This window comes from Lepus europaeus, chromosome 10, assembly GCF_033115175.1.
Source record: "Lepus europaeus isolate LE1 chromosome 10, mLepTim1.pri, whole genome shotgun sequence".
Classification (NCBI taxonomy): Eukaryota; Metazoa; Chordata; class Mammalia; order Lagomorpha; family Leporidae; genus Lepus; species Lepus europaeus.
Genome location: NC_084836.1, coordinates 64,129,066 through 64,395,124, shown reverse-complemented (window position 1 = coordinate 64,395,124; position 266,059 = coordinate 64,129,066). Strand labels below are relative to the sequence as shown.

The 266,059-nt window shown below is 48.0% G+C and overlaps 9 protein-coding genes, 2 non-coding genes and 2 pseudogenes across 23 annotated transcripts; 4 read left to right on the top strand and 9 right to left on the bottom strand.

The window, feature by feature from the left end:
* Positions 1-16,539: 16,539 nt before the first annotated feature.
* Positions 16,540-18,546, top strand: SPRYD4 (SPRY domain containing 4). The gene is made up of 2 exons (XM_062203440.1): positions 16,540-16,701; positions 17,046-18,546. The coding sequence occupies exons 1-2, from the start codon at positions 16,617-16,619 to the stop codon at positions 17,582-17,584; spliced, it is 624 nt and encodes a 207-aa protein (XP_062059424.1). The 5' UTR covers positions 16,540-16,616; the 3' UTR covers positions 17,585-18,546.
* Positions 18,509-33,139, bottom strand: GLS2 (glutaminase 2). Of its 2 annotated transcripts, none has more exons than XM_062203438.1 (18): positions 32,805-33,139; positions 27,130-27,229; positions 26,620-26,741; positions 25,912-26,041; positions 25,353-25,432; positions 25,104-25,267; positions 24,826-24,884; positions 23,376-23,408; positions 23,017-23,075; positions 22,118-22,184; positions 21,936-21,986; positions 21,566-21,742; positions 20,485-20,616; positions 20,260-20,352; positions 20,056-20,117; positions 19,600-19,676; positions 19,326-19,389; positions 18,509-19,196 (listed from the first exon to the last, which is right to left on the bottom strand). In XM_062203438.1, the coding sequence occupies exons 1-18, from the start codon at positions 32,984-32,986 to the stop codon at positions 19,040-19,042; spliced, it is 1,809 nt and encodes a 602-aa protein (XP_062059422.1). In that variant the 5' UTR covers positions 32,987-33,139; the 3' UTR covers positions 18,509-19,039. The 2 variants fall into 2 exon arrangements, with proteins under 2 accessions (XP_062059422.1, XP_062059423.1); XM_062203439.1 differs by lacking the exon at positions 32,805-33,139 and adding an exon at positions 32,585-32,788.
* Positions 33,140-60,521: 27,382 nt separating this feature from the next.
* RBMS2 (RNA binding motif single stranded interacting protein 2) lies at positions 60,522-117,784 on the top strand. Of its 5 annotated transcripts, none has more exons than XM_062203436.1 (14): positions 60,523-60,751; positions 88,693-88,859; positions 97,549-97,607; positions 98,350-98,441; positions 100,294-100,451; positions 107,294-107,373; positions 107,506-107,615; positions 107,924-107,970; positions 108,137-108,230; positions 111,699-111,776; positions 112,092-112,202; positions 113,137-113,217; positions 113,438-113,522; positions 114,115-114,404. In XM_062203436.1, the coding sequence occupies exons 1-13, from the start codon at positions 60,686-60,688 to the stop codon at positions 113,516-113,518; spliced, it is 1,224 nt and encodes a 407-aa protein (XP_062059420.1). In that variant the 5' UTR covers positions 60,523-60,685; the 3' UTR covers positions 113,519-113,522; positions 114,115-114,404. The 5 variants fall into 5 exon arrangements, with proteins under 5 accessions (XP_062059417.1, XP_062059420.1, XP_062059418.1 ...); XM_062203434.1 differs by having other exon boundaries at positions 113,929-114,404; XM_062203435.1 differs by having other exon boundaries at positions 114,311-114,400.
* A 342-nt stretch (positions 117,785-118,126) lies between these two features.
* Positions 118,127-155,612, bottom strand: BAZ2A (bromodomain adjacent to zinc finger domain 2A). 5 transcript variants are annotated; one of them, XM_062203428.1, is made up of 30 exons: positions 155,556-155,612; positions 154,930-155,040; positions 137,287-137,424; positions 135,148-135,738; positions 134,099-134,284; positions 132,314-132,532; positions 131,468-131,881; positions 131,286-131,346; positions 130,225-130,333; positions 129,953-130,054; positions 129,589-129,799; positions 128,217-128,314; positions 127,839-127,904; positions 127,408-127,641; positions 127,061-127,315; positions 126,513-126,727; positions 126,210-126,284; positions 125,853-126,030; positions 125,699-125,758; positions 125,379-125,523; positions 123,654-124,318; positions 123,314-123,536; positions 123,076-123,231; positions 122,825-122,976; positions 122,376-122,665; positions 122,136-122,268; positions 121,904-122,050; positions 121,059-121,285; positions 120,792-120,935; positions 118,127-120,693 (listed from the first exon to the last, which is right to left on the bottom strand). In XM_062203428.1, the coding sequence occupies exons 2-30, from the start codon at positions 154,931-154,933 to the stop codon at positions 120,528-120,530; spliced, it is 5,664 nt and encodes a 1,887-aa protein (XP_062059412.1). In that variant the 5' UTR covers positions 154,934-155,040; positions 155,556-155,612; the 3' UTR covers positions 118,127-120,527. The 5 variants fall into 5 exon arrangements, with proteins under 5 accessions (XP_062059412.1, XP_062059414.1, XP_062059413.1 ...); XM_062203430.1 differs by lacking the exon at positions 155,556-155,612 and adding an exon at positions 150,665-150,748 and having other exon boundaries at positions 154,930-155,118; XM_062203429.1 differs by lacking the exon at positions 155,556-155,612 and having other exon boundaries at positions 121,059-121,282; positions 154,930-155,118.
* A 1,408-nt stretch (positions 155,613-157,020) lies between these two features.
* ATP5F1B (ATP synthase F1 subunit beta) lies at positions 157,021-162,040 on the bottom strand. The gene is made up of 10 exons (XM_062203427.1): positions 161,884-162,040; positions 161,235-161,417; positions 160,811-160,985; positions 160,360-160,481; positions 159,948-160,132; positions 159,345-159,503; positions 159,118-159,240; positions 158,347-158,559; positions 157,806-158,007; positions 157,021-157,280 (listed from the first exon to the last, which is right to left on the bottom strand). Exons 1-10 carry the CDS (start codon positions 162,008-162,010, stop codon positions 157,183-157,185), a joined length of 1,587 nt encoding a protein of 528 aa, XP_062059411.1. The 5' UTR covers positions 162,011-162,040; the 3' UTR covers positions 157,021-157,182.
* LOC133769260 (small nucleolar RNA SNORD59) lies at positions 160,211-160,286 on the bottom strand. Its single transcript, XR_009867152.1, has one exon. It is a non-coding gene; the product is annotated as a small nucleolar RNA SNORD59 (small nucleolar RNA).
* Positions 161,084-161,158, bottom strand: LOC133769259 (small nucleolar RNA SNORD59). The gene has a single exon (XR_009867151.1). It is a non-coding gene; the product is annotated as a small nucleolar RNA SNORD59 (small nucleolar RNA).
* Positions 162,041-182,161: 20,121 nt separating the features above from the next.
* Positions 182,162-202,932, bottom strand: PTGES3 (prostaglandin E synthase 3). Of its 2 annotated transcripts, XM_062203426.1 has the most exons (8): positions 202,550-202,932; positions 189,806-189,919; positions 189,597-189,666; positions 188,642-188,740; positions 187,456-187,545; positions 184,890-184,952; positions 183,186-183,210; positions 182,162-183,081 (listed from the first exon to the last, which is right to left on the bottom strand). In XM_062203426.1, coding segments are annotated over exons 1-8 (483 nt in total). In that variant the 5' UTR covers positions 202,552-202,932; the 3' UTR covers positions 182,162-183,061. The 2 variants fall into 2 exon arrangements, with proteins under 2 accessions (XP_062059410.1, XP_062059409.1); XM_062203425.1 differs by lacking the exon at positions 184,890-184,952 and having other exon boundaries at positions 202,550-202,879.
* Positions 202,933-211,856: 8,924 nt separating this feature from the next.
* LOC133768053 (large ribosomal subunit protein eL19-like) lies at positions 211,857-221,494 on the top strand (annotated as a pseudogene).
* Positions 221,495-221,536: 42 nt separating this feature from the next.
* LOC133768676 (large ribosomal subunit protein eL22-like) lies at positions 221,537-221,890 on the top strand (annotated as a pseudogene).
* An 816-nt stretch (positions 221,891-222,706) lies between these two features.
* NACA (nascent polypeptide associated complex subunit alpha) lies at positions 222,707-234,943 on the bottom strand. Its single transcript, XM_062203424.1, has 8 exons — positions 234,858-234,943; positions 234,005-234,076; positions 224,985-225,070; positions 224,736-224,813; positions 224,329-224,475; positions 223,464-223,592; positions 223,036-223,158; positions 222,707-222,831 (listed from the first exon to the last, which is right to left on the bottom strand). Exons 2-8 carry the CDS (start codon positions 234,072-234,074, stop codon positions 222,817-222,819), a joined length of 648 nt encoding a protein of 215 aa, XP_062059408.1. The 5' UTR covers positions 234,075-234,076; positions 234,858-234,943; the 3' UTR covers positions 222,707-222,816.
* On the bottom strand, positions 225,077-233,996 carry LOC133768673 (nascent polypeptide-associated complex subunit alpha, muscle-specific form-like). Its single transcript, XM_062203423.1, has one exon. The coding sequence runs from the start codon at positions 231,492-231,494 to the stop codon at positions 226,122-226,124; it is 5,373 nt and encodes a 1,790-aa protein (XP_062059407.1). The 5' UTR covers positions 231,495-233,996; the 3' UTR covers positions 225,077-226,121.
* A 2,270-nt stretch (positions 234,944-237,213) lies between the features above and the next one.
* Positions 237,214-265,628, bottom strand: PRIM1 (DNA primase subunit 1). Of its 3 annotated transcripts, XM_062203421.1 has the most exons (13): positions 265,469-265,628; positions 264,807-264,964; positions 260,246-260,352; positions 260,104-260,177; positions 258,554-258,690; positions 258,253-258,311; positions 256,196-256,305; positions 255,316-255,407; positions 255,011-255,152; positions 251,469-251,538; positions 250,563-250,654; positions 243,350-243,448; positions 237,217-240,124 (listed from the first exon to the last, which is right to left on the bottom strand). In XM_062203421.1, exons 1-13 carry the CDS (start codon positions 265,569-265,571, stop codon positions 240,105-240,107), a joined length of 1,263 nt encoding a protein of 420 aa, XP_062059405.1. In that variant the 5' UTR covers positions 265,572-265,628; the 3' UTR covers positions 237,217-240,104. The 3 variants fall into 3 exon arrangements, with proteins under 3 accessions (XP_062059406.1, XP_062059405.1, XP_062059404.1); XM_062203420.1 differs by lacking the exons at positions 237,217-240,124; positions 243,350-243,448 and adding an exon at positions 244,232-244,575; XM_062203422.1 differs by lacking the exons at positions 250,563-250,654; positions 251,469-251,538 and having other exon boundaries at positions 237,214-240,124.
* Positions 265,629-266,059: the final 431 nt, after the last annotated feature.

Genomic DNA, 266,059 nt, shown 5'->3' with positions numbered 1-266,059 from the left:
CTGGAGTGCTTCCCGGGGGAGAGAGGAAAACATGGGGCAGGGCGCTCTGAGGAAGGAGGTCCATTTGTGCTCAGGCCTGGCAGTGGACCTGAGACCAAGGGTGGGGGCAATGTGGTGGCAGAGAAGGCCAAACGAGACTTACCAATAGGCTCCACTGTCTCCATGTCACAGCTGGCCGTTCAGGCCACGAGCTTCTTCCTGGAAGCACCAGTGGAGAACAGAGACTTGGAGACGAAACCTACAAGGATGGTACTCAGCGTGGCCCCACCCAGTTCACCCATTCACTTATTCAATGAATAAGCAGTGGTATATTCACATATTCGTCCCTCAACATGGGTGGACCACAAAGTGACACTTAATGCAGATGATCTTAGCAACAAAATGGCAAATCAAGTTCCAGAAGACTATAGATAGGTTGATAATTATGTTACAAAGCTAGAAACAGCTAAAAAAAAAAAGCCTTTAGCAATATTTATTTCATTTATTTGAAAGACAGAGTGACAGGAAGAGAGAGAGAGAGAGAGAGATCTTCCATCTGCTGGTTTACTTCCCAAATGGTTACAACAGCCAGGGTTGGACCAGGTTAAAGCCAGGAGCCAGGAACTCCATCCTGGCCTCCCACTTGGGTAGCAGAGGCCCAAACACTTGAGTCATCAGTGTTTTCCCAGGCACATTAGCAGGGAGCTGAATTGGCAGCAGAGCAGCAGGGACTCGAACCTGCACTCTGATACAGGATGCCAGCATTTCAAGTGACAGTTTAACCTCCTGTGCCACGATGCCAGTCCCCAAAATACACTTTTTAGAATACATATAGAAGATAAAAAGATGCAAAAAAGGTGAACACACACTTTAGGGTGGTGTTTACCCTGGGTTAGAGGAGGCAAAGGGATGAGATGTGTACATACATATATACAGTACAGGTAGGTTTATGTGGCGCCCAAAGTTCTGGCTTACCTGTTGGATAGATGCTTTAAAATGATGTAAAATCATTACTAAAATAAATAAATTGGGGCAGGTACTTGACCTAGTGGTTAAGACTCCAGTTGGCCAGCGCCGCGGCTCACTAGGCTAATCCTCTGTCTGTGGCGCCGGCACACGGGGTTCTAGCCCTGGTTGGGGCGCCGGTTCTGTCCCGGTTGCTCTTTTTCCAGTCCAGCTCACTGCCGTGGCCCAGGAAGAAGTGGAGGATGGCCCAAGTGCTTGGGTCCTGCACTTGCATGGGAGACCAGGAGGAAGCACCTGGCTCCTGGCTTTGGATCGGTGCAGTGCGCCAGCCATGGCAGCCATTTGGGGAGTGAACCAATGGAAGGAAGACCTTTCTCTCTGTCTCTCGCACTAACTCTGCCTGTCCAAAAAAAAAAAAAAAAAAGACTCTAGTTAGCACCCAGATATCTCATATCACAGTGCCTGGCTCTGAGTCCTGACACCAGCTTCCTGCTAATGCACACCCTGAGAAGCAATAGGTGATGGCCCAAGTAGCTAAGTTCCCGCTACTCATGCGGGAGACCTGGACTGGCTTCCTGGCTCCTGGCTTCAGCTTGGCCTAGACTTTCCATTTTGTGAACCCACAATTGGGGCTTTCTTTCTGTCTGTCTCTCAAATAAATAAATGACAAAAAAGTGAAAACCATATGTAAGCCAGAGGAGAGGGTATCATGAAAAAAAAAAAAAAAAAAACATTCTGGGCCGGCGCCGCAGCTCAATAGGTTAATCCTCTACCTGTGGCGCCAGCACACCGGGTTCTAGTCCCGGTCGGGGCGCCGGATTCTGTCCTGGTCACTCTTCTTCCAGTTCAGCTCTCAGCTGTGGCCCGGGAGTGCAGTGGAGGATGGCCCAAGTCCTTGGGTCCTGCACCCGCATGGGAGACCAGGAGAAGCACCTGGCTCCTGGCTTTAGATCAGCATGGTGCGCCGGCCGTAGCGGCCACTGGATGGTGAACCAACAGAAAAGGAAGATCTGTCTCTCTCACTGTCCACTCTGCCTGTCAAAAAAAAAAAAAATAACAAAAAAAAATTCTGTGTAACCAAAACTCATCAAGGACCCCAGCGATAATGAGAACCCTTCTTCACCACTTTCTAGGTACAAGTTCAAGTTTTCCCCATCAGACATAAAGTCCAGGAGGGCAGGCACCAGGCCCAATTTGTTCACCCTGCATACCTGATGCTTGACATGCAGCACTCCGTAAATAAACATTTGTTGAGTCAGTTAGTGTAAGATCTCTCAGCCTCTAGTCTTCTCTGGGTTGAATAAGTTAATACAGGCATTGTGCCTGGCACAGAGTAAAGCATTTAAAAATCAGGAGCCATTTGGCCGGCACCGCGGCTCAATAGGCTAATCCTCTGCCTGCGGCGCCGGCACCCTGGGTTCTAGTCCTGATCGGGGTGCCAGATTCTGTCCTGGTTGCTCCTCTTCCAGGCCAGCTCTCTGCTGTGGCCCAGGAGTGCAGTGGAGGATGGCCCAAGTCCTTAGGCCCTGCACCCGCATGGGAGACCAGGAGGAAGCTCCTGGCTTCAGATCAGCGCGGCGCACTGACCGCAGAGGCCATTGGGGGTAAACCAACGGAAAAGTAAGACCTTTCTCTCTCTCTCTCACTGTCCACTCTGCCTGTCAAAAAAAAATCAAGAGCCATTAATGAGAGTTTTATTAAAGGGAAGGGGTTTGTACCCACCAAACTTACAACCTCTTAATTCAGAACAGAGGGGCATCTAATTTAGTTCTTCATAGACACCACATAAAATGCTTAGATTTCTTTATTTGTTGTTAAAAACCTCTCCCTGGGGTCAGCACTGTGGCACAATGGGTTAAAGCCCTGGCCTGAAGCGCCGGCATCCCATATGTGCACCGGTTTGAGTCCCGGCTGCTCCTTTTCCGATCCAGCTCTCTACTATGGCCTGGGAAAGCAATAGAACATGGCCCAAGTACTTGGGCCTGAACCCACGTGGGAGACCCGGAAGATGCTCCTGGCTTTGGATTGGTGCAGCTCCTGCTGTTGCAGCCATCTGGGGAGTGAACAAGCAGATGGAAGACCTCTCTCTCTGTCTCTACCTCTCTCTGTAACTCTTTCAAATAAATAAAATAAATATTTTTTTAAAAAACCTCTCCCCTTTATTATTTATCAAATATTGAATGCCCCCTCCATAGAACTTAATCCAAGCCCATCATATTTTTTTTAAAGAAAATTTTTAGAATTTACTTGAGAAGCAGAATTAGGGGCCCGACACTGTAGCATAGTAGGTAAAGCCGCTGCCTACAGTACTGGCATCCCATGCGGGTGCCGGTTCAAGTCCTGGCAGCTCCACTTGAGATCCAGCTCTCTGCTGTGGCCTGGGAAAGCAGTAGAAGATGGCCCAATTCCTTTGCCCCTGCACCCAAGTAGGAGACCCGGAAGAAGCTCCTGATTCCTAGCTTTGGATTGACACAGCTCCAGCTGTTGCAGCCAATTGGGGAGTGAACCATCAGATGGAAGACCTCTGTTTCTCTTTGCCTCTCCTTCTCTCTCTTTGTAACTTTGACTTTCAAATAAATAAATACCTTTAAAAAAACATAAAAGCAGAGTTAGAGGAGTGGGAGTGGGAAGGGACCTTCCATCCACTGGTTTATTCCCCTGGGCTAGGCCAAAGCCAAGAGCCTGGAACTCCATTTGGGTCTCCCATGTGGGCGGTAGGAACCCAAGTACTTGAGCCATCTTCTGATGCTTTCCCAGGCACATTAGCAGGGAGCTGGATTAGAAGTGGAGTAGCCAGGACCTGGGACCCTAACTGGCACTTATATGGGATGCCAGTGTCATAGGCAATGGCTTAACTTATTTACCACATTGGTGGCTCATATGGGCACCTTAACTGCTAGACCAAATGCCTACCCTAGACTATTGTTTTTAGACAAAACAAAAATGCTGTGTCTCCCTTGAGAAGTAGAATCCCGCTTTTCCCAAGCTCCTGCTTGGTATGCGTGAGGCTCTTACTGATTCCAGTGAGAAGCCCACCGCCGACTGCCTGGCCCACCTGCTTCCCATTGCTGATGGTGAGTACAAACTGGAAAGTGGAGGAAACTCCATGCCCAGAGCCCGGCCTACAGGACTCCTTCTGCTCACCTAGATGGACTACAGGTGCCAGGACCAGGGGTGGGAGGACATCTCCCACTCTCCCCCAGGACCCACCATCTACCCATCCAGGAAGCTTTGAGCAAAGGTTCTGCAACAAGTCATCCAAATTCCTGAGTTGCTGAATCGAACTCATTGGCCTTTATGCTTTGTATCGAGCATGGTTTAGGGAGAGTATGCACAGAGCATGGATCTTCCTTATTTCACTCTCTCTTTATAGTCCTATCCATTCACCACTCTCACTACCTGCATGAGGTTGCCCTATCCAGAGAGAGGCCTGTGGCTTGTTTGAGTGGCCAGCTGGGCTGCAGCTGCCTGGGATAGCTTCAGGTAGAAGAGAACCGGGATGGGATGGCTCCCGTGCTCTGGTCCAGGACATCAGCTGTCTGGAGAGCAGTGCCCAGACTTGCCTGGGCCTCACCAACCTCGCCAAAAGCCTTGGCCAGCTGACTGCCACCAGCCGCTCTGCTGGGGCCAGCAGCAGGGGGTGAGCCACTGTGCCTGGCACGGAGCTCCCACTGGGGCATGAGATGCCAAGGACTACCCATACAGAGATTAGGGCACCAAAACCTTCGGCTGGAACTACTCTCAAAAAAAAAAAAGGGGGGGGGGGATGGCGCTGTGGCACAGCAGGTTAACACCCTGGCCTGAAGCGCCAGCATACCATATGGGCACTGGTTTGAGTCCCGGCTGCTCCTCTTCCGATCCAGCTCTCTGCTATGGCCTGGGAAAGCAATAGAACATGGCCCAAGTGCTTGGGCCCCTGCACCCACGTGGGAGACCTGGAAGAAGCTCCTGGCTCCTGGCTTTGGATCCATGCAGCTCTGGCCATTGCAGCCATCTGGGGGAGTGAACCAGCAGATGGAACACCTCTCTCTCTGTCTCTACCTCTCTCTGTAATTCTGTCTTTCAATTAAATAAAATAAATCTTTTTATTTGTAAAAAACAACAACAACACTGGCTCTGCAGATAGCTGGGGTTGGGGAGAGCAAGGAGAAGAGGGAGACAAGATCAGGCCGCCTCAGACCTTCTCGAATCCTGCTCTTTGTTCTCACTAACTTGCTCTCTTCCCTTAAAGAACTTTAACAAAGGAGCCAGTTAAACTGCTGCCTGCAGTACCAGCATCCCATTTGAGAACCGATTTGAGTCCCAGCTGCTCCACTTCCGACCCAGCTCCCTGCTAATATGCTTGGGAAAGCAGCAGACAATGGCCCTGCCACCCACATGGGAAACCTGGATGGTTTCCAGGCTCCTGGCTTTCAAACCAGTAGATGAAAGATCTCTCTCTCTCTCTCTCTCTCTCCCCTCCCCTTTTCTTCCTCTCTCTCCCTGTAACTCCACCTTTCAAATAAATCTTTTATTTATTTATTTATTTTATTTTATTTTTTTATTTTTGACAGGCAGAGTGGACAGTGAGAGAGAGAGACAGAGAGAAAGGTCTTCCTTTTCCGTTGGTTCACCCTCCAATGGCCGCCGCGGTAGGTGCGCTGCGGCCGGCGCACCGTGCTGATCCAAAGGCAGAAGCCAGGTGCTTCTCCTGGTCTCCCATGGGGTGCAGGGCCCAAGCACTTGGGCCATCCTCCACTGCACTCCCTGGCCACAGCGGAGCGCTGGCCTGGAAGAGGGGCAACCGGGACAGGATCGGTGCCCCGACCGGGACTAGAACCCGGTGTGCCGGTGCCGCAAGACGGAGGATTAGCCTAGTGAGCTGCGGCGCCGGCCCAAATAAATCTTTTTAAAAATTAAAATTAAATTAAAAACTTCAAACAAGTCCCATCTTCTTAATTCTGCACCTGTGAACCTCCAAGCACCTGGCCCAGGAAGAAGTCGGAAGGACTGCAGGAAAGAATAGGGGAGCAGTCAGAGAAGAAGCCACCCCTTGGGTAGCCTGGGACTTAGCAAGGTCTTCAACAGAAAGATGTTGTCAATAGAGAGAAGAAATAGTTCTCTACCTCCCAAATCTGCATTTTTTTAAAAAACATTTGTTTTATTTATTTGAAGAGAGAGAGAGAGGAGAATCTTCCAACTGCTGGTTCACTCCCCAAATGGCAACAGCTAGGTCTGGTACAGGGTGAAGCCAGGAACCTGGAGCTCCATCCAGGTCTCCCATGCAGGTGGTAGGGGCACAGGTACTTGGCGTATGATCTGATAATGACTCCTGTCAACCAGAGATGCTCACAGTGAAGGCAGAGACTCAGCCTTCTGCTTCCTGACCATCTTCATGAAGCTGTGTTTCAGGAGCCCAAGAAGTAGAGAAAAGCTAAGGGACCAGCACTGTGCCATGGTGGGTTAAGCTGCTTCCTGCAGTGCCCACATCCCATATGGGTGCTGGTTTGAGTCCTGGCTGCCCCACTTCTGATCCAGCTCCCTGCTAATGCACCTGAAAAAGCAGAACAAGGTGGCCCAAGCCCCTGGGCCTCTGCCACCCATGTGGGAGACCTAGATGAAGCTCTTGGCTTCAGCCTAGCCTGGCCCAGCCCCATTGTGGCCATTTGGGAAATGAACCAGCAGAAGGAAGATCTTTCTTCCTGTCTCTCCTTCTCTCTCTGTAACTCTGCCTTTCCAATGAATAAATAAGTATTTTTTTTTTTTTAAGGAGGAAAGCTAAAGTGAGGATCTCCACCCCCCAGGAGAAGCAGAGTAAACCAATGAGAAGGTGCCAGTGCTGGTTTTGCAACTATGCCACCAGAATCTGCAAAGGCAGTGCTCTGGGGGAGCTGCCTGGGAATACAGGGGGTTACCAGGGTCTGACACCCCTGAGATTACCTAGGACACACCCTAGTTCATCTTCATTTTTTCCTAGACAGCATATCCCACCTTTTTGCTTAAACTCAACTCCATTCTTACATATGGGGTTCTCTTTAGGGGTTGCAAAAACAGTTCTTTAATTATTTGTTATTTGAAAGGCAGAGAGAGAGAGAGAGATTAAGAGATTGATCTTTCTGCTACTTCACTCCCCAAATGCCTGCAACAGCCAAGGCTTGGCCAGACCAAAGACAAGAGGAACTCCATTTGGGTCCCCCTTGTGGGTAATAGGGACCCAAACCCTTGAGCCATCATCTGCTGCCTCCCTGGATGGGAGCTGGTCAGAAGCAGAGTAGGGGCTGGTGCCATGGCTCACTTGGTTAATCCTCCGCCTTGCGGTGCCGGCATCCCATATGGGCGCCTGGTTCTAGTTTCAGTTGCTCCTCTTCCAGTCCAGCTCTCAACTGTGGCCCGGGAGGGCAGTGGAGGATGGCCCAAGTGTTTGGGCTCCTGCACCTGGAAGAAGAGACCAGGAAGAAGCACCTGGCTCCTGGCTTCTGGCTTCGGATCTGTGTAGCGCCAGCCTTGGCAGCCATTTGGGGAGTGAACCAACGGAAGGAAGACCTGTGTCTCTCTCTCTCTCACTATCTATGACTCTACCTGTCAAATTAAAAAAAAAAAAAAAAGCAGAGTAGTCAGGACTCAAAACTGGCACTGTGGGGATGTGGGAGTCTCAAGCAGTGGAACCCATTGCATTACAACACCAACCCCTGAAGAAAATGTTTAACTGTTGGGGTGGGCCTTTGGCATGGTGGTAGCTAAGACATTGCTTGGGTCACCCACATCCCATATCAGAATGCCTTGGTCCAAATCTCAGTTCCACTTCTAATTCCAGTTTCCTGCTATCGCAGACCTGGGAGGCAGCAGGTGGTGGCTCAAATAGTTGGGTCCTTGTTACCCAAATGGAAGCTCCAGATGGAGTTCCCAGCTCCTGGCTTCAGCTTGGTCCAGCCCTAGCTGTTGGAGGCATTTGAAGAGTGAACCAGCAGATGGGAGATGAGTCTTTTTCTCTGTTTCTCACTCTCTGCCTTTCAAGTGAATAAATAAAAAATTTATGTAACTATTGATTTTCCACCTTTCTCTCTTTCTGGCTCTAAGTAAGCAGACAAGCAGTTCTAGTAGGAACAATGGACATGGAGGCAAGATTTGTAAAATAAGCTTGGGTAGTTACAAAGTTATTGCAAGTCTTTTTAAAAAGATTTATTTATTTATTTGACAGACAAAATTGCAGAGAGAAAGGGAGAGAGGAAGAAACAGACAGACAGAAAGAGACCTTCCATTTGCTGATTCACTCCCCAAATGGCCACAACGGCTGGGGCTGGAAAAGGCTGAAGCGAGGAGCCAGGAGCCAGAAACTCTATCCGGGTCTCTTACTGGGCCAAGGCACTCAGGCCATCTTCCACTGCTTTTCCAGGAGCTTTAGCAGAGAGCTGGATCGGAAGTGGAACAACCAGGACTCGAGTCAGTGCTCATATTGGGATGCCAGCATTGTAGGCTGCCTTAACCCACTGTGCCACTATGCTGGCATCCCAGTTCTAAGCCCTAACGGCGTGTAGCAGGGATCATCCTGCCATCCCATGTATTTCTACACTTAGTTATCTCTTGTCTATTAACCATCAACCTTTGAAGCTCTTCCTAAATCTGAAACCAATGATCCTAAGTGTACTCCCTTCCAATAAAGTAGGTCCTGTTTCTCTGCCCCAGGGAGTGCTATGAAGGCCTAATTAATACTAACAGGGAGCCAGTGGGTCCATCCTCACCCAGCCCAGGGAATTGGCAGATGGAGCTGCTTGTCTTGCTTCCTCCACGGTGGGTCCCAGGTGATCACCCGAGCCACCTGCAAGGTTGTCCAGGCCTGAGTCCCCACCTTTCTGCAGCTGCTCCCTAGGCAGATCATTACCATCAGGTCCTACAGAATAAACTGAGTGTGAGTTCCTAAAAACGCCCACCTTACTGCTGTTACAGGGTTGTCTGAGGATCACAGACATATGCCCTAGCAGTATAGGCATATGAAGCTAGCTGCCTTAATCAAAGCATAAATGAAATCGATTCATGAGGCTGGCGCCGTGGCTCACTAGGCTAATCCTCTGCCTGCGGCGCCGGTACTCTTGGTTCTGTCCCGGTTGCTCCTCTTCCAGGCCAGCTCTCTGCTGTGGCCTGGGAAGGCAGTGGAGGATGGCCCAAGTGCTTGGGCTCTGCACCTGTGTGGGAGACTGGGAGGAAGCACCTGGCCCCTGCTTTGGATCGGCGCAGCGCGCCGGCTGTTGCAGCCATTTGGGGGGTGAACCAATGGAAGGAAGACCTTTCTCTCTGTCTCTCTGTCTCTCGCACTAACTCTGCCTGTCAAAAAAAAAAAAAAAAAAAAAGGAAGAAAAGAAATCAATTCACGAATGAAGCACAGAGAAGCATAGTTTTTGTCATCAGGTGTTGAACCCCCTCTCTGGCATCTCAATATGCAGCCGAGTTGAGCTCCTCGGGGACCAGGTGGCCGCCCACCTCGGCTTCCACCATGCAGAATCTCTAGCACAGCCTCCCATGCAGAATGCCAGGTCAGCATGGAAGCCGGCTCCATTGTGTGGACAGTTTCAGCAGGACAAAGGCCCAGCGCAGCACCAGCCAGCCCAGCAGCCCCTTTGGCCAGCTCCTGAGGCCCCCACCTCCCTTCCCTCTCTTTCTCTAGCTATGCTTTGCTGACTGCTGACTCCTGGCAAAGTCCAGAACAATCGCCAACCTCTGAGTGCATCATCCCTCTCCTATCCATGGTTAAGGGCTCCAGTTAGCACTTGTATCAGACCAGGGCCGCCACGTGTTGGAAATGGGGTAATCTGAGAAGCAGAGTATTAAAGGGATTGGCTCAGCCTGGTCCTGCCTCCTTCTCCCCTTCCTCTCTAGGGAGTCAGATGCAACCCCCAGCCAGGCAGACCAGTGCTCAACGTGGGTCAGGTCCTGTTCTAAGCACTGCAGAGGTGTTAGCTCCTGCACTGGTCTTCCCACGAGTTGTACCTTCAGCTTATTCCCTGCTTCCTCCAGTCTACACTCTCTTCCTGATGACCTCATCCACACTCACCTCGCCCTTGAAACTTACATCTGTATAACTACAGGCCATTTTAACTGTCCCAGAAACACTTCAGCCTGCGTAGAGCTGAGCCAATGACCCTCCTCTCATCCCAACAGCTTTGACCCCTTCCCCAGTCTCTCCCATCTAGTCAGCCACCAAGAGCAACCAATTTTACCTCTTAGATAGCTGAGTCTGCCCCATGTCTCACCTGAGAATTCTAGTGGCCTTGGACCCTGTTTGCTCCTATTTCAAATCTCATTCCCTTTGATTCAGTCTCCATGTGCACCCAGCATTATTTTTTTAATTTTTAATTTTTATTTTTTGACAGATAGAGTTAGACAGTGAGAGAGAGAGACAGAAAGGTCTTCCTTCCGTTGGTTCACCCCTAAATGGCTGCTACGGCCGGCGCTGTGCTGATCCGAAGCCAGGAGCCAGGTGCTTCCTCCTGGTCTCTCATGTGGGTGCAGGAGCCCAAGCACCTGGGCCATCCTCCACTGCCTTCCCGGGCCACAGCAGAGAGCTGGACTGGAAGAGGAGCAACCGGGACTAGAACCCGGTGCCCATACTGGGATGCTGGCGCCGCAGGCAGAGGATTAACCAAGTGAGCCACGGCGCTGGCCCCCCAGCATTATTTTCACTACCTGCCATTTGCCCTTCTCCTGAGTTTCCTTCAACAGTTCCTGAATGCCCAGAAGAGTCTAAACTCCTTACCATGGCATACACGGCCCATAATAATCTAGCCTCAACTTTTCATTTTTTAATAAATTTTTTTAAGATTTATTTTATTTATTTGAAGAGCAGAGTTATGGGGGCGGGGAGAGAAAGGTCTTCCATCTGCTGGTTCGCTCCCCAAATGGCTAGGGCTGGGCCAGGCGGAAGCCAGGAGCTTCTGGGTCTCTAAAGTGAGTGCAGGGGCCCAAGAATTTGGGCCATATTCCACTGCTTTCCCAGGTACATTAGTGGGGAGCTGGATTGGAAGTGAAGCAGTAGGGACTTGAACCGGCACCCATATGGGATGCCAGTGATGCAAGCAGCTGCTTAACCCATTATGCCACAATGCTGGCAACAATCAAAATTTTTAAAAAAATTTATTTGAGGGGCTGGCGCTGTGGCATAATGGGTAAAGCCACTGCCTGCAGTGCCAGCATCCCATATGGGTGCTGGTTCGAGTCCTGGCTGCTCCACTTTCAATCCAGCTCTCTGCTATGGCCTGGGAAAGCAGTAGAAGATGGCCCAAGTCCTTGGGCCCCTGCACCCGCGTTGGGAACATGGAAGAAGCTCCTGGCTCCTGGCTCCTGTCTTTGGTTCGGCTCAGCTCCAGCTGTGCGGCCATCTGGGCAGTGAACCAGCAAATGGAAGACATCTCTCTCTCTCTCTCTCTCTCTCTAGCTAAATAAATAAATGCATCTTTTAAAAAATGTATTTGTGAGGCAGAGAGAGACAGAGAGAGAGAGAGAGAGGGAAACTCCCAATCAGTGCTGCCTCCCAGGGTCTGCACTGTCCTGGAGGCAGGAGCCAGGTGCTGAGTGAGCACCACACACTGATGTGGGGCCCAGGTGAAACTGCTAGGCCAAATGCTCGGCCCCAGACCCAACCTCCCCCCTCCCCGCTCTCCTCGTCCCCCCTACACGACAGTTGGGCAGGAGTGTGCTCCTGGTGGCTCTGCGAACACTCGGTTCTGCTTCATAACCCAGCGCTTTCGCCTCAGCTCTTCCTTCTGTCTGAAACACCTTCCCCCTCTGGTCTGTCACTTCCTGATGGAAATGTTAAGGACTGAGGACTTGTGTGTTAGCAATGAGGCAGGTAAGGTGTCAGGACGATGGAGGTGAGTGTATCAGAGAAAGCGTCAGTCTGTGGAGGGTGAAATGAAACAAGACATGACAGATAAGCTCTTCCCTGAAGGGGGAACACAGTCACGGAGGAGTATCTTAAGTGACAGCCTGAGGGAAGTGCAGAGGCGGCCTCAGGCCTCACGGCAGGATGGGAGCCAAGAAGCCCTACAGAAACACAGCCCCAGAACTTTTCTCGTTACTACCAACATGCAAAGTACCCACAGAGCTTGCCTTTTCTGCACACAATCTCTCCCTCTGGGCACTGGCTCTTGTGCTTAAAAGGAAGGAAATCTCAGTTAAGTGGGCCAGGCTGACCCCTAGTGGACAGAATGAACCACTGCAAACAAAAAAATGCTGGCACAAAAGCCTCTGCCCTTATACTTGGTTATTTATTCATGAAGACATACCCAGCACGAAGAGAAACACTGAGGCCCTGGGGCACCAAGGACAAAGTACTAAACCCTAATGCTTAAGACTCTCACCCGATAGGTAGCTGCCTGTTTACGGGTTCCCTTGGCAGCTCTGCAGATAAGGGGAGACAGGTTAGAAGGCTGATGCTACGGTCCAGGGGAGAAATAATGTGACAAGGATTCAATAACAATCATATGTGTGAGATGACAGAGACGAAAAAGTCAAGGCCTCCCAGGTTCCTGGGCAACTGGCTGGATGTGGGGTGCAGCTCAGAGTCAGGAAATTTAGGAGGGTGAAATTTGTGCAGAGGATGAGGTCAGCTTTGGACATTGAGTTTGGGGTGACCTGGGAACAGCTGGGTAAAAATTTCCAATAGCCTCCTCCAAGACGAGACGAGACCCGGCACATAGGCCAGGCTATTGAATATAAATATGTAGGGGACTCAGAAAGTATAGGGCAGAGAGTATTTTTTAAAATATTTATTTATTTGAGAGGCAAAGCAACAGAAAGAGAGGGAGAGAGATCTTCCATCCGCTGGTTCACTCCCCAGATGGCCACAATGGCCAGGGCTGGGTCAGACCAAAGCCAGGATTGAGGAACTCTCTCACATGGTGGCAGGGGTCCAAGTGCTTGGGCCATCAGAAGCAGAGCAGGGGCCAGCACTGTGGCGTAGCGGGTAAAGCCGCTGCCTGCAGTGCCAGCATCCCATATGGACACTGGTTCTAGTCCTGGCTGCTCCACTTCCGATCCAGCTTTCTGCTATAGCCTGGGAAAGCAGCAGAAGATGGCCCACATCCTTGGGCCCCTGGACCCATGTGAGAGACCCAGAAGAAGCTCCTGACTTAGAATTGGCGCAACTCTGGCCGTTGTAGCCAGTTGGGGAGTGAACTAGTGGATGTAAAACCTTTCTCTCCCTCTGCCTCTCCTTCTCTGTGTAACTCTTTCAAATAAATAAATAAATCTTAAAAAAAAAAAAAGCCAAGCAGCTAGAGTTCAAACTGGCGCTCTGATATGCCATGCCTGCCAGGAGCAGTTTAACCATTTGTGCTACAATGCCGGCCCCTGGAGTAGAGATTTTTGAAAGTTCATTGCCATGAGGTTACAGTGGACTACTTCAGATGATGTACACCTGATGAAGACATTAGCTGAGCTCTTGAGAAGGTTCTAGGAAGTCTCTTCCCCACATTCCTCCATATGCTAACTCCGAGGCTTCTCATTCGCTTCCTTGGCCCTGTAAATCATGTCAATTACAGCACTTAATGCGTCTTATTACAACAGCCAGTATTCTCATCTACTCCCACTTACATCATAGGCCCTTGAAAGAAGGAATTACTTTGTGAACATGCACAAGGAAGGGAGGCAGAGTTGTAACCAAGAGTGCTGGATTTAGGAAGAAGGGGCACTGCATTGTGGGCACCATCTGCAAGTTTAGTGTCCTGAGCATGTTTTTCCAAGGATATTTGAGGAAAGCTTGTCTTACAACTCTGTACCCAGATCACCACAAACAAGGAAGGTTAAAGCTGCAGGAAACCAGTCTGCTTCCTTTTTTCTTTCTTTCTTTCTTTTTTTTTTTTTTAAGATTTATTTTATTTATTTGAAAGACAGAGTTACAGAGAGAGAGGTCTTCCATTCGCTGGTTCACTCCCCAGATGACCACAACGGCCGAAGCTGCACCGATCCAAAGCCAGGAGCCAGGAGCTTCTTTCATGTCTCCCACGTGGATGCAGGGGCCCAAGCACTTGGGCCATGTTCTACTGCTTTCCCAGGCCATAGCAGAGAGCTGGATCAGAAGTGGGGCAGCCGGGACTAGAGCTGGTGCCTATATGGGATGCCAGCGCTTCAGGCCACAGTGCTGCCCCCTCAGTTTCCTATTTTCAATTTTTATTTTTTATTGACTTGAAAGGCAGAGAGAGGGAGGCAGAGATCTTTCACCAGCTGGTTCACATCCCAAATGCCCACAACTGCTGGGTCTGGGCCAAACTGAAGCCAGGAGCCAGGAACTAGGAACTCAATCCAGATTTCCTGGGTGGGTGACAGGGACCCAACCAGCTTTTTTTTTTTTTTTTTTTTTTTTTTTTTTTTACAGGCAGAGTGGACAGTGAGAAGAGAGAGACAGAGAGAAAGGTCTTCCTTTGCCGTTGGTTCACCCCCCAATGGCCGCCGCAGCCGGCGCACCGCACTGATCCGATGGCAGGAGCCAGGTGCTTCTCCTGGTCTCCCATGGGGTGCAGGACCCAAGGACTTGGGCTATCCTCCACTGCACTCCTGGGCCACAGCAGAGAGCTGGCCTGGAAGAGGGGCAACCGGGACAGAATCTGGCGCCCCGACCGGGACTAGAAGCCGGTGTGCCGGCGCCGCAAGGCGGAGGATTAGCCTATTGAGCCACAGCGCCGGCCTCGTTTGCTTGTTATAAGCAAATATTTTCCTCTGAACAACTCCCTTTTGAGTTGGATTATTTAGTGACAGCCCAAGTGAACGGAACCCTGTGTCTGCTAACAGTTGTGTCATGTAAAGCCTTGTGGCTAGGCAAGGGAATGTGATGCAAGCACCTGAAAACATTTAAGCAGGGGAGTGGCAAGATCAGATGTGTGGCTTCCAAATATTAATCCAGATATAGTACGGATTCTATATTAAACACAGACAGATGGAAGCTGAGACCAGGTTGGAAGATGAGCAGCCCTTGGGGCCTGTGTGTGGCACAGGGAGTTAAGCTGCCAATTGTGATGTAGGTATCCCATATTTATGGGGTGTGGGTTTGAGTCCCAGCTGCTCCACTTCCCATGCAGTTCCCTGCTAATGAACCTGGAAAGGCATCAGAGGGTGGCCCAAATGCTTGGATGCATGCCATCTACATGGGACACCTGGATGGAGTTCTAGCTCCTGCCTGGACCAGGCTGCCGCTATAGCTATTTGGGGAGTAAATCAACAGGTGGAAGATGCTCTTTCTCTGTCTCTCTCCCTCTGTCATTCTGCCTTTCAAATAAATAAATAAAATCTTTTCTGGGGCTGGTGCTGTAGCATAGCTGGTAAAGCCACTGCCTACAATGCTGGCATCACATATGGGTGCTGGTTCAAAACTCTGCTGCTCCACTTCTGATCCATCTCCCTGCTAATGTGCCTGGGAAAGCAGTGGAGGATGGCCCAGGTCCTTGGGCCCCTGCACCCACGAGGGAGACTTGGAAGAAGCTCCAGGCTCCTGCCTTTGGATCTGCCCAGCTCCGGCTGTTGCAACCATTTGGGGAGTGAACCAGCAGATGGAAGGCCTCTCTCTCTCTGCCTCTCAAATAAATAAGTAAATCTTTTAAAAAAAATCTTTTTTTTTTTTTTAAATATGAAAGACCTAACTGAGGCCCTCTACTAAGACCATGTCCATGGAGTTCTGGGAGGGTGAAGGATTGGGGGTTAAATTTTTTAGGCATTTAAAGATCTAAAATATCTTCTTTTTAGAAGGTAAGAGGATGAAGGGGTGATGTTGACATTGGGCTGACCAGCAGAACGTTGAGAAGTAGACTGAAAACTTTAGAAGACAGGGATTCAGAGCCTCGAGCATATCAAAATGTTAAATGCATACTTCATAACTGCTCCACTCTGAACCACAACACTAAGATGGGAAAAAACAAATGCTGTATTGAATTAAACCATCTATTCTTAGCTTTCAGAACATAAACATGACATTTACAGCATACATTTAATATTCCAACTGTTATACCAGTAGTTGCTGTTCGTCTAGCTGTATTCTAGATTATTCTCATTTAATTTTTACTAAGGCCTAAGAGCTGTATATCATTTGTTTTACAAACGAGAGCATGAAGGCTCAGAGTAGTTAAATGACTTGCCCAAAGTCATACAGTGGAGCAATTATTGTTTCATTCTAAAATCTATACTTTAAAAAATATTTGAAGAGAGAGTGATGGCACACCCATCCTTTGGGTCACTCTCCAAATAACAACAGCAGCAGCTTGGCCAGGCTTGAGTCAGTCCCTTCCGTGGGAGGCAGGGACCCAACTTCTTGGGCCATCACCGCCGCCTCCCAGGGTCTGCAACCCGTAGGAGCCGTTTTCCGGAGCGCGGCCAGAACTCGAACAGAGTGGGGCCTGAGTGTCCCGCGCGGCGTCGGAACCGCCGGGGCAGAGACACGCCTCTAAATTCTACACAAGTGCGTGGCTACACCATCTCCCCAGGTCCTATTTGGCTCAAATGTGAGCAGCGGCCCTCTAGCAAATAACAACGGGAAGTAAACTACACCCAAGGTTGGCTGCAACCCGACAGCCGCGGCGGAAAGCGCGCCGCGCGGGGAGGCGGCCCCTGACGTCATCACGCCGCGCGGGCGCCGCGCACCTGCGCTGGGGCCGGCGGCCTGCAGATGGCGGGGGGTCAGGCCGGGGGCGCACCGCGTTCGTCCGTGGCGCAAGATGGCACTGCGCTTTGCACATTCCTTGCGCTGGTGCCGCTGGGGAGTCAAACGATTGGGAGGTGTTGCTGCGGAAGCCCGGAGAGGTAGGGTTGTCAACTTTTATTCTCTTACCTCCGTAATGGCTGTCACTCCGGGAGCCCGCTCCAAGAAACAGCCCGAACCCCGGGTCAGTTCCCCTCTCCAGGTTGTGTTAGTCTCTAGGTTCCAAACCGGGGCTGCCATCTGTTTTCTTTAGACCCCGAGTCTTTTGGCTCCTGGGGCCGCCCATGCTAAAGGCGACCTCCTCTGCTGCCAGTTTGGCGTCCCGATTCTTCTCGGCTTGCTGAGGATCGCCTGCCTGCCTGCCTGCCTGCCTCACGTGGGAATTTATCACCAGCCCTAAGGGTCTAGCTCGTGTCATTATCCAGTCTTTTTGCTCTACCCGCAGGCGTCAGTTTCAAACTGGAAGAAAAAACTGCCCACAGCAGCCTGGCGCTCTTCAAAGGTGACACAGGTGTCAAGTATGGCTTGGTGGGATTGGAACCCAGCAAGGTGGCCCTGAATACGGAGCGCTTCCGAGAGTGGGCAGTGGTGCTGGCAGACACAGCGGTCACCAGCGGGAGACACTACTGGGAGGTGACGGTGAAGCGCTCCCAGCAGTTCCGGATAGGAGTGGCCGATGTGGACATGTCCCGGGATAGCTGCATTGGTGCCGATGATCGATCCTGGGTGTTCTCCTATGCCCAGCGCAAGTGGCATACCATGCTGGCCAATGAGAAAGCTCCGATTGAGGGTATCGGGCAGCCAGAGAAAGTGGGGCTGCTGCTGGAGTATGAGGCGCAGAAGCTGAGCCTGGTAGATGTGAGCCAGGTCTCTGTGATCTACACGCTGCAGACAGACTTCCGGGGTCCCGTGGTGCCTGCCTTTGCTCTTTGGGATGGAGAGCTGCTGACTCACTCAGGGCTTGAGGTGCCCAAGGGCCTCTAGAATGTTCCTCACTGGAGTCGCTAATCATGTTCTTGGCCAGTGTTCTATTAAGTGTCTGAAGGCTTTTTTACTCTGCCCCACGCAGGGGTCTGGTTCCCACACCCCTGCGTGGAGTCCCCTGTGCAGTTTCACTCATCCTTCTCCCTCCCCTGCCCTGTGAAAGCTAGGCATACCACCAGCACCCCCTCCCCCGCAACAGCTGCCAATTTCCTAGACTGCCTTGAGTGTGTTTTCCCTTTCTTTCTTCAGTCTCTCCGCGTCACCTGTGCCCAGGCCATTCTCAGACTGTATTCTGTCCTGAGTCTGATCTTGGAGCTTTGTTTGGATTTGTTAATCATGGGGATACCTCTCCTTCCCTTTGCTCACATGTGGCTTGTTTGTTCTTGGGGCTCTACCAAATCTCTACCTCTGGCTGGAGGAGGTGCGTTCAATGAGTTGCCCCTCTCTCTACAGCACACAGAGTGCTCTGGCTCCCTTGGTAAGTGCTTTATTGATTTAGTGTGTCAGGGTGGGAACAGAGCCTTCCTTCCCCAGCACCTCAACACCACAGACCCTCAGTCCCACACAGTACAGCTGTCCTCACCTGGAGGTCATCTTTCTTCACCTACACCTCTGACCACCAGCCAGTCCGTCATAATCAACTATGACCAAAGGGGATATCTAGGGTTAGTGTTAGAAACTTTCTCCTTGAGAAGTTCTATCTTCATTGCTACCCTACTTGGAACCTCCAGAGGAAGGAGAGCAAGCTAACCCAAAGCAGTGTCTGGGGTTCTGGGAAACGTGGTGGGGTAGGCGAATATGTCTATGAAATATGTATTGTTTGGGCTCAGTCTGACCCTGTGATTCTTTCTTATTGTACTTTCTATGATGGTGATGAAACTGGATACCCACTGGGGAGAAAGAGAAAACTGGGATTAGCAAAAATTATAGTTTGTGTAATTAAACTTTATTTGAGCACAAAATACGTTCTCTGTCTATAAAATTGCTGTTAACAGTAGCAGCAGCAAGTCCTGCCTAAGGGGGCCACATCTGTCCAGACTCCTAAGGCCAGGTGCTCAGGCCCTCCTTTTGTCTTACTCTGTTCACTCACACATGTGCTTGATAGCTGGAGCCCCTCCACCGAGTTTCTCACGTGATGGTTGCTTCAGGGAGAGGAGGAGGGAACCCAGGTGAAGGCCTGGGGTGGTTGTCACTGGGCCAAGCCATCAGGCTGTACCTTAAAGAAGCCCACAGTCTCTATGGATGGTTCTACTGCAAGTGTCCACGGAGGCCCTCTTCTGTCCTTGAGGTCTGCAAAGGGGCTGGGTATAGTGACTCACAGAAAGCACTGGGCTGTGTCACCAAATGAATTTCTTGGTGCTCACTGAAGCACTGTAGCTCCATAGCATTTTTGGTGGTTATAGGTTAAGTGTGTGGCCAGCTCATGCTTAAGCAGGGACTGTCCATGACCCGGGATCACACCATGCTCTCTAAATTTTCTTTGGATAGGGCCTCAGCTTCGGCCTCAGCCTGGGTCTCAGAGAGTACGTAGGAGTCCTGGTAATCTTGGAGCAGTTTGACCACCTCCAGGTGGTTGAACTGCACAGCATCGTCCAGAGGAATGTTGCCCCACCTGGGAGGAAGAGTGATTATGATCAGGCCAAGACACAGACCACAGCTGTTCCCATGAGTCTGGTGGCTGAGGGGCAGTGGGGGAGCCATGCCCCCCACCCCCTCTCCCTTTCAGCCTCATCCTACACACCTGTCCTTGACAAAAGGATTCACTTTGCAAGCCTCGATCAGGAATTTAACAACTTCAGTGTGTCCTAGGAATACAAGCAGAAGAAAAATGAGGGTACAATTGCTGAACCCTTTGAGGCAGACCCTTGGCTGCTGGAGTCTGTACCAAGACGGGAGGGGAAAAGGCATCTGGACAAAAACAGTTGCAGCCCCAACTAGTCGAGGACACACACACACAGTGGGGGCACCCTTGGTGGGGAAGGGTTTAGAATGTTTCTCTTTAGCCCTTCACATACCTTCAGCTGCAGCAACATGCAGAGCCGTGCGGGAGTCGTAGTCTTTCTGTTCCATATTCATGGCTGACAAGGCAAACCTGAAGGGAGTGGAAAGTGGCTTAAGTTACCTGGCTCAGTCTAGAATCATTAGTGTCCTTTCTGGAGTGGGGTCAGATGGATATGTTCCAGAAAAAGTAAAACAGTTTATGGCAAGGTCTGTGGGCTCTGTATAACCTGTGTTTTATACCCAGAAGAGATTTACTCCCATCACAGAGAGATGAGTACTCATTTGTTGTTGGTCATTTCAGACAGGGTCCCTGCCTCCCCTCATTCTGCTCCTAACACCCAAGTTAATAACAGTGGCTGTCATGAATCAAGTTCTTACCGTATGGCAAGCAAGCACTTTTTAAAAAAAATACATCATTCAGATGCCACCTGTGTCCATTCTGTCTCCTAAGATCTGTGCCTCAGAATTACCTTCGCAGAGCTGAGACATCTCCACTATAGGCAGCAAATAGCAGGTTCACCACCGTCTTGTTCTGGAACACAAATCACACCCACTTGAGATTGACTGTGGCTTCCCTGTGACCTTCCCCATGGAAGCCTGGCCAAGGGCATTGCTGCAATGCGGTGGGATGTTCTCTTCTGAAGTACGTAACAGCCAACTGGGGTTTTCCTTACCCGGACTTCTCCCCCTTCACGCCGTGGGTCCAACTTCCGCGCACAGTGCCGCAGGTTGTCATAGTTGTGGAAGTTGAAAAGAGACACCAACCTCTAGAATTGTAGGCCATGGATATGGTATACTCAGACCTTGTACTTAGAAGGAACTCAAAATTGCTTTACTTCAACAGCTGCCATTTAAATGTACTGCTCAATTTATTAAGTCCTGTGTGCAAAGCAGCTTACCTGGCAGAAGTTGATGCCCCTGTGGCTGTTCCCGAGCTTATCCAAGGGAGGTGACAGACACATCATTCCCATAACATTGGGTACCACCAGCAGAATGGCCCCTGACACGGCTGACTTGGCTGGCAGGCCCACCTGGCAAACAGAGTTGGAGCTGAGGATGAGTTGGGGGTGTCCCACATCTGGGAAAATAAACCAGTCAGCTATCCCATGTGGCTGCACAGGTGAGGCACACCCTACCTCAACCTTCGGGCTTGTTAATTAGTCCCTTTCTTACTCCTGCCCTTCACTTCCTCAGCTCATCATTTCAGTTAGGAACTACTTATGAATATTAACAGCATGCTGGTTGATGTGCTAAAATTGTCATTTAACTAACATTCTGGTATAGGAAACAGGCAACACACAGGTTAACAGACAAAAATAATTTTGACAAACACTGGGAAGAAAAACGGTAGGCACCATGAGCAGTGGTCAGGCAGGGCCCACTTGAGAGGGCAGTTAGGAAAGCCACTTGTAGGACCAGCGTTGTGGCACTATGGGTTAAGCTGCCACCTGCATTGCCAGCTGGTTCAAGTCCCAACTGCTCAACTTCCAATCCAGCTTCCCAAGTCTTTGGGCCCCTGCACCCACGTGGGAGACCCAGATGGAGTTCAGGCTCCTGGTTTTGGCCTGGCCCAGCCCCAGCCGTTGTGCCCATGTTGGGAGTGAAGCAGAAGTTGGAAGGTTCTCTCCCTAACTCTCTTAACTGTGCCTTTCAAAAAAAAAAAAAAAAAGGCGGGGGGGTGGTGGTGGTGGAAAGAAAAGCCACTGTTTAGAAGTGACCCTAAGCTGAGATGCAGGAGGGAAGAGCGGGTTAGAGGCCTGACATCACAGGTTTACGTGTGTGAGGAATGTGGTGTGTTTGGTAAACTCCCCTGAGAGCCTCAGCCTAACTGCCTGGAATTGGGAGTTCTCCAGCCTGAGAGCTGGAGAGTGACAGGCAGAACCAAGTGTTCTTCCACTTCTCCTATCTTCAGAGACACAGTATCCTCTCTTCTTGGCACTGGGCTCTTGGCAGGTGAGTGGAAGGGCCAGAGACACTCACGTGGAAGGCAAACTGGCCGGAGAAGTCATACATGCCGCAGGAATGCATGAGGCTGAGGGTATTGCGCACTGCTTCAGCGCTCAGCACGCTCTCGCCGGTGATGGGGCAGATCCCACCATTGGCAAGGGTGGCTGCCATGACGCTGCCCGATTCACAGGTGACCTCCACGGAGCACAGCTGTGAAGAGAAGGGAGAGGCCAGGGTGTGGTGTGGACCTGAACACACTGCTCTTGGCATCTAGATCTCTGGACAAGTTCCCCAGCTGTGTCTGACGGCCTCCAGAACCACTTGGAAGGAGATTCCCTCCCGCGGGCCGGAGTAAGGAGGGCAGTGTGTCCTGCTTCCTTGGCCCTGGGCACTGCTTGCTTACCTGGAAGTAGAGATCAAGGGCGGCCATCATGTCCACCCCATTAGGAAAGCACTGCAAGGAGAAGGAGGGGAGCCTTTCTCTGAGCCCTTCACACTGCCAGGGCTCAGCCCCGGTCCCCGTCCCGAACACTCCACCAGCAGCAGGAGTCCCAGGGACTCTTCCTCCCAGCCTGTCCCAGTTACCTTCTTTTCCTTGAGATAATAGCCGATGGCGTAATTCCGATCCCCAGTCTCCTTCTCTGACTGAAATCTGAGGCAAATACTCAATTTAGTGCTTGGAGTTTGCAGGATGGGTTTGGGGAGTCAGATGTCCATCACAGATGTAAGTAAACTAAGCCCCTTCTACCTTTTTTTTTTTTTTTTTTGGACAGGCAGAGTGAACAGTGAGAGAGAGAGACAGAGAGAAAGGTCTTCCTTTTGCTGTTGGTTCACCCTCCAGTGGCCGCCGCAGCTGGCGCACCGTGCTGATCTGAAGCCAGGAGCCAGGTGCTTCTCCTGGTCTCCCATTCGGGTGCAGGGCCCAAGCACTTGGGCCATCCTCCACTGCACTCCCGGGCCATAGCAGAGAGCTGGCCTGGAAGAGGAGCAACCGGGACAGAATCCAGCACCCCAACTGGGACTAGAACCCGGTGTGCCGGCGCCGCAAGGCGGAGGATTAGCCTATTGAGCCGCGGCACCGGCCAAGCCCCTTCTACCTTCTGCCAGCAATACCAGCAGCAGAGGAAACATCTGACCCTGAGCCAACTCTCAGCAGAGCTTTCTTGTAAAATGGCAAAAACACAAACAAAACCAGCCCAGACTGCCTAGATGTCTAGGAGAGCTGGTGTTTAGCTTGTGGAAAATCTTGGCAAGAAAGGGCTTAGGCACAGGGCATCACACGGCCTCACTCGTTACCCACGAATTGGGAAAGGAACAGGTTATTTCACATAGCAAACAAGTGTCAGCGAAGGGGCTCACAGGAAGGTGGGAGGCCAGGGCTCCCAAGGCTTCTTCCTCCCACGATCCTCTCTCTCACCGATCCTTTCTCCCACCTCACAGTCCCCCTCAGCCTGCTCAGCCCATCTGAACAGGGCCCTCCTTACGTGGCATTGCTGAACCCCATGTATTCATTCCCAGCCATTTTGTTCAGATACTGCAACACCTGAAGAGAAGAGAAGACGGGGCATGGGAGGCATTACTTGCCCAAGGACCCCTATTAAACACATCTCAGGCTGACCAGGCCATTGGAACTACTCTGTCTTCCTCCCAGCTTTGCCCAGCCGGGCAGGGGATTCAAGGGGCTCTGCTCTCCGAGGCCAGCTGATTCCCACACATCCCGAGATAAGGTTTCTAAGTATGGCTGGTGCACCTGATAGTGGGATTAGTCAACCACAGAGGCAGCTGGAGGGGACAGCATGCCAAGGAGAAAAGCAACCAGGGGCTGAGTAGCAAGGGAACTTACAAAGTCAAACTTTTCCGCTTTGTTACAGTCCATCTGCAGAGAGAGAGAGCGAGCTGTCAGTATTCAAGCCTAGCAGGATGACAGAGGCAAGGTGAGGAGGACCTGGGGTTAAAATGTTAGACTGGTCTTGCTACTTGGAATATGTTACATTTTACAATCTTCTGAAAAATATAATGGGGACCTTTTTGTATCCACACATTATCTGGTGATCTTAGAAACCAAACCGGGGCAAGCATTTGGTGCAACAGTTATGACGCCAGGTGGGATGCCCACATGTCATATCAGAGTGCCTGATTCTCATTCCAGCTTCTGTGCCTGGCCCCAGCTTTCTAACGCACAGCCTGGGAGACAGCAGGGAGGCTCAAGTAGTTGGGTCCTTGCCACCCATGTGAGAGTCCTTGATTCAGCCTCGCCTAGGCCTGGATATTGTGGGCATTTGGGATAGTGAACCAGAGGATGAGAAATCTTTGTCTCTCTGCCTTTCAAATAAGTCATATCATTTTTCTAACTCCAGTCCCGTCCCCAACCCCTATGCCTGATCTCTGTCCCCACTCCTTACACCCCCTGTTACAGCCTTACTCTGTCCCTCTCCCAACTCCAATACCATCTCCAAGACTGGATGGTGTGGCAGGAATGGGATGAGGATGTCTGTCGTGTATTATTTTACCTATAACTGAAATAAAGCTAATGATTTTAGCTAAGAGTCGAGTCTGGTAGGGCCTGTGTAGGTGAGAATGGGATGAGGCAGGTCCCCAGACACAGGGCTGCAGATGGTGTCATCACAGAATGAGGTGACAGGCGGCCTGGTCACTCCCAGACACGTTGCTCCATGTATGTGTCAACTACAGTGTCAACACCACAGGGACTCTGACACCTGCTTCCCCAGGGGAGGGATCCTAACACCACCTTCCCCAGGAGGGGCTGTGATTGGCTCCAGAGTGTCACGGCCTACGCTGCCCCAGGTTCTTGCTCAAGCCCTTGGAGGCCTATAGCTGATGAGCCAGCCTGACAGCCTTGCTCAAGGCCAACTCACAGTTCCAGGTGACGTGAACAACTGCCCTGGCCTGGCCATTCACCCTTTCCTCATGTGTTCCTCACCCAGAAGTGGCCAATCGGTGCTGAACAGTGTTGTCCTCCCCCTGTCTCTGGCATTTGGCCCTTGGTCCCAGGCAGAGGTCAGGACCTGCTCACTTCCCTAATGGCCAGCAAGGTCTGGGCTCTAGACTCATGCGGGGGGGCAGGCGCTGTACAAGGTGGCAGTGGGGGAGGTGGTGCAGTCCCTTTTACTAACACCCTCAGTGTAGCATGTGGGGCCCTGCTGTGCTCCCTTGTGTCTGCTGGGGACCCTCAAAGGAATTAGGGTCCCACCAGTGCTAAACAGATTATGAGGGATATAGGATCAAGGGGGCTTAGGGAAGAGAACCGTTCAGGAGGGTAGGGTGGCACTGACCTTGATCAGGGAGCTGACAACGATGGCACCAGCATTGACCATAGGGTTATGGGGGATTCCTGGGGAAACAGAAACCACCCAGAGCCTGTCAGCCCTGAACAAAGCCTCCTTTACAGCCCGCCCACCCTGAAGGTTAGACTAGGAAGATTAATGTGCTGAGGAGGAAGGCCTGGCCTGGCTAATCGGGAAGGGTGGAGACACAGAACAATCAGGGCTGGGGGCAGGTGGTATGAGAAGGGGTAGACACGAGTTTGGTCGGAGCCCTCAGTGGTGCTCACCTTCCTCATTGAGGGAGAGCGTGTTGTAGCGCAGGCCACTGGGCTCCTTGCCCACAAATCTGTGCACATAGTCAGTGCCCAGGGTACTGATGGCGATGGCGTAGGTGAGGGGCTTCACACAGGACTGCAGGCAGAAGGGGATCTTTGTGTGGCCCACGGAGTGCCTGGGGGCAGACAAGTACCATGAAAGGGCCGGCCCTTGGTCATCACCTGTGCCCTGCCTCCCCTCCCTCTCACCCAGCATCTCACCGCTGACCGTCCACCGTACACAGGGAGACGCCCCACAGGTCTGGGTTTGACTTGGCCAGCTGAGGGATGTAGGCTGCCACCTGGGCATGAGTGGGTGGAGAGAAGAAAGACACGTGGCTGTGCAGAAGAGGCACAGAGCTGAGCTTCTTGGTCAGGAGAGTCGTCTAGATAAAAGCTCAGATTCTGTCTCCTGCAGGGCAAAGGGGTCCCACCTGCCTAGTGCTCCCAGAAACACCCAAGCCTTAAGTCTTAGAGGGCCCTATCTTTCTGCAGCTCCAATCCTGTAAAGCTCATGGAAAGTAAAATAAATTTTTGGGCTCAACTTTGCTTTTTGGTTTTTAGGCTCAGTTACCCTGTAAGTCTCTTTGAAAGCTCTGCTGACTATGTCAATTGTCTCCATAAGGACCTGGGGCTCCCCAACCTGCTCTAGGAATCACCTGTATAGGAACAGGTTTTGCTTGTTATCTCTCATCTGCTGGATTCCCAGCCCCAGAAAATCTCTAAGAAAGGGGTGTCTGGCCCAGAGCCCTTGCCCCTCCCTCAGTCCCCTGGTCCTCACTTTGCCTCCAGTGAGCTCTTTGGCATCCTCAAAGATGCGATCCACGTGGCCCGTGAACTCCTCAAAATCAGGAATGACGAACTTCTTCCGGAAAGCCTGGGTCAGGAGCACAATGTTGCTGCTCACACACCTGGATCCCAGACATGACTGGATTAGGGGACTGGAGACAGATGCAGCTGGGACTCACGCTGGAGCCGTGGAAGTTGGGGACAAAGAGGTTATGAGCAGCCATCGGGTTTGGGACCATCGGCTGTGTGACCTCTGACATGTCAGCTTGTCTTTCTAGCTCTTAGTTTCCTCGCCTCTGAAATGAGCTTGTAATTACATGGGAAGACGTCCCACCACATAACATCTTGGGATCAGAAAAACCAGCACAATACATACAGTCTGTCATGTTCATGTTAAAAATCCTGTCATAAATTACATATATTCACATAAGTATGTAAATACATAGTGTACTATCAAGAAGTCACCCCACTAATCTTAACAGTGTTTACTTTGGGGAAAGGGCCCAGGGATTGGGAAGACAGGGAAAGGGGATTGTATATTTCTATATTTTTGAACTTTTATAAAGAGTATCCGCGTATTGTGTAATAAATAATAAAGTGAGGGTTTAAAGTATATGACCCCGAAGAGCCTTTCCTGCTTGGAAAGTCTGCGTCCACAGAGTAGTTTTGCGAGTAGTGCTCCCGTTTCTGGGGCCCTCACTTTTGGAAGAGATCTCGATCCAAGAGGCCACCGCTACTGGACTCTCGAACCGTGCGGCGCATCTGGTTCATGCAGTCCCGGAGCCGGGGGTCTGAGGTCTGCAGCCCAGTGGCCTTCAGTGCCTTTAGGGGAAAGAAGGGGCCTGGTAAAGTCAGCTCCAACAATGCTCCTTTCACCTACTAATTAGCTCAACCCCAACGACTACAATAGGTGGAACAAATGGAGGCTTAGAAAGGAAGGGAGGTAGCAGCTTTGAAGCGGTTTCCTGCCACTCTCACCAGCCACTGGGTTTTTAAATCTTGGGGGGAGGGTGCCCCGAGTTTTTTATTTTGCAACCCTAGGGCAGAGATGGGATCCACACGTCTACCTAGGCATCTGTCATCACCCATCTGTTGTCTCCATCCTCACAGAGCAACCCATTAGCTGCCCTGGACTTGTCCCGCCTTCCTTTTTCCCACTTCCCAGAGACTGTATGGAGTGCGGGGTCTGAACAAGTAGATGTCAACTTACGGTGGTGAACTTGTGGATCGGAATGCGTTCCTGTCCCTCGGCAATGGTGTAGAAGAGCAGGTCACCCAGGCGGGACAGCATGCCACTCTGTGTTGCATCCCTGTTTGGGGGCAGAGATGGGGGAGGAGGGCAGGAGCCTGAGAACCACTTCCTGCTGCTCCTCCTTGTGCATGAGCTTGGCTGTCCTCAGGCTGTGCCTCCTCCCTGGTCTCTCAGAGCTCTCCCCAGAATTCCAACTTTCACATCTGTCCTAAGAAGTTGTAAATCTTGCTCTCCAGCTTTCCTTCACTCCTAACCTTCAGCCCTGTATTTCTAGCAGCCTTGTAGACACCGCCATGGCTAGATCTCCCACAGGCACTAAAAACACGTCCAGATCTGACTTATCTCACCTGCCTAGGGTAATAATAGCATTAACACCTACCCGGTGCCACGCTGGAAACAGAATCATTTTGATAGTCCCACACCGTAGGTCCACGTTCAGTTGGTTAACAACATGGGATGCATACACCACCACAATGTCTCTCAAGTCCACCCTCTATTCTCCTTTCCCCTGTGCCAGCCGGGTGCAGTAGAAAGAACCAGAGTTTATTGTTGATTGCATATGGCCTTGGGTAGGTCACTCAAGCTAGCTCAGCCTGCTTTCTATCTGTAAAGTAAGGGTTGGGGGGGATGACTACATCACAACAGTCATGTGAGGCTTAACTAAGATAATTCTGTGGAAAACTGACAAAGTACATGCTCGGTATATCATGCTTCTTTATCATCAGCTCATTTGTTTGTTTATTAGAAAGTAAAGCTCAGAGTGATAGAATCATTTGTTCAGTTATTAACTGGTTAGTGCAGTGATTAGAGTATAAGTGCTCAAAATCCAGGTCTCTTCTTTTTTTTTTTGACAGGCAGAGTGGACAGTGAGAGAGAGAGACAGAGAGAAAGGTCTTCCTTTTTGCCGTTGGTTCATCCTCCAATGGCTGCCGTGGCTGGCGCGCTGCAGCCGGCGCACCGCGCTGATCCTAAGGCAGGAGCCAGGTGCTTCTCCTGGTCTCCCATGGGGTGCAGGGCCCAAGCACTTGGGCCATCCTCCACTGCACTCCCTGGCCACAGCAGAGAGCTGGCCTGGAAGAGGGGCAACCGGGACAGGATCAGTGCCCCGACCGGGACTAGAACCCGGTGTGCCGGCGCCGCAAGGCAGAGGATTAGCCTATTGAGCCATGGCGCTGGCTCAGGTCTCTTCTTTTTTTTTAAAAAAAAATATGTATTTATTTATTTGAAAGGCAGAGTTAGAGAGAGGTAGGTCTTCCATCCACTGGTTCACTCCTCAAATGGCCGCAATGGCTGGAGCTGGGCTGATCCCAAGCCAGGAGATTCTTCCAGGTCTTCCACGCAGGTGCAGGGGCCCAAGGACTTGGGCCATCTTCCACTGCTTTCCTAGGCCATAGCAGAGAGCTGGATAGGAAGTGGAGCAGCAAAGGACTCAAATGGGCACCTATATGGGATGCCAGGACTGCAGGCAGCGGCTTTACCCACTACACCACAGTGCCGGCCCCTCATCAGCTCTTTATTGTCTGTTACCAAATCGCTTGACTTCTAATCCATCATCCACCAACGTGCCAATTACCTTTCTAAAATTCAAATGTAATTTCTGTACTTAAAAACTATTGGTAGGGGCTGGTGCTGTGGCGCAGTGGGTTAAGCAGATGCCTGCAACATTGGTATCAGGTGCAGTTCACGGGTGCCAGTTCAGAGTCCCGACTGCTCCACCTCTGACCCAGCTCCCTGCGAATGTGCTTGGGAAAGCAGCAGAAAATGACCCAAGTACTCAGGTCCCTGTACCCACTTGGGAGACTTGGAAGAAGCTCCTGGCTCCTGTCTTCAGATTGGCCCAGCTCCAGCTATTGCGGCCATTTGGGGAATGAACCAGCTGAAGGAAGATCTCTCTCTAATTCTTTCAAATAAATGAAAGAAAAAGAAGAAAGGAAGGAAGGAGGGAGGGAGGGGAAAAAGGAAAAGAAAAAGAAAAAGAAAAAAAAGAAAAGAAAGAGGAAGGAAGGAAGAAACTAATTAGGATGCCAGTGTCTCTTATCAGGTTGCCTGGGTTCAAGTCCCATTTCTGACTCCTTATTCTACCGCCCTACTAACACAGAGGACAACAGTGATGGCTCAAGTAATTGTGTTGCTGACACCCACTTGGGAGAACTGCATTGAGCTTCCCTGCTCTTGGCGTCAGCCCTGCAGAATTCTGGCCATTGTGGACACTTAAGGAGTAAACCAGTAAATGGGACTGCTCACTATCTCTGCATCTCAAGCAAACAAATAAAATTAAAAAGAAGAAACAAACACAGAAAACGTTGGTTATGTCTGTACTGCCTATACAACTAAGTTCTAAGTTCTTCTTTCTTGGTATGGGCATTTACTTATTTTTAATTTCCACCTCTGAATTTTCTTTTTTTTTTTTTAAAGAATTATTTATTTGAAATGCAGGCAGTCAGAGAGGGAGAAACTGAAAGAGATCTTCCATCTGCTGGTTTACTCCCCAAATGGCTGCAACAGCCAGGGCTGGGCCAGGCCACAAGCAGGAGCCTGGAACTCCATCTGGGTCTCTCATGTGAGTGGCAGGGACCCAACTATTTGGGCCATCATCTGCTGCCTTCCCAGGCACATTATCAGGAAGCTGGGTTGGAAGCAGAGTAGCTGGGACTTCAATGGACACTTGACAAGGGAACTGGCACTCTGATAATGCACAAGTGGCAGCTTAACCTGCTGTGCCACAACATCAGCCCATTAAGGCTCTTTAAAATCTGCCAACCTTCCTTTCCTATTCCCCATGATGCCCCCCACCAGTTATGACAGTTATGACCGAAGATGGCGCCCCAAAAGACTTCCTGGCCTTTGCTTACGTGGTAATGCTGCATGGAATCATCTTCACCCAGCACAGTCCTGCTCATCCTTCAAGGTCCCTATCAAATGTCACCTACTCCATAAAGGCTTCCTCAGACCTCCAGGTTTTGCTTCTGCTACTGTGTGACCATCGTAGTGTCATGGAAATCTCCCTTGCTCCACTGTTAGATCTTTGTCTCCTTAGCACTGAGCAAAGTCCCTAGCACACAGTGGGTCTTCAGTAAGAATTACCAAGTAGCATGGCTAGGAAGGCCCCACTGGCTTATAACACCTAGAATTCTAGGTACTGAAGACTTCTTGGTCTTCAAGAGTTATCCAGGCCGGCACCGTGGCTCAATAGGCTAATCCTCCCCCGCAACACCGGCACACCAGGTTCTAGTCCCGGTTGGGGCACCGGATTCTGTCCCGGTTGCCCCTCTTCCAGGCCAGCTCTCTGCTGTGGCCAGGGAGTGCAGTGGAGGATGGCCCAAGTTCTTGGGCCCTGCACCCCATGGGAGACCAGGATAAACACCTGGCTCCTGCCATCGGATCAGCGCGGTGCGCCAGCCACGGCGGCCATTGGAGGATGAACCAACGGCAAAAAGGAAGACCTTTCTCTCTGTCTCTCTCTCTCACTGTCCACTCTGCCTGTCAAAAAAAAAAAAAAGTTATCCTATTAATATAACCAATTTAGAGGAATTATTTTATCAGTTCATTTCCAAATATGATAGCTAATTAAGACCGATGAAAATCCTTTAAATCAATGATTTTACTTCCAGTAATTTATCTTGCAGGTATACTCACATACTTGCAAAGTAACATATTCACAGTTACTCACTGCATTGTTAGTAAGATTGGAAACAAACTGTGCATCAGTAGATAATTGGTTAGCTAAATTATGTTATATTCATATAACAGATATCATGCAGTATAAAAGAAGAAACTAGGTAGTGCTCTATTGATATGTAATTATCTCTAAGATGTAACATTAACTAAAAGAAGAACATTGTAAAACAGTGTACATAGTATGATACTACTTATCTTTAAGTTGGAAAACTATGTTTGCTTATTCAGGCACAAGGTATTTAGGAAGGGATGGACAGAAAACGGGTAAGACTGACTCATCTTCCTTAAGGAAGATTGGTTTAAATAAGTTGTGATACCTCAACATTTTTTGGCAGCTATTAAAAATGCCAAGTGACATACACATAAGTTCAATGACAGTAAAAGCAGTTGAGAAATAGAAAAGATAGGCTACCAAAGAACATGAATATTAGGGTGCCATTTTAGTTAAATTACATGCATACACATACATGTATAGGCTATATATGGGTACATCATTAATTGATTTTCGGTAACACTGAGATCTTTATTTTTTCCTTGACACTCTGTATTTATCTTGGTTTTCTTTAAAATTAGAAACACAATAAAGCTAAATATTTAAAAACAAAACAAACCCAAACAAAACAGTGACCCAAATCGCAGCATCTCCACTTTGCTGCCCTCCTTTGCTGCCAGAGCCCACCACCCTGGTGCTCTCACCCGCTTCTGCCCAGGGGGCACCAGTCCCAGGCCGTGGGGAAACGAGCAGCCACAGGAAGTAGAAACGAGTCCCCTACAGACATCCCAGCGCCGGATTCCCCTGGACAAGGAGATGGAGAGGGAGGCAGAACCAGGGGTACCTCTACCTCCCCCACAGAAGGTTTGGAGAGGGAGGAAGGTGAAGTCTTAGCTGTATCCCAAAACTACTTGTCCCCTGGTGATTATTTAGGACAGACGCTGGAACAGGAGGGAGAGGGCTTACCCTTTTAATGTTCTACATCTCTGAGAGGCTAATGGCAAAACTGCGGCATAATAACGATTATTAGGAATAAACATCTGTTGGTCTGTTACCGTGGAGGACAGGGACTTCACTGATGGTGAGGCAGTGTGCTATGTCAGCCTGCCGACTTTGATTACGGTGTGCCTGTGTTTCCCAGCGTCATTAGGTAAACGGCATTGACACTTGGACATTGTCTAGCTGGCCCTCTGGGAGGACTGGATTTCAAGCTCAGGAGAAAAAAAAAAAAAAGGCTCAATCACCCAGAGTTCCTGGGTGATGAAGGAGAGGGAGGTTCGGCCTCACGGGAGGAAGAAGTGCCCACGGAAAGAGAACCCTTTAAATCAGGGAGCCCAAGCAGTAGGAACAACCGTTCTGACCCGCCCTAGCCAGGGAAACCTGCGTGTCAACGATTTTCCTCATTAGAACTGGTCTCCTCTTCCTCAACAACCGATTTGTAAAGCCGCCCTTATTCTATATATTAGGGGGCCCTGCTACGCATCCATCGGACACACAACGCATGTACCTGCGCACCCATAATACCCACGCATCACCCATTACCTGCAGAGGATACAAAGCTCCAAGTACGCCTGCACCCGAAGCAGGAGGCTGTTCCAGACCCACGCATCCCCCCAAAACTCACACGCGGCGCGGGTAGGTGAGGGAGGGTACGGGTGGGCGCGCGCGCGCACGCGGCCCTGCGCTCAGACACGTGCACCACGCAACACTCCAAACCCACTGCGCCCCCAGCTGAATACGCACCTTGGACAGGCATCATCCCGAGGACCGACCTGCCCAAACGCCCTCCCGGGCGCACGGCAGTTAACCGCCCGAGCGCGGCGGACCCAGAGCCCCAAATCTAAAGGGAAAGGCATCGCAGGCTACTGAGCGAGGAGAGGGGGAGAAGAGATGCGCTCTCTGGGGAAGGGGGCGGTGGGAGTGGGAGCGAGCCTGTCCCCGGCCCCTGTCCCGCGAGCCTTACTCATCCTGGCGCAGCGGCTGGTGGATGTGCGGCGGCTCTCTGCCCTGCGCCGCGGCCTCACTGAAGTGGTGCCGGACGCCCCCGCCAAGGAGAGGGCTCCGACTCGGGTGACCCCAGCCTCCCCGCCGGCAGCGGCTGCCGGCCCTGCTCAGCGCGTTCTGCAGAGCCCTCATGGAGCGCATGCCCCGCGCGCGCCGCGGGCTCTGCCCGAGCGCCCCGGCTGCGTCCGAGCTGCGGGCGAGAGCGACGGGCGGAGGAGGCGCGGGCGCTCTGGGATGGAGCGCGAGGCTCGGGAGCTGGGGGAGAGGAGCCCGGTGGGTGGGGTTGGGGCAGGAGGAGGGGCCAGTCCCTGGCCGCGGCCAGGTGCGCCCGTTCCACCCAGACGAGGAATGGTCGGGGAGTGCAAGGGATAAGGGAGAGTTGCGGTCGGGCGGTCTAGTGGGCAAAAGGCGGCGGACAGCGCAGGGGCATGGGGGGGGGGGGCTGTCGGGATGGACAACGCCCAGGCCCAATCCTTAACGAAGTCAAAATCTTGGGGGCGGGGAAAAGGTGAGACTACCCAATAAGAACAAGGAGGCGAGAAGGGAGCAAAGGCCCGTGGATTCTTCCGCGCACGGGCCTCTAAGGTCGGCGGTGCGTGCAGGCGCTCAGGGCGGGAAAGGCGAGGCCGAGGGCCTGTGAGGCCCTGGGGTATCACAGGGGCCCAGCCCGGGAAGGATGATGGAACTCTCGGATAGAGAAGCGGGCGCTGCCTCGAGAGAGAAGGCTAGGAGTGGGCCCTGTTCAGAAGTCACCTAGCGGCCTTCGACATTTCGAAGGCCAGGCCCGGCCGTCGCGGGGCGCGGCCTGGAGGCCGAGCGCAGGCTGGTCGCCGACGCGCGGGGTGGTGCGTGCAGAGGCGGATGGCGACAGCCGGGAACGCGCTAGTGAGCGCGGGGCGGCGAGGCGGTCGCCTGGGTGGCGGCGGCGGTGGTGGTGAGGGCCCCCGTGTTCCGGAGCCGCCTTTCTAGAATTTACTTGGTGGCTGTGTAGGGTTCGTTTCCTTATTTGTAGAGTTAGGACTTGAACAACCTGGCAGCGGACACAAACATTTTATAAGCCCAAGTTTCGGTCGCTTGCCCTCGTCGAGAGCCGACAGGGCGCGGTGCACAAAGCACGTGCGAGGGTTTTGTCTTCCGCCGCTGGGAGAACTTGAGCTTGCGACTGCTCAGCACCGACCTGCCTCAGTGTTTAGTAAGAACTCATTCTGTAACTCATAGCCGTTACTGAGTGCGTGCCAGCCGCCAAGATGGCTTCTCACGCCACAGACCCGCCTACGAAGCAGTTGTTACTAGCGACGGTTTGAAGGTAAGGAAGCCGAGACTCAGAGATTAGGACTTCTTGGATGAGAGAACTCGGCTGGTAAGGACAGAGCCAGAGATTAGACCCAAGTCTCCCTGACTGCAAGACGGCTCTCTCTCCATCCCAGAAATTAACGATCGGGTGGAATTACCCTGCGAGTAATGAGGCCTCCCCTGAAATATTTTACTTAGGGGCATTATGGTAGGCAGACTGTCTCTTGAGGCAGCTCTGGCTGTATCAAAGTTTTCTTGTCACTTTTGAATTACAATAAACCACAGATAACCGTGGGAAAATGAAGTGTCAAAACCAGACTCCACTGTGTTCTGTGGCCAGGCGGCTCTCCTTTGCATTGCTTAGGGTTGGAGGGTTTATTTGGTTTGAAATCAGTTGGAGTGACCTTTCTTTTCTTTCTGTTTGTTTTTCCCTTCGGTAGGCATTCTCTGTTCTGTCAGTGGGACTCCCCTTAATTTCGGGGACTCCAGCTTGCTGTCTCGTGGGTGGCTTTGCCTCAGAGGCAAAATTCGAGTCTTAGTACTCAATCCAATACTGGTTTCTCCATATGTAACAAGCTCTTTTTATCCTTGTTCGTTAGGAGTATTACTATTTCTATGAAGCATTTTGAATCCGTTCAAGAGGAAAAAGACCATATGTTAAGGAATTTTTAAGTGTTGCTCAGAAGTTATTTTCTTTTACTTCCTACCTCTGCTGCGTTGGATCAGCATTAGTTATAATCAGCACTGAAGTTCCTCTTTTTCTCCCTGCACTCTTCTGCTAATAGGAACCGGTTGAGAGTGAAGGAAACACACCTGTAGACGATAGAAGGTTCTTTTTTGTATAGAGAACTAGCCCCAGCTGCACTTTGACCCTTGGACTGATTGTGCCTCCTCTCCAATATTGCTGCCTTTGCAGGAGGATGGAGCAAGAACGGGAAATTGGGAAGCCCTTAGCACTGTGCAAAGTGTAAGAAATTCAAGAACAAGTTGGTCATCTCAGGTGATTCAAACTTAGCAGGGTCAGGTCCTGTTTTGCTTTGTTTTGAAAAGGGCTCTTCTGGTTGAGTCAGTGCTAAAGTATTAGCCAACTGTGACGTGGGTAGCTGGAAGTGAGTGTTTTCATAAGTAAAGGAAAACCCTTCCACGTGTCTCTATTATTGGCGTTTCAGATTAGTCCCTGGCTGTGCCAGAGTTCTGTGGGGGAATGAGAGAGGGCTGGTCTTAATGATTTTGAATCCTTAAATAAGAAAAGCTAAATCCTCTGTGGGCGAAACTGGAAACTTGATGTTTGTGTTTAGAGAATGATTTAGAGACTCATTTGTTCTATAAAGAACTGGAGTGTTAACTAGTCAAAATGGAAGATTGTTTCTTTTTTTCCCATTAATCTTTGCTAACAGTGCTCTGGTGCAAACTCCTTCCTGCCTTAGTTCCTCCATTTTTGTAAAATATAAACTCATATTTTATTGGCTAAAAAGTGAGTATGGTGAGCTCCGACATAATCAGTGTACATTCATTTAACAAACATTTTATTTGTTTTCCTATAGTGTACGAGGCCCAGAGCTGAGGAATTCAGAAATTTTGAAAAATATATAAATACCTAAACAAACTCATGTGTTTGACTGTTGGGAAAAGTGAGAAAACTTACAGCAGCTTTCATTGGGAATTTTAAATATAATGTAGGAATATGCTGAAGGAAGCCCAAAGAAGGAACAGCTAACTAAGCTGGGATGAAGGGAAGCTAAGACAGGTGGGAGGCCTTGGGGAATGTTGGGTGACAAAAGCCAATTCTGGGGGGCTGGTGCTATGGCATAGTATGGTAAACCTCTGCCTGCAGTGCCGGCATCCCGTATGGGTGCCAGTTCCTGTCCCAGCTGCTCTTCTTCCAATCCAGCTCCCTGTTAATGGCCTGGGGAAGCAATGGAAGATGGCCCAGGTGTCTTGGGCCCCTGCACCCACATGGGAGAACCCAGAGGAAGCTCCTGACTCCTGGCTTCAGATTGGCCCAGTTCTGGTCATTGCAGCCATTTGCAGGGTGAACAAGCGGATGGAAGACCTTTCTCTTTCTTTCTCTCTCTCTCTCTCTCTCTCTCTCTCTGTAACTCTGCCTCTCAAATGAATAAAATCTTAAAAGCCAATTCTGATTTATTTGAAAAGCAGAGGGAGTGATAGAGATCTTTCATCTATCTGCTGGTTCATGTCAGCTGAAGCCAGGAGCCCAGAACTCAATCCAGATCTTCTAGATGGGTGAAAGGAACCCAACTACTTGAACCATCACTCCTACCTTCCAGGGTGCATATTTGTAGGAAGCTGGAATCGGGAGCAAAGCAGGCATCCCAATTGTACACCCCAGAAACCAGCTGTTAATGAGAGAGCTCCAGAGGTCTCTGCGCATACAGATAATAGCATGAGAACATTTGAGGGACTCTATCTGACTGGAGTGAAAGGAGGGTATGAGAATGTCAGACCAATGCAGTTGAGGATGTAGGTGGGGCTGAATGTTAACTTGATACTAGATGCTCATGGAGTAAATGAAATTTCATAAGAATTTAAATGTATCTGGTATATGTCCCAGTGTCCTTTGCTAAATCCTCTTTGATTTAGCAATTACAACACCAAGTTTTATAAGACAGAAAAATAAAATGAACATATAGAAAATGGTAGATGTTCAGCCTAGTGGTTAAGTTACCTGCAGCCCACAACCAGGTGCCTGGGTTCAAGTCCCAGCTCTAGCTCCTTACTTACTCAGTAGTTGGGTTCCTGTCACATGTGTGTGAGACCTGGTTTGCGTTCCAGGCCCCCAGCTTTGGTCTAACCCAGTCTGGCTTTCCTGGGCATTTGAGGAGTGAGCCATCAGATGGGGAGTGTGCTTGAGTGCTCTCCCTCCCCCTTCCTCTCTTTTTCACTGTCTCCCTGTGTCTTTTTACCTCTCAAGTAAATAACATAACACCAGTTCATTTACAGTGCCTGATAATACACATTTTCTGTATTTTGATAAATGCCTCCTGTATTGTTTCTCTTATAATCATTAGATTATAGCAAGTCAGAATCATTAAAATATGCTGAGAATTTAGGTTTTGCCAGAATTCCTAAAAGATTAAAAGAACTCTTTGAAGTTTAACACTAATTTGAAAGAATCTGAAAGGCTTTGCTGAAACAGCAAAAAAGAAAACACCTTCAGGGTTTGATTGATAGTATTTTAATATTTGTTTTTTATTTTTTAAGCCAAAAAAAAATGTATTACCATATAGCGAAAAACAAAACTCTAAGAGACAGTTTAAAAGTAATTTTTATTTATTTGACAGATAGAGCTAGACACAGAGACAGAAAGGTCTTCCTTCCGTTGGTTCACTCCCCAAATGGCCGCCAAGGCCAGCACTGCGCCAATCCGAAGTCAGGAGCCAGGTGCTTCCTCCTGGTCTCCCATGCGGGTGCAGGGCCCAAACACTTGGGCCATCCTCCACTGCCCTCCTAGGCTACAGCAGAGAGCTGGACTGGAAGAAGAGCAGCCGGGACTAGAACCCGGTGCCCATATGTGATGCCGGCGCCGCAGGCAGAGGACTAACCAAGTGAGCTACAGTGCCGGCCCCGTAAAATTAATTCTAACCACAATTATCTAACTGAAATATTCCATAAGATATAAATCATTAAGATCTTATGTAATTTGAAATTTTTTATATCCTCTACTTTGACAGTTTTAAGAAGCTATGTTATAGCTCTGACCTTCAAGAAATTTTAGATAAAATAGTTTGAGGTCATCAGGTAATTTGTGTAGTAATAACCACTCAGAAAAGAGATTTTTCAGGGTTAAGTATATTTGTTTGCATATTTTATCCCAATTTAATTAGATGAAAATATTATGGTAAAAAGCACACAAGATGCAAAATATGAGTTAATGCCGGGCTGGGTGTTGAGGTGCAGCAGTTTAAGCCACTGTTTGGGACACCTGCATCCCATTCTGAGTGCCTGGCTCAAATCCCTTCTCTGCTTCCAATCCGACTTCCTGCTAATGTGCCCCGGGAAGCAGCAGATTAATGGTTCAGATATTTGGGTCCCTGCCACTGACCTGAGAAGCCCAGATGGAGTTCCTGGCTCCTCGCTTTGGCCTGGCTCGGCACGGACTGTTGCGGGCTTTTGGGAAATGAACCAGCAGATGAAAGATGACTCTCATGTCTGTCTCTGCCACTCTACCTTTCGAGTAAATAAGCTTTTCTAAAAAGAGAAATATATCTACATATAAATTTTCTGTGACAGCTACTAACAATTTCGTATTTCTCTGAAATATCATCTTAGTTTTATTCTGAATTATCCTCATTCCTGCACTTACAGCAGAATTTAAATGTCAATTTAAGGACTTTTAGAGTATCATGATGTTTAGCAGAATTATTATTATTCAGTGTAGGAATAAACAGGAAAATATAAGTCGTGAAATTTACCACGTGTCTAACTCATTACTAGGGTATTTTCTTTCTCTTCTAGGATTTATTTATTGAGAGGCAGAGTTAGAGAGAAAGGTCTTCCATCTGGTGGTTCACTCCCCAAATGCCCTCAACAGCCAAGGTTGGGCCTTGAAAAAAAAAAAAAAAAGCCAGGAACCAGGAGCTTCTTCTGGATCTCCCATGTGGATGCAGGAACCCAAGCACTTGGGCCATCTACTACTGCTTTCCCAGGCTATTAGCAGAGAGCTAGATGGGAAGTAGAGCAACCAGGACTCAAACCGTTGCCCATATGGGATGCTGACACCTCAGGCGGAGGCTTAACCTACTACAGCACAGTGCTGGCCCCTGTGTTTTCTTTTATAATGTTATTTTTCCAGCTGGTTTAAAATTCAGAAGGTACAACATGGGATATAGTGTAGTCACCCTTCGAATTCTGTTTCCAAGCTACCTAGTTTCCCTCATCAGAAGCAAACTGTTACTGGTTTTTGGTAGCTCCCTCTTGATATATTTTATTCATATCTAAGCAAATTATTTTTTCCTCTTTTCAACAAATGGTAGCCTGTTATGAGCATCTTATATATTTTGTCTTTTTTTAAATGTACTTTACATCTTGGAACCTTCCAAATCAACAATATCAATGTGCTTTTTATGGCTATAATGCTTTTTTTTTTTTTTTAAGGTTTATTTGAAAGAATTACAAGAGAGTGGTCTTCGATTTGCTGGTTTACTCTCCAAATGACTGCAGTGGCTAGAGCTGAGCCAATCCAAAGCCAGGATCTTCTTCTGGGTCTCCCACTTGGGTGCAGGGGCCCAAGGACTTGGGCCATCTACTACTGCTTTCCCACGCCATAGAGAGCTGGACAGGAAGAGGAGCAGCCGGGACTAGAATTGGCGCCCATATGGGATGCCGGTGCTGTAGGCAGAGGATTAACCTACTGCGCCATGGTGCCAGCCCCTCTGGCTCTTTTTTCTCTGACTCTGCTTTTCAACTAAAAGTAAATAAACATTTATTTTATAAACCAAATAGTGTAAAAACAAATGGGAGATTAGGACATACAGTCAACAAATGTAGATAACTATTGTGGGTAAAGTTAAACAATATCTGGAAGGGGCCAGTGCTGTGGTGCAGCGGGTTAACGCCTTGGCCTTAAGCGCCGGCATCCCATGTGGGCGCCTGTTTGAAACCCTGCTGTTCCACTTCTGATCCAGCTCTCTGCTGTGGCCTGAGAAAGCAGTAGAAGATGGTCCAAGTCCTTGGGCCTCTGCATCTGCGTGGGAGACCCAGAAGAAGCTCCTGGTTTTGGATTGGCACAGCTCTGGCCATTGTAGCCAATAGGGAAGTGAACCAGTGGATAGAAGACCTCTCTCGCTCTGCCTCTCCTCTGTCTGTGTAACTCTGACTTTCAAATAAATTAAAAAAAAAAAATCTGGAAAAGAATTTAGACTTCAAGGAAAAGGTTTTTGTTTTGCCTTTTTGTTTACTTTCAATATCTATTTGAAAGGCAGAGAGATCCATTGATCTTCAATCTGTTGATTCACTCTCCAAATGACTGTAACAGCCAGGTCTGGGCCAGGCTGAAGCGAGGAACCAGGAACTCCATTCTGGTCTCCCACATGGGTAGCAGGGGCCCAAGTTCTTGGGCTGTCATCCCCTCCCTTCCCAGGCAGATTAGCAGGGAACTGGATTGGAAGCAGAGTAGGCTGGACTTGAACCAGCACTCTGTTAGGGAATGCTAGCATTGCAAGCGGCAGCTTAACCAGCCCCTGTTTTGTCAAGATGAAAAGGTAGCAGGTGAGTATTATATGCAAAGAATGTAAGCAGAAACAGAGAAGTTGAGAGTGTTACATATTTAGCATAGCTGTGGTGGAGACAAGGAGGGGCTGCTCACTCTAGAGGTTTATGAGTGTGCTGGGAAATAGGGAGATCCTGCTAAAATGGAACGTTCTGTCATTTATACATCTTTGTAAACAATTTGTTTGAAAGGCAGAGTGACGGGGTAGACAGATCTTCTATCTGCTGGCTCACTCTCTAAATGGCTGCAATGGCTGGCTGGGACTGGGCCAGGCTAGAGTAGAGATCCAGAAACAACGTCTGGTTCTCCCACATGGATGGCAGGAACCCAAGTGGTTGGGCCATCTTTGCCTTCCTAGGAACATTAGCAGAGATCTCGATCAGAAGTGTAGTAGCCAGGACTTGAACCGGCACTCTGATCCAGGAGGCTGATATTTCAAATGGTGACATAACCTGCTGTACCACAATGCCATCCCCATTTTGGCTTAAACATTTATGCAGAAGAAACAGTATACAGATAGTTTTATGTGGAAGTGCTATGAAACCTTGAAAGGTCAGATAATACCTATCTTATGCACTTTGTTCTAAGCAATGGAAAAAAAAAAAAAGGAAAACTTAATAGTTTAGTGAAACTAGTATAAACTTTCAAACCAAAACCAGACAAGGACATTAGAAGAAAACCAAGTTGTAGGCCAAGTTTATATAAATACATAAATGTAGGGGGCTGGTGTCGTGGCGCAGCGGGTTAAAGCCCTGGCATCCCATACGGGTGCCAGATCTGGTCCTGGCTGCTCTTCTTCTGATCCAGCTCTCTGCTGATGCACCTGGGAAAGCAGTAGAAGGTGGCCTAAGTCCTTGGGCCCCTGCAGCCACGTTGGAGACCTGGAAGAAGCTCCTGGCTCCTGCCTTCGGATGGGCGCAGCTCCAGCCGTTGCAACCATCTAGGGAGTGAACCAGCCAATGGAATACCTCTCTCTAACTCTGTCATTCAAATAAATCTTTAAAAAATACATAAATGTAAAAGTCATAAAATAGTATAAGATTGAATCTATACATTTATATATATTTGTGTGAACAAGTAGTGTTTATCCAATACTGCTAGAATGGTTTAGCATTTTAAAATGACTTATTTGCTATATCAACAAATGAGAAGAAAATATATCTGATCCGCCCAGCATTGCATACAAAATATTTGTTAAATACCTATTCATCTTCAAAGCTCTTAGCTAACTAGACAAGAAAAAGACAATCTAAAATTTGGAAAAGGGATTATCGGGGAATAGGCCTGGTGTCACTGCCTTTGTTAAGTATGTTATTGGAAGTCTCACTGTCCAGTAAGACAGAAAAAAATTTAAAGTATTATTACTCACAAATGATATGTATGAGGAAAATCCAAATGCATCTATAGGAAAATTGTTAGGGTCAATAAGTGTTCAACAAGGTTGCTAGATAAGAGATCAATATCCAAAATTAGATAATTTTCATATATTACAGTAATAATTATGCCTTTTTTAAAAGATTGATTTATTTGAGAGGCTGAGAGAGAGAAAGATATTGAGAGATATTTGATCTGCTGGTTCATTCACAGAATGGCTGCAACAGCTAGAGCTGGACAGATCCAAAGCCAGGAGCACACCACAGGCGGCGGCTTTACCAGCTAAGCCACAGAGCTGGCTCCCAATTATGCCTATTCTTAAAAGCTAATATTGGGGCCGGCGTTGTGGCTTAACAGGCTAATCCTCCGCCTTGCGGCGCCGGCACACCAGGTTCTAGTCCCGGTCGGGGCACCGGATTCTATCCTGGTTGCCCCTCTTCCAGGCCAGCTCTCTGCTGTGGCCCGGGAAGGGAGTGGAGGATGGTCCAAGTCCTTGGGCCCTGCACCTGCATGGGAGACCAGGAGAAGCACCTGGCTCCTGGCTTTGGATCAGCGCGATGCACCGGCCGCAGTGGCCGTTGGAGGGTTAACCAACGGCAAAAAGGAAGACTTTTCTCTCAGTCTTTCTCACTATCCACTCTGCCTGTCAAAAAAAAAAAAAAAAAAAAAAAAAAAAAAAAAAAAAAGCTGAGCTGAGGGCTAGTGTTGTGGTGCCTGGATTGAGCTGCCACTTGCAATGTTGGCATCCCTATTGGAGTGCTTATTTGAGTCCTGGCTACTGTTTCAAATCCAGCTCCCTGCTAATGTGCCTAGGAAAGCAAGGAGAGATGCCCGAGTGCTTGGGCCCCTGCCACCCACCTGACAGACCTGGTTGGAGTTCCAGGCTCCTGGCTTTGGCCTAGCACAGACCTGCAGTTGTGGCCATTTAGGGAGTGAATCATCAGATTGAAGATGTCTTTCTCTCTCCCTGTCACTGTGCCTTTCATAAATAAAATTTTGGGGGGAAAAAAGCAAGCTATCATTTATGATAGTGTTAGAAATTGAGAAGCATGTATGAATCAACCTAGTTTGGGATGCATACAAACTTATGGAGAGAATTTATAAAAGTGAAGAGACTCTGCATGTCAGCCCCCACCCTCCACCCAATCCCTGCTTCCTGGTATTCATGCCCCTGTGCTGTCTCCTCCTTTGGTGTGTAAATGATACCTGAGGCTTGATTCTAAGAAATGAAGTTTGATTGGGGCCTGCGCTGTGGCACAGCAGGTTAATGCCCTGGCCTGAAGCACAGGCATCCCATATGGGTGCCAATTTGAGACCTGGCTGCTCCACTTCTGATCAAGCTTTCTGCTTTGGCCTGGGGAAGCAGTAGAAAGTGGCTCAAGTCCTTGGGCCCCTGCACCCATGTGGAAGAACCGGAAGAAGCTCTTGGCTTCGGATCGGCACAGCTCTGGCGGTTGCGGCCAAATGGGGAGTGAACCATCAGATGGAAGACCTCTCTTTAACTCTGACTTTCAAATAAATAAATCTTAAAAAAAAAAAAAAAAAAAAAAAACTTGGCAAAGGTGACTCCGTGATTGGCTTTTGAGAAGGAACCTGCCACATGAGCTCCCCTACAGAGGACTGCATGGCATGGAGCCGACAGCAACCTTTAGCCAGCAAGAGACGCTGAGGCACTCGGTGCAGCCTCCTGCAAGGCACTGAATTTGCCAGCCATCACGTGAGCTTAGAACCTGATCCTTCCCCAGTTGAGCCTCAGATGAGAACCCAGCCTTGGCTATCATCCTGCAGTGGAATCACAACCAGACTTATGACCCACAGAAACGTAATAGCTGTGTTTTATACTGATAAGATTGTGGAACTATCGTATAGTAATAACTCCTGAATAACTAATACAACATGTTCAATAGAAAAGTTCAGTGTCAAAAAGATAGATGCCTCCCCCAATGTAATTCATAAATTCAACAGTTACAACAAAAATTTCACTGGGGGGGCTGGCACTGTGGCATACCAGGTAAAACCATCATCTGTAGCATCAGCATCCCATATAGTGCTGGTTTGAGTCCTGGCTGCTCTGTTTCCAATCTGGCTCCCTGCTAACATACCTGGAAAAGCAGAAGATGGCCCAAGCACTTGGGCCCCTGCACCTATGTGGGAGACCTGGAAGAAGTTCCTGGCTTCGGACCAGCCCAGCCATTGTAGCCATTTGGGGAGTGAACCGGTGGATGGTAGACTTCTCTCTGTCAAATGTTTAAAAAAATCACTAGGGTTTTACACAGAATTTATATGATTCCTGAATTTTTTGTGAAAGACAGGATGGCCAAGCAAAGCCAAGATAATTTTGAAAAAGAATAGAGGCGCTGCGGCTCAACAGGCTAATCCTCCGCCTGCGGCGCCGGCACCCTGGGTTCTAGTTCCAGTCGGGGCACCGGAATCTGTCCCGGTTGCTCCTCTTCCAGTCCAGCTCTCTGCTGTGGCCCGGGAGTGCAGTGGAGGATGGCCCAAGTCCTTGGGCCCTGCACCTGCATGGGAGACCAGGAGAGGCACCTGGCTCCTGACTTCAGATCAGTGCGTTGCGCCGGCCGCAGCTGCCATTGGGGGGTGAACCAACGGAAAAGGAAGACCTTTCTCTCTGTCTCTGTCTCTCTCACTGTCCACTCTCTACCTGTCAAAAAAAAGAGGGGCCAAGCATCCCTCTGCAGGATATCAAAACCTTTTATAAAGCTATAATATAAGGTGTGGTTTAAGAAATTGCTGAGCTTTTTCAGAGTGGCTATATCATTATACGCTTCTGCTAGCAGTGTATAAAGATTCTGATTCTGTGCATACTAGTGAATACTATGTGCTAGATATATTGTGTTTCTAATTTCCTTTTCCCTAATGCCTAAAGATTTTGAGAACAAAGCTATCAGATGTCATTTGGATATCTTTGTTGAAATGTCTATTCAAGTCTTTTGCTTATTTTTTAAAAAAGCATTTATTTATTTGAAAGTCAGAATTGGAGAAAGAGGGAGATGGAGAGAAAGATCTTCCATCTGCTAGTTCACTCCCCAGATGGTCAAAATGGCAAGGCTTGGAACAAGCCAAAGCCAGGAGCTTCTTCCAGGTCTTCCACATGGGTAGCAGGTGCCCAGGCCCTTGGGCCATCTGCTGCTGCTTTTCCCAGGCCTTTAGTGGGCAGCTGGATTGGAAGTGGAACAACTGGGACTTGAACCGGTGCCTGTATGGGATGCAGCAGCTTTACTTGCTGTGCTACAATGCCAGCCCCTCTTTTGCTCATTTTTAGCTTAGTTGTCTTAATGTTGCATTAAAGGAGTTTGATCTATATTCTAGATACACATATCAGATTGTGATTTGCAAATATTTCAACTTGTGGCTTGGTTTTTTGTTTTCTTGAAAAGATTTATTTTAAAAGTACAGAATGGGAGATCTTCCCAGTCTCCCATATGGGTGGCAGGGACCCAAGCGCTTGGGCCATCATTTGCTGTCTGTCAGGAAGCTGGATTGGAAGTGGAGTAGCTAGGACTTGAACTGGCGCTTGGATGTGGGATGCAGGCGTGGCGAGCAGCAGCTTAACCTGGTGCAGCATAACAACCACCCCTAAACTGTTCATCCTTACTGGCATTGTAACTTCTAGGCCAAAGGCCTGCCTGCCCCTGTTTTAGTATTCATAGTGTAAATCTTAGATATTTTTTAAATTAATTGCCAAGTATTCCATTTTTTGATGCTATTATGAATGGAATTATTTTCCTAATACACTATTAACTACTGGTGTATAGAAATACAACAGATTTTTGTGTAGTGATTTTGTATCCAATGACCTTGCTATACTCATCCATTCTAGTAATATTATTATGGATTCCTTAGGATTTCCCACACAATGATGTTGTGTGTGAATGCAGTCGGTTTTTCTTCTTTCCAGTCTGAATGCCTTTAAGCTCTTATGGCCTTTGTTGTTGCTTGTGTATTTGTTAGTGCTCTGTCTATATAGTGTTGAACAGCAGCGAGAGTGCTTTGTTCCCAGTCTTAGGGGGACTATGTTCAATCTCTCAGCATTACGATAGTAGCTGCACAGTTTTTGTAACTGCTCTTTGTTAAACTCAGACCTTCTGTCTGTTGATTTACTCCCCAGATGGCCATATCTGCCAGGACTAAGCCAGGCCGAAGGAGCTTTGTCTGGGTCTCCCATGTGGGTACAGGGGCCCAAACACTTGGGTCATCTTCTACCAGGCCATTAGCAGGGAGCTGGATTGGAAGTAGGGGAACAGGCATGAACTAGTCCCCATATGGGATGTTGGCATCACAGGTGTTGGTTTTACCTGCTATACCACAATGCCAGCCCCATTTGAGAGACTATATCATGAATGGGTGCTAATTTTGTCAAATTCCTTTTTTTTTTTTTTTCTTGCAGCCACAGTTAGAGACAGAGAGAAAGGTCTTCCTTTTCCGTTGGTTCACTCCCCAGGTGGCCGCTACAGCCGGTGCGTTGCGCCAATCCGAAGCCAGGAGCCAGGCGCTTCCTCCTGGTCTCCCATGCGGGTGCAGGGCCTAAGGACTTGGGCCATCCTCCACTGCTTCCCGGGCCACAGCAGAGAGCTGGACTGGAAGAGGAGCAACCGGGACAGAATCTGGCGCCCCAACCAGGACTAGAACCCAGGGTGCCAGCGCCACAGGTGGAGGATTAGCCTAGTGAGCTGTGGCACCGGCCAACATATTACCTTACTTGATTTTTTTGGACACATAACCAGCCTTGCTTTCCTGGAATAAATCCTGCTTGGTCATAGTATATCAACAATTATTTGTATTTTTCTGAAGTCAGTTTGCTAATATTTTGTCAAGGTTTTCTACTTGTATTATTCATGAGGGACAGTGATATACAGCAGCCTTTTTATTCTTAAAGATTTTATTTATTTGAGAGATAGAGCTACAGACAGATGGAGAGACAGAAAGAAAGGTCTTCCATCTGCTGGTTCACGCCCCAAATGGCTGCAACAGCTAGAGCTGGGCTGATCTGAAACCAGGAGCTTCTTCTGAGTGTCCCATGAGGGTACAGGGGCCCAAGTTTGGGGGCCATCTTCCATTGCTTCCCTAGGCGGCAGGCAGAGAGCTGGATTGGAAGAGGAGCAGCTGGGACACGAGCCAGCACCATATGGGATGCTAGTGCTGCAGTCAGAGGCTTAGCCCACTACACCATAGCACTGGCCCCATACAGAAGCCTTTGGCAATGTTGCCTAGATCAACTGTTTCACTGAGAGTTGCAAAGTGGTGCTAGTCTATCATTCTTATGCTTTTGTTATTTTGAATCCTGTAAATAGGGGCTTTTCTTCATCAGCTATTTGGTTATTCTGAGACATAGTCCATAGAGAAAAGGCAGACCATATATTCAGTTTATTTCCCTTTATTTGCAAGTTTTCAGGATACTAAGTTGATTCCATAATATCCTCTAAAATTGATCAATTATGATTTTTTTGGTTCTGTTTTTAAAGATTTATTTATTTGAAAGGCAGATTTATTTATTTGAAAGTTTCAGAGAGGCAGAGAGAGAGGTCTTTCATCTGCCAGTTTACTCCCCCAAATGGCCGCAACGTCTGGAGCTGGGCTGATCAGAAGCCAGGAGCTGCTTCTGGGTCTCCCACGTGGGTGGAGGGGGCCCAAGGACTTGAGCCATCTTCTGTTTTCCCAGGCCACAGAAGAGAGCTGGATCAGAAGTGGAGCAGCCAGGACTCTATCTGGTGCCCATATGGGATGCCAGCACTGCAGGCGGCGGCTTCACCACAGTGCCGGCCCCTTAATTAGGGTTTTTAAAAAATCATGGTTTTTATGATGTAATAGAGGAGCTTTGAGGATTGAAAGAGATAATGCATGCATTTAAAGCATATACAATAACATGATCTTTAGGGAATTAGGAGTACTGAGTGTCTTCTATGTCATCTGTCTGTAAGGGTGAAAAATTCATTTATAGAGAAAATATTATGGCCTTAAAATTAAGCACAGAGACATTATGATAATAAAAACTGATGATCAAGAGGAGAAAATGGTTTCTAATAGATTGTATGTACTACATTATTTGTGATTGTTAGGCTTTTTGAAAATTTTTAAAAAATTTTAATTGACATGAAAGTTGGGGGCAGATGTTCAGCACACACTTCAGATGCTGCTTGGGCTGCTCACATCCTACGTGAGAGTGCCTGGACTGGAGTCCCAGCTCTGCTCCCAATTCTAGCTTCCTGCTAATGTGCATACTGGGAGGCAGCAGGTGATGGCTCAAGTAGTTGGGTCCCTGCTACCCATGTGGGAGAACTAGATTGAGTTCCTGACTCCTGGCTTTGGCTGGGCACAGTCCTAGCTATTGCAGGCATTTACAGAGTGAACCATTGGATGGGAGATCTTGATCACTCTCAAATACATTTTAAAATTGTATATATTTGTGGGATATTGTGATATTGCAGCACATATACATTGTGTGATAGCCAATCAGGGGAAACATGCCCATTTTCTCAAATACATTCAAAATCTTTTCTTCTTACTACCATTATTTTATTTGTTTACTTATTTATTTTGGAGAGGCAGAGAAAGAGGTCCCAGTGACCAGTTCATTCTCCAGATGCTCAACAGTACTGGGACTGAGCCAGGCCAAATCTGGGATCGAGGAACTCAATCCAAGTCTTCCACGTAGGTGGCAGGGGCCTAACTACTTGATCCATTAACTGCTGCCTCCCAGGGTCGAATTAGCAGGAAGCTGGAATCAAGAGCTACAGCAGGAAATCAAATCCAGGCGCTCTGATATGGGGCACAAGTATCTTACCTGGTGCCTTTACCACCTACCCCTTGTTACTCTTTTAAAATTTTTTAAATTTATTTTCACTTTATTTGAAATGTGAAGAAAGATCCTCCATCTTCTGGTTCGCTCCCCAAATTCCAGGAGCCCAGAACTCCATCTGGATTTCCCATGTTGGTGGCAGCGACCCAAGTACTTGGAGCATCCTCTGCTGCTTCCCAGGGTTGACAATAGCAGGAAGCTAGAACCAGGAGCCAGAGCCAGGAACTGAGCTGAAGTTCTCTAATGTGAGGTGCTTACACCTTAACTGGCATCCTCACTGCTAGGCTAAACACACACCCCAACAACACATTTGAAAAAGTTGTTGATGATGAACTTGCATTAACATGTAAAGAAGGAAATTTTCCTTTAGTTACCTAAATTTAATGTGTTAACTTTGGTCCTCTAGGTGTAGGTTCCTTGCCTAGGTTTATAGTAAGGTATAAGATGGATTTGTTGGGGCCAGCATCCCATATGGGTACCAGTTCAAGTCCTGGCTACTCCACTTCCAATCCAGCTCCCTACTAATGCACCTGGGAAAGCAGTGGAAGATGACCTAAGTCCTTGGGGCCCTGCACCCATGTGGGAGACCCAGAAGACGCTTCTGGCTTCAGATTGGCCCAGCTGTGGCCATTTGGAGAGTGAACCAGCGGATGGAAGACCTTTCTCTCGCTCTCTCTCCCTTTGTCTGTCTGTAACTGTGCCTTTCAATTAAATAAATATCTTAAAGAAATGGATTTGTTCACCTCAACAAGTGTATCTTGTATTAGTGAAAAAATACATCTCACATTTATAAAGTGATTTGACTGTCCTAGTAATCCCTGAGAGAGAAACAACACTGATACTTTGATTTTGTAAGAGGAATGGATGTTGTTTTTAAAAAGATTTTCTAGTTCAACACAGCAAGTGGTAGAGCTGGGTTTATATTTCAAACTTCAACAAATCCAATACTGTGTTCCCAGCATTTGATTAAGGAGGCTTGACCTATTTTACCCAGGAGGTGGCAGTGTTTCCTTCGATATTTAATGGGAATTCACACTTCCCCCATTGAAAATACTTAAAACATCCCTGAGTGCAAATTATATATAGGGGTTCAAGATAAAAGGATTAGTAAGGTTAGTGCCTCTCTCCTAGGAGTAGTTCACAGTCTAGGAGCAAGAGGCAGAGATGGATAGCTGTCAAGAAAAGTTTAAAACCCACAAAAATGTCCAACAGAATATTATAGGAATATAAATTTATAGCGAGCCTTCTTAGGTGATGGCTGCAGTGTGATAGGGGACTATAACTTCATCTAGCACACAGGTAAGAGTGAGCTTACTGTATTGTTAGGAGACACAGATAAAGTCAAGCTCTCCTATTTCCTCAATCCAAAAATAAGTGATGAAAAGGGGAAAGCTTCCAGGTGTGCCAGTCGTCACTTCCAGTTTTTTATTTTTGTTTTTCAGAGAGGAGAAGCAGAGAGAAAGGTCTTTTTTTTTTTTTTGGACAGAGTGGAGAGTGAGAGAAAGGTCTTCCTTTTCCGTTAGTTTACCCCCCAATGGCTGCTGCGGCCGGTGCACCACGCTGATCTGAAGTCAGGAGCCAGGTGCTTCTCCTGGTCTCCCATGCGGGTGCAGGGCCCAAGGACTTGGACCATCCTCCACTCCCTTCCCGGGCCACAGCAGAGAGCTGGACTGGAAGAGGAGCAACCGGGACAGATTCCGGTGCCCCGACTGGAACTAGAACCCAGGGTGCTGGCACCGCAGGTGGAGGATTAGCCTGTTGAGCCGCGGTGCCAGCCATTTCCAGTTTTTTAATGAGTAACATCTTTTCAAATGTAAACTTAATGTTTTGGAAATAGTTCATTCATTCATTTAACAAATATTTTAAAATTTTAAATCGACCAGATAAGGATGTGTTAGGGTGCAAATAGTTCCAGTTTCTGTCCTTATCAAGCTTATACCTCCAGTTAAGCAAATTGTGTGTAAATCATATCTATTGATATTTTAGAAATTATTTCTTTTTTTAAAGATTTAAAAGGCAGAATGACTTGTGGTGGGGAGCAGGGACAGGGAAAGAGAGATCTTCCATCCAGTGGTTTGCTCTCCAGATGGCTACAACAGCCCACACTGGGTCACAACCATCCTGCTCTCCTATATGGGTGATAGAGACCCAAGCAGTTGGTCCATCCTCCACTGCCTTCCTCTGAGCACATTAGCAGTAAGCTGGATTGAAAGTGGAGCAGCCAAGGCTTCAACTGGCACCGTGATAGGGGACACTGGCATCACAAGTGGTGGATTGATCTGTGCCACAGTGCTGACCCTGAAATTTTTTATTTTTAAGATTTCATTTATTTATTTGAGAGAGAGAGAGTTACAGACAGAGAAGGGTAGAAACAGAGAGGTCTTCCATTGCTGATTCATTCCCTGGATGGCTGCAATGGCTGGAGCTGTGCCAATACAGAGCCAGGAGCTTCTTCTGGGTCTCCCATGCAGTTGCAGGGGCCCAAGTACTTGGGCCATCTTCCATTGCTTTCCCAGGCCATAGCAGAGAGCTGGATTGGAAAAGGAGTGGCCGGGACATGAACTGGTGCCTGTATCATGTGTAGCCTACTACGCCACAGCACTGGCCCCAAAGAAATTATTTTTTAAAGATTTATTTATTCAAAAGTTACACGGAGAGGGAAACAGAGGCAGAGTGAAAGAGATCTTCCATCCACTGGCTCACTCCCCAATTGGCCACAATGGCTGGAGCCAGGAGCTTCTTTTGGGTCTCCCACATGAATGCAGGGACCCAAGTACTTGGGCCATCCTCTGGTGTTTTCCCAGACACATTACCAGGGAGCTGGATTGGAAGTAGAGTAGCTGGGATTCAAACCAGCATGCATATGGAATGCTGGTGCTGCAGGCCGCGGCTTTAACCAACTGATGCATAGCAGTGCCACCCTCCACCCCTCTCCCCCAGAATCTTGAACATCATTAGGAGTCCTTCCCAACAACTGTAGTTTTCTACAGAACCTGTTTTTTGCCTTATGATTTTATTCCTAAAAATATTACCCAATATGCAAATAAAGAACTCAGAATATTGAGTACCCCTGTTACTTGAGAGAAAAGGTTTGTTTATGGGAAATAGTTGAGATTTCACCTCTTGAATTCTAGGAGTTTTCCTTTATTATTTCTGATCCCAACATATATATTAATTGGAATTTTTAATTTTGTAGGCAAATAGAAAGGATAGAATTGAGAGTAAGAAAATCTAGATTCTATTATCAGTTGTGACACTATATGACTTCCATGACCTTGTATAAGTGAGAATACCTCACCAAGATGATTTTCATCTGAAATGAAAATAGTTCTTAAAAAATGAACTATCTGGCTGGTGCCGCGGCTCACTAGGCTAATCCTCTGCCTGTGGCACCGAGCACCCTGGGTTCTAGTCCCAGTTAGGACGCCGATTCTGTCCCGGTTGCTCCTCTTCCAGTCCAGCTCTCTGCTGTGGCCCGGGAAGGCAGTGGAGGATGGCCCAGGTCCTTGGGCCCTGCACCCGCGTGGAAGACCAGGAGAAGCACCTGGCTCCTGGCTTTGGATCAGTGCAGTGTGCTGGCCGCAATGCACCGGTTGTAGTGGCCACTTGGGGGGTGAACCAATGGAAGGAAGACCTTTCTCTCTGTCTCTCTCTCTCTCTCACTGTCTAACTCTGTCAAAAAAAAAAAAAAAAAAAAAGTATCCGCCGGCACACCAGGTTCTAGTCCTGGTTGGGGCGCTGGATTCTGTCCCGGCTGCCCCTCTTCCAGGCCAGCTCTCTGCTATGGCCTGGGAGTGCAGTGGAGGATGGCCCAAGTGCTCGGGCCCTGCACCCCATGGGAGACCAGGAGAAGCACCTGGCTCCTGCCTTAGGATAAGTGCAGTGCGCCGACCACAGCGCGACAGCCACGGCAGCCATTGGAGGGTGAACCAACGGCAAAGGAAGACCTTTCTCTCTGTCTCTCTCTCTCACTGTCCACTCTGCCTGTCAAAAAAAGTAATAAAAAAAAAAACTATCCAATTAATCATCATTTTGGTTCATTATCATGCCACAGTGTCACACTTTTTGTAGTATGTAAGGTTTAGCATATGAAATCCCCAGTATCGGAGAAAAAATTTAGATTTGACCTTTAGAAACAGCAATTTCATTTGATTTAATGTAATTTAATTCTGTTGTATGCCCTATTGAGAGCATGTGAATTATTTATTTTAGGGATTACTGAGACAAAGCAAAATTAATGCCTAGAGGAGTGGGTGTTGTACAGTGGGTGTTGTACAGTGGGTTACGCTGTTGCTTGGGATCCCGCATCCTGTATCCAAGTACTGGTTGGGATCCCGGCTACTGTGCCATCCTCCCCGCTAACGTGCCTAGGAGGCAGCAGATGATGACTAAGTGCCTGAGTTCTTGTCATCCACAAGGGAGACCCAGCTGGAGCTCTTGACTCCTGGCTTCAGCCTGGCCCAGCCTTGACTTTGCAGTGATTTGGGGAGTTGAACCAGCAGATGGAAGATTTCTCTGTCCCTTCCTCTGTCTCTGTCACTCTGACGTTCAAATAAATCATTAAAAAGTAATACCTCCCTGTGAAGGAAACGTACCTATATTTAGAGTCTGGTGAATATTATGTTATAATCAATGCAGTCCATTCTGAGTGTACATAGAATCCAGTCTTTTTCTCGTCCAGTGATTCCAGATGATTTGGTTCCTGCATTCCCTCAGCATCTAGCAAAGGAAAAGTCCATTTGAAAATATTCTCTGTTGTAAGTTTTGGCCAGAAATGCCTGTTTTGTTTTTGTTTTTGTTTTTGTTTTTTTTTTTTTTTGAAGAGGAGCACATTGGCCGGCGCCGTGGCTTAACAGGCTAATCCTCCACCTTGCAGCGCCGGCACACCAGGTTCTAGTCCCGGTTGGGGCGCCGGATTCTATCCCGGTTGCCCCTCTTCCAGGCCAGCTCTCTGCTATGGCCCGGGAAGGCAGTGGAGGATGGCCCAAGTCCTTGGGCCCTGCACCCGCATGGGAGACCAGGAGAAGCACCTGGCTCCTGGCTTCAGATCAGCACAATGTGCCGGCTGCAGCGGCCATTGGAGGGTGAACCAACGGCAAAAAGGAAGACCTTTCTCTCTGTCTCTCTCTCACTATCCACTCTGCCTGTCAAAAAAAAGAGAGAAAAAAAGAGGAGCACATGTTCTCAGCAGTGATATATATATATATATTTCTTCCAATTGTCTTTTTCCCAGTTTGCCAGTGAAGTAAGTCAAGGAAGGAGTTAAAGGGCCAGACTTCTGGTTGTGTGATTCCAGCCTTCACCTGAAGCAGTCCCTGAGCCTTGCTTCCTGGTGTGATAAGGCCACTTAGGTTTCCTGCCCAAGGAAGCTAATGTGTTAAAGAATCTCTTTCATTTCTTCTTAAAACATTCATCTCATTCCTTTACCCGGAAATGAACTCAACTTTTTGGACTACTTCCATTACATAACCTTTGGGCCACAAAATTTTATCATTGGAGGAAAGATAGCCCGCAGGGAGTTTGTAAAGTTGTTGGGGCTCTCATATGCCTTGTTGAGGTCTCTGAACCACACTCAGAACCTCACTAACCAATTGGCCTGCCTTGCTGCGTTCAGCCACGTGTGCCTCCGCAGCTAGGCTCCAGGGGAGTGCCTGGCTTGGGTCCAGCACATTTGCAGGTAGCACACTCTTTGTGTTCCCCACCTGCTGTGGAGGCCAATAATGGCACACAGACAGCCCAGGGTTGATCTAACCCCACCTCCTTCACCTAGGACACTTGCTTAAAAGTGTTTTTCTGGAGAAATCACAAACCAATTGATACCGAATCAATTATAAATGTCTGTTTTCCTAAGAGAAATAACAAATATCTCTTATTTTACCTTTCTGCCTCAAAACAGCTGGGGTGCTGGTCTCCTGAGAACTAAGAACTGTTGGGACACCGACTAAATCTAGAAAAACGCAGATAGGATAATGGGCAAAGCAGAAGGGAGTCAACGTTGGAAGAAATAAGGTTCTTCCTTCTTCCTCCTGAATCTCACCACAGAACTCCATTACCTTCCTCAACCCTTCCACAAAATTCTATAAATCCCTTCAAAAATACAGCCACCCTGGGGCCGGTGCTGTGGTGCAATGGGTTAACGCCCTGGCCTGAAGCGCTGGCATCCCATATGGGCGCTGGTTTGAGACCCGGCTGCTCCACTTCCGATCCAGCTCTCTTCAATGGCCTGGGAAAAGAGTAGAAGATGGCCCCTGCACCTGCGTGGGAGACCTGGCGGGAGCTCCTGGCTTCAAATCAGGGCAACTCCAGCCATTCGGCCAGTTGGAGAGTGAACCATCGGATGGAAGACCTCTCTCTCTGCCTCTCCTCATGTGTAACTGTGTAACTCTGACTTTCAAATAAATATTTTTAAAAAATACAGTCACCCGGCTGGCGCCGTGGCTCAATAGGCTAATCCTCCGCCTAGCGGCGCCGGCACACCAGGTTCTAGTCCTGGTCAGGGCGCCGGATTATGTCCCGGTTGCCCCTCTTCCAGGCCAGCTCTCTGCTGTGGCCAGGGAGTGCAGTGGATGATGGCCCAAGTGCTTGGGTCCTGCACCCCATGAGAGACCAGGATAACCAACTGGCTCCTGGCTTCAGATCAGCGTGATGCGCTGGCCGCAGCGCACCGGCCGCGGCGGCCATTGGAGGGTGAACCAATGGCAAAAAGGAAGACCTGTCTCTCTGTCTCTCTCACTGTCCACTCTGCCTGTCAAAAAGTTAAAAAAAAAAAAAGTCACCCAAATTAAGGATATAGTTTCTAGTTTTATTGGTGCCATTTGACATAATTCACCTGTGACATCAGTTCATGTTTTATATATGTTTATTTTATTTTATTTATTTTTTTGACAGGCAGAGTGGATAGTGAGGGAGAGAGAGACAGAGAGAAAGGTCTTCCTTTTTGCCATTGGTTCACCCTCCAATGGCTGCTGCGGCCAGCACATCTCGCTGATCCGAAGCCAGGAGCCAGGTGCTTCTCCTGGTCTCCCATGCAGGTGCAGGGCCCAAGCACTTGGACCATCCTCCACTGCCTTCCCGGGCCATAGTAGAGAGCTGGCCTGGAAGAGGGGCAACCGGGATAGAATCCGGCGCCCCAACCGGGACTAGAACCCAGTGTGCCGGCGCCGCAAGGTGGAGGATTAGCCTGTTAAGCCACGGCGCCAGCCCATGTTTTATATATGTTCATGTGTATGATAGTTTTGTATTAGTTCATACAGAATTTATTTAATTAGATCATTGTTGATCTCTCTTTTGTCTGATACTTTCTTCTGTTAGAGAAAAGAAACAGGTTTAAATCTTTGGATGCATGAAAATCCTACTGCTTCCCCCTAGCTCTGCTTCTATTTCTTGGAGTAGTGGGACCCTAAGATGGGACTTGGGGTGTCATATATCTAGTGCTCTTTGGTTCTGTGCTGTTTTCTTTCCTTTTTCTCTTTAAGATAAGAGATGTTTTGCCAATTTCCATGAAATTGGGAGTTATGAAAAGAATTTCTGAATAATCAGGTTGTTTGCTTTGGCGGAGATGGGGGGAAGAAACTGGATGGGATGATTCCTGAAACTACTTATCTGATACTTTCCAGGTATGTAGTTTAGCTTGTTTAGACCTAGTAGAATATTTTTAATGTAACTAAGATACTGACTGTTAGAAGTGTTCGCTTCAGATCTTCAAATCTGGGCTAAATGATTCCCAGAGGGATGTATACTGAGAGGCAGTAGAGTAATTAATCAGAATGGGGCTAACATCTGTGGCGTGTTTACCACGTGCCAAGGATTTTCTTAAGGGTGTAATGTGCATTGTATTGCTTCATTTCACTAAAATTTCAGGAAGTAAATATTGACTGCATTTTACAGATGAGCAAACTAAGGTTCAGACATACAAGATAATTACCTCAGTGTCAGTTTGTAAATGACAGAACCAGAACTGGGATCTTATTCCAAAGGTTAATGAGGTAGGTATCTCCATTTTGTCCATGAGTAAACAAAATTGGCCTGAAGTCACATATCTAGTTAAGTGAAGTGGTGTTAGGATTTGAACTCGGATCTGCCTCTCTCTCAAACCCACGGTTTTGGGACTGATGTTGTGGCACACTGGGTGAAGCTGCCGTTGGGGTTCTTGCATCTTATTTTGGAGTAGTATTTGGGTCTTGGCTACTCTGCTTCCCATTTAGCTTCCTGCTAATGCACCTGGAAAAGCAGTGGAGGTGACCCAAGTATTCGAATCCCTGCCACCTATGTAGGAGACCTGGATGAAGTTCTGCATTGCTGGCTTCAGTCTGGCCCAGCCCAGCTGTTGTGGGAATTTGGGGGGTGAACCAGCAGTTGGCAGATCTTTCTCTCTCTCTCCCCTGCTCCCTTCCCCTCTTTGTCATTTGGCCTTTAAAATCTCTTTTTTTCAAAAACCAATTTTAAAATTCTGAGATATCACTGAACATTAAGGAATGCAGAAGGTTAATATTTATTTAAGAATATTAAAATAGATCTAGCAGTTCCATTTTTGGAGTATTTACCAAAACTATTTGGTTTTCAATTTTTATTTTTATTTGAAAGGTAGAAAGAGACAGAGGGAGATCTTGCATCTGTTGGTACACTCCTCAGGTGCCTACAACTGGGGCTGGACCAGGCTGAAGCCAGGAGCCTAGGATTCAGTCTACATCTCCCCTGTGGGTGGTAGGGATCTCACTACTTGAGCCATCATTTGCTGCCTCCTGGAACATGCATTAGTAGTTACTGGAATAGGATGAAGAGCCAGGACTGATGTACAACGTGGGCATGCCGAGCTATGTCTTAACCACTGTGCCAAGTGCCTACCACTCTCCAAAATATTTGAAGTCAGTTTTTTGAAGCAGTGTCTGCACTCCCATGTTCATTGCAGCACTATTCACTGTAGTCAAGTTATGGAATCAACCCAAGTGTTCATCATCAAGTGAATGGTTAAATTGTCACACACACACACAGTGGAATGCTATTCAGCCTTTAACAAGAAGGAAAGTCTGTCATCTGTGATAACATTGATAGAACTAGAGAACACTTTACTAAGTAAAATAAACCACACGATTAAAGATAAATGCTGCATGTTTTCATTTACATATAGAGTCTAAAACTCATAAGAAGCAGAGAGTAGAATGGTGGTTACAGAGAGGTAGTAGGAATGGAGAGATGATCAAAGTATAAAAAATCTCGAAGAAAAGATTATTTTTTGAGATATTGCTCAGTGTGGTGAATAATAGCATTTTTTTTTGACAGGCAGAGTGGACAGTGAGAGAGAGAGAGAAAGGTCTTCCTTTGCCGTTGGTTCACCCTCCAATGGCTGCTGTGGCTGGCGTGCTGCGGTTGGTGCACCGTGCTGATCCGAAGGCAAGAGCCAGGTGCTTTTCCTGGTCTCCCATGGGGTGCAGGGCCCAAGCATTTGGGCCATCCTCCTCTGCACTCCTGGGCCACAGCAGAGAGCTGGCCTGGAAGAGGGGCAACCGGGACAGAATCTGGCGTCCCAACCGGGACTAGAACCTGGTGTGCCGGCACCGCTAGGCGGAGGATTAGCCTATTGAGCCACGGCGCCGGCCGGAATAATAGCATATTAACGCATCTCAAAATTGCTGAGTAACTTCCAAATGTTCTCACTATGATGAAAGATAAGTATTTGAGGTTATGAGTATGTGCATTGATTTTAGTTATTCCACATTATATTAATAATAACCTCACTTTGTATCCCATAAATATACAATCATAAATTATCAGTTCATAATGAAATAAAAATACTGCAGTGAGATAGCACTTCACGCCCATTAGGATGACCATTGTAAAGGAGGAGGAGCAGGCATTTAGACTTGGTTGACATTTGTCCCACATCCCGAGTGCCTGGGTTAGACTCCCGGCTCTGGTGCTTGACTTCAGCTTCCACTAATGTGGATTCTGGGAGACAGCAGTGATGGCTTAAATAATTGGGTTTCTGCCACCCATTTGGGAGACCTGGATTATACTTGTAGCTCCTGGCTTTGGCCCTGCCCAGTTCAGGCAGGTGTTTGGGGAGTGATCTAGTGGATAGCAGCTGGTTCTCCCTCTGCCTCTCAAAAGAAATAAATAAAAGTTAAGGTTTCTGAACCACATTGTTTGGCTAAAGGAGAATATATCTACCAAGGACAAATGGGCATATAATGAATGAGAGTCTCTGAGGACAGAAAAGTGTCTTTTTTTATTTTATTTTTATTTTTTTTGACAGAGTGGACAGTGAGAGACAGAGAGAAAGGTCTTCCTTTTCCGTTGGTTCACCCTCCAATGGCCGCTGCGGCCAACACACTGTGGCCAGCACCCCACACTGATCCGAAGCCAGAAGCCAGGTGCTTCTCCTGGTCTCCCATGGGGTGCAAGGCCCAAGGATTTGGGCCATCCTCCACTGCACTCCTGGGCCACAGCAGAGAGCTGGCCTGGAAGAGGGGCAACCGGGACAGAATCCGGTGTGCCGGCGCCGCAGGTGGAGGATTGGCCTAGTGAGCTGCGGCACTGGCCGAAAAAGGGTCTTTTAAAAAATATGGTATCACTGAAAGATGCTGTGTATTTATTTACTGCACTTGGCTGCTGTTTCCAGTCTCAGTTGCAATTCCCACATTGAGGCTGTTCCCACCCTTCCTGTGTCCCTTGAGCTGAGCAGGCACTTCCTGTCCTATTGGAAATGAAAGTTAGAGATTGAGGGTAGGATATGTGTGTGTGTATTTATTCTGCAGAATGTTAGTACTGTCTGTTCCATTATCATAGCAAAAAGTGACAGGAAAACTAGAGTAGAGACCAGGACTTCATTTTAGGGAGTGTTTGGGCTCCATGTTTGTTGTGACGCAGCAGACAGGATTGATTTATGTCTCGAGAACACTTGCCATAGCAGCAAGGTGGCCTTGTGCAGGGGGTTGGAGGCTTTCATCGGCCATCCCTGTTCCACTTGGATTGGTAGGGGCTCCTGGGTATGGTCCTCAAGTTTTCGGTTTTGTACAAGTGTTTTTCTTGTTAAGGCAACTCCTCCGAGGAAACTCCTTGAAACTGTTAGAGGTGAGTGTTGTTGCAACTGTGTTAGGTTCTTGACTCTTAAGTTTACCTTCTTTCCTAAGAAATGTTATAATTTTCTTTTGTGTGAAGCTTATGCTTTTTAAATAGTTATATATTTTCTTACAGTTCAGAGACAGCTTGAAGTACACATCCCAACTCTGTGGACTTCAGTCTGGATATAAATGCCAGGTTTGGTGGGTTACTGCAACTCTGTCAGCTCCATGGGTCTTGAACACCAGGGAACAGTAGGATAAAGACAGATGTTAGACAGTTTCCAGTTGTTGAAGAAACCTGCAGGCACCAAGTTTCCCAGTGTTGTTCAGTTTGCTGATGCCCTGTAACATGTGAGCTCCTTCCTGGGAGAATCTGAAATCAGAGTGAGGGGCTTCAGCCCCTCAGTGTGGCCCAAGAGAAGCAACTGTGAGGCTGTGAAACTGGCTCTTTTCCATGCTCGGTTTTGCTTGTCTGTGCTCTTTGGTGTGTTCCTGTTTGTTCTTTCCTGGTGCTTTCAGACCACCATAAACATGAAGCAGGGGACCCTGAGCTCCCCTCTCCCACGCCAGCTCAGTGTGACTTTCTCGGCACGTTCTCCGAGGCAGCGTCTCAGGAACCTCTTTATAATTAAGCTTGAAATCCTCTAATGGAGATCTAGGGGGGAAAGATTTTGCTGTGTTTTCATGAGAGTCACAGCTTATTCATAGAGGAAAGGAAATAAATTTGAAAGGGGTTATAACTAAGAATGCTTCTTCCTAGCATTAACTACTGGAAAACAAACAAAAAATAACATCTTGGGCATTAGGACCCAGTGGAAGTACCTCATTCAGACTCTGGTTTAACTTCTCTCAGTGACGTAGAGCAGCAGCCCTAGCTCATTCTCCACCCGCAGGCGTGCCCCCCCCCAACTCTCCCTCTTGCTCCTTTTCTCCCCCTTTCTCCTCCCCCTCCCTTCTCCCTCCCTCCTCTCCCTCCCTCCCGTTTTCCCTCTCCCCTGCTCCCCCCTCACCCCTCCCTTGCCTTCTCCCTCTTCTCCCTCTCTCAGCTCCCTAACATTAAAGAGAAAATGCTGCTATCAGTGACTTCCAGGCCTGGGATTTCGACTTTTGGCTATAACAAGAACAACAAGAAGGTAGGGGAAAGCGCTGTTTTGGAATCTAGCTACTTCCTTTTCTGGGGATCCGGGAGTGCCCTTGGTTTTAACATTCTTCTCCAAGAAAAGAACGGGATTCCACCTCTGTCTCGGCGCCTCTCCCTTTTGCACCACTTCTTGTGCTGTCTTTTTCTCACCTGGTTCTGGAGTTAAGGAATTTACACTGGGTTTGTGAAGCCTGAGAGGGGAAGGGATTACACACAAGTGTAGCTTGCAGGTTTGTATCCCTGTGAAATGAAGTTAGTTGTTTGACTTTCTGCTGATGTCCCAGTCTCCACGGGGATAATTTGTCATCTGACTCTGTCCCCAGTCCACCCCACACATACACACACAAAGTTATTTAACCTTTTTAACATTCCATTCTCTTCCATTCCACCCTCCTTCCAGCCCACAGCACCCGTATTATCAGGTAGCTGAAATCACAGAGGGTGAGTGAACTCACGATAGCTCACCAAGAGTTGAGCGCACTCTTCTGGACTGGAGACCCTACCCCACCTCGCTTGTAGAGAAGGAGCCCTCAGAGACACGAACCTTGGGCTTAAGGCAGAAAGCCCTGTGAGTCTTGCTCTTGAGCTGATCCTTGGAAGCTCTGCAGATAGCTAGGCTCAGCAGGGATCCTTGGAGTCTTTATAATTAACCCATGGCTGCCAGACAGCTGTGCTACGTTTGTCCACATGGGCAGTCGGGGAGGGATGGACAGTTTGCCCACATTCACCATGGAGTTTCCTTGGCAGTATCTCAGCATTGCAGGGCTCCCAGCACTGCAGCAGGAAGACCCTTTCACCTCTCTCTGCATGTTGTAGCTGTTCTTTGAAGAAGAAAACAGTGTGCCATAGACATTTAGGGCTCTCTTGCCCATTTAAAGGGGTGTTAGAAGGTGATGAAAGACTCCTGCTACTTTCTTATGAACCTGAAGAAACTACAACACGTAGATTGAAACACAAGTGTCTGATCCAGGCAATGGGTAAATATTTAGACCCTAAACACTTAGTTTACGGGAATAAGTTTGGTGTTCATTCCGTTTACATCCTTAAGAAATATGGGTCTGTATGTATTTGTTGGTTATCAGTATATGTATGTACATGTACCACTATCCCCCATCAAATGAGTATGTGTTATATATTATACAGATAGTTCATCTGTCTATATAGATCTATAAGTTACTTTAGTAGGTAAGTCTATAAACACACACACACACACACACACACACACACATATATATATATATATATATATATATATATATATATATATTCCTGATTTCTTTTTTCCCTCCAAGTCTCTCAGGTTACCCAGAACCCATTAAAATAAAGTAAAATGAATTCCCAAAATTAATTTTTTCTCTACTAGGGATTCTGTGTATTTGAAGCTATCTAAAAATTTCTTCTCTCAACACTTCACTCCTTTTCTGCGTTTGGGGCATGGGAAACATTTAACCAACTTATAAAACTAATAGTATAGGAGACAAGAGGTATGGTTATGAATTTGGCTTCAAATCTCAAAACTATTCCTGATAGCTTGTAAGGTTTGGGAGGCAATTCAGGAAACATTGGGGGATAGTTACCTGATTTCTAATGTGTCTATCAAGAGTTCTTTGGGTTCTTACAGGTCAGTGTTAACAATGGTGTCTGAGGGTTCTGTATGTGTGCATCACTTTGTGACTGCATGTGAGACTCGTGTGTGTGTAAATACAGGCTTTGAACTTTGACAAGTATTTAAGCTGAAGTGTTACTACATCGCTCTGTGTTTTGATGTTGACATGAAGGGCTTACTAGCTGTTTCTCTGGGGAAGAGTATTTTGGATGCATGTGCTCATGTCATTTATGCATTTTTATACGAAAGGTTGAATTTTTAAAATTTGTATTACTTTTGTGTAGTATAAGTTACACTGTTTTTTTAAAACTAAGCATAATGAAGTATATAAAATAGAAGTCATTGCTTCCTGTCCTGGAGTTCTTTAATCATTCCCACTCCTCAAAAAAAGTAACTGGGAGCAGTTTGGTGTATGTATCCGATTTTAATTTTGACAATGGCTTATTTGCCATTTCTCTTATAAGCTGTCTGGTAGAGCAAGTCTATGTAATAAAGTTTTTAGATCTGTCCAAAATGCTGTAAAAACAAATAAAAATCCAGTTCTAAACTTCTGAAAAACACAAGTTATATCTACTGCTTCCTTTATGTAAGAAATATGGTTTGCTTTTGGCTATAGTCATCACCTCTGTTTTGTGGATAAAAAATAATGACCAGTGTCCTCAGCTTGAAAAGCTACGATTTGTGCCCCAGTATTGTGATGTGCTTATTTTAAGCATATTGCTTTTATTAATTTGACTTTAAGAGTAGGATTATTTTACTTTGAAATGTTCTTACACACTTCACTTATCAAGGAAAGTGTTTCTGGGAAACTCCTGATCATCAGTCTTCTGACTTTTTTTTTGGCTAGTAGTAAATATAGGAATGCAGTCAACAGATGTATAATGCCTAATAAAGGCAGATTCCTTCTGAGGATGTACTGTTGCATTCCCATTTGCTGCTTCGGAATTAACATAGTTACAGAAGGAGAAAACATGGACTCTGAAAAGGGAATTCTGTGAGAAACTTAAATGTAGTACTTTTTTTAAACATCAATTTTAATGGTCTTAAGTTATTCTTGGTTCATTAAAGACAAGGCTGAAGTAAAAAGATCAGTTTGAGGGTCTCTACGCTGTTTCTTCATTGCTTGAAGGAGTAGCCTCAGTAGAGAGATTTGAATATAGGTGAGACTGAAAGAAGAAATGTTTAGGACTAAAGGAATTTCATACTTGTAAAGAGCCTAACCACCCCTTCCCTGACATCATCTCCCTGGCATGTGTTATTATAATTTAACTCCTCGTAGCATCAACAACCATTTCCTTTGGAAAAAAAGAAAAGGGACTGTGTTTAACTTGGGATAATTTGCCTTCTCCACATACTTTGCATTAATTTCTTCTTGATATTAACATGTTGAAAATTAATGGGGGGGCTGGAAGCAATGATGAAAATAAGATCGACTAACTAGAACCTCACTTTTTGGGCAGCTTCAGTTACCAGATAGTGCCAAAAGTGTGTACTCAGCAGAGAAAGCATTTTCTGTGTGTGTGTGTTTACTACATTTCTATCTAATTTCTGTCAAATGAAATTTAGAACTGAAAACCTTTTTTTTTTTTTAAAGATTTTATTTATTTACTTGAAAGTCAGAGTTATGGAGAGGCAGAGGGAGAGAGAGGTCTTCCATCTGCTGGTTCACTCCTCAGTTGGCCGCAACAGCCAGAGCTGAGCCAATCGGAAGCCAGGAGCTTCTTCAGGTCTCCCACGCAGGTGCAGGGACCCAAGGACTTGGGCTATCTTCTACTGCTTTCCTGGGCCATGGTAGAGAGCTGGATGGGAAGTGGAACAACCAGGACTTGAACTAGTGCCCATATAAGATGCTGGTACTGCAGGTGGCAGCTTTACCTGCTACACCACAGCGCCGGCCCCAGAACTGAGAACTTTTAGGTCTGACATCTCAACTGGGACAGCTATTAGCTCTGTTACCAGTAATAACTCAGATGGTTAAAGTTTAGTGGTGGGGGCTGGAGCCGCGGCTCACTAGGCTAATCCTCCGCCTTGCGGCGCCGGCACACCGGGTTCTAGTCCCGGTCGGGGCACCGATCCTGTCCCGGTTGCCCCTCTTCCAGGCCAGTTCTCTGCTGTGGCCAGGGAGTGCAGTGGAGGATGGCCCAAGTGCTTGGGCCCTGCACCCCATGGGAGACCAGGAGAAGCACCTGGCTCCTGCCATCGGATCAGCGCAGTGCGCCGGCCGCAGCGCGCCTACCGCGGCGGCCATTGGAGGGTGAACCAACGGCAAAAAGGAAGACCTTTCTCTCTCTCTCTCTCTCACTGTCCACTCTGCCTATCAAAAAAAAAAAAAAAAAAGTTTAGTGGTGGGGCCGGCGCTGTGGTGTAGCAAGTTAAAGCCCTGGCCTGGCCTGCAGTGTCAGCATCCCACATGGACGCCGGTTCGAGTCCTGGCTGCTCCACTTCTGATCCAGCTCTCTGCTATAGCCTGGGAAAGCAGTAGAAGATGGCCCAAGTCCTTGGGCCCCTGCACCTATGTGGGAGACCCGGAAGATGCTCCTGGCTTCAGATTGGCACAGCTCTGGCCATTGCAGCCATCTGAGAAGTGAACCAGCAGATAGAAGACCTTTCTCTCTATCTCTACCTCTCTCTGTAACTTTCTTTAAAATAAAATAAATCTTTTAAGGCCGGCACCGTGGCTCAACAGGCTGATCCTCCGCCTAGCGGCGCCAGCACACCAGGTTCTAGTCCCGGTCGGGGCGCAGATTCTGTCCCGGTTGCCCCTCTTCCAGGCCAGCTCTCTGCTGTGGCCCAGGAGTGCAGTGGAGGATGGTCCAAGTGCTTGGGCCCTGCACCCCATGGGAGACCAGGAGAAGCACCTGGCTCCTGCCTTGGGATCAGCGTGGTGCGCCGGCCATTGGAGAGTGAACCAACGGCAAAAGGAAGACCTTTCTCTCTGTCTCTCTCTCTCTCACTGTCCACTCTGCCTGTCAAAAAAAAAAAAAAAAAAAAAAAAAAATTTAAAAATTAAAAAAAAATCTTAAAAAAAAAGACGTTTAAAGTCTAGTGGCAATATCTTTCCATTAATCACTCCCTTCCATTTTTAGCCTTGCTATCCTAATCTATGCCCTCATTACCAACTATCTTTACTACTGTAATAAACATCCCTCATGATCTCTTTGCCTCCTATTTTTCTACCCCCTACTCCTTATTGCCAGGTAATTTTATAACTGCTGCAAGAACAGTTCCCAACAATTCAGCATCTAGTGCTAAGTATTTATTTTTTGAAAGATTTATTTATTTGTAAGAGTTACAGAGAGAGGGGGAGACACAGAGGTCTTCCATCCACTTGTTCGCTCCCCAAATGGCCACAATGGCCAGGGCTGAGACAGACTGCAACCAGGAGCCAGAAGCTGTTTCTGGGTCTCCCTTGTGGGTGGCAGTGCAAGAACTTGGGCCATCTTCTGCTGCCTTCCCAGGCCGTTAGCAGGGAGCCAGATTAGAAGTGGAGCAACTGGGACTTGAACTGGCACCCATATGGGATGCTGGCATCACAGACAGTGACTTAACACACACTACACCACAATGCTGGTCCCTAAGTATTTATTGGATAGATGACCTTAATGGTTATGGATTACCTGCTGAAAAAAAGTCTAAATCCCTGTTTCAGTCCCTACTGTCCATCCAAGCCTCTCTTTATCCTCCCACCTCAACCCTTCCTTCCACTGGTTCCCTTGCATTCCCTATGCTAGGCCAGTTGCGTTGCTGCAGTTCTCTGGATATCCCTTTTCATTATTGGCTTATATTTCTCATTCTATAGAAAAATATTCAGTAAAACAGAAATATAGATAAGAGATAGGACAAGGTAAATACAGAGTAGAAGAAGAGGTCAACTGGAATTAAAAATTCAAGTGTGTAAACCATAAATTACATACTAGAAGATATAGACTGAAGTACAGCTGTTGAATTTGTTAGTGAACAGGTAGTTGATGATTTTGACAAGCAGGAGCAGAAGAATAGGGAGCCAAAGCAAGACTGGAGTGAGTAGATGAGTGAAAAGTTAGGAAATGTAGATGATGTATATAGACTAATTTTCTTCCCCTCTCTCTCTTTTTAAAGATTAATTTATTTACTTGTGGGACCAGCTCTGTGGAGTAGTGGGTAAAACCACTGCCTGTGGTGCCATCATCCCATATGAGCACCAGTTCGAGTCCTGACTGCTCCACTTCTGATCCAGCTCTCTGCTATAGCCTGGGAAAGCAGTAGAAGATGGCCCAAGTCTTTGGGTCCCTGCACCCACATGGGAGACCTGGAGGAAGCTCCTGGGTTCAGATTGGCCTAGCTCTGGTCGTTGCAGCCATCTAGGGAGTGAACCAGCAGATGGCAGACCTCTCTCTCTCTCTCTCTCTCTCTCTCTCTCTCTCTCTCTCTCTCTCTCCCCCTCCCTCTCCCTCTCCCTCTCTCCCTGCCTCTGCCTCTGCCTCTGCCTCTGCCTCTCTGTAATTCTCCCTTTCAAATAAATATTTTTTTAAAGTTTATTTATTTGGACAGTATGATACACAGAAGAAGAGAGAATGAGAGTGAGAGATCTTCCATCTGCTGGTTCACTTCCCAAATGGCTGCAGTGGCCACGGCTGGGCTAGGCCAAAGCCAGAAGCTTCATCCAGATTTCCCACGTGGGTGCAGGAACTCAGGTACTTGGGCCATTTTCCACTGCTTTTCCAGGCACGTTAACAGGGAGCTGTATGAACCAGAAGCAGAGCAGCTAGGACTCAAACCAGCACCCACATCAGTTGCCAGCATTGTAGGTGGCAACTTTACCCTCTATGCCAAAATGCTGGACCCTAGACTGATTTTCTAAGAACTCTGGTTAAGAGGCAGAGCAGAATTCAATTTAAAAATAGGCAAAAGGTCTGAAGAGTTACTGCTCCAAAGTATTTTCAGGTGGCCGTGAAAAGACACTCGGTATCTTAGCCATTAAGGAAATAGAAAGCAAAACTACAGTGAGATCCCACTTCTCACCTTCTAGGACAGCTATCATCAGAAAGATGGATGATAATGTAGAGTAACTGGAGCTTTGATACACTGCTAGGAGGTATGCAGAGTGTTGTAGCTGCTTTAGGAAAACAGTTTTGCAGTTCCTCAAAAGATTTAACACCTGACCCAAGAATTCTTTTAGATACATATCCAAGAGAAATGAAAACATCCACACAGAAATCTATATAAAAGTGTTCATAGTAGCCCAGACAACCCAAATAGCCATAACTTGTGAACAGATAAATAAAATAGTGTGTACCCAATCAGTGGAATATTCAGCAATAAAAAGCAAAGGAGACTGGTACCTCCTACAAAATGGAAGAACTTTAAAAACGTTATGCTAATGAAAGAAGCCAATCATAAAAGGCCGCCTATTGTATGATTCCATTTATAGGAAGTGTCCAGTGTAGGCTAATCTATAGATACAGAAAGTAGATTAGTGGTTGCCCACAGCTGGGAAGAAATAAGTGATTGATAATGGCTGTTGGGTTGCTTTTTGGGGTAGTGACAATTGATTGTGGTTATGATTGGTTATGACTGCATGACTCTGTGATCTAAATACCATTGAATTTCTATTTACTTTTTAAAAGATTGATTTGGAGGCCTGCATTGTGGCATAGCAGGTAAAGCTGCTGCCTGTGACACTAGCATTCCATATGGGTACTGGTTCAAGTCCTGGCTGCTCTACTTCCTACTAGTGGCCTGGGAGAAGCAGTGGAAGTTAGCCCACATGTTTGAACTCCTGCCACACACATAGGAGACCTAGATGAGGCTCTCAGCTCTTGGTTCCTGGCTTTGGCCAGGCTCTGCCCTGGCTGTTGCAACCCCCTGGGGAATGAACCGGTGGATGGAAGACCTCTCTGTCTCTCATTCTCTCTATAGCTCTGACTTTCAAATAAGTAAATGGGTCTTTTAAAATAAAATTTTGGATGGCAGAGAGAGAGAGCTTCCATCTGCTGGTTCACTTCCTAAATGTGCACAACATCTAGGTCTGGGTCAGGCTGAAGCTAAGAGCCAAGAAATCCATCCGGGTCTCCCACATGGGTGGCAAGACACCCAAGTAGCTGAGTCATCATCTGCTACCTTCCCAGGTACATTAGCAGGAAACTGGATCAGAATCAGAGTAGCTAGAACTTGAACCAGCACTCTGATTTGGGATCCAGACATCCCAAGTGGCAGCTTAACTTTTTGTGCTGCAACATTTGCCCTAGAACATATATTTTAAATAGGTGGATTGTCTGGCATGTGAATTATATCTCAGTGAAGTTCTTATTAAAAAAGATGTGGAGCAGAGAAATTAGATAAAAGCTGGAAGAGGATGGGCGTGGTGATCTGAGACAATTTTCTTAAATGTGGGAGAATCGGGAGCTAAATGTAAACAGAAGCATGATACTTATTCTCAAAATGTATCTATCCCTATCCTTATGACTATCTGATCCTTTTGTGGTGTTTCATGCTTCTGAAATGGTCTTTCTGTTCATCTGTTGATTCCACCCACATTCATAGAACAGCTGGAGCCCAAGAGGTCCTGGGGCTAAGACACAGCTGTGGCCCTTCAAGAACTCACAGTTAGGGGCTGCTGCTGTGGTGTAGCAGGTAAAGATGCCGCCTGCAGTGTCAGTATCCCTTATGGACACTGGTTTGAGTCTCAGCTGCTCTACTTCCCATCCAGCTCTCTGCTATGGCCTGGGAATGCAGTAGAAGATGGCCCAAGTCCTTGGGCCTACTGCTTGTAGGTGGAAGCCCTGGCAGAAGCTCCAGGGTCCTGGCTTCAGATCAGCCCAGCCATTGCAGCCATTTGGGGAGTGATCCAACAGATGGAAGACTTCCCTCTTTCTCTGCCTTTCAAATAAATTAATTAAAAAAACACAGATGGATTTTTTTTTAAGATTTATTCTATTTATTTGAAAGGCAGAGTTACAGAGGGAAGGAAAACGGAGTGGAGAGGAGAGAGAGATTTTCTATCTGCTGGTTCACTCCCCAGATGTCTACCACAGCCAGGGCTGGGTCAGGCTGAGCCAGGAGCCAAGAGCTTCATCCAGGTCTGCCATGTGGGAGCAGGGACCATCTTCCAGTGCTTTCCCAGGCACATTAGCAAGGAGCTGGATCGGAAGTGGAGCAGCTAGGACTTGAGTCAGCGACCATGTGGGATGCTGGCTTACAGACAGCAGCTTAAATTCAGCAGAAGTATTACCTCTTCTAATCCCTCTACTTCCCAGCCCCAAAAGGAACTTTTTTCTGAACCTCCATGTTTTGTACTTCTCTATATATAATTTTGCATTATATTGAAATCACTTAGGTAATTGTGTTCTTGTTGCTGGATGTAAATTCTGTAAGGGTAAGAAAAATGTTATTCATTTAATTATCCTCAAAAATACCTAAAATAGCATAGCCTATCTAGTAGATAGTAAAAAAAAAATGTCTTAATAAATGTGATTGAGGCCAGCGCCGCGGCTCAGTAGGCTAATCCTCCGCCTTGCGGCGCCGGCACACCGGGTTCTAGTCCCGGTTGGGGTGCTGGATTCTGTCCCGGTTGCTCCTCTTCCAGGCCAGCTCTCTGCTGTGGCCAGGGAGTGCAGTGGAGGATGGCCCAAGTTCTTGGGCCCTGCACCCCATGGGAGACCAGGATAAGCACCTGGCTCCTGCCATCGGATCAGCGCGGTGCGCCGGCTGCAGTGCGCCTACCGCAGCGGCCATTGGAGGGTGAACCAACGGCAAAAGGAAGACCTTTCTCTCTGTCTCCCTCTACTGTCCACTCTGCCTGTCAAAAAAAATTTTTTTTAAATAAATAAATAAATAAATAAATGTGATTGGGGGCTGTCACAATGGCATAGAAGATAAAGCTTCCACTTGTAACACCAGCATCCCCATATGGGACTGGTTTGAGTCCTGGCTGCACTACTTCAATCTAGCTCCCTGCTAATGCGCCTGGGAAAGCAGTGGAAGATGGACCAAGTTCTTGGGCCCCTGCACCCACAAAAGAGATGCAGAAGAAGCCCCTGGCTTCAGACCAGCCCTGCTCTGGCTGTTGCAGCCAATTGGGGTGGGAGGAAACTAGTGGGTGGAAGATTTTTCTTTCTTTCTTTCTTTCTTTTTTTTTTTTTTTTTTTTTTTTGACAGAGTGGACAGTGAGAGAGGTAGAGACAGAGAGAAAGGTCTTCCTTTTGCCGTTGGTTCACCCTCCAATGGCTGCCGCGGCCAGCGCACTGCAGCCGGCGCACTGCACTGATCAGAAGCCAAGAGCCAGGTGCTTCTCCTGGTTTCCCATGGGGTGCAGGGCCCAAGCACTTGGGCCATCCTCCACTGCACTGCTGGGTCACAGCAGAGAGCTGACCTGGAAGAGGAGCAACCGGGACAGAATCTGGTGCCCCGACCGGGACTAGAACCCAGTGTGCCAGCGCTGCAGGCGGAGGATTAGCCTATTGAGCCATGGCACCGGCCCATGGTAGATCTCTTTCTCTCTCTCTCTTTTCCCTGTCTCCCCCCTTTCTCTATTTCCCTGTAACTCTTTCAAATAAAAAAATTTTTAAAAATGTGATTAAGCGGATGTTAGGCACTAAGTCTAGGTTAAGCAAAGGAAGGCGGTATTGCATTCTATAGGAGTCCTGAAATAGAGAGTTAGATAGAATTAAAAGGTGGCGTTTGTTGTTTATTAGCTATGTGACCTAGTGCCAAGTTTCTTAGACTCTATAACCTTGAATTCTTTGTATTACTTATCTATTTTATTTTATTGGATTATTGTGATGAACAGTAATGTTTATCATCATGTATCAGTATGTAAATTGTTATTTCCCTTATCAAAACAAAAAAATTTTTAATGCCTCTTCTAGCTGTTATCCCATTTGTCTTCCTGTGTAGTAGAATATCTTGAAATATCTTATTCAGGAGTTATATTAGGGTACTTCAAAAAGTTTATAGAAAATAGAATTAAAAGATAAGTTTGGAGCAGTGTTGAGCCTGCAGTGAAAATGCCCACACCCCAGAGTGTGACTTGGGTTAAGATAGCACTGGTACACCCACATTCCAAATCAGAGGACTGGGTTCAAGTTCCAACCCTACTTCGGATTTCAGTTCCAGCTAATGCGCATGCTGGGAGGTAGCAGCAGGTAATGGCTTGGGTAGTTGGGTCCCTGCCACCCACACTGGAAATCTGGATTGAGTTCCAGGCTCCCAGCTGTTGAGAGCATTTAGGGAGTGAACCAGCAGATGGAAGATCTGTCTTTCAATCTCTTCTCAAATAAATAAATCCATTCTAAAAAGATAAGTTTAAAATTTTGAAATCCTTGCAGGTGAGGGATATTCAAAAAGCATTATGAGAGAGAATGGATTTCAATTTTTTTTTTTTTTACACCAAATAAAAATCTCTTGGGACAGGTGTCATGGCATAGTGGTTAAGCTGTTACTTGGGACCTGTGCATCCTACCTTGGAGTGCCTGAGATGGAGTCCCAGCTCCTCCACTTCCAGCCAATGGAAGATCTCTGTCACTATGCCACTCAAATAAATGAATAAATCTGTTCTTTTTAAAAATAAATAAATATGGGACCAGCATTATGGCATAGCTAGTGGGGCCACAGCCTGCAACACTGGTATCCAATATTGATGCTGCTTCGTGGCCCAGCTGCTCCATTTCCAATTCAGTTTCTTGCTGGTGTGCCTAGGAGGGCAGCAGAAAATGGCCCAAGTGGTTGGTCCCTGTACCCATGTGAGAGAACTAGATGGGGCTCCTAGCTCCTGGCTTCAGCCTGGCCCAGCCCCAACTGTTGTGGCCATTTGGGGAGAAATCTCTCTCTCTCCCTCTCCCCCTCTCCCCCTCTCCCCATCTCCCCCTCTGCCCCTCTCTCTAGCTCTCCCTCCCAAATAAATATGAATAAATATTTTTTTAAAAAGTTTATTTTTTCTTAAAAATGTTCTAGACATTTTTAAAAAAAGATTTATTTATCTTAAAGGCAAAATGAGAAAAATCTTCTCTCTTCTGGTTCTTTCCCCAAATGGCCTGCAACAGCTGGAGCTGAGCCAAGGGAAAATACAGAAGACAGGAACTCCATCCAGATCTCCCATGTGGGTGGCAGGAACCGATTATCCACTGCCTCCGGAGCACATTAGCATAAAGAAGCTGGATCAGAAGCACAGAGCAGTCAGGACTCAGACGGGGCACTCTGATATGGGATACAGGCATCCCAAGAGGTGGCTTAACCGGCTACACACAACACATGCGCTTAAACTTACCTTTTAAATCCATTTTCCACCAAATTTTTGAAATATTCTCATATATATTTTTCTAATTTATTTCCTTCTGTTCTTTTTCATTTTTTATTATTTAATAATACAAAAGATTACATGTAGATGTAAAGCATAGGTCAGGAACACTTGTGAACCCATGTTCCAACTGAAGTACCAGACTAATTGCCAGTAAGTTGCATGTATTTCATGAGTTTCTTCTCACCTTATCCTGGGCCCCCTCCTGCTCTGCAGACAGAGGTAACTACTATCCTAAATTTTATATTTTTAATTCTATTTTTTATTTATTATTTTAGGTTTATTTATTTGAAAGAGTTAGGGATTTTCCGTCTGCTGATTCATTCCCAAAATGGCCACAACACTCAGGGCCAGGAGCTAGGCACTTCACCCAGGTCTTCTACATGAGTGGCAGGAGCCCAAAACTTGGGCCATCTTCCACTGCTTTTGCCAGGCCATTAGCAGGGAGCTGGATTGGAAGTGTAGCAGCCAGGACACAAACTGGCACCCAATATGGGGTAATGGTGTCACAGGCAGTGTCTTTACCTGCTACATCACAACACCAGCCCCTCTATTGCTTTTTTTTTTTTTTTTTAAGGAATTGTTTTATTTACTTGAAAGAGTTTCAGAGAGAGGTAGAGCCAGAGAGAGAGTGAGAGAGATTTTCCATTCTGCTGGTTTACTCCCCAAATGACCGCAACAGCCAAAGCTGAACTGATCTGAAGCCAGGAGCCAGAAGCTTCTTTCAGGTCTCCCACATGGGTGCAGGGGTCCAAAGATTTGGGCCATCTTTTACTGCTTTCCCAGGCCATAGCAGAGAGCTGGATGGGAAGCAGAGCAGCCAGGACTTGAACCGATGCCCATATGGATGCCGGTGTTTACAGGCTGGCGCTTTTAACACACTGTGCCACAGTGCCGGCCCCCTCTCTATTGCTTTTTTTAGTTTTAAAATAGTGTATAATTCACTTGTTTACTTTGTTTTTAAGTGTTTTATAAGCTATATAGTTATACAAGTGCATAACATAATTATCTGTATTTCGTTTAATACTTCCAACAACATTATTATTACTTCCATTTGATAGATGAAAACAAATGAGCTGCATCAAGTTTAATAATCACATGGCTAGGCGCTGGCATTGTTTCACAGCAGGTTATGCAGCCGCCTATAACAGCAGCATTTCATAGGAGCACCAGTTCAAGTCTGCCTGATCCACTTCCGATCCAGCTTCCTAGGAAAACAATGGAAGATGCTCAAGTACTTGGTCACCCATGTGGGAGAGCCTGGATGGAGTTCCAATCTCCTGACTTCACTCTTCCCAGGCTGTTGCAGCCATTTGGGGAGTGAACAAAAGAATGATCCTTCTCTCTCTCCCTCTCCCCTCTGTAACTCTGCTTTTCAAAATAAATAAATCTTTAAAAATATATATGTAAGAAAAAATCATATTGCTAGTGAATGGTTCCCCTAGGATTTGAACCCAGCTGATCCTGCTCTGAGTCTGTGTTCTCACCCACTGCCCTATTGTCTTACTGTAGTACATAGTCTTCTGTTTTGTTTTCATTCAGTGTTAGGTTTTCATGATTCATTCATGTTGCATATAGATGTGTGTGGTTTATTTCACTTTCAGTGTCACGTAATACTTTTTCCCTCAAGATTTATTTATTTGAAAGAGTTCTATATAAAGAGGAAGAGACACAGAGAGTGAGTTCTTCCATCTCCTGGTTCACTCCCCAAGTGGCCACAATGGTCAGGTTTGGGCCAGGCCAAAGCCAGGAGTTAGGAGCTTCTTCCGGATCTCCCACGTGGGTGCAAGGGCCCAAGCACTTGAGCCATCTTCTGCTTTCCCAGGCATGTTAGCGGGAAGCTGGATGAGAAGTGGAACTACCTGTTCTGGAGCCAATCTCTAGAACTCTCCATCTTAACAAAACTGAAACTCTGTAGCCATTCAACAGCTCCCTCTCCATGCAGTCTCTGGCAAGGGCTGCTGGGCTTTGTATGAAATTGCCTAATTTAGATACTTTATATAAGTGGAATCAGGGTATTTATCTTTTTATGATGGGCTTATTTCACTTTTTAAAAAAAATTTATTTGAAAGGCAGATTTACAGAGAGGCAGAGAGAGTCTTCTATTTGCTGGTTCACTCCTTAAATGGCTTCAATGGGCGGAGCTGGGACAATCTGAAGCCAGGAGCCAAGAGCTTCTTCTGGGTCTCCCACGCAGGTGCAGGAATCCAAAGACTTGGACCATCTTCTGGTTTCCCAGGCCATAGCAGAGAGCTGGATTGGAAGTGGAGCAGCCACCTGGGGCACCGACATCCCGTATGAGTGCCTGTTAGTGCCCTGGCTGCTCCTCTTCCGAACCAGCTCTCTGCTTATGGCCTGGGAAAGTATTGGAAGATGGCCCAAGTCCTTGGGCTCCTGCACCCACATGGGAGACCCAGAAGAAGCTTCTGGCTCTTGCTTTTAGATCAGCTCAGCTCCAGCCATTGCAACCATTTGGGGATGGAACCAGCAGATGGATCTTTTTGTCTCTCCTTCTCTCTGCCTATAACCTCTGCCTTGCAAATAAATAAAATAAAATCTTTTTTAAAAAAATCTCATAGAGATACTGCTTTCAATTATTTTATTGCTAGTAAGTATTTTGAATTTTTTAGGAGCTGCCACTGTGGCTTTATCATTTCATATTCCCACCAGCAGTGCACAAGAGTTCCAGTTCTCCACATCTTTATTAACACTTTTTCTTCTTTTTTTTTTAATAGTGGCTATCTGTCCTAGTCCATTTTTAAAAAAAGATTTATTCATTTATTTGAAAGTCAGAGTTAGAGAGGTCTTCCATCTGTTGGTTCATTCCCCAAGTGGCTGCAATGGCTGGAGTTGCACCAATCTGAAGCCAGGAGCCAGGAGCTTCTTTCAGGTCTCCCACACAGGTGCAGGTGCCCAAGGATTTGGGCTGTCTTCTACTGCTTTTCCAGGCCATAGCAGAGAGCTAGATTGGAAGTGGAGCAGCCGGGTCTTGAACCAGCGCCCATATGGGATGCTGACACTTCAGGCCAGGGCATTAACCCGCTGCGCCACAGCGCCAGCCCCATCTTAGTCCATTTTGTATTGCTATAACAGGAAATATATAAGGAAAGAAGTTTATTCTTTTTTTTTTTTTTTTTTTTTTTTTTTTTTTTTTTTTTGACAGGCAGAGTGGACAGTGAGAGAGAGAGACAGAGAGAAAGGTCTTCCTTTACTGTTGGTTCACCCTCCAGTGGCCGCCGCGGCCGGCGCACTGCGCTGATCTGAAGCCAGGAGCCAGGTGCTTCTCCTGTCTCCCATGCAGGTGCAGGGCCCAAGGACTTGAGCCATCCTCCACTGCACTCCCGGGCCACAGCAGAGAGCTGGACTGGAAGAGGAGGAACCAGGACAGAATCTGGCGCCCCGACCGGGACTAGAACCCAGTGTGCCGGCGCCACAGGCGGAGGAGGATTAGCCTACTGAGCCGCGGCGCCGGCCAGAAGTTTATTCTTAAGGTGTACTTATTTATTAAGTCAGAGTTACATAGATCTTTCATCTGCTGGTGTACTCCCCAGATGGCCACAATGGCCAGTGTTGAGCCAGGTCGAAGCTAGGAGCTTCATTCAGGTCTCACATATGGGTGCAGGGGCCCAAGAACTTGGGACATCTTCCACTGCTTTCCCAGCCCATAAGCAGAGAGCTGGATTGGAAGAGGAGCAGCTGGGACTTGAACTGTCGCCCATATAGGATACCAGCACTGCAGTTGGGGAGGCTTAACCTGCTATGCCGCAGCGCTGGCCCCAACAGGCTATTTATTTGAGAAAGAGCACAAGTTTGCTTCCATCTGCTGGTTCGTTCCACAGATTCCAACAACCACTAGGCTGGGCCACGCTGATAAGAGATACAAGTGTCTAAACTGCAAGGCCAATACCCACTCCTTCCAAACTGACTTTTTTTTTTTAGTTTTCCTCTTTAATAACCTCTTTTTTTATAGTTATTATTTTTTTATTTAATAAATGTGAATTTACAAAGTGCAACTTTTGTATTGTTGTGGTTCCCCCCCAACCTCCCTCCCTCCCGTGGCCCTCCCCTCCCCTCTCCCTCTCCCATCCCACCCTTTATCGAGTTTCATTTTCAATTACCTTCATATACTAAAGATCAACTTACGCCGGCGCCGCGGCTCACTAGGCTAATCCTCCGCCTTGCGGCGCCGGCACACTGGGTTCTAGTCCTGGTCGGGGCACCGATCCTGTCCCGGTTGCCCCTCTTCCAGGCCAGCTCTCTGCTGTGGCCAGGGAGTGCAGTGGAGGATGGCCCAAGTGCTTGGGCCCTGCACCCCATGGGAGACCAGGAGAAGCACCTGGCTCCTGCCATCGGTTCAGCGCGGTGCGCCGGCCACAGCACGCTACCGCGGCGGCCATTGGAGGGTGAACCAACGGCAAAAGGAAGACCTTTCTCTCTGTCTCTCTCTCACTGTCCACTCTGCCTGTCAAAAAAAAAAAAAAAAAAAAAAAAAGATCAACTTAGTATATACTAAGCAAGGATTTCAACAGGCTGCATTCACACAACCGCACAAGGTATAGGGTATTGTTCGACTAGTAGTGTTTTTAAGTTTCATAGTAAAACACATTAAGGACAGAGATCCTACGTGGGGAGCATGTACCCAGTGACTCCCGTTGTTGATTTAACAATTGGCACTCTTATTTATGACGTCAGCAATCACCCGAGACTCTTTCTATGAGCTGTCCAGGCTATGGAAGCCCCTTGAGTTCACCGACTCTGAACTTGCTTAGTCAAGGCCGTATCACAGTGGAGGTTCCTTCCTCCCTTCAGAGAAAGGTGCCTCTCTCCTTGATGGCCTGTTCCTTCTGCTGGGGTCTTGTTCACCAGGATCTTTCATTTAGATTGTTTTTTGCCACCATGTCATGGCTTTCCATGCCTGTGAGACTCTCATGGGCCTTTTAGCCAGATCCGAATGCCCCAAAGGTGGATTCTGAGGCAGGAGTGCTGTTTAATAACCTCTTAGTAGCATGTTGCCCATTCTTAAAATTCTCTTCCTTGACCCTAATAGTACATACCACCCTTTTGAGTCTTGTCTTTGGCCCTTCTCTATTCATCTCTTGTTACTTACTCTACCTAATCTCTGAGTGTCTGGGGTTCTTCAGGCCTTCTTGCCTTTTCTCCAAATATACTTTCTTCCTAGAATTCACTGTTACTATGCTAACAGATTCACATATTACAATTTCTAGACTAAACTATTCATATGTGTATCTAACTGATTACATGATATTTTCTCCAGGAGTCCCATAGGTTATTCAAACTTAACATATCCAAAACATAATACTTGTTTTTGAATTCTCAAATTGGCCGTCCTCCTATCTGTATAATGTCAATGAATGATGCTCCTGTCCATGAAGTTATCCAAGCCAGACACCATCCCTGCCTACAACCAATCTGTAGGCAAGCCCTGTTGAGTCTGCCTACTGGCCAGATCTCGGGTCTTTCAACTTCTCTCCGTCTTTGCTGCTGTCTTTAGTTCTGTGTTATCATTGTCTTTTATTTACACTATTAGAGAGGCCTACTCATTCATCCTTCCATTTCGGCTTCTGTCTCATCCTGATGTGTTATTCCTGTAGCACCTAGAGTAGTATTTTTATTTATTTATTTATTTATTTTGACAGGCAGAGTGGACATTGAGAGAGAGACAGAGAGAAAGGTCTTCCTTTGCCGTTGGTTCACCCTCCAATGGCCGCCGTGCCCAGTGTGCTGCGGCCGGTGCACCGCACTGATCCAAAGGCGGGAGCCAGGTGCTTATCCTGGTCTCCCATGCGGGTGCAGGGCCCAAGCACTTGGGCCCTCCTCCACTGCACTCCCTGGCCACAGCAGAGAGCTGGCCTGGAAGACGGGCAACCGGGACAGAATCCGGCGCCCCGACTGGGACTAGAACCCGGTGTGCCGGAACCACTAGGTGGAGGATTAGCCTGTTGAGCCACGGCGCCGGCCTAGAGTAGTATTTTTTTAAAAGATTTATTTATTTTAGGCCAGCGCCACGGCTCACTAGGCTAATCCTCCGCCTGCCGGCACACCAGGTTCTAGTCCCGGTTGCTCTTCTTCCAGTCCAGCTTTCTGCTGTGGCCCAGGAGTGCAGTGGAGGATGGCCCAAGTGCTTGGGCCCTGCACCCGCATGGGAGACCAGGAGGAGTCCTGGCTTCAGATCAGCGCGGTGCGCCGGCCGCAGCGCGCCTGCCGTAGCAGCCACTTCGGGGGTGAACCAACGGAAAAAGGAAGACCATTCTCTCTGTCTCTCTAACTCTGCCTGTCCAAAAAAATTTTTATTTTAGACACAGAGTTGAGGCATAAGCAGAGAGAGATCTTCCACCGTTGGTTCACTCCCAGATGGCTGCAATGGCTGGAGCTGTGCTGACCTGAAGCCAGGAGCCAGAAGCTTCTTCCAGGTCTCCCATGTGGGTGCAGGGGCCCAAGGATTTGGGCCATCTTCCACTGCTTTCCCAGGCAATAGCAGAGAGCTGGATTGGAAGTGGAGCAGCTGGGACTCGAATCAGTACCCATATGGGATACTGGCGCTGCAGGCTGTGACTTTACCTGTTGTGCTACAGTGCCGACCCCTATTGTAGTAGTTTTTTGTTTGTTTGTTTGTTTGTTTTTTGACAAAGTGGACAGTGAGAGAGACAGAGAGAAAGGTCTTCCTTTTTTCCCTTGGTTCACACCTCCCCCCCTCCCCCCGCAATGGCCGCTGCGGCCGGCGCACTACAGCCAGCACACTGTGCTGATCAGAAGCCAGGAGCCAGGTGCTTCTCCCGGTCTCCCATGTGGGTGCAGACCCAAGGACTTGGGCCATCCTCCACTGCCTTCCTGGGCCACAGCAGAGAGCTGGACCGTAAGAGGAGCAACCGGGACTAGAACCCGGTGTGCTGGCACCACAGGAGGAGGATTAGCCTATTGAGCCGCAGTGCCAGCCTAGAGTAGTAGTTTTAAAACCTGGATCAGGACCAGAGCTGTGATACAGCGGGTTAAAGCCCCAACCTGCCGCACCTGCATCCCATTATGGGTGCCTGTTTGAGAACTGGTTGCTACATTTCCCATCCAGCTCTCTGCTATGATCTGGGAAAGCAGTAGAAGATGACCCAAGTCCTTGGGTCTTGTACCCGTTTGGGAGACCTGGAAGAAGCTCCTGGCTTTGGATCAGCTCAGCTCTGGATTACGGTCATCTGGAGAGTGAATCAGCAGATGAAAGACCTCTCTCTCTGCCTCTCTGTAGCTCTGCCTTTCAAATAAATCTTTAAAAAAAAAAAAAAAAGAAAAGAAATGGAGCAGCCAGGTCACAAGCTGGTGCCCATTTGGGATGCTGGCAACACAGGCAGTGGCTTTACCCACCACGACACAGCACCGCCCCACGTAGAAACACTTTACCACAGCTCGAAAGAGTCTGCCTACCCTGCATCCTTCCTTAGCTCCAGCTTTACTCCTCTTCCTGTGAGTTTCTGTTGAAAGGCCCACCTCGTGTCTTTTAACCATTCTTCCTCTTCCTGGTGTGACCTTCCTCTTACTCTCTGAATGGATGTCACCTTTCTGACTTGCCTTACAAAAATAGTTCACAGCCTTCTTTCCTTTTTATTTTGGTAGCCCATTTATCACAGTGGGTAGCTTCACAGTTATCTTATGATTCATTGATTAATGTGTCTCTCCCCACTGAACACTGAATTCAGTTAGGGCCAAAACCACGTCTGCTTTTACTCAGCATTTTGTGCTTGGTATGGAGCATAGTGCCTGGAGCCCTAGAGTGACCATCGGTATTTGCTGAATGAAGGGATGTGAGCTCCATTTATATTTCAGCTACCAATTTATTTTAAGTCCCACAGCAATCCTATTACATAGGGGCTGTTACTGTCCCCACTGTGCAAGGAAGTTGAACAACTTACCCAAAGTCTCCCAGCTGGAACCTGGCAATGCTGGAGTGAAACCTAAGTTTCTGTGACTTTTGAGCCTGTATTTTAATATAGTTTTTGCTAGTTAATGGGACCTATAGTCAAAGCATACTTTTGAAAAAATAAATGGTGATTTATTGCTTACTCAGTTGTATAAATAGTGGATAATTGAGTAATTATATTTTAAAAATTGTGCTTTTCCTCATTTGTTAATTTGTTACATTAGGAATGAAAATTATGTAGCTTAATAACTCAAAGTGAAATTCTATTGAATTATTATGTTATAAATAATAGGATTTGCAAACTGGTTGAGCTATATTTTACTCTACTATTTAAACTACCGAAGGTAATATTTGCCTAGTCTGTTTTTTTATTGTTTGTTTGTTTGTTTTTTTAAAGATTTATTTATTTGAAAGAGTTACAGAGAGAGGAGAGGTAGAGAGAGAAGTCCTCCATCCGATGGTCCACTCCCCAATTGGCCGCAACATTTGGAGCTGCACAGATATGAAGCCAGGAGCCTCCTCCGGGTCTCCCACGTGGGTACAGAGGCCCAAAGACCCGGGCCATCCTCCACTGCCCTCCCAGGCCACAGCAGAGAGCTGGATCGGAAGTGGAGCAGCCGGGCCTCGAACCGGCGCTCACATGGGATGCTGGCACTTCACGCCAAGGCGTTAACTCACTGTGCCACAGCACCGCCCGCCCCCTAGTCTTTGTTTTTAAAGATTTGTTTTTTATTTATTTGAAAGGTAGAGTTAGAGAGCTTCCATCTGCTGGTTCACTCCCTGAAATGGCCGCAGTGGCTGGGGCTGGGCCAGGCTGGAGCCAGGGGCCTAGAGCTTCTTTGGGGTCTCCCACGTGGGTGGCTGCTTTCCCAGGCCCATCAGCAAGGAGGTGTATTGGAAGTGGAATAGCTGGGCCTCAAACCAGCATCACAGGCAGAAACTTTACCTGCCATGCCACAACCTGGTCCCTGCCTAGAATTTTAAGATTGTTGAGAGAAACGCTTGACAGATGAAAATAAAAGTAACAGGTGTAGTTGGTAAGGCTGCCTCCTGCGATGCTGGCATCCCATATTGGTGCTACTTCACTTTGTATCCAGCTCCCTGCCAATGTGCCTGGGAAAGCAGCAGCAGATGGCCCAAGTCCTAGGGCCCTTATGAGAGACCCAGATGAAGCTCCTGGCCTCAGCCTCGCCCAGCCCTAGCCAGTGCAGTCATCTGAGGAGTAAACCAGCAGGTGGAAGATCTCTCTCTCTCTCTCTCTCTCTCTCTGTAACATTCAAATAAATAATCTTTCAAAAGAAAATGAAAGTAATGCTTTCATTACTAATAAAACTAATATTCAAGAAGGTATGGGCAGGTTGCGAACATTGTGGTACTTTAGGTTAAGCCACTGCTTGAGATGCCCACATTCCTTATCAGAGTGCCTGAAATTGAGTCTTGCCTCTGTTTCCGATCCAGCTTCCTATTAGCATGCCCCTTGGGAGGCAGCAGGGGATTGCTTAAGTAGTTGGATTCCTGCCACCCAACCACAAAACCCAGATGGTGCTTTGGGCTTCTGGTTTCAGCCTGGCCCAGCCCCGGCTGTTGTGGGCATTTGGAGAATGAACCAATGGTTAGAGTTTCCCTTCCCCTTCCCTTCGTTCTTCTCTGTGTCTCTGCCTTTTCAAATAAAATTAAAACAAATATTTGAAAAAATAAGAGCTTATATTTGGGGCCGGTGGATGTTCTAGTACTAAACCCAGAATCAGATTTATTCACCCGAAGACAAGCAATGTTTAAACCGAGGGGCCCACGTAGCACAGTGGGTTAAGCTGCCATAGTTGGAGTGCTGGCTTAAGTCCCAGCTACTCTGCTTCCAATCCCGCTCCCTGCTGATGTGCCTGGTAAGGCAGTTGAAAATGGCCTGAGGGTGGAGTTTCTGGCTCTTGGCTTCAGTCTAGCCCAGCCTTGGCTGTTGTGGCCATTTGGGGAGTAAACCAGTAGATGGAAGATCATTCTCTTTCCCTGTAACTCCTGAATCATTAAAAGGACTGCCTGTGTGAAAACAACTAAGCAGGACAGTATGCTTTTTTTTCTTTGTTTTTTCAAACAATGATTCTTTGTACAGTGGGCTCCAAGGTAACACTTAATTCTAGCTATGGGTAGCCAAAGATACTATGGCAGGGAATCCAGATGTTTATATACGAATGGAATCAAGGGTCACTGTGGCTTCAAGCACAAGGAACAGCTTACTTTTTGTTACATTTTCAAATCCACCTGTGGCCAAAGGGCCCATTCCCATGGCCTTCACTTTTAGTTCCTCCAATTTCTTCTCTCTCTCTCTCTCTCTTTTTTTTTTTTTTTAATTTGACAGGCAGAGTTAGAGAGAGATAGAGAGAAAGGTTTTCCTTCCATTGGTTCACCTCCCAAATGGCCACTATGGCCGGCGCATCGTGCCGATCCAAAGCCAGGAGCCAGGTGCTTCTCCTGGTCTCCCATGCAGGTGCAGGGGCCCAAGCACCTGGGCCATCCTCCATTGCCTTCCCAGGCCACAGCAGAGAGCTGGACTGGAAGAGGAGCAACCAGGACTAGAACCCAGTGCCCATATGGGATGCCTGCACCATAGGTGGAGGATTAACCAAGTGAGCTAAGGCACTGGCCCCCAATTTCTTTTGCTCTTCTTTTTGTTACTTGAAAATCTGTCTTCCTCATCCATCTCCTTGGCCTGCTACTTGGGCTGTTTCAGGGACTGCTTTTTTTTTTTTTTTTTTAAGATTTATTTTATTTATTTGAAAGACAGAGTTAGAGAGAGAGAGAGAGAGATCTTCCATCTGCTGGTTCACTCCCCAGATGGCCGCAACGGCTGGAGCTATGCTGATCAGGAGCCAGGAGCCAGGAGCTTCTCCCAGGTCTCCCACATGGGTGCAGGGGCCCAAGCACTTAGGCCATCTTCTACTGCTATCCCAGCCCATAGCAGAGAGCTGGATGGGAAGAGGAGCAGCCAGGACTAGAACTGGCGCCCATATGGGATGCTGGCACTTCAGGCCAGAGCTTTAACCCACTGCGCCGCAGCACTGGCCCTCGGGGACTACTTTTTAAAAATTTATTTGAGAGGCATAGTTAGAGAAGGAGAGATGGAGAGAGATCTTCCATCTGCTGGTTCACTTCCCAAATGGCTGCAATGGCTGGAGCTGAACCAATCTGAAGCCAGGAGACAGGAGCTTCCTCCGGGTCTCCCATGCGGGTTCAGGGGCCCAAGGACTTGGGCCATCCTCTTCTGCTTTCCCAGGCACATTAGCAGGAAGCTGGATCAGAAGTGGAGCAGCTGGGAGGCCAGTGCTGTGGCACAGCAAGTTAAAGCCCTGGCCTGCAGCACTGGGATCCCATATGGACACCAGTTCAAGTCCTGGCTTCTCTACTTCCAATCCAACTCCCTGCTAATGCACCTGGGAAAGCAGTGGAGGATGGGCCAAGACCTTGGGCCCCTGTACCCATGAAGGAGACCTGGAAGAAGCTCCTGGCTCCTGGCTTTGGATCAGCTCAGCTCTGGCCATTGCAGCCATTTGGGAGTGAACCAGTGTATGAAAGACCTCTCTCTCTCTCTTTTTTTTTTTTTTTAATTTTTATTTATTTATTTTTGACAGGCAGAGTGGACAGTGAGAGAGAGAGACAGAGAGAAAGGTCTTCCTTTGCCATTGGTTCACCCTCCAATGGCCACTGCGGCTGGTGCACTACGCCGATCTGAAGGCAGGAGCCAGGTGCTTCTCCTGGTTTCCCATGGGGTGCAGGGCCCAAGCACTTGGGCCATCCTCCACTGCACTCCCAGGCCACAGCAGAGAGCTGGCCTGGAAGAGGGGCAACCGGGACAGAATCCGGCGCCCCGACCGGGACTAGAACCCGGTGTGCCGGCGCCACAGGCGGAGGATTAGCCTATTGAGCCACGGCACCGGCCTTGAAAGACCTCTCTATGATTCTTTCACATGAATTTAAAAATATGTCAGTTTTTTACTTGAAACCCTGTTTGAGTCTGGCTGGTATGAATACATACAACTTCCAGGAGGCCATGTGGCTGGTGTATGTTGCTGTCACCACCTTGGGACTCATGAAGTGAGGGACACAATTGCCTTTACAGTGGTGAGAGCCAAGAGAAGGAAGAGGGAAGAGATGAGGAACTGGGAATGGTGTTAGGTTTACTTGATCTGAAAAGAAATGGTAGATGGTGCAAGGGTCAGCTTTTAACCAGCTGTGTGGACTGATACAAAGCACATGTTCTCTGCCTCAGAGTCTGCATGTTCAGAGATGCTGTTCTTGTTTTATGTTGTTGCTGTTTTCAGGAAGGGGGATTGCAGGAAATGCCACTTTCTTTCTCCAATATGACTTCAACAAATACATTTGTCTTGTGACTTCTCCACTTGGAGATGAAGTAAGCTAATGCCAGAAAAGGCTGCGCTCTGTGCTCGTTCTCAGCGACCTATGGTAGCATCTCTGTTTCAGTGGCTGGAATGTTGTCTGGGTACCCATCCTCATGAGAACTTTATTCTAACAGCTTTACTGAGGTATCATTCACATATTCTACCATTTATCCATTTAAAGTATATAATTCCGTGGCTTTTAGGTTTTTACATCCATTACCATATCAATTTTAGATCATTTTTGTTATTCCCCAAAAGAAACTGCACCCACTTAGCCTAACTCCTCTCATTATTTCTCTCTCCCAGCCATAGGTAATCACTAATTAGGTCATCACTCATCTATTTTCTGTCTCTATAGATCTGCATGTTCTGGACATATAAGTGGGATTATATAGTTTGAGGTCCTTTATTACTGGCTTTTTCCCCTCAGAATAGTATGTGTTGGTGTCATTTCTATTGTAGCATTTATTTGTTCTTCCTTACTTTTTATGGGCACATAATATTCCACTGTATGGATAGACGACAATCTATTCACTCATCAGTTGATGGGCATTTATGTTGTCTCCTCTTTTTGTTATTTTGAATACTGCTGCTGTGAAATTTATGTAAGCATATGTTTTCGGTTCTCTTGGCGAGTCCTACGGTAACATTGTGTTTAACCAAGCTGTCAGAGCAGCTGCATCATCTTACAGCCCCAGCAGTAGTGTATGAAGGGTCCAATTTCTTCACATCCTCACCAACACTTGTCATTTGTCTTTTTTTTTTTAAGTGATTTATTTATTTGAAATCCAGAGTGATAGAGATCCTCCATCCCCTGATTAACTCCTCAGATGCCTGTAACAGCCAGGGCCAAAGCCTCAGAGAAAATTTTCTCTGAGGAATTGTCTTCTTTCATGGTCTTAGATCATTTTGCTTAGCTCTCCACTGACACACATATTTCACATATATATATTAGGTGATTGAAATCATGCAAGGGTCTCATAAATAATCACTGGAGGGGGTCCCGTTACTTGCCAGAGACAAAGTGAATTTTCTCTTACTAAGAGATACCATGACCTGGAACCCAGGAAACGGTGTATTTGGGCAAAAACGTGTTGCATGTCCTAGAGGCCATTGGGTCATCTGTATCCAGGTTGTAATAGGACTTTTTATGTCAGGCCACTGGGTTGTGTATCTGTAAGACTCTTCAGGAACTTGGCAAATCTCATAAGTTTATTTCACTCATCTTAGCCAACATCGATGCCCACTGTGTGTCGTGAACTTGGAACCAGATGTGGGATGGGTTTTTCTTCTGCTCTGGTGGGTAATAGAAAGCTGGGAGCCCAGAGTGGGGATGACTTTGGTGGCAAATTAATAGAGACAAGATTTGTGGATTTTACTCACCCCGGTTAGGGCATTGGAGAAGCCATAGCTCTATACTCTGTACCCTAGACGCTCATGAGTCCTGCTGCTTTCTCTCTCACAGACATGGGCAACCGTGGACTAGTAGTAGTTTGCTCTTCAAATAGTTCATTGTTTTAAAAAATGTATTTTCTTATTTGAAAGGCCAAGTGATGGGTGGTAGGGGGAGAGAGCCTCCATCCTCTGGTTCACTCCCCAAAATGCTGCAATCACCAGGTCTGAGCCAGGCTAAAGCCAGAAGCCATGAACTTCATCTGGTCTCCCACATGGTTGCAAAGGGCCCTAGCAATTGAGCTGTCATCCACTGCCTTCCCACATGCATTAGCAGGGAACTGGATTGGAAGTGGAGTAGCCAGGATGCTGGCCCTCTTCAAATAGTTGGTTTTAGGAAACTGGATATGTTTTACCTAGGGATTTTCTCAACTTCCTATTTTCTTGAATTCTCTTACCCTTCAAAGTGAGTATTTCTCTACCATTTTTTCTTTTTTAAAAAAGATTTATTTATTTATTTTTTATTTGAAAGGCAATGTTACAAGAGGCAGAGGCAGAGAGACAGAGAGGTCTTCCATCCAATGGTTCACTCCCCAATGGCCGCAACAGCTAGAATTGTACCAATCTGAATCCAGAAGCCAGAAGCTTCTTCCAGGTTTCCCATGTGGGTACAGGGGCCCAAGGACTTGGGCCATCTTCTACTGCTTTCCCAGGGGATGCAGTCATCCCATATGGGCAATGGTTTGAATCCTGTCTGCTCCACTTATGATCCAGCTCCCTGCTAATGGCCTCAAAAAAGCAATGGAGGGTATCCCAAATATTTGAGCCCCTGCCACCCATGTGGGAGACTTGAAAGAAGCTCCTGGTTCCAGGCCGGTGCCACGGCTCACTTGGCTAATCCTCCGCCTGCGGTGCTGGCACCCCGGGTTCTAGTCCCAGTTGGGGCGCCAGATTCTGTCCCGGTTGCTCCTCTTCCGGTCCAGCTCTCTGCTGTGGCCTAGGAAGGCAGTGGAGGATGGCCCAAATGCTTGGACCCTGCACCCACATGGGAGACCAGGAGGAAGCACCTGGCTCCTGACTTCAGATCAGCGGCCATTGGGGGTGAACCAACGGAAAAAGGAAGACCTTTCTCTCTGTCTCTCTCTCACTGTCTAACTCTGCCTGTCCAAAAAAAAAAAAAAAAAAAAAGCTCCTGGTTCCAGACTAACCCAGCTCTATCCATTGTGGCCATTTGGGGAGTGAACCAGTGAATGGAAGATCTCTCTCTCTTTCTCTTCATAAATTCTGCCTATCACAAAAAAAAAAAAAAAAAAAAAAAAAAAAAAGGCTGGAACTCAATCTTTGTGAGTGGCAGGGACTCAGGTACTTGAGCCATCATCTGCTGCCTCCCAGGGCATGCATTAGCAGGGAGTTGGATGGGAAGCAGAGTAGCCAGGCACTCTGATACGGGTGCAAACATCCCAGTCTGAGCTTAAACTGTTGTTCCACACCACCTGCCCCTTCTCTTCATCACTTTTTAATGGAACTTAGATTTAATTAATCTTGCCTTCTTATACAACTTATTTAAGGTACTGACATTAATTGTGTTCTGAAACATCTGTATGACTTAAAAAAAAAAACACTATAACATAAGGTAACTTTCTTTAAAACGTTAGCAGTCTCATTTTAACCTCTCATTTCTTGAAGGGAGGACAGTTACATATTTTCTTATTCTGTGGCAAAGGAATGAATTCCTTCTTTCCTTCCACTCTTCCCCCCCCCTTCTTTCTTTCTTTTATTTATTACTTCATTCTTCTGTTGAGTTCATCACTGTTAATATTTGGAATCATAGGGCCGGCACTGTGGTGCAGTGGGTTAAAGCCCAGGTCTGCAATGCTGGCATTCTCTATGGGCGCCAGTTTGAGTCCTGGCTGCTCCACTTCCAGTCCATCTCCTTGCTGATGCACCTGGGAAAGCAGTGGAAGATGGCCCAAGTCCTTGGGCCCCTGCACCCACGTGGGAGACCCAGAAGAAGCTCCTGGCTTCCGATAGGCTCAGCTCTGGCCATTGTGGCCATTTGGGGAGTGAACCAGTGGATCGAAGATCTCTCTCTCTCTCTCTCTCTCTCCCTCCCTCCCTCCCTCCCTCTCTCCCTCTCTCCCTCTCTCCCTCTCTACTTCTCTCTACCTCTGTCTCTGTCTCTACCTCTCTGTCTCTGTCTCTACCTCTCTAACTCTTTCAAAAATACATAAAAATAAAAATCTTTTAAAAAATTGGAATCACTTTTCTCCAGCAGCCACAATCTCCCTTTCTCCCAACGTCTACCCGTGTAATCCTCTTACCTCCTGCTCCTGGTGTCTCCATACAGCCATATGTGTCCCTGGCTCAGCAGATGGCACCACCTAGTCCCAGCAACAGCACCCCTAACAGTAGCAGCGGGAGCAGTGGAAACGACCAGCTGAGCAAAACCAACCTCTACATCCGAGGACTGCAGCCAGGCACTACTGACCAGGACCTCGTCAAGCTGTGCCAGCCGTAAGTCGTGGAACAGGGGTGGGCTTGCTTGCCAGCTACTCTTACCCTGGAGTGCTATAGTGTTTTACTTTTAACCCATATTCACAAGGTTTCTCAGCACCTCTCCTTAAAAAACAAAATTCTGCCCACTACTAATAAATATCTTCTATGTTTCTCTAAGGGGAGCCAAGGTGGGGCTCACCCTTGGGGCCCACTGTCCAACTTTGTTTGCAGCATCTCTCCTGAACTTTTAGCCTTAATGCAAAGACTGCTGACCGTGCGCCTTCAAGGGAAATGTTCAGTATCTGTAGGTAATGATTAGAAGGCAGTGAGAGCTGGCAGGGGGCAGAGGAAAGTGGGGCCGGCCAGTTACACAGCTTGAAGGGTTTCTGCTGCCAGATATAGTCCCAGTGAATCAGAGGAGACCTCAGGTTAGTGGGTAAAGAAGGTAGAGAAAGAGGCTGTCACTCGGCATCTCCCTGAGGGTCTCACCGTGGAGCTGCCTTCGAAGGCAGACACAGCTACCATGGGGTTAGCCCAGTTAGGAACCTGGGAGAGGAGCAAAAGCGACTACCATGGGGTTAGCCCAGTTAGGAACCTGGGAGAGGGGCAAAAGCGACTACCATGGGGTTAGCCCAGTTAGGAACCTGGGAAAGGGCAAGAGCGCAGAGATGCTCAGCTCAGTCCCACCTGGCAGAAGAGTGTGTTTCACATAATATGTTTGGGGAAATGTTAGAAGAAGACAACTGAGAGTGAGACAGACTAATGGGAGGACAGAAAGAACTGAGTCTGGGGACATGAACCATAGGAAGAGGTAACAATTAGAACTGAATTTACCATCTTTCTAAATGAAAAAAAAAAAAATTTAATTTGTTTTTACTTGAAAGGCAGAGAGGTAGAGCCAGACTAACAGGGATATTCCATCCACTGGTTCACTCCTCATATGGCCTGCAACACGCAGGGATGAAACAGGCTGAAGCCAGAAGCCCAGAACTCGCTCTGAGTCTACAGCAGGGGTGGCAGGGACCCGGGTGCTGGAACCAAGGCCAGCTGTGGTGCACCAGTATCCTATATCAGAACCTATAATGGTTCAAGTCCTGGCTACTCTGCTTCCAGTTAAACTTCCTACTAATGTACCTGGGAAAGCAGAGAAGATGGCCCAAGTACTTCGACCCCTCCCCATGTGGGAGACCAGGATGGAGTTCCTGACTCCTGTCTTTGGTATAGCAGTTGGGAAATGAACCAGCAAATGGAAGATCTTTCTCTCTCTGTTACTCTGCCTTTCAAATAAATAAATATTGTAAAAAGTAAAATACTGGATCCATCACATACTGCCTCCCAAGGTGTTGCATTAGCAGGAAGCTGGAATTGGAAGCAGAGCCAGCACTTGAAGCCAGGCACTGTTTGGGATGTGGGTATGTCAAGCAGTGTCTTTACCTGCTTTGCTAAACTCCTGTCCCCAGTACAGGAAGTTTTCACAAAGAGAATCCCCTCTTGTAGTTATCCTTTGTGTCCCAGATCAAGAAACAGAACATTAGCTGCTCTACAAAAGTCTCCCTCACAATTAAAACACCTGTCCCTCAGGTATTCACTAGTTGGCTTCTAAATAATAGGTTGGTGTTGCCTGTTTGAACTTCATATAAATATGATCATGAGGTATATATAACCTTCTATGTCTGACTGCTTTTGCTAAATGTTGTTTGTGAGATTCATTGCATGTTGCAAAACTTTTAAAGAAAAAAAATTTTTTCATTTTATTTGAAAAGCAGAGAGAGACAAAGATCTTCTATCCATTGGTTCACTCCTCAAATGCCTGCAACAGCCTGAGCTGGGCCAGACTGAAACCAGAAACCAGGAACTCCAAGTCTCCCACATGGGTGGCAGGAACCCAAGTACTTGAGCCATCATCTGCTGTCTCCCAGGGTGTACAATAGCAAGAAACTGGATTGGAAGCAGAGTAGCCGGGACTCAAACCAGAGACTCCCAATACGGGATGTAGATATGCCCACTTAGTGACTTACCTACTGCACAACATCCCCACCCCACAAAATGTTATTATTGCTGTATATATTTCCATCACAGCAATATAACAATTACTCATTCTACTATTGTTGGACATTTGGGTTGTTTCCATTTGTGACTTATGAACATAAATAGTACTGCCATGAACCTACTGTCATCTTTTTTTTTTTTTAAGATTTATTTATTTACTTGAAAGAGTTACACACAGAGAGAAGGAGAGGCAGAGAGAGAGGTCTTCCATCTGCTGGTTCACTCCCCAGTTGGCCTCAATGACTGGAGCTGCGCTGATCCAAAGCCAGGAGCCAGGAGCTTCTTCTGGGGCTCCCATGTGAGTGCAGGGGCCCAAGGACTTGGGCCATCTTCCACTGCTTTCCCAGGCCATAGCAGAGAGCTGGGTCGGAAGGGGAGCAGCCAGGACTCAAACTGGTGCCCATATGGGATGCCAGCACTGCAGGCGGCGGCTTTACCCACTACGCCATGGCGCCGGCCCCACCTGTAGTCATGTGTGTACACACTAGGTATTTACATAGGAGTAAAATTGCTGAGTCATTGGATAGACATCTGCTCGGCTTTTACAGATACTACTGACTAATTTTCTGAAGTGGTTAAGCTAATTCAAACTCCTGTGGCACTATGGGTATATTCTAGTTGTTCTAGATCCTGGAGAACCTTTTACCCCAAAATGTTGTAGTAGCAGAGATCTTCTAGAAAATCCTTTACAAGGTTTTCTAAGGTAGTTTTTTTTTTTTTTTTTTTTTTTTTTTTTTACAGGCAGAGTGGACAGTGAGAGAGAGACAGAAAGGTCTTCCTTTGCCGTTGGTTCGCCCTCCAATGGCCGCCGTGGCCGGCGCACTACACCAATCTGAAGGCAGGAGCCAGGTGCTTCCTCCTGGTCTCCCATGGGGTGCAGGACCCAAGGACTTGGGCCATCCTCCACTGCCTTCCCGGGCCATAGCAGAGAGCTGGCCTGGAAGAGGGGCAACCGGGACAGAATCCGGCGCCCCGACTGGGACTAGAACCCGGTGTGCCGGCGCTGCTAGGCAGAGGATTAGCCTACTGAGCCATGTCGTCGGCCCTGAGGTAGTTTTTTGCTCATGAAGATCATATGGAGTTTTGCCAGTACCAGGTCATGCAATCTCTGTATCTAAGGGCTAGGTGTAGCTATAAAGCTGGCTCTTTCTCTTAGCTTATTTTGCTGGGAAAGTATTTAGGTGGCACTCTAGGGACTTGATCTAGGACTAGTCATTTTTAGGGGTGTTGGGATTGGGCAGATGTGTTGGCTGTGAGGGAACAGTATCATATCAGTGTAGGTCCTTGATTTCTGTACTCTTTTTTTTTTTTAAATTATTTATTTGAAAGTGAGAGGAGAAAAAGAGATCTTCCATCTGCTAGTTCATTCCCCAAATGACCACAACAGGAGCCAGGAGCTTCTTCTGGGTCTCCCACGTGGGTGCAGGGGCCTACCACTTGGGCCGTCCTCTGCTGCCTTTCCCAGGCCATCAGCAGGGAGCTGGGTTGGAAGTGGAGCAGCCGGGACTCCAACTAGTGTCCACATGGGATGCCAGTGGCTTCACAGGTGGTGGCTTTTACTTACTATGCCACAAAACCGGCCCCTTCCATACTCTGTTGTACTAAACAATACGTGCTACAAAAATCCTCTCCCATCACAAGTGAGAGAAGAAACTCAATTCAGCTTCACTGTACTTTGAGGCTTTTACTTTGCCTTTCCCAGTAGTTGCCTCATCATTTGCTGTGTCTAAAGGGATGAGAGTAGTCAGGATCAGCACGTAGGATGGAAGTAAGCAGCCCAAAAGGGGACTGTGGAGAAGCCAGAGGGAGGCAGGGGTGTGAATTGGTGCCAGGAGAGCTTGGGGGAGGGGGAAGGGAGGCTGAAAAGAGCAGGTGGGTGGAGCCCTAGTGGATGCAGGGAGCAGGCTTAGTAAGCCTTTCTAGGAAGGGTGTTTCTCATGTGCAGAAGGACTTCCTGCCTTTGTCCCAGTTGTCTCTTCCTGGCTTGCACGAGAAGTAAATGTTGCTGGATCCTAAACTCTGGTGGGCCGGAAAGAGAGGCTTGGAGTCTGGGAGTGGAACTCCTGGTTCTCTTGGAGGGGCTCCTTTTTCCAAGGAGGAAGCAGCAGTGACCCAGCTGTTGCCAGCTGCAGTGGAAATTCTGAGCTCAGAGTCTCAGGCTGCTAGACCACAGCCAGCTCCACCCTGGGGCCTTGACAGGGAGAGCAGGAGCATGTGTGTCCTCTGGCCTACAGTCAGGCTCCTCCCAGTCCCACCCCTTGCCGAAATTTGGGAAAGAATCCAAGTATGCAGCCCAGAGGGCGAGGATTGACACATCCATCTCCACCCCAACCCCCCACCCCTACTTCTAATGTGTTCTTTGCCCAGCCTCCAGGGCATTGCTTGGCTTATTCTGTCTAATCCTTTGGGTCACAGAAGCTCCACTAAAAAAGTCAGGGAGAGGCCGCCAAGGAGTAAAAACAAATCAATCAATCATTGTAAGTTCTTTAGGGATGAGAGGAGAGGTGGAAAAAAAAGTGCTTGTTTTGGGTACTGGTCTCCAGTTCAGTCCCTGCCAACTGTTTTCGGTTAGCTCTTGCGCTGCTGACTCCGTTGGTGATTTCTTTTCTGTCTCTTTAATATTTTTGTCCTCCTAGAGTGGCATGTGCAGGCTTTTTCTAGGAACATCTCCAGTGTAATTCCTGGTCTGTGATACTCCACTTTTCAAGATTTTGGAGTCCCACATGACTCTGCTGCCAATGTAGACTTCAAAAAATTGAAAAACATGACTCTCATATGAATATAGAATGAGCACATGTCAAGGATTTATTTAACTCATTAAGGAGGGAACCAACAGGCTGGTAAAGTGGATTCAGAGAGAATTTGGGGAGCTCAGTATTTATAACCTGAAGAAAGACTTGGAATAAGATTGTGAGGTTAGGAGCCGGCACTGCGGTGTAGTGGGCTGAGCCTCTACCTGCAGTGCTGGTATCCCATATGGGCTCCGGTTCTAGCCTCAGCTACTCCTCTTCTGATCCAGCTCTCTGCTGTTGCCTGGGAAAGAAGATGGCCCAAGTGCAAGTGCTTGGGCCCCTGCACCCGCATGGGAGACCCAGAGGAAGTGCCTAGCTTCGGAGCAGCTCCAGTTCCAGCCATTGCTGCCATCTGGGGAGTGGACCAGCGGGTGGAAGACCTCATTCTCTGTTTCTCCGTTTTTCTGTCTGTAACTCTACGTCTCAAATAAAAATCTAAAAAAAGAAAAACAAACCTGAACTTTATAAAAAGAAAAAAAAGATTGTGAAGTTAGATATAAAAGTAGTTTGTATCCTTTGGAATAATAAAACCAGTAACCTCTGGGTTTATCTTTTGTGCTGGAAAGGCTTTATTTGCATTTTTACTGGACAAAAGTCTACAAGTTAACCTATCTTTACAAATCTGGGCCCTAATAAGCCGTAAATAATCCAGCCAAGAAACAGCCTCCTAGATAATGAAATATTCCTAGGGCCCTCATAGCACATAGAGCCGCCGTCTGCACTTGCCAGCTTCCCATATGGGTGCCAGTTCGAGTCCCGGCTGTTCCACATCCGATCTAGCTCTCTGCTGTGACATAGGAAAGCAGTAGAAGATGGCTCAAGTCCTTGGGCCCCTGAAACACGCATGGAAGACCCAGAAGAGGCTCCTGGGTCCTGGCTTTGGATCGGCCCAGCTCCTACCATTGTAGCCATCTGGGGAGTGAACCAGTGGGTGGAAGACCAACCTCTCTCTACCTCTGCCTCTCTGTAACTCAGCCTTTCAAATAAATAAATCTTTAAAGAAAAATTCCTGGGGCCAGTGCTGTGGCTCACTTGGTTAATCCTCTGCCTGTGGTGCTGGCATCCCATATGGGCACCGGGTTCTAGTCCTGGTTGCTCCTCTTCCAGGCCAGCTCTCTGCTGTGGCTCAGGAAGGCAGTGGAGGATGGCCCAAGCGCTTGGGCCCCTGCACCTGCATGGGAGACCAGAAGGAAGCACCTGGCTCCTGGCTTCGGATTGGTGTAGCTCCGGCCGTAGCAGCCATTTGAGGGATGAACCAACGGAAGACCTTTCTCTCTCTCTCTCTCACTGTCTAACTCTGTCAAATAAATTTTTTTAAAAATTCCTTAAAAGGGCCTTTTAGAGAATGTTCCAGAGTGACATTTTGAACGAATGTCCAGAGGCCAGCGCTGTGGTGTAGAATGTTAAGCCTCCTCCTGCAGCACTGGCATCCCATATGGGCAACCAGTTCAAGTCCAGCTGTTCCACTTCCAATCCAGTTCCCTACTAATGTGCCTGGGAAAGCAGTAGAAGATGACCCACGTGCTTGGGTCCTTGTACCCAAGTGGGAGACCCAGAAGAAGCTCTTGGCTTCAGCTTGGCCCAGGCGTTGTGGCCATTTGGGAAGTGAACCAGCAGGTGGAAGATCTTGCCCTCTTGGTCTCTCTCCCTCTGTCTCTCTACCTTTTAAATAAATAAATTTTTTTAAGTCTATGCAGTTTCCCTGCCTTTTGCTTTATCATCAAGTTTTAGATGATCTTTTCTCACCTCTTGTTTTCTTTTGTTTCACTTGAGAGGCAGAGAAAGAGGCAAGGAGACAGACCCACCTCTCCCCATTTGCTTGTTCACTCCCCGGATGCCTGCAACTTCTGTGACTGAGCCAGGAATGTAGTCACGTCTCCCATGAGGTTGGGAGGAATCCAGTTATTTGAGCCATCGCCCTACCTCCCAGGGTACGCATTAGCAGTAAGCTGGAGTCAGGAGCCAAAGCTGGCACTGAACCCAGGCACTCTGCTATGGGACACAGGTATCCTAACTGCTGGCTAAGCTAAGCACTCGCCCCAAGATAGCTTTCTGAATGCTTACCCCGGTCCTGTTTCCTCTCTCTCTTAACACACTCAAATATTGACAATGAGAAATTAAAGTCTTAGAATAAGGCAGAAGAGAAAACTATTTGCAATAAAGTTGAAGTCCAGTAAATATAACAACAATAACAACAGTTAAGATTTTATGGCCAGCGCCATGGCTCAACAGGCTAATCCTCTGCCTTGTGGTGCCGGCACACTGGGTTCTAGTCCCGGTCGGGGTACCGGATTCTGTCCCGGTTGCCCCTCTTCCAGGCCAGCCCTCTGCTGTGGCCCGGGAGTGCAGTGGAGGATGGCCCAAGTGCTTGGGCCCTGCACCCCATGGGAGACCAGGAGAAGCACCTGGCTCCTGGCTTCAGATCAGCGCAGTGCGCCGGCCACAGCGCGCCAGCCGCGGTGGCCATTGGAGGGTGAACCAACGGCAAAAGGAAGACCTTTCTGTCTGTCTCTCTCTCTCACTGTCCACTCTGCCTGTCAAAAAAAAAAAAAAAATGGCCGGCGCTGTGGCTCAACAGGCTAATCCTCTGCCTTGCGGCGCCGGCACACCAGGTTCTAGTCCAGATTGGGGCGCCGGATTCTATCCCGGTTGCCCCTCTTCCATGCCAGCTCTCTGCTATGGCCCGGGAAGGCAGTGGAGGATGGCCCAAGTCCTTGGGCCCTGCACCCGCATGGGAGACCAGGAGAAGCACCTGGCTCCTGGCTTCGGATCAGTGAGATGCGCCGGCCGCAGCGGCCATTGGAGGGTGAACCAACGGCAAAAAGGAAGACCTTTCTCTCTGTCTCTCTCTCACTATCCACTATGCCCGTCAAAAATAAATAAATAAAATTTTAAAAGAAAAGATTTTATAAGTGCTTACCATATAGTATATATTAATGCTTTATATTCATTAACTCATTTCATAGTCCCAACAGTCTTATCTCCATTTCATAGGCAATAAAACTGAGACACAGAAAGTTTAAATGTCTTATTCAAAATCACACATAACCAACTTCCTGCTAACATGCCTGGGAAAGTTGCAGATGATGGCCGAAAGTGCTTGGGCTCCTGCCATCCACATGGGAGACCTGGCTGGAGTTTCTGGCTCCAAAGCTTTGACCTGGCCCAGCCATTGTGACCGTTTGAGAAGATTCTCATTCTCTCTTTATCCTTGTTTCTCTCTCTCTCTCTCTCTCTCTCTCTCTCTCTCTCTATATATATATATATATATATATATATATATGTATGTATGTATGTGTGTGTATATATATATATATATATATATATATTCTCCTTCTGTGTGTCTTCTTTTCAAATAAATAGATCTTTAAAAAGAATCACATAGCTAGAAAGTGGCAGAACCAGGATTTGAACCAAAGCAGTTGGGCTCAGGTGACCTTCACCTAGGGGTCAGTAGAAGGATGGGGGGAGAGGTCTGCTGTTTTCCATGGTAGGAATGGTATCTGTGCAGGGAAGATCAGTAATACCAAGAGTTGTTGCTGGAGCTCTGCCCTTCCCTCTGCTGTGTGGACATTGCCAAGCTTCTTTCCCAGAAAGACCCTCCTCTCTCTAACACGTCTGAGTCTTGGGGAAGAGGAGAGAAAAGTGTTGGTGTTATAAGGACTGCAGTCACCGTATTTCCTTATAGGCCCCTTTAGGGAATAGGTTTCTACTAAGGCTAGCGTTTGTTGTTCATTTCCTTTTTGTTTTTATTAAGATTTGAGTAGGAAAAGAATCATGATGGGCACCAAGAAGGGGCCCTAGATTCATCCAGCTGTCTCGATCCCTGTCCCCAGAGTATCACTTTGCATTCTCCTCTACCTTAGATATGGCAAGATTGTCTCCACTAAGGCCATACTGGACAAGACCACAAACAAGTGCAAAGGTGAGAAAGCCACTGTCCTGCCGGTGGAGGCGGCAGTGAGGGGCCGTCCCCTGCTTCTGCCCTTCGCCCCCGAGTCCTGAGCATGCGGTGCCAGGGAGGAGCCTGCAGTTTTCAGGCTTCAGCATCAGTAGATATTTAGGTTCCTTGGAGCCCAGATAGCTAGAGCTGAACCGGGGTCGTGTCCCTGAGCTGTCCCCTGAACTTTGTGCACACGGGTCATCGGTGGTGGCTTTGTTGGGGGAGGGGATGACTTGGTGGATCTCCTCTGAGGATGAGTAGTTTCCTGGGTTTTGAGCAGCTCTTGGTGGCGCTAGAAAAACGCAGGAGGAGAAAGGGCCGTAGGTTGGGGTGGGAGGGGCTTCTCCAGCAGGTGTCTGTCTGCCCTGCATGCCGGCATTTCTGGGGTGTGTCTAGAAAAGAGGGGAGGGGGTTCTTTTTGAGGTGTGCGGATGGGCTGTGGGTTACTTGAAGAGCCTAGTTCCTGATGCCTCAGGCTTCTCCAGGTGGGGGGAGAAGGGCAGGGTCCACAGGGACCTCATTACCCCTGGCATTCTTAGCCACAAAGCAGATAAAGTCTCTGGTTTTGAGGCACGTATGGATAACCACCCGAAAACTCTTCATCTCTCTCTCTCCCTCCTACTTCTGCTTCATGGATCATAACTCTGCCTCTGTCTCCTGGAAGGCCTGGGCTTCCTGCTCCTTTCACCTCCCATCTCCCAGTGATGCTGTTTCCCTGTTCCAGGCTATGGCTTTGTGGATTTTGACAGCCCCTCGGCTGCCCAGAAGGCTGTCACGGCCCTGAGAGCCAGTGGCGTGCAGGCACAGATGGCAAAGGTAAGGTGTGGTCCCCACAGCTGTTTCCCCAAGGGGTTGTGGTGGGCACCAAGGTTCTGGTTCCCTGGCTTCCGGAGTGCTTGCGAACCGTGAAGGTGATGTGATGGGCCGGTGCTGCCGGCTCTACTTTTCTGACTACATCTGGCCAGAGGCCGTCGTATCAGGTGAAGTTGGCAAGCAGAAAGGCTGGGGCCTGCTGGGGCTCCTGCCACTGCCCTGGCCCCACCCTGACCCCACTTGCCTCCAGGAGCCTGGCAGTTTTGCAACATTCTCTGAAGAAGCCAATTGTGCAACTCCAAAGTGCAGAACAATGTTCTCCACCTCCGGATCCTGTCCCTGTCCAGCAGGGTGGTGGTTTGGGGAGGGGCGGGAAGCACAGCAAGAGAAGAAGCTGTCCCTGCTGGGACCTGGCTTGTCACCCGATCACTGGCCACGGAGAGCTTTTCTACCACTCCTATGTGGAGTCGAGCCCTGCCTGGCTGGCTGAGGCAGGCGTGAGCACGCTGTGCTTCTGCCTTTAAATGGTTAAAGGAAAAGGAAATCCTGAAAGGAGAGACAGATGGGGTGTTAAGTTTGCTGGGGACCCACTGTCAAGGGCAGAGGGACGACTGAATTTTTTTTTAAGATCTTATTTATTTGAAAGGCAAAGTGATGCAGAAGAAGAAACGAATCTTCCATCTGCTTGTTCACTCCCCAAATGGCTGCCATGGTGGGGGCTGGTCCAGGCCAAAGCCAGGAGCCTGGAACTTGGTCTGGGTCTCCCATGTGGGTCGCAGGGGCCCAAACACTCCAGCCATCATCATCTGCCTCCTGGGAACATTAGCAGGGAGCTAAATCAGAAGTGGAGCAGCTGGGACTTGAAGTGGTGCTCAAGGGATACCAGCATCGCAGACAGTGGCTTAACCTGCCATGCCACCATGCCGGCCCGACAAATGATTCAAAGTACAGCTGTCAGGAGATTGCCGTTTTGTGTGTCCTACCTGCCTGGAGGTGCTCTCCCACCTCTTTCTGGAGGAGAGCCCTCTGACAAAAGCTCAAAAGTTTAGGGGTGGTCACTGTGGTACTGCTTGGGACAGCCACAGCCTGTATCAGCGTGCCAGTTCAAGTCCTGGCTCCTTCCTTCCCATTCAGCTTCCTGCTAGTGCACCTGGGAGACAGCAGATCTTAGTTCAGGTACTTGGACTCCTGCTACCCATGTGGAAGACCCAGATGAGGCTCCTGGCTCCTGGCTTCAGCCTGGCCCAGCTCTGGCAGTTGCAGCAATTTGGGGACTGAACCAGCAGATGCAAGATCTCTGTCTTTCTCCCTGTCTCTCTCACCCTGCCTTTTGCAGGGGTGCGAGGAGAGGGGGGTGGGGTGGGGAGACTCTGAAGTTTAGGAGGCTTCAGGGTTCCTAGGAGACTAGAGCTTTCAGAGCTCTGTGGTGACCCAGTGAACTGCACATCTGGCCCTCTCTGGCCCCTTCCCCTCTTCCTGCTTTCCCTCTCAGGGAATGAGCAGGCATTCCTGTTCAGAGAATTCTGCCTTGGCCGGAAGAGGGGGAGGGGGATTACTCAAAACAATCCAGCCATGGAGCAAGGCAGTCCCAGGGAATCAGCCTCTGGAGCAGGCTGTTGGGGGAGGGTGGCTGCTCTGCCTCTTCCTTAAAGAGCCCAGCTCCGCTGATGACTTACAATGCGCTTGGATGATATTGGAAATATTAAATATGCTGTTTTCCCCCTGGACAATATCCAACCCATGGTAGTGCAACTGGGTGTTACAAAGTCAGGATTCCCTTGGTTTCTGCAGAACTCTTCCTACTGTCTCTCACCTTTATTTCCTCATTTCCTCACCTTTATTTCTATTTCTATAGCAACAGGAGCAGGACCCCACCAATTTATACATCTCAAACCTGCCACTGTCCATGGACGAGCAGGAGCTGGAGGGGATGCTGAAGCCCTTCGGCCAGGTCATCTCTACCCGGATCCTGCGAGACACCAGCGGGACCAGCAGGGGGGTCGGCTTTGCAAGGTGAGGGGTGGCAACCATGGGAGATGACAAGGTTAATAAGAATGTCAGGATGTCACCAAAAATATCTCTGTCTCTCTTTCTCTCTGTCTCTCTCTTATGCTCTCCTTCTCCCTCTTTTCCTTCTTTGCCCCTTCACTCCAGTCTGTCAGGTTTCCCGCAATAAACTCTTTCCCAAAAAAAAAAAAAAATCGGCCGGCGCCGTGGCTCAACAGGCTAATCCTCCGCCTAGCGGCACTGGCACACCAGGTTCTAGTCCCGGTCGGGGCACCAGATTCTGTCCTGGTTGCCCCTCTTCCAGGCCAGCTCTCTGCTGTGGCCAGGGAGTGCAGTGGAGGATGGCCCAAGTGCTTGGGCCCTGCACCCCATGGAAGACCAGGATAACCAACTGGCTCCTGCCTTCGGAACAGCGCAGTGCGCCGGCTGCAGCGCACCTGCCACGGCGGCCATTAGAGGGTGAACCAATGGCAAAAGGAAGACCTTTCTCTCTGTCTCTCTCACTGTCCACTCTATCTGTCAAAAAGTAAAAAAAAAAAAAAATCTCTGCCTCCTCAAACTATTGGTCAAAAATACTTGAGTAAATCAAAAGTTCATTTTATTATAAGTCACAAGACTTGAAAACCCATTAGTCCCCAGATCCGTATCTCTTCCCCACTGTTTCCTGCTCCTCTAGTCTGTGTTTCTTTGATCTAGACCTAACCAGAGTAAAATAATTCTCTATATTAGTACAGCTGACTGAATATCTTGTTGGTATATTATCTTCATTTCATCTTCACAACAAACAACCCTGTGAGCTAAATATTCTACATTTCATCTTTTTCTAATTTTTTTAGATTTTATTTATTTATTTAAGAGATAGAGCTACAGACAGTGAGAGGGGGAGACAGAGAAAGGTCTTCCTTCTGCTGGTTCACTCCTCAGATGGCCGCAACAGCCAGAGCTGTGCCAATCCGAAGCCAGGAGCCAGGAGCTTCTTCAGGTCTCCCACGCAGGTGCAGGGGCCCAAGGACTTGGGCCATCCTCTACTGCTTTCCCAGGCCATAGCAGAGAGCTGGATTGGAAGAGGAGAAGCCGGGACCAGAACTGGTGCCCATATGGGATGCTAGTACCACAGGCAGAGGACCAACCCACTGTGCCATGGCACCGGCTCCTACATTTCATCTTGTCCGTGACAAGTGCTAGACTCAACACAAACGGTTCCCAGTTTTTCATCTGCACTGCCCAGACAGAAGAGTTGGATGGCAAGTGCATGGTCATTGGCAGAGTGAAAGGGGGCGTGAGTATTGTGGAAGCCGTGGAGCACTTTGGGTCTGAGAATGACAAGACCAGCTAGAAGATGACTATTGCCAACTGTGGGCCACTCAGATCATCTGGTTTCTGTTTTATCTTAACCACCAGCTCAGGAGAGCACCCCTCCATCCCATCTGCTTCTGATATCCTGCAGTTCTTTGGGTTTTCCATGGTTTCCTTACTCGGTTCCTCTGAGTCTGGCTGGGTTGCAGAGTTAAAGTCATGATCATGAAATAAAAACTAAAGAACATAAATATTCTCCACTTTATAGATGAAGAAAGTGAATTTCCCAGAGTGAAGTGAATTTGCCCAAGGTCTTCCAGGGATAGCAGGTACAGCATTGCCCTAATCCTGCCAGCATCAAGATGAGCAGGCTGAAGCAGAAGCCTCGGTCTACCTTTGCAATCTGTTGGGAGACCGACATCTTAGAACCAGCTCTGCCACTAACTGGCCTGTGGTATCAGGCATGTGTGAACCTTTGTGGACCTAAGAAATGGATATTGACTTAGATAAGTGCTTCCCCTCAGGTGTTCCTGGGGTCCCAGAGTGCTCCAGGGCTCCCTCTGCTGGGCGCTGGTGTCACTGGTAGGGCATCAGCCGCTTAACAAAGTTTCTACTTTTGTTTATCTTAAGGTTTTGTACAAAAAGAGGTTCTGTTTTGTTCATTTTTGAGTTTGAAAGCTAGTGGACTAAGGCTCATTTTCGTTCCACAGTATCTTGTCTGGTTCCTGAGTGCTCCCTCACTGTTGCAGACCTTGGCAAAAAGGTCCTTTTCCCCAGTAGGCTCCATCATAGTGACACCACCTGCTGGCATTCCCAGGAATAACCAAAGGGGACTTCCCAGGCTTGGGGCCTGCAAACTCTGCTCTCATACTCTTTTAAAGCACAGGTCCTCAGCCTTTCCCAATTCATGGGACCCTTAGTTGTCTTAATACCTTTTCTATCTAGAACAGAAGAAATGCTGAACAGTTCAATTTATTAAATAATCAAAATATCTAAGCAACTGTTTTAGTGTTCAGCAACTTCATAGCTGTTTGAAAAAATAATACATATATTGAAAGAGGAAATGCTTCAACCTTAAGTAACTGTACTTCTAAAACAGATACACAATTTCTTAAACTTTGGCATCAGAATAGGCACTCATACCTCATTTCTCATTGCACACTGGTTACCTTATAGTCCTTGGGCCAATGCCACCCACATAGGAGACCTAGAAGAAGGTCCTGGCTTCAGCCTGGCCCAGCCTTGGCTATTGCAGCCATGTGGGGAGTGAACCAGCAGATGGAAGATCTTTCTTTCTTTCTTTCTTTTTTTTTTTTAAAAAAGATTTATTTATTTACTTGAAAGACAGAGTTATACAGAAAGAGAGAGGTCTTCCATTCACTGGTTCACTTCCCAGCTGGCTGCAACGGCTGGAGCTGTGCCCGGCCGAAGCTATGCCAGTCCGAAGCCAGGATTTCTTCTGGGTCTCCCACGTGGTGCAACACCTCTGGGGCCGGCACTGTGGTGTATTGGGTAAAGCTGCTGCCTGTAGTGCCGGCATCCCATATGGGCACCGGTCAAGTCCCAGCTGCTCCACTTCCAATCCAGATCTCCTCTATGGCCTGGGAAAGCAGTAGAAGATGACCCAAATCCTTGGGCCCCTGCACCCACGTGGGAGACCCAGAAGAAGCTCCTGGCTTCTGATCGGCGCAGCTCCAGTCATTGTGGCCAATGGGGGAGTGAACCAGCAGATAGAACACCTCTCTCTCTCTCGACCTCTCTCTCTGCCTCTGCCTCTCCTTCTCTCTCTGTGTAACTCTGACTTTCAAATAAATAAATAAATCTTAAAAAAAAAAAAAAAGCACCCATATGGGATCCTGACATTGCATGGGGCAGCTTTAGCCACTATGCCACAGCATTGGCCGCAGAAGATCTTTCTCTGTCTCTCTTTGTATCTCTCCCTCTCTGTAACTTGACTTTCAAATAGATAAGTAATTTTTTCAAGATTTATTTGTTTGTTTATTTGAAAGGAGGGATTGCACAGGGAGAAGGAGATTCAGAGAGGGGTCTTCCATCCACTCGTTACCTCTAAGATGGCTGCAACAGCCTGGGGCTCTGGCAGGCTGAAACCAGGAGCCAGGAGCTTCTTCCAGGTCTTCTAATTTGGTGGTGGGGGGTCTAAGCACTTGGACTATCTTCCACTACTCTTCCCATTTAACTGGGAGCTTGATCAGAAGTGGAGCAACTGGGACTCAGCTAGTGCCCATATGGGATTCTGCTGTTGCAGGCAGCAGCTCTACCCACCACAATACAATGTTGGCCCCTATATAAATCTTTAAGAAACAAAAATAAGGAGCCAGTGCTGTGGCATAGTGGGTCAAGCTGTTGTCTGCAGTACTGACATCCCATTTGGGTGCCGTTTTGAGTCCCAGCTGTTCCACTTCCATTCCAGCTCTCTGCTGTGGCCTGGGAAAGCAGTAGAAGATGGCCCAAGTCCTTGGGCCCCTGCACCCATGTGAGAGACCTGGAAGAAGCTCCTGGCTTCTGACTTCGGATCGGCGCAGCTCTGGCTGAATCAGCCATTTGGGGAGTGAACCAGTAGATGGAAGATCTCTCTCTCTCCCTCTGCCTCTGCCTCTATGTAACTCTTTTAAATAAATAAATCTTTTAAAAAAAAAAAGTGAACTAATATTTGAGTTAGTAGTCCCTGTGATATGCAGATGTTGCTGGGTTTTTTTTAGTTCATCACAATAACCCAGGATGCCTGAGATCTGTTACTTTGAAAGTTTTGAAAAACTGAAACCTCTCACATGTTTCTGTATTATCTACCAATTTTTCGTGCATTTAGATTCTTGCAAAATATAATTTCCAGCAACTTATAAACATTGCCATTTTAAATCAAACTGTTCTAGCATTTAAAATAAATCTGAATGAGGGGCCAGAACTTCGCCCTAGAGGGTAAAGCTGCAGCCTGCTGTGCCAGCATCCCATGTGGCCACTGGTTCAAGTCCTGGCTGCTCCACTTCCTATCCAGCTCTCTGCTATGGCCTGGGAAAGCAATAGAAGATGGCCCAAGTCCTTGGGCCTCTCCACCCACGTGGGAGACCCAGAAAAAGCTCCTGACTCTTGGGTTCTGATTGACGCAGCTCCTGCCATTGTAGCCAGCTGGGAGTGAACCAGCAAATGGAAGACCTCTTGACCTCTGCCTTTCTGCCTCTCCTTCTCTCTCTGTGTAACTCTGACTTTCAAATAAATAAATAAATCCAAGTGAGATCTAAAAATAGTAATTTGACATACAAAATCAACCTTTTAAGAAGGGGCAGGTAGCTCCATGCTTCCAGGCCTGCACGTGGCTGGCTTCTCTGCTGGATATGAATCCAGATTTCCCTTTCTTTCTTGGATAGGGCCCTCACTCCCCTATGCATTTCTCTCACTGAATAAAAAACTTAAACACTTAAATTATAAAGGGAGGGGGCAGGCATTTGGCCCTAGCAGTTAAAATGCCTGGTCTCATATTGGAGTATTTGGGTTGAGGGCTTTCTCTGGCTTCCAGTCCCAGCTTTCTGCTACTTCAGATCCCAGGATGCAGTGATGATGGCTCAAGTGGTCTGGTCCCAGCCATCCATGTGGGAGGTCTGGGGCTGAGTTTCCAGCTCCTGGCTTCGGCCTGTCCCTGCTATGGATGTTACTGGTATTGGGGAATGAACCAGTGAGAGATCTTTGTCTGTCTGTCTGTCTCTCTCTCTCTCTCAATCTCTCTCTGCCTTTCAATCAATAATAAATTCATGGGCTATTTCTTTTTTAGTACTCATAGTCTCATCACTCTTAGAGTGTTCCTTTTTTCTCCTCTAGAGTAAAACATGTCTTACAGTGGGAAGTCTTTATGGATCATCCTGTCATACTTCTCTCCAACAAAAACATATGCATAAATTTAGAAGTTTCCCTGTTGCCCTTAGGACATGTGTAATAACTTAATCTGTGAGAGAGTTATATTTTTAAAAAAAGATTTACCTATTTGAAAGAGTTACCCAAAGAGAGAGAGAGCTTCCATCTGCTGGCCCACTCCCCAGGTGGCCACAATGGCTGGAGCTGTGCTGATCTGGAGCCAGGAGCCTCTTCTGGGTCTCCAACATGGGTGCAGGGGCCCAAGGACTTGGGCCATGTTCCACTGCTTTTCTAGGCCATAGCAGAGAGCTGGATCAGAAGTGGAGCAGCTGGGACTCGAACCGGTGCCCATATGGGTATCGGCACTGCAGGCAATGGCTTTACCTGCTACACCACAGAGCTGACCCCCAAAGAATTATCTTTACTGTTGGTAGTCCATGGTTCCCCTGAACAATGTAAATATATTAAGATATTCATTAAAATTATTTTAAAAAGTGAATTTTAAGGCTGGTGCCGCAGACCTAGTGGACTGTTTTCTCTAAAAGCTTCCATTTGAGGCCTCTTGTTGTTACCTCCTGTTGAGGAGTGGCTTGTATATATTTATTGCTTATTGGCATAGAAAATAGACCTAGACTTATTTTAAATGCAGAAATAGGTGAAGATACTATAGCTTGTGCTATATGGGCCCTATAGTTTTTAGAACTCTTTTCTGTGCCCTCGTGTGACCTGTGCAGCACCTTGTGGTAGAGCAGGAGTGGGCGCAGAGGGTTCTGGGTGTCCTGACTCACCGAGCACTGGGTGGGCAGCTGGAGTCTAGATCACATTTCTTCCCTGTCCTTTTTCCCCGGTAGTTCCTGACCGCCCTTCTTCTGCCACAGTGGACCATGGACTTAGATCTGAGTGATGATGTCATAGCTGATTACACCTTGATAACTGTAGCCAGAGCAGAGAATAAGTACTGACAAATTCTCAGTTTGTGCATTTGCATCAGAGCAAAGGAGCAATTTTCACTTAGAATTTTGTATTAAAAATAAGAGTAATAGGGCCGGCGCCACGGCTCACTAGGCTAATCCTCCGCCTGCGGCGCCGGCACACCGGGTTCTAGTCCCGGTGTGGGCGCCGGATTCTGTCCCAGTTGCTCCTCTTCCAGGCCAGCTCTCTGCTGTGGCCAGGGAGTGCAGTGGAGGATGGCCCAGGTGCTTGGGCCCTGCACCCCATGGGAGACCAGGAGAAGCACCTGGCTCCTGGCTTCAGATCAGCGTGATGCGCCGGCCGCAGCGCACCGGCCGCGGCGGCCATTGGAGGGTGAACCAATGGCAAAAAGGAAGACCTTTCTCTCTGTCTCTCTCTCTCACTGTCCACTCTGCCTGTCAAAAAAAAAAGTAATAGGTATTATTTCTCATATCCTTCCGCATGTCCCAGACCCAGCAGTGGGCCCGTCCGTGTCTGCTCTGGGATAGGAGTAGCCTGAGGACCTCCACCCTTCCTACGACAAGCCCGCAGGAAACAGTTGAGAGAACCTTTAGTAGACGTTGGGGACCCCTCTTCGAGATGCCTTGGACGTGTGTGGCAGACCTCTGGTCACAACTTGGGGGGCATTTGCGGGGCTGGGAACGTGGAGCTTTCTCTCGGACTGTGCAGAGAGCGCCCCTGCAGAAGCCAGAGCCTAACCCCTCTTTGCTCCTTAGGATGGAGTCCACAGAGAAGTGTGAAGCCATCATCACCCACTTTAATGGAAAATATATCAAGACACCCCCTGGAGTACCAGGTGAGGCATCTGAGAGCCAGGCCGAGAGCGCCACAAGCTGCGACTTCTATGAAACGCCCTGAGCAGACTGCACGAGAATGAGGGGCTGAGCGAGGTGGGTCTCAGCTGCTCTTCTGCCTTCTCTCTCGGCAGCCCCGTCTGATCCTTTGCTTTGCAAATTTGCTGATGGCGGCCCAAAGAAACGACAGAACCAAGGAAAATTTGTGCAAAATGGACGGGCCTGGCCAAGGAATGGAGACATGGTAAGAGGACCTCAGAGGGAGGAGGAGTGCCAAGGGCATGAAGGTGGAATGGAAGTGACTGTGGCGTGACAACTGTGAGCTCAGGTGGCAAACTCCAGAGCTGTGCCTCAGAGGTGCTGGCTCCTCACTGTGCATGTGTCTCATGCAGGGCTTCGCAGCCTGCACAGTCAGCAGACTCCACGGCAGCTGTAGTGAGACTTGTCCAGACTTCAGCAGTTGAACAAAATACACTGCCAGTCTTGCATTCTGGCCTGGCTCCTGTTCTCACTCAACACTCACAATATAAATGCTGTGTTCTTTCTTTATAGGGTGGGATGGCCTTGACCTATGACCCCACCACAGCTCTGCAGAATGGGTAAGGGTGTTATATATCATCAGGCTACCTGAAAATGACCATGAGCCGTGACCAGGAACTCAGGGTGTCATCCTGGTTCTTAGGTACCAGTTAGCTAGCAGGAAGTGGCTCTGCCCTTACCTCACAACTCCTGTCACTCATTACTGATTGACATTCCTTCCTGCAGGTTCTACCCTGCCCCCTACAACATCACCTCCAGCAGGATGCTTGCTCAGGCTGCACTCCCCCCTTACCTTCCATCTCCCGGGTCACCCTATCAGGTATGCTTGTACCCAGAGTGGGGCGGGTCTTTCTCTGCCACTGTGTTTCAGGTGAAGGAATGTAAGGCAAGAAACCACTTGGGTTTTGGGTTTTGTTTCCTTGCTACATATTGCACACAAATAACATAGAAATATAAAGTGCAGTCACTCTGTAGGAGCAGTGTCCACGCTCACATTTATACACACACTGCTCATGGGGCCCTCTTATGCCCCTTCCACCACCCCCACAGTAAACCCACGTGAGTTCCCTGCTACATGGCATTTTCCATACTTTTCTTCGTACAAATATGCAAGTACACAAATGTATACAGTTTGGGGAGTTCAGTTTAGAAAACTTAGACCATATGAAATAAATTTTTGTCTCTTTTAACAATGTCTTAGGTCAGTGATTCTCAAAATATGGTGCCAGATCAAAGCCAGATCTAGAAATCCCCTGGGAATTTCTAGAGCATAAATTTTGGGACTCTCCAGATCTACTGAATTAGAAACTCAGAATGGGGCAGAGTTACACACACACACACACACACAGACCTTCCATCCACTGGTTCACTCCCCAAATGGCTACAATGGCCAGGGCTGGGCGAGGCCGCAGGAAGAGCCCAGCGCTCCGTCCAGGTCTCCCGTGTGGGTGGCAGCAGCCACCACTTCTGTTTCTCAAGTGCATTAGCAGGGACATAGATGGAAAGCAGAGGAGCTGGAACTCAAATGGGCTCTGCTCTGATTCAGGGTGCGGGTGTTCCAGGCAGTGGCTTTTTAACCTACTGACCACAACATCGGTCCCCCAGGAAGCTGTTCTTAAATCTGACATAACATAGGGGTCCTAGTGTGTGTGTGTGTGTGTGTGTATCTATATCTATATCTATATATAGATACACACACATATATACATACATATACACACACATATATATACATATGTGTATATATATACATATGTGTGTATATATGTATATATATTTTTTTGACAGGCAGAATCAGACAGTGAGAGAGAGACAGAGAGAAAGGTCTTTTTCCATTGGTTTACCCCCCAAATGGCAGCTACGGCCGGCGCGTTGCACCGATCCGAAGCCAGGAACCAGGTACCTACTCCTGGTCTCCCATATGGGTGCAGGGCCCAAGGACCTGGGCATCCTCCACTGCACTCCCGGGCCACAACAGAGAGCTGGATAGGAAGAGGAGCAACCGGGACAGAATCCGGCACCCCAACCAGGACTAGAACCCGGTGTGCCGGCGCTGCAGGCAGAGGATTAAACCAAGTGAGCCACGGCGCCGGCCCATCTATTGTATTTTCTTACTGCATGTAACTAGTTGTCCTAACACCAAATTATTAAGAAATCTATCCTTTCCCTGCTGAATTGAAATGCTCAGGCAGCCTGTAATACACTTTCTGTGTCTATAGATTTGACTTTTCAGGACATTTCATATGAATGGAATCATACAACACATGGACTTTGGGGAAAAAAAGGGGGGAGGCTCTGTGGCATAGAAGGTAAAGCCTCCACCTGCAGTGCCGGCATCCCATATGGGCGCCAGTTCATGTCCCAGCTGCCCCACTCCCCATTCGGCTCCCTGCTAATGTGCCTTGGAAAGCCGTGGAAGGTGGCCCAGGTCCTTGGGTCCCTACAGGCATCACAGGCGGTGGCTCTCACCATTGCACCACTGCCTCAGCCCCACCACGCATGCTGTTTTGTGTTTGATTTCTTTCACGTAGCAAGGTCAGTACTTCATTCATTTTTTTAGCTGAAAATATTCCATGGTGTGAGTGTGGTATATTTTGTTTATCCATGTATCAGGCGGCCGTCTGAATTGCCCCCTTTTTGGCTGCTGTGAACACTTGTGTACGTGTTTTTGTGTGGACATACCTTTTCATTTCACTTGGGTTGTACCTAGGAGTGGAATCGCTGGGTTACACAGTCACTATTTTGAGTCTCTGTCAAAGTGGTCCCTGAAGTGGCTGCACCATTTTTACATCCCCACCAACAGTGTCTTTTTTTTATTATTAAGATTTTTATTTATTTGAGAGGCAGAGTTACAGAGAGAGAGAGAGAGACAGGCTGGAGCTGTGCTGATCCGAAGCCAGGAGCTTCTTCCTGGTCTCCCACAAGGGTGCAGGGGCCCAAACACTTGGGCCATCTTCTGCTTTCCCAGGCCACAGCAGAGAGCTGGATTGAAAGAGGAGCAGCCAGGACTAGAACAGGTGCTCATATGGGATGCCGGTGCTGCAGGCGGAGGATTAACCTGCACCACGGCGCGGCCCCCACCAGTAATGTCGTTTTAATGTCAGCCTTCCTCATGAGTTTGAAGTGCTATATGCTGTTGTTGGTTTTTTTAATTTGAGTCTCTTTCATGTTTATTGGACATTTGTGTATCATTCTCAGATGAGTGTTTAAATATTTTGCCCATTTAAAAAGTCGTTTAAGACATACACAGACAGGAAAGTACACCACCTACTGGTGTACTCCCCACAGGCCTGCCACAGCCAGTGGTGGGCCCAGGCCTGGTGCAAGCTGGCAGCTGGGAACTCACTCAGATCTCCCACATGGATGGCAGGAACCCCCTCACTTGAGCAGGCACCACTGCTTCCAGGGGCTTCATTACAAAAACTCTGGAGTTAGGAGCTGGAACCAAGACTGGAACCCATGTACTCTCTGATGTGGAATGTGAGCCTCATAACCAGTGTCTTTGTTTTTTTTTTTTAAGATTTAACTATTATTAGGGCACGCATTGTGGAACAGTGGGTTGAGGCACCACCTGCAAAGCTGGCATCCCATATGAACACTGGCTCAAGTCCCAGCTGCTCCGCTTCCAATCCAGCTCCCTGCTAATGTGCCTGGGAAAGCAGCAGAGTGATGAGCTGGGTCAGAAGCAGAGCAGCTGGGACTTGAGCTGGCACTCACCGCTGCACCACAATGCTAGCCCCTTAACCAGTATCTTAACTGCTAGGCTAAACACTCACCTCTTTTGTCCATTTTTCAATGGGGTCACTTAGTTGGAAGAGTTGCCAATAAAAGATTTATTTATTTGAGAGGCAGAGTTAGAGGCAGAGACAGAGAGTGAGATCTTCCATCTGCTGATTCACTTCCCAGATGGCTACAATGGCTGGAGCTGGGTTTGATTTGAAGGCAGGAGCCAGGAGCTTCATCCAGGTCTCTCACATGGGTGCAGGGGCCCAAGCACTTGGGCCATCTTCTTCTGCTTTCCCAGGCCATAGCAGGCCAGCTCCCAGAGAGCTGGATTAGAAGTGGAGCAGTTAGGACTTGAACTGGTGCCCATATGGGATACTGGCTCTGCAGGTGGCGGCTTTAGCCTTGACGCCACAGTGCCAGCCCCTAAGTATTTACTCTTAATGTTTGTATTTTCTGAGGGAAGGATTCCAACTTGTTTGGGCTTTGCAGAACATTGTGGGTCACTGGGCTGAAGAGTAGTTTCTGGAGAATTAACATTTCTGTTTGTCTTCGCTTGCCTTAGAGAGTGAGCCAGACGTCTCCTCTGCAAGTGCCCACCCCGTCTTGGATGCACCACCAGTCGTACCTCATGCAGCCTTCGGTGAGTGTTCAGAAGCGGGCAGAAGCAAAAGAGGCGATGTGCTGTAGAGAAAAACAGTGGGCTTTGATGACAGATGTGGGTGTGAGTTCTCGCTCAGTCCCTGTGCAGCCCACCTCTAAAACCTTAAATTCTGTGTGTGTGATTCTGAGGCTGGGGCTCTCCAGACGGGCGGCAGAGCGCCTGCTCCTGCTCCAGAGCCGGGTTGCTGCTCACATGTCTTCTCTGTCTTCAGCGGGCCTGGTCGCCGCCAGTCAGTGCTCTAGGTGGCTTCCCGGGGTGCTGCCTGCTGACCGCTGGTGCTGTCCTTGCCTCTAGGGCTCGGTCCTGACGCCAGGGATGGATCACCCCGTCTCACTGCCGCCGACCTCCATGGTGGGACCTCTGGCCCAGCAACTGGGCCACCTCTCCCTTGGCAGCACAGGCACGGTAAAGTGGCATGCTTTTTTCTTTTCGGTTGTTAAGGTATGTTTACCTTTTTGAAAGGCAGAATGACAGAGACAGATTTTCTATCTGCTAGTTCACTCTCCATGTGGTCACAGTGGCCTAGGCTGGGCCAAGCCAAAGCCAGGAGCCAGGAACTCCACCTGAATTTTTCATATGTGTGGCAGGGGCCCAAATACTTGGGCCATCTTCTGCTGCTCTCCCAGACACATTAGCAGGGAGCTGGATCAGAGGTGGAGGAGCCAGGACTCAAACTGGTATTCATATGGGATGCCAGCGTCACAGGCAGCAGCTTAAGCCACCACACCCCAGGGCCAGCCCAAAGCGGAGATTTCTGATTACTGGGTCCTGCAGGAGAGGGAACATCTGTGATGCCCTTCAGCCTAGATACTTAGGAGTGATGGTGGACTTACTTAAGCATCGTTAGGGGAACGCTCAGAACAGGAGATAAACTGATTGTCCAGATGCTGGGAACGCAACCCCTCCACCCTGCAGCCTACCTTGCTTGTTGGTTCACAAAACTCACTGATGATGTTTCTCTCCTATGTGAGTTTAAGTGTTCAAATTCATTTCCTGGACGTTCTCACCAACTACTCGGGAGTTAGCGGAAGAGTGGGTGACATTCATTCAGTTTCTTGTGTCTGCTGCCTCCTGGCCCACACAGGAGGGCTTCAGGGCAGAGCAGGCAGCAGACCCAGGAGAAGCAGGAGGAGCAGGAAGGAGGGAGAAAGCCCTGCAGTGGAAGTATCTAAGCCACAGTGCGCTTTAGATGGCCTGGCGCGCCTTTAAGAAGCCAGGGCTCTGGAGGTAGAACACAGGCATCAGGGCTTCGGGTTTTTTTGTTGTTTGTTTATTTGTTTTTTAAGCCTCCAACGTTGCCAAGAGGCCTTGCCCTGAGCCTGTTGGTATTTCGTTCTAGTACGTGCCCGCGGCAGCGGCCCTGCAGGGCGCTTACATCCCCCAGTACGCCCCGGTGCCCTCATCCAGTGTGTCGGTGGAGGTAAGGGCCTTCGTCGCCTCTCTGGACTGAGGCTAAGGGAGGTGAGCAGAGGCAGGTTCCCCTGCTCAGGGCCTTCCTCTTGCGGGGCGCAGAGAGGCTGCCCTGAGCTCTGGGGGGTGGGGCAGTGTGCATGCTGGTGCAGCTGAGTGTGGAGAGGTGGTCCAGGCAGGGTGCCTCGGTGGGAGGCGTGAGCTGACTCTTGTTCTTGGGCATGGTACAGGATAGCAGCGGCCAGCAGAGCCAAGTGGCAGTGGATGCCCCCTCTGACCCTGGGGTCTATTCTTTCCAGTTCTCCAAGTAACTGGGTAAGCCCCGCGCATGGGGAGACCGTAGATGGGGCCCCTCCCTCCCCTCCCTGGTTTGTGCCTCCTTTAGGTTCCCGCTCCCTGCCAGGTCAGACAGAAATGAATTTCTCCAGACACAGGTCTGTCACGCCGCAGAGCGCTAGCTGCGGCCACTGTCTTCTGTGGGCCTGGGCGCCCCGCCCTCTGCACCGTCTACTTGGCCATGGGGGTTGGGGGGCCCTCACTTGTGCTGCAGTCTCAGGGTTCAAAATGCATTTTTCCTTCTGCAAAGAAAGCTTTTTGTCCCCTTGTAGCTACGCTGTGGGTTTTTCCCCTCCACCAAAGAGCTCAGCTGGAGCAGCTCCTCCCCATGAAAAAACCTGTTTTTTGTTTTTATTTATTTATTTATTTATTTATTTATTGACAGGCAGAGTTAGAGAGAGAGAAAGGGTCTTCCTTTTTCCGTTGGTTCACCCCCCAAGTGGCCGCTACAGCTGGTGTGTTGTGGCCAGTGCGCTGTGCCGATCTGAAGCCAGGAGCCACGTGCTTCCTCCTGTTCTCCCTCGTGGGTGCAGGGCCCAAGGACCTGGGCCATCCTCCACTGCCTTCCCAGGCCACAGCAGAGAGCTGGACTGGAAGAGGAGCAATCGGGACAGAATCCAGCACCCCAACCGGAACTAGAACCCAGGGTGCCGGCACCGCAGGCAGAGGATTAGCCTAGTGAGCTGCAGCGCCAGCCGAAAAAACCTGTTTTGTATGTATTGGGATGATTTTCGGAGGCCTTTTTGATTTGTCATTGTATCTTTAAGAAAACCCAGAAAGCTGTGGTGCTAGGACATGGACGAGGGAGCCCCGCTTGCTGTGTGCCGCCCTGGACTTCGTGGATGCATGCGTGTTTGGGGACACGGTGCGGGCTGCTAACGTGCACCCCTGCCCCCGCCCCGTGGGCCCTCCTCGCGCGCTGTGCCGTCTCTCTCCTCCAGGTTGGTCATTTTTCTCTCCCATACAGCCGAGTCGCCTCCGCTACCTTTGTTCAGTCTTTAATTTTGTGGGCTTATTTTGTGAATGAAACTTCTTGTGGAATTTGGGGGAGCTGGGCATGGAACGAGGTGACGGAAGCTGCTGCTCTTCCCGGGTGAGGCGTCCATCTGGGCTTCAGGACGTGGACACAGCACCAAGGCTCTTGCGCGAGACGAACTGCAGCCTTTGGAAGCCACCTGTGGGCCCAAGGGGCTGAAGACCGTTCCAGGACGGACTCGCCCGGCCTCTGACTGATGCTTCTCACACCAGCCGACGCCACCTGAGCAAAGGTCTTTCTACACCTGCCTCCCTGCCTCTGGACGTCTCCCGGCCCCTCTTCCCTGCGCTCCCTGCGGCACAGCCTCCGTCCACGGGGGATCTGCGGCCGGGGGTGTGTGCTGCTGGCAGCCTGCAGAGCACGGGACAGCAAAGACGTCTCTGGCCCCAGATGTCATCCCTCATGCCAAAGCTGAAAGAGTTTGACCCAGGGTTGTCCCTGCTCTCTGGGGTGGGGAAGACCCCCAGCCCAGCTCTGGACACCGCGTGCCTTCACACATCCATGTACCTGGCTTGGAGGGACAGCCGTGGGATCCTTGACTTCTCAGGCTCTGACCTGTGACCCCCGTGCGTCCAGCAGGAGCCGGCCTCAGAAGGCTGCGGCTGCTGCACCCGCACACACTTGGTCATGGGGGTGGGGAAGGGCAAAGCTCTAGAACCGTGTGTGGACCCCTTCCCCAAGCTTGGGCCCAGGCCATCAGCAAGCAGTTTCCTTCTTGTGGAAGGACAACAGGGAGCAGCATGGGAAGTCCGAGCCCGAGTTCCTCCCTCTGGCCGTCCCCTGTGAGGCCCGCGCCCAGGAGGAAGCCATGGCTTGGCTTGCGGGGAGCAAGGCCCTGCTGCCGTCTTCCCTGGTCGCTGCCTTGCCTGGCGAGAAGAATTCTGCTCCCTTCACTTCCAGGCACGTGCCTGTCTGCCAGGCCTTGGCAAAGTCAAACAGTGGAGGGGGAAAGAGGCGCTGGGAGCAAGAGCCCAGCGTGCCCCCGCCCCCGCCAGGCATCCGCCAGTGCCCCCTGACCCCACCCAGGATGTAAAGGCCGAGATGTTCCTCACAGAAGGGCTTACCCGGGGTGAGGCAGCCCCAAGCTCAGCAGCCTTCTAGAAGGATTTGGCTGAGCAGGTGAGCCTTAGTTCTGTCTCTAGCCTCAGTCAAGGAAAGCGCCGCATAGCTGCTTCCTTGTCAGTGCCTTCGAGAGACAAACACATCGGGGACCCTGATGGAGGCTGGCAGGCAGCGAGCTGAGGAGGTGGGTGCGTGGGGCCTGTCGCAGCACTGCCAGCGCTCCTCCGCCTCCCGGAACCCCTGCTCCTGCCCCTTTTCTCTGTATTTAAAAATGTTCAAATGGTCACGATCTGTTCTGCTTTCAATTGTCAAGTCACCTCCGGGAGCTCTCACGGGAACGGACCTGCTGGAGTCCGAGGGTCTCATTCGGGCCTGGGCGGTGATGGGGGGCCTGAGGTGGTCGCCAGGGCTGGGGGCGCAGAGGAACTCCTTGTTGGTGCTTTTGGCTTCCAGGCCCTGTTGCAGGAGAGCATGGAGCAGAGGGGAAGTGGCCTGCCCAAAGCCGCCCAGCCTGACGGGCCCGCTCCCACTCTCCTCTCTGTCCCTGGTCTCTTGCCCCAGCTCGTTACGATTCAGCCTTAAGATCTCTTAGTACTTTGTGCTTTCCTGTTTTCAAAGGGCGCGCAGCAGATGGTGTGGCCCCTCACCAGGCCACAAGCCTGGCTGGCCCGCCTCATGCCTGGGTTGCCGCTGCTCTTCTCAGGCTCGGAGGTGAAACTCAGACCCTAGGCTGACTGGACTCCCAGAGGGCAGTGGGGAGGTTAGGAAGAGGTGGAATGGCAGGGAGGACATCTATTTTTCCAGAGTGTTTTTAGCCAACGGATTTGGAGCTGCCCCGTCTAGGAAGCCCAGCGGCCCTGGTGTGGTGACCGTGCTTGTCGGTACGGTGGTTGGATGCTGCTGCCTGTGCCAAGGATGAAAACCTGGCTTTACCACTGCCGCTCCACAGGCTGTGCTGGTTCAGGCCGCCTGGGCCCTGGTCCATCTCCTGTCTGCCCTAACTTGCTGCCGCAGGAGCTCCGGCACCTCCCACTGCGCCTCCGGTGTTTCCAGCACTCACTCCTTGCTGTTCCAGTGGGTAACCCGTGGCGGGCCATCACTTTGTGGGTGAGGATGCTGGGAGAGCCCTCGGTGGAACGTGGCGAGGTCCCCACAGGGACTAAGGCTTTTAGAAAAGGAAACCACTGGTGCTCCCTTGTGCACACGCCCCACCTGCTGGTCAAGCGGCAGCACTGCACTGTTGGTCAAGCGGCAGCACTGCACTGTTGAAGGGCTGCTTCACCTCGGGCGCCGAGAGCTTGGGCTGGTGATGAGGTCCAGGTCCACACTTGCCCCGGATCTGCTTGAATCAGTGGGCTTCAGAGAACGTGGGTGTCGCTAAAGCCAGGCTGAGGCCTGTGGTCCTAGATCTTGCGCCACCTACCGATTCGTCCCGATTCCCCTTTAAACCAACGACTCCATGACTGTGCTACCTGCGTTTCCGGTCTGTCCACACTACTCCACTCTCAGCTGCCCTTGTGGCGAGTCCTCTCTCAGCAGCTAAAAGCAGCCCTGGACAGAGCTGTGTCTCACCCTCAGGGCGGTCACCCAATTTACCGCCATTCAGGCAGATCCAGCTTCCTCGTCCTAGTTACTCATCTACCTCAGCCTCCCGGGCACTTGATTCACTCATCTCTTCACTGTCCTCTTCCTAAGGGTGGGAAACTGGGGGCTAGGAAATGACCACTGGCTGTTTCTTCTGGAAGGTCTCTCAAGAGGTTAGCTCCCTCCTCACCCTAGAATGGGCTGGGCAGGCTGGGCGTGCCTGGCGTCGCCCCCAGGAACACAGCGGAGGAGGGAGAAGGTAATCGGGCACCCTACCCTCCCTCCGCAGGGCCCAGGCGTCCAGCTCATCACTGGCATCCCCACGCCAAAGCCCTGCCCGGCCTTTCTGGGGGGGCCAGCAGCCTGTCGCCTGCACTTACCGCCTTGGACAGGAAATAAGCAGCTTCTGCATTTTTTTTTTTTCATTTTCCAGTCTTTTCATTTCTATGCCAGCGCTGGCCCTGTAGCTTTTCTGACCCCCTGGTCTTCTCACATTGCTGTCCTACAATTTGACAGACCTGTGTTTTGCCTTATTTTTTAATAAAAAAGTTCACATCTTGGTGCCTTCTCCATGGTTAGGAGGTGGGAAGCTGGTGACGGGCCGGTACTCTGCTACTCCAGAAACACGGACAGCAGCTTAGGAAGCTAAGGCCGCGGCTCCCAAGAAGGCAGGAGCCAGGCACACCGCCCCCACTCTGCCCAGTGACCTCACTCACTTCAGGCTGCCTCCGTGCGTGCCGGGCGGGTGAAGTGGGGATCCTTTGAGAAGCCCTCTAACAGAAAAGGCCTAGTGGGGAGGTTCAGCAGTACAGCCGCCCGACCCCGCCCACGGAGACAGGCAGACCTCCCCCGAGGCCTGGGTGCCAGCCCATGCGCAAGATGAACACACAGAGGCCGGGACTCTCTATCAAATGTGGTTTTTATTCAACTGACAAGCACTTTCTACAGCTGCACTTGTGGAACATCACATGGCAAAAACAGGAGTCTTTCTCTAGACTTTTTTTTTCCTTTTTTAACCTTATTAAAAATGAGATTGGTCCTAAAAATATAGAAAGAAATAAATTTAAATTCACAAAAAACTGTACATTATCAAAAAGTCACTAAAACACCACATTTGGTTATATAAAAAGTCAGTCCCTTTTGTTGTAAAAGGAACGTGGAAACTTGTTGGTGTCGATGGTGTGGTTTCTTCCTGTTACCAGACTGATGGGGGAGGGGAAACAGAGGGCAGGGTGGCTTGTCTTTTTCACCTGTCTTCCCTACCGAATACTCCTTATCGTCAAGAAGAGAAAACCCACCTAGCTCAAGGGGTGGTAAGGATGAGGAAAGAGAACTGAGAAATGGCCCCTGTGATCATCCCCGCTCCCCACCCCCTTCAAACCTGAGGTGAGGAACCCCCCCCACCTGAAGAGTGCCTGGTCCCTAGGGAAAGAGGTGGGCGGGGGGGGGGGGGGGACACAGAGCCGGAGCCGCCAGGCCCTCCGCCTCCCCTCCCCTGCGAGGAGAGCGGGCTGGCGCGGCGCCGCCGGGGAAGCCTGGGTGGAGGAGCCCCCGCTCCAACAGCCCAAACAGCTGGCCAACACAAAGTCTGTTACAGCGCAGTTACTTAGATAAAATATAAATATTTATGCATAATATAAAGTCAATTCAAATATTCTTCAATCCACCTCTTATTTAAAAGCAAAAAACAAAAATTTCAAATAAAGTTAAAAGTTTTGAGGTCTATCTGACAGAAAAGGCGACTTTAGAAATAGGCTATGGGGGAGAAGGGACATACAGGAGAGGGAGGGGCTGCCTGAGCCCACACTGCCCCGCCCGGCACCCTCCCCCACCAAGGGAGCAGCGGCCTCCCCAGTGCAAGTACCCGTAATCTCCGACGGGAGGCGCTCTGCTGAGCAGGAAAGCGGGGGGCCGGCCGGGGCCCATGGCTATCACGTGCACTTAGGCGCTTTCCTCTCACCTGCTGGGGGCTTAACTTGGGCACTGGCCCTGCGGGGCAGTGGTAGACCCAGGGCTTCCCCCTGCCCTCTCCTGTGCTCCGGGGGCTCTGCTGCTGGGGGATGGGGCAGAAAGCACAACTAAACCCACAGAAGCTCAAGAGATTTTGGAAAGATCCAGTTCTAGCCCTCTCCCTGCAAAAGCTTAAAACTCAAAGCCTCTGAGGAGGGAGCTCCTGCTGAAAGATTGCACAGTTTGAAGAGGCTGGAACAGAGGGACCAGGAGAGAGGAGGGAAACAGCCTTGTCCCCAGAGCGCTTGTTCCTGTGGTTTCCCAAAGACAAAGAAAACAAACAATAGTTTGAGACGACGGGAAAAGGGATAAAAACAGGTATCTGGGGAAACTGAATGGGATCCCAGCAGTCACAGCATCCCCTCCTTCCCCCCATCTCTCACACACTCACACACACACACACACACACACTCTCAGCACTCGCTCTGAGGCCAGTTAACTGCTCTCTGGCCTTCATCTTGGGGTGTGCCCAAACTCAGCAGTACTTGTCCCTGAGGAGTTCCCGAGCGGGAGGTTTGGGGAGGAGGCGGGAAAGCCCAGGCGCCGCCGCCCCTCTCCCAGCTGCCGAGTTTCAGAGAAGGCTGGAAACTCAGCGTGGAGGACAGCCACGGCAGGAAGAGGACAGAAAGACGGGGGCCTCCGAACTTTTCTTTTTTCCTTTGCAGGGTAAGAAGTGGGAGAGAGGAGGGGAAGAACCCGTACACGATAGTTTTCCATTATTGGACGAGAGAAAATTTGAAAAATGGAGGGCAGAGGGGAAGGAAAAGAAAAACTCGAGAGCAAGTGAGGAGCAGGAAAAGACTGAACATGGAAGCAGCATGTCCAGGGCCCGGGGTCCGGCTCGACACACTGGGAGTAAGTCCACTTACTGGCCGTCACTGCGGGTCCGCACACAGTACAGAGTGTTTCTCGGTTTCACACATTCACTAGAACTATTGCTATTGTTAAATAGCCCCAGGATGCTGGGGCGCGTACAGGGAGGGGGTGGGGCCAGGAGGAGGAAGCGGGGCCTTCTCTCCCCCTCCCATGTTTAAGTAGGAAATAAACAGAAAGGAGAAATTATTTTTCTTTTTTTGGCTTTCAGTCCAGAAGGACCTCACCTCTGCCCCTCTTATCTGAGGAGCAGGAGGAGGAAGGGAGATGGGTGCGGGGTAAGAGGATGTGGGTGCTGCCGTGGGCAGGGTCCAAAATCAGGATTATCTGACTTAGCCTGACCCAGGGCAGCATCAGCAGTTGAGAATGGCAGGTTTGTTTGTTTGGAAGGTGGGCGGGGCCACCCCGCCTCCCTCGCCTCACAGATTGGCCTGTTTTCCCTGATAAAACTCCTCCCAGCGGCTCTCAAAGAAGCGGCGCATGATGTGCCCGGCCTTGCCCACTTCAGAGTCGTCCTCGTTGAAGGTCTGGCAGTTGTCAAAGACCAGGAGGGCGTCTGCAGCAAACTCCTCGGAGCTGGTGTACCTGGGCGGGGTGGGGGGGGGGCGGGAGTTGGCTCAGAGCTGCGGTGAAGAAGCGGGTATGTGTGTGTGTGTGTGTGTGCGCCGCTGACACCTACTCACCCGCCCCGGAGCAGTCGCTCCCGCATGGTAGAAAAGTCCATAGGGTTTTTGATGATGCGCCGGTACCCACTGACCAAGCGAGGGTTCACAGGCTCCAGGAACGGCCAGGCTGCATCATGGGACTCCATCTCCATCAGGATAATCCTGGCGCCACAAGAACAGCCACAGCTCCGTCTCAGGACACATGTGGACAGCCGCAGCCCACCCAGCCCTTGGGCTCTGGCAGGGTACGTACAGCCAGCTGTTCCCAGAATTCGCTCAACTCACTCGCAAAACGTGAGATCGCTGTGGTGGTTCCGCATTGACAGCCGCCGCCGCTTGCACGGAGACAGCCCCTCTTCTGAGAGCTGAGGCACCGCAGGGCTCTCTCGGCCCCGGGACAGCACCCGGCGCCGGCGGCCATCCCCCTCGGAGAAGCTCAGCGGGTAACTGCTTTTCCGCTTCTGGCCTCGCTTTGGGAAACCAGGCTTCTGAGTGAATTCCTCCGCCACCTGCTGAGGATGGGAAGAAGGTAAAAGCAGCCACCGCTGGCACCGTACACTGCGTGCCCTCCAGGTCATGGGAATCCAGACACTTTCACAGGGGCTGGTGTCGTGGCACAGCAGGTTAAACTGCCACCTGGGACACCTGGATCCCATACCGGAGTGCCCGGTTCAAGTCCTGGCCACTCCGCTTTCAATCCAGCTCCCTGCTTTACTGCACCTGGGAAGCATGAGAAGATGGCTCAAATATTTAATTTCCTGCCAGCCACGAGAGAGACTGGAATGGAGGTCCTGCTTTCTGGATTCAGCCTGGCCCAACCCTGACTGTTGGCGGCCAACTGGGGAGTGAACCAATGGATGGAAGACCTCTCTCTTTCTCTGCCTTTCAAATAAATAATCTTGAAAAGAAAAGAATCCTTTCACACAGAAGCCAGCACGTGAATCTACATGGAAGGTGGTTGATTATGCCCACTTTATAGAGGACGCAGCTGAGGCCACAGAAGTAACACATCCTAAGGAGGACTAGAACCCAGGTCTCGTGCCACCGAGGCTGCAAAGACCGAGGGTGTGATAGGGTCCTTTGTAGGACTGGTAGTAAACGGGAGGGCCCTGAAGGAACAGAAGCCTCACCTGGGCCAGACAGACAGCACAGAACCAGTCTCCTTCTGGGACAGCTTCCATCTTGGGCCGATGGCAGTAAATGTGGCAGCCACGGTCACACCCATCACAAAGCAGAAGAAACTCATCGTTGTCACCCTTCCGGCAAACTAGACAGGTCTGGATCAAGGTTGTGAGGAGGCCGAGTGAGGCTTCAGGCCTCCACCTGCCAGCGACCCTCCCCAGTGCGGCTGCCCCCTCTTACCACTTTGTTGACAGACTTCTCCCAGGCAATGGAGCGCTCCAGCTGGGCCAGGCACAGGCACACCTGCGCTGCGCTCCGGCACCGCTCAAGCGTCTGGCGCCACACCCGAATGCGAGGGGTGATCTCGTACGATCTGGAGGAAGAAGATGGTGACCCCTGGGTGAGGAGCGGGATCCACTGAAGGGAGAACGCACCCCTTCTCTCTCCAGGAGCAAGACTGGGGGAGTGGGAGACACTCACATCTCTGTGGCGGTGCCCTCAGGGGCACCATTGGGTGCGCTGAGCAGGGCCTTCTCCAGCACCACCTCATGCGCCGGCCAGAGAGGCTCCCGCAGGTAGCGCCGCTCCACGTTCTGCTCCAGGGCGGCCAGCCGTGTCACGGCCAGGTCCAGCGGGTTGGTGGCTTTACGCTGCGGTACCAGTCCTTCCCTGCCCCTCCCCCTCCATGTGATATCCTCTTGGGAGTCAGGCAGGTGCTCGCAGTAGGCCAAGTCCTCACGGGTCGAGTCTGGGCTCGGGCATGTCCAGCCCTTGTTGCCAGAGAGAGGAATAAAACTCATTATACAGAAGGAAACCGGACAGGGGAAGAAAAGGAACATTAGGTCATTGTCAAGTGGGCACTCGGGGCTTTTGCAAATGGTTGAACAAGGGATGAAGACCCTCCCCGCCCAGAGCAAGCCCCACGGTACCCGAATCTGCAGATCCGACAGGACGACTCGCCGCTCTAGCTCCTCCACCCACTGAAGCACGGCTAAGTCTGTCTCATAGGTCTTCTCTGTGGGGGACCAGCTGAGAATCCCTTCTTGCAAGGCAGGCAGCTGGCAGGGCTCAAAGATGGAGTCTGAGAAGGGAGGGGCAGAGGCGAGGCCATCAGGCCGCTGCCCACGGCAGCTGCCCACGGGCCGGGCTCCCCAGGCGGGCGCCGGCGGGCTCTACTTGCCGGCTGAGGGCCGCAGGCAGACCTCCTGCAGGAAGTCCCTGTGCTTGCTGAGGTGCTTGTGGAGTGCCTTCTCGCGGATGCCGCGGGGGTGCAGGGCCTTCAGCGTGGCGTCCACCACGTCAGGATCCCGGATCCACCACCAGCCCGAGCGCATCTCTGTGGGCAGAGCACATGGATGTGACCGGCAGGGCAGGAAGCAGATGTCACTCCTCCTCCAGGCCACTTCCAGGTCACTCACCAGGGGGCACAGGCTGGGCTGTCAGCTGGGTTAGATAACGCTGCTCCATCTGCTTGAAGAACTTACTGGGAGGCCTCCCTCTCCGTTTCAGTTGTCCCAGCTCTGTGGGGCTCTGTGTCATCTCTCCAGCGTCTCCTGCTCGCCTCTTGGCGGCCACCCCAGGGCAAGGGGTAGAAGAGAACTGCACCGGAGAACAGGAGCTGGCAGCACTGGCTCTGCTGCCCTGGGGACAGGACAGAACATGGGAATGAGGGCGTGTCCATGCTTCTGAGCCCCCTCAACTTCAGGCAACGGAGCCTGTGGCAAGATGAAGCACCTACCACTAGTGCTGGTTACTTACTGGCTTGGAGGAGGCAGGCAGCTGAGGGGAGGGTGCGGGCTGGTCCTCGGAACCTGCAGGGGGCGGGGTCGGGGCGGCATGGCATGGCGTCGGGGCTGGGAAGTTACACCAGGGTGCTGGAACATCAGGACTGGATCCAGCCTCCTCAGGCTCCGGCTCCTCCAGGGGCTGTGACGGGGCTGGGTCTAGTTTTCCTGGGCTGCTATCAGGTGTGAGGACTGAGCTACTCAACAGGGAGCCATGGCTCTGAGTCTGACTCAGCCAAGACAGGAAGGCCGACTGGCTGAGATCATGCTGGCTCTGACCCAGGGACACGGGGGAGCCTTCTGGCTCCAGGAATCCATTATGGGGCTGAGGACACAGCTGGGGCTGGGGCTGGGGCTGGGGCTGGGCAGGAGCCTGAAGCTGGGCACAGGGCTGAGCCTCCAGCTGAAGCTGGGCCTGGGGCTCTTCTGAATCCTGTCCTCTGGCAGGGGACTTCGGGGGTCTGTGTTGCAGAGACCCAGGCTTAGTTTTTCGAGGTCGGCCTCGGGCCCGGGCAGGAGAACTGGCAGCCGTGCTGGAGCCACCAGGCTCCCTCTTCACAGAGAAGAGCACAGGGTTGGGTGGAGGATGGGTTGCCACCTTCAAGGACTCCGTTTCCTGCTTTATAGCATCCTCAGGAACTACAAAGAGAAGCAAAGACCTTAAGACACATACAGCTATATAACGGGAAAGAAAGAAGGTACATAAACCAGGATGGAGAAGACATTTGGTACAGGAGTAAAGATGCTACTTGGGCAGTCCACATTCCATACTGGGGTGCTAGGGTTCAAGTCCTGGCTCTGTTCCCAATCCCAGCTCCCCCCCAATCTGCACCAGGGAGGCAGTGGTAATGGCTCAAGTACTTGAGCCTCTGCCCCCACGTGCAAAATACAGGTTGAATTCCTGGCTCTTGGCTTCAGTGTGGCTCAGCCCTGACTGTTGCAGGCATTTGGGAAGTGAACCAGCAGATGAGAGCTATGTCTCTTTGCCTTTCAGATTAAAAAATAAATAAATAAATAAACATAGTATATACTTTCATTTTCTCTTGGAATAAGAACAGCTTATATCAATAAATACAGCATTTGGAAAAGAAATACTTTCCTCCAAAGTAAGCAGCAACAGATCATAAGCCAGCATCTACTGAGAACCAACTCTGTTAAGTAGTATTCGAAGAGTATTAACTCATGTTATTGTTCTCCCAGCCTCATGAACGACCTCCACAAATGACATACTGAAGCCTACAGCTGGTAAATGGAAGAGGTGAGCAATCTTACTCCAGAGAGAAAATTAGATTGACAGAGACAGAGCCCACATTGGCTGGTTCACTGCCCAAATGCCCAAAAAGGCTGGGGCTGGGCTAGGCTGAAGCCAAAAGCAGGAAACTCAATCTAGGTCTTCCACAAACTTAGCAGGAAGCCAACTGCTTGAGCCATCAGCACCGCCTCCCAGAATGTGCATTGGCATTAAGCGAGAAGACAGAGCTGGAGCCGGGTATCAAACCCAGGTGTGCTTCCGTGTGGTGCACGCTCACAGGTAGGCAAGACAACTGGCCCAGTGCCTGCGCTCTTAATCCCTATACCGATTCTCATGAAATGAAGGACCCAAGACTACCGGGTAGAGCAAAACAAACTGTGTAACTTTTGTTGTCAGACAGGATTCAGAATCTAGGCTCTCCCCTTCTGCCTCCCCCCACACACCTACCTAAGCTCCCCTCTGTTCCTTCCACAAAGATACCAGCCAAATATGGTAACACCCAGTAGCGCCGTCTGTATCGGTCTTGACCCAAGGAGACTGCCCGAAGCATCTGAGATGAATGTAGCAGCTTTTTGCGAAAGAAGAGCTGACGCTGGGTAGGCAGTGGAAAAGGAAGACAACAAATAAAAACCACACTTCCGAAGTGACACGGGAGAAATGTTAACAGCTCAGTTCCTATACAATCAGTACCACCTGGGCCCAGCTCCGAAGGGAATCACTTCCCGCCCCACACATACCCCCAGCTCCCAGAGCAGCACGCACAGTACCTTGCTGAGTTTCTCTATCTGGCGCTCTAGCTCTGGGATGCTAGATGTTGTGGCATCAACCTGCAGAGAGACAAGAGGACACTGAGAAAAAGAACTCAAAAAAGAGAAATAATCTGTTTTCCCACTTCCACTTTCCTTGGTCTTTGGCCAGTACCTCTCCATCCCTCCGACCCCTGCGGCCATGGACGGCGGCAGCTTCCTCCTCTTCCTCCTCTTCCACGCCACTGGTCTCCTCCATGATCCGAGAACTGCGCCTCCTTCGCAGGCTCTCCTCTAGACCCTCCATCTCCACCTCGGAGCGCCCAGTTCGCTTAGCCAGAGCAGTTTTCAGTCTGGAGACAGATGAGGAGAGTAAAGGAAACCGTGCTGAGGAACCGCTAACAGACCCAGACTCTAGGCCACTCAGAGCCTCAGCAAGCCCAAACCCACGGGAGGAAGGAGCAAGGGCATCGCACTCCAGGCAGAGGTTCTGGCTACGGCCCACCCTCTCCAGGCTCAGTCCTGTCCCTACCTCCGGAGCCGACCTTCAACGATCCACTTGTTTTTCCTGTAGCTGGACATACTCTCCAGAGTCTTGTCGATCTCACTGCAGGAGAACAGGGAATGGGACTGAGAGGCGAAAGTGGCAGCACAGGGAAGGGGCTGCAGCTGAACATGGAGTCTCAGCCTAGAACCCAGAGGGCAAGGAGGGCAACGAGACTCAGTGCCAAGTGCCTTGGGCATCTTCAGAACACAGCAATGAATCCACGTCACCCCAGGACTCCTGGGAGGCCAGCCCCTCTCCCAGCCCACTGTGACACCCCCAGCCTCTCACTTGATGATGAGGGTGGAGCCGTTGAGCTCATGCACAAGGAAAGCCAGGACAGCTGCTTTCTGCTGTGGGGGCTGGGCCTGGAAAGGCTGTGTGCGCAGGCTGTCGCAGAGGGCAGGCTCTGCGCCGTACGCCATGAGGAAGCAGCGCAGGATCTCAGACACGTTGTCTCTGGTCAGGGGGATCTCAGACACCTTCTCCCCCAAGATCTTTAGGGACTGTGTGGAGGAGAGCATAACGGGAGTGAGGAGGGAAGAGAAACAAATTGAGACACATGAACCTGGAACAGTAAAACACAGCAGAATGCTATGGGATCAAGACAGGACAAGGTGAAGACTGACTACGAAGGAAGAATACAAAAGAAAAGGAATAAAATAAAGGGAAATGGACAAAATAAGGAGAGAGGAAGAGAAGGAAAGAGAAGGAGAACAGAAATGAAAGCTCTGTATCTCCTCTAGTTGTTCCGCAGGAGGAACTTAAAGAAAAAGCGAAACTAAGACGATAGAGGGCTGGCCCTTGGGCCCTCCCAGCTGCCGAGGAGCTGGGCTCACCTGACAGTAGGCGGGCAGGCCGGGGTCACAGAGGGCAGCCTTCAGGAGCCGCACCAGCAGGTCCTGCACCTCACCCAGGCTGTCACCTTGACAGAGAAGTCCCTCCTGCAGCACCCCCAGGCTAGGCACGTCTTTGGTAGGGTCAAAGCCCAGCACCTTGCCGAAGCTATGCAGGAACTCCACGATGGTCAGGCAGTCTGAGAATGCCCTACTGGGCAGGGTCAGACCAGGGATGCGGGAGAAGTCAGGCAGAGGCTGGAGGGGCAGAAGCAGCAAGGACATCTGTCACACATCCCGTGAGTGCTGTTCCTGAAGCTCTGCCTCTAACAGAGTCCCTCCCCTCTTACCTGGTGGTCAGCCAGACACATGTCCTCTGTGGGCTTCTTCATCTCCTCCAGGATCATCTGCTGCCTCTGCCGCTCCTCCAGGCGCCTCTGCGTGGCCACGCTCTTGTCTGCCCTACACGCTGGCTTGGCTCTGGCCACCTCCTCCTTTTCCTTCAGCTTCACCTTCTCTTTCTTTTCCCTCTTGACTTTTTCCTTTAGTTTTTCCTGCTTTGTCTTTACTTTCTCTTTCTCAACCTACACACCCAAAGCAGAGAGAAACCAAGAGTGCCATGAAGACACCAGTCACCACCCTGTCCTGGTCCTGGTCTTTCCCAGCCTGAGAGAGAGCCCAGAAATGCAACTACAAATGCAACTACAAAGCAAGACTGGGGCACAAATTATCGGTGCAGTGGCTTCAAAATTATATTCAGCAAATGTGTATACGCACTTACCTTGGGTTTCTTTTTAGCTTCCTTCTGCTTTAAGCTCTTGGTCTCTTGTTTCCGCTTGTTTCTGGCCTGTAAACCATAAAGGAAGATGTCATTTCTCCTCAAAACTCTTGAAAGCATCTCTGCACAGGCTAGGATTCAAACACAGACAAAGTTGCTGAAGGAGAGGCGAGCGATGGGATGACAGGCTGGCAACGGATCCTTCCCTCACCTTGGAGGTGTCCGCATTTTCTTGAACAAGCCAATTCGCTAAAATCAAGGCCAAGAAATTTCAGGGTAATGGAAGTGCTGCTATACAGGGGTGGCAGATGTGGGAGATGGAAAAAAAGATGAAGCAGGTTGTGGGCAAAGTGACCAGTGCACCACCACTGATGTCCTCACCTGCCCTTGGGTGGTCTGGCACTCTCCCCGTTGTATCTTTTGCCTCATCTTCTTCTTGCTTTTACTGATTTTCGCTTTATCCTCCTCGCTCAGTGTTTCTGTGAAGGCAGAAAGAAAAAGTAAACAAGTGAGACAGGACGATGAGTCCCTGGCATCCAGGGCAGCACACACCTGTCACAAAGCTGGCCTCCCAAGCAGCACCCTGAAGAATCTAGAGTTTTTTTTTTTTTTTTTTTTAACTTTAAAGTATACATAATAAAATGTTGGGAGAAAAAATGTAGGTGAGGCACCTGCTACGGAGGTGGCACAAAGAACTCAAATGGCATCTCCTGCCCAGAAGCAGCAACCCCTGGCTCCAATCGGACTGCTTTGGAAGGGGTCCTGCTGATGGAAAAGAAGCCACAATGGCAGAGTAGCCTTCTGGCCTGTCTCTCTCCCAGGCTACCCAACAAGGGCAATAACCCAGACTTGATAGCAGAGGGAACTGAGAACGGAAACAGAAGGCCACACTACCGGAGAGGAGGGCAGCGGACAAAGGTACCAACAAACCCAGAATACACCAGACGAAAAGGCAGACGCCTCACTACAGCCACACTAACCCTGACGTGGCGTCGCTTACAGTCAGTTCCTAAGTCTCGCGCCACTAAACCATCTGAATTTCTTCCTTTCTGAAAAACTGAATATTGAAGTATAATTTTTGCAAACAACAGGGCATTTCCAAATTGATGTTTTCAACCTAACAGTGCATATTCTTGTTTCTGGTATAGAAACACCACCCTACTTCTACGTGGCAATCCTCTAAGTCAGATCTAGCATGGGCAGATGAAGCACTTAAAGCATCCGCTCAACATCAGACTTGTTCTCATTCCTACAGTCAGAAGAACATGGCAGAGCTGAACTCTGAATGAGAATCCAAAGACTCAATGTTTTCCTGTTCTTCACACTAAATGAGTAAATGCAGTATTTACTGAAGAAAACCCAGACATTTCCCACCTCTCTATCCTACTAACATAGAGCTGATTATCTTCTGAATTCAGATGTGAATCCTGAATCCCCATGAAGGTGGTAACGAGCAGGGTAAGAGGGTACAGCTGCAATCAGGCAAGTGTGGAGCTGCAGAATGAGTAACAAGGGGTACAGAAGGCCTCTCCTTTGGGCTATGTAACCACATCTAGGGGCAGAGCAACTCAAGGAAGAAGCGGGTTAGAGAAGTAGTACCCAAAGGGCTGGGACCCAGATGCTGCATTCCAGAGAGAGTTGACTCAGACTCGTTCTGTCCAGATAATGGCAGTCCCAGTTCTGGGGAACCCAGGCAATGCTTCAGGTACCTCACGAAAGGAGCGGAATCCCACAGTAAGAAATACCACTGTACCTTGGGCATCCAGTTTCTTTACGAGGCGGTTATCTGTTTTATTCAATAGCTCAGGGATTTTGACTTTGGGGGGCCGACCTCGGCCCCGTTTCACCTTGGGAACTTCCTTAGTCTTAGACTTCTCAGTGTTTCGAGGTCGGCCTCGTTTGCCAGTAATTGCCTGGATCCTGGAAGGAATCTCTTCGGCTGAGAGCTGTACCCACTGCAAGCCCTAAGGGAGAGAGGGAGACCATTACAGGAAGGAATCTGCTAGGCCTTCTGAACCAGTCAGTGCCTCCCAGAATCCCCAAACCCTACACGAAGCTGCAGCTTGTCCACTACCTTTCTCAGTGACAGAAGCATATATAAACCCTTGAGTCTGTACCTCTGGTGTGTCTCTCTCTTCAAAGAAATCTCCAACAGGCATACGGGGACTGAAGCTAAAGTGCTCACGGCGGACACTGTGTACCACGTTGCGGCTCAGATACTACAAGGAGGAAGTAAAGCAACATTAATGAAGTCACAGCCCTATCATGCCTTTGGAAAGCAATACCACAAGCAGAACAGGCCCTGGAGCAGACAATGCCAGCCTGCTGTTACTGGGCGCAAGGAAAGGAGTCTGTGCTTCCTTTAAAAAGCCCATAAAAGCCACATTACCTTGATCACTTCTGGAAACTGTTTCATCCGCTTCCCACAGGGGCCATAATACCATGTCTCCCCCTGCCATCGGTGGCTGCCCTTCTTGATGCGCACCTCTCTCCGCCACCTGCCAGAGAAGCACACGGGCCCTGTCGCCAGGTCACACCCCTACTCACTCCCCATGCCACCCAGGAGCAAGCCCACTGAGCAGACCCTCCGCATCTGTCTCACTAGAACTGCATGCAAATACAAGTGCTGCAGGACACACAAGCTTGATTAAAAGGCAGACTGAACTACAAAAATCCGCAAACCCTCAGGAGGAAAGCGACGCAGCAAAATGCCCCGGCTCTGAAAGACCGCCACCCCTCTTTTCCACAAAGGCAGACAACTAAGCAGCCAGAAAGCCCTCCCCGACGCCGTTCAGGGCCATCACTGAGTTTCCACTCTAGAGCTGAAGGCCTAAGGGCACAGAGTGGACAGAGGATGGGGAGGCAGGCAACAGAGTGAGATCCACGCTGACTGCATGAAACGACTACGCAGGCCAGGGTTTAATTATGAACCCTGTGTTCTAAGAGCAAAATTATTCTAAGACTAAACCTTGCACTCAAACTTGATGATCACAAGTAGCCAAGAGAGAAGGGGAAAACCCAGGAAGGCAGCTAATCCTACCAGGCCCTTGAGGTTAGCTGGCTTGCTCCTCTGTGAAGGAGCTTCCTGCCCTAACTTCACCAAAGAGGGACCACAAGAAAACCACCCCAATTCATTGGTAATAAGCCACTCCCCATTTGTCATTATCCCCTCTCCCTGAAAAGAGGACAAGCCAGCCAGTTTGGAAAAGGTAATAGCTGGAGCCCCTTGAGCAAAACTGAGTCCCAAGAGGAAGAGAACGTGAGTGAAGACAGACCCTGAGCACAGGAAAACCCAGGACATCTCAAGAAACACTAGCACTGCAGGTAAGTTTCCTGTCATCTACTCTGACCTAGCCCATTCCTCCCCAACCTCAGATGGACAAAGGAGCGCCCTTGTTCTAGAGACATGCATTAAACTTGTCCATGCGTGTAGCACACGAGAGCATTTACCCATGTTGCAGTGGGAGACGAACTTCCTCTGGGGTAGCAATACGTCTTCTCAGGACATCACCTTGGGGGGAAAATAGGGGATTACCCAAGAGTTTCGAGTTTCAGCAAACTACTAAACAGGCCAGGAGGAAAGACATAAACGTTTGGGAAGCAGCAGCAGACAGAGCAGTCTGGACACTCACCACTACTGGGAGCAGCGACCCCCTCTCCGGCGACCTCATCCAAGCCAGCAGTGGTTTCAGGGAAGCTGCTGACCTCCTGGACTGCTGAGGAAGCGGATGGAAAGGCAGCTGCTGGGGAAGCTACAGGAGAGACTTTTGGGGAGGCCACTGGAGTTGTCACGGAGACTGCTGGGAGGGTTGCAGAGGAAGCTGGGGAGGCGGCTGGAGACACTTCTGGAGAGATTTCTGGGGAGGCTGCTGGAGACACTGCGAGGGAGGCTGTGGGTGAGACTGCTGGGGAGGCTACGGGCCGAAGCTGAATAGCAGACGCCTGGTCAGGGGCTGGCTCCATCAGGGCGGGTGGGAAGTCAGAAGCCTGAGATTCCATCTCTTCCTGCTCAGCATCACTACCATTATTCAGGTCAAAGCTGTTATCTGGAATCCAATCAAACAGGGTGGGAAAGGAAAAATGGTGTCACGGAAGACGAGAATCTCCTCAAACCTGGACTAAGCTAGACAGAGCAACTTCAGGGGTTTTTCGTTAGGGTTAGACAGAAATAAGCTTCTGGCTTTCGTCCCCAAGCACTCTCACAGGACAAAGCTGCTGCTGGACGTCACTCTATGAAAACTCCTCTCTCACCTGAGCTTCCAGCTTCCTCCTGCCTGCAAACTCCAAGTCTTCCGAGTTCTTCTGAGTGCAGAGCACAGATCAGAGCTGCGCAGGCTGGGGCTTGTTCTCTTTACTCAGAGCCCCTCAGCTTCCAGCATGGTGCTCTTGGAGGTTTCCTACCCTTTAGGCCCTAACTATGGAGCCTACTCTCTCACATTTCACAGGTCAAGAACTTTGTTCCACCTCTCTTTACTTACCTTGGAGGACAGACTCCCCTAGGACGGGTGGAGAGGCGGGGCTGGCAAAGATAGAGGCCGAAGCTTGGCTGTCATCTGCCAGGAGACTGAAGGCAGTAGCAGTGTTGAGGGAAGGGCAATCGAGGGCAGAGATCACAGGACTGTCCTCAAGAGGCAGCTTGTCTTCTGCACCCATCAGCTCAGTGTCATCAATACCATAAAGTCCTCCACTCACTGGCTCTGTTCATAGGGGGTGGGAAAATCAGAATACAGGATATTGAGAAAAAAAATCAAAAAGCAAGATTAAAGAAACATTGGTTTAATACTGAATTTTTTAAAAGAAGGTGTCACTGTATTTTTTTTTTTTTAGATTTATTTATTTGAAAGGCAGTTACAGAGAGGCAGAGGCAGAGGCTGGTTCACTCCCCAGATGGCCGCAACGGCAAGACCTGCGCGGATCCAAAGCCAGCAGCCACGAGCTTCCAGGTCTCCCATGTGGGTGCAGGGGTCCAAGGACTTGGACCATCTTCTACTGCTTTCCCAGGCCATAGCCAAGAGTTGGATCAGAAGTGGAGCAGCCGGGACTAGAATCGGCACCCATACGGGATGCTGACACTTCAGGCAGTGGCTTTACCTGCTATGCCACAGCGCTGGTCCCAATACCCAATTCTATTTTCACAGTATAAAGATTTTTTCTGGCTTAACAGGCTAATCCCCGCCTTGCGGCGCCGGCACACCAGGTTCTAGTCCCAATTGGGGTGCCGGATTCTGTCCCGGTTGCCCCTCTTTCAGGCCAGCTCTCTGCTATGGCCCGGGAAGGCAGTGGAGGATGGCCCAAGTCCTACCCTGCACCCCATGGGAGACCAGGAGAAGCACCTGGCTCCTGCCTTCGGATCAGCGCGATGCGCCGTCCGCAGCGGCCATTGGAGGGTGAACCAACGGCAAAAAGGAAGACCTTTCTCTCTGTCTCTCTCTCTCTCTCACAATCCACTCTGCCTGTCAAAAAAAAAAAGATTTTTTCTGATATTAAATTAGGGAAAAATTTACTGCCCACTCCCTGAAATAAAGTCATGCAGGGCCGGCATTGAGACATACTGGGTTAAGCCACCACCTGTGACACAAGCATCCCATATGGGAGCCAGTTTGAGTTCCAGCTGTTCCACTTCCAAGTCAGTTCCCTGCTAATGTGCCAGGGAAAGCAGCACAAGATGGTACAACTGCTAGTGCCCCTGCAACCATGTGGGAGACCTGGAAGAAGCTCCTAGCTTTGGCCTGGCCCTGCCATGGCTGTTGTGGCCTTTTGAGGGAGTGAATAAATAAATAAATAAATCTTTATTAAAAAATAACAAATCTTTCAGATAATAAATAAATCCATGAGATTGTAGAAATCATAAGTCTGAGATAGAAACAAAAGGAAGGGCATTAACTGAACGTCTACCCACACAGATATGCAAAATTCTAGCATTTATCATTGAAACAGGACTCCTTAATACTGCACTAGGGTAAAAGGTTATTCTTAACTGGTGAATGCTTTCTTTCTAGTTAGTTAGAACCCAAACAGTCCATCTGTCTGGTAGTAGGTCCCTATCTGGTGAATTATACAGCTCAGGGCTCTTGGCCAAATGGAACACTAGGAGAGAACCTGGGAAATGACCCAATCCAGCTCAGAGTGCAGCTGGCCCAGGCAGGCCAGTGGTGTGCTGACTATGGTCTACCACAGGATTATCTGGAGGTCCCAGCGCCCCGTATTCCTTAATCCTGTTCCTGGTTTACCAGCTCTCCAGCTGCTGAAGGGAGCCAGCCCACCTGGTGCCAGAGAGTCAAAGGGCTCCAGGGAGTCTTCACTGAGGATCGGAGTGTCTTCCAGTTGATCAGGAAGATGTGAAGGATCATCCAAACAGCTCACTGAGGGGTCAGGGACCAAGACTGAGACCTCTTGGTGTAATGACTCCACAGAGGGGACAGAACCATTATAGCCACACATCTTCAGTTCTAAGGAATTCCAGGAGACAGCAAAAGTCAAAAATCAGTGCCTTCAATTGACTCATTCAGCTACAATAAGCAGGCAGTCTTTGCTAGAAGCATGTTCATTCACTCAACATTGATCGCAGCCAGGACGCCACCTCTACATGCTGGAACCAACCACATCAAGATACCCTACGTCAGCAGAAGCGTGCTGGGAAAATCCATCCTGAGGCAGTGGAGAGGAGAGTTAGGCCTGACACCAGAACCCCAATATGTTCTCAGAAATCTTCCCCATCCAGTGGGATGGGAAAAAACACACTATGATTTTACAGGGTGGTTCCCTTAGACAGGGAATCAACTGCATGCTAAACTTTTCTCTTCTGAGAGAGAAGATGAGTCGTCGTCACATGTACCAACACTAACAATGAGGGAAACTGAGCAGACAAGCAATGATGTGCTTGGCCTGCCTCCTTCCCTCCTGCACATGCCAATCATCACTGGGGCTCAGGCCACCTTAGCAGCCAGTCTGACTCCACTTCAGCCAGTCCAAACAGCCTCAATGCAATCTGCTAAAGGCCCAACTCCTTTATGCATTTTGGAAGAAGCCCTTCTTGGTGCAGGGTGTCTGTTGGGGCTGTTTCAGGCTCGCCCACCTGCCCTCTCCAGGCCAGCAGCTCTGCATGAGCTTGAAATAATTTGCACTCCCACTCGCGAGCTGGTGCTGCTGCCACAAAAACACCAGCCACTTGGCTCTGCTAATCACCAACATGCAAATCAGCCTCCACTGTAGAGAGCTGGAAAGACAAGTTTTCCTCACCTCAAAAGCCACTGTCCCCACAACCCAATTTCCCCTCTCCCCCTTACCCCCCAGCTCAGGGACCCAGGAATACCTGGCTGGTCTTCTTCCAGCTCCAGGCTGCCTACCAAGCCAGTGCCATTCTCCGCCACCACTGAAGTCAACTCCTTTTCTGCTGCCTCATCAGGATGAATGCCACCGCCTACCTCCTGGGAGGGTGCAAAGGTCTGGATGCTAGATCCCAACATGGGAGAAGTCTGTGGGGAGGTGAAAAAACTAGGGGGTCCATTGGGCATCACCTCAAAATTCTGGTCAGGAAAGGAATCATACAGTTCCTGCGAGTCAAAGTTAAGCCCCATTGGACTCTGGGTACCGTTGGCCCAGAACTCTTGGCTCCCAGCCCGAAGATTAGTGTTGTGACTTGGGGATGAAGGTTGCCGGCTGCCCCCAAGAATGCCGTTGAGTGGGTACTGTCCCCCCGAGAACTGGGAGAGAAGGGGTGGGTCCTTGAGGTTGCTGCCAGGATTAGCAGATGGGTACTGTGAGTAGTTCCAGAGACAGTCGTAGGCCACGTTGGGGTGATGGAGGTGTGAGGTGCTGGAGTGGGGAGCAGAGTTCAAAATCCCTGAAGTAGTAGTGTGAGATACAGTAGATAAGCCATTAACATTCACATCCCCATTCAAACCTGGCAGAGAAGGAGAAAGATGGGTCAGTAACACATATGTACGTCAGGAACGCTAACAAAAGAACCCCAAAGTAATAGCACTGGCTAGAAAACAGGAAGGTAAAGAAGAGGGAGATTCCCCTGTTATATTTAGCTTTTGCATCTCTGGGGAACACCAAACCCAGCTGCTCCTACATAATGCTTAGTCTCTGCCGCTGAAGCTGCTGGGTAGGGGGCTGGAGAGCTTTCCCAGCCTGCCATGGGAGCCACCAGCAATGAGCTGCTGTGGCTGCAGGCTTTTTGTTTTTATTAAATGAAGCTGTTTGCAGACTTCCTACAGTGACTTGCATTCGTCCCCACTGATTCCCTAAGGAATGTCTCCCTCGGAGGGGCATGACTGAACTCTGCGCACACACACACACACACACCCCTTTCCTAGTGCCTATCTGGCCCCACAGTGGCACCAGAAGGGACGGCCTCCACCTCACTGGCACATGCAGATCCTGCACTTTGTGCTAGGCTAAGAATAGAATTTGCAGTCACCACAGCGACAAGATTCCAGCTCAGAGGCTTGGCTGAGCCCTCCCCATGGGCACTGGAGGGTAATATGTAGTGAATAAAAATTTTGGCATGACCAGGGAATTCAGCTCTGAATGCCAATGGCAACCTCTGGGATGATGAAGGAAAAACCATCCAATAATGGGAATCAAGACACCAAAAAAATCTTGAGAAGGGGAAGAACCCCAATAAAATAAAGAAGCTTCTTCTGCAACCCCCTCGTAGAAAACAGGAGGGAGAAGTGGTAGGTAAAAGCCTGTATTTTTCTGCGGCAAGGAAGGTAGCATGTGAGCTTCTCTGCTTCTAAACATAAAGGACCTGAAACCCAAGCCAGATTAGATAGGTACTTGGCAGAGCCATGGCACGGAGCAACTGATAAGCCAGATCCTGGTAGCAACACTTCCATCTGGAATTATGTATTACTCTCTGGGGAATTAGGTAAGCACTGGCCCCTCCTTTGTCCCTACCATCTACCAAGGACAGAAGGTGGCATAAACCCTTCTAGCATCTACCTTCTTTGCTACAAGCTCAAAGACAAACACATCTCACCCTTCACCCCATTTCCCCACCCAGGGCACTACTGGTTCAGCCCAGCCCAGCTTCCCCAACCTCTATAAACAGCTTCTCAGAGGGCTGGTCCTTTATCTCTTTCTCATGGTCCAACCTGGTTATCAGCAGCAGTAGCCACCTCATCACTCTCTGGTAGTGGCCAGGAAACAGTCCTGACAGAAGAGCAGACTAATATAAAAAAGCCAGTAGTTTTTCTAATCCCTTCCAACTTAAAGATTAAAAGTGGTGCTTCCATAAACCCCTACAATTTGCTCTTAGAGGCTTGATTTCTCTCCAGCAGCTGGCATTCTATGGATTCAATTCCTCCCTCCCCACCTGGCAGACAGGAGTTGTTGTAGGGCAGATGGGCTGAGGTAGAGCCAAGTCTTCTCCCGTCAACCTGCTCTAAAAAGGAATGAGACCCACTCCCTCCCCGGGCCACATGATGACCCTCACACTCACTTTTCCCTTGCTGGGGGAAGTTCATGGGAGACCCGTTAGTGTAGAGGCCCTCCCCTGAGGAAGGAGAGGGTTTCAGTCCTGAGGCAGCAGGTGCAGGGGGAAGGCCAGTAAAGTTAAAATGGTCGTTTGCCTCCATTTCTGCAGGAGGGGAGAGAGAGGGAGGAAAAAAATACTGGCGGTTAAACAAGGTTACGTCATTTGGAATGCCCTCTACCTACTTACCCTTCTCTTACCTAAGTACTTTGAGGTAAAGTGGAGAAAGAGAAAAGAGAATATTCCCTACACAAACAGCCCTATGAGCTTTGCAGGGGTAGGCACTTGTCCTAGCAGGTAAGATGTCATTTGGGACATCCACATCCCATATTGGAGTGCTTGAGTTTCAGTCCCAGTTCTGCTCCTAATTCCTGTTTCCTGCCACCCTGGGAGGTAGCAAGTAATGGCTCAAATGGTTGGGTCCCTGCCACCCAGGTGGGAGACACAGATCGAATCCTGGCTTCAACTTGGCCAGGCCTCAGCTGTTGTAGGCACTTGGGAGATCGATCTCTCTCTCTCTCTCTCCCTGAGCCTTTCAAATAAATAAAATTTGTTAGACGTAATGCTAGCTTTGTAGAGCTATGGAGAGTCAGTGAGAATAAACAAGACACAAGCCTGGAAGAGTCTTCCTCAGTGTAAGCCCCGCCTTCCAAATTCCCAGCCCAGGTTATTCCTCTATCTTAGGTATCTTCCCTCTGTTTTAACATTGAACATTCTCCATCATTGTGTTTTTAATCCTCAAAGCGAGGCCAGAGATCCACTCCCAGGATCCACAGAATGTCCCCAAAGCCATCTTTCTGACAGGAAACATTGACAGGAAAAGTATTTGATATACACCCTGCTTGGTTTTGTTGTTATACTTGAGCTAAACAAAGTTTCTAGTTATCCTATCTATAGCCCTAGACAACCAAAGACAATACAGTTAGGTACATGTGTCAAGGGATTTGAAAAGGAGAATACATTTCAGAAAAGGTAACAATAATGGTAAAACTCTAATCATCCAGCAATATTCTATTTCTTATACATGGGAAATACCATGGACTCCAAGAACACAGATCAGAAAAATGTCATCAGTGAAAAGCTTTCATTAAGATGGTGTTCCAAGAACACTGTGGCACAGTGCACCACCACTTGCAACACCAGCATCTAATGTGAGGACTGGTGCCAATCCAGGCTGCTTCACTTCTAATCTACCTCCCTGCTAATGGAAAAGCAGCAATAATGGCCCAAGTACTTGGGTCCTTGACACCCATATGGGAGACCAAGATGGAATTCTGGGTTCCTGGTTTTGGCCTGGCACCGTCTGTCATGGCCATCTGGGGAGTGAACCAGCAGATGGAAGACCTATCTCTCCTTCTCTCTCTCTGCCTCCCTCTCTCCTTTTGTCAACAGAAAGAAAGATGGTGTCCCAAAAATAGTTATTTCCTTGGGTTTGTGGCTTAAATATTAAAGGTCAGGAGGGAGAGAAGGAAGAAGGGAATATCGCTATATTTTTAGAACTGTATCTATGAACTACACTGAATCTATTCGCTTTGTATTAATATCACGTCAACATTAAAAAAAATAAAAATAAAGGGTCACATAACAACATGATGCTGACATCGCTGAGGGGATTCTTAGCTTTTTACCCTTTCCCAGATGTGATATAATACTAGGAATGATAAAAAGTGAAGTCACTGAGCACAACTGCACTTTAAATGAGCAAAGAGGAAAGAAAGATGCAGAAGCCAAAATTGTTGGTAAAGTTTGACATGACACATCAATCACATACTGTGCTGAAATAGTACACACTAACTTGATATGAGACACAATCCATCTTGATACAGAAAAAGCCATCTCCCTGGATTATGTTACAATGTTTTCAATAAGGGCAGAAGAATTCAGATAGAAAGGCTTCTTTAACAAGCTTCCAAGAACTGGCAATAAGCAAATTTAGGTAATGTTTCAAATAACCTTTTAAAAGAGAACCAGAGGTAAAGCTTTTAAGAAGATGAATAGGTTGGTTCAGAACATATATATGATCTCTGGACAAGGTAGGTAAGAGTTACACTCATGAATGTGCTGCGCACTTCAAGTCAGACATTACCAGGCATATGTGTGAATATAACACAATTCTGAATATGAAATTCAAATGCTGTATAGTACATGGCATGATAACTGTTATGATATTCCTGGCTAAATATCACAACTGTCTCTACTCCAACCAATTTTAAATGAACTCTAAGAAATAAAAGCAATTTGTGTTTTGTTGATTTAAGGGGGAAAAAAAAAATCAACATTTTAGAACTGACTTATCTCCCATACAGGATTTCCTATCTTCATTCTAAAACGACCTCAATCTGATATGCATTCATGAAAAAACTGGCCCTCTACAAGGAAAAGATCTCAAGGTTCTCCGGGATTTCTCTATCAGTTAAAGCCACTCTTTAGCAGCAGGTGGGTCTGAAATATAAACATGAATATAAACATGAGAAAAATCCTTCTAAGGGTGCTGGTGCTATGGCACAGTGGGTTAAGCTACTGTCGGCAGCACCAGCATCCCATATCAATGACAGTTTGAGTCCCAGCTGCTCCACTTCCGATCCAACTCCCTAATGTGCCTATGAAAGCAGCAGAAGGTGGCCCAAGTGCACCCACATGGGAGACCCGGAAGAAGCTCCTGGCTCTGACCTGGCCCAGCATTGGCTGTTGTGGACATCTGGGGAGTGAACCAGCAGATGGAAGATCTCTCTCTCTCAGTCTCCCTCTGTAACTCTGCCTTTCAAATAAATAAGTAAATATTTTTTGAAAAAATTCCATTTGAAATGAACAAAAAAGGAATATTCATGCCCTAGTTTCTGTTAAATTTCTTCCAAAATTTATACCACAGAGCAACAAGGACACTTAGTAGTTCACTTCAGAAATCCTGGAAATGCTATAGCTGGAGTGCCAATTCATCTGATTCCCACCTCTCCTCTTCCACAGTTTGTTTGTTTGTTTTTCAAAGATTTATTTTATTTATTTGAAAGACAGAGTTACAGAGAGAGAGAGGTCTTCCATCTGCTGGTTCACTCCCCAAATGGCTGCAATGGCTGGAGCTGCGCCAACTCAAAGCCAGGAGCTTCTTCCAGGTCTCCCACATGGGTGCAGGGGCCCAAGGACTTGGGCCATCTTGTACTGCTTTCCCAGGCCATAGCAGAGAGCTGGATCGGAAGAGGAGCAGCCGGGACTAGAACCAGCACCTATATGGGATGCCAGCACTTCAAGAAAGGTCGTTAACCCACTGCACCACAGCGCCGGCCTCTCTCTTCCACAGTTTTAAGCACAGCCATATCTCCCCAGGTGTGTGGGATACATGCATACCCCCAGCCTTCCAATGCACACGGACTATATCCTCCCACTCATTCAAGAGTCCCAGTTCATTTTTCCATTCTCTATTTGAATCCAGAAGAAACCAGAGCCCTCCTCTCTGCTGCCATGGGAGAGCAAAACACACATCCTGTTTCACAAATTACAAACTAGTTACAATACATGCATGGCTCACAGGAATCAGAAAATAAAAGGAATGGTAAGTTATCTGGTGCCTGGCATCTGTTTTTCCATGCACTTTTACCCGAGGGTCATCAGACCACCACTTCATTTACAAGTTTCCCAGACACATAAAATTCTCTGTGCTATGCAGTGAGGGTAACGCAATGCAGCAGGCTCTACTACTTACAAGCTGCTTAACCTTGAACAAGTTGACTTCAACTTGTTGTGCCTCCTCAATTTCATTATTTATAAAAATTTTAGTGGGCCGGTGTTGTGGCAGAGCAGGTTAAGCCTCTGCCTGCAGCACTGGAATCCCATACAGGCACTGGTTGAAGTCTCAGCTGCTCCGCCTCCAATCTAGCTCTCTGCTAATGTGCTTAGGGAAGCAGTAAAAGATGGCCCAAGTCGCTGGGCCCCTCTCCCGACGTGGGAGACCCAGAAGTTGTTCCTGGCTTCAGTCTGGCCCAGCCCTGGCCATCTGGGGAGTGAACCAGTGAACAGAAGTTCTCTCTAGTCTCTGAAACTCTGCCTTTCAAATAAATAAAATAAATCTAAAAACAAAACAAAAAAATGCCCAATTACAAGGCTTGAGAGATTAAACAAGAAAAACTATACAAAGGCCCTGGTATGGTGTCTGTCATCCAAAATGCACTTAATAAACATTAGCTATTATTACTAGAACTGCTTAGTTTTCAAAAATATAATTACTTCTAAAAGGTCTAAATAGGGGGCTGGTGTTCTGGCACAGCAGGTTAAGCCACTATTTGCAATGCCAGAGCACAGGTTTTCAAGTCCCTGTTGCTCCACTTCTGACCCAAGCTCCCAGGTAATGGCCTGAGAACGCAGGAGATGATGTCCCAAATGTTTAGGCCCCCTGGTACCCATGTAGCAGACCCAGATGGAGTTCCAGGCTCCTGGCATCAGCCTGGCCTAGCCCCAGCCACCATGGCCAACTGGGGAGTGAACCAGCAGATGGAAGATCTCTGTCTTCACCCTTCTACCCCTGTCATTCTACCTTTCAAATAAACAGATAAAATAAAAATATTTATTGGGGCTGGCACTGGGGCACAGCAGGTAAAGCTGCCACCTGCAGTGCCGGCATCCCATATAGGCACTGGCTCGAGTCCCAGCTGGTCCACTTCTGAAGCAGCTCTCTGCTATGGCCTAGGAAAGCAGTAGAATATGGCCCAAGTCCTTGAGCCCCTGCACCCACTTGGGAGACCCAGAGGAAGCTCCTGGCTCCAGATCGGTGCAGCTCCAGCCATTGCAGCCATTTGGGGAGTGAACCAGTAGATGGAAGACATCTCTCTCGCTGTCTCTGTCTCCCTATACCTCTCTGTAACTCTTTCAAATAAATAAATAGATATTTAAAAAAAGATCTTATTTGAGAGGCAGAGTTACAGAGAGACAAAGAGAGGGAGAGGGGGAGAGAGAGAGAGAGGTGGAGGGAAGGAGGGAAGGAGGGATGGAAGCAAGGAAGAAAGGAAGGCAGGCGGGCGGGCGGGCGGGTGGGAGGGAGAAGTGTCTTCCATCCACTGGTTCACTCCCCAAACGGACGGTCGCAATGGCAGAAGCTGGACCAATCCAAAGCCAGGAGCTTCCTCCAGGTCTCCCATGTGGGTGCAGGTGAAGCAACCAGGACTTGAACTGGAGTCCATATGGGATTCTGGCATTGCAGGCGGAGACCTAACCTACTACACCACAGCGCCAGCCCAATAAAATATTTTTAAAACAAATAAAAGATCTACTACCAAATGGAAGATACTACAAAACCAGAGATGATCCAGCCATTCTTCTTCCTATGCAACTTGATTCCTGGTATCAGATGTCACTTAAATATGGAATTACAATACTGGGATACAATGAAATTGAAAACAGTTCTCAGCAGTAAACCTAGAGTTATTTCATTGTAAGCTTCCTACCCAAAATGCTCTTCACAACAAAGCCTGATGATAAACTGCCCTCCAATCCAGAGCTGGAAAGAACAGTAAAGCAAAGGAGGGTGTCTCCCTTTGAACAAACAGGATTTTCACCAAATGAAAAGAAACCAGCCAGAGAACAGCAGACAGCTCTCAAACTAGACAAGAACCCAGCCCCAGTCTTAAGCGTCCTTATGTTTCATTTTTAAGAGTTAAGGGACATTGCCCTTAAGTTTAACACAGTAAAGCTCTTGCCACATGGCCAAATGGACTGCTTTTCTCTCAACTACAATCAGAGAGCTTCTACTTGGTAGGCCTGTAACATGGTTTTAACAGAAAAAGGCTGACAATCCAAGGTGTTGAAATAAATTAGATTTCAATGCTGTTACAGGTACCCTGTCTGATCAAGTCTAATGAAAGATACATTAACACCCTCTAGCCGGACTCTGCCCCCGCAGTTCTTTATTTCATGCTAACTGTAAAACACCAAAATCCCACAAATGGGAGATGTCCACATATTTTTGGGAACTGAGGAGAGATTTCAAATGTTTGCCGACTAAATAAGGAAAGTAAATTCTACTATATGATAAAGGAATCATGCCATTACCTTTTAGCTTTATAACTGTGAAAGTTAAGGACATTTCTCAATTCTACACGTCTCTGGACTACCTGCCATACTCTAATGCAAAGATTTCCAACCAGGGACAATTTTGTTTCCTAAGGGACATTTAGTAACGTCTGAAGGTGTATACTACCAGCATTTACCAAGCAGAAGCCGGGGATGCTTCTAAGCCCCCCACAAAAAAGAATTATCTAGCCCAAGACAACAATAGTGTCAAGGTTGAGAAATCTTGCTCCAACACAGAAACTGTCCCATTCCTGTTCCACACCCAGGGAAGTTCTAAGTTTTCACTGCTTCTAGTTCCTGACACCACAAGCAAGGATGCTTTGACTTTTCTATCTAAAATCCCCTTCTCCCTGGCTAAACCATCGTCTAGGAGTAAGGAGTTCCAAGTGGAGGCCATCACTGTCAGCATCCCATATGGGCCCCAGTTTGAATGCCGGCTGCTCCACTTCCAATCCAGTCCCTGCTAGTTTGCCTGTGAAAGCACCAGAGGATGGCCCAAGTTTCTGGGTCCCTGCACTCACTTGGGAGACCCAGAAAAAGCTACTGGCTTCAAACCAGCCCAGCTGTGACCACTGCCGCCATCTGGGGGAGTGAACCAGTGGATGGAAGAGATCTCTCTCTCTCTCTGTAACTCTTTCAAAAAAAAAAAAAAAAAAAAAAAAAAAGTTCCAAGTGCCAAACCACAAAATTGGCCATTTCCATGCAGGAAATTACCCCATTCTGACAGCCCTTGGAACCCTGACTCAGATAAACCTCCGCCTATACTAACTGAGGCTCATTCTCTTTCAGATATCCACTCCTTCAACCCTTCCCTAGCTAGGACTCTGGGTGAGGCAGGAGGATGATCATGAAAAAAGGAAGATTACAATAAAAGAGCTACTCAAAGAAAAATGCCACTGTCTAGGCTGCTCAGGAAAATACAAAGGTAATTGTTTTCTATTTCTCCTATACAATGTAGTTCGATAGCATCAATTGGATAGTAAACTCCACCCTTACATTTCCAGCACCTAACTTAGTACTACTCAGTGCATAAAATAACCAAGGAAATATTTACTGAAACCATGAACTGAATAAATGGAGAGTAAATCTACCTTTTCTGACACTACTAGCTTACTCATCCAAAGGTTGTAAAAACTTTGTTCCTATTTTCAGAGATCCAAAAATTTGAGCTTCATTCTTCGGAGATTTTAGGAAAAAAAAAAAAAAAAAAAAAATTCCCAGATGGGCACTGGTTGAGTCCAGGCTGTTCCACTTCCGATCTGGCTCTCTGCTTATGGCCTGGGAAGACAGTAGAAGATGGCCTAAGCCCCTGGGCCCCTGCACCCACGTGGGAGACCCAGAAGAAGCTCCTGGCTTCTGATCGGACTGGCTCCAGTCATTGTAGCCATCTGGGGAGTGAACCAGCAGATGAAAGACCTCTCTATCTCTTCCTCTGCCTCTCTGTAACTCTATCTTTAAAATAAATAAATCTTTAAAAAGAAAAAAGAAAGTACTGGAAAACAATATACTTAAGCTCTAAATTAGTAAAATTTCTGCTTAACTAAACACCCTAAAGTACATGGAAGGTTCTAAAAAGCCTACCTAAATAAGGCACTACATAACAACCTTGACTTGGTTTTCTGTAACAACTCTGGTCAACTGTCATAAATAAGACTGGAAATGTCTCTGAAATTGCAGGACACTAAAAGCCAAAGTCCAGAGTATTAAGGTTATTTCTCCCTTTCAGCCGTTTCTCAGAATTTCAACTTTAATATAAAGGACTCCACCTTTTCCTCCAAGAAAATATTCCCTTACCCTCAAAAGGAGCTCAGCATGGAGGTTCAGTACCCCCTGAATTCAATCCTAGAAAACTAAAAGTAGTAAGACAACCTGTTTCTTAAGAACCTTCACTTTTTTGTTAACTTCCAGTAAGGTTACAGTATTCTTTCAGTCTGTAAAATGCCCCCTTAATAATTACAGTTGGTTCTTCACGTCTGTAGATGCTGCATTTGTGGCTTCAGCCAACAGTAGATTGAAAATAGGAAGGAGAAAAATGGTATCTATACTGAACATGCAGACTTTTTTGGATCATTATCTCCTTTTTTTTTTTTTAAGATTTATTTATTTATTTGAAAGAGTTTTACACACACACAGAGAGAGAGAGAGAGAGAGAGAAAGAGAGAGAGAGAGAGGTCTTCCATCCAATGGTTCACTCCCTAGATGGCCACAACGGCTGGAGATGCACCGATCAGAAGCCAGGAGCTTCTTCCAGGTCTCCCAAGTGGGTGCAGGGGCCCAAGGACTTGGGCCATCTTCTATAGCTTTTCTGGGCCATAGCAGAGAGCTGGACAGGAAGTGGAGCAGCTGAGTCTTGAACCAGCGCTCATATGGGATGCCAGTGCTTCAAGCCAGGGCGTTAACCCACTGTGCCACAGCGCAGGCCCCTGGGTCATTATCTCCTAAACAATATGGTATAAAAACTATTTACTCAACATTTACATTGTATTAGGTATTGTACGTGATCCAGAGATGACTTAAGTATATGCAAGGGACAGGTATTTGAAGCAGTGGTTAAATCATCAGTTGGGTCACCCACATTCCACAGCTGAGAGTCTAGGTCAAGGCCCAGCTACTCCACTTTAAATCCAGTTTCCTACTACTGCATACCCTGAGAGGCAGGAGGTGATGGTGGCTCGAATACTTGGGTTTTTGCCACTCATGTGCAAGATCCAGATTAAGTTCTGGGATCCTGACTTTGGCCTGGCCCAGCCCTGGCTGTTGCAGATACTTAGGGAATGAACCAACAGTTGCAAGATCTCTATTTCAAATAAAATGAAAATATAGAAAATCTTAAATATATAGCATGATGTATACAAATTATATTCAAATGCCAACACTGGGTCATTTTATGTTAAGGGACTTCAGCATTTGCAGTTTGGTACCCATGGGGTCTTAGAACCAGTCCTCCAAGGATATGACTGTATTCTCTTTAACTAGGAGAAGTACAAAACACTAAGCCAATGCTACTATCACTGCTAGTAACAAAAACTTCCACACCTCTTCAAAGCAGAAAGGTTTGGTCTTGCACGATTTTCTAAAATTTCAAAACAATGCAGACTGACAAGCTAATGAAAAACCGTCCTCCTGATCTACATGCAGCAATGCTGGGAAGCATTCTTCTTGAGCTATGAGACATATGAGAACATCGATATCCTAAGAAACACATATTTACCTCTGGAAATACTTTAAGTATTACATACTTGACTCTATATCCTGAGACATAAAAACTGGTATCATTGCCTTAATTTACACATGTCACACAAGGACAAATATCAAACCAATTATTGACTAACTTCTCTACTGTTTTAAGAATAAAAGAATTGGGGCCAGCATTGTGGTATAGAGGGGTGAATCCCTGTAATACCAGCATCCCATGTGGGCACCGGTTTCGTGTCCCAGCTGCTCCACTTTCAATCCAGCTCCTTGCTGATGGCCTGGGAAAGCAACAGAAGATGGTGCAAGTGCTTGGGCCCCTACCACCCACGTAGGAGACCCAGAGGAAGCTCCTAGTTTGGCCTGGCCCAGTGCTGATGGTTGGGGCCATCGAGGGAATGAACCAGAGGACAGAAGATCTGTCTCTCCCTCTCTGTAACTCTGACTTTCAAAATAAATCAATCTTAAAAAAATAAATAAATAAATAAAATTACAGCACTTTGGTGCTTGACCTTGTCAGAGGTGATAACAAACGCCAACCACTGAAAGACAGTCACCCTAAGAGGTTTTGCTTCTCTTTTGGCAACACCTGACTCCCAGAACCAAGAGGCTGAGCCTCTCAAGGCATTCTAGATTTCTGACTAGTACTGAGATCAGTCCATGTAAGTCTCTTTATACCTAAAAACTTGGAGGAGGAAGGGAAGGGAGAGTCTTTGGAGGAGGAGGGGAGGGATAACAACCAGTCAATATCAAGAAACCCATCTCCATAACAGAAAAATGCATCAATTTTATAACAAGGACATGAAAAAGACTGGGTTCACTCAGCTCCTAAATCAACCATGTATCAAATGAAGTCACTATTTTCTCAAAGTCTACTTCTATTTCTTGCAAAAATCCCAAAGAATAAATAGTTTACTCTTCTTTCACTTTTAATCTCCAACAGGAGAAATCAATTTACTGTATCAGGTCCCAATTTAGGTAAGCTCAGGTAGAAGAGGAAAGAGGAATTTAAAAATCAGTGTCAAATCAACCCTATTGGAGAGCAACCCAAAGAAATCAACCAGACAAGCAGAAGAAAAAGATGTTAACAGGAGATGGATTTGTTCTTACTGTTTTCAGAATATTAAGATCTCCTGTGAAGCCCGGCGGCACAGCTCAATAGGCTAATCCTCCGCCTAGACCCAGTCAGGGCGCCGGATTCTGTCCCGGTTGCCCCTCTTCCAGGCCAGCTCTCTGAGCTGTAGCCCGGGAGTGCAGTGGAGGATGGCCCAAGTGCTTGGGCCCTGCACCCCATGGGAGACCAGGAGAAGCACCTGGCTCCTGCCTGCGGATCAGCGCGGTGCGCCGGCCGCAGTGGCCATTGGAGGGTGAACCAACAGCAAAAAGGAAGACCTTTCTCTCTCTCTCTCTCACTGTCCACTCTGCCTGTCAAAAAAAAAAAAAAAAAAAAAAAAACAAAAAACAAAAACTCCAGTGAAAAGAGCAACGATACTACCAGTGATGAAGACACTTTCACAGTCGTAGGTCCATCTGTTCCTCTCCTGGATCTTTAATCTAGGGATCTACACGCAGGTGGAGGGCTTCTGATTGGCAAACAGTGAAAAGATGATTCACAGGCCAGATTTACATAGTTTTCAGGATAGTCCAAATGATGTTAAGATCTTCAACTCTCAAGATCTAAAATCCTGTGTCCAACTCTTGTCCCTAACTAAATCACTTATCCAATAAAATACCTAGGGACACAGCACACAGTTCATCACGTCATGCTACAGAGAAAAAGTAGAATTACCAGGTGCGAACTAGAGAAAATCTGGGTGCATGGCTGTGCACAGAACACAGGAAAAGCTCTCTCTCTCTCCAAGAACAAGAGAGGCGTTCAAAAGACTTAAGATTAAGTCACATGACAGCAAACTGTTCTAGTTAGTTGGTTCTGCAGCAGCCTACCTCAATCGACAGGCTTCCCAAAGGGACTGTTCTTAGGCTACACCACTGAGGAACAAGCTCACCATTCTCACTCTATAAACCAGGTTCTGCTACAATACATAAATCCCAGTCATCGTGAAAATCTTCCCCACCCCCTCCATTTGCTCCACGTCTCAGAATCTTCCACCCTGCTTCACTTCACAAGCTTCCCTGCTTAGGCGCTCTGCAGGACAAAACTGTCAAACTTAAGAATAAGACGAGGCAGGCCTCAAAAAGCAGGCCACAGAAGATCTCCAGTCCGGGCTGGCAGCTCCCTGTGCTGTGGCGATTTGCATCACTTGCACAGCAAATACCCTGCTGGTGAATAACTGAGTTTGCTTCTCTATGACCTCTAGCTCAAGGGGAAAAAAAAAGGGAAGAAAAAAAAAAAAAAACAGACAGAGAGGAGATGCTATGGAGGGGGGCAAGAGGATCAGGAAGTCAACTGCAGGTCACTACTTACAGTTGACAAATGGAGTTTAACCCTCTCACAACACCAAAAAGTCCAAGGAGAGATCTCGCAGGCCACATGGTTGGCAGGATCCACGCCTGCCCAGAAGGTCTCAGAAAATGAAACCAAATCTGATTAAAATGGACATTTCAAAACAACAAGAGACGCAGCGGCAACACGCACAGCTGCCATTTCCCCGGCCACTTCCTGCGGGAGGCTGGGGGAGGGGCTGTTTGTGTACAGATGGAGGTGGAAGCTATTCCCCCATCGCCCCCCAAAGGATACACATCCCTCACTCCAATAAACCCTACAAAGGATGACGGCTTGCCTTCTCCAGAAAGCTGGGAACAACAGGGAAGAAAGGGATGGTGTGAGATCATCCTGTCTGTCACCGAAGCGGGGATCCCCTTGGTGAGGGAGCTCCTTGGAAAGGAATCCCTCTTTATTCTCCCCTTCAGCCCCTCGGCTCCACGCAAACCCGGACGCTGGAGCGTCAGCCTCACCAACTCCCATCCCCGGAGAGGGGGAGTCTCCCGGGACGTTAGGGCCCCAGGCAGGCGCAGCACCGTCCCCAGCTCCCCGCGCTCAGCAGCACTAGCGTGCTCCCGAGAGAGACGCCCTCGGGACCCCTGGACGCCCCCCTCTGCCCTCCACTCACCACAGCCAAAACGCCCCGCGCCCCACAAACCGAGCCACCAAGCTTCCCAGGGAACCCCCGCACCCAGCGCTGGCACCCGGGCAATCCCCACCCCCACCGAGGAGGTGGCGCCCCTCCCGGGGATTCCACCCCGAGTCCCCCACAGGCGTCGGCTCCACCAGCCAGGAGGCTCCTCCGCCTCCCCGTCCCCGTCGCGCGGCTCCTCCCGCCCCCGCGGCCCGGGCCGGGGTCCTCGGCGGCGCCGCCAGCCCCGGTCTCGCCCCGTCTCCTCCCGGCCCGCAGGGCAGGGAGACCCCCGGCGCCCGCTGGGCGCGAGCAGGAAATAAGCTTCCCGCCCCAGGCAAGGCTCTAAGGCGGCTCCGGAGCCTCTGCTCCCGGAGCGAAGCCGCAGGTCGAAGTGGGGCTCTCGCCCCCTCACGCCCCCGGGCGCAGACCCCACAAACCTGAGGAGGCAACGTCCGGTCGGCTCGGGGCTCGCCTCTCCCCGGGGGACGAGCGGTTCACATGGCCGCGCTCCGGACGCCGGGAGGGGAGGAGACGCCCGCCCGGGGAGGCGGGGGTCCGGGGTCCGGGGCCCGGGAGGGGGGAGGGGGCCGCGGCTCAACCGCGGGGCCCGAGCGGAGCCAACATGGCCGGCGGGGGAGGAGTGAGCCGCAGCCGGAGGGGGCGGGGAAGCTGCGGCCTAGAGAGAGCCGCCCTTCGCCACGGGGTCCTAGCGCCGGCACGCCGGCGCACCCGCCCCGGACCCGGGTCCTAGCGCCGCTGCGTCTGGCTCACCTAGCAGCTGCCTCTGCACCAAATCTCATTGCAAGCAGCCGACTTTCTTCACACAGGGCAAACTGAAAGGCGGGCCACCGTCTCTACAGGTCGGGCCAAATTTCTAGGGCAGAAGCGTGCGTCCCTAAGTAGGGGGGTAGGGAGGACCATGCAAGAGTAGCGGGACAGTGGAAGTGGAAAGGTTAGTAACAGGGCCCGAGTCAGTCCTGGTAAAGGGGTAGAGAGGCAAGGGTCTGCCGCCCACTCACCTCTGTCCTGTTGGGCAGTCTGGTCCTGCCTGGATCACCACTTTCCTGGCGACATCTGCAGGGCCCTGAGCTTCGGAAAGATCCCTGTGCGTGGGGTAAAGGAGCCTGGACTCGGACCAGACAACGAAGACCTGTGTCTAGCCCCAAATGCCCACTGCTGTAAGACTTGTTTGACAAGGCTACCTAACAGTGCGACACCTTCCGAGAACCTGAGAGTCAAATGCAGCACAGGACCAGACCTTGCCTGTCACCTAGTGTCTACTGCAGAGCTGCAGGGCGGGAACCGGCGTCACGTGGCGGTAGAGCTCCCAGATCGCCTGGTTCAACCCTCTCCCTGTCAGACGAAGGCATTAAGGCCCGGAGAGGCTCGCGGACTCGTTCAAGGTCAAACCTGGACAGAACAGAGCTAGGAACTCAACACTCTGCAGGTTTCAAGATAATTCCCACTCGATTCAATGTCATGCGGTTCTGTAAACAACTGCCTAAACTGTGCAACGCTCAGGCGGAATATTCTAGAAGGGAAACTCCAGCAGCTTTACCTCTAGGGGTCTGATAAGAAGGATCTGAAAACCGGGTGGGGACAGGACAAAGGGAGAGCCAAATCCACTCTAGACTGGATTTCCTTACTCCACAGAGCTGGGGGCTCTTTCTGAGTTTTGAGGACAGACTCCACCCACGGCTCCCAGTAGCTCAGAAAGGATAAGAAGGAAGCTTGCTTCAGCAAAGCTTCAAGGTATGTGGGCCAGAGAGAGAGAGAAGCTAAGGGAGGTTTCTCTCTGTCTCCTAAATAGATTACAAGGGAAAGGAGTAGACAGGTAGAAACCAAAAACCTCTCCCTCCCGGGCGAAACCAATGTATAGGTCACCTTGGGAAAAATGCAGACACCTCTCTCCCCACCCCCAACAGCCCGTTGACCTCGCGTGCCCGGGTAAGTAGAGGCCACGCTGAGCGAGAAAGGTTACTTCCTTCTGGAGAAAGGACAGGGACCTAGCAAACTCCTGCCAAGGAGAGCCCTCTTTACCCTCAAAATAAAAAATAAAGGCAGGAGGACAGAGTATGCACCTAGCACCTGAAGGTCGCGGGGCCGAGGGAGCGTGGCGGGTGGGGGGATGGGGTGGGGACAGCTAGTATCCCTTTTTTTTTTTTTTTTTTCCCTTAGCATTTCCAGGGCAGATGAGGGAGACTCTTCCTACCTCCCGCCCCCAGTCCTAGAGCTGGCCAGTGGGAGCCCGGGCAGGCAGGGGAGGAGCTTGCGCCAGCCGGCCGGCCGCGGCCACGCCCCTTCCCCCGGCCGCCGCACACCCACTCACACCCACCGCCGGCTCGGCTCGGCTCCGGAAGAGCCGGTTACTCCTGTGCCCCAGACTGCCCCCGCCCCTTCCGAGCCCCAGGCCTAGTCTCCGGGGCAACCCCCAGGACTCTCCCAGCCGGGAGTGGATGGGCACAGGGGTGGTGGAAAAGAAAATGAGACAGGGTCCGTTTCCCCCACCTGACACAGGGGGCTACCATCCCCTTCATCCTTGGAGGAGCCCCTGCCTCGTGCCGTGCAGCCAACACGCCCAGCAGCCAGAGGCCAGCCCAAGCAGCAGCAGTGCGTCCTTCTATCCTGACAACACAGGACACACTGACCCCTTCTGTCCCCAGACAGTCCTCAGCCCCATCAGCTGTGACTGATCAACCTCTAGAAAGGGGGAAAGGGGCCATTTTATTAGCAACTTCTTAGAAAAGTGTCTGGGAAACAGAGTGGGCCCCCCTCGAGCCAGGAGCAAAGGAGGGAGGGAGAACTTAGCACCTGCTCCCCCCATGTTCCTGTGGCACCTCCCGCACTTTGGGGCCAGCTGCCATGGCGTCGGGCTTCACTTCCAGGCGGGGGAAGAGAGCCCAGGGATTCGCTAGCATCTCTCTACCTTACAGACACTCCCACCACCAGCCCTCTCTCCTCCCCCCAAGCCCGCTGGAACACCACTCCGTAGTCTGAAGACCCTCCTGACACCCAGGCCCCCACTTCTGGAGGTGGGCAGTGGGCGGGAAAACACCAAGGCCAGCCACAGAGCTGGGGCCCCGCTGGACCAGGGAGGGAGGACTCCCCAGTGGAAATGGGCAGTCCTCGAAGACCTCCTTTCCCGGCCATAGCAGAATGGGTCACACTGACGGACAGGCGCGAGGAAGGCGCTCTCTCAACCCTAAAACCTCTCCATCCCCCCCCCCCCAACAGCTCAAGGCAGAATAGCTCCCCACGGCATAGTTTGGGGCAACGGTACCCTCCCCTTCTCCTCTTCAGGTCGGCATGGACCACCTCAGATCCAGCCCGGTTTCCAAACTTCCCAAAGGGCTTCTCCTCGAAGCTGCTAGAAAATGGAGAAATCTGTTTCCTTGAGGGTGGGGGCTCCCTTTGCATCTGAATACAGAAAGCGGCGCTTCCCTGGCCTTCCCCACCAACTCAACTCCCACAGGTCCCTGGCCCCCACTCCCTACCAACAGCCCCTTAAATCCTGAAACACAAGATCCCCCCCCAGCTCTGGGATTCTGGGGGAGGGGCGTTCCCAGGCTGGACCCGCCAACCCCGGCCCTAGAAGAGGGCCCTTCCCACCTGGGCTCAGTAGGCGGTGCTGAGGTCGGACCCCAAACTCCGGGAGCCGTGCGAGGGGGTGAGGGCCTCGGAGCGGCTTCAGCTAGGACTTAGCTGAACTTGCAGGGCGGCGCGGCGACTGTAATCGCTGCGGCTCCCCCGCCCCTTACTACGGGGAAGGAGAGGCGAGGGGGTGGCGGTTATTCCCCCTCCCATCGGGGTTAGGATGGCGTGGGAAAGCGCTCGTTCCAGAGGGGAGGAGGCGAAGCCCAGCCCGCGGGAGATTTTTTTTTTTTTTTTTTTTTTTTGGCGAGGAAGGCGCGGGAAGGGGAGCCCCCCCCCCCCCCCGGCCCAGAATTGGAGGAGTCGCCGGGGAGGATGGCGGAGGGGCGTGAGGAGCCTCCGGATTCCGGGCGGCAGAGGACAGGGGAAAAAAACGGCCGAGTCGATAGTGCGGGGGAGAGAAGAGGAAGGGCAGCTCCCGCAGCGGGAGCGTCCAGTCCTGAATCCCGGGCCAGGGGACCGCGGCAGCGGCCCGCCCGGGGACTCCGGGTCCGGAGGTGGGTGCCGGGCCTCACCTGGAGCTGAGCCGGGCCGCGGGCGGCGGCGGCGGCGGCGCAGGTGGCCGAGCCGGGCGGCGGCGACGCCTCCTCCCCCAGCCCTGGGCCGGCGGCGGCGGCGGCGGCGCGGGGGAGGTGGCGCTTAAAGGGGCAGGAGCCGCTGGGGTGCGGACGAGCGCTCGGGGAGGGGGCAGCGGGAGGCGTCTCCCAGGGCCCAGACCCAGGAAAGGTCCCAGATGGCGGAACAGGACGGATCCCGAGAGGACGCAGAAACTTCTACGGGGGAAGTGGGGGCGGCAGTGGGCCTGAACTTGGGAGCCGGTGCCCGCGCTGCAGGAGCCCAGAGGAGGCCCGGGAGTGCAGGAGAGGGAACTCCAGGCCTGACGTGCGGGGGGTCACGCACGGCGCCCTACTAGGGGAACAGGTTCCTGGCGTCCCAGCTCCTCTGGGGCCGCGTCCCTACAGCTGCGGGGGCTGTGGAATCAGGAAGCCACGAGGGCAGCCGCCTCCTGGGAGCTCAGCCTCCATGCTAGCGCTGCCTAAGGGCCGCCGGCACTGTGGCGTGGAGGCCATCAGCAGAGCTGCGGGGAGGCTGCTGTGGGACCCTGGGGGTGGCTTTACTCTTAGTTCAGTTTCCCCACCATCGCCAGCCTTGCAGCCTCCTCTGGGGCAACAGGAAGCAGCTGCTCAGGGCAGCCCCCACCTGGTGGTGGGTCAGGATGGGGGAGGAGAGAAGCCAGGGATTTAAAGGCCTGAGACTAAGGCTGAGGGGAGACACCGTGGAGACCCTCCAACACTGCTTGCTCTTGTGGGGGCCAGCAGTGAGTACTCTATAATGTGACTGGACTCCCAGCAGCTCAGATGGGGAGGAGCAAGGGGCCATACTCCACGCGGGTGGGGGTGGGGGGCGCCCAGGCCTAAGGTACAGCCTCACTGTTCCTTAAGAGCTCCAGCCTGCCAATGCTCAGGATCCCAGGCGGCAGCCTCACCAGCTGAGCCCTGTACCCCCCCCCCAGTCTCATTTCCCCTCCTTCACCCCCCAAACGAGCAAAGGTTAAGCCCCACCCCTGCTGAGTCAGCCAGGGAGGGAGCTAGGCATCCCTCAGGCCTTCCCCGGGGCTGGTCCCCAGACTCACCCATGTCAGGCTGCCAGGGCTCCAGGCTGGGACCACCCAGCTCCTCGCTGTTGCTGGACCCCCTTCTCGTGGAGGCTTGCTGTAGGATCCTCCCAAACTGTGAGCTGGGAACTAGCAAGAACCAAAAGCCAATGTATGCTTCCTGCGAGCCACACAGCCCGAACTGCTGTAGGGTGATGTCCCTGTGTGACAGACCGGGGTGGGGAGGGAGGAGGGAAGGGCGGGGCTTTCTCTGGGTGGAGAGAGGGAGGAGGCGAGGACAGGGCAGACCAGGAGAAATATGGAGGGAGGTTAGGCTGTGTTGACACTCCAGCGGCGTGCAAAGAGAGGGTGCGGTAAAGAGGGAAGGAAATAAGCAGTTGCAGCCGGGTGAGAGGGAGAATGTTCTAGACAAATGCTGGAGGACGCGAACGTGCCAGGGGAAGGGGGTGGAGGGATGCAAACAACCTTTAGGTTCCCAGGTCTGCCTCTGGGCGGTGTGGGAAAACAAAGCGGAAAGGGCTGACCCATACCCTGTCCCCCCCCCCCCCCACTATCTTCCCCACTCAGGTCGGGACCTGGAGGAAGTGTCCCAACCCCCATAACTCAGCATTTCCCCCAGTCGAGCTTTTCTGGGAGCAAACTACCGGGCACCAGCAGCTCCGGGGCTCCACCTTCCGTCCAGATCCTGACACAGGGGAGACTGGTGCCAAGGACGTCACAGGCAGATGGGAGGAAGCTCAGAGGCCCCTACTCCACCCCGTGCGCCTCTCCCAAGGCCCCTCCCCAGCCTTCAGCCCCCAGGGGCCTCTGAATTGGGAGCTCAGCTTGTCTCCGCCCAGCTCCTACCCAACTGAAGGCCCCAGGAGGTGGGGCTTGGAGGAACAGGCTCCTCCTCAGGACAAAAGCCCCAGCTGGTTTGTAAACAGTCATTTGCCGAGAATCACATCCCAGCAAATGGCCCTCGCGGATTTCAAAATGGTGAGATCAGAGTTCTTGCAGACCGGGTCCCGACTACCACAAGAGGGCAGTAGGACGGGTCTGGGCCCCGAACGGAACACAAGGGGCACCAAGTCTGACCTTGTGTTATTTTGTAAACTGAAATGGTGCTATCTTCCACTCTACACCTCTTAGTGGGCGAAAATGAATGGGAAATGATTGAATTCCATTTAGTTCAGCAGCGCAAGCCAGCAACCCTGCAAACTGCCACTTCTGTGCAAGATTCTGTCCTGAACTTTCTTAGCAGAGCTCAGACTAGGCCTCATGCTACTTTATACCCTTGCAGAGCCTCAAGGAATCCAACATGCAAGTCCGGGCTTGCCCGAAGTGGGGCACTCTGAAGAAATGAAGGCCTAACCACCCAGCCAAGGTGGAGGGGGCCCTTCTGACTCCACCTTAACAAAGATCAGTTTCCATCATTTCCTACAAAAATTAACTGAACCCCCTGCATCTTCCGGGAGTTATTTCTAAAATCAACCCATTTCCCCCAATATGCCCTTTTAAAAGTTTAATCATGAAGTATAGAATATTTAAGAGGAAAAAGCATCCATTTTCTTTGAACTAGTGGAATCAAACAGCCAAAGGAGAGGCCCTACTAAGATCCTACCACCCACAGGAATCTTCTCATAAGACCTACACTTAGTTGCCTATCAACCCAACAGAACGGCTTTTCATTTTTGAGAACCCCGTTTCAAACAAACAAAGCCCACTTTCTGCTAAAACTGATTGTGGTCACTAAAAATCTGTCAAAAACTTCAGTGTTGGGTCCAGCACAGTTAAAGCCGCCGCCTGCAGTGCCAGCATCCCTTATGGACGCCAGTTCGAGTCCCGGCTGCTCCACTTCGATCCAGCTCTCTGCTGTGGCCTAGGAAAGCAATGGAAGATGGCTCAAGTCCTTGGGCTCCTGTACCCATATGGGAGACCCAAAAGTTCCTGGCTCCCGGCTTCAGATTGGTGCAGCTCCAGCCATTACAGCCAACTGGGGAGTGAACCAGCAGATGGAAGACCTCACTCTCTGCCTCTTCATCTGCGTGTAACTCTTTCAAATAAATAAATCTTAAAAAAAAAAAAAAAAAAGCTGCAGTGTTGGTAGAACCAATAAAATCAGACAGATTCTGAGGGGTTACATTTTATTGCAAACCTTAAATATTCTTCAAACAGAACATAATGTCTTCCATCAAGGCTCTTGCATGGCCTACACAGAAAACTGAAACGTTTGGAGAGGTAAGGAGAGGGACAGCATGGGGTGAGTGCTTGCAGTTTGCCAAAGACCCCTCACGAATGCTCTTCGGCCAGCTTATCAGCTTTTGCCACAGCTTCTTCAATGGGTCCCACCATGTAGAAGGCCTGCTCTGGAAGATGGTCATATTCACCTACACAGGGAAAAAAACCAACTTGTGAGAAGTAGAGGGCATGAACTTTCTGATCACCACTCAAGGCCATGTATGGGTCAGAATGTGATGCATTTGTGTAATCTAAGAAACCTTTTTTCAAACTTCTCTCACCCTCAAATGTACAAGAAAACATGATGCAGGGTGGATTACAGCACCCTGAGTTCAGATTCTCCTGCCTGCATCCTGGCAGTTTATTAAGCGGGACGAGGCCTTTCTGAAGAGGCTGCCACCCCTCACAGCAGAGGGGAGCTGGCACTGAACACAGCAAGTGCTGGGTTATGCACGAAAGGGAGCCAGCGACTCCAAGAGGCATTCAGACTCTCAAGTCAGTGTAGAGTACTTCCAAACAAAATTTATGAGAAATAGCCTATTTTTGTAATTAAAAGAAAGGTGAGCTGGGCATAGCACATCACATATTGATGGCTACTGGAATAGGAACAGTAACTTAAAGATTTTAGTTTTCCTATCATTTTATGTTTGGTTTTTACTAATCAAAAATCTCACCTGCCAGAATCTGCTGGAATCCTTTAATGGTCTCCTTCAAGGGGACCAGCTTCCCCATATGACCCGTGAAGACCTCAGCAACCTGGAATGGCTGGGACAGGAAACGCTGTATTTTCCGTGCACGGGACACAGTCAACTTGTCTTCCTCAGAAAGTTCATCCATACCCAGGATGGCAATGATGTCCTGGAGGGATTTGTAGTCCTATGAGAAAACAAGATGAAAATAAGGTCTAAGTATTCATACTCCTTTAATTCTGACAAAGATCGAAAAGGCAAATAAAGGGGAAGTTACACACTCGCAGGTCACAAGGGCCCTTGGCCTCCGCGTTTAGTTCTCCCAACTGCTAATCTGGTGCTGTTAGAAAAAAAAATGAATTCCAAAGCCCAGCCTAAGTACCTGGAAACCCAAGTCTTCATTAGCACTAACAATTCCCAATTCCAAAGCCTATCACAAGTTACTAGGACAGATGTAGTCCTAACAGACTCCCCAAATTCCCTAAGGGATCTTATGGCCACCGATCCCTCACAGCAACATACTCACCTGCAGAATCTTTTGCACTCCACGGGCAACGTCATAATGCTCACTGCCCACAATGTTGGGATCCATGATACGAGAGGTGGAGTCTAAAGGATCCACAGCTGGGTAGATGCCCAGCTCAGCAATAGCACGGGACAGCACAGTGGTGGCATCCAAGTGGGCGAAGGTAGTGGCAGGGGCAGGGTCGGTCAAGTCATCAGCAGGCACATAGATAGCCTACAGGGAGTCAAGAACCCATAAACAGCAGGAACCAAAGTCATTGCACTGAAGCCACCCCCTTTTCTGACCTCTCACCACCTCACTCTTTTTGAGGCAAACTTTTGAATGCTAAGAACAGTGAGCTTTCTTACAATCCCTGTATCTGCTGAGCTTATAGAATACCTGGTCCTCTAGGCCATGATGAAAGAATTGTTATGTTGTTCTTCATTCTGTATTTTAACTCTAATGATACTTTGAATTAAAAAATAGCCAAAATTCTCCTTGTACTACAACAGTTCAATGAATCACCAATCTGGCCACATGTTTAGATAGTTTTATATTAATGCAGTAAATATTTAAAGCTAAGTTTCCACACAGTCTCAGACTTCCCTCGGCCTCAAAACCATGATTTTCCGCACATATTTACCTGTATTTCTCCAATTCCTTTAGACCATTATTTCTTAATCTTTTAGGGACGTTAATATGCACACAGAGTATATTACACACTACTCCACTTCCCTCCCCCCAGTGAAGAGCCCACCGAGTGCCTTTATGCATCAATTTCATTTTCCTTACCTGTACAGAGGTGATGGATCCCTTCTTGGTGGTGGTAATGCGTTCCTGCATGGTACCCATGTCAGTGGCCAGGGTAGGCTGATAGCCCACGGCAGAAGGGATTCTGCCCAGTAAGGCAGACACCTGAAGGAGAGTAAGAAGAAAGAGGTGTTCAATGCCTCCACTGTTAGCCTCATCTGCACAACGGAAACATCACATGAACAATGTACTTCATGGCTTCCCCTTACCTCTGAGCCAGCCTGGGTAAAGCGGAAGATGTTATCAATAAACAGCAGTACATCTTGACCTTCCTGGTCTCGGAAGTATTCGGCCACAGTCAGTCCAGTCAGAGCTACCCGGGCACGGGCACCGGGCGGTTCATTCATCTGACCATACACCAGCGCTACCTGCAGTAATCAGACATAATCAGAAAACCTGGTAGACGACTGAGGAAGTCACATGCCCAACACCACCAAATAAGAGGTAGCACAGACCCTCCTTCTCAGAAGGGGTCAATGCAGGATATTAGTAGACACCTGTTTAAGTGAAAGGTAAAAAACAGGGTTATCTGAGGCACAGGATCCACCTCCAACTTCACGTCTCCCCCTCCAAAAAAATTTACCTTCCCAAATGATGGGACTATGAATATCTACCAAAAAAAAAAAAATCTAAAAATGCAATCTAATGTCAAAGAGAAAACGACTAAGTGCCACTAATGTCTTAGGAAGTTGGGTGTTTAAAAAAAAAAAAAAAAAAAAAAGGCAGGAATTTCCTCTGTAGGCCCAGGATACTAAAAACATAGGTTCAGCTGGCAAGTTTCTGACAAGGACATCAGTCAGCTCAATGCTCACCTTGGAGGTAGCATCCTTCAGGTTGATAACACCAGACTCAATCATTTCATGGTATAAGTCATTGCCCTCACGGGTTCTCTCACCAACACCAGCAAACACAGAGTAACCACCATGGGCTTTGGCAACGTTGTTGATCAACTCCATAATCAGTACTGTCTTGCCAACTCCAGCACCACCGAAGAGCCCTACAAGAGGTTGAAAAGGATTATTTAAAAGTTCTGCCCTGTTATACCAAGCAAACTTCAAAAAAACTTTTGCATTTTCCATCTCAGGAATGGCATCTGGCTTCATTCGGCAAACTCAGAAGAACGAAAGTCAGAAGCTACTCATCAGTGAAGGAGAGCCTACTCAGTACCGATTTTTTTTTTCCCCTTCCATATTAGGTTTGGAAAACACCTGCCCACCAACATACCAATTTTGCCACCCTTGGCATACGGAGCCAGCAGGTCCACAACCTTGATGCCAGTCACCAGAATTTCCTGCTCGACACTCATCTCTATGAACTCGGGAGCCTCTGCGTGAATAGCAGCAAATCTGCAGAGGAGCAAGGAGAATCAGTGTCCATTCACCTTCGTGAAAGCGGTCACCGGCGCCCACCAATACAGAGTTCCACGTTTTGGAGACTCCACAACCTAAGCTGTAAACCTGACCTTTTAATAATCACCTAGTGTCTTAAACAGCAGATCTTGATCCATCAGAACTTCTGCACCCTGCACCCTCAACTGCTTCAGGAAAACCGCACTGTGTGACTTCAGTAATAGAAAACAGCAGCACTTTTAAGGATCCCCTGCAGGAATGGTCTGTTTTACTGGATGGCGACATTTTAACATGGAAAACTGCAAGCTAAGGCAAGAGAGACTTACTGTTTGGTTTTGATGGGACCTCGCTCGTCAATAGGTTCTCCAATGACATTCATGATTCTGCCCAAAGTCTCAGGACCAACAGGAATTTTGATAGGCGCACCAGAATCCAGGACTTTCTGGCCTCTAACCAAGCCCTCTGTGCCATCCATAGCAATGGTTCGTACTGTGCTCTCACCTATCAGGAGAAGACATTGCACAGTTACACACAAGGACAAGCTGAGCTCCTGACATTTTAACCAAGTGTAGCTGGCGTGAAAGACCTCAACCAAGACTCCTTCTCAGTATCGAAACATGGCTTCAGCAGACTCAGAAGAACGAAAGTCATTTTGATAAAATCATCATAGAAAGGAGACAGGTTGGTTTTTAATTTATTTTGGTTAAATCAAGTCCTTATGGTACTAAAAAAATATATATAGATACTCACCCAAATGCTGGGCCACCTCCAAAACCAGCCGGGTCTCCCTGCCTTGCACTTCCAGGGCGTTCAGGATAGGTGGCAGGCCCTCATCAAACTGGACGTCCACCACCGCACCGATGACGGCCACGATGCGCCCGGTGGCAAGGCCTCCCTTCGGCGCCGGCGAGGTTTGCGCGGCATAGTCGCGAGCTAACAGACAGAAACATATCGCAAGGGTTCAGGACGTTAAAGGTCTTCGAAAGCTCCGATTTAACCCACAAGGACAAGCAACGTCCGCCCTGGCCGGGCCTCCTTCCGCTGGTACGGAAGGCGTGTCTAGAGCGAGGGGCCGCGGAGCAACGAAGAAAGCGCCTGCACGACCGCCCCACCTCCACGCACAGCACCGAATTATGCAAGAGCTCGGTAGCCCCGCTGCAGGGGAAGGTCAACGCACCTGCCCACACCTTCCCGTCACACAAAGCCCTTTCTCCAAAATGACACAGAACTAGGTCGAAGAAGGCTCGCAGGGGCGAACCGTTCTTGATCTTCTGCGATTACAGGGCTGCACACCACCCTGGCGTTCTTGCACCACGGATTTTAGGCCCGAACTTCAATCCGCCGCGCCTCAAGGTCACTGGGGCGGCAGAAATTAACTCATCCATAGGAAAGCACTCACCAGGCTGGACCGCAGCCGGAGCGGCCCGTAGTAAGAGCTGAGCTTGGGGTAAGGACGCTGAAGGGGTGAGTCCCCGCAAGGCCCCGGAGGCCGACGCCGAGGCCACACGACCTACAAGACTCAACATGGCGGAGTCCGGGTGGAGACTGAGTGCCGCAACTGCCCCGCCACCGGCAACCCAGCAGTTGGGGCGAAGCCTAGTCTGCTGTAGATACGTCCATTGGCTAACTCTTCTGCCTATCATTTTTAGCCGTGCGCCTATAGGTTAATAGGATCTGATCTTCTCAATCATTGGTCAACTGTGGTGCTAATCTGAAACTCCCTTTTTTATTGGAGCTGCCGCCTTCCAAGCCTGGAAACCTAATTGGGCCACAGGAATGTCAGTCAGAGAGGGTACTGGGCGGAACTACGTTTAGGAAAGGGGCCGAGTTCCTGTTGGGAAGCACGTGGGCTGTCTTTGCCTGTCCTTGGGCTGTCTCCTTAGCGAGACCTTGAGCTGGGTGACAGGGCGGGGGTTAGGGAAGCTGTCCTCACTGTGACCGTGAAATAAGGCGCTTTCTCTGGAATCAAAAACACGGGTTTTCTTTCGCAGCACTGAGATTGGAAGCTCCCGGGCGGCTCAGCAGGTCGGAAACCCGGAAGGATCATCAGTGCTTAAATCTGTACGAAAAGGAAACGAATGCAACCAGTCATTGAACATATGTATGCTAGACATTGAGGAGACAAAAAGAGGGCGATTCGGGGCCTTTCGTTTTTCCTGTGTAAAAAAAAATTTCCCATTTTTGTCCCCGCTCACATGTTTCCGGGGTGGGCGTTGTGCCCGCAGTTTAGAATCCCCGCATCCCAGAGCAGTACACAGTCACACCGCTTCCCATCCAGCTTCTAGTGTTGCACCTGGGAAAGGCAGCGGATGGCCCAAAGTACTTGGGGCCCTGCCACCCTGGTAGGAGACCCAGGAGACCCGGATGGACCAGTTTGTGGCTCCTGGCTCCCACCCCCCACCCAGCCCTATGTTGCGGCTATTTGGAGAGTGAGCCAGCAGGTGGAAGAACTGTCTGTGTCTCACTTTCATACTCTGCCAATCAAATAATTAAATTTTGTCTTTAGACCATTCCTGTTAAGGTCCAGGTGAGTAGAGATGAGCGTAGAATGAAAAGCAGGAGCCGGATCTAGGGGACTTTTGGTGAGAGCGGGGCTGGGCAGGCATGGTATGTGCCTTGAGAACTCAAAGTCAGCCCCTGCTGGCTTGTGTCTAGAGACACTCAGATGGTGCAGCATTTGACATACCACATTAGACCTTCCTGTAATGCTGCCTCATAACACGAGGCTCTCACACCCCCTTAGACCAAGAAGGTTGTGAGAAAGCACCCAGGTCTGCATGCGGCGTATCCCCGGCCGCCGTCCAGGGGCTCCTACTGTGGGGCCTCATGTTCTTTTTTTTTTTTTTTTTTAAAGATTTATTTATTTATTTGAAAGTCAGAGTTACACAGAGAGAGGAAAGGAGAGGCAGAGAGAGAGGTCTTCCATCCAATGGTTCACTCCCCAATTGTCCGTCAATGGCCAGAGCTGTGCAAATCCGAAGCCAGGAGCCAGGAGCTTCTTCTGGATCTCCCACATGGGTGCAGGGTCCCAAGGACTTGGGCCATCTTGTACTGCTTTGCCAGGCCATAGCAGAGAGCTGGATTGGAAGTGGAGCAGCTGGGTCTCGAACCGGTGCCCATATGGGATGCCGGGCGCTTCAGGCCAGGGCGTTAACCCACTGTGCTACAGTGACGGCGGAAGGGGCCTCATGTTCTTAGGCGGTTGTCTGAAACGCAACAGCATGCCTGGGGACCGTGGCGGTCCCAGTGTGTGCTAAATGTGTCTACGGCAGGATCTAGCATAGTTTCTGTATCAAAAGACGGAAAATTGTCAGGAAAGTGTTTTAGTCACAAGCACTGAGTCTGAAAGGTACATTTCAAAATGAAGCTTTTGGGGCTGGCGTTGTGGTACAGCTGGTTAAGCTGCCACCTGACGCAGGCATCCCATAGAAGCTCAGGTTCGAGTCTCAGCTGCTGCACTTCCTATCCAGCTCCGCACTAGTGCATTTGGGAAAGCAGCAGAAGGTGACTCCTACCACCCAACATGAGAGACCTGGATGGAGTCCTGGTTCCTGGCGTTGACCTGGCCCAGCCTTGGCTATTATAGCCATTTGAGAATGAAGCAGCGAATGGAAGATTTCTCTCTCTCTCTGCCCCTCTCTGTAACTATGCCTTTCAAGTAAAATAAATCTTAAAAGAAAAAAAAAAAAGGCATCAAAGGAAGAGGGCCAACTTTATGGCTCAGCTGATTGAGCCACTGCTGAGGATACTGGCATCCTATCTTAGTGCCAATTCAAGTCCAGGCTGCTCCACTTCTGATCCAGCTCCCTGATGATGACCCTAGGAAAGCAATGGAAGAGGTCAAGTACGTGGGTCCCTGGCACCCATATGGGAGGCCTGTCCCAGGTCAAACCCCAGCTACTGTGGCCCTTTGGGGAACAAACCAGCAGATGGAAGGTTTTCTCTATGTCTCTGTAGTTTTTAAATGACTAAAGAACCAAAGATAGGGCCGGCGCCGTGGCTTAACAGGCTAATCCTCCGCCTTGCGGCGCCGGCACACCAGGTTCTAGTCCCGGTTGTGGCGCCGGATTCTATCCCGGTTGCCCCTCTTCCAGGCCAGCTCTCTGCTATGGCCCGGGAAGGCAGTGGAGGATGGCCCAAGTCCTTGGGCCCTGCACCCGCATGGGAGACCAGGAGAAGCACCTGGCTCCTGGCTCCGGATCAGCAAGATGCACTGGCCACAGCGGGCATTGGAGGGTGAACCAATGGCAAAAAGGAAGACCTTTCTCTCTGTCTCTCTCTCTCACTATCCACTCTGCCTGTCCAAACAAACAAACAAAACAAGAATCAAAGATAGAAAATGTCAAGGAGAAAGAAGCAATACATTTCTTATAAAATTTGGACTGAAGGCCAGCACTATGAGATAGCTGATTAAACTACCACCTGTGATGCCTGAATCTCGTCCTGGAACACCAGTTCCAGTCGAAGCTGCTCCACTTCCAATCCAGCTCCCTGCTAAAGCACCTGGGAAAGCAGCAGACTATGACCCAAGTACTTGAGCCCCTGCATTATGTGGGAGACCTGGATGAAACTGGCTCCTGGCTTCAGCCTGCCCCAGCCCTGGCCACTGCAGCCATTTGGAGATTGACCAGAGGATGGAATTTTTGTCTGTCTCTCTCTCTCTCATTCTCCCTTTCTCTGCAACTCTTCCTTTCAAATAAAATAAAAATCCTAAAACAATTTTTTTTTTTTTTAGATAAAGACCATCTAAAAAATCTTAAGAAAATTTCTTGAGCCAGAGCCACAGCTCACTAGGCTAATCCTCTGCTTGCGGCGCCGTCACCTCAGGTTCTAGTCCCGGTTGGGGTGCCAGTTCTGTCCCGGTTGCTCCTCTTCCAGTCCAGCTCTCTGCTGTGGCCCGGGAGTGCAGTAGAAGATGGCCCAAGTGCTTGGGCCCTGCACCCGCATGGGAGACCAGGAGGAAGCACCTGGCTCCTGGCTTTGGATCAGCGCAGAGTGCTGGCCGTGGTGGCCATTTTGTGGGGGTGAACCAACGGAAGGAAAATCTTTTTCTCTGTCTCTCTCTCTCACTGTCTAACTCTGCCTGTCAAAAGAAAAAAAAAATCCTATTAAAAAAAAAATTTCTTGGTGGAATGGGATCAAAGCCATTTCAGTGGACTGCAACAAGAATGTCCATTTTAGGGGCTGGCGTTGTGGCTTAGTGGGTAAAGCTGCCACCTGTGACGCTGGAATAACAGTTCGAGTCCTGGCTGCTCCACCTTTCTCCGGCTCCTGGCCTGGGAAAAGCAGCAGAAGATGGACCAAATGTTTGGGTTCCTGCCACCCATGTGGGAGACCCAGATGAAGCTCCTGGCTCCTGGCTTCAGCCTGGCCTAGTCCTGGTCATTGCAAAAAATTGGGCAGTAAATCAGCAGATGGAATATCTCTCTGTCTTGCCCTTTGTCTCTGTAACACTGACTTTCAAATAAATAAATAAATAAATCTTAAAGAAAAAAAAAAAAAAAAGGATGTCCACTTTGGATTCAAGTTCTGTGCTCTTTCCATTATGTCAGGTGGCTTCCACTGAACAAAGACCCATGTGTGTCTTTGCCTTTTGCCTTCTGTGAGGGTTGCCTCCCTCAACTCTTATAACTGAAGTTTCCTTAGATGGGCTAGGACTGGGTGAAAATCTAGCTTGGGGCTGGTGCCGTGGTACAGTAGGTTAATCCTCCACCTGCAGCGCCGGCATCCCATATGGGCGCCGGTTCTAATCCCAGCTGCTCCACTTCCAGCTCTCTGCTATGGCCTTAGAAAGCAGTAGAAGATGGCCCAAGTCCTTGGGCCCCTGTCTCCACATGGAAGACCCAGAAGAAGCTCCTGGCTCCTGGCTTTGGATCAGCGCAGCTCCAACTATTGCAGCCATTTGGGGAGTGAACCAATGGAAGGAAGACCTCTCTCTGCCTCTCCCTCTCACTGTCTGTAGCTCTACCTCTCAAATAAAATAAATAAAAAATCTTAAAAAAACAATAACTCTGTCATTGAGCAAGTTATTTACTTTCCCTGTACATCAACCTCCTTATCTCTAAAAGGGAGAATAATAAAATGGAAATTATCTCAAGGTTGTTTTCAGAATTAAACAGATCAATGCATGAAGGAAGCATTTAGAACCATGTTTGGCTCATTGTTAGGAATGTGTTAGCTATTAGATTTTTAAAAAAGATTTAATTATTTATTTGAAACGCAGAGTTTCAGAGACAGAAGAATCTGTAAGGAGAGATCTTCCATCCACCAGTTCTTCCCCAGATGGCCACAACTGTCAAGACAGGACCAGGCTGAAACCAGGAGTCAGGACCTTCATCTGCATCTCCCTGGGTGGCAGGGGCCTAAACATTTGAGGCATCTTCCATTGCCTTCCCAGGCCATTAGCAGGGAACTGGATCAGAAGTGGAGCAGCCAGGACACAAACCAGCGCCCATATGGGATACTGGTGTCGCATGTGGTAGCTTTACCCACTATGCGAAAACGCCTGCCCCTGCTATTGTTATTTTTACTATTCAGTTACTAGCAGAAGAACTCATACATTTGATAAGCAAAGTTTATTTGATGTAAATACCCTCAAAAAAGGAATAAATGGAAAATAATATTTTTGTTGTTTTTTTGTTTTGTTTTGTTTTTTGGTTTTTGGTTTTTTTTGACAGGCAGAGTGGACAGTGAGAGAGAGAGAGAGAGAGAAAGGTCTTCCTTTTTGCCATTGGTTCACCCTCCAATGGCTGCTGCGGCCGGCGCATCTCACTGATCCGCAGGCAGGAGCCAGGTGCTTCTCCTGGTCTCCCATGTGGGTGCAGGGCCCAAGCACTTGGGCCATCCTCCACTGCACTCCCGGGCCATAGCAGAGAGCTGGCCTGGAAGAGGGGCAACCGGGACAGAATCCGGCGCCACAACTGGGACTAGAACCCGGTGTGCCGGCGCTGCAAGGCGGAGGATTAGCCTGTTGAGCCACGGCGCCAGCCAATATTTTGTTATTATATTTTTATTCTAGATGGATACAGTTGCTTAAAGGAAAAAAAAAAAAAAAAGACGAGAGAGGAAAAGGAAGCAATAAATATTTCTGGGGCCAGCACTGTGGTACAGCGGCCACCTGCAACACTGGCATCATATCAGAGCACTGGTTCCAGTCCCCACTGCTCTACTTCTGATCCAGCTCTCTGCAGATGACCCAAATCCATGGGCCCTGTGGGGGACACAGATGGAGTTCCTGGCTCCTAGCTTCGGCCTAGCCAAGAATTGGCTGTTTGCAGCCATCTAGGGAGTGAACGAGCGGGTAGAAGATCCTCCCACACACACACTGAGTTCCCATCTCTCTGTCACTCAGCCTTCAAATAAATAAATCTCTTTTTTATTTTTATTTTTTTTTACTTTTGACAAGCAGAGTTAGACAGAAAGAGAGACAGAGAGAAAGGTCTTCCTTTTTCCGTTGGTTCACCCCCCAAGTGGCCACTACAGCCAGTGCATTGCGGCTGGCACACTGCGCTGATCTGAAGCCAGGAGCCAGGTGCTTCCTCCTGGTCTCCCATGGGGTGCAGGGCCCAAGGACTTGGGCCATCCTCCACTGCACTCCCAGGCCACAGCAGAGAGCTGGCTTGGAAGAGGGGCAACCGGGACAGAATCCGGCGCCCTGACTGGGACTAGAACCTTGGGTGTAGGAGCTGCAGGCGGAGGATTAGCCAAGTGAGCCGCAGTGCCGGCCCCAAATAAATAAATCTTAATAACAGCCGGCGCCGCGGCTCACTAGGCTAATCCTCCACCTTGCAGCGCCGGCACACCGGGTTCTAGTCCCGGTCGGGGCACCGATCCTGTCCCGGTTGCCCCTCTTCCAGGCCAGCTCTCTGCTGTGGCCAGGGAGTGCAGTGGAGGATGGCCCAAGTGCTTGGGCCCTGCACCCCATGGGAGACCAGGAGAAGCACCTGGCTCCTGCCATCGGATCAGCGCGTTGCGCCGGCTGCAGCGCGCCTACCGCGGCGGCCATTGGAGGGTGAACCAACAGCAAAGGAAGACCTTTCTCTCTGTCTCTCTCTCACTGTCCACTCTGCCTGTCAAAAAAAAAAAAAAAAAAATCTTAATAACAAACCAGTAAATATTCATTTGTCTTCCTAGCCAAAATAAGCTTTTTGAGTCCATTGTTTCCTGTCTATGGCCTCAGCTGTTTCTGACCTGAAAGAATAAGAGTAATTTTATTTCAACAAGAAGCTCCAAAATTTCCTTCTTTTTCCCTCTTTTCTGCAAGACTGGAAAGATCTAATATCACTTGGAAATTATGTTTGTATCAGTAATTTTGGCTTTGGCCAAACTAAGTTTTATTAAAGATCAAATATATTTACACAGAAAGATTATCACATACATTTCCAGATAACAAGCTCAAGACCTTTTATTTTATTTTTTAAAGATTTTATTTATTTGGCCGGCGCCATGGCTCAACAGGCTAATCCTCCGCCTGCGGCGCTGGCACACTGGGTTCTAGTCCCGGTTGTGGCGCCGGATTCTGTCCTGGTTGCCCTTCTTCCAGGCCAGCTCTCTGCTGTGGCCAGGGAGTGCAGTGGAGGATGGCCCAAGTGCTTGGGCCCTGCACCTGCATGGGAGACCAGGAGAAGCACCTGGCTCCTGCCATCGGATCAGCGCGGTGCGCCGGCCGCAGCGCACCAGCCGCGGTGGCCATTGGAGGGTGAACCAATGGCAAAGGAAGACCTTTCTCTCTCTCTCTCTCTCTCTCTCTCACTGTCCACTCTGCCTGTCAAAAATAAAAATTTAAAAAAAAAAAGATTTTATTTATTTGAGAGGTAGAGTTACAGACAGAGGTCTTCCATTCGCTGGTTCACTCCCCAAATGGCCACAATGGCCAGAGCTGAGCTGATCCAAAGCCAGGAGCCAGGAACTTCTTCCAGGTCTCCCATGAAAGGCAGGGGCCAAGTACTTGCGCCATCTCCCACTGCTTTCCCAGGCCATAGCAGAGAGCTGGATCAGAAGAGGGGCAGCCAGGACATAAACCAGCACCCATAAGGGATGCAGGTGCCGCAGGTGGAGGCTTAGCCCACTATGCCACAGCACTGGCCTCTGACCTTTTAAAATAGATCACACTGGTCTTTGTTCTCTTAGCAGATTATTGAGTAATTTAACTTTTCTTGGGTATTTGGGTTCTTCATTGTATCACATCATAATGCTAAATATTTTCAGTGTTACTGAGAAGGATGTATATAATTATTTCTCCATGAATGAGGGATCCCTCACTTGCTGCTTCCCAGGCGTATTTGTAGGGAGCTGGATTGGGAGTAGTGTAGCCAGAACTCTAATATGTGATATGTCCCAAGTAGCAGCTGAATCACTGTTCCACACTGGCCACCCCACAGCTCCCTACAAATACGCCTGGGAAGCAGCAAGTGATGGCTCAAGTTTTTTTTTTTTTTTTTTTTTTTTGACAGGCAGAGTGGATAGTGAGAGAGAGACAGAGAGAGAGAAAGGTCTTCCTTTTGCCGTTGGTTCACCCTCCAATGGCCGCCGCGGTAGGCGCGCTGCAGCCGGCGCAACGCGCTGATCCGATGGCAGGAGCCAGGTGCTTCTCCTGGTCCCCCATGGGGTGCAGGGCCCAAGCACTTGGGCCATCCTCCACTGCACTCCCTGGCCACAGCAGAGAGCTGGCCTGGAAGAGGGGCAACCGGGACAGGATCGGTGCCCCGACCGGGACTAGAACCCGGTGTGCCGGCGCCGCAAGGCGGAGAATTAGCCTAATGAGCCGCGGCGCCGGCCGATGGCTCAAGTATTTGAGACCCTGCCACCCACTTGGGAGATCCAGATGGAGTTTCTAACTCCTGGCTTCAGCCTGGCGCAGCCCTGCCTGTTGTGGCCTTATGGGGAGTGAAAAGCAGATGGAAGATCTCTCCTTGTCTTGCTCTCTGTATCATTCTGCCTTTCAAATAAAAAAACAAATCTTTAAGAATAGAATACAAGCTGGCGCCGTGGCTTAACAGGCTAATCCTCCGCCTTGTGGTGCCGGCACACCGGGTTCTAGTCCCGGTTGGGGTGCCGGATTCTATCCCGGTTGCCCCTCTTCCAGGCCAGCTCTCTGCTATGGCCCGGGAAGGCAGTGGAGGATGGCCCAAGTTCTTGGGCCCTGCACCTGCATGGGAGACCAGGAGAAGCACCTGGCTCCTGCCTGCGGATCAGCGCGATGCGCCGGCCGCAGCAGCCATTGGAGGGTGAACCAACGGCAAAAAGGAAGACCTTTCTCTCTCTCTCTCTCTCTCTCTCTCTCACTATCCACTCTGCCTGTCAAAAAAAAAAAAAAAAAAAAAAAAAGAATAGAATACAAAAAGGTAAAGCCACTACCTGCAATGCCAGCATCCCATAAGGGCACTGGTTCGAGTCCAGGCTTCTCCATTTCCTATCAAGCTCCCTGCTATTGGCCTAGGAAAAGCAGCAGATGACCCCCTGCCATCCATATGGGAGACCCATATGGAGATCCTGGCTCCAGGCTTTAACCTGGCCCATCAGTGGCTACTGCAGCCATCTGGGGAGTGAACCAGAAGATAGAAGATAGCTCTCTCTCTCTCTCTCTCTCTGTAACTCTGACTTTCAAATAAAGTAAGTGAATATTTAAAAAAGAAAAGGAAAGAAAGGAAAAGAAAAATACAAAAAGAGAGACCATAAAACTCAAGTCTGTAATCTTTATAACCTCTTCTTCCCTTCTCCTGAAGTCAGATAACCTGGTCTATCTATAAATAATACCGTCTAAAACAGCATTAAATATGCTTGATTAGCTTAGGTTGAGAGAGACCTTAACGGACTTTGTTTTTCTTTTGTAATTTTTTAAAAAGATTTATTTATTTTATTTGAAAGGCAGAGTTGCAGAGAAGGAGAAAGAGAGAGAGAGAGAGAGAGAGAGAATCTTCCATCCTCTGGTTCACTCCGTAAATGGCTGCAATGGCTGGGGCTGTGTCACGCTGAAGCCAGGAGCCCGGAACTCCAAACAGCTCTCCCATATGGGTGGCAGGGGCCCAAGTGCTTACGCCACATTTCGCTGCCTTGCCGGGCACATTATCAGGGAGCTGGATTGGAAGTGGAGCAACCAGGATTGGAACAGGCACCCATATAGGATACTGGTGTTGCAGGTGGCAGCTTAACCTGCTGTGCCACAGTGCCGGCCCCATTTAAATTTTTTTTAAAATTTATTTGAAAGGCAGTTACAGAGAGACAGGGAACCATTGGCTGGTTTATTCCCCAAATGGTTGCAACAGCCAGGGCTGACCCAGGCCAAAGCTAGGAGCCGGGAATATCACCTGGGTCTCCCATGTGGGTGCAGGGGCCAAAGTACTTGGGCCAGTTCTGCTGCCTTCCCAGGCAGACTAGCAGGGATCAGAAGTCAGGAAGTGGGGTTTTGAACCAGCGCTCTTTTGGAATGCTGGCAACATAGGTGGTGTCCTAACCTGAGCCACAGCACTGGTCCCTTACCAGGCTTTTGGAACAAATGAAGTCATCTTCTGACATGTTTTGGTCCTATTACTTATTTATTGATCGAGATTCAAATTGTCTGAGTTAAATTTCTTGTAAAATATAAGATTTTTTTTCCATGAGACAATAGGAACTATAGAGACTCGATGTAGCTTATTTTTTGAAGCTAATTCCAAATGACTGTGCCCTGCAATTTATCACCGAAAACCTTTCCAATTTTATCTTAAGGTGAAAATTCACTTTGCACCAACTCCTCCACATTGATCATCCCCCTGCGTTCCTCCAAGCTCAACTTGCAAGTGAGGCACAGGAACAGTTTGGAACAACGCTATCATAGTATACCATAATAAGCTACATCAATACAATCTCTCTCAAAGGTCTTTACTGTTCTCAGCCTTCTTCTAGCGATGTGAACAGTGCAATGCCCCCAGGACGAGATAAAGTGAGGGGAAGACAGGGCACTTCGAGGAAGCATTAGGCTACCAGTGACCTTTGAAAGAGGGTCAATAAAACACAGCAATTACTGGCTGACACGCTCACTGAACAGGTGGAAAACAGAGCCACGAGGAGGAGAGGCCATGTAACCCACTCATACTATAGCTTCTAGCCTCTTCAATTCTGATCACGTTTCACTTAAGCAGCCTGCTCCTTTCCCACTCCTCCTGAAATGCTCTACCTCTTCTGATACTCCTTCCTTAAAAAAATTATTCATTTTATTATTTATTTGAAAGAGTGAGAGAGTGGAGAGACAGAGAGCGCTTCTATCCCCTGGCTCACTCCCCAAATGCCCATAACAACTAGGACTAGGACAGACTCAAGCCAGGAGCCAGGAGCTCCATTTAAGTCTCCCACATGGGTGGCAAGGACACTGCCTCCCAGGGTGCACATTAGAAGGAAGCTGGATTGGAAGCAGAGGAGCCAGGACTCAAACCAGCATTCCACCATGGCATGCAGGCGCCCCCAGCAGAGGCTTAGCCCCCTACAACACAATGCCTGCTCCTGATACTTCCTTCTTAGGCCACAGTTTTGGGGAATTATTTATTATTACACATGATATACATGAACATACTAACTGTACATGGTAGGGAATGCGTCCTTTCACTATTACCCCCCAAATCTCACTCCCTTGCCCAGAAGTAACTACTGAAAAAGCATTTTACATACAGCCGATTCACTTTCTAGTCACTTCATGGAGTTGAACATATATTCCCACTTTTAAAAAACACTCAACAAAGCATTTGGCTTGGCGTTTAAGAAGATGGTTAGGATATCCATGCCCCTACCCTATCAGAGTGCCTGGGTCTGAATTCTGGTTCCACTCCCAGGAACAACTTTATGATGTGCATTCTGGGAGGCAACAGGTGACGGCTCAAGTAGTTGGGTCCCTGCCACCCATGTGGGAGACCTGGATGGAGTCCTGGCTCTCAGAGTTGGCCTGGACCAGCCCTGGACTGTTCAGGCATAAGAGGAGTGAACTAGCGATGGAAGCTCACTCTCTGTCTCCCAAAACAAATCAATAATCTTTTTTAAAAGGTTATTTATTTATTTATTTATTTGAGAGGTAGAGTTATAGACAGTAAGAGGGAGAGACAGAAAGGTCTTCCATCTGTTGGTTTACTCCCAATGGCCAAAATGACTGGAGCTGTGCCAACCCGAAGCCAGGAGCTGGTCTCCCATGCGGGTGCAGGGATACAGCACTTGGGCCATCCTCCACTGCTTTCTCAGGCCACAGCAGAGAGCTGGATTGGAAAAGGAACAGCCAGTTCTAGAACCGACGCCCATATGGGATGCTGGTGCCACAGGCGGAGGATTAACCTAATGCGCCACAGAACTGGCCCCAAATTAATAATCTCAATTTAAGCATCCTATAGGCAATGTAGGTTTTCTGATATTTGTGTTTTGGAGAACTTTCTGTAACAGTCCATTTTAGTTTACTGATCAAGACTGCTTAGTATGCCACAGTAGGATCAGGCCATAACTTCCTTCATTTCATTAATAGTCATTTGCACTGTGGGTGTTGTGCAGTGGGTACCCACATCCTACATGGGAGTGCCTGATTCCAGTCCCAGGTGCTTCAAGCTTCAGATCCAGCTTCCAGCTGGTATACTTGGGAGGCAGCAGATGATGACCAAAACATCTGGGTTCCTGCCACCCACATGGAAGATCTGGATGTAATTCCTGGCTTGGGGTTTTGGTTTTGCCCAAAGCCTACTGTTGTGGCCCTTTGATGAACCAAAATCTCTCTCTTCCCACCCTTCTCTCTGTTACTCTGCCCTTCAAACATTTTTTTTTTTTTTTTTTTTTTTTACAAAATCACCACTTGGGGTTATCTCCAATGGCTAGTCCACACGGCACTGAAGCAAAAAAGAAAAATCTAATGTTACAGGATTGTCTGTACCAGCTAATACTGGTTCCAAAAATAAAATACTGGCCTAAAGTATGAGGGTTCTTCAGAAAGTCCAAAGAAAATGGAATGAAAAAGATTTAAAATATTTATTTATTGAAAGACAGAGGTGTCTCATCAGCTGAACCACTACCCAAATGACTGCAACATCTGAGTCTGGGTCAAACTGGAGCCAGGAACTTAATATGGGTTTCCCGTGTGGGTGGCAGGGACGCAAACACTTCAACCAGCACTACTCCCTCCCAGGGTCTCTGCATTAGCAGGAAGCTGCCATCGGGGCAGAGCCAGGACCCAACCCTAGGCACTCCAATATGGATACCGATGTCTCTAAGCTTTTTACTTTTGATTTTTTAAAGATTTATTTATTTGAAAGACAGAGTTACAGAGAGGCAGAGGCAGAGGCGGAGAGAGATCTTCCATCTGCTGGTTCACTCCCCAGATGGCCACAGCACCTGGAGCTGGGCTATCCAAAGCCAGGAGCTTCTTCCTGGTCTCCCACGTGGGTACAGGGGCCCAAAGACTTGGGCCATTTTCTACTGCTTTCCCAGGCCATAGCAGAGAGCTGGATCGGAAGTGGAGCAGCCGAGACTTGGAACTCGTGCCCATATGGGATGCCAACACTGCAGAAGGCAGCCTCACTCTCTATGCCACAGCGCCAGCCCCTCAAAGTGTCTTAACTACTACACCTAACACCCAACCCAAGATATTTATTTTGATAAAAACAAAAAACAAGAAAAAACTTGAAATCCATGTATTCAAGTATTCACTTAAATGAAATTTCGGCAAATTGCCTTCTAAAACCCTCTTGCTAATTTACCAGAATCCTTGCCAAAACTTTTTTTTTTTTTTAAAGATGTATTTATTGGCAGGCGCCGTGGCTCACTAGGCTAATCCTCCGCCTGCGGCACTGGCACACCGGGTTCTAGTCCTGGTAGGGGCGCTGGATTCTGTCCCGGCTGCTCCTCTCCCAGTCCAGCTCTCTGCTGTGGCCTGGGAAGGCGGTGGAAGATGGCCCAGGTCCTTGGGCCCTGCACCCGCATGGGAGACCAGGAGAAGCACCTAGCTCCTGGTTTCGGATCTGCAGCATGTTGGGGGGTGAACCAACGGAAGGAAGACCTTTATCTCTGTCTTAACTCTGCCTGTCAAAAAAAAAAAAAAAAAAGAAAGAAAAAGATGTATCTATTTATTTGAAAGGCAGAGTTACAAAGAGGCAGAGAAAGAAGAGAGATCTTTCATCCTGCTGGTTCACTCCCCAGATGGCCGCAAAGACTGGAGTTGTGCAGATCAGGAGCCAGAGAGTTGGATGGGAAGTGGAGCAGTCAGGCCTTGAACTGGCACCCATATGGGATGCAGCACTCCAGGTGGCAGCTTTACTGGCTGCGCCACAGCGCTGGCCTAACTTGCCAAAACTTTTTTTTTAATTTTTTTTTTTTTATTTTTGACAGGCAGAGTGGACAGTGAGAGAGAGAGAGAGAGAGAGAGGTCTTTCTTTGCCGTTGGTTCACCCTCCAATGGCTGCCACGGCCAGCACGCTGTGGCCCGCGCACCGCGCTGATCCCAAGGCAGGAGCCAGGTGCTTATCCTGGTCTCCCATGGGATGCAGGGCCTAAGCACTTGAGCCATCCTCCACTGCACTCCCTGGCCATAGCAGAGAGCTGGCCTGAAAGAGGGGCAACCGGGACAGAATCCGGTGCCCCGACCGGGACTAGAACCCGGTGTGCCGGCGCCACAAGGTGGAGGATTAGCCTGTTGAGCCCCAGCGCCGGCCAAAACTTTTTTTAAAAGGTGTGTCTAATATAATGAAATTATTGACTTAGGTTGTGTTTTCCTTAACTGCTACTAATAGTATTTTTTTCACAGATTGTCCACTTGTATTTTTTCAATTACTCCTTATATTTTGCCCATTTGTCTTCCATTGGCTTGTAATAATGACTAAGTGCTATGGGGCCGGCACTGTGGCACAGTGGTTAATGCCCTAGCCTGAAGCGCCGACATCCCATATGGGCACTGGGTGAAGACCCGGTTGTTCCACTTCTGATCCAGCTCTCTGCTGTGGCCTGGAAAAGCAGCAGAAGGTGGCCCAAGTCCTTTGGCCCCTGCACCTGCATGGGAGACCTGGAAGAAGCTGCTGGCTCCTGGCTTCGGAACAGCATAGTTTCGGCCGTTGTGGCCATCTGGGGAATGAACCATTGGATGGAAGACTTCTCTCTCTCTCTGTGTAACTGACTTACAAATAAGTTTTTTTAAAAAAAATGAGGTGTTCTTCAAATGCCATGTTGTTAAATGCTGTAACTAGGGGCCAGCGCTGTGGCATAGCAGGTAAAGCCACTAACTGCAGTGCCAGCTTCCCATACAGGCACTGGTTCGACTCCTGGTTGCTCTGCTTCTCATCCAGCTCTCTGCTGTGGCCTAGGAAAGCAGAAGATGGCCCAAGTTCCTGGGCTCCTGCACCTGCACGGGAGACATGGAAGAAGCTCCTGGCTCCTGGTTTCGGGTTGGCGTCAGCACAGTTCCAGCTGTTGCGGCCAACTGGGGAGTGAAGCAGTGGATGGAAGATCTCTCTCTTTCAAATAAATAAATCTCTAAAAAAAAAAAAATCTCTCTAAAAAATAATAAATAAAAAAATAAATCTCTAAAAAAAGTAGTGATGGCCGGCACATAGGTTTAACAGGCTAATCCTCCGCCTTGCGGCGCCGGCACACCGGGTTCTAGTCCCAGTTGGGGCGCCGGATTCTATCCCGGTTGCCCCTCTTCCAGGCCAGCTCTCTGCTATGGCCCGGGAAGGCAGTGGAGGATGGCCCAAGTCCTTGGGCCCTACACCCGCATGGGAGACCAGGAGAAGCACCTGGCTCCTGGCTTCGGATCAGCGAGATGCGCCGGCCGCAGCGGCCATTGGAGGGTGAACCAATGGCAAAAAGGAAGACCTTTCTCTCTGTCTCTCTCTCACTATCCACTCTGTAAAAAAAAAAAAAAAAAAAAAAAAAAAAAAAAAAAAAGTTTAAAAAAAAAAGTAGTGATACCAAGTTTTTTATTTTTTTAAATGCTGTAATTAGGGGGGCTTAGGATCCCGTATCTCATATGTGAGAGCCTGAGATAGAGCCCTGCCCCTGCATCCTATAAAAACGCACCCTGGGAGGCCAGTGCTGTTGCATAGCGGGTAAAGCCACCGCCTGCAGTGCCAGAATCCCATATGGGTGCCGGTTCAAGTCCCGGTTGCTCTTTCTCCAATCCAGCTCTCTGCTGTGGCCTAGGAAAGTGGTGGAGGATGGCCCAAGTCCTTAGGCCCCTGCACCTGCATGGGAAGATCTAGCGGAAGCTTCTGGCTCCTAACTTGTATAGCTCCGGCCATTGTGGTCGATTGAGGAGTGCACCAGCGGATCAAAGACCTCTCTCTCTCTCCTCTCTGTGTAACTTTTTTTTTTTTTTTTTTTTTGGACAGGCAGAGTGGACAGTGAGAGAGGCAGAAAGGTCTTACTTTTTCTGTTGGTTCACCTCCCAATGGCCCCTCGCTGATCCGAAGCCAGGAGCCACGTTCTTCCTCCTGGTCTCTCACGCAGGTGCAGGGCCCAAGCACTTGGGCCATCCTCCACTGCCTTCCCAGGCCACAGCAGAGAGCTGGACTGGAAGAGGAGCAACAGGGACTAGAACCTGGTGTGCTGGCGCCGCAGGCGGAGGATTAGCCTAGTGACCGCAGCGCCAGTCACCTCTCCTCATTCAAATACTAAGGGATTGGCGCTGTGGCTAGGCCTCCACCTGCAGTGCCAGCATCCCATACAGGTGCCAGCCTAGTCTTGATTGCTCCACTTTTGATACAGCTCTCTATTGTGACCTAGGAAAGCAGTAGAGGATGGCCCAAGTCCTTGGGCCCTGCACCCACGTGGGAGACCTGCAAGGAGCTCCTCATCAGTCCAGCTCCAGCTGTTGTGGCCATTTGGGGAGTGGACCAGCAGATGTAAGACCTTTCTCTCATACTGTATCTCCCTCTGTCTGTAACTCTGCCTCTCAAATAGAATCTTTTAAAAAAAACCACCACATTGGGCTAGTTCCCCCATCTCACTAACCAGTACTTTAGACCTTCAGTAACTAAGTGGTTAGTACTTACCGTATCAGTCTGTGGTGATCTAGAACATCCCCTTCATGAATGTCACACTTGACAAGGGTGGTATCTTGGCAGGATCAACTGCATCAGAATCTGCACTTACATCTGAAACACTGGTTATGAAACTTTCCTACCGAGAGTCACCCAGAGAGTTGCACAGGCTGTTGAATCCCCACCCTCCCAAGTTTCGAATTGAGTGGGTCTGTTAGGCAATCCAGAATTCATGTTTTCAAAGTTCCTATGTGAGACTGATGCTGCTCATGGAAGGACCACACCTGAGGAACGACTGATATCAAGTAATCAAAATCAGAACTCTTGGTTGGGACTTAAGAATCCACATTATACAAAGAACCCTAAAATTTCTTTTAAATTATAGGCAGAAGATGCAATGTTTTTCTGTATCTGGCTTATTCCACCCAACATGTCCTCTGGTTCCAACCATTTTGCTTCTTTCATAGCTGAGTAATATTCCATCATATGTATATACCATTTTCTTTATTCATTCATCTGATGCTGGACCCCTTGGTTGATTAGAACCCTGTAACTTTGGTATAGTGCTGAGTTCAAGATCAAACAGGGCTGAAGACAGGGAATGAGAATTAGGAAGCTCATTAAGTCAGAGAAAGAACACTGGTTGACAGACTTGGTTGCCAATAATCCTAACTCTTCCACTATTTATCTTGTAATCATGCCAGTTATGAGACTGGGTTGCTGATTAGGAAAGGTCCCTGCCACACACAGGAGGCAGCAGGTGATGGCTTAAGTGCTTGGGCTCCTTCCTCTCACATAGAAGACCCAGATGGAATTCCAGGCTCCTGAGGTGTGAACAAGCAGATAGAAAATGTCGTTATGCCTTTCAAACAGAACATAAAAATGAACATTTTAGCCTGCATTCCCATGTCACAGTGTCTAGGTTTCAGCCCCAGGTCCGCTCTCAGTGTGGACCCTGAGAAGCGGCTCTGCCATCTACATGGGAGGCCTTGACTGAGTTCTGGGCCTGCCCCAGCTCCCACTGTTGCAGGAATTTAGGAAATGAAGGAGCAAATATACTTGTTTCTGCTTCTCAAAACAAATTTCGTGGCACAGCAGGTTAAGTTGCAGTTTGGGACACTTGCATCCCATACATATCTGAATGTCTGCCATCAGGTCACACCTCCACTTCCAACCCAGTTTCCTAGTAATACTTCCGGGGATGACTCCAGTGCTTTAGTCCTGAAACCCCCATGGGAAAACTGGATGGAGTTCCTGGCTCAGCTCCCACTGTTGGGGAGTGAACCAGCAGAGTGTCACTCTTTCAAATGATAAAAGAACACTGATAGATTCCTATCACAAATGAACTCATCCAATCATCCAATATTACTGACATTTTTCATTTCAGAAGACATAAGGGGCAGCTGTTGGGTTCAGAGGGTAAACTGCTGTTTTGGAGACATCAGAGGGCCTGGGCTGGATCTCAGCTCCTCCAATCAGATCAAGCTTCCTGCTAATGTACATCCTGGAATGCAGATAATAGCTTATGTATGTAGCAGAGTTCCTGTTTAGTAAACCAACATATGGAAGATATAAACCGGCTCTCTGCCTTTCCAAAATAAAAATTGGGGCCAGTGCCGTGGTGCAGCGGGTTAAGCTGTGGCATTCAGCGCTGGGATCCCATAGTCATAGGTTTAGTCTGGCTGCTCCACTTCCAATCCAGCTCCATTTATGCACCTGAGAAAGCAGCAGCGGACAGCCCAACGCTTGGGTTCCTCCTAAGAAGCTCCTGGTTTACCATGCCCAGTGTGGCCATTTGGTGAATGAACTAGTGGATAAAGTTCTGGCTCCCTCCCTATACGTAACCAACTTTTAAAATAAAGTCTTAAAAAGCAGATAGACGCTTGTACGTCTTTTTGTTTTACAGAGAGAAATCTTCCACCCACTGGTTCACTCTACAAATAGCTAGGAGCCTAGAACTCCATCTTGGTCTCTCACATGCGTGGTTAGGGCCCTATCATCTAGTACTTGGGTCATCTTCCACTGCTTTCCCAGTACATTAGCAGGGAGCTAGATTGCAAGGGAAGTGGCAGGGACTGGCACCCATGTGATGCCAGCACTCCAAGTGGGCCTTAACCCACTGTGCCACATCACTGGCACCTAACTAGTACTTAAGAGCAAAGCAAGACTGGTAGTATCTTAGGTTTTCACCAAACCCATTAAGAATTGTCTGGGGGGAAGTGGGTGTCTGGGCCCTACCACCAGAGTCTGTCCCTTCCTTTATTCTTTGAAAGGCAGAGTGGAAAAAAAAAAAAGCCAGAGATTTCCCCTGTTGGTTCATTCCCAAGTGCCACAGTTTCAACAGCCAGGGCTGGGCTGGTCTAAAGCCAGGAGTTCCATCCATTTCCCACATGGGTGGCAGGGACCCAAGCACTTGGACTATCAGACCATTAGCAGGGAGCTGGATCAACAGCACAGCAGCTGGGACTCAAAGCAGCACTCTCATATGGGATGCTGGCATTGTAGGTAGTGGCTTAAATCACTTTGAGACACATGACTTCCCATCCTCCATCAACTGAATATCGCACTAACTTGTTTCCTTACCTCCACAACCTTCTGCAAAACCCTCGTCATGCTATGGTATTTGAAAATTCATGCAACAAATACTCAGGTCTTTGACACATGCCTACTGCCAAGCCAAGCAATGATATACAATGCCTTCTCTGGTAGGAAGTGCTTAGGCCCTGCCACCCAGGTGGGAAACCTGGACAGAGTGCCTGACTTCATCCTGGCCAAGTTCCAGCTGCCACATTCATTTGGGGAGTGAGCCAGTGGAATGAAGCGAGGTCTTCTATCCACTGGTTCACTCCCCAAATGACTCCAACATCTGGAGCTATGGCAATCCGAAGCCAGAAGCCAGGAGTTTCTTCTGGGTTTCTCATGCAGGTGCAGGGGCCCAAGCACTTGGGCCATCTTCTACTGCTTTCCCAGGCCACAGCAAAGAACTGGATCGGAAGTGGAGCAGCTGAGGCTCAAACCGGCACCCATATGGGATGCCAGCACTGCAGGCAGTGGCTTTACCTGCTACACCACAACGCCAGCCCCTCCTAGCACTTTTAACACACTGCCTGGCACTGGACCTGAATTACTGGTCATGGGAAGTGTCGAGGGGCAGACCTATGGCATACTGGTTAAGTTGCCTATCCTGGCTACTCTGCTTCTACTCCAGCTACCTGATAATGCACACCTTGGGAAGGCAATGATGGCTCAAGGAGTTTGGGACAAGCCCAGATTGAGTTCCCAGCTCCTGGCTTTCACTTGGCTGTGGCAAGCATCTGGGGAGTGAACCAACCAAAAGCTCGCTCTCTTTCCTCTTGAAATTAAAGTGCTGAAATACTACACATTTCTGGGCTATGATAAATACAGCAGCTGTGAGGCAATGAAAACTACCAAAATGTAGAAGCTCAAAGAGGTAGTGGAGGACAACACATTTAGTTTTATTTCAATCAAATCACAACAACTTCCTTTTTCAACTGCTGCCAAGTGCATCTACAATTTTCTATTACAGATCCACTTTAAGAAGAAGGTTTCCTGTGACATTACAGCAAGCCTCTTTATTCAACAGAGGAATAGTCCCAAGTTCTTTCTCAAAAATAAAAATTCCATTCCAGTAAATGGTAAATACATGAAGTTACAGTAAACCAGACACTTAAAAGGACAGCCAAGAAGTCTTCCAACAGTTTATTAGAAAGAATGTAGACATTTAAAAAAATCCCCACTGTCATGAACATAAATTGAGGTTTTCAGCCCTGGTATAAGCTGAACCAGAAAAAAAAAAAAAAAAGAAATAAAAAAAAATTTCCAATAGTGTATTAACATTTTTTTTCACTCATTTGCCATACTGACAGTGCAAATACAAATCTGGTCTAAATGTACAGACTCTCAAGCAACAATGTACAGCTTTCTTCGTCCTCCATGCTAAGAGATGTAAAAGCTTAAGGGCCAAACAATACCAAATGTATAGGCTTCAAAAACCATCTAAGTTAGGGCATTCACTAGTTTTAGCTAAGATACATCTGGAACACTGACAAGTGATCACTTACATAGAATAATGTGAAGTGAATTTTTTGAAAAATAAACTTTAGTGGAACACTCCTGAAGGATACACCAGAGGAATAGCCGGTTATCAGTTTAAGGTGTCAGCCAATTTGTTTCAGCCACTTTTGAGTCCATGTTCTAAACCCTAAAATTTACTTATCTTTCCCTAAGCTGAGCACTTCCTATCATGTCAGTATCTATGTTATGAAGAAGTAAAGGAGACTTAAGTGAAATGTTTTTATTTATCACAACTGCTGTATCAATTATCTAGGACCTCAACAGCTTCATGAAGTCTGGGAAATGTTCATGCATAAGGTTATTGCCTTAGCTGACTTAAAACTGCCCCATACAATGGTACATATCAACCCTTAATGAAGCCTTTTTAAAAAACAAATAGGTTGAAAAATGGGTTAAAGGAGGCAAATACAGCATCCGCCTTTAGAGCTATCAACTCAGGAATTCTCTCAATTATGAAATTTTGCAGAGAAATCACTTTCTTTCTCAAAATCCAGGTGATGACAATACTCCTTATTCCAGATCTGGCATTTCTGAAAGAATTTAAAAAAATTTAATATGAAATACCAGGGAATAATACCAATTTTAAGTAAGTCTTATAGGAAAAATACCAAAAATAAATTAAAAAGACACTTACTTTCATCATCGCTGTCTTGTGAATCCTAAAGTAGGGAAAAAAAAATTTACCAGGCTTAACAAATTACTCTGTGAACTCAACAGTTTACCTTTAAAAAGCTGAATTATCATATTCTTTAAACCAAAGTAGCAAAAATACATGGTTACATTAAGTCAAGGAATTAAAGCATCTAATTTAAGGCCAAGTTTATCTATTTGGTGTGAACAAATGAACAGGCAACCATCTAATCCTTGTAAAAACTAGCATGTGCTTTTGCTAAGAATTTAACCTATCATTTGAATTTGGCCCTAAATTGGTCCCCCTCCCACTTGGCATTTCATCAAAGAGGAAAAATGGCTCATGAACAATGGACAATCAACTTTAAATTCAGCTCATTCTGAATTAATTTCCAAACTGCATTCAGTAATTTTCTGGAAGATGTTAATAAAACGCTGAGAAAGGGGCTGGCGCTATGGCATAGCGGGCAGAACTGCCGCCTGCAGTACTGGCACCCCATATGGGTGCCAGTTCGAGCCCCAGCTGCTTCACTTCTGATCCAGCTCTCTGCTATGGCCTGGGAAAACAATAGAAGACGTTTCAAGTGCTTGGGCCCCTGCACCCTCATGTGAGACCCGGAAGAAGCTCCTGGCTTTGGATCGGCACAGCTCTGGCCATCTGCGGAGTGAACCAGTGGATGGAACACCTCTCTTTCTGCCTAACTCTGCCTTTCAAATAAATTAAAAAAAAAAAAAAAAAAAAAAGCTAACAGGGAATGCTGAGAAAGTAGTCTCAAGTATAAAAAAAACTAGCCTCTGATCAATTCTGCTATAAAACTTGTTTATTTAACTTATCATTTTAAGACAAAATAATCTGGGGTAAACACTATGGCCAGGTAAAGCCACTGCTTGCAATGTTGGCATCCCATATGGGCGCTGGTTCAAGCCGTGGCCACTCCACTTCTGATGCAGCTCCCTTCTAATAGTCTGGGAAAAGCATAGGAGATGGCCTAAGTGTTTGGTTCCCTGCCACCCTTGTGGGAGACCCAGCAGAAGTTTGGTGTGGTCCAGCCTTGGCCATTGCAGTCATCTGGGAAGTAAACCAGCAGATGGAAGATTTGTGTTTCTCCCTCTCTAAACTTTTTTTTTTTTTTGACAGAGCGGATAGTGAGAGAGAGACAGAGAGAAAGGTCTTCCTTTTTGCCGTTGGTTCACCCTCCAATGGCCGCTGCGGCCGGCGCGTCTCGCTGATCCGAAGCCAGGAGCCAGGTGCGTCTCCCATGCGGTGCAGGGCCCAAGGACTTGGGCCATCCTCCACTGCCTTCCCGGGCCATAGCAGAGAGCTGGCCTGGAAGAGGGGCAACCGGGATAGAATCCGGCGCCCCAACCGGGACTAGAACCCGGTGTGCCGGCGCCGCAAGGCAGAGGATTAGCCTGTTAAGCCACGGCGCCGGCCTATAAACTTTCTAACAAAGAAAGACAAAATGATCCTTAAAGTAACTATTAAATAAGGTACACATAATGCATCTATGCGAAATCTGGCCACTTTAAGGTATGGTCTTTAAAATGCACACATTTTAAAAACTGCTTTTCCCTATTGTACTTTTTTAGAAACAAACAAACAAAAAAAACCTCTTGAAGTGGCCCAAGAAAGTAACCTTAAATTTTATCCTGTGAATACATTGCTTCTTACTATTAAAGTAAACAGAAAATAAAATTTTAGACTTACATCATCTGCTCCATCTACTTCTGGCAAATCTACATCCTCATCACCACCCATGTTGTTCATCATCTATGTGAAGTGTAAAATTTCAGATATTAAAATTAAGCCCTAATTGCTAGATTGCATACTCCAGAATAGATTGTAAATCTGTCAGATTTTTTGCACATGATAAACTCAAGCACCTTTGTTTTTGCAAAAGTTAGTTACATGAAATCCTGAAAACCTGTAGGGAAGACTAAATCTTTTCTAAAGAAAAGTGAAGTTACTAAAATTCACGCAGCAAGATGATAGAAATGTTTTAAACATCAAAATCCTGAATATTGGTTATTTTGGTTAAATAAAGGGGGTGGGTGGGTGGGATTTTTTGCAGCTGTTAAAACTTTATCTCAGAACAGGTGTATGTTATTATTTATAGTATTCTGTAATTATAGTGTAAAGAGCCAATAAACAACTTATGACAAATTCTCAATTTTAGTTGTTTAAATCATAAAGCTAATAGTACAAATTTTGAGGACATAGAAATAAAGACTAAACTACTATTAACAGATGTGGAAAGATTTATTTCTTCAAATTGACAATTCTCTGTAACATTTGAATTCCAGAAAAATAAAATCCAATTATAACTTTGTAAATACAGTTTATAGCAGGCATCTGACTTGACACCTTCGTTAAGATGCTACTTAGGATGCATGCGTCCCATATTGGAGTGTCTAGGTTTGAGTCTTGTCTCTGTTCTACATTCCAGCTGCCTGCTAATGCATACCCTAGGAGGCTCAAATAATTGGGTGTTTGCTACTCTGGTAGGAAACCTGAACTAAGCCCCCAGATCCAGTTGGGTTCAACCTTAGCTGTCATGGTATTTAGGGGATGAGCCAGCAAATTTCCTGTATTTCAAATAAGCAATATAAAATATTTTAAATGAATTTTTTTTAAAAGATTGAGTACTATTAGCCTAAGAGCCTTGAAGATATTAAGCTAAGAGAAATGACAGTCACGGAAACAACTGTGATGCTAACAACCCATAATCTCTAGTTTCTCTGTTTCTGATCCAGTTTCCTGTTAAAAAGCCTGGGAAGGCAGCAAAAGATGGCTGAAGTGCTTAGAAGGGAAAACAAGGAGTTGGTGTTCCAACAGGTACAAAGTTACAGCTGTATACAATATGAGCAAGTTCAAAACATCTGCTGTGATGTGCTTACAATTTGTTAAGAGGTGTATCTCATTAAACGTTCTTATCTCAATAAACACACACAACACTCCTCCTAGTCAAGTCTCTCAGCACAAAAATTATGGGCAATCCAGTCTTGTGTTAACAGGAGGAACTAGTAGTTTCTCCATCTCCAATCATACTCAGTTTCTTTGAGCAGGAAAAATGCTCAAAGTGTGCTAGGCACAATATTAAGAGGTAAGAATAGAATAGCAAGAGAAAATTTAAAGCATTCAAGAGCTACTTCAAAGGTAAAACAAAGAGAACAAAAACCGCAAAAGAGAACAATTTTAAGATGTGACTTGTACACAAATAAGGATAATCACAGCAATATATAGTTTTCTTCTCTTCTGTTGAAAGTGCCTGAATAATTGAGAGATGTTAAATAAGCCATTGCATGCACAAAGGTGGAAACTTGGCTCTTTTTAACTCTTAGTTCTCAATGAAGAAATACAAATGAAGTCAAGTTAATTCAAAATTTCAAATTACCAATGAGAAATGGATTTAAGTGCACACTGAACTTATAACCTAATATAACTCATCTCTAGTACATTTAAGATTTATTCTGCCTACAGAGATATCATTTTTTCATTGGCCATAACAATATGCATTTGAGTGACATCTTAGAAAACAGGCTAATTAAACCCCATTTTTTTTTTCAAACTAAAAATATTCCTGCATACTTCCCAGTGTCAATATCTCACAAGGATTGTGTTTAAAGGTGTTTATTTGTATTTTATAGATCCGAAATGCAAGACTACTGTGATCACACCCTCCACCACTGACTTGTTCCAATGCTAGAAGGAAAACTAGGTGTGTTGGACTGGTAAGACTGTTATGGCTTGTCTTTTGCTTTTACACATCAGCTTTAACAATTCTTTTGAAATCATAGAGGTTACATTTCAAAACTGTCAATGCAGAATGATTTTTGAAAACAAAATGGTGCACATTTTGAATACTACCAGGTGCTTACAACCAAATTAAAATGACTACACAGAAATGCACTGCAGGGGCCACTGCAGTGGTGTAGTGGGTAAAGCTTCCGCCTGCAGTGCCCACATCCCATATGGGAGCTGGTTCAAGTTCTGGCTGCTTCACTTCTGATCAGCTCTCTGCTATTGCCTGGGAAAGCAATGGAAGATGGCTCAAGTCCTTAGGCCCCTGCACCCATGTAGGAGACCAGGAAGAAGCTCCTGGCTTCAGATCAGCACAGGTTCGGCCGTTGTGGCTAACTGAGGAGTGAACCAGCGGATGGAAGACCTCTCTCTCTCTGCCTCTCCTTCTCTAACTCTGACTTTCAAATAAATAAAGCTTTAAAAAAAGAAATGCACCGCAAAGGGGTGGTAAAATGTAGTGAAAGGAACTTACCTCAGAGAAACGATCAAAATTAGACATGTCTTCATCTGAATCATCTTCCCAGTCTTTCCAATTATTGAAGTCCACACTAAGCCAATTGAGCTATAGATCAACAAAAACATCACTGTAAGCGTTCCTCGGTCAATCTGCACTTTAAAACCCACATTATCTAGGGCCTGTGCTGTGGCACAGTGGGTAAAGCTGTCATCTGTGATGCTGGCATCCGTACGGGCAGCAATTCATGTCCTGGCTGCTCTACTTCCAATCTACTAATGGTCTTGAAAAAGCAGTAAAGGCCAGCGCCGTGGCTTAACAGGCTAATCCTCCGCCTTGCGGCGCCAGCACACCGGGTTCTAGTCCCAGTTGGGGCGCCGGATTCTATCCCGGTTGCCCCTCTTCCAGGCCAGCTCTCTGCTATGGCCCGGGAAGGCAGTGGAGGATGGCCCAAGTGCTTGGGCCCTGCACCCGCATGGGAGACCAGGAGAAGCACCTGGCTCCTGGCTTCGGATCAGCATGATGTGCTGGCCGCAGCGGCCATTGGAGGGTGAACCAACGGCAAAAAGGAAGACCTTTCTCCCTGTCTCTCTCTATTCACTCTGCCTGTCAAAAAAAAAAAAAAAAAAAAAAAAAAAAAAAAAAAAAAAAGCAGTAAAAATTATATAAAGAGAATTTAAAAAATCTTAAAGAAGAATGGGATGGGAGAGGGAGTAGGAGATGGGATGGGTTGCTGGTGGAAATTGGGGTGGTTATTGGGGGAAAAACCACTATAATCCAACAGTTGTACTTTCAAAATTTATATTTATTAAATAAAAGTTTTCTTAAAAAAAAGAAAGAAAAAGTAGCAGAAAATGGCCCAACTGTTGTGCCCCTAGCACCTACATGGGAGATCCAGATAAAGCTCCTGGTTTCAGCCTGGCTCAGCCCTAGCCAATGCAGCCATCTGGGGAGCTGTCTCTCCCTCTAACTCTTAATAAACAAAACAAACAAAAAACAAAAGAATCCACATTTTTTTTGAGCTGTGGGGACACGTAAGTAGCACACATATACAAAAAAGGCTAAAATACTCAGTGTGGAGAAAAAAGGTAGTAATAGTAAATACTGTTTTGTGAAACTTCACACAACACATGAGGTTTTTTACTTGGCTATGACAAATGGTAAAAATATTAAACTTTCAAAAAAATAAAGAAAGGAAACCTACCTTTGCCCTTTCTTTTGTTAACCTTGGCCATGACTGGCCAGATTCTCCTTTTCGTAAACAACATAAAATTGATCTGTCCGTTCTTTTGTGCTTGGAATCCTAAAAAGAAAAGTATCATCACACTATTTCTCTCCAGTATCAGGACAAGACAGAAAGAAGGATTGTCATTTCTCACCTCTCCTTTCTTACTTCTTCCCTTATGTTTCTAGACTGAAAAGAAACACACCTGTGACTATCCAGTTTCAAAAAAAACAAAACAAAAACCTGGGAAGTTATCATTTTCCCTCCTCCCTTACATAGGGTAAACAGAATAAAGTCTTAAAGTAGCTTCCTATACTCAAATACTGATAGCAAAAACAAAAAGAACAAGCAGAAAAGAATTTTGAATTAAAGGGGAAAATACTGCAAGACAGAAATATATCTAGTTAGTATCCTAAAGTATAGGAAAAAAGGATTATTCTTTTATGTGCAGTTTGCATGAGGAAATCAGAGAAATTCTATCTTTAAAAAAAAAAAGGGGGCAGGATTAGTGTCTACTATTAAGGATACTTGAAGTATGTCCATTCCCTCATGATTTGACCACGATTAAAGGGGGCTGTAATTGTAGCAGAGTGGGTTAAGCTGCCTTAGACTAGATCTAGCATCCCACATAAGCACCGGTTTTAGTCCCAGCTGCTCTATGTCCAATCCAGCTCCAGCTCCCTGCTAATGGACCTGGGAAAGAAGCAGGAGATGGCCCAAATACTTGGGCCTCGGCTTCCCACATGGGAGACTAGGACAGAGCTCCTGGTGTCAGCTTAGCTCAGCTGTGGCCCCTATGGTCATCAAAGGAGCAAATAAGCAGCTGAAGATCATCTCCTTCTCCCTCCCTCCCTCTCCCCCTACCACCCCACCTCTGCTTTTCAAATAAATCAATCTTTTTAAAAAATCAGATTAAAGCATCAAGATTACTTACATTTGGATCAATACAATGAAAAAGGTCAATTTCATTTAAATGCTTAAAATTATCACTTCCTCCAAGACAACTGTTGGGGAAAAAAAAGAATTAAGACTTTTCAAAGAGATAAAAAGTAACAAAAACTTCAGTGAAAACCTAAAACAAGCAAGCCGAAGTTAGTTGTCTCAGGTAAGCTTTTCATCCAATGATATTAAATGGCAATTTACCTGAATGTAAGTTTGGATTTTTCAAAATTTACATTAACATCTTTACTGTCTTCAACACAAAATTCAATGAAGACATAGTCCCTTCGATCATACCACTTTGCAGAAGCAGGCTGCCTACAAAGATAAAATTGGACAAAAGTCAGGCTAATGAATTGTAACATCTAAAGTTAAACAAATGAAAGATGTCACATTCCAAGGTAACTCAGGGCTCTACCAAGGTTTAGTTTCAGAATGACACCAATTTTCTAACATGAGATTTAAAACATCAAACAATGCCTTACAGAATAACCACTGCTTAGCCCTGTCAGAAATCATTTGCTATTCCTTTATAGACCTACCCCTAAAACTAAACTTTACAGAATAAAAAAAGTAAACTAATACAATTTCAGTGAAATTATACTATTCAACATCTCTACTAATGTTAAGAACTATGGGTATTAAAAAGCATGGGTAGGGGCTGGCGCTGTGGTGCAGTGGGTTAACGCCCTGACCTGAAGTGCCAGCACCCACGTGGGAGACCAGGAAGAAGCTCCTGATCAGTGTAGCTCCAGCCGTTGCAGCCATCTGAGGAGTGAACCAGCGGATGGAAGACCGCCCCCCCCACCCCCGCGTAACTCTTTCAAGTAAATAAATAAATATTAAAAAAAAAAAAAGAAGCATGGGAAATGACTGTCCTCCACCTTTCAAATAAATGAATAAATCTTAAAAGACTACAATAATCACACACACACATATACATATAAAATACAGCTATGATTGTCCAATTACCATTCACTTTAAAATCTTAGAAATGAAGGGCCACATTGTGGCTCAATGGGTAATGTCACAGCCTGTGACGCCGGCATCCTATATAGACACCGGTTCATTTCCTGGGCACTCTACTTCTGATCCAGCTCTCTGCTAATGGCCCAGGTACCTGGGCTCCTGCCACCTACACAGGAGACTGGAAGAAATACCTGGCCATCTAGAGAATGAATTAGCAGATGAAAGATAGCTCTGACTCTTCTTCTCTGTAACTCTTTCAAATAAATAAATCTTATTTAATTAAAAAAAAAAAAAAAAAAAAACCAAACTCGGAAATTAGAGGCAAGTATCATGTTGCCCTAGTTTTACTCAGATTGTAGATGTTGCTTAAAGGGGAGAAGGGGAGCAATATATAATAAAATACTTTATCTTGATAATAGCTAAAGCTGAGTAACAGGTCCTTGAGGAGTCACTGTACTATTCTATATTCTACCCTTTTTTGCTTTAAAACCGCAATCAAGTTAAAAATTAGCCTGGTTGTTGACAGGAATTCTTATCCTATTAGATTTCATAAATGTTTATTTCAATAAATCCTGGTAAATGCTTTTGTAGCCACATAATCTGAACATATTTATCAGTACTGTTTACTCTGTAAAGAGCAAATTCCATATTAAGGCTACAGTAACAGGGGCTGGCGCTATGGCTCAGAAAGTTAAGCCTCCACCTGCAGTGCCAGCATCCCATGTAGGCACTGGTTCCAGTCTCCGGCTGCTCCACTTCGAATCCAACTCTCTAATATGGCTGAGAAAGAATCAGAAGATGGCCCAAGTCACCCACATGGGAGACCTAGATGAAGCTTCTGGATCCAGCCTGGCCCAGCCCCCACCGTCACTACCATTTTGGGTAGCTCTTCCAGTCCATGGAAGAGCTCTTTCTCCCTCCCCTTCTATTTCTGCCTTTTAAATGAATACATAAATCTTTAAAGTAACAGGAGAGCAACCCACTGATGACTGGGTTATTGCAAAGGTTATATCAAAAACTAAGTCTATCAGCTCTTCAGCTTCTGTTCCTATCAAGAACATGGAATCAGGGGACAATCAATCTTCTTCATATTCAAACAGTAATCTAGTCATGAAATTGTCATGGGTTGAACTATATTTTCCCCAAATCTTAATGTTGGTCCTGGGACTACTCAGTCCCTCAGAAGGTGGCTGTACTTGGAGATAGGATCTTTAGATGGCAATTAAGTAAAAGTGAGGCTTTAGAATAGGCTTTAATACAAAGAGGAAAGGAACACTAAATTGACTATCTCAAGTCAAGAAGGCTGACCGCACATAAGAACCAACCCAGTTGACCCCATCATTTTGGACTACCAGCCTCAGAAGAGTGTGAGTGTGTGTGTGTGTGTGTGTAAATAACTGCTGTTTCAACTCTCCAGCTTGTTTTTGTTATAGAAGCCTTACCAAACCAGTACAACCATTTCCCATGTCACAATAACCATTTTTTTAAAAATACTTATTTTGAAAGGTAGAGTAACAGAGGGAGATCTTCCATCTGCTGGTTCACTCCCCAAATGGCTACACTACCAGGAATTCCATATGAGTCACCCATGTGGGTGGCAGTTTTTTTTTTTTAAGATTTATTTATTTTTATCTGAAAGAGTTAGAGAGAGGAGAGGCAGAGAGGTCTTCCATCCACCAGTTCACTCCTCAGTTGCCCCAACAGTCAAAGCTGCGGGGATCCGAAGCCAGGAGCTTCCTCCGGGTCTCCCATGCGGGTGCAGGGGCCCAAGAACTTGGACCATCTTCTACTGCTTTCCCAGGCTATAGCAGAGAGCTGGATCGGAAGTGGAGCAGCCGGGTCTTGAACTGGTGCCCATATGGGATGCTGGCACTTCAGGCCAGGGCGTTAACCTGCTGCGCCACAGCGTTGGCCCCAAGGGTAGCAGGTTCTAAAATGCTTGGGCCATCCCCTACTCCCCTTTCAGGTGCATTAGCAGGGAGCTAGATCAGAAGCAGAGCAACCAGGACTTGAATTGGCACAGGATACAGAATGCTGGCATTGCAGGCAGCAGCTAAACCTGCTATGCCACTAAGCTGGACCCATACAAAACAATTTAAATTACCTAACCAGAAGCCAAAATTTAATTCTATGTTTGTAAAAGGTTGTTTCACAAAAAAGGAGGAGGTGAAAAGGAGAGGGAGGAGAGAGAATTTTGTGGACTGCAACTCAGTATTTACTAGCTTTGTTTACTCTAAGACACCAAAAATACAATTCTGAGTGAAATGTCCCACACTTAACTAAAGCCAACAATATAAACACAAATTGATGTTGATGAAATCCCTCCCCCAGTTATCTTTAATACTTTCCTCTTGGTTTAGTCCAATCACCGTTTTTTTTTTTTTTTTTTATGGATTTTTTTTATTGTTTAGTGACTCAATAGATGTAGAGGATGATTCAAAATAATCAGCAATTTCTTTATAAATTAAAAGTTTCTATATATATAAGTGTGACAAACTATTAATATCTAGGTTCTTAATAATTCTTAAATCATTGGGGGAAAAATCAGGATGCTGTATCTAGTAACAAAATACTTGAATCTTGCTCTCTTACTCTCCCCCCTGGCCTATCAGGCTTTCCCCACCTCACAATAAACCTCTTAAAAAAAAAAAACACACACACACACACTTGGAACTGTAAAATATTATAAATATACTGAAAAAAACTTTAAGTGATGGTTAAATGAGGTACAAGGACAGTCTAATAACACCTTTTAAATAAAACAGCAGAACTATTTTGAAACCTATTTTTTTTCCATTTTATTTAGTGGTCTATCAAAGAAATAAAAAACTAAACAAGCAAGAGTTTTTTTTTGTTTTGTTTTTTGACAGGCAGAGTGGACAGTGAGAGAGAGAGAGAAACAGAAAGGTCTTCCTTTGCTGTTGGTTCACCCTCCAATGGCCACTGCAGCTGGCGCACCGCGCTGATCGGAAGCCAGGAGCCAGGTGCTTATCCTGGTCTCCCATGGGGTGCAGGGCCCAAGGATTTGGGCCATCCTCCACTGCACTCCCAGGCCATAGCAGAGAGCTGGCCTGGAAGAGGGGCAACCGGGACAGAATTCGGCGCCCCGACCGGGACTAGAACCCGGTGTGCCGGTGCCACAAGGTGGAGGATTAGCCTATTGAGCCGCAGCGCCGGCCAAGAGTTTTAATTAAAGAGTCAACCTCTTTAGATTAAAAAGAGGAACCTATGAGGTTGACACACACTTTAAAAAGATCAGACTTAATCAACCATGAATAACAATCTAAACACTCTTAATAAGGGCTCACAAAGAAGTCCAATGTACTTTGAGGGTATATACTGACTTGGTTATACTTCTTTTTCAGAATTCTGAAAATACAGCAAAGCCCCAATATTTAATAAACTATAAAAGAAAACTGGATTTATAGGTTGCTCTCACAAACTGTTGAGGCTGGCACTGTGGTGTTAACAGGCAGGTGAAGCTGCCGCCTGCAGTGCCGGCATCCCTTATTTATGGGTGCTGGTTTGAGTCCTGGCTGCTCCACTTCCAATCCAGCTCTCTGCTGTGGCCTGGGAAAGCAGTAGAAGATAGAGAAGTGCTTAGGCCCCTGTACCTGTGTGGGAGACCGGGAGAAAGCTCCTAGCTCCAGATGGGTCCGGGCCCAGCTCCAGCTGTTACAGCCATCTAGGGAGTGAACCAGTGAATGGAAGACCTCTCTAAGCCTTTCAAATAAAATTAAAAAAAAAAAAAAAAAGGGTATTTATTTATTAAGATTTATTTATTTGAAAGGCAGAGTTGCAGCAGCAGAGAGAGAGAAAGTCTTCCATCCAGCTGGAGCTGCACTGATCCAAAGCCCGGAGCTTCTTCCGGGTCTCCCATGCAGGTGCAGGGGTCCAAGGAATTGGGCCTTCTTCTACTGCCTTCCCAAGCCAGAGCAGAGAGCTAGATTGGAAGTGGAGCAACGAGGACTCGAACTGGCACTCATATGGGATGCTGGCATGGCAGGTGGAAGTTTTCCCCACTATGCCACAGCGCCGGCCCCAGTAAATAAATCCTAAAATAAAAATTAAAAAAAATAAAAAAAAAATTAAAAACAACAAAAAAACTGTCTCTCTCATCTATAATCCACTTTCCAATGAATACAATAGGATACTGAATTTGACCTAGCAGGTGTTGCAGGAATCCCCAGTCAGACTCAGCATTAACCAAAAAGTACTTCACATGTACTTAAGCTATGCAGGTAAAATATTTTGTGAACTTATTGGACATGCTGCCAAGAATCCTTCTGGCAGCCAACAAAACAGACAAAAACCCCTTAAGTTTATGTTCAAATTAGTGATGAACTAAAACAAACAAACAAAAAAAACCCAACCTTCTAAAAAAAGTAGGCAAACATGTTACTGTTTGTGGTTTACCTTTCTTGATATAACTATATGATTTTTCGTAAGATATTGTTAGTACTTCAAAAACTTGTCTATTTTGATATGTAAATATGTAAAATACTAGAGAATGTAACACGTTGTCTAGTACACAATCTCACATGCTTTATTCAAAGGTAATTGTACTTCCCTTGTGAGCTTACTGTAAGAGTGCAATGACTGAATGCTGAAAATAATAATATGATTAGCTTTTTACTACAGCTTACTAACAGAGTAATTGTCTTATAGGGTTAGAAATAAACTAAACAGATTTCTAATAAAAGAAAAAACTATTTGAAGACTAGATTAACTAATCTTTTATATAGCCAAAAAGTATCTGCATATAAACAAGTGTTGTAGAACAATCAACACTAAGATGAAAGAAAAAAAAGATCAGCAGCAATAAAAGATGTCATCAAATTCAGACACACTAACTTCTATTGATTATTTGAAAGAGTGACAGAACCAGGTTCTAGTCCCGGTTGGGGTGCCAGATTCTATCCCGGTTGCCCCTCTTCCAGGCCAGCTCTCTGCTATGGCCCGGGAAGGCAGTGGAAGATGGCTCAAGTCCTTGGGCCCCGCACCCACATGGGAGACCAGGAGAAACACCTGGCTCCTGGCTTCGGATCAGCGAGATGCAGCGGCCATTGGAGGGTGAACCAGCCCCAAAAAGGAAGACCTTTCTCTCTGTCTCTCTCTCTATCCACTCTGCCTGTCAAAAAAAAAAAAAAAAAAAAAAAAAGAGTGACAGAGAAGACAGATATCTGCCATTAACTGATTTTGTCCTCAAATGGCTGCAACAGAAAGGTCTGGCTAGGAGCCAGGTACTCCAGGAAGGTCTCCCATGTGGATGGCAGGGGCCCAAGCACTCAGGCCACCTTTTTCTGTCTCCCAGGTACATTAACAGGAAATTAGATCAGAAGCACAGAAGCCAGCACTTAGCACTCCAATTAGGATGCTAGAGTTAATAGCAGTAGCTTAATCTGCTGGACAACAGTGGCTGCAGAAATATTAATTTTTTTAAAAAAAGACTTATTTTATTCATTTGAAAGAGCTACAGAGAGAGGTCTTCCACTCGCTGGTTCACTCACCAGATGGCTACAATGGCCGGAACTGCGCCGATCCAAAGCCAGGAGCCAGGAGCCTCTTCCCAGTCTCCCATTGGGCACAGGGGCCCAAGGACCTGGGCTCTCCCAGGCCACAGCAGAAAGCCGGATCGGAAGAGCAGCAGCTGGGACCAGAACCGGCACCCATATGGGATGCTGGCACTGCAGGTGGTGGCTTTACTTGCTACACCACAGCACCAGCCCCAGAAGTACCAATTTCAAAATAAATATTTGTCTATCATTTGCAAAAGGGAATAAAAAAACTAAATCTACTTCAGCCTGTAATACCTGAAGTGAGATACTTAAGCTCTGCTATGGAAAATGAGGAATTCTTGAGTTCAAACTAAGCAGTTTTTAAGCGGAGAAAGCCTGGCGTGGGGACTGGCATCAGTGCAATTCATCTCCCTGCTAATACACCTGGGTAGGAAGTGAAAAGATGTAAGACCAAAATGGGGTTCCTGGCTCCTGCCCTTTAAAAAAATTTTTTTTTTTATTGATTTGAAAGAGTTACAGAGAGAGGTAGAGACAGAGGTCGTCCATCAGCTGGTTCACTCCCCAGATGCCCACAACGGCCAAAGCTGCGCCAATCCGAAGCCAAGAGCTTCTTTCTGGGTCTCCCACGTGGGTGCAGGGGCCCAAGGACTTGGGCCATCTTCTACTGCTTTCCCAAGCCATAGCAGAGAGCTGGATCGGAAGAGGAGCAGTCAGTACTAGAACCGGCACCCATATGGGATGCCGGTGCTTCAGGCCAGGGCTTTAACCCACTGTGCAACAGTGCCAGCCCCAGGCCGACCTAGGCCAGCCCTGGTCAGTGTGGCCATTCGGGGAGTGAACCAGCTGATGGAGTATCTCCCTCTGTGCTGTTCTGCCTTTCAAATTAAAACAAACAAAAAGAAAACCCACTTACAAATATCTGAAACCATCACTAACACAGTGTTTAGAGAAACCCCATGATACACTTTTCATATTTTCAGATCTTCTGCACATTAGTTATACTACTACATAAAACTTTCTAAATGGCCACATGAATAAATGTGATGGTTCTGTGGTTCTCAGATCATGTGCCAAGGGGTACCAGAATATCATGGAAGAACTCACTGGGTTGTATGGGTTATTTAAAATTTGGAGGGCTGGCGCTGTAGCATAGTGGGTAAAGCCACAGCCTGTAGTGCTGGCATCCCATATGGGCACCTATTCGAGTCCCAGCTGCTCCACTTCTTAACCAGCTCTCTGCTATGGCCTGGGAAAGCAGTAGATGGCAGCTCAAGTCCTTGGGCCCCTACACCTACGTGGGAGACCCAGAAGAAGCTCCTGGCTTCGGATTGGCTCAGCTCTGGCCATTTGCAGAGTGAACCAGCAGATGGAAGACCATTCTCTCTCTCTCTCTGACTCTCCTTCTCTGTGTAACTCTAACTTTCAAATAAAGAAATAAATAAATCTTTAAAAAATGAGAGGAATTCACTGAACGTCACACAAGACACCAAGCAAGCCATTATACCAGTTTGAGGTGGTTCAGTTTCAACGTCCTCTCCATTAAGTCTCATCTTCTCATGGCCGGTGCTGTGACACAGTGGGTTAACACCCTGGCCTGAAGCGGTGGCATCCCATATGGGCGCCGGTTCTAGTCCCAGCTGTTCCTCTTCCAATCCAGCTCTCTGCTGTGGCCTGGGAAAGCAGAAGATGGCCCAAGTCCTTGGGCCCCTGGACCCACGTGGGAGACCCAGAAGAAGCTCCTGGCTCCTGGCTTCGGAAAGGTGCAGTTCCAGCCATTGTGGCCATCTTGGGGAGTGAACCAGAGGATGGAAGACCTCTCTCCCTCCCTCTCTCTCTCTCTCTGTAACTCTGACTTTCAAATAAATAAATCTTAAAAAAAAAAAAAAAAAAAGTCTCATCTCAAAGTTGATTTCTGGTGACAGCTGATTCACAAAAAAAAAAAAAAAAAAATCAAAACAAGTACTCTCAACTCACCAGCCCATCACACACAAACCAACAAGTTAACAGAAGTGACACCTATGTATATTATCCTGTTAGTAGCTATGGTATGTATATTTGTGTATTAGCTTCTCAAATAACTAGGAGCCTGTTGGGAAGAATTGGTAATTACTCCTTTTGGACCACCAAGACAGTAAAAAGGCACCAAAGGCACCATGAAACAACATCTTTGAATTTCTGTGCTAGTTCCTTTATTTGGCAATTTCTGTTCTAAGATATAAAGGTAAAAGTTATTCGAGCTAATAGCCTCCTCACCTTACTGCTTCTGCGCATTCTTCCTTTTACGATTCCCAAAGCAGATAAAGATATTTCTCTAGGGGCCAGTGCCTTAGCACAGTGAATTAAGTTGCAAGACTACCATCCCATATCAGTGCTAGTTCCAATTCTGCCTGCACTCCTGATTCGGCTCCCTGTTAGTGTGCCTGAGAGCAGCAGATGACAGCCTAAGTACCTGGGCCCCTGCCACTCACATGGAAGACCCTGAATTCAGTCTGGACCAGCCGTGGCAGCTGTGGCCATTTTGGGAGTTAACCAGTGGATAGAAGAGCTCTGTTTCTGCCACTCTTTGAAATAAATCTTAGAATTTTTTTTTCTTCATAAAAAAGATTCAAGGTTAACTGTCAATCTTTATTGCCTCAATAAGATACAAATCCTATACACCAAGCATTTACTACCATTATGTCAAGTATGGCACAGGGGCCAGCATCGTGGCACAGCAGGTAAAGCCACCACCTGCAACACTGGCATCCCATATGGGTGTTGTTGTTAAGTCCTTGCTAATGGAAAAGCAGAAGATGGTCCAAGTACCTGGGTCCCTGCCAATCAGGTAGGAGACCTAGAAGCTCCTGGCTTTGGCCTGGCCCAGTCCCAGTGCTTGCTGCCATCTGGGGAGTGAACCAGCAGATGGAAGGCATCTGCCTCTCTTTCTCTGGTAACTCTTCCAAATAAATAAATCAAAAAGAAGTATGGCATAGGTTGTAAGACAAGCAGCTTAGAGTATATAATAAATCTGAACCAGAGAGACATGGCTGTTTATTTGGAAAAAGAAGGTACACCCTGAAAGTTGTTTTCCTTTTTATGAAGTATCAAAAGTCTTCTGGAGGTAGACTTTGTGGGTTAAGCTTCCACTTGGGATGCCCAAATCCCATAATGGAGAGCAGGTTTGAGTCCTAGTTCCAACTACTCCGCTTCAGATCCAGCTCCCTGCTAATGCGCCTGAGAAGCATACTTGATGGCTCAAGTATGAGTTCCCATCATGCTGGATGCAGTTCCTGGCTTTGGCCTAGCTCAGACCTGGCTGTTGCGGTCAGTGGGCAGTGAATCAGTGGGTGGAAGATCTCTCTTGTCAAAATAAATACATCTCAAAAAAGAAGAAAGTCTGTCAAAAATCCCATTTTGGACTTCCTCTTATGATACTAATCAGTACTTTTAAGAATCAGTTCCCAGAGCCTAATATTAAAAACTTAAAATACCTGTTGACTGAGATCCTTTCAATCCATGAAGGTATCTGAATATCCTGAGTTGGAAATGATACTTATACATACATTCTTTATTGATAAAGCTTAACTACATGTGAAAAGCAACTGTGGGACAAAAAAAAAATCTACCAACAGTACATTTTATTTCAGCTTTGTAATAACATGTTATGGGGAGGAGGGCCTAATGCTCAAGGCAAATGTTAACTGGCATCTTCATGGAAAACTATAAGTTCATACATATATGAGGGAAGCAGCTTCAACTTAAAACCTATCATTGCCCATCCACATAAATTATTAAGTTTAATACCACATACTTTGATTTTCCACAGCAAAACACAATAAATGCAGTAAGAGTTAGGGTGATTCTAAACAGTTGATATAACAATCACTAACCATGTTAAAACCACCAAATCATATGGCTTCTAAAAGAGTTTCAAGCAAAATATAAACAGTAGAAGCTTAATTTAGCAAAAGTGGCTTGCACTCAGTCATGTCATTTCCAGTTTCTACTGCCTTCTAGTTAAAGTCTAACTCAGCACAGGGAAAGAAAAAAGAAGAAAATCCAGTTGCCAGGTTACAGTGGTTAGGAAATCAACACTGAACAAAGGCCATGACCAGTTACTCTTTTCTAACTTTCAGAAATTCACTATACACCAGATGCTTACTAGGGAAAGATGTCCTGAAAGTCGATTTTATTTTGGGGATCCTATCCTACAATGCTTAGTTGTAGCAAAGGTTTTAACCAACAGAGACATAGTGTGTTTCAAGACAATAGACATGAAGCATTAAAAATGACTTCGAGTATCTCAAAATAAAACATTTTACTTTATATTTGTTAATGTACCCAACAACAATAACTAAAAGAAAACCTCAGTGGCACCCCTCGTTAAGGTTAGGTTAGCACAAATTCTCAAAAGGGGGAAAAGAGACTTTAAAATTCCAACCTACTACAAGGAAGAAGTGAAATTAAGAGTTCTCATAAAAACTATTAAAACTTTTATAACTTCGGATAAACACACACCTCCAAGCCTTTAAGATACCTAACTGTCTCCCTCTATATATTTAAAAAACAAAAAATCTTTATAACAGACATCAATAAAATCAATAAAAAAGAAACCATATCAGTCAAGTCAGATTCTTCTGAGAACTAGATGGCCCATTAAAGGTTTCTTCCAACTCATAATATTCATTCTATAATTTCATTTAAGTCACTAGGTTAGGTAAGACCCCCTGAAAAATTTACAAGAGGGCACATACCATTTTGAACAGAGTAAGAATTACCTGCTTTCTGGAAAACACTCATTTTGAAGGTAGCGTTCGTGTGACCACATGGAGACTACGGCTGCTACACTTTTCTTCCAAGTTTTTAATCTAAGAGGGTACTTTTAAGAATTTGTGGAGGAAAAATTCTGGTGTAAAAATTTTTGTAATGCACAATTATAAATTAATACACATTGTCCATAAACTATGAGCTCAAAATTTTTTGGACTAAAATAACCTTACCTTTAATCTCATTTTTCTACAAACGTTAAGTCCCCACATATCTACAAAACTTCATGTTTCCTACCCATTCAGCTACTTTTTCTGACCTCCAGAGTCACTATTTCAAGCTGTTTAAAAAATATTTCTTCTTGAAAAGCTATTTCGTTTGGCTACGTGACTGCATTTACACGTTAGTAATGCTGTATCTGACAATTTTCAAGTTATAAAAGTCGTTTTAAGACTGACTCTTTGCCATGTAATTCAGATTTCAAAGGAAAAATTAGGAACTGTTTTATATAGATCTAAATCTTTCTTTAAAAAAAAAAAAATTTAGACATCCCTTTTGAGGGAAAAAAAATTCTCCACAATGCTAACACATGCCCTTGCAGGGATACAGGCTTTCTTCTGGAGCGTCCTTGGTGCTCTTCACTGGCTGGAGGGCATGGAGATTTTTACCCTATATACTCACCTGACATTAACTCTTTCAAGTGTATTACTTTCTGTGGGAATCAAATTTGCTCCCCTTCAACTGTTCATCTCTAAAATTTTCAGGGAAGTCAGCACACAGGAAACCCAAGAACATGAAGCAAAAATGACCCCCAAACCCCGACTATCCGCGCAGTGGAAGAGGTAAAGATTTTTCTGAAAAGAATGGAAGGCCTGGCGGCGGCAGGGCCGAGAATTCTTAGGAAAACTACCAAGGTTTGACTTTACCATGATTCATAAAAAGAAAAAAAAAAGTGCAAAAAAAAATCTGCAGTCGCTTCCACGTTAACAAAAGGTGATCACACACCTCTTCCCTTCTCACAGCGAAAAGATCAGGAAAGATCTCAAGTTTCCTGGGGAACACAGAAAATGTCCACAACTTCTCTCCGGCCTGGCCTGGACACGTGCACAACTACCTGCTCAACGGTCACTCCTCCTCGCCGCCAGGGAAGCCGCCGAGTGCGTGGTGGGCACTCGCCCTCCTCTCCCCAAGCACTGGGGGGAGCAGGCGGCCTGCAAGTACCCCCACGACCCAGCAGACAGGAAGTTGCCTAGCAGTGCCCGGCGCGCATGGCGCACGGCCGCGTGCCGCTCCACCGGGGAGCCCGGGCCGCGGGCGCCTGGTGGCCGCCACCACAGGTGCACCTGGCCCTGGCGCGGCGTCACGGGCAGCGGGAGCGACTGCCCGGGCAGCCCACGAGGGTCCCCGCCTGCAGGGCGCCCGCATGGCCGAGAGCTCGCAGGGGCTGAGGGCCTGGGGCTAAGTTACGAAAAAGGGACGAATACTGGGCAGGGGAGGCCGAGGGACGGCTTAAAGGTGGGGGGAGAGGACATCTGGAGAAAAAACGTCCTCCCCCCGCCGACGGTAACCGGAACCAGGACCCCGGCCCTCCCACCCCCAGGAACGACTGCCACCATGGAGGAGGGAAGGGCGAAGGGGCCCAGGCCGGGGGGCCCCGGGGCGGCCTCGGCCTCACTCCCGGGGCGACCTCCGCTCGGCGGGGTGTCGCACTCACATTGTGAACGGGGCAGGGGGACGGGCGAGCGGGTGGGCGGGCCTCGCTGGCGGCGGCGGCTGGGGAGTCGACTTTTCTCCGGCGGCGACTCCGGCGTTTTCTCCCCGGTCGCGGCCTCTCCTCGCTCCCCTCAGGCGGCGGCGGCGACGGCGGCGGCGGCGGCGGGCTCGACCTGGGTCCCCAGAATGCACCGCGCGGCGCGAGCGGCTCCTCCGGTCGGGGAGAAGAGGAAAGTGTAGGAAAAGGGGCGCGAGGACGGAGGAGGAACGTGCGTGCGTGCGAGCGAGGGGTGGTGAGGCCGGGCGGCGGCTGGTGACGCAGCAAAATGCCCGGGCCCGGCCGCCGCGCGTGCGCAGTCTGTGTTTTCGGGCTGCTGCGCGGCTTTCTAGAGATCTCTACGGAAAGGGCGGGGCCTCCCGCTCCTTCGCGATCCTTCCCCGCGCCGGCACCGCCCTGCGTCGGCGCCCCCTCCCCCGGCCGCGCGTTCCCGCCTCGCCCGCCGCGCTGCCCCCTCGCGTCAGGAAGCCGTTGGCTGCCCAACCGTCCGCGGCCGCGCGGCCCTGGCGATGTCGCTGGGGCACGGGCCGCGTCGGCCGCGGGAGGAAGGCGGAGGGACGCGGGGTCGTGCTCCTTGAGGAGCGAGGTGGGGCCTTGGCCACTTCGGAGGGAGTGAGCCAGCCGCGGGAGGACGTGGCGCGCCTGTGAGGGGCGCAGTTGCGACCGCGGCCCAACTTAGTCCAGGGCCTGAGGCCATGTTTCTGAAGGTTGGGGGCCTGGGCTGGGGCATTTGCCGCCGCTCTGAGACCCTGGTGCCGAAGGTGGCACAGGAAGAATGTTTGAAGGAACAGGGCCCGTGTCCGGGACTGGAGAGACCAGGACGCTCCGTGTCTCTGCGGACGTCAGCTGGGGGAAGGGTCTCAAATTTTTTTTTTTTTAATTTTTTTTACGAGTTAAGGATCTTCATGGGTGGTAACCAAAAATATCAAAACAGAGCTCGCCTACCATAAGTAAGGGGGAAATTCACCTCTTTGGAAGACGGAGGCTTAAGGAAAATAGCATAAGAAGCTTGGAAAGAGTGAGGCCATCATATTAAGGGAGAAGGTGTTGTGACTCGGGCAAGACCGGTGCTGGGGGCTTATTGAGCTTGGACCCTACACGCAAGTCCCAAAAGGAAGATAAAATCCCAGTTCTTTAAGTATTGGGATGCCTAGGGACCTAATACCTGTCGGGGAAGACAGAACTGGGTGCTATAATAAAAGTAGGGAAAAGAATGGGAGCCTGAAAGGATGAGAGGTGTACTTTGGCTGGAAGAATCAGGACAGGCCTTAAGAAAAACTACCCGAAGTGGCAAATAAGGCAAGGAGTGGCTGAATGGCCTTTCAGTTCACACTGGACCTTTATAATCTGCCCCAGGGTTATTTAATTCTAGATACCTGTGTTTGACCTGGCTAGACATTGTGAAATTTCTCGTAAGATTTCTGATAGAAAAACAAACCCCAAAGTTAAGGTGGTATTGCCCTGTGGGATGCAAAACAATTTAACTTGCTGCCTTGGGGCCGGTTCTGAGGTGCAGCGTGTTAAAGCCCTGACCTGAAGTGCCAGCATCCCATATGGGCACCAGTTCTAGTCCCAGCTGCTCCATTTCCAGTCTAGCTCTCTGGTATGGCCTGGGAAAGCAGCAGAAGATGGCCCAAGTCCTTGGGCCCCTGAACTCACATGGGAGACCCGGAAGAACCTCCTGGCTCCTTGCTTTGGATCAGCCCAGCTCTGGCCGTTGCAGCCATCTGGGGAGTGAGCCAGCGGATGGAAGACCTCTCTATCTCTACCTCTCTCTGTAAATCTGTCTTTCAAATAAAATTTTTACAAAAAAAAAAAAAAGTAACTTGCGGCCTTACTCTAATTTTTACTCTTAAACCTGTCAATACTTTGCTCTTTTTTTTTTTTTGGACAGGCAGAGTGGACAGTGAGAGAGAGACAGAGAGGTCTTCCTTTGCCGTTGGTTCACCCTCCAATGGCCGCCACGGCTGGCGCGCTGCGGCTGGCACACCACGCTGATCCGATGGCAGGAGCCAGGTGCTTCTGGTCTCCCATGGGGTGCAGGGCCCAAGCACTTGGGCCATCCTCCACTGCAAACAGCAGAGAGCTGGCCTGGAAGAGGGGCAACCGGGACAGAATCCAGCGGCCCGACCGGAACTAGAACCCGGTGTGCCAGCGCCGCAAGGCAGAGGATTAGCCTATTGAGCCGCGGCGCCGGCCAATACTTTGCTCTTTAAATGTTCCTGGAACCAGCTTTACCATTTTACTGATTCTGCCAGTTGGAGTTTAGCTCACTGTGGAAGAATCATGTTGTTAAGGGCCGGCACTGTTGCATAGTAGGTAAAGCCGCCTGCAGTGCGGGCATCCCATATGCGTGCCAGTTCAAGTCCCAGCTTCTCCACTTCTGATCCAGCTCGCTGCTAATGTGCCTGGGAAAGTAGCAGAGGATGGCCCAAATCCTTGGGCCTCTGCACCCACGTGGGAGACCCAGAAGAGGGGAAGAGGCTCCAAGCTCCTGGCTCCTGACTTCAGATGGGCCCAGCTCTGGCTGTTGCAGCCATTTGGGGAGTGAACCAGCAGATGGAAGACCTTCCTCTGCCTCTCTAACTCTGCCTTTCAAATAAATAAATCTTAAAAAGAGTAATGTTTTTAACTTTCTTGAAAATTCTACCTTGACAGCCTCATAAAGGTGACAGTAGAAACCTTGATAGGTAAGGAGATAGAAACTAGAATGTCTAGGTCAGGGGTTAGCCAGCTTTTTCTATAAAGGGTCAGATAGGCCATAAGGGCGCTGTTGTAACTTCTCAATTCTAGAACTGCTTAAAAAACTGTAGACAGTGTGTACAAATGAGGATGACTGTGTACCAGTAAAACTATTGCAAGAGCTGGAATTTGAATGTGTTTTCACATACAGCAATTTCATTTTTTCCGACTGAAAAATTTAAAAACCGTAACTCGAGTCAAACAGATTGATGGTAGGCTGAATGTAGACCGCAGGCAGTTTGGCCTAGCTAGTCCAGAGTGCGAGGAGCTAACCCAAGATAAAAGTTAAGAAAGTCACACCCAGATAATGGCACTGCTCTGACAATGGCAAGCTACTGAAGTTTTTCTAAGAAGACTAACACTTTGTTCTAGAAAGAATTTGGTAATGATGTTAAAAGTGAATCAAAGATTGTAAGACTGCAATCCTAAATAGCAGTTTCCCTTACCAAAAGAACAGCCATGGGAAATAGTTTCACATGAAATAGTTTCTAAAAATTTAGACCCATTCTAATTCTCGGTTTACATATTTCCTGTATCATTCTTTGCGGAGCATATTTAAGGGAATTCCATTTTAGCTCTGGAAATGGCTTCTTTCTGTAGTTCAGTTTGTAAACAGTTTTTCTATGCCGGTAATCTCCATTAGCTGCTAGGACCCAAGTTATCTCAGGTCCCTTTTTAAAATTCACTAACAAACTTCCTTTATACATGGAAAAATAATCAAGTTCAAACATTTTAAAGGTGTCAGGGCTTTTGGGAGAGAAATCTGTAACCTGACTGGGACAAACTAGAAAATATTTGGCAAGTATTAGATGCCATTTTACAAATTTAATCCTAACAAGCTCCTAAAAAATTACCAGATCATAGTAATTTTATCAATCATAATCTTTTTTTTTTTTTTTTTGACAGAGTGGATATTGAGAGAGAGAGAGACAGAGAGAAAGGTTTTCCTTTTGCAGTTGATTAACCCTCCAATGGCCGCTGCGGCCGGCTCATCTTGCTGATCCGAAGCCAGGAGCCAGGTGTTTCTCCTGGTCTCCCCTGCGGGTTCAGGGCCCAAGGACTTGGGCCATCCTCCACTGCCTTCCCAGGCCATAGCAGAGAGCTGGCCTGGAAGAGGAGCAACCGGGATAGGATCCGGCGCCCCAACCGGGACTAGAACCCAGTGTGCTGGCGCTGCAAGGCGGAGGATTAGCCTGTTAAGCCACGGCGCTGGCCTCAATCATAATCTTAGCATCTGTATACTCAGTTATTTTTCTGAGAACTGAACTGAAATATATTCAACAGCGAAATAACTTTATAGATTGACATGTACAATTTTTTTCTTTAAATTACACAACAGATGGTGAGAACTTTCCAGTTAAGGTGAGTCTTCTAACAAAACAAGAAACTAGAGGTTAATTTCATATTTTAAGTCAAAGAAAGGGAAGCAATGGGTAAGAATAGCTTCTGGGTCTAGGGAATGAAACATTGGCCACAAACCCCAAAGGAGACATCATGACCCAGTATAAACACTGTAGATGTCCACTTAAATTACTTTTTATTTTCTGATGCAATCGTTCTCACAGTTTAGAAGTATTCACTATCAGTCTGGTTTAAACTACATTGAGGTGACATACATAGGATGCCTGCTTTGCATATCAGAGCGCCTGGGTTCAAGTCCTGGCTTGTTTCCAACCCCAGCTCCCCTCTAATGCCTACCCTGGGAAGCAGCAGTTAATGACTGAAGTACTTCCTGACACCCATGAGGGAGACTTTTTTGAAGTTTCTTGCTTTAGCCAGGCCCAGTCCTGGTGGTTGCTGGTATTTGGGGAGTAAATCAGTGGATGGGAGCTCTCTCTCAATTGATGTTTTTTAAGTTTATTGAAAAGGCACATTATAGAAAACTATGCCTGTTGGGTTTCCCCACCCGACAATAAACCTTTCCTTTAAAAAAAAAAGAAAGAAAAAGAAAAAAGAAAATAAAAACCCTATGAATGGATTTCAAACTTTTTTTGCACCAAAATGTTACTTGAATAGGATCTAGTTCAAGGCTCTAAGAAGGACAAGACATTGTTTCAGTTTGAAAAGAACTGTCAGAGAAACATGCATTCTGCTAAACTGAACCAAGAACAAACAAGTTTATGGTGAATTTTGAGTGGAAGAATAGTGAAATCATTGATGCTTTACAAAAAAAGGCAGGTAACAGGAAGAGAGGTCTTCCATCCACTGGTCACTTCCCAATGGCCGCAACAGCCAGGACTGGGCAAAGCTGAAAACCAGGGATTTTGCAGATTTTTGAGCCTCAGTTCAATTGTGAAAGGGCTTCAAGCAATTGGAAGGGGTATAAGATGGAGTCAGAAACAGTGATGTACAGATTGTGGGAACATTCAAGTCTAGGACATGAGGCATAGCCAGGCAGTCCTGGATTCTAGTGATAACTGACATAATTAAGGATCAGGGGCATGATCCTCCTGAAGGAGAAAATGGTAGACTGTGAATGTTGAGAAGAGTGGGGAATTTTGGCAGAACATGGAGATTTTTGGGGTTACCACTTGAACTTTGCTGATACCAGTAATGAGACATTCAGAAAGCCTATTCTTCCTGTGAGGGTAAGACTTTTTGTTTTGCTTTGTTTCGTTATAATTTGTATTGAATTATAGATTAAAGTGCATAAATCTGGGGCCAGCATTGCGGCTTTGTGTGTTAAGTTGCCGCCTGCAGTGCCTGGACACCGATTGGATTCCCAGCTGTTCTGCTTCTGATCCAGCTCCCTGCTAATGTGCTTGGGAAGGCAGCAGAAAATGGCCCAAGTGCTTGGGCCCCTGAACCCACATGGGACACCCTGAAGAAGTTCCTGACTCTGGCTTTGGTCTGGCCCAGTTCCAGCCATTGTGGCCATTTGGGAATTGAACCAGCAGATGGAAGATCTCTCTCTCTGTCTCTCCCTCACTCTCTGTGTAACTCTGCCTTTCAAATAAAAAATGAATCTTTTAAAAAAATAATAAAGTGCATAAATCAGACTCTTGACTTCTCAGGAAGCTTCAGGCTTATAGAGGAACATTCTTAATTCCTAGCCCATGGTCACTCTCTTGACCCCTGCAGATGCCAACAGCAGTCTTCAGAGAATTGGTTTTATTTCTACTGGATGGGCTTTATTTTTATTCTTGCTCAATAAATTTTTTTTATGATTTATTTATTTTGCTTAAAAGTCAGAGTTACACAGAGAGAGGAGAGGCAGAGAAAGAGAGAGGAGGGAGGGAGGAAGGGGGGGAGAGAGAGAGAGAGAGAGAGGTCATCCATCCACTGGTTCACTCCCCAGATGGCTGCAGAGGCCAGAGCTTCGCCGATCTGAAGCCAGGAGCCAGGAGCTTCTTCCGGGTCTCCCATGCGGGTGCAGGGGCCTAAGGACTTGGGCCATCTTCTGCTTTCCCAGGCCATAGCAGAGAGCTGGATTGGAAGCGGATAAGCTGGGACTCAACCAGTGCCCATATGGGATGCCGGCACCACAGGCGGTGGTTTTACCCGCTATGCCACAGCGCCGGCCAATAAATTCTTTAAAATATTTATTTATTTGAAAGACAGAGGCATACAGATAGGGTGAAACAGACAGAAAAATATCTTCCACTTGAGTTCTGTTTCCAGACTTGATAGGTAATGCAATATAGAAATAAAACTAATATCTTAACTCTAACAGTGAATCTTACATTTTATATAAATAACTATGTTTTTCTTTATTTAAAAATTATTTATTTGAAAAACAGAGTGACGGAGAGGGAGGGAGGGAGTGAAAGAGGGAGGAAGAGAGAGAGAGAGAGAGAGGTGGAGAGACAGAGACCTTCCATCTGCTGGTTCACTCCCCAAATGACCATAACAGCTGGGGTGTACCAGGCTGAAGCCAGGAGTCAAGAAGTATGGCCTGGTCTCTCAGGTGGGTGGCAGGGGCCCAAGAACTTGGGCTAGCTCCTGCTGCCTCTACAGGCACATTAGCATGGAACTGGGGTTGTACCGCAATATTCCCCAATATAGGTAACTTGAAAAGCTTTGAAACTTTCAGGAAAGTGCCAAAGGCCACTTAGGTTTTTAGGCCCTCTGTTAGGACATATGATTTATTTCCTGATGGTTATGAGTAGAAAACTGATTAAGCACAAAGAGAGGCAGAGACATAATTTCCATCTATATGAAGTGAGAACACGAATAAGTGCAATAATAACTGGTAAATTGGGGCTGGCACTGTATGCAGTGGGTTAAAGCCCCAGCCTGCAGTGACAGCATCCCCTATGGGTGCTGGTTTGGAGTCCTGGCTGCTCCACTTCTGATCCAGCTCCCTGCTAATGTGCCTGGGAAAGCAGCAGGGATGGCCCAAGCCTTGGACTCTGCACTCATGTGGGAGACCCAGAAGCAGCTCTTGGCTCCTGGCTTCAGATCAGCTCAGCCCCAACCATGCAGCCATTTGGGGAGTGAACCAGCAGATTAAAGACCTCTCTCTCTCTCTCTCTCTCTCTCTCTCTCTGGATCAGAATTGGAGCTGAGACACAAACCAGTGCCTATATGGGATGCCAGCATAGCAGGCAGAGGCCTAATCTGCTATACCACAATTCTGGTCTCCATGGAGACTTTTTTTTTTTTTTTTAGATTTGCTTATTTTTTTATTTTAAAAGTCAGCAAGAGAGAGGGTGTATCCACTGGTTCACTCCCCATATTGTCACAAGCCAGAAGCCAGGAGCTTCATCCAGGACTCCCATGCTGATGGCAGGGGCCCAAGCACTTGGGCCATCTTCCACTGCTTTCTCAGGCGATTAGCAGGGAGCTGGATTGGAAGTGGAGCAGACAGGACACGAACTGGCGCCCATAAGGGATGCTGGTGTCACAGGCAGCAGCTTTACATGCTGGGCCACAACACCGGTATGCAGGCCATCGTAGTTGGTGAAATCACCAACAAACACTGCAAAAATGTGAAAAATGCACTAAGTGTTCTGCAAAGAAGATACTTGTTTACAATATGAGAGCTGAAACAAGAAGACAGAACATGTTCTTGTTCAAACTCAGCTGGGACTGCACAGCTCTGCATGTGTCCGTGGATGACCACAGACATTCATACAGAATCTGTGAATAATGAGGATCAACTATGTGTGCATGTATATATTTATAAATTAAAATTTGTGGTACCACTTATTAATGCATTTACTTTGTTTACCTGCCTCTTTCAAAAAAACAAAACACACACACACAACTTTCAATCCATTGGGGCAAGAAGATTCTGTTGGTAGCTTCATCTGAGCTGCATCCTATTGAGGTTCTGGGAGTTCTCACAGCTACCTGTACCTGATAGAAGTATAGTCCAAAAGGCAGGGACCTCCCTGTCAAATGCACAACACATTCCTGAAGGAACCAATCTTGATCTCCTGCCTACCCCAATGAGCTGTGTTCTCTGTACAGAGAGCTTCAGCCACCCGCACTTCAGTTTTGTAAAGTGCAGAGAAAGTAGGTCAGGTCCCCCTTTCCTCTGATTCTGCATCATAGCCCAGAAGTCACCAAGAAACTTGGAGAGCCCAGCTCCAGTGTTCACCAGCTTTAATTCCTTCAGAGTTTCTGCAAGGTGAAATTATCTTCTTCTGCTTGTCTAGGTAATTGAAGGGGAGAAGGGGATGTAGTTTTACTGCCCATTGTAAATTAGTTTTCTACATTCCTTCGGTAGGTTCGGTTGCAAGTGTAAGTTGTTGTATTCTTGTGTCTGTGGACTCCACCCCGCCCTCTCCAAGTCAGAGGTTGAGAGAACTGCTTTTTAATATCACCATTTGATTATATCTTTGGTTTTCAAGTAAGGGGAGAAGGCATAGCAGAAACAAGGCATCCTAGGAGGGTAAAGAGAGAGGCTTGTGTGAATTGCATCCAATCTATCTCTGGGTCCCTTCTTTAGAGCTTTCATGAAGCCCTCCATTATCCTATGAGAGCAACAGATTTCCACCTGTGTGCCTAGGTTTTCAGTGGTTGATGTATTCTACAGTTCCTGGGGTGAAAGCAAGAGCAAAGAAGATTCCAATATTTATTATTATTTGAGAGGCAGAGAGCCAGAGACAGACAGAGAGAAAGCTCCCATCTGCATTTACTCCCTAAATGCCCACAGCAGCTGGTGCAGGGCTGGGAAGATGCTGGGAACCAGAAACTCAATCTAAGTTTCCCACATAGGTGGCAGGGACCCAGCCACTTGAGCCATCACTGTTGCCTCTGGAAGAAGCTCCTGACTGTTAGGGTCGGCCTGGCCCAGTCCTGGCTGTTGTGGCCATTTGGTGAGTGAACCCGCAGATGAAGATCTCTCTCTCTCTCTCTCTCTTTCTCTCTTTGTATCATCTCTCTGTGATCTCTCTCTCTCTCTCTTTCTCTCTGTGTATCATCTCTCTGTGACCTCTCTCTCGCTCTCTCTCTCACTGTCTGTCTCTTCCTCTTTCAAATCAATACATCTTAAAAAAAAAAAAAAGACAAAAATCTATGGATGGGAGTTCTTTTTGCTACCTCAGCCACAGCCACGAGCATGCTCAGGCTTCAGAAAAGACTTGTCTTCAGGGTCCTCTGCTGAGGTTAGAAAGGTCTAGCTGGATCCCAGTGAGACTCAGAAAATCTCCCATGCCAACTCCCGTCCACAGATCCAGAAGCTCTGGAGCCTGTGCCTCCATTCCAGGGCTCAATGCCAGAAAAACACCTTGGCCAGGAGGAAGGGCAAACATATGGGCACAACAGCACCCAGCCAACGCTTGAAAGCCAGAGAAGGTAACCTGGAGGAGGAGGAGGAGGTGGGTTCAGTCCAGCTGCTCAGAAAATACTGTGAATCCAAGACTGACTGCTCCATGCAACACAGCCTGCACCTGACGGGAAGGGGAAACGTGTGAAAACAAGGGGATTCTCAGAGAACACATCCACAAACGGAAGGCAGACAAGGCTCGCAAGAAGCTTCCGGCTGAAGCCTGCAGGTCTAAGACCAAAGGAGCAGGCAAACATGAAGAGTGTCTTCAGGCCAAGAAGGAGGAGACCATCGAGACTGTCCAGAGGTCACTGTTGTGGCACAGTGGGTTAGGCTACTGGTATCCCATCTGAGTGCTGGTTTGAGTCCTGGCTGCTCTACATCTGAACCAGTGCCTTGCTAATGTGCCTGAGAAGGCAGCCGAGGATGGCCCAAGTGCTTGGGTCCCTGCCACCCACGTGGGAGAATCAGATGGAGTTCCAGGCTCCTGGCTTCGGCCTGGCCCAGATCCAGCCGTTACAGCCATTTGGAAAGTGAACGAGTGTATGGAAGATCTCTTTCTCTCTCTCTCTCTGTAACTCTGCCAAGGGGACTGGATCAGAAGTGGAACAGCTGGGACTTGAACTGATGCCCATACGAGATGCTGGCACTGATGGTGGCAATTTAACCTGCTACACCACAGCTAGGCCCCAAAATAAACATATCTTGGAAAAAAAAAAAGACTGTCCAAAGAAGGAGACCAAGAAATGAATCTTCACCTCACCTCTCTTATCTACAATTTAAGCATCAGTGATTACAGTGGATCAGCCATTCAATTAAAACAAATAAATAAATAAATAAATGTTTAAAAAAACATTTTATTCTGGGGCTGGTGCTGTGGCATAGTGGGTAAAGCCACCGCCTGCAGTGCCATATGGGCACCGGTTCGAGTCCTGGCTGTTCCAATTCCGATCCTGCTCTCTACTATGGCCTGGGAAGGCAGTAGAAGATGGCCCAAGTCCTTGGGCCCCTGCACCCACATGAGAGACCTGGAAGAAGCTCCTGGCTCCTGGCTTTGGATTGGCCCAGCTCCAGCTGTTGCGGCTGCTTGGGGAGTGAACCAGTGGATGGGAGACTTCTCTCTCTTTCTTCCTCTGCCTCTCTATAACTCTTTCAAATAAATAAATAAATAAATAAATAATTATTAAAATTTTTTTATTCTGATTTGCTAGTATTAATGTAATAATGTCATTTTCTGATTTGTAAACATATTCTTTTTTTTTTTTTTTGACAGGCAGAATTAGACAAAGAGAGAGAGAGACAGAGAGAAAGGTCTTCCTTTTTCCGTTGGTTCACCCCCCCTCCCCCAGATGGCTGCTATGGCCGGCGCGCGCTGCTCTGATCTGAAGCCAGGAGCCAGGTGCTTCCTCCTGGTCTCCCATGCGGGTGCAGGGCCCAAGCACTTGAGCCATCCTCCACTGCCTTCCTAGGCCACAGCAGAGAGCTGGATTGGAAGAGGGGCAACTGGGACAGAATCCGGAGCCCCAACTGGGACTAGAACCCGGGGTGCCGGCACCGCAGGCGGAGGATTAGCCAAGTGAGCCATGGTGCAGGCCTGTAAACATTCTCTTATTACATCACAGCTATTCCAGCTTTTTCACTATAGTCTGCTATAGTTTTTTTCCCTTTTAAGGTTTTATTTCTTTGAGAGGTAGAGCTATAGAAAGAGTTAGAGACAGAGAAAGAGATCTTCCATCAGCTGGTTCACTCCCCAAATGGCCACAACAGCCAGAGCTGGGCTGACGAAAGCCAGGAGCCAGGAGCTTCCTCCAGGTCCCCAAAGCGGGTGCTTTCCCAGGCCATAGCAGAGAGCAAGATCAGAAGAGAAGCAGCAGAGACATGAAATGGAATGCATGTGGGATGCCAGCGCCGCAGGCAGAGGCTTAGCTTACTACGCTGCAGAGCCAGCTCCAGTTTTTTCCTTTTCTAAGAAAACTACAGGGCGGAAGAGAGAACTTCCACTTTGCTTATGGCGTTGTCTAAATACTGACAGAGTCTGTGGATTCAAAAAGCTCCCATAGCCTAAACAGCTCATGTCAAGAGCCTCAAGTGATCACTGACATCATACATTAGAGCGTTAATTGTTAACAACAGGAGTCACTGTGCACTAATTCCCCATGCAGGATCTCTGTCTTCAATGAATTGTACTATGAGAGTTAACTGTGAAACTAGTTCTTTTTTTTTTTTTTTTGACAGGCAGAGTAGATAGAGAGAGAGACAGACAGAGAGAAAGGTCTTCCTTTTTGCCGTTGGTTCACCCTCCAATGGCCGCTGTGGACGGCGCATCGTGCTGATCCGAAGCCAGGAGCCAGGTGCTTCTCCTGGTCTCCCATGTGGGTGCAGGGCCCAAGGACTTGGGCCATCCTCCACTGCCTTCCCGGGCCATAGCAGAGAGCTGACCTGGAACAGGGGCAACCGGGATAGAATCCGGCGCCCCAACCGGGACTAGAACCCGGAGTGCCGGCGCCGCAAGGCAGAGGATTAGCCTGTTAAGCCACGCGCCGGCCGAAACTAGTTCTGTGTGTGTGTGTGTGTGTGTAAAAATAGTTGAAATCTTTACTTAGTATCATATTGGTCTTCTGTGTATAAAGTTAATTGAAATTAATCTTAATGGAGAATGGGACTGAGAAGGGGAGAGAGAGGAGGAGGAGGGGTGGGAGTGTAGTGGAAGGGCAGGTATAGTGGGAAGAATAACTATATTTCTAAAGTTGTACATATGAAACTTGTATTCCTTAAAAAATAAGTGAATCGGCTGGCGCAGCGGCTCACTAGGCTAATCCTCCACATGTGGCACCCCGGGTTCTAGTCCCGTTTGGGGTGCCAGATTCTGTCCCTGTTGCTCCTCTTCCATGCCAGCTCTCTGCTGTGGCCCGGGAAGGCAGTGGAGGATGGCCCAAGTGCTTGGGCCCTGCACCCCATAGGAGACCAGGAGGAAGCACCTGGCTCCTGGCTTCAGATCGGCACTGTACACTAGCCGCAGCAGCCATATGGAGGAGTGAACCAACGGAAGGAAGATCTTTCTCTCTGTCTCTCTCTCTCTCATTGTCTAACTCTGCCTGTAAAAAAAAAAAAAAAAAAAAAAAAAAAGTTAATTAATTAAAAAAAGAAAACTACAGGGCCAGCACTGTGGCATAACAGGTAGAGCTGCTGCCCACAGTACCAGCATCCCATATGGGTGTCTGTTGGAGTCCAGCTGCTCCACTTCCAATCCAGCTCTCTGCTATGGCCTAGGAAAGCAGTGGAAGATGGCCCAAGTCCTTGAGTCCCTGCACCCGTGTGGGAGACCTGGAAGAAGCTCCTGGCTTTGCATCTGTGCAGCTCCGGCTGTTACGGCCATCTGGGGAGTGAAACAGCAGACGGAAGATTCTCTCTCTGCCTCTCTCTCTCTGAACCAGCAGGCAGAAGATTCTCTTTCTCTCTCTCCTTCCCTCCTTCCCTCCCTCTGCCTTTCTGTAACTCTGCCTTTCAAATAATAAAATAAATCTTAAAAAAAGATAAACACTTCTCTGAAAAAAAAAAAAACCCTATAGACCAATACTATTTACAAACACAGATGTGAAAAATTTTAAATAGAATATTAGTAATGAGATTCTATCAGTGTATAATAATACTCTACAACCAAGTAAAATTATTTTGGGAATACCATGGTGGTTTAATCTTAAGAATAGCAATAACTATAATTTGTTTTGATCATATTAACATATTGTAATAACTGCTAAAAACGTTTGATAAAAACTAGCATCTGAGGAGCCAGCATTGTGTCATAGCAGGTTAAGCCGACGCCAGCATCCCATATGGGCACCAGCTCAAAACCCCACCGCTCCTCTTCTGATCTAGCTTTCTGCTATGGCCTGGGAAAAGAGTGGAAGATGGCCCAAGTCCTTGTGCCCCTACACCCACGTGGGAGATCTGGATGAAGCTCCTGGCTCCTGGCTTCTGTATGGCCCAGCCCCCATTGCTGAGGCCATTTGGGGAATGAATTGTGGAGAATTAGCCCAAACTAAACTGTACTCTGGTACCATTTAACAAGGCAAAAAGCAACACCTGGAAGGATCAAATTATTTCCAAGTAATCAACTGCATCCTAGAACAAATCTCAAACTATTAAGAACCTAACAAAGTAAAATTCACATGTCTGGCACTCAATAAAATATCAACACACATGGGGCCGGCGCTGTGGCGCAGAGGGGTAAAGCCCTGGCCTCAAGCGTTGGCATTCCATACGGGTGCTGGTTCTAGTCCTGGCTGCTCCTCTTCTGACCCAGCTCCCTGCTATGGCCTGGGAAGGTAGTGGTGGATGGCCCAAGTCCTTGGGCCCCTACATCTGCATGGGAGACCTGGAGGAAGCTCCTGGCTCCTGGCTTCAGATTGGCGCAGCTCTGGCCGTTGTGGCCATCTAGGGAGTGAATCAGCGGATGAAAGACCTCTCTCTGTCTCTACCTCTCTCTTTAACTTTGTCTTTCAAATAAATAAAATAAATCTTTAAAAAAAATTAACACACATGTAAAGTAGGAAATTGTGACCCATGTTGCTCATGGGGACCCTGCCAGCTGATAGGGATGGCTCAAAGGCCACCCAAGTGAGACCTGGATTGAGTTCGCAGCTCCTGGTTTTAGCTCCAGTCCCAATCTGGCCATTTCAGGAATTTGGAGAGTAAACCACCAGATGGGAGCTCTGCCTGTTTCTCTGCCTCTCAAATAAGTAAATAAACTTTTAAAAAGGAAAAAAAGATGTTAGATTTAAATACAATTATCTGAACCATCACATTAAATATGAATGCTCTGAAAATTCCCAGTTGAGGTTGGCGTCATGGCGTGGCAGCTGTTATCTGAAGTGCCTATTGTCCCTTGTGGGTGCTGGTTTGAGTCCTCGTTGCTCAACTTCAGAAAGATAGAAAGCCCAAATGCTTGGCCTCCTGCACCCATTTGGGAGATCCAAAAGAAGATCCTGGCTCCTGGCTTTGGCCTAGTCCAGTCCTGGCAGTTGCAGCCATTTAGGGAATGAACCAGTAGATGGAATCTCTCTCTCTTCCCTTTCTCTGTAGCTCTGCCTTTCAAATAAGCAAATCTTTAAATAAAAAAAAAAAATCCCAATTAAAAGACAGAAATTATCAGATTAATAAAAAAGACTCGACTGTATGTTGCCAGAAGAAACCCACTTTAAATAGAGAGGAGTGGGTGTTTGGCCTAATGGCTAAGCTGCCAGTTGGGACACCCACATCCCATTATCAGAGTGTCTGGATTCAAGTTCCAGCTCTGATTCCAATTACAGCTTCCTGCTAATGTGTACCCTGGGAGATAGCAGATGATGAGTCAAACTGTCAGGTCCCTGACACCCACAGGGGACACCTGCATTGAATTCCTGTCTCCTGGCTTTGGCTTGGCCCAGCCACACTACTGTGGGCATTTGCAGAGTGAACCCAAATGGGAGCTCTCCATCTCTCTAATTAATAAGCCAATAATTTAAAAATATGTATACAGACACAATTAAGTTAAGAATAAATTAATAGTCAACATTCAATAAATGTAACACATTTATCCATATCAGTAGAAAAAGGACAAACAGCACAGGATATTTCAATAAATGCAGAAAAACAATTGAGAGCATTTAACACAGATTCAGGACAAAAACACTCAACACTGGAAAAAGAGGGAACTCCTCAATTTTATAAATAAGAGCAACTAAGAACAAACCACAGCTAACATCTTACTAATGGTGAAAGATTTAGTGATTTCCCTTTAAGGTCAGGAAAAAGACAAAAAAGTTTATCCCTGTCTCACCTGCTCTATGTGGTACTGGAGGGTCTACCCAGGACAATTAGGCAAAGAGAAAATAAAAGGCACTGAGAGGCGGCAGTTGTTTGGCACAGCAGTTAAGATGCTTGGAACAGCCTCATCTCACACAGGAGTGCTGGTTAGTCTCAGCTGCTCTGCTTCCGGTCCAGCTCCCTGCTAATGTGCCTGGGAAAGCAGCAGAGGGTGGCCTCTGCCATCTTCATGGCAGACCCGAATGGAGTTCCAGGCTCCTAGAAAATAATGTAAGTGCCAGCCGCAGCGGCCATTGGAGGGTGAACCAATGGCAAAAGGAAGATCTTTCTCTCTGTCTCTCTCTCTCACTATCCACTCTGCCTGTCCAAAAAAAAAAAAAAAAAAAAGAAAGAAAGAAAGAAAGAAAATAATGTAAGTAATTCTAGACATTTTGAAACTGAAGATTAACTAGATTTTTAAACAAAGATTCACTTAATTTTTTGAAAGGCAGAGTGACAGAGTGAGAGGGAGAGACAGAAAGAGATCTTCCATCTGCTGGTTTATTTCCCAAATGGCTACAACAGCTGGGGCTGGTGCAGGCCAAAGCCAGGAGCCAGGAGCTCCATCTGGGTTTCCCACGTGGGTAGCAGGGGCTCTAGTACTTCGGTCATTTTTTACTGGTTTCCCAGACATCGTTAGCAGGGAGCTGGATGGGAAGTAGAGTGGCCAGGACTTCAACCAGCACTCTAAGGATGCTAGCATCACATGCAGTGCCTTAACTGTGTGCCACAACACAGGCTCCTAAAGAGATCTAAAACAAACCAAGAGAATGGTGTCAAGGAAACCCCTTTGAAGAAAACACAAACATAGCTATGTGTGATGAATATCCAGGGGAATTAGCAACTACATGACCTTGATGAGAGGCAGACTGCCCTGGATCAGAAGGAAATGAATACAGCTGTATCTACCCCTACCGATAAATTTTAAAAACAAAGTTAGAACTGAAAATAATTTGCAGGACGTTATATGTTAAATAACAGTTTTACTAAAAAGTTGTAACACTTGCAGAATTTTTTTTGGTATATATATATACATATATATATATTTCTTTTTGACAGGCAGAGTGGACAGTGAGAGAGACAGAGAGAAAGGTCTTCCTTTGCCATTGGTTCACCCTCCAATGGCTGCTGTGGCTGGCGCGCTGCAGCCGGTGCACCACGCTGATCCGAAGCCAGGAGCCAGGTGCTTCTCCTGGTCTCCCATGGGGTGCAGGGCCCAAGCACTTGGACCATCCTCCACTGCACTCCCTGGCCACAGCAGAGAGCTGCCTGGAAGAGGGGCAACCGGGACAGAATCCGGCGCCCCGACCGAAACTGGAACCCGGTGTGCTGGTGCCACATAGTGGAGGATTAGCCTATTGAGCCTCGGCGCCAGCCCTTTTTTTGGTATATTAAGAGCACCATCTTATGTATGGGTGCTATAAAACAGTAGATTATGACAGGGATTACATGCATTTATGTACTTGAGAGGTAGAGTGAGAGCGCTCTCATCTGCTGGTTCACTACACCAAGATCCACAACTGTGGGGACGGGGAAGGTCCAGGTTGAGGCCAGCAGCTGGAAACTCAATCCAGGTCTCCCAAGAAAGTGGCAGGAACCTAAATACTTGGGCATTAACAGGAACCTGGAGTCAGGAGATGGAGCTAGGCTTTGAACCCAGGCATTCCAATATGGAATTTAGGCAACTCATAGCTGACCTCTTAACACCTAGGCTGAACACTTGTCTTAGGTGTTCCTTTTGGGATTGAGGAAGGGCACATTGGAGGCCTACACAACAAAAACAAGCTGGGCAGTAGGTATACATACAGCCTTTTATCTGTTTCAATTATTTCCCATTGAAAAATTAAGTAAAATGGTGTAAGAATCATATGAATAAGAATAGTTAGCCAAACTGACCTAATGGAATGAGATTTTCTTTGGGAATCAGAAGGGTCACTAGTCAATGTCCTGTGCCAATGATTTCACACCGACCTTAGCAAAGGCTTCTATGTATATTTTGGGAGAATTAGGTCTATCTTCACATGTGGTCAGAGCAATTTTACTTAAAATGTCATTGTTAAAGTATTCTAACACAAGTGTTTCAGCTTTACACCAGGAAGAATTCCTCTTTAAAAGCCTCAAATTACACATACATCCCCTAATGTGCGAACAAAAATTTAATCAGTCTGAACAGAAGCTACTTGCATTTCAAGCATGGTTGGGGAAAGCCAGCAAAAAGAGAGAGGTGATGTAGCAGTTCTGGAGTGAGAATGACACCACAGCACTGGGGACAGGAATGGCCGTGCTTGAGCAAGATCCCTAGCAAGTAACTCAGACTTCCCTGCTTGTGACTTTCTTCCAGGTCCCCAACGCAGGTGCAGGGTCCCAAGGACTTGGGCCATCTTCCACTGCTTTCCCAGGCCATAGCAGAGCTGGATCAGAAGTGGAGTCAGCCAGGACTCGAACAGGCTCCCATATGGGATGCCTGCACTGCAGGCAGCCACTTTACCCGCTATGCCACAGCAACGGCCCCAGTTACTACTTTTTGGATGGAAGAGTGAGGATATAAAGCTTTTTCCTGAAATGGAAATTAACTGTGTTCACTCAAATGTGGCTTCAAGGGGCTTATCTGTATCCTTGTAAGCGTTCTTTTCATCAAATGATCCAAACTGCCTTACCCATGTTGAGATAGCCATCATTCTTAGCCAAACTTGATTTTCTAAGTGTGAGGCAAATGAAAAGACCCCACTCTTGCTTCTCTACTCCTCAGCTTCCACTCACACGTGCTAAAGTCTTCTCACAGAATTAACAAAATGAGTCTTAGTTTAGCTCTAAAAAACCACCTCCCATGGCATTACTCTAATATATTCCTTCTAGGTGTACTAACTTGTAGTTTTAGGAGTTTTGCTTCTAAATTTACTTATGGCCTGTTTTTTTTTTTTTTTTTTCTTTTGACAGAGTGGACAGTGAGAGACAGAGAGAAAGGTCTTCCTTTGCTGTTAGTTCACTCTCCAATGGCCGCCAGTGCACTGCGCTGATCCGATGGCAGGAGCCAGGTGCTTCTCCTGGTCTCCCATGGGGTACAGGGCCCAAGCACTTGGGCCATTCTCCACTGCCTTCCCAGGCCTCCACTGCACTCCTGGGCCACAGCAGAGAGCTGGCCTGGAAGAGGGGCAACTGGGACAGAATCTGGCGCACCGACCGGGACTAGAACCCAGTGTGCCGGTGCTGCAAGGTAGAGGATTAGCCTAGTGAGCCGCGGCGCTGGCTGGGCCTGTTTTTAAATTTCATCCTCTTGCTCCCCAAACTGTTCTCTGACAACCCAAACTCTCATACAGTTAATCTGTGTCATAAATGATTTTTCTTATGTTCTAGTTTGCCTTAAGACGGCGCTGGTCTTCACCTATCCTCATCATTACTTTGTAAACAAAAAACCCCACGTGTATACTCCACAGCAGCGGGCTCTTCCTCTGCATCCATCTTCTCGAACCCTGTACGAGCCCTTAGATGTCAAATTAAACTCCCCAGAGGCCACACAAGCTTCAGCATACACTGAGAAGGACTGTATAGATGGTAGCATGCGATTACGTTCTGAGAAACCTACCTAAAGCTGTAAAACACCTAAGTTGGAAATGCATTAGGCTGCTGTTATGGTGCCTGGGAAAAAGCTTGTAGCAAAGGGGGGCAAAAGCAGGTTCTGAAGTTCACCCTCAACCCCACCCACCCTGTGGAAGATGGAACCATGATGCTGTAAATTTTGAGCAGTTTCTCCAGAGAATCAAATTGAATGGAAAAGCTGGGAATCTCAGTGGAGGGGTTGTGACCGTTGAAAGGAGCAAGAGATCACCAGGACTTCTGAGGTGCCTTTTTCCAAAAAATATTTGAAATATCTTGCTAACAAATATCTGAATAATCATCTACATGATCGGTTACAAATAGTTGCTAACAGCAAAGAGAGTTGGGAATTATACTTCCAGATTAACCAGGATGAAGAGGAGGATTAAAACTCTTTATCTGGGCTATTTTGTATGAGTTCTTGAATAAAATTTGGGAACAAAAAAAAAAAAAAAAAAAAAAAAAAAAGTACAACAATCTGTTGTTTACCCTTGTCCCCCTGCTGCCCAGCTGGTATACTAGATCACATATTGCTAGCTCAGGAAAAGATGAAAATTCAAACTCGCAAGCACAATTTTTCTTCTAAAAAAAGATTTATTTGAAAGGCAGAGTGCTGTGGCGTAGTGGGTAAGGCCACCACCTGCAGCACCAGCATCCAATATGGGCACAGGTTTGAGTCCTGGCTGCTCACTTCCAATTCAGCTCTCTGCTATCTTGCCTTGGAGAGCAGGAGGACAGCCCAAGCACTTGGGCCCCTGTACCCACAGTGGAGACCAGAAAACAAGCTCTTGACCCTTAACGTCAGCCTGGCCCATCCCTGGCTATTGTGGCCATTTGGGGAATGGGATATTAGACCTCTCTCTCTCTGCCTTTCAAATAAATAAAATAAATCTTGAAAAACTTCTTACAAAGGGTGAAAAGACTGAGATCTAACAAAAAATTTGCTTATTTTTATTTTATTTGAAAGGGAGAGAAGCCTGGAATCAATCTCAAGACTTTCATGGGGGTGTTAGGGACCAACAATTTGAGCTATTATCTGCTGCCTTGTAGGGTGTGCCTTAGCAGGAAGCTGGATCAAAAGTAGTGTAGCTGCTACTAAAATTAAGCACACTGACAATGGGATGTGGTTTTCCAAACTGCATCTTAAAGACCAAATAAGAAGCTTCCTGGTTTTTCTTGGGGGAAGAGACCAAGCACCTACTGAGTTCATCCAACAAGAAGCCATAACTTTATTAATTATAGAAACAGTACAAATTTCAAACCAAGCTGCAGTTACTCTTTGAAACACCAAAAAAGATCCTTGTTTTTCAGATGGTTACATTGTTAATTCCTGTAAGAGGAAAAAAAAAAAAAAAAAAAAAAAAAAAAAAAGATAGTTAGAGGTAGTTATAGACAGCATGGGCAAATCCAGGTCACTAAAACCTAAGGCAACTCAGAAGAGGCTTTGGGATGAGGCTTCTTAAGTGGCTGATATTAAGTAGAGAAAAAATGATGTCACTCTTAATTGGTCAGGGCAGAGGGCTTGGACACTCACCATAATAGCATTTACAATATCATTACTGTTGTTCTTCAGGGCTCGGACTGCCTTTGCTCTTGACACATTTGCTTGTGACATGACCAACTCTATATCCTTAACTTCCACACCTGTTTCATCAACCTGAAAGCAGAGGGCAAGAATAACTTTAGTAGTTCTTTGGAGTCAGTTTCTTAAATCTAGATAACATAAATCAAAAGCCACTCAACTCACTGAAAGCTGAGTGCCTAAAGCAGAGCCATTTGCATATTTATAATATCACTCACAGGCCGCACCAAATTTTTAATTTACAAATTAGCTTGTTAAAGATTTGCTGAATTTCAAGTCCTGACAGCAGTTGCCTCTGGCCTGAAACAGTAAAGTCTTTATCCGCCAACACAAACACTGCTATTGAGAGGATTCAAAGTGTAAGACATTTCCTGGTATACCTCTTCCTCTTCACTTTCCTCCTGTACGGTTGGAGTCTGTGTGTTTTCCTGAATGTTTGAGACAGCTTCACCTTGAACTTTGAATTTCTCAGCCGCTGCCAGCTGTGCTTGCTGAGATAAGTCCTCAATCTATAGGGCGGAGAAAACAGAAATTCAAGTAATTAGTGTGCATGAAATAAAAAATCACGTATGTATTCTCAAAATCCTCATTCTTTTTTTAAAAAAATATTTTCTTTTAAGATTTATTTATTTGAGAGGCAGAATTACAGAGAAAGGGTCTTCAATCCGCTGGTTCACTCCCCAAATGGTTGCAGTGGCTAGAGCTGGGCCATGTGAAGCCAGGAGCCAGAAATTCTTCCAGGTCTTCCAGGTGGGTGCAGGGGCCCAAGCACTTGGGCCAACTTTCACTGCTTTCCCAAGTCATCAGCTGGGACTTGAACCCATGCCCATGTAAGATACCTGCACTATAGGTAAAGGTTCAATCTACTACACCATAGTGCTGGCTCCTATTTATTTATTTGAAAGCCAGAGTTAAAGAGAGAGAGAGAGAGAAATCAAAGTCCCTCAAAACCCTCAGTCTACACCCACTTACTAAATAGCTTTAACTGCTTCCCCTCACTCAGCCTATGTATCACTGTACAAAGAGAAGTGGTTCTCAAAGAAGGGTGATAATGTCCTCCAAAGAACAGCCGACAATGTCTGGGCAATTTCTTGGTTATCACAACTGGATACAATGCTGCTAAATGTCTAAGATGTACAGGATGAATGGCCCTTCCACCACAAAGAACTATCTGATTCACAATGTCAGTCAGTAGTCGAGGTTGAAAACCCTGATCTACAGTAATCCATAGAAAACTGTACTCACCTTGGCTTCCCCAAAAACTATATAGGTATCTGAGGCTGGGCTCTTGTAGACATCTGGTTTTGTGATGACAAAGAGGATATTCTTAGATTTCCGGATAGTGACTCTAGTAACCCCTGTAACCTGTCGAAGACCCAGTTTGGACATGGCCTACAGAACAGAAAAGAACATCAGGTTTCAACTTCTTAGAAGTAGCTCCAGGAAGCAAGGAACACAGTAATACAACACCCAAAGCAAAGTCTTTTCCCAGGTTAAGAAGTTTATACAAGAATAGAGAATCATTTTTCAGGATTCCTGGGCTTTCTCCAATAGCAGCTTTTATATGACATTAATTTAACTAAGGAAGATTCTACTGCTACCATGGGTTCTACTACAGATCCATTTTATCCCTGCGTATCACTCAGTTTTACCTTCCGTGCCTTCTTTTCACTCCGACTCTGTTTTGCTTTACTGACTGGTTCTTCATCGATTTCAGCTGCGGCAGCCAGCTAAGATAAAACATCTTTGAGTTAAATAAAACTAAGATCTAGATACCACATGTTCCACAGGGCTTTCCCTTTATTAAGGTTCACAAGTCCCCAATACAAAAGTCATCTGTGATCAACCCTGATTGTCCAATGCTCCCGTGATTCAAGGACATATACCACTAGAATACCTACCTGAGCCTGCTGCGTGGTTGCCTGTGTGGAATCTTGTTCCTCAAGCTCTGGCACCGATTCATCACTGTCAGATTCTGTTCCAGACCCTAAGATGACAAACAACTTTCACATTTCATAGTACAGACGGTAAGGAGGAGGTACCTCAACATGGCCTATCTAGACTACAGGTCACTGCTCTATGCTAGACCTGACAAAGTTAAACATTTGTAAGCCAACTGGTTTGTGTGAGGCCAGCTTGAGAGCTTCCAACTTGGTCATAAAGTAGTGTGTACATATCTATTAAAGTCCTGGTCCCAGAAACGAGAGGTAATCACTAGATATAGCCGAGCAGTTTATGCACTATAACTGCTTTCTTTCCCTTGAGGTCTTTATTTCTTGGCAGAAGTAAACACCAACGACCCATTAACTCCAATTGTACCCAATAGCACAACAATCCTGGAAAAGTTCTGGTAGAAGATATCTCCATATATACTTAAGTGGAAAACAATGGAATTACAGTGTAGAGGCAGAAAAAGCAGGGTGCTTTCCCTGCATCCTTTAAACTGGGTTGGAGGAGGCCAGAGCAGTTGTGTACACACATTCAGCCTTATTTTCAAGCCATCCATCACAGTGATTTGATTCAATCAGCATAGCTGGAAGATTCTCAGTGGCAACTTACAGCTCCAATAAGTCATTTTCTCTATTAGATACTGTCCTATGACTTCCTCCATTTCTTCCAAACACATTAAGTTTCTCTTCATTGAAAGGCCAAGCATCAATAAAGACTACTGAGGGAAAAAAGCGTACATCTGCACCATTCTGAGGCTATGAAAAACAGGTCTCTACATTTTAAAGAAAAGGGAGTCCCTGGGCAACTGGTCACTGCTAAGAAGTGAAAAGAAGTTGACATTAACTTCAGATTCCCCAATAGTTTAGCAAATCCCAGGCCCAGGGACAAGGTTAGTGATGTGGTAGGGATTAGAGCAAATCAAAGTCTGGAAGGTCTTGGTTTTCAGTGTCACATCAGGTAGGTAAAACAGATGGCAGACCAAGGGTTTATTCTGGACCACACCAAACTACCTGAGGTGATGAACACCAAGATTCAATCTCTCATTTCTAGAGCTTTTGCATTTAGAATTATCACTCTATGTTCTACGTCTAAACACAAGCAGATACACTGGAGAAAGCGGCGCATCCTAGGGTTAGTACTGGTGGGTAGCCCCCAAGAGGGGTGTGGGCAACACACCATGCACACGGCAAACCAAGGCAAATACCCTTGTTGTTCTTCAGAACAGGCTGCTTGGCAGAGGGGGTTGGGGCAGGGATCCCAGCAGGTTTAGGGGTGGGCATGTTGACGAGGACCGACTGGAAAGGCACTCCCCCAGAGATTGGTTCCGGGGGAATCAGAGGCGGCAGCTCATCCTCATCAGCAGGGGCTGCGGGCTTAGGGGGTGATTCCAGCACCAGCCCAGGTGAGGACGGCAGAAATTGCTGTTTAGGAAGCAGAGGGGGAACTGGGGAGGGAGCAAGAGGCAGAGAGACTGGTGGGGTGGATGCTGGAGAGACAGATGCTGATCCAGCTTTAGGAAGGCCCTTCTCAGAGGCAGCTGCTGCTGGAGGGGGAGATGTCTCAGACTCAGGGGGAGGAGCCAAGGGACCCTTTGGGGAATGAAAAGAATCTTTGCCTTTCACAGGAGAAACAGGGACCACTTTTGCAGCCTTTGCAGAGTCTTTGTGAATGGGTACTGTCTGTAGAGGGGCTGTAGCCAATGCTGAAACAGGTCCTTTAGTATCAGTCTTAGCTGAAGGATCCAAGCACACAGGAGCTGAAGTAGCAGAACTCTTCTTGGGTGGTGGACCTTTCTGAGTGGGAGCTGTCGTGACGGGTGCACTTTCTGGAGCTGGAGCAACAAGTACTTCTTTGAGAGGGGGTAGCCCTGCAGAGGCCTGAGGGGCAATGGCCTCAGGGGTACTTTTGACTGACACTGGGGAACTAGAGGAGCCTTTGAGAGAGACAGGAGTCACAGGTAGAGGAGTGGGAATTTCTTTATGGAATGGGGCAGCTGGGGCTCCTTTGGAGGATGGGGTTGCTGGGCCACCTTTGGGTGCTGAAGTGGCTCTGGCCTTTTGCGGGGAGGGAGGTGTTGCAGCTGGGGATACGGGAGCCTCTTTGGGGGGTGGAGTAGCTGGGCTGCTTTTGTGGGCTGGAGTGGCGACAATCTTTTTGGGAGAGGGAGGAGCTGCAACTGGAGGTGTGGAAGCCTCTTTGGGTGGAAGTGGAGTCATGACTGGGCAAGTGGAAGATTCTTTGGGTGATGGGGTAGCTGGATCTGCTTTGGGGGTCGGGACCTTTTTGGGGGGAGAAGTGGCAGGAGTCAGGGCCCCTTTAGAGGCTGGAGGTGTCTCAACTGGAGTAGTAGAGGCCTTTTTAGAGGATGGAGCCTTTTTGAGGGAGGGAACAGTTGTAGCTGGGGGAGTGGGGACCCCTTTAGGTGATGTAGGTGGGTTTGGTTTGGTGGCTGGGGCTTTTTTGGGCGAGGGAAGAGTAGCATCTGGGGAAGTAGAGGCCCCTTTGGGGGAGGGAGGTGTCACAGCTGGGGAAACAGGGGCCTCTTTGAGGGCTGGGGCCTTTTTTGGGGAGGAAGGAGTTGCAGCTGGGGGAGTGGGGACCTCTTCAGGGGCTGAAGTTGTTGGGACTTCTTTAGGAGGTTGGGTAGCTGGGCTTCCTTTGAAGGCTGGAGCCTTTCTGGAGGTGGGAGTAATTGCAGTTTGGGGAGGGGAGGCCTCTTTGGGAGAGGGGGGTGCCACAGCTGGAGAAGTGGGGGTCCCTTTAGGGGATAGGGCAGCTGGGCCTCCTTTAGGGGCTGGGGCCTTTTTGGGGGCTGGAATAGCTGGGCCCTCTTTGGGGGAGGGAGGAGCTACAGCTGGAGATGTAGGGGTCCCTTTAGGGGATGGGGCAGCTGGGCCTCCTTTGGGGGCTGAGGCCTTTTTTGAGGAGGGAAGAGTTGCAACTGGGGGAACAGGGGACTCTTTGGGGGAGGGAGGAGCTACAGCTGGGGACAAGGGAGCCTCTTTGGGGGCTGAGGCCTTTTTCGGAGAGGGAAGAGATACAACTGGGGGAACGGGAGCCTCTTTGGGGGAGGGGGGTGTTACCGCTGGGGGCACAGGGGCCTCTTTGGGGGGTGGGGTAGCTGGGCCTCCTTTGGGGGCTGAGGCCTTTTTCGGAGAGGGAAGAGATGCAACTGGGGGAACAGGAGACTCTTTGGGGGAGGGAGGTGTTACTGCTGGGGGCACAGGGGCCTCTTTGGGGGGTGGGGTAGCTGGCCCTCCTTTGGGGGCTGAGGCCTTTTTTGGGGAGGGAAGAGTTGCAACTGGGGGAACAGAGGACTCTTTGGGGGAGGGAGGTGTTACTGCTGGGGGCACGGGGGTCTCTTTGAGGGGTGGGGTAGCTGGGCCTCCTTTGGGGGCTGAGGCCTTTTTGGGAGAGGGAAGAGTTGCAACTGGGGGAGTGGGGGACTCTTTGGGGGAGGGAGGTGCTACAGCTGACTGTATGGGAACTTCTTTGGGGGGTGGGGCAGCTGGGGCTCCTTTGGGGGCTGAGGCCTTTTTCGGAGAGGGAAGAGATGCGACTAGGGGAACGGGGGACTCTTTGGGAGATGGGGGTGTCACAGCTGGCGACATAGGGGTCTCTTTAGGGGATGGGGAAATCGGGTTTCCTTTAGGGGAGGGAGGTGTCACAGCTGGGGGCAAGGGAACCTCTTTGGGGGGTGGGGCAGCTGGGCCTCCTTTTGGGGCTGAAGCCTTTTTGGGGGAGGGAAGAGTTGCAACAGGGGGAGTGGAGGTCCCTTTGGGAGATGAAGGTGTCACAGCTGGGGACGTGGAGACCTTTTTGGGGGATGGGGCCTTTTTGGAGGAGGGAATTGTCACTGCTGGGGGAGGAGAGTCCTCTTTGGTAGATGGGGTAGCTGGGACCTCTTTGAGGGCTAAAGTTTTGGGGGGCTCTTTAGGGGAGGGAGTCACAGCTGGGGGAACAGGGGCCTCTTTGGAGGATGGGGCCTTTTTGGGAGAGGGACAAGTCTTAGCAGCGGCTCCTTTAAGGGATGGGGTAGCTGGGGGAGAGGGAGCCTCTTGGGAGGATGGAGAAACGGAAGACTGCTTCTTGGCTGGTGAGCTTTTGGGGCCTTGCACAGACAGACCGGCCTCTGGAGGAGAGGAAGCTTCCCCTGAAGGGACAGCAGATGAGCGCTTCCCAGCTGGAGCATCAGGAAGAGCAGACCCCTTCTTGGCTGGAGGGCTTTTAGTCTGAGGAGATGCAAGAGGTCCTGAAGGAGACGGGGAGCCAGCCGCGCAAGTCAGAGAGCCCTTGGAGGATGCAGTGACAGAGGCACCAGCACTCTCGCGAGAGGAAACCACAGGAGCCAGTGCTGAGGTTTGAGAAATACCATAAACGTTCTCTGTGCCTGGAGAAGTCCCAGCTGGGGGAAGAGAGGGAGAGGGCACAGACTTGGGAATTTCAGGGGCCAGGGTCAAGACATCTGCAGAAGCAGAAATAGTCTGGGAAGATAAAACCCCAGGAGGCACAGGGCAACTTCCAGAGGCTTCAGGAGCCACAGGTGAAGTAGGAAGAGTGGAAGTTCCCTTTGTGGTAGGAGCTGAAGAGACAGCTCCTTCTGGGAAAAGGCTGCTTGTAGTGACAGCAGAGGCACTTGTGGGAGTTTTATGAGCCACAGAAGAACCTTTGAGAAGCAGACTAGCAGGGTCCGTACTTATGTGAGCATCTGTCTGGATGACAGAGGCTGGGGAATTAACACCTAGAGGAGCAACAGTAGCAATTGCTGACTTATCTACAGGGAGAGGACCCACAGGGCTTTTCTTTGCTAGGGCAGCTTCTGGAGAAAGTCGCATGTCCAGAGATGATGCTGTATTTTGAAGACAAGGGGAATTTTTAGAGGCTGCCAAGGCCAATGGTGGTAGAGTAGGGTCATTCTCGGTAGAGAGTCCTGCCTGGGCTGGAGAAACTGGGGCTCCTACAGGACAGGATGATATAGTTTGAAGATCTTTTTGGGTTGGGAACTTTACCAACTCTGAAGTGGGGAGATTTTTGAAGTCTTCAGGGACTGGCTGAGAAGAGACTGGTTCCGCCAGACCAGCTATTGCTTGAGTAGGAGCAAGCACTTGGGGAGCCACAGGTGCCGCAACCATGGCACTAGGGGAAGTTGGTTCTTTACCACTTACTGGACCAGATGAGATTGGAGAAGAGACAGAAGTAGCTACCTCAAAGGTAGCAGGTGCTGCAGAAATTGTAGAGGGGTTAGTAGTCATCACAAATGGGGAGGTTCCAACAGAAGAAATGGGTGCTTCTCCAATGCCTGTTCCCGAAGAAGGAAGAATCTGCGTTCCAAAAGGCTGCTGCTGAGTGGCATTAGGAGAGCCTTTGAGAACAAAAGAGGATGTAGGAGATAGTGAAGAAGTGGTTACATCTGGGGCGTCTGAAGGATTGTAGATTATGGGCCCTTTGTTCACTGATGGAGCCAGAGGGGAAGCTGCAGCTCCTGCGGGAAGAGTAGTCACCAGCTCATTTCTGGAAGGAAGGGGAGGAACGGCAGACCTATGAGAAAGGTAAGAGTCTCCTGAAGAAGGCTCTAGAGAAGTGGTATGCAGTGTGCACGGATCATTAGGCTCTCTCTGACCTAATGGTTGTACAGGAGAACCAACAGAAGAACTCGGATGTAAAGGTCCAAGATGAGAACCCAGCACGGTGGGGAAAACTGAAGGGCTGCTGGGAGCCACAGTCTTTTGAGAAGAGGTTACCACAGGAACAGACTGGGTGGAAAAGGGTAAGGCAGCAGGTGGACTAACAGGCTCCTTCAGGGGGAGGTTTACAGGGTTTTGTGGAGAAGTCAGTGCTGAGGAAGTGACCTGAGAAGTAATGGCCAGGGGAGTGGCGGGTGGTGTCTGAGGACAGGAGGCTACTCTCGATGGAACAGATGCCAAGGGGGTTACAAGGTTGGAGGGAAGAGCACTGGCAATACCTTTCGGATTAGGGACTCCTTGAGGGGGAATTTGAATCGGAGAAGTCTTTGACTCTGGAGCAGTGGGGCCTGATTTAGATGTCACTGCGCCTGACTCAGCTACAGCAACTGCAGGTGGTGAGCTAAGAGGTGGAAAAGTAGAACTCTTCGGAACTGAGTGGGGAGCCAAGGCAACCAGAGCCAAGGGAGCTGAAGGGGAGTGGGCACCTTTCAGAGTTGGAGCTATCATGGGAGAGGCCAGAGCTAAGGCTGCGGGGGAGATTGGAGGCCCTATTAGGTTTGGCAGGAAAACCGGGGTGTCAGGGGCAGTTCCCAAAGGCAGTGCTGTTCCAGAGGATGACTGGGGAAAAGGAACTTCAAAGGGGGTTGAGGCAATAGCAGAGGGAGGAGGGAACGGGGAAGGCTGGTTAGCAGTTGCCAGAGGGCACTGTTGGGGGGCAAGGGAGCCAGGAGGGGGAAGGGCAGGTCCAGGCTGCCCTAAGGCAGCAGTGACACGCATAGCTGAAAAAAGCACAGTTGGAAAAGCAAAAAAGAGATAAAGAAGGGAAGGAAAAAAACAAAAACAAAAACAAAGGTGAGTTATGCAGCCCAACTTGGTACAACATGCCTCACAGGGAACACTGAAATTTAAAATCTGAGATTTGAGAGTCACCACGCAGGATTAGATGAAGGTGACAGGCAATAAACCTTCCCAAAACACCTATCAGTGTTCAAGAGAATACATTCCTCTCCTCATCTCCCCACACTTCCCAAGTTCTACTAAAATAAACCAACTATTTTAGGACAGGAAGACAATGCAAGACAAGCTTATCTATAAGAGGGAGCACAGGTCCAGAAGGCTGGGAACAGCTTTGTAGTGTGTTCCACTGTGCCCTCCAACTGCCTCCTGAAATGGACCCCACTCCCAAGCATTTCACACAGCCGACAGAACTACCACTGAACAACAGCTGTGCTACCCTGTCCACCCAAGGAGCGTGGTCTGACCGAAACAGATACTGAAAACTGTGACAACAATGGCAAATCAGAGCTGAATAAGGAAAAAAACAAAACAAAACAAACAAAAAACCAGAAAATCAGGGTGTGCATACTTCCAGGCTTCCACTAGGAAAAAAATCTGACTGTGCTAGAATACAGTTTTACGAAATGGGTGCCTGGTACAATTTAGTCCTTCACTAAATCCCTTAGCTTCCTTATGCCAAGTTACTTATTCAACAAAACCAAAAAGAAAACCAACCATGACTGGGCTGGCCTCTAGCCTCTACAAATCTTCCTTGGTAATGTTAGATCTTCAGACATCAATCAAAGATGAATAAAACCTCCAGGGAGACAGCTTAGTCACAAAGGTAGGGACTGTATTATGAAACTGTAACCCAACTTGTTAAACCAGACTGTAGCTCTATTTTGGAAGGAGGGAATTAGAGTGGAGAGAATATACTGGATCCTTACCCACTAATTTGGACAAGTTATTTTTCATTCTCTCAAAACAGACCAATACTTGGTTGGCACTACAGTAAAACTGTGTAAAAGATTTGGTCATAGAGGGGCAAAACACCATTGTCTGTTATTCAGGAGTAACACAGGGTTAGATTAACAAATGCTCAATGCCTAGAAGGGGTGTTAAAAAAAAAAAGCCAGTAGCACCCAAAATTCACTCAACCAGTAATTCTGAAGTTCTTATGGCGTCCCACTGTAGAAAAGGCAAATGGTTCAACCATTTTTCTCCAGAGAATTGATAGCTCAAAGTCTTATGATTAGAATACACTTTTACCTGCTTTGTTCCCTGAACTAGCTACTTCATTCATTCTATTTAACTACAGACAGAACCTGTGTTCTAGCCAGCACAGCTTTATTATAAACCTGGACAAACTCAGACTATTCAGGTGTATGTTTAAATAGCACTGTCTGGGGACTGCTCCCGAAGTACATGGCGTTATAGTTAGGAAGCTTGAAACCAGAATACCCTACATGTACCTGAACTTCACTCTCCACATTTGTAAATGTTCAACGAAACAATCTCTAGATCGACACTAGTCCTTTATTTCCCCCTTCCTTAAGATCTGTGTGGGTCAGTATTTCACACTGCTCACACCCCAGCTCCCGGCCCCCTCCTTTCTCTTAGCAGCTGTAGTAATCCCTTCAGCTGCTAAAATCAGACAGGTGGAGAGGAAGAACCTCAATGCTTTCAGCCATAAACAACTCTATTTTAACTCCAAAAGGTGCCCTTAAGCGACAGGTGGAACTCGAAGAAATATTAAATTTACCATAAACACAGGGGAGCGGAGATCACAGCCTGAAGATGCCTTTCATTTAGTACTGCACGACTCTGCAGACTACCACCTCAAACATTTTTTTCTTCTACAGAGACATGTTCTAAGCAGAATTCAAAACCTGCCTTCACACCATATTCTCCATCCACTATTTCCAACACCTAAGCCGAGGCAAAGGCAGGCTTTGTTTCAATCAATCCCAAGTGCCAGATGATAGTACAGGCATTACTCCAGCACACCAGAAATATCTCAGCACCCACCCGTAAGGCAAGCGAACCGACCTCGGAGAGCTCTGGGGCCCAGCAGGACACGGTTACCACCAGCACCCCTGTCATCCAGACATGTGATGAAGGCACCGTGCCAAGCCCTGCCATCTAAAACCTTGATGCAACTTGCTGGCTGGAACTTCTCAAAAGCTCAGGTCTCCCTGGCCTGCCTGTGTGACCCAGTCCTCACAGGCAGGAATCCCTGAGCCCAGCACAGCCTCTTCTGAGGCAGTTGGCTCAATCACAAAATAGGCTAGGGGACTCCTAATGTCCACACATCCTTACTATCTTTTAGCCCACCCCTGAAGAAATCCTCCCAGGATGGCTGTTACCTGGTAAAACTACAACCCCAACTTCAATGACAGCTAACTCTGAAAGGCGGCAGCAGCCCATATCCCCTTCCTCACTCCCCCCTCTCCCCAGCAAAGGCCTCAGGGTCCGTGTTAATGATGCGCAAGGGGGCTAAGGGCACCTACCTGTCTCGGCCTGGGGCTGGGGCAACTCCTGCTCTGTGGCAGGGACGGTTTCTGTGGCTTCGCCGGGCATTTCTGAAGGAAGGGAATAAAAAGGAGGCCTCAATGGATGGGCAGGAATCCCCTCTTTAACCCAGGCTCAAGTATCCTTTATAACTCCGTCACGCGACAGCTGGCGACAACCCGCCCACCCCAAGGCAGCAGGGACCGGGCAGAAAACGACGCGACCCTCAGGTCTCCCTCCGGCAAGCCAATCACCTCTCCTCGAGTCGCTTCCCACAGCAAACACGGGGCGTCCCGGTGGCCCGGGCTCGTCTTATCCCACACTCCAAATCCCACCAGGCCAGCGGCCGCCGGTGCGTTCTCCGCCCGAGCGGCGGCATTCCAGGCCGGCTCCCGAGCGCGGGGGGCTTCAGACGCTACCTCGAACCCCCTCCCCTCTGCCCACTCTTCGGGGGTCAGGAGGGGAGAAGGCGCGGGGGGTGGGGGCGCTTAAATCCCAACACTCGCTTGTCAAAGTACGGTGCGAGGGGTGCGAAGGCCGTGACCCCGTAACCTCCGGGTTCTTGCGAAGCCGTTCCCAACGGTACACGCACTCCGCTTCCGCCCGGCTACGACAACGGCCCCCATGTCCCCAGGCCCGGACGCAGGGCCCGCGGCCCCCGCGGCCCTTATGCCCTGCTTTTGCCCGACCCCAACGGCAGTCCCCATTTTGTCCTGAGGCCCAGGGACGAGTAGAAATCCCGTGGGCTCATAAAGCCTCCAATTCTCCCGAACGCTCAACCCCCGGGGCGGCCCGGCCTGCAAGAAGGGCGGATGGCTGCGGATAGAGAGCAGCGGCGCGGACAGCACTTACTGTGCGGGGAACGCGGAACCAAGATGGCGGCAGAAAGAGAGCGAGCGAGAGCGTGACCCACGCCTGTTGCAGAGGGAGGCGCGGCGCGGGGGCGGGGCCGGGATCCGATTCCGGGTCAGGAGCCGCGGGCAGCCGCTTCCTCTGCGTGACCGCCCGGCTGAGCCCGGGGCCGAGCTGGCGACGAGGTCTAAATAAGGGAAGGATTCCGAACGGGGCGAGCTCGCCCGGCCGGAACTGGGCGCGGAGCGGCGCGGCCCGCAGACACCCGCCAGCGTGTGTGAGAAAGAAGCCGTGAGAAGCAGGCTCCGGCTTCCGGTCGCCAGCGGCGCGGTTGGCGTCTTCGCGAGTTCCCTGCCTGACGCTGCAGCGGGAAGATAGGGGACCGCAGGTTGGAGCGAGAGGCACCGAGGTGGTGTTCGCGGCGCCGGAAAGGAGCAGTGACGTCGGTTAGCCCCCGGTAGTTCTATGTGGGAGTACACGATGCTGAAGTTGTCACAGCGTGTCCCCCTCCCGGGGAAACGGGCACACACGCCGTCTTTTCTGCCTGCTCCTGTGGGCGCGTCCTGGATGTCCTCACACATCCATGTTAGGAGTGCAGGTCCTCAAGAACGCAGGCTTGGAAAGTAGGATGTGATGTCAGCACTCTGGTAATACAAGGGCCACTGACTCCCATACTCTCCTGTAATAGGACGAGCAAACGCGTACCTGAATTCTCTAAGCCGTTCAAGACTGTTGCGGCTGCTTTTTGCGAGAAGTGAAAATTATTTTTATTTCTTTGAAAGGCAAGAGTAAAGGTACAGAGGCTGACTCTCCAAATATCTGCAACAGCTGGGGCTGGGCCAGGCAAAAGCCAGGAGCTAGGAACTCCATCCTGGTCTCCCACATAGTTTGCACGGACCCAACCGTTTGAGCCGTCACATGTTGCTTCCCAGGGTCTGCATCAGCAGGAAACGGATCAGAAATCAGAGGCAGGATTGGAACCCAGGCACTCCAATGTGGGATGCCGGTGTTCCAAGCCGGGTCCTAACCACGACATCAAGTGCCCGCCCTGGAAGTAGGGAATTTAAAATACCCTGAAAGCTGTTTTAAAATTTCTGACAGCTTTGCCATAGTAAAATGAGGATTAGGATTAAATAAGATTGAGCTTACTAGGAATGGGAAATTTTGAAATTCTCAGGAGGCAGTATTGTGGAGAAATTAAGAACAGACTCGGAGGTCAGACTTCTTTATCTGAATCTCAACTCACTTTCCAGGGGTGGTGGGGGGTCTGACCAGTAGGCCTATGCTGCCAAATCACTTGGTCTGGTCCTGCCAAGGCCACCACAGGCAGGACTCAAAATTTAGTACATCTATAACTTTTTTTTTTTTTTTTTTTTAAGAAGGTAGCTTCCCAGAGGGAGGAAGAAGAGTAAATTCCATCTGCTGGTTTACTCCCCCAAATGCCTATAATAGCTGGGGCTGGGCCAGGCAAAAGCCAGGAGTCTGAACTCTGTCCAAGTCTTCCACTTGGGTGGCAGGGGCCCAGGTACTTGGCCATCTCCCACTGCCTTGCAAGCACATCCACGGAGAAGTGAAGCTGGGACTCAAACCAGTGCTTATTTGGGATGCCAGCGTTGCAGGTGGCGGCTTAACCTGCTGCACCACAACACTGGCCCCTATAGTAGGATAATTTTTGAGTTGATAATTTTGTATGTCCTACAAATATCATAAATATTCAAATGGCCATTGGCAGAAGGCCCCCCATCCCTGCCAATTCATCTTTGCCAGTTTCCTTATATGTAAAATGGGGACCATTAGCAAGATTAGGTAATACATGTCATTTGCTGAGCAAATGTTAGTTACTATTAAAGTTGTAGATAAGATTCATTTCTAGCTAAGTAAATATGTGATCTCTGCTATTTACAGTCAGGACTAGAAATAGCCATCTCCTCAGACCTCCTACAGGGACCATTCCCCCTTTCTCTCCGACACTGAGTTTCCCTAAGTCTGTGTTGAAGTGACTAGCCTAAGGATGTATTTTTTTTTTCCTTTGGGGTTCTTACTACATTTCTAAGTTTGGGGATGAGGCCCTTTGGTTCTACAATTTTAGTATATGTGAATTGGAAAGTCAGGGAAAAAGAAAGCTAGCATTCTCTGAGAATGGTTTTTCTTCCAACAAGTATAGTATGTTCTGTAATAAGTTCATTGACAAGTATACCAGCTTTTGTCCAAGTACTTTGATATTAGAAGTGTTAATTTAAAAACCATGAGTATTATCTCTTGTTGGAAGCCTAATACCAGTCTTTCTCACTAAGATGAACTAGTGAGTCTTTAGTAATTTTTTATTTTTTTAAAAAGATTTATTTATTTGAAAGTCAGAGTTATAGAGGCAGAGAGAGAGGGAGTCTTCCATCCGATGGTTCACTTCCCTGCACTGGCTGCAATGGCTGGAGCTGTGCCGATCTGACCCAGGAGCCAGGAGCTTCCTCTGGGTCTCCCACATGGGTGCAGGGGCCCAAGCGTTTTGGGCCATCTTCTACTGCTTTCTCAGGCCATACCAGAGAGCTGGATTGGAAGTTGGGCAACCGGGGCTTGAACCAGCACCCACTGCAGGCAGTGGCTTTATCCGCTGTCACAGCACAGGCCCTTGTGCTCAACTAATGAGGAGCTTTGCACATCAGTCTTTTTTTAAGATTTATTTGAAAGTTAGACTTACAGAGAGAGGAGTGACAGGGAATGAGAGAGAGAGAGAGACATGTTCCATCTGTTCACTTCCCAAATGGCCTGCAATGGCCAGGGCCAGGCCAAAGCCAGGAGTCAGAAGCTTCCTCCAGGTTTCCCATTTGAGTGCACGTGGTCAAGTACTTGGGCCATCTTTGCCTGCTTTTCCAAGGCACTTTAGAGAGCTGGATCAGAAGTAGTGGAGCTGAGACAAACTGGTGCCCATATGGCAGCTTTACCAGCTATGCCAGTCAATAGTCCCAGTGTTTTTTTTTAAAAAAATAGGAAAAAAGTTTGAAGAAATGCAAAGCATTTTATCATGCTGACTGTATTATAATCCATTTTATATAAAATGAAAGAAAAAAAATATGTTAAAGGAAACATGAAGGAAAATTTCCATTAAACGGCAGCACCAACCTGACAGCTTGCCTCTCCTGCTTCTCAGAAGATAGAAAGTACACTAGGACTGTCTTGTTTAATCTTGTTGTAAATCCAGGCGAGAGCAACATGACACTTAGAATCCCTCAAACAAAATCAAACATGGAAGAAACAAGTTATGTAGATATGTAAGAAGTCCAAGTGTTCTGAGAAAAACAGGTTTTATGTAAATAAGTTGGGTTATTTTTTCTAAGCTGCTCTTTATAGTAACCCCTTTGTTCTCTGATGGAAAGTTAGGAGCTATGATTGCTGTAGTTGTGAAAACGACCCTAATAGGCCCTAATATTGTTAATCTAGTAACATATCTTTCAAGTTGAACTTTTGGTAGGTTTAGATGCACAGTATAAAGTGATTTTATTTACTTAATTTATTTAAAGATTTATTTGTTTAACAGGCTGATTTACTCCTCAAATGGCTGCCCAGGACTGGGGTAGGCTGAAGCTAGGAGCTTCACCTGGGTCTCCCATGTGGGTTGCAGGGATGGACACTTGGGCCATCCTCTGCTGCTTTCCCAGACACATTAGCAGGGAGCTGGATCAGAAGTGGAACAGCTGGGACTTCAACAAACACCCATATGGGATGCTGGCACTGCAGGCTGAGCCACAGTGCCAGCCCATAAAGTGATTTTAAAAAGATGGGCAGGGGGCTGGTGCTGTGGTGCAGCAGAGGATGCCTGAGTGCTTGGGCCCCTGCACCCATGTGGGATACCCAGAAGAGGCTCCTGGCTTCGGATTAGCTCAGCTCTGGACATTGCAGTTATTTGGGGAGTGAACCAGCAGATGGATGACCTCTCTCTCTCTCTCTGGCTCTACCTCTCTCTCTTTCAAATAAATAAAATAAAATAAAATAAAATAAAAAAAAAAGAGGCTGTCACCTGACCAATGAAAATATCAGTAGGTGAATTAGGAAGTGTCTGAACATAGACTCCAGGTTTAATCAACTTAACCATTTTTTTTTTTAAAAGATTTATTTATTTATTTGAAAGAGTTACAGAGAGAGAAGGAGAGGCAGAGAGAGAGAGAGAGAGAGAGGTCTTCCATCCACTGGTTCACTCCCCAGATGGCTGCAATGACTGGAGCTGCACCGATCCAAAGCCAGGAACCAGGAACTTCCTCTGGGTATCCCACGTGGGTGCAGGGGCCCAAGGACTTGGGCCGTCTTCTACTGTTTCCCAGGCCATAGTAGAGAGCTGGATCAGAAGTGGAGCAGCCGGGACTCGAACCGGCACTCATACCGGCACTCATATGGGATGCTGGTACTGAAGGTGGTGGCTTAACCCGCTATGCCACAGCACTGGCCCCAACTTAAATGTCTTAAGACTTAAGGACAAAGCCCTCATTGACTCAGAAATATGGAGATGGTATCCAGTGAACTGAGATGAAAGTCTTGGACATATTACTGCTCACTTACTATACATGGCAGCTGGTAGAACTCAGCATTTCTTTTTCTTTTAATAGAGCCTGGGCTCTTTTTCTTTTTCTTTTCTTTCTTTCTTTTTTTTTTTTTTAATTTGATAGGTAGAGATATAGATAGTGAGAGAGAGAGAGACAGAGAGAAAGGTCTTTCTTCCGTTGGTTCACCCCCTAAATGGCCTCTATGGCCGGTGCTGCGCCGATCTGAAGCCAGGAACCAGGTGCTTCTTCCTGGTCTCCCATGCGGGCGCAGGGACCCAAGCACTTGGGCCATCCTCCACTGCCCTCCGGGGCCACAGCAGAGCTGGACTGGAAGAGGAGCAACCGGGACTAGAACCCGGCACCCATATGGGATGCCGGTGCCACAGGCAGATGACCAACCAAGTGAGCCACGGCACTGGCCCCAGAACTCAGCATTTCTATCTGATGTCTTAGGACCTTTGTATAATATTAAATTTACAAGTTGTCTGTATTCCACTTATTCTTTCCTTAATTGCTCCTTCCAGGAAGCTCAACCCTCCCCTTTGGTTGTCTCAAGATGTCTTTTCAACATAAATTAATTCTCAAGAAAAGAAAATTTTACTTTGAGCATGAAGATGCCTACACAGTTCTGCCATATTTATTAAAATGGCTCTTGAAGTACTTGATTGTTGGGTGAAAACAGAAGATATCCACGCTGGTTTGAGGCACGCTGTCTTCAGAAATCTTTTTGTAAATCTAAAATAAAATATATTTTCATCAAGGGACAGTAAGAGAAAAGAAAACAAAACCTATTTATTTTCACATTCTGATTTGCTTAATGCCTCCATTAAATTCACATCATGCATGAAGATTTGCTTTCACATTTGCTGAAGCCCACATTCTAGGCTGAGCCAGTATGGAACCACGAGAATACAAAGGACTTAATACAGCCAGTTGGAATGGTGGCTCAGCAAGGCTTTCCAAGTTCAGAGTCATCATTGTTCATTCAGCAAGCACAAATCTGAGTGTCTGAGTAGAGCATTATCTTAGGCAGTACTCCTTAACTGTCACACATTTAATTAGAAAATAAAGTGGAGAGGGAGTTTGTATTTCTGTAACATTGCCTCTGTTTCCTAGCATACCCATCAATCTCTTGAACAGTATTCCAATTTTTTTCCTTTTGCTTCACACATAAGCTCAGGTCTCCCATTCAAAGAGCTCTTCATTTGACACTGCTGTTCAATTTGAACCTCTTCGTTGCTATATCCTACAGACTCCATCAGTTCCTCATCTTGAAACTGTCCTTTCTACCTTGCATCTCTCTACTATGGCTTCTTCTTTTTAAAATATTTATTTATTTGGAAGTCAGAGTTACAGAGTGAGAAGGAGAAATAGACAGACAACTTCTGTCTGCTTGATCACTCTGTAAGAGGCCACAACAGCCAGACTGAGCCGAGCCAAAGCCAGGAGCCGGGAGCTTCATCTGGGACTCCCATGTAGGCGGCAGGGGCCTAAGCACTCGGGCCATCCTTTGCTGCTTTTTTTCCCAGGCACATAAGCAGAGATCTGGATCGGAAGTGGAGCAGTTAGGACTCAAAACTGGCACCCATATGGGATGCCAGTGTTGCAGGTGCTGGCTTTATGTGCTGTGCCACAACAATGGGCCTTACTTCTTTTAAATATTTATTTGAAAGGCAGAGAGAGAGAGAGAGAGAGAGAGACTGATTGATTTTCCATTTGCTGGTTCACTCCCAAATGCTTACAACAACCAGGGCTGGACTAGGCCAAAGCCAGGAGCCTGGAATTCCATCTGGGTCTCCTACATGGGTAGCTGGGACCCAACTACCTGAGCCATCATCTGCTGCCTTCAAAGGTGTGCATTGGCAAGAAGTTAGATTGGAAGCCGAGTTGGGACTCACACCCAGGCACTCCCATAGGGTTACCAGCATCCCGATCTGAGGCTTAACCTGCTGTACCACAATACCTACACCTCTTTCTTCCTCCCTTTTTATAAATTATTTATTTATTTGAAAGGCAGAGTTACAGAGAAGAAGAGAGAGAGAGGTCTTCCATCTGCTGGTTCACTCCCCAGATGGCTATAACAGCTGGAGCTGTGCCAATCAGAAGCTACGAGCCAGGAGCTTCTTCCGGGTCTCCATGCAGGTGCAGGGGCCCAAGGACTTGGGTCCTCTTTTACTGCTTTCCCAGGCCATAGCAAAGAGCTGGATCAGAAGAGGAGCAGCTGGGATGCTGGCATTGCAGGCAGCGGCTTCACCCGCTACGCCACAGCGTTGGCCCCAGTACCCACACCTTTCCACTTCTAAATCATTACCAAGTGTCAAAGATGGTTCCAGTATTTGTATCTTTTGGAGACTGCAATTCTTTTTTTTTTTGGACAGGCAGAGTGGATAGTGAGAGAGAGAGACAGAGAGAAAGGTCTTCCTTTTTGCCGTTGGTTCACCCTCCAATGGCCGCCGCGGCCGGCGCATCTCACTGATCCAGCGCCAGGAGCCAGGCGCTTCTCCCAGTCTCCCATGCGGGTGCAGGGCCCAAGGACTTGGGCCATCCTCCACTGCCTTCCCAGGCCATAGCAGAGAGCTGGCCTGGAAGAGGGGCAACCAGGATAGAATCTGGCTCCCAGACTGGGACTAGAACCTGGTGTGCCGGCGCCGCAAGGTGGAGGATTAGCCTGTTAAGCCATGGCGCCGACCTGGAGACTGCAATTCTAAATGTCCTAATGGCAATAGCCCAACTGGCCTCTTAGGTTCTTTTCCATCCTGTTTTCCCCCAGATTTTTCTTTCTACATAAACCTACACATCAAGGTACTCCCTGCACAACCTCTAATGGCTTTCCTGTTCCCAGTGAATGAAGCCTGAACTCCCAAGTATGGAGTAATTCAAGGTCAACCACACTTTGGCTTCAGCCTGCTTCTTCAGATTTATACCTCCTCACATCCTGACATAATTTTTTCCAGGTTAGCTCTACTACATGATAGATTTGATTACCTCCAGAGTGATAGGATGTTTTTCTGCCTCTATGCCTTTGCTCTTGCTGCTCCATCAAGAATGAACAGCTAGGAGCCGGCGTCGTGGCGTAATGGGTTAAGCTGATGTCTGCAATGCTAGCATCCCATATTGGTGCTGGCTCAGTTCCCAGCTGCTCTACTTCCAATCCAGCTCTCTGCTAATGTGTCTGGGAAAGCAGCAGAAGATGGCCTAAGTCCTTGGGACCCTGCACTCACATGGGAGACCTGGATGAAGATCTGTGCTCTTGGCTTCAGCTTGGCTCAGCCCTGGCTGTTGTGGCTATTTGGGAAGTGAACCAGCAGATGGAAGATTTCTCTCTGCCTCCCTCCCTCCCCAGCCCCTGTAACTCTGCCTTTCAAATAAATAAATAAATCTTAAAAAAAAAAAGAGAGAGAAGAATGAACAGCTCTTCTCCTTTCTGTATGCAGTAGCCTTATCTCACCAAATCTCTGCTTAGGGAAATCCTACTCAGATTTCAAGGCACTGGGGATTAGAATTTCCAACAGCAGCTCACTGAGAGGAGTTCACATACCACCCTTTTCCACTGTATGGAGTTCATTTTTGTATAATCCATCCTTGCTTGTCATAGTATCTTGACAGAGAAAATGTGTTCAATAGATATATGTTAAACCCTTGGAGGCAGTGGTGATGACTCTCGAGTAACTGGGTTCCTGTCACCCACGTGGGAGCCCTGGGTTGACACTCTAGCTCCTGGCTGTGGTCCCAGCCCAGCCCTGGCTGTTGCAGGTATCTGGGGTATGAACCAGCAGGCAGAAGATCTTTCTATCTGTCTCTAAAATAAATAAATAAAAACTTAAAAACATTAAAGCTGGTAAAATAGTACATTTTGGGAGGTAGGCAAAAACTAGAGTTCAGATATCTCTCATTTGTTGGGTGCTTTAAACTACTACATTAAGACTTAACTAAATAAATGGGAGAGGCATAGAGTCTTACCACTCTTCTTGAGGAGTTCTCCTTTTCGGGATTTATCGAGGTTTTCAAGAAACTGTTCAAAAACTTTGACATAAGGTGCCAGACTGGTCTTCTTATAATCTGAATGAAGAAAGCATATTATCATAGCATGTTAGCAGCAAGAATAAAAGGAAAATGTAACTTTGACTTTCTTGTAAGAATTGTGTAAAATAGTGCCACCCCATAGAAATATGAGAAAACCATAAATAATTTGAAAGTTTAATAGTCATATTAAATGCAAAATTCATTCTAATAAGGTATTTAACCCATTATATCTAAAATATTATTTCAACAGAGAGAAAGAGACAGTGCTCCCATCCACTGATTTACCCTTTCTATCTGCTGGTTTACTCCTACAGTGCTGGCAATGGCTGCGGCTGGGCCAGGCCAAAGCTAGGATCCAGGAGTGGATCCTACGTCTCCCCTGTGAGTGGCAGGGACCCAATCACTTGAGCCATCATTGCTGCTTCCCAGGGTCTGCATTAGCAGGAAGGTAGAGTAAGAAGTCAGAGTACTGAACTCAGGGACCTAGATGTGGGAATCTTTCTTTTATTTAATTTACTTATTTAAAAGGCAGAGCAACAGAAAAGGAGACATAGAAGTATTCTGTCCACGGGGTCACTCCCCAGATGGCTGTAACAGATCAAAGCCAGGAGCGAGGAATTCCATTCAGGTCTCCCACATGGGCAGCAGGGACCTAAGTACTTGAGGCACCCCTGCTGCCTCCCAGGGCCTGCATTAGCAGGAAGCTGGACCAGGAGCAGAGCTGGGACTCGAGCTAGGCACTCCAGTGTGGGACACAGGTGTTCCAAGTGGTGTTTTAAGTGCCGTGTCAAATGCTCATCCTTAGTTTTTTTTTTTTTTTATAGATTTATTTATTTACTTGAAAGTCAGAGTTACACAGAGAGAGCAGAGGCAGAGAGAGAATGGTCTTCCATTCGATGGTTCACTCCCCAGTTGGCCGCAACAGCCAGAGCTGTGCTGATCCAAAGTCAGGAGCCAGGAGCTTCCTCTGGGTCTCCTACATGGGTGCAGGGGCCCAAGGACTTGGACCATCTTCCACTGCTTTCCGAGGCCATAGCAGAGAACTGGATTGGAAGTGGAGCATCCGTGTCTTGAACTTGCGCCCATATGGGATGCCGGTGCTTCAGGCCAGGGCATTAACCCACTGCGCCACAGTGCTGGCTCTCTATCCTTAGCTTTTAAATCTAATTGAAATTAATTAGGAAAAACTTTAGTTCCTTAGTTATTCTGGCCATATTTCAAGTGCTTAGTAGGCACATATGTGGTCACTGTGTTGAACAGGGCTGCTCTGTAGCATCTAAAACCACACGTTTACTCTGGTAGTCATACTTTCTGGTATCAGATCAACATACTCTATTAAGCCCCACTCAACATCCCCCACTCCAACTTTTTTTTTAAAATAGAGACAGATACCTTCTATCTGCCAGTCTACTTTCCAAATGCCCCAAACAGCTAGAGCTAAGTCAAGAGCCAGGAGCTTAATCCAAGTCTTCCAGGTGTGTGGCAGGGACCCGAGTACTGGAGGCATTACCTGCTGCCTCTCAGGATGGGCAGCTGGGATCTGGAGCCAGGCATTCTGACACAGGACGCAGGAATCCCAAGTGGCACTCTAACTGTTCTGCCAAATGCATGCCCTACCATGCCCTTCTTTAGAAACTCTGGCTTTAATAAGAAGTAGCTTAAAAAAAAAAAAAGATTTATTTATTTCTTTGAAAGTCAGAGTTACAGAAGGATAGGGAGACACAGAGATCTTCCATCCACAGGTTTACTCCCCAGATGGCTGAAACAGCTAACGCTGGGCCAGGCTTAGCCAGGAGCCAGGAGCTTCATCTGGTTCTCCCACACAGATGGCAGGGGCCCAGGTACTTGAGCCATCCTCTACTTTTTTTCCCTGGCACATTAGCAGAGAGCTGGACCAGAAGTGGAACAACTGGGACTTGAATTGGCATCCATATGGGACACTGGTATCACAGGTAGCTTTACCCTCTGTGCCACAATGCCAACCCCCAATAAATAGCTTTTTACTAACAAAATTAAACTTCAGAATGGTGATAAATGCACTGCATTGGGTGTATGTCTTACCTGATTCATAAAATAATGTTTAAGATGCACTCAGCATGGCACAGTGGTTACATGGCTGGTTGGGATACCCACATCCTGTATCAGTATTTTTGAGTCCCAGTTATGATGTTTCTGCTCCAGCTTCCTGCTGCTGTGCACCCTGGGAGACAGCAGATGTTGGTTCAAGTACTTGGGTCCCTGTCACCCACCTGGAAGACTTTGGATTGAGTTCTGTGCTCCTGGTTTCGGCCTGGTCCAGCCCTGGCTGTTGTGGGAATTTGGGGAGTGAACCAGTGGATGGGAGATCTCTCTGTCTCCCTCTCTATAGTTTTCAAATAAAAATAGGCCAAAAAAATTGAAAAAAAAAATACACAACAAAAATTTGAATATAAAATATTTTTCATCCATTTCATTATACAATCTATAATTAATACCAAACAGGGGAAGAATCTGGTTGAGAAGGGCTTTAGCCTGATAGTCTGTTTTAGCAGTATGTGTGTCTATGTGGAATTAAAAGTCCTCTTAATAGTTCATTAAAAAGAGTGAAAACATTATACTCTTCAGGGCTAGTGTGGCATTGTAGGTAAAAGCACAGCCTGTGATGCTGACATCTCATATGGGTAGCAGTTCATGTCCCAGGTGTTCCATTTCTGATCCAGCTCCCTGCTAATGGCCTAAGAATAGTAGAAGATGGCCCAAGTACTTGAGACCCTGCCATCCACATGAGACCCTGATGAAGTTCCTGGCTTCAGCCTGGATCAGCCCTGGCCATTGCAGCTACTTGGGAAGTGAACCAGGGAATGGAAGACCTCTTATCTCTTCCCCTCTCTCTTCAACTGACTTTTAAATAAATAAATAAGTCTTCAAAAAAGTTATACTCTTAAAAAATTTAGTAAATATTATAGGGTTGGGGCTGACACTGTGGTATAGCAGGTAAAGCCACAGCCTGAGGTGCCGACATCCCAAATGGGCACCAGTTTGAAGCCTGACTGCTCGACTTCTGATCTAGCTCTCTGTTAATGGCCTGGGAAAGCAGTGGAAGATTGCCCAAGTGCTTGGGCCCCTGCACTCACATGGGAGATCCGGAAGAAACTCTTGGCTTCGGATTGGCCCACCTCCAGCCATTGCAGCCACTGGGGGAGTGAACCAGTGGATGGAAGATCTCTCTCCCTCTGCCTCTCAAATAAATAAAATCTTAAAAAAATTACAGGGTTTACTTGGGATTGGAAAAACAATCTTGACAACAATATTTAAGGATGAATATCTGAGCTGTGGCAATTATGATAGTATATTACAATTTTGTTCTAACTTTATATGTAATGAATAAATTTATATCAAAGAAACAGCTTATTTTGGGATCAGCTATATGGTACTTGAGCTTTTAATTCAAGATTCTAAGCCAGTTGGATGAGGTTTATATTTTTTACCACTTGGAAGATATAACAGTCAATAATTATTTAAACCAATATTTTCTGCCCACATATTATATATTAAGTACTATGCTAAGTACATATATATATGTGTATATATATATATATATTTAAAGATATATTTATTTGAGGCCGGCGCCGCGGCTCACTAGGCTAATCCTCTGCCTTGCGGCGCCGGCACACCGGGTTCTAGTCCTGGTTGGGGCACTGGATTCTGTCCTGGTTGCCCCTCTTCCAGGCCAGCTCTCTGCTGTGGCCAGGGAGTGCAGTGGAGGATGGCCCAAATCCTTGGGCCCTGCACCCCATGGGAGACCAGGATAAGCACCTGGCTCCTGTCATCAGATCAGTGCGGTGCGCCAGCCGCAGCGCGCTGGCCATGGCGGCCATTGGAGGGTGAACCAACGGCAAAGGAAGACCTTTCTCTCTGTCTCTCTCTCACTATCCACTCTGCCTGTCAAAAAAAAAAAAAAAAAAAAAAAAAGATATATTTATTTGAAAGGCAGAGTTATGGAGAGAGAGGGAGAGATAGCGAGATCTTCCATCCATTGGTTCACTCCCCAGATTGCCACAACAGCTGGGACTGTGCCAAGCTGAACCCAGAAGCTTCATTTGGGTCTCCCACTTGGGTGGCAGGGGCCCAAGTATCTGGTCCATCTTCTGCTATTTTGCAGGCCATCAGCAGGGAGCTGGATTGGAAGTGAAGCAGCTGAACACGAACTGGCATCCATATGGAATGCCAACATTGAAGGTTGTGGTTTTACCCACCATGACACAACACTGGTCCCATTTTCTAAATTTTAAAAAAGCATATGGCATATTGGCCAGTGCCGCAGCTCACTTGGCTAATCCTCCGCCTGCAGCGCCGGCACCCCGGGTTCTAGTCCTGGTTGGGGCACTGGATTCTGTCCCAGTTGCTCCTCTTCCAGTCTGGCTCTCTGCTGTGGCCGGGAGGGTGGTGGAGGATGGCCCAGGTGCTTGGGCCCTGCACCCGCCTGGGAGACTAGGAGGAGGTACCTGGCTCCTGGCTTCGGATCGGCGTAGCGCACTGGCTGTAGCGGCCATTTGGGGGGTGAACCAATGGAAGGGAGGACCTTTCTCTCTGTCTCTCTCTCACTGTCTAACTCTGAATAAAAAAAAAAAAAAGGTATAAAAAAGCATATTGCATAGAACTTGGGTTTTAAGTATTTTTTAAAAAATAAGCTGGAAAAACAAAATCTATCTATAAAATCAATATATGTATTAAAGGCCAAACAGGCATAGGGGTAATTGTAGGCATCCAAAGAATCCATCCATATTGACTAAGGTGGATTATGAGTTGGGTTTAGAAAACGGCACAATTAGAACAGAGTGGAGGTTGGAGAACATTAAGGATTTAAGAATAGAAAGGAAAGAGCAAACAGAACTATTGTGAAAAAGGGCAAAGGCTTAAAATCATAGGCACTAAACAGATAATAAGGAATTTACGTATCACCTATTCCAACGTCCATCAGTTCTAAAACATCGCAGACTAGCAGCGAGTCGCCTATTTATGAATACTTGAAATGACAGGCCATTCAGTTTATTCCTGCAGTTGTATTTACTAAAAAGTTTTTCCTTGTAAGAAGCCAAACTTGCCTCCTTAAAAACTTTGAGTAAAACAAAAAGATGTTCACAAAGATAATATTCAGTTTGAAAAGCTGTGCTAAAGTAATAAATACATACTATTACAAAGAATAAAATAGGGGCTGGCATTGTGGCACAGTGGGTTAAGCAGCCACCTGCAACGTGGCATCCTATATTGGAGGGCCAGTTTGAGTCCTGGATGCCATACTTCCCATCTAGCTCCCTGCTAATGCACCTGGGGAAGCAGTAGAGGACTGCCCAAGTACTTGGGCCCCTGCCACCATGTGGGAGACCTGGAGTGAACTTCTGGCTCCTGGCTTCAGCCTGGCCCAGCCTTGGTTGTTGCAGTCATTTGGGGAGTGAACCAGAGGACAGAAAGCTTTCTCTGTTGCTCTGCTTTCAAACACATACATAATAAATTTAGTGCTAACAGGTGCATAATGCAAATAGTAGCAGCCACTTGCCCTAATTCTGACTTCTGTCCTCTTGAATGACAACTACTTTTAACAAATTAGCATTTTCTCTGTTATTTAGAAATCTGAGGTCATTCCTTCTAAGTTTGTGGTTTTTTGGAGGGATGGGGTTGAGGGGAAGATGATTCTGAAAACTCTTACTTAGGATCTTAATTCTGTGTTCTGAACTTTTAAAAAAATATTTATTTGAAAGGCAGTGACCAAGGCAAACAGGGGCAGTGAACATCCCATCTACTGGTTCACTCCCCAAACAGCTGGATCAGGCTGAAGCCAGGAGCCTCATTCTGGTTCTTCTGTGTGGGTGGCAGGGTCTAAGTACTTGGGCCGTCTTCCATGCTTTCTCAGGCACATTAGCTGGGAACTGGAGCAGCAGTGAAGCAGATGGGACTTGAATCTTTGACCATATGGGATGCTGGTATTGCAAATGGTGAACTCAACCTGCTACACCACAATGCCAGCCACAGTTTTGGTATTATGTTAGAGCTAGAATGGCTGAAACAATATTAGGCATTGGATGTTAACAGTAGGTTAATATTATTTGAGTAAAAAAGGGCTAACAGACCACATATCTGCACCATACAATAGCCACCAGCCCATTCTGGCTATTTAAGTGAAAGCAAAATTAAAAATTTCTCAGTCACACCAGGCACATGTCAAATGCTCAGAAGCCACATGTGGCTAGTGACTATCATAATGGGCAGTGGAAATACGTAACATTCCCGTCACTGCAAAAAGTGCTATTTGATTCTACTGCTACAGAGCATCTTTTGGGTGCTAGTATAAGATCTAACTGCCAGCAATAGGGAGATTTAAAGATTCCTCAGCTCCTTCAAACTCTTGAATATACAATGCAGTCAACAGCTTAAACATATTTACCATAAAACCCATCTGGATTTATCCAAAATAAAGAACATAAGTACTGCATGCAGACTAGGTGTGAAATAAATAGTTATTGAATCTAAGATGCTGAGTTAGATAATTATCAGTAACAACTGACAACTCACTGTTCTTAGATTCCAACACTTAGAAATTGCTTAGTAAATATTTGTTGAATCCAATATTGGATGCAAAAATACCATTTGGGCAATTGATGAAGGCAGAAACATTGCTATAAACTTACTTGTTACTGAGTTGCTTTCAAGTTGCTTAAACCATTGACCTATCCTGGGCTAAATCCAAGGAGAATTAATGACTGGAGTGACAGATGCTTATCCATATAAAAAGCCTGTGTTGGGGTTGGCATTGTGGTGTAGCAGGTAAAGCCACCACCTGCAGTGCCAGCATCTGATATGGGTACCAGTTCGAGTCCCAGCTGCTCCACTTCCAATCCAGCTCCCTGCTAATATGCCTGGGAAAGCAGCAGAAGATGGTCCAAGTACTTGGGCCCCGGAACCCACAGGGGAGACATGGATGAAGTTCCTGGCTCCAGCCAGACCCACCTCTGGCCACTGAGGCCATTTGGGGAATAAACCAGTGGATGGAATATCTCTCTGTTTCTGCTTCCCTCTCTGTAACTCTGCCTTTCTAATAAAATAAATATTTAAAAAATAATAACAATAAAATAAAAAGCCTGTGTTCATATGAAGCTTCAATATGTTAACCAACCTCTGGTTCTACGTTTGATATCAGATTCAGCTTCATTCTCCTCTTTTTCCTCTTCATTGTTGGAAATGGCATCTAATTCATGGCAGATGGAGCTAAAAGTAACAGTAAGAATTTTAACCTGGGTCCTGGTCGGCATTACACTGTGTATGTATGATATAGAACACAAATCCTACAATATTTTCTGTGAAAAAATTACGTGGCCAACTAAATTTGGCATATTCTAAAAACTATGGTCTCTTCTTAGAGGTTTTGATGTGCATTATCATACTAAAGATAGGGAAATCTTGTGTAAAAGAAATAATCAGCCGGTGCCGCAGCTCAATAGGCTAATCCTCTGCCTTGCAGCGCCGGCACACCGGGTTCTAGTTCCGGTCGGGGTGCCGGATTCTGTCCCGGTTGCCCCTCTTCCAGGCCAGCTCTCTGCTATGGTCCGGGAGTGCAGTGGAGGATGGCCCAAATGCTTGGGCCCTGCACCCCATGGGAGACCAGGAGAAGCACCTGGCTCCTGGCTTCGGATCAGCGCGGTGCGCCAGCTGCAGCGTGCCAGCCGCAGTGGCCATTGGAGGGTGAACCAACGGCAAAAAGGAAGACCTTTCTCTCTCTCTCTCTCTCTCTCTCACTATCCACTCTGCCTGTCAAAAAAAAAAAAAAAAAAAAAAATCTATTTCAGTCCACATTTCCCAAATTGATTTGAGCTTACAATCTTTTTCCTACATAGCAGCGGAATAGCTTGTATAGCAGCTATATCAGGGCATCATCATCTCACCTTAGAACCATTGGTCATAATCTCCATGACGATATACAGCATGCTCCTCCAGCTGGTCTCTAAGGTATCTAATCTAACTGGCTTCAGATTCAGAGCAACACTCACACACAAATCAGAGTGTTCAATGATCTGGTACATACCTTATAGTTGGAACAGTAAATGGATCAAACTGGTCCACTTTCTGTAAATTAATGGGTACAGAAATGCGACCTGTAAGAACCAAAATTTACAAAGTGATGATTGCAAAATATAAATCATCATAGACTGGCTATCTTCTACAAGTTATTTTTGGTTAAAATTTTTATCTGGGGCCAGCACTGTGGTGTAGTGGGTAAAGCTGCCACCTGCAGTGCCAGCATCTCATATGGGCACTGGTTCTAGTCCCAGCTGCTCCAATTCTGATCTAGCTCTCAGCTAATATGCCTGGGAAAGCAGCAGAAGATGATCCACGTCTGTGGGAGACCGGAGAATGCTGCTGGCTTTGGTTGGCCCAGCTCTGGCTATTGTGGCCATTTGGGGAGTGAACCAGCAGATGAAATAGATTTATCTGTTAAGGACAATATTTAGGGGTTGGCACTGTGGCATAGTGGATAAAGCTGCCACCTGTGGAGCCAGGATCCCATATAGGCAACAACTGGAGTCCCCGCTGCTCCACTTCTGATCCAGCTCTGTGCTATGGCCTGGGAAAGCAGTAGAAGATGGTCTAAGTACTTGGGCCCTTGTACCCATGCAGGAGACCCGGAAGAAGCTCCTGGTTCCTGGCTTCGGATCTGCCCAGTTCCAGCTGTTGCAGTCACTTGGGGAGTAAACCAGTGGATGGAAGATCTTTCTTTCTCTGTAACTCTGCCTTTTAAATAAATTAATTAATTAAAAATAAAAGGGGCCGGTGTTGTGGCGTGGCAAGTAGAGCCACTGCCTGCAGCGCTGGCATCCCATATGGGCACTGGCTTTTGAGTCCCGGCTGCTCCACTTCCGATCCTACTCTTTGCTATGGCCTGGGGAGGCAGTGGAGGATGGCCCAAGTCTTTGGGCCCCTGCACCCACATGGGAGACCCAGAGGAAGCTCCTGGCTTTGGATTGGCCCAGCTCTGGCCGTTGCGGCCAATTGGGGAGTGAACCAGTGGATGGAAGACCTTTCTCTCTCTCTCTCTCTCTCTTTGTCTCTTCTCTCTCTGTGTAACTCTTTCAAATAAATAAATAAATCTTTTTTTAAAAAAAATCCAGTATTTAGAAATATACTTTCACATTTTCACATTAACTGTGCCTTTCATATCTCTTTCGACTAATACTTATCTGAGAGGCAGAGAGACAGAGAACTGGTTCATTCTTCAAATGCCTATGATGGCTGGGACAACTGAACCAGGAGTTCAATCCAGGTTTCCCATGTTGATGTTACAGGAACCCAGTTATTTGAGCTATCTCTGCTGCCTCCTAGGGTCTACATTGGTGGGAACCTGAAATCAGAAGCTAGATTTGGGCATCTTAACTATGTACTTCCTTCTCAGTTTATTTATATATTTACTTACTTACTTACTTGAAAAGCAGAGTGACAGAGGGGAAGAGACAAGCAAAGGCACACACACAATCTTTCATCTGCTATATTCACACAGCCGCAAAACTGCCTAATGATGCATTTCCCACAAAGTATTCCCACTGTTAAATGATGCATGATTGTAGTTAACAGTATCTTACTTTTTCTACAACATCTACACCTGGGAGACCACATTTTCAAAATGAGTCTACAGAATGCCAGGTGAGTACTAAGTAGAATAATTAAGAAAATTAGGAGTTGTTACTTGAAGAAAGAGTAACAGGACTGCAGTTACTTGATAGAAAAGGCAAACAGATGCCCTGAAAATGTATACACTTATGAGTGAGCATAATTATTTACTCAAACCTGATACCTACTGGAGCTTTAGAATTAAGCATAAAAGATTTATGGCCAGAGCTACGCCAATCTGAAGCCAGGAGCCAGGTGCTTCCTCCTGGTCTCCCATGCAGGTGCAGGGGCCCAAGCACTTGGGCCATCCTCCACTGCCTTCCCAGGCCCACAGCAGAGAGCTGGACTGGAAGAAGAGCAACCGGGACTAGAACCGGCGCCTATATGGGATGCCGGCGCCGCAGGCGGAGGATTAACCAAGTGAGCCACGGTGCTGGCCTGCATAAAATAAATATTAAGCTCATTAGCAAAAGAAGCTAAAAACACACAGTTGACAGGTTTGAAGAACTGCTATGTAAGCGTTTAAACTGCAGTCATTATAGACTGTTAAAGGAAACTGAGCCGTGTGGAAGAACGCAATGTGTGCCAGACATTTTTTTAAGCACTTTACATTTTAGATCTTTACAATACCTCACTGAGGTAGACACTATATTTCCATTTTACAGATGAAGAAACCGAGGCACAGAAAAGAGTTAATTTGTCTAAGATCTCGTAACAAGTGGTGGGGTTGGACTGTTGACACTGAAGTGGACAACTAGCAGCAGGCATGTGGTACAGTGGTTACGTTGCTGCTTGGGACATCCACATCCCATAATGGAATGTCTGGTTCAAGTTCCAGCTCCCCCACTTCTGATCCAGCTTCCTGCCAATGCGCTTTCTGGGAGGCAGCAGATGATGGCTCAAGTGCTTGGGTCCTTGTCACCTACTTGGGAGACCCAGACGGAGTTCTAGGCTCCTGGCTTTGTTATTATTGGCACTGGGGGAGTGAATGAATGGAGAGAAGACCTCTTTGTCCATCTCTCTCTCTCTCTGCTTTCCAAACAATTTTAAAGAGGACAACTAAATACACTTCTACAATATGTCCCTTGGTTGGATGGAGTAATCTTTTATGAGAATATAGCTACTTTTATATCTACTTTAACTTCAGTCCATCAAGTATTATCTAAGAAAAATGTAAAAAAGCAGACATAACTATCAAGAAAATTTTGAAGGAATCAGCATAGTGGAAAATGCATGGAACTTTGAGTTTTTTTTTAAGATTTATTTTATTTATTCACAAGGCAGAGTTAGAGAGATGGAGAGACAGAGAGAGCTTCCATCTGCTGGTTCACTTCCCAAATGGCCACAATGGCCAGGACTAGACCAGGATGAAGCCAGGAGCCAGGAGTTTCATTTGGGTCTCCCATGTGGGTATAGGAGCCCAAGGACTTGGGCCATCTTCCACTGCTTTTCCCAGGCACATTAGCAGGGAGCTGGATCAGAAGTGGAGTAACTGGGACTCAAACCAGTGCTCATATGGGATGCCAGCATCACAGGCAGTGGCTTAAGCCTCTATGCCACAATACTGGCCCCAGAACTTTAAGGAACGAACTCTGTTCCTGGCATTGACACATGACGTTTGTTCATGACCTTGGACAAATCACTTTAAACTCCTGGGCCACTGTCTTCTCCTCTGTATTACAAGACCTGTTATCCTGAGATTATGAAGTACTCGCCAACTCTGATTCTAACACTTTCTGACTTTTCAGAAACCCAACTGAAAAACATTTCCATAGTGGAAACTCACCTGGTAGCTACTTAATCAACAATGCAAAACGTTAACTTAGGTATCGGCTGACAGAGCAATCCTTTAGCCTTTACTAATCACAGACATCACGTGTGTTCACACCTAGTGATATGCTCACTGAAACAGAAAAACAACTAATTTTTCTTTTAGTTTTCCTTACTGTTGTCACACAGTACCTGTTTTAGGATGCACACTGAAAGGGCTCTTCAGTAAATGATTGATTCCTTTGCTAACATTGATATCCAGCCGTGGAAAACAGTACTGCAGCATAATCTCCCACTCCAGCCAGGGTGCACATTTGTCGTTTTTGGTGTTATTCTAAAAACAGAGGTAAGCTCATTATGAGGACTGGTAGGACCTTATGAGGATTTCTTTGAGGAAGGTTAAAAAATGATTTCCAACCATCGTTAGCCAACTAAGCAAAACAGTTTCACTAAGAACTGCAATACTCTATTTGTAACACAGATTCAGTGGGACATACCTGATGTCTGGCTATTGTTTTCTTCAAGTGCTCCCAACGCTGAAGAGAGCTGTGACACTTCTGGAAGCCTTGTTGAAGATCGGCATGAATTGGTGATGGATCATTAAGGAACACACCCACTCAAGGCATATCCATGAACAACTCAGTTTTCAGTGTGGATCACCATGTTATCTAATGCTTCTAACTACTGAGAAAGTAATTAGTAAGGCCCTCTAAAACACAAACGTTAAACATTTATATCCTTAGAAAATTCCCCAGTAAAAATACAGTGGTAACATCACAGAAAGAATGTCAGAGCAGCTGGAAGAGGGAAAGCGTTCCCTGGCCTGCACACATTTTGATTAAATGATGAAACATTCTTTAGCCATTCATTCTAGGACCAATTTCCAAAATGAGGAAACTGGCTTATAAAATGATCCTCTGACTGTGCTGCAGGAAGATGATAGAAAAAGGAGGAGGGGCTGGTGCTGTGGCGTAGCGGGTAAAGCCGCCACCTGCAGTGCCGGCATCCCATATGGGTGCTGGTTTGAGTCCCAGCTGCTCCACTTCCGATCCAGCTCTCTGCTATGGCCTGGGAAAGCAGCAAAGACCCAAGTCTTTGGGCCTCTGCACTTGTGTGAGACCTGGAAGAAGCTCCCGGGCCCTGGCTTTGGATTGGCCCAGGTCTGGCCTTATCGGCCATTTGGGGAGTGAACCAGTGGATAGAAGACCTCTCTCTCTCAAATAAATAAAATCTTAAAAAAAGAAAAGAAAAAGGTAGAAACACTGGAGATATTTTGAGCAATAAGGGTTAAATTTACAGGAATAAGCATAAGAGAATATGCAAGCAGAATGCATATCACAGATCAATACAACTAGAAATGGTCTCAGGAAAGGATATCTTCAGGAACAAGGGCTAAAATCTTATCCCAGCTTTCTTTATTTTCAAGAATATCTTGACCAACCAAGGCATATTCTTCAAAGTATTTTTTAATTATGTTTATGGATCTTCTGCAGGAACAACAATGACAACAAAGTCCCAACACTGTTTAACATCACATATGCGACACAGGTATTGTTGCCATTGGATGGGAGGCTATGCTTATTTTTACCGAATTTCTGGAATTTTTTAAAAACATTTTTTATTAAAATGAAGAGAACAGATTTTATTTATTCGATAGGTATGGTTCCAGGAAGACAACCACACTTCCCTCACTCCCCTGCTCCCCCAACTCATCCCTGTCCCTCCCTACACTCTCTTCATTTTTTGCAAAGATATAATTTTAATCCACTCTATTTTCAAAGACTTCTAATTCGCCACTATACATACTGAACAAGTAAAAAGGAGAAATTCTGGAACTTAATCAGCTAAAATCAGAATTATATATTCCTTTGCAGGGTTATGAGTGTTACATGAGAAAAAAAGACCCCAGCATAGTACTTGGAAAAGAACAGGTATCCAGGTTATATAACAGGCTGGTGGTGTGGCACATCAGGTAAAGCCTCTGCCTGCAATGATGGCATCTCATTTGGGCACCAGTTTGCTCCACTTCTGATCTAGATCCCTGCTAATGGCCTGGAAAAAGCAGTGGAAGATGGCAAGTCCCTGTGTGACAAGGGTAGAAAGTGACCAATGCCAGGACTTCATAAGACATGAGTAGTAGGGGCTGGGGCTTTCGCGTAGCAGGTAAAGCCACCACCTGTAGTGCTGGCATCCCACGGGTGCTATTTTGAGTCCCGGCTGCTCCACTTCCGATCCACCTCTCTGCCACAGCCTGGGAAAGAAGTAGACGATGGCCCAAGTGCTTGGTCCCTTACATCCACGTGGGAAACCCGGAAGAAGCTCCTGGCTCCTGGCTTTGGATTGGCTCAAATCAGGCATTGTGGCCATTTGGGGAGTGAACCAGGGATTGGAAGACCTCTCTCTCTTTCTGCCTCTCAAATAAATAAGTAAGTATATCTTTAAAACAAAAACAAAGACAAAAAAAGACATGAGTAGTAGATTGTGGGAATACAGTCTATATTCTGATTGCTTATTTTAACATCTCAATAACTATAGTGCTTGCAAATTGTATTTCCTAGCTAACATTTCAGTAGTCTTTGCCGTGACTGAGAGCAGGTGAGGTTCTCCTAGACAAGGAAATGGAGGCTCCAATATTTTATCAAGATCATAGGTGGAATAGGGGTTCTTATTCCTAATGCAACATTCTTTCCACTGTCTTAGAGAAGTAGTGAATTAAATGGAAGAATATGAGCTCTGGAACTAGGCAGACCAGGCCATGAATGCTAAATTTAACAATGACTTGCTGGGGCTGGCGCTGTGGCATAGCAAGTAAAACCGCCGCCTGCAGTGCGAGCATCCCACATGGGCGCCAGTTTGAGTCCCGGCTGCACCACTTCTGATCCAGCTCTCTGCTGTGGCCTGGGAAAGCAGAGGAAGATGGCTCAAGTCCTTGAGCCCCTGCACCTGTGTGGGAGACCTGGAAGACGCTCCTGGCTTCAGATCGGCTCAGCTCTGGCCATTGCAGCCATTTGGGGAATGAACCAGCAGATGGAAGATATCTCCCTCTCTCTTTGCCTCTGCCTCTCTGTAACTCTTTCAAGTAAATAAATAAAATTAAAAAAAAAAATTCTCCTCTAAGTAAAAAGAACCTGGGATATTAATTTTTCAAAGGAAAAAAAAAGACTTGCTGTGTAACACCAAATTATAGACTCTCTAAAGCACACTTTTCTCATCTGTAAGTGGAGACACTGTCATGCTTCTCATAGATGGTAAAGACAGTGGGAACAATGTTCGAACACCCTCATGAATACTGCTGCAGAAAACAAGCTCTCAAGCAACTGTAGCTGTTACTGTTGTAAAATGCTACCCCGCAGTGAAAACTGACGGCACGGTAATTCTAAGAGCACACACAGGCAAATGAGACACAACTTAACCTGTGTGGAGTATTTGCTGACCTGACAAAAGGGTGAACTTTTTCACTTAGGTGAACTTTCTTCTTAACGTCTTGACCGCCCTGAAAAATAAACCATCAAAAAATACTTCATGTATATAACAGAAATAATTTAAAATTTCCTTTAATGTGTTCTATTATTATAGTTAAGATCGCGTAAATTCAAAAATACTGATTAAATTCTGTCAAAATACAGAAGCTTGAATCCTATTTTGTAGAGTTTCAACAACTCTATCTGGGCTAACTTTAACATCTAGTAAACAAACAAACAAAAACACATAAAATTATAATTTAAAGGGTCTTACCTTTACAAGACTCAAATACTCAACTATTCCAGAACGCACTGTGGAGGACAACTTCCTAACCGATTCATCGCAGACCCAACAATGAACACCTCTCCTTCCAGAATACACCCAGAGACGATGCTTAAATCCAAAGTCCTCTGAGGAGGGGAGCAACCACAGGTTTTAAGACAAATATATAAATTTCCAGTTCTTGCTTACTTCCTGGCTTCCATTTGTCTCACCAGTTATCTACATGTGCTCTCCTCTTTACTACACTAAATTGCTTGTAGTTTCCTGTGTCCCTCATGGTTTTTCTTCCTGTCTTTACCAATCCTGGTTCCTCTGCCAAGAAGCACTTCCATCTGTCCCTGACCCATCACCACTTATCTTTATTATTTATTTATTTTTAAAGATTTATTTGAAAGTCAGAGTTACACAGAGAGAAGAAGAGGCAGAGAGAGAGAGAGAGAGAGAGACTGTCTTCCATCTCCTGGTTCACTCCCCAGTTGGCCACAACGGCTAGAGCTATGCCTATCTGAAGCCAGGAGCCTCCTCCAGGTCTTCCACATGGGTGCAGGGGCCCAAGGACTTGGGCCTTCTTCTACTGCTTTCCCAAGCCACAGCAGAGAGCTGGATCAGAAAGTGGAGCAGCTGGGATCAAACTGGCGCCCATAAAGGATGCCGGCACTGCAGGTGGTGGCTTTACCTGCTATGCCACAGCGCCGGCCTTGTGGCATAGTGGCTAAAGCCTCAGTTTGTGATGTTGGCATCCCATATGGGCGCCAGTTCATGTCCTAGCTGCTCCATTTCTAGCACTCTGATCTAGCACCCTGAAAATGGGCTGGGAAAGCAGCAGAAGATGGCTCAAGTCCTTGGTCCCCTGCACTCACATGGGAGACCCGGAAGAAGCTCCTGGCTCCTGCCTGGCCCAGCCTTGGCTGTTGTGGCTGTCTTGGGGGAGTGAACCAGCAGATGGAAGATCTGTTTCTCTCTCTGTCTCTCCTTCTCTCTGTAGGATTCTTTCAAAACAACTACATAAATAAATCTTAAAAAAAAACCAAAACCAAAACCTTGATGTGGGAATATTTAAAAAGTAGAAATAGAACATCGCCTGGCACACAATGAACCCTCTATACAAGCCTGAGTTTGCTGTCACCACCACCACCACCCCTTTTTGGGAGTCTCTGAGTCAACCTGTCCCCAGCCCTTCTTGCATCCCTGCTGTTTCGGTGTCCCCACACCTCGCTGTGCATTAGTCACCACGAATCTAACCCTCACTTTTCTTACCTGTCTCCTCAGACTGTGTAACCTACACAAATTACCTTTATATTTCCCTCACCTAGAATAGTACCTAGTGCCTGTTGCTGCTCAATAGATGACTGAATTGGAAAAAAATAACTGGTTTGTTCAATAGCTGTAGTAATGTTCCCACTCCAACTTTATCCTTATAATTTATTTTCCTCTTATGTGCTTCAAGGAAACGTATCAGAAACTTATCAAACTCAGAGAGTACTCTTCGGAGGAGAACACTGCCTCGCAGTTGACCCCACTCAGACACTGCTGATACTTGCCCTTCAACGCTCGGTCGATGATGAGTATGGCCATGGTCATGAGGGTCCAGCACTTGGAACAAATGTCTGCAGAACTGGAGCAGAGGCGCCATTACTCCCTGATGGTGAGGCCCCCCCCAGCAGCCAGGCCCCCGGGGCTCACCTACAACATCTCCTCACGTCGTCGTAGTCCGTCATGTCAATGTCGAACACCAGCTCTTTCTCCTGAGCCTGGAAAGCGCCCAGCTTCACGGTATTGTGTTGACTGGGCTACAGGTACAAAAAACACTGCTTAGTTTTTACAGTAGCTGCCACGTTGCTGAAAGTTTATTTATTTATTTATTTATTTATTTATTATTTTTGACAGGCAGAGTGGACAGTAGAGGGAGACAGAGAGAAAGGTCTTCCTTTTTGCCGTTGGTTCACCCTCCAATGGCCACTGCGGCTGGCCCACTGCGCTGTTCCGATGGCAGGAGCCAGGGGCTTATCCTGGTCTCCCATGGGGTGCAGGGCCCAAGCACTTGGGCCATCCTCCACTGCACTCCCTGGCCACAGCAGAGAGCTGGCCTGGAAGAGGGGCAACCGGGACAGGATCGGTGCCCCGACCGGGACTAGAACCCGGTGTGCCGGCGCCGCAAGGCGGAGGATTAGCCTGTTAAGCCACGGCGCCGGCCTGAAAATTTATTTTTTAGCTATGTGGAAAAAGTGGTCAAAAAGAAATGAAGAAACTATATAATGCCAAGTCTATGTCCAAGTTCACCATTTTGTTTAAAAAGATTTATTTATTTGAAAGGCAGAGTTAGAGAGAGAGAGAAAGTGAGAGAGGGCACTTCCATCTGCTGGTTCACTCCCCAGATGGCTACAATGGTCAGGGCTTGGCCATGCTGAAGCCAGGAGCTTCTTCTAGGTCTCCCATGTGGGAGGCAGGGGCCCAGGCACTTGAGCCATCTTCCACTGCTTTTCCCAGGCCATTCGCAGGGAGCTGAGTCTGAAGTGGAACACCTGGGACTTGAACAGGTGCCCATGTGGGACGCTGGCCCCTCATCACTTTTTTTTTTTTTTTTTTTTTTTGACAGGCAGAGTGGACAGTGAGAGAGAAAGGTCTTCCTTTTTGCCGTTGGTTCACCCTCCAATGGCCACCATGGCCTGCGCGCTGCGGCCGGCGCACCGCGCTGATCCGAAGCCAGGAGCCAGGTGCTTATCCTGGTTTCCCATGGGGTGCAGGGCCCAAGGACTTGGGCCATCCTCCACTGCACTCCTGGGCCATAGCAGAGAGCTGGCCTGGAAGAGGGGCAACCGGGACAGAATCCAGCACCCCAACCGGCACTAGAACCCGGTGTGCCGGTGCCGCAAGGCAGAGGATTAGCCTGTTGAGCCACGGCGCCGGCACTTTTTTTTTTTAAAGTATGATTTTCATTTTATTTGAAAAGCAGAGACATTGACAGCAATCTTCTACCTGCTGGTTCACTCCCCAGGTGGTGGCAACAGCCAGAGCTGGGCCACACTGAAGCCAGGAGCCCTGGAACTCCATTGTGGTCTCCTATGTGGGTGTCAGGGACCCATATACTTGAACCATTAATTGCAGCCTCCCAGGACATACATGAGCAGGAAGCTGGGTTGGACTGAAGTAGCCAGGACTCCAATATGGGATGGATCCCGGTAAGTCCTAAGCAGTGACTTAATCATTGTGCCAAACACCTGGCCCTGAAGTGCATTACTTTGGATCCCACGTATCCAGAATTGAAGACAGTTTTCACTTTTACCCACTTAATATTTGTTGGCTGATAGAACTTACAATAGAGCTGTTTTTAGGTTTCTGATAAGGACAAGTATGTAGAGATAATGCCCTATTGCAAGATGTTTTAAGGACTTTTACTTGGTACTATACAAAGGTAACAAATATGTATTAATTTTAATTTTTTTCTTTTTTATAAAAAGATTTTATTTATTTGAAAGACAGTTATAGAGAGAGGTAGAGACAGAGTGAGGTCTTTCACCTGCTGGTTCACTCCCGTAATGGCCATAGCTGAGTGGATCCAAAGCCAGGAGCCAGGAGCCTCCTCCAGATCTCCCATATGGGTGCAGGGGCCCAAGCACCTGAGCCATCTTCCACTGCTTTCCCAGGCCATAGGCAAAGAGCTGGATTGGAAGAGGAGCAGCTAGGATATGAACCGACACCCATATGGGATGCCGGCACTGCAGGCTGGGGCTTTAACCCATTGCACCACAGCGCCGGTGCCTAAATTTTTCAGTAACTCAAAAAAAAATCTCCCCAGGCAGTTTGAACCAAGGTTTATTATCAAGAGGCTATGGTCTACCAGATAAAGCAGGTGGATTGAATACAGGTACTTATTCTACTCCCTTCAAACCCCTACAATAGTGAATAAAGCTTTCCTTTTTTTTTTTTTTTATTAAAAGGCATAAGGCTTTAAAAAAAATCAGAGAGGAGATACTACCACCAGAATGTTTTATAAATTTATAACTTTGTAATTCAGGAGGGAAACTTCAGACTCATGAAAGCTGAATTGTAAAGAAAGAGATACCCAATTTACACCTGAGAACTCGGAAAGGCTCAGTAGTAGCAACACCAGGTGTCTCTGGAAGAGGAAGCACTTGTGTGGTGGTGAAGCTGAGATTAGAAAAAAGATTGATTCAAAGCCTGTTTAAGAAGCAGGAAGCCCCCAGATCCCTGCAGAGCCAGGTGACTGCTCGTCTGTGTCCCTGGCAGAAGACGCCTGAATTATTATCTGGACAGTATAAGCAGTCTCCAGGCTGAGGGGACAACAGGCACAGCCCAACAAGAGTGTACTGTCCTGCGATTAGGGGGGTTCAACTTCTATATGAGGAATGTGGAGCTCCACTTCTATACCTTCCCACTGTCAACCCAGGCAGGAGACTGTTAGATTTTTCTCTGAAGAAACTGACCAGATGAGCCAAGCACTGTTCTAGGCTCAAGGTATAGAACAGCAAACAAAACAAATATTTCTGTACTGTGGAGTTTTCATTCTTTGACAAAGATTTAGAGAAATTCACGTTAGGTTCCAGAATAACACGGTTCAGCCAGGTCACCCCTGCAGCAGAGAAATCACAGATGTCTGTATGGAGCTTCTAACCAGCTTTTTAGTACTCCAATCTTAAATATAAACAGCAAGCAAAAAATAAGCAGACATCTGAGGCAAGCCTCTAACATGAAAGACAGGGGAAAAATAGAAAAAAAGCAATGTAGAGCATAGTGTAACAGAAGAACTTTTAAAACTGCCACTGGGGTAGGTTGTGGTACAGCGGGTTAAGCTGCAGCATGGACGTCTGATCCCATCCTGGAGTGCTGGTTCCAGTCCTGGCACCTCTGCTCCGGTTCCAGCTCCCTGCTTATGCACACCCTGGGAGTCAGCAGTGATGGCTTACGTAGTTGCGACCCTGCCCACATGGGAGACTCAGAATGAGTTCTGGGCTCCTGGCTTTGACCTGGCACAGCCCTGACTGTTGTGGGAGGAAACCAGTAGAGTAAACCAGTTTTTCTTTCTACATTTTATTAAAAGATTAAACAACAAAAAATACAGATTAAAAAACAATCATACACACACACACACACACACACCTGGGTCTGCACTGAATATGTGGACTTTTTTCATTATTCCCTAAACAATACAATTATTTATAAAGCATTTATACTATAGTAGGTATTATAAATAATCTAGAGATGATTTAAAGTATGCAGGAGAACATGTGTAGGTTATATGCAAACATTATGCCATTTTATGTAAGAAAATAGCATATCCAGGGATTTTAATGTCTGCAGGAGGTTCTGCAACTAACCTCCCACAGACATGGACAACCGTACAACACGTAAAAACTTAATAAAGAAGCTATTATCCTATGTATATGCTTAAGGAGGGGAATGAAGAAAATTTTAATTTGCTCATTCATTTACCAAATGCTTATGGTGTACTCTTTCTGGTGGGTGTTATTCTAGGCACTCGGGATGGTCCAATGACAGGATGAAGAAGGTCTCACTGAGAAGGGGCTATGTGGGTCAGACTGGAAAGAGGTGAGCGAATAAACCAAGTGGTTATCTGGGGAAATGAGTTGTTGGCAGTGGAAATGGCCTGAGCAAGGGCCAGTGTGCCAGGAGGGGCGTGAGGAGAGGGGAGAGAGGAGCTTCTAGTCTGAGTGAAAAGGGGGGTGGATGAGAGGTGGTGGTTTTGAGCAGAAAATCTGAAAATCTGCGTTGTTTTAGGAGGACCACTGTGGCTGCTGTGCTGACAGCGGCCTCTCGTCTCCAGGGATCCCCTGGGAGGAGGATTTTATAGTAGAGCAAGTGAGAGGAATGATGATGGCAGCGGTAGCTGGACTTCAGTGTCTACCATGGCCAGGTCAAAGGGACTGGAATGGGTGTGAGTGTGAGAGACGATCGAAAACACCTCCAATTCTGGAAGCGAATGCTTCTCTTTTATGAGTATTGCCTGCCCTTGAACCACACCGGACTTCCCCAGTCCGATTTTCAGCCAGATAACTCAATTTTTTGTCCCAGTGAGAATGCAACCAAGTCACTTCCAGAGGATTTCCAGTCAGCAACATGGCATGCCCAGGCACACAAACAGGTTACAGCCGTGGCACTCCACACTCTAGAACAAAATCAAAAAACTTAATCTAAAAACGCTGGGCGCGTCGACCCATTCTTGGTTTACAAAACAAAGCCACAAAACACAGAAAAGCTCTCTTACTCTGTGGGTATACACTGCGCCTATATCAATCTTGTATGGGTTCATTTTCTGCATCTCCTTTTCCAGGTCATTCTGGTTGTTGAAGGACTGGTAGCGAATGTAAATATCATCTTTCAAAGTGAACGAAAATTCACGGTGCTGGAAGTAATTCTTTACCACTGCAAAACAAGTGCGCATTTCAGTCAATTCGGCGCTTCAGTCAGCTCTGGGTATCATGACATCAACCCACCAGAAGATGCCCCACAGTGTGTTAGGGGTTAAAAAAAAAAAAAAGACAGGACCTAGTCCCTAATTTGAAGAGGTTTGCCGTCCCACATTTACGAGGGATAAGCGACATTAAAACTTGTAACGTCACTTCTCTCCTCGGTGGGCCCGAATCAGTTCGGCTGCCCGTAAGAAAGCACTTCCCCAGGAGGCGCGCCTCGGTCCCGGGCGGATCACGCCTCCGCAGCTTCCCGCTGCGACCCGGTGACGCGCTCCCGCCGCGCGCCCCACCACGTAGGGGTCGCCAGCGGCTCACACCGGAATGGGGGGTCGGGGGCGCCCACGGCAGAGCGGTGGGAGGGCTCCGGCTCAACGCCCGGCGCGCAGGCGGCACCTCCTGGTCGTTCTAAGACCCCCCACTTGCAACCAATTCCCGCCCCGCCGCCCGCCTCCATCACCTCCGCCATAGTTGAGCCAGCGGTAATACTGCGCGTAGGGGAACAGCCTCCGGTAATAAAGCTTAAGCAGCTCGGGCAGCTCGGCTGGGTCAAACGACTCCATGAGCGCGGAACCAGGTCCAGGCAGGGTTACCGCAAGAATTGGCGGGAACGGCACGGTCCGAGCGCCCACTACTGCGCAGGCGCGCTGGGCCGCGTCCCTGCGACGCTGGGGCTGCTGGGAATTGTAGTTCCTGCTTGGGGTTGGCCTAGGCCGCGGGAGCCCTAGGGGCACCGCTCTTGTGGTCCCTGTACATTCTGGAAGGATCCCTGGAGACACGAGGCTGGAAACGTTCTGACATAGGGAATGAAGTGAAAAAGATGTTCCATGCTAACCTTATGGCTGTTTAGAAGTAACACTCATATCATTTAAAAAAAAATATTATTAGCTTGTTTGTGTACAAAGATGGGCTTTTTTTTCTTTTTAAGATTTATTTATTTATTTGAGAGGCAGAGTTATAGACATTGAGAGGGAAAGACAGAGAGAAAGGTCTTCCATCCGCTGGTTCACTCCCCAGATGGCCACAATGGCTGGAGCTGGGCCGAACCGAA

Excerpts from the sequence above, each read along its gene's own strand:
- BAZ2A (XM_062203428.1), bottom strand. Across the intron at positions 123,537-123,653 it reads TGCCTGCCTCCTCCAAGCCA|GGCAGCAGAGCCAGTGCTGC; the intron begins GTAAGTAACCAG and ends TCCTGTCCCCAG. Across the intron at positions 122,051-122,135 it reads AGAAGTCTGTCAACAAAGTG|ACCTGTCTAGTTTGCCGGAA; the intron begins GTAAGAGGGGGC and ends ACCTTGATCCAG.
- PRIM1 (XM_062203420.1), bottom strand. The coding sequence starts at position 265,571 with ATGGAGTCGTTTGACCCAGCCGAGCTGCCCGAGCTGCTTAAGCTTTAT. Across the intron at positions 256,306-258,252 it reads AAAGTTCACCCTTTTGTCAG|AAGATCCATAAACATAATTA; the intron begins GTCAGCAAATAC and ends TTGTTCCTGCAG. Across the intron at positions 255,153-255,315 it reads AAACAATAGCCAGACATCAG|AATAACACCAAAAACGACAA; the intron begins GTATGTCCCACT and ends CTCTGTTTTTAG.
- PTGES3 (XM_062203426.1), bottom strand. Across the intron at positions 184,953-187,455 it reads ATTTTGATCGTTTCTCTGAG|ATGATGAACAACATGGGTGG; the intron begins GTAAGTTCCTTT and ends CACTTCACATAG. Across the intron at positions 183,211-184,889 it reads AAGTAGATGGAGCAGATGAT|GATTCACAAGACAGCGATGA; the intron begins GTAAGTCTAAAA and ends TCCCTACTTTAG.
- GLS2 (XM_062203438.1), bottom strand. The coding sequence starts at position 32,986 with ATGCGCTCCATGAGGGCTCTGCAGAACGCGCTGAGCAGGGCCGGCAGC. Across the intron at positions 25,268-25,352 it reads TGTACGGTGGACGGTCAGCG|GCACTCCGTGGGCCACACAA; the intron begins GTGAGATGCTGG and ends GTCTGCCCCCAG. Across the intron at positions 20,353-20,484 it reads GGGGCATCAACTTCTGCCAG|AGGTTGGTGTCTCTTTTCAA; the intron begins GTAAGCTGCTTT and ends CTACAATTCTAG.
- NACA (XM_062203424.1), bottom strand. The coding sequence starts at position 234,074 with ATGCCCGGCGAAGCCACAGAAACCGTCCCTGCCACAGAGCAGGAGTTG. Across the intron at positions 225,071-234,004 it reads CCAGCCCCAGGCCGAGACAG|GGTCTGGAACAGAATCTGAC; the intron begins GTAGGTGCCCTT and ends TTGTCATCTTAG. Across the intron at positions 223,593-224,328 it reads TAGTTTTTGGGGAAGCCAAG|ATTGAGGACTTATCTCAGCA; the intron begins GTGAGTACAGTT and ends TCCGCCCTATAG.
- RBMS2 (XM_062203433.1), top strand. The coding sequence starts at position 60,686 with ATGCTGCTATCAGTGACTTCCAGGCCTGGGATTTCGACTTTTGGCTAT. Across the intron at positions 108,231-111,698 it reads CTCCCGGGTCACCCTATCAG|AGAGTGAGCCAGACGTCTCC; the intron begins GTATGCTTGTAC and ends CGCTTGCCTTAG. Across the intron at positions 113,218-114,310 it reads CATCCAGTGTGTCGGTGGAG|AAAACCCAGAAAGCTGTGGT; the intron begins GTAAGGGCCTTC and ends TGTATCTTTAAG.
- ATP5F1B (XM_062203427.1), bottom strand. The coding sequence starts at position 162,010 with ATGTTGAGTCTTGTAGGTCGTGTGGCCTCGGCGTCGGCCTCCGGGGCC. Across the intron at positions 159,241-159,344 it reads TTACCCAGGCTGGCTCAGAG|GTGTCTGCCTTACTGGGCAG; the intron begins GTAAGGGGAAGC and ends ACTCTCCTTCAG. Across the intron at positions 157,281-157,805 it reads ATTCCAGCAGATTCTGGCAG|GTGAATATGACCATCTTCCA; the intron begins GTGAGATTTTTG and ends TTCCCTGTGTAG.
- LOC133768673 (XM_062203423.1), bottom strand. The coding sequence starts at position 231,494 with ATGCGTGTCACTGCTGCCTTAGGGCAGCCTGGACCTGCCCTTCCCCCT.
- SPRYD4 (XM_062203440.1), top strand. The coding sequence starts at position 16,617 with ATGGCACTGCGCTTTGCACATTCCTTGCGCTGGTGCCGCTGGGGAGTC. Across the intron at positions 16,702-17,045 it reads TGCTGCGGAAGCCCGGAGAG|GCGTCAGTTTCAAACTGGAA; the intron begins GTAGGGTTGTCA and ends CTCTACCCGCAG.